General features: G+C 47.7%; 4 protein-coding genes across 4 annotated transcripts; 3 read left to right on the forward strand and 1 right to left on the reverse strand.

The window, feature by feature from the left end:
- Window positions 1-91,599: 91,599 nt before the first annotated feature.
- On the forward strand, window positions 91,600-212,707 carry LOC140398666 (NACHT, LRR and PYD domains-containing protein 1a-like). Its single transcript, XM_072487674.1, has 12 exons — window positions 91,600-92,067; window positions 99,584-99,640; window positions 114,044-114,109; window positions 116,883-116,954; window positions 117,452-117,538; window positions 126,976-127,043; window positions 127,149-127,210; window positions 138,483-138,703; window positions 142,068-142,324; window positions 149,596-149,721; window positions 203,350-203,491; window positions 212,076-212,707. Exons 6-12 carry the CDS (start codon window positions 127,026-127,028, stop codon window positions 212,546-212,548), a joined length of 1,299 nt encoding a protein of 432 aa, XP_072343775.1. The 5' UTR covers window positions 91,600-92,067; window positions 99,584-99,640; window positions 114,044-114,109; window positions 116,883-116,954; window positions 117,452-117,538; window positions 126,976-127,025; the 3' UTR covers window positions 212,549-212,707.
- On the reverse strand, window positions 159,073-229,621 carry LOC140398733 (syncytin-A-like). Its single transcript, XM_072487761.1, has 2 exons — window positions 229,502-229,621; window positions 159,073-161,374 (listed from the first exon to the last, which is right to left on the reverse strand). Exon 2 carries the CDS (start codon window positions 160,751-160,753, stop codon window positions 159,494-159,496), a length of 1,260 nt encoding a protein of 419 aa, XP_072343862.1. The 5' UTR covers window positions 160,754-161,374; window positions 229,502-229,621; the 3' UTR covers window positions 159,073-159,493.
- A 62-nt stretch (window positions 229,622-229,683) lies between these two features.
- LOC140398851 (acylphosphatase-1-like) lies at window positions 229,684-231,232 on the forward strand. Its single transcript, XM_072487828.1, has one exon. It carries the CDS (start codon window positions 229,695-229,697, stop codon window positions 230,034-230,036), a length of 342 nt encoding a protein of 113 aa, XP_072343929.1. The 5' UTR covers window positions 229,684-229,694; the 3' UTR covers window positions 230,037-231,232.
- Window positions 231,233-236,690: 5,458 nt separating this feature from the next.
- Window positions 236,691-242,917, forward strand: LOC140429397 (transmembrane protein 17-like). The gene is made up of 4 exons (XM_072516326.1): window positions 236,691-236,799; window positions 238,015-238,118; window positions 239,072-239,185; window positions 242,329-242,917. Exons 1-4 carry the CDS (start codon window positions 236,691-236,693, stop codon window positions 242,626-242,628), a joined length of 627 nt encoding a protein of 208 aa, XP_072372427.1. The 3' UTR covers window positions 242,629-242,917.
- The last annotated feature ends 876 nt before the right edge of the window (window positions 242,918-243,793 follow it).

Below are 243,793 nucleotides of genomic sequence, written 5' to 3' on the forward strand. Positions count from 1 at the left end.
ATCCTTCATGATCCACGCCGGCCAACCATTGTGACCCACGCCGGCCAACCATTGCGACCACGCCGGCCTACCTTCGCGCTTCACGATGGCCTACCTTCACAGCCCATGATTTTCGCTTACCTTTAATGTGACAGGTAAGCCTGCTTGGTCCTCACAATCTCACTTGCTTTGTCATTCAATATTAGATTTCTGCTAAGGACTTCAGATGATTTAAGTTCTCACTGCATCTGTTGAAAAAAATCAAGCGGTTTGTCCTCGTACTTGCCATGCGAGTCTTCCAATACCTTTGAACATTTCAGGGTTTTAATCTTTCATTTGCCAGTACTTTACTGCATATAACACACATGAGCTTGCATCCTGATTTGCATTGGGACCAATTAATAAACCAATACTTCAAGAAATCATCTTTAAACTGCTTTGGCCTGATTTGAACTTCTTACTGAGTTGTTCACCTGAGGCCCTGGAGCTCACACCAGCACTGCTGGCAGCTGCCAAATGGAGGAATCGCTCACGCCTAGATCACGTGATGTCAGTGTACGGGGAGCGTGACCTGCTCTCTACCGCCGCTTCTGGAGAGAAGACTCAATCAATTGTTTTTAAAGAATCTGCTCCTGCTTCAGTGCACTGACATCAGGAAGCAGCATTCTGCCTCGCTATGCTCCGGGCCTGCGCACTGCTGAGTTTGAAAGCCAGTCGCAGCCGTTGGCCACTTCCTCCTGCGATAGAGAATGCCGCAACCAATGGCCCCGCGACCCTTAACACCCGCCTGCAACCCACCCGCAGATTGCAACCCTGAGTTTGAAAATGACTGTTTCAATTGACTGGCTGAGAAGGCAGTGCAGACTTTCAACACTGACTTGAAGAACCAACCACCCACATCTTTAAGTTGACTTGTTCCTGCTGACATAAAATCATGGAATCCTTACAGTGCAGAAGGGGTCCATTCGGCCCATTGAGTCTGCAGGAACCCACCAAAAGAGGTGCAAAGAAAGGTGAAGCGTCACTACAAGGAGTGAGTCCTTGTGAAATAAGGCCAACAGTAACAACGTCAATGGAAGAACCTCAGTCATTGGGGCTACGTCACTCTACAAGAAAGCATCATCACCGGACAGACTAAGTTATTGATGGACTGGTGTAAAAATGTTCATAATGGTGATTGTTTTGCCAATTGTGTAATTGAATTATTCCCATGTGTAAAAAGGGACTTTAAAGGCCTAGTAGTTAGCCCCTTTGGGCTAGCCCCTTTAAGGCATGTTCTCTGAGGGAGGGATTATGTGACCCGCTTCTCAAATCAGGGACGGAAGTTGGGAATTCATTAGAACGTGTTGGGACTTGTCCCAGTAGTTGGACCCAAGAGCTGAGTATGGAAAGACCATTTTAAAGCACTCTGTAAATAATTGTTTATTGTTGGAATAAAGTGTTGTGTCATGTGAGAGTACCTTTAAGAAATGGGTGTTTATCAAATAGCTGTAGTGGATGTACCTTTAAGAAATGGGTGTTTATCAAATAGCTGTAGTGGATGTACCTTTAAGAAATGGGTGTTTATCAAATAGTTGCAGTGATGTCAGAGTGTGGGTGGAGCTGGGCTGTCTGTCTGTTTTACTTTCGGTTTGAGCTAGCAGCTACAGGGTGTGTATAGTTTCGTATTGCAGTTTGGGAACTGCATCCAGCAAAACCAGGTGTAATTCTGATTTACTTCTGCATGAAAGGTATGTCTTCAAATCACTTGCGAATTTAAAAGTGATAACAGCTCTCAGTAGAGAATTTAAATCTGATCACTGTGTTAAAGAGGGTATTTGTCTTATGGATGTTGCAAGGAAAGATTAAGGATTACTTATAGTATACTATATTCTTTGGGGGGAGTAGTTGAGTTGATAGTTGCTAAGATGTTTACTGTGTGTGTTTAAAAATGTTAACTTGATTCATAGAAGAAACATTGTTTTTGTTTAAACATACTTTAGAACATTACAGCGCAGTACAGGCCCTTCGGCCCTCGATGTTGCGCCGACCTGTGATACCACTCTAAAGCCCATCTACACTATTCCCTTATCGTCCATATGTCTATCCAATGACCATTTGAATGCCCTTAGTGTTGGCGAGTCCACTACTGTTGCAGGCAGGGAATTCCACACCCTTACTACTCTCTGAGTAAAGAACCTACCTCTGACATCTGTCTTATATCTATCTCCCCTCAATTTAAAGCTATGTCCCCTCGTGCTAGACATCACCATCCGAGGAAAAAGGCTCTCACTGTCCACCCTATCCAATCCTCTGATCATCTTGTATGCCTCAATTAAGTCACCTCTTAATCTTCTTCTCTCTAACAAAAACAGCCTCAGGTCCCTCAGCCTTTCCTCATAAGATCTTCCCTCCGTACCAGGCAACATTCTGGTAAATCTCCTCTGCACCCTTTCCAATGCTTCCACATCCTTCCTATAATGCGGCGACCAGAATTGCACGCAACACTCCGCACTGTCCACAGCTCCACCGACTTTAGTGTCATCTGCAAATTTATTCACCCATCCTTCTACGCCCTCCTCCAGGTCATTTATAAAAATGACAAACAGCAGTGGCGCCAAAACAGATCCTTGTGGTACACCATTAGTAACTGGACTCCAGTCTGAACACTTCCCATCAACCACCACCCTTTGTCTTTTCCAGCTAGCCAATTTCTGATCCAAACTGCTAAATCTCCCTGAATCCCATGCTTCTGTATTTTCTGCAGTAGCCTACCGTGGGGAACCTTATCAAACGCTTTACTGAAATCCATATTGGGGCAGCACGGTAGCATTGTGGATAGCACAATTGCTTCACAGCTCCAGGGTCCCAGGTTCGATTCCGGCTTGGGTCACTGACTGTGCGGAGTCTGCACATCCTCCCCGTGTGTGCGTGGGTTTTCTCCGGGTGCTCCGATTTCCTCCCACAGTCCAAAGATGTGCAGGTTAGGTGGATTGGCCATGGTAAATTGCCCTTCGTGTCCAAAATTGCCCTTCACGTTGGGTGGGGTTACTGGGTTATGGGGATCGGGTGGAGGTGTTGACCTTGGGTAGGGGGCTCTTTCCAAGAGCTGGTGCAGACTTGATGGGCTGAATGGCCTCCTTCTGCACTGTAACTTCTATGATATACACCACATCAACTGCTTTACCCTCATCCACCTGTTTGGTCACCTTCTCAAAGAACTCAATAAGGTTTGTGAGGCACGACCTACCCGTCACAAAACCGTGTTGACAATCTCTAATCAAATTATTCCTTTCCAGATGATTATACATCCTATCTCTTATAAACCTTTCCAAGATTTTGCCCACAACAGATGTAAGGCTCACTAGTCTATAGTTACCGGGGTTGTCTCTACTCCCCTTCTTGAACAAGGGGACAACATTTGCTATCCTGCAGTCTTCTGGCACTATTCCTGTAGACAAAGATGACTTAAAGATCAAAGCCAAAGGCTCAGCAATCTCCTCCCTAACTTCCCAGAGAATCCTAGGATAAATCCCATCCGGCCCAGGGGACTTACCTATTTTCACACTTTCCAGAATTGTTAACACCTTCTCCTTATGAACCTCAAGCCTTTCTAGTCTAGTAGCCTGAATCTCAGTATTCTCCTCAACAACATTGTCTTTTTCCTGTGTGAATACTGACGAAAAATATTCATTTAGCACCTCTCCTCGGACTCCAAGCACAACTTCCCACTACTGTCCTTGACTGGCCCTACTCTTACCCTAGTCATTCTTTTATTCCTGACATATCTATAGAAAGCTTTAGGGTTATCCTTGATCCTTCCTGCCAAAGACATCTCATGTCCCCTCCTGGCTCTTCTTAGCTCTCTCTTTAGGTCCTTCCTAGCTAACTTGTAACTCTCGAGCGTCGTAACTGGACCTTCATGTCTCATCTTTACATAAGCCTCCTTCTTCCTCTTGACAAGTGTTTTGACTGCCTTAGTAAACCACGGTTCCCTTGCTCGACCACTTCCTCCCTGCCTGACAGGTACATACTTATCAAGGACACGCAGTAGCTGTTCCTTGAACAAGCTCCACATTTCCATTGTGCCCATGCCCTGCAGTTTTCCTCTCCATCCGATGCATCCTAAGTCTTGCCTCATCGCATCATAATTGCCTTTCCCCCAGCTATAGCTCTTGCCCTGCGGTATATACCTATCCCTTTCCATCACTAAAGTAAACGTAATCAAATTGTGGTCACTATCACCAAAGTGCTCACCTACCTCCAAATCTAACACCTGTCCTGGTTCATTACCCAGTACCAAATCCAATACGGCCTCGCCTCTCGTTGGCATATCTACATACTGTGTCAGGAAACCCTCCTGCACACACTGGACAAAAACGGACCCATCTAAAGTACTCGAACTATAGCGTTTCCAGTCAATATTTGGAAAGTTAAAGTCCCCCATAACAACTACCCTGTTGCTTTCGCTCCTATCCAGAATCATCTTTGCAATCCTTTCCTCTACATTTCTGGAACTTTTCAGAGGCCTATAGAAAACCCCTAACAGGGTGACCTCTCCTTTACTGTTTCTAACCTCAGCCCATACTACCTCAGTAGACGAGTCCTCATCAAACGTCCTTTCTGCCACCGTAATACTGTCCTTGACTAACAATGCCACCCCTCCCCCTCTTTAGCCTGCTGTTACACCACACCTGTAAAGTGGGCCCTTGTGCTACCCATAACCAAAATCTCTTCAAAGTTATGGGTCAGATGAACTCCATGATACATTTGGGGTTCTCTGAACCCTGGCCCGTAATAGTTGTTTCTTAAAGTAATGGTGGATCTAATTCTTGAAATTATACTTCCGTTCCCATCAGCAGAGAGAAGTGTAGCGATTGGGGGAACTTGATGCCAAAAATCAGTCTCCCAATGATTGGAATGAACTGTAGAAATTCTGTTCGAGGGACTTTAAAGGTGGGTTAAAGAATAATGTCCGGAATCCCTTTTGCATGTTGTGCATGCTCATTAAAAGGCTACTTCACTAGAATTAAGTTTCCCCACCAAATGAAGCTCATTGCCAACAAAAAATGAGAATGTTCACTTTTTCGACTGTTTATAAGTGACATGCACCTAACAAGCTTTACCTCTTCTGTTTTAACTTCTGGGGACCATTCCCAACCTCACACATATCGGGTACTGGTAGAACAAGCTGTGCGAAGGCTGTCCACGGGAGGTAGGCTGAGGGTGGAAGGACAGAGGGTATGATGGAGGAGAAGCTGGACATGGGAGGATGGAAATGGGGGACATTGTCCAGTGAAGGAAGAGAGTGTCTGGGGAAGGGGCGGGAGAATTGACCGAGGGTGTAGAAACTTGGGAAGGAGAAAAGTCCTTTCACATTGGACCTGGGGTACTGTGGCTGGGTGGGGGATGGGGGTTCATAGGCAAGGGTGGTTGAAGAGAGTTGGTCCTGGAGCGCAAGGCCGGTGCTGTGAACAGTGGGGTCCTCGGGGTTTGAACTTAAAAAAAATTAATTCACAGGATGTAGCCGCCGTTGGCGGAGCCAGCATTTATTGCCGTTTCAGAGGGTATTCAAGAGTCAACTACATTGCTATGGATCGGGAGTCATTAAAGATGGTAGATTTCCTTCCCTTTAGGGCTTTTGTGAACCAGATGGGTTTTTATGACAAACGACAGTAGTCATTATTAGACTTTTAATTCCAAATTTATTGAATCAAATTTCACCATCTGCCATGGTGGCTTTCAAACCCTGGGTCTCTGAATTACTCGTCCAGTAACAATACCACTGTGCCACTGCCTCCCAATAATGGTACTGGGAAGGGGAAGAAATGTCACACAGAGAGATGGGGGAGTGGGATGCAATAGGGTGGAAGGTCCAGAATGACAGTTAGGTCGGTGAATGTTTCAAGCGAAGTGGACTGCATAGGTGGCTCAGATAATGGCAGGGGCTAAGGTCAGGGTAGGCATGGGGATGGTAACAAATTTAGGCTCTGAAGGGAGGGAAGGTATGTGGAGGTAATAGGGTCCAGGATAACGAGGGAAGAGGAATAGTAATATTTGGTGGATCAAGGGTGATGGGGGAAGTTTGTGGCTGACTAGGGAGCATAGAAGTAGGGGAGCGAGTCTGAAAACTAACACATACCATTTTACCAATATCAACAATGAAACACAATTGCTTTAAAACTGCAATACCTAGATGTAGGAGGAGGATCCATTTGAGTGGGTGGGATTCAAGCTCAGTACAATTGGCCGACTAAAGGGACACCCTAAAAATCATGAGGCAGCTGGATTACAACCATGTTCAGTTGTTTTCTCCTCTCCCGAGTGATGCCTCACACAGCAACAGGTTTGTTCCTGACTCATGGGTTGCATAACACTGAGATCGCAGCAAGGTCTGACGCTGCTATTCATTCTGTGCAATTTGCCATCTGCTGTTGTCAGACACAGGAGGAAGGAAAATGGATGCCTCCAAGGGGCACAGCCAGGTGGACTGCAGCCAACTCCCAACCCTGCCCCCAAATCTTCCCAGTTGAATGATCATGCCTGACTAGGGCTCATTTGGTTAGTCGTTTTATGCTGCCAAAACAATGGTCGCTCTCAGGATAGGCTCATTAGATTAATTACTTCAATTCATTCACAGATCCACTGAGGCATCGATGATGCAGGCTCCAGGCAACCCTGCATTTTTCATAGAATCATAGAATCCCTACAGTGCAAAAGGAGGCCATTCAGCCCATCAAGGCCCCACCGGCCCTTGCTCTGATAGAGCACCCTACCTAGGCCCAATCTCCCATTCCGAGACCTGTAACCCCATCTAATGTTTGGGCAATTTAGCATGGCCAATTCACCTAACCTGCACATCTTTGGACTGTGGGAGGAAACCGGAGCACCCAGAGGAAACACACGTAGACACGTGGAGAACGTGCAAACCCCACACAGACAGTGGCCCGAGGTCAGAATGGAACCCGGGATCCTGGTGCTGTGAGGCAACAGTGCTAGCCACTGTGCCACTTGGCTATCATTCAGATGAGGAGAAGGAGGATCAGTCACAGGTTGGCACAGGACCAGGAAGCGCAATGGCCTGAATGGCAAGTGGCGGCAACGCCTCAAGAATGTCCAGATGTTGGCGAAGTAGGACCGCTGCAGCTGCAAGCAATGGCCCAACCATGGGTGTATTGCGAACAGTGCAGCTATCACAGCTGAGTGAAAGACAATACCAAAGGTGCCTTTGGATGTCCCAGAATGTGGTTGCAAACATTTGCCAGCTTCTCTACAATAACCTGCAGCTGCAAGGACTTGGCAGGAATCCCATGGCCGTATATTGAAGGTCATCGTCATTTTAAGCCAGTGCCTCCTCTTTCGCCAGTGCCTCTTCCTTCTCGGGTTCCACGGGGACCTGTGCAGCATCTCTCAGTCAACAGTACAGAAGTGCATATAGGAAGTGACAGATGCCCTCATCAAAAGAGTGCATAAATCTGTCCAATTTTGTATGGATTCTGAAGGCCAGGCTATTCAACCATTGGAATGTGCAGCAATCTCAGGTTTCTTGCAAGTGCAGGACACTGTATACTGCACAGGTATGGCCTCGAGAGCTCTCTGGCAACAGCCAGGCACATTCATTAATAAAAATGAACTCCACTCTTTAAAAGTGTAATTCATATGTATTCACAGAAGACAAATGCTGCATGTTTGTGCTCAGTTCCTAGAGAGATCTCACAATGCCTACATTCTGACCCACACCCAGGTGCCATAGGTTTTTGAAGGACATCAGTGATTGCGGGGCTGGCTGCTTGGTGACAAAACCAGAAGAACTGGCTGATGAAGCCAGTTTGCCATCTGAAGAATGCTACTGAGGAGAGCTACATCCCTCCATTAGGTTCCCTCATTGAGCAGGTGATAGGTCTCCTCATGTTGAGGATCCAATGTTTGGACCACTAATGTGGAGCTGTCTAATACTCACCACAGAGACTGTCCAAGGTCACCATTGTCTGCTGTGCCCGGAACAACCTTGCACTACAAATTGATATCTTGTCTCAAGAAGACATGGAGTGCCGGGATGTCACCTCCAATGATGAGTATGGTGAAGGGCATGGAGCTGATGACGGCAAGGATGTCGCCAAGGTACATGCAGAAGCTATACCACGCAACATCAAGCCCATGCCAATCTGATAGCTATCAGATTCCAGGCAGAGTAAGCTGCCAAGACATATCTTTAATTTTTTGCTTTTCTATCCTCTGCTGGCTGGAAGGCCACAGCTCCTTTTTGGATTCAGACAATGTACTTTTCTCCAGTGCACCTTGATTCATGATATCTCAATTAAATTGTACTAGTCTGTCCAGTCTGCACTGAACGGTGCTAATGTGCAAAACCTTGGCACTAAATGCACATCACTCCATTCTCCTACAACTTCAGGCACCTGTGTTGTGTTATGTTGCTTCGGATAACACAGGCTGCTACTTGATGCAGTCTTAACTAAAGGATGCTCCAGACTCTGAAATGAGTTCAATGTGTTTATTGAACTATTAACACAGTTCTCAAATGAGTTCGACTCTGCTAATCTAACTGTAGTAACTCAGTCTAACTGTACCAGCTTGCTCTAAGCCACGTACTGGGGTGTGATGCTGCTGATCAACCCTGTCTAACTCTTTAGATGTCTGTCTGTGGAAAGAGGCAGGGTGTGAGTGCCTCATCCCTTTTATAGTGTTTATGTCATACCCCCTTGTGGTGTTGCCACCTCTGAGTGTCCTGACTGCCCATTGGTTGTGTCCGATTCTGAGTGTTCATTGGTTGCATGTTTGCATAATCATGACATCTCCCCTTTTTTTTGTAGATGTATATCCATGTGAATGTGTCTGTCTAATGTGACTGACTGAAGAATACAGAACAGAACAAACAAAACAAATGCTCATAAGTCCAGTTTCTGAGGCTTGCGTCTGATCCTCGTCGACCGCCGGAGAGGTGGTGGAGGGGATGACGGTGTCTTGACAGGATAGTGGGAGGTACGACTGGTGGCCTCGTGGTTCGAGGTGTCTGGAGGTGGAAATTCAACATGTGGAAATGGAGGGGAAAGTGGTTGTGGGCAAGCAACTTTTTGCAGTGCCCTTCGATTCCTTCGCACTATGGAGCGAGCCATCAGCCATATATATGACATAGGATCTGAGCGCGGCCTGTCGAACAATGACAGCCAGAGCAGACCACCCGCCATCCGGTATCTTGATCCTGACCGTGTCTGCCGGGGATAGCATGTCCAGATCGGTGGCATGTGCATCATAGCCCTGCTTCTGGCTGTCACGAAGCTGCAGCATCTTCTGCAGCACCGGGAGGTGATCAAGGTTGGGCAGGTGTATGGCTGGAAGCATCATCCGCAGGCCCCTGTTCATCAGCAGTTGAGCTGGCGACATGCTAGTGGACAAGGGAGTCGCCCAGTACGCAAGTAGTGCAAGGTGTATATCGGAAGCTGAGTCCGAGGCCTTGCGGATGAGCTGCTTAACGATGTGCACCCCTTTTTTGACTGTGCCATTGGACTGCGGATAGTGCGGACTGGAGGTGACATGCCTGAAGTTGTAGCTCTTGGCAATCATGGACCATTCTCGACTGTGGAAGCACGGGCCATTGTCGCTTATGACGGTGTTCGGGATGTCATGCCGTGAGAATATCTCTTCACATGCTTTGATGACAGTCCATGAGGTGAGGTCTGGCAGCTTCAGCACCTCAGGATAGTTCGAAAAGTAATCGATGATTAAGATATAGTTGCGACCATTCGAGTGGAATAGGTCAATGCCAATCTTGGACCACAGAACAAAACAAAAAAGAGTGGCTAAGGTAAATATTGGTCCATTAGAGGATGAGAAGAGCGATTTAATAATGGGAGATGAGGAAATGGCTGAGGAACTGAACAGGTTTTTTGGGTCGGTCTTCACAGTGGAAGACACAAATAACATGCCAGTGACTGATGGAAATGAGGCTATGACAGGTGAGGACCTTGAGAGGATTGTTATCACTAAGGAGGTAGTGATGGGCAAGCTAATGGGGCTAAAGGTAGACAAGTCTCCTGGCCCTGATGGAATGCATCCCAGAGTACTAAAAGAGATGGCTAGGGAAATTGCAAATGCACTAGTGATAATTTACCAAAATTCACTAGACTCTGGGGTGGTCCCGGTGGATTGGAAATTAGCAAACGTGACACCACTGTTTAAAAAAGGAGGTAGGCAGAAAGCGGGTAATTATAGGCCAGTGAGCTTAACTTCGGTAGTAGGGAAGATGCTGGAATCTATCATCAAGGAAGAAATAGCGAGGCATCTGGATGGAAATTGTCCCATTGGGCAGACACAGCATGGGTTCATAAAGGGCAGGTCATGCCTAACTAATTTAGTGGACTTTTTTGAGGACATTACCAGTGCGGTAGATAACGGGGAGCCAATGGATGTGGTATATCTGGATTTCCAGAAAGCCTTTGACAAGGTGCCACACAAAAGGTTGCTGCATAAGATAAAGATGTATGGCATTAAGGGTAAAGTAGTAGCATGGATAGAGGATTGGTTAATTAATAGAAAGCAAAGAGTGGGGATTAATGGGTGTTTCTCTGGTTGGCAATCAGTAGCTAGTGGTGTCCCTCAGGGATCAGTGTTGGGCCCACAATTGTTCACAATTTACATAGATGATTTGGAGTTGGGGACCAAGGGCAACGTGTCCAAGTTTGCAGATGACACTAAGATGAGTGGTAAAGCAAAAAGTGCAGAGGACACTGAAAGTCTGCAGAGGGATTTGGATCGGCTAAGTGAATGGGCTAGGGTCTGGCAGATGGAATACAATGTTGACAAATATGAGGTTATCCATTTTGGTAGGAATAACAGCAAAAGGGATTATTATTTAAATGCTAAAATATTAAAACATGCTGCTGTGCAGAGAGACCTGGGTGTGCCAGTGCATGAGTCGCAAAATGTTGGTTTACAGGTGCAACAGGTGATTAAGAAGGCAAATGGAGTTTTGTCCTTCATTGCTAGAGGATGGAGTTTAAGACTAGGGAGGTTATGCTGCAATTGTATAAGGCGTTAGTGAGGCCACACCTGGAGTATTGTGTTCAGTTTTGGTCTCCTTACTTGAGAAAGGAAGTACTGGCACTGGAGCGTGTGCAGAGGAGATTTACTAGGTTAATCCCAGAGCTGAAGGGGTTGGATTACGAGGAGAGGTTGAGTGGACTGGGACTGTACTCGTTGGAATTTAGAAGGATGAGGGGGGATCTTATAGAAACATATAAGATTATGAAGGGACTAGATAGGATAGATGCAGGCAGGTTGTTTCCACTGGCGGGTGAAAGCAGAACTAGGGGGCATAGCCTCAAAATAAGGGTAAGTAGATTTAGGACTGAGTTTAGGAAGAACCTCTTCACCCAAAGGGTTGTGAATCTATGGAATTCCTTGCCCAGTGAAGCAGTAGAGGCTCCTTCATTAAATGTTTTTACGATAAAGATAGATAGTTCTTTGTAGAATAAAGGGATTAAGAGTGATGGTGTTCGGGCCGGAAAGTGGAGCTGAGTCCACAAAAGATCAGCCATAATCTCATTGAATGGTGGAGCAGGCTCGAGGGGCCAGATGGCCTACTCCTGCTCCTAGTTCTTATGTTCTAGGTCATGTGGTTGGAGCGTCTCCTTGCCCTGTGCTGGTTGGAACCTCTGACAGGTTTCGCAGTTCAGGACCATGTCCGTGATGTCCTGTTTGATGCCGGGCCAGTAGACAGCTTGCCGGGCCCTGCGTCTGCACATTTCGACGCCCAGGTGTCCCTCATGAATCTGCCGCAGCACCATGCTCTGGAGACGTAGCGGGATGACTATCATGGAACATACAGTGCAGAAGGAGGGCATTCGGCCCATCAAGTCTGCACCGACCCATTTAAGCTCTCACTTCCACCCTATCCCCGTAACCCAATAATCTCTCCTAACCTTTTTGGTCACAAAGGACAATTTATCATGGCCAATGCACCTAACCTGCACGTCTTTGGACTGTGGGAGGAAACCGGAGCACCCGGAGGAAACCCACGCAGACAAGGGGAGAACGTGCAGACTCCGCACAGACAGTGACCCAGCAGGGAATCAAACCTGGGACCCTGGCGCTGTGAAGCCACAGTGCTATCCACTTGTGCTACCGTGCTGCCCAATCCTGTCCAACTTGAGCAGAATGCCGTCGATCAGCGTCAGGTCGTCCTTGATGTTGTAGAATTGAGGGCGTTGCCCTTTCTTCCATCCATTGCTGAGGTTATGGATGACTCACTGCAACAGGGGGTCTTTGGCCGTCTCTTCTCGGATGAGAACGATCTTCTCGTCTGTTGCCAGGAGAGTGCTTGCACACAGTTGTACCTGCAATTCAATGTGCTGGATGATCTTCAGTTGTTCACTGGGTGAGTTGATGGAGCGGGACAATGCATCGGCGATGATGAGCTCCTTGCCAGGCACGTGCACCAAATTGAAATCATACCTCCGGAGTTTGAGCAGAATTCTCTGCAAACGAGGCGTCATGTCGTTCAAGTCTTTTTGGATAATGTGAACCAGAGGCTTATGACCGTCTCAACAATAAATGTTGGCAAGCCATAGACATAATCATGAAATTTGAGGATGCCGGTGAGAAGACCTAAACACTCCTTCTCAATCTGCGCATATCTGGTCTCAGTGGTGTCATTGCCCGTGATGCTACTCGTACCCAGGATGACATGTCGTCTCTTTGAAGCAACACCACCCCAATGCCATCCTGACTCGCATCTGTGGATATCTTGGTTTCTTGGTCTGGGTCAAAGAATGCAAGGACAGGTGCAGTGGTGAGCTTGGCTTTCAGCTCCAGCCACTCTGTTCAGTGCTCCGCCTTCCACTCAAAGGTTGCGTAGGGCTGTGGTGTGTGTGGCCAAATTCGGGATGAACTTGCCATGGAAATTGACCATTCCCAGGAAGCGCAGTACTGCCTTCTTGTCCTTGGGGACTTTCATTGCCTCAATGGCTTTAATTTTGTCTGTGTCCAGGCGCACACCGTGTCACGAAGTCTGATCCCCCAGGAACTTCAGCGTGGATGTCCCAAAACAGCACTTGGACCTGTTTAGCTTGAGGCCATGTTCATGTATGCGTCGGAATACTTTCTTGAGTCATGACACATGTTCCTCTGGGGTTGTGGACCAGATTATGATATCGTCAAAATAGACACGTATCCCTTCTATTCCCTCCATCATCTGTTCCATGATGTGATGGAAAATCTCTGATGCCGAGATGATGCCAAATGGCATTCGGTTATAGCAGAACCTGCCAAAAGGCGTGTTTTGAAGGTGCAGAGCCTTCTGCTGGATCCTTCAAGTTGGATTTGCCAAAATCCTTGGGATGCGTCCAATTTTGTGAAGAAGCTTGCGTGTGCCATCTCACTCGTGATTTCTTCCCTCTTCGGGATGGGGTAATGTTCTTGCATAATGTTTTTGTTTAGATCCTTGGAGTCAATGCAGATGCGTAGGTTCCCCTGAAGGCTTCTTTACGCACACCATCGAGCTGACCAAGTCGGTTGGTTCAGTGACCTTGGAGATGGATGCCTTTTTGTTGTAGACTCGTGAGCTCTGCCTTCAGGTGCTCTCTCAGTGGAGTAGGGAATCGTCCTGATGCTTGGACCACTGGCTTGGCATCAGGCCGCAGTAGAATCTTGTACTCGTAGAGCAGCGTGCCCATCCCGCTAAATACGTCTGGGTACTGGGTTAGGATGTCGTCGATACTGGCCTGAAGATCCGAATGGGATGGCGTCGTGGTGTCGACTCTTTGAATGAGGTTCAGTTGCTTTCAGCCGTGCGCACCTAGCAGGGACGCCCTGTCTGGTTTAACGATCTCGAAGCTTAAGCTTGCTTGTGTGTGTCGGCTGGACACCTGCAGATGGCAGGACCCCAGTGCCTTGATTGCGTTTCCATTGTAGTCCAGGAGTTTGCAGGCAGCTGGGTGGATTGTGGGGGGCTTCTTGATTCTCTTGAAGTCCACCTGCAAAATCAGGTTGGCGGAGGCATCTGTGTCCAGTTTGAACTGGATGGGGAAGTGGTTGACCTTCATCACTGCATGCCATTCATCCTCAGAATCCACGGCCAGGATTGATTGGACTTGCGATGTGTCCGGTGTGGCATATTCACACTTTGTAATAATGCCCACTCGGTAAGTGTTGTCCAGGTATTCATCATCTGGATCCGTCGCACTGCCTGGATCAGAGTCATGCATTCGGTGTTGCACACTTCTGATGTGCCGCTGTCGGAATTGGGAGCGCTGGCTCCTGACTGGTGGTGCAGATCTGCACAGGGCTGCATAGTGGTTTGGTTTCCCACAGTTTAAACAGCGTTTGCCTCTTGCAGGGCAGTTTTTTTAAAAATGGGCGGTGCTACAGTTCGCACACGTCATGGCGTCGGCGTCATGACGCTCAGTGTGTCGTTGCGCATGCGCGGTGCGGTACTCGGATGTCTGCACCTGCGCAGTGCGGTTTTCGGCCACTTCGTGTTCCCGATCACATTGCGCATGGGTCGGGCCCCGGGAAGAGAAATGGCCGCTTTCGTCAATGTGGAGATGCTGCATCCGGGAGATGGCCTGAACACTCTCCACCTCGTAGGAGGCTTGTTTTGCACTTTCTGCCGTTTTGCACTGTGAATAGCGATTGTTAGAATGTTCATGCACAGTACACGTTTCAATCGTGACTGGCAGGGTCATGTGCTTGATTTTCAACAATTGCTCTCGCAGAGGATCAAAGTGGACTCCAAAAACGATTTAGTCTCTGATTATGGAGTCAGTGATATCACCGAAGTTGCAGGATTGCACTAGCAGTCTAAGGTTAGTTAGATAGGAGTTGAAGGATTCGTCTTTACCTTGCATCCTCTGCTTGAAGATGTAGCGCTCGAAGATTTTGTTGGTGTCCACCTCGCAGTGGCTGTTGAATTTGTCCAGGATGGTTTGGTACGTCGTTTTGTCCTGCCCTTCGGAAAAGTGAAAGGAGTTGAAGATCTCTATCGCATGGTCACCCGCAGTGGTGAGTAGAAGAGCTATCTTCCGTGCATCGGTCGTGACATTGAGGTCGGATGCTTCCACGTATAGTTGAAATTTCTGCTTGAATGATCGGCAGTTGGCACTAAGATTGCCGGTGGTCCTGAGCTGATGAAGAGCCTAAATCCTGTCCATTGTGCCTGCATTCAGTAGCTGGTTGTCACGGATCTTGCCGAGTTGAACTAAATAGATTGAACAGTCACTCCTAGTATCATGTTGTGTTATGCTGCTTCGGATAACACAGGCTGCTATTTGGTGCAGTCTTAACTAAAGGATGCTCCAGACTCTGAAATGAGTTCAACGTGTTTATTGAACTATTATCACAGTTCTCAAATGAGTTTGTCCCTCTGCTAATCTAACTGTAGTAACTCAGTCTAACTGTACCAGCTTGCTCTAAGCCACGTACTGGGGTGTGATGCTGCTGATCAACCCTGTCTAACTCTTTAGATGTCTGTCTGTGGAAAGAGGCAGGGTGTGAGTGCCTCATCCCTTTTATAGTGTTTATGTCATACCCCCTTGTGGTGTTGCCACCTCTGAGTGTCCTGACTGCCCATTGGTTGTGTCCTATTCTGAGTGTTCATTGGTTTCACGTTTGCATATCATGACAACCTGTAAGTAGAATTGTGATTTCACCCATGGCCTTGTGCATGACAGCTTGGAAGCAATATTAAATCTAACCTTTGCAGGAATGCACACATGTCACTCTCACATCTACTTCCAAAAGATGGTCAGTCTGACAGAGTTATTTCCAGTAGAACCGGATGGCTTCTCAGAGAGGAGCAGGATGAGAACACCATTTGGCCCCTCAAGATAGCTCCTCCATGTAGATTGACAAAGGAAGATCATATTCCTGCCCCCACCCCGGTCACCACTCACTTAATGTAAACTCATATCCCTTGACATCTTTATCCTGCTGAGACGTATTGTGTTAAGTCTGGATTCCACTCACAGAGAGAGGTTCATCTGCACGAAGGTGCAACCTTGTGTGCAACCACTCTGGATTCTCAATCCATCATTGTGGACATCGCAGCCAAGGTAAATTCCTTTCCTGCGTAGACCCTTCACCTGTTAGAGCTGTTGCTGCTTCACTAATAATAATCTTTATTGTCACAAGTAGGCTTACATTAACGCTGCAATGAAGTTACAGTGAAAAACCCCTAGTCGCCACATTCCGGCACCTGTTCGGGTATACAGAGGCAGTATTCAGAATTCTCTCAACCCGTACAGGAATTGAACCTGCGCTGCTGGCCTTGTTCTGCATTACAAGCCATCTATCTAGCCCACTGAGCTAAACCAGCTTTTTTTCAAATGGATAGCCTCACAGTCCTCAGCATCATCCAACACCCAGACCCAGCTCATACACTAAAACCCCGGTCCTTCAGAAATGGCCAACGCACTTTGGTTGCTAACCCTTTCAGCGTGACCTACTGCCACCCTTGATAAGCTGTCAAGTAGGCCAAACAGATTTCCACGTGAGGTCTGACATCGGCTACACACCCAACTTTTAAATACTACACTCAAATCCCTCTTGCATTGATGCTAATTTGTCCATTGCCTTCTTGCCTGTGCCTGCATTTTACCTCAAAGTGACAAATCACCAAGGAAGGCCATTAACAATTGGACACGCCCATCACAGCTTCTTCCAGACATGTAGGGGCGCTTCTGGTTTTCTACTATCAATTCACACATGTAAAGCTTCATTCTCTCAGCCCTGAAACTGCATCTACACTTGCCACTCACAAAGCAGATTTAACTCCCCCCGAGTATTTGTGGCATCCACCCACATCTAAAACAGAGCAAAGGTAGCAAGAGATGTAGTGACCTCGTTGAACATGTTTTCAGAGGCCAGAATATTGTGACCTGCAAGTAAAGACTTGCATGATGTGTGGCCAAGCAGCACACTCACAATTGATGCCCTGTGCCACCCATGTGCCTTCAATACTTCGGAATCTTTATTTTTCCATTGCCTACTGCTATGTCTGGATGCAGCTATACCATCTGCAGCTGAAGTGGAAGCAACTTGCTGACTGCCATGCGCTGTTTATTGTGATGACTTTGGCGAGCATCCTTTGGCAGCCTGAGATCTGGACAACCCCATCCTGATAAGAGTCTCTTGCTCAGATGCAGGTACACCCTGTTTGGCCTGACTTGCTGGATGTGGTGAGGTCACTGACAGAGGAAAGGTGGAACAGGAGGGCACCCATGGCGTGTCTTGGGATGAAGCCCTGGGATGCCTGACTATCGCGCCTCCTCCCTGTGGGTGGGTGATGGCACCTCTCTGATTATTTCAGGAGAAGGAACATCTGGAGAGAGGTTGAGGTGCTGCATCCCTCCCTCACCTTGCCACTGCTGCACTGCACCCATGGCAAGAACAACAGAGTGCAGGCCCAACCGTATATCTGGCCGCTGCTGGGCATTCTGCGAGACCTTTGTCTCCAAGGCAATCGCGACCCTTTCCATGGAGGCAGCCAAGCGCTCACATGCCAGAGTCATGACATCAGACAGAATGTGGATGGACTCTTCCAGGTTTTGGTGCAGTCTGCGTAGCCTAGGAAAATTCTGCCTGATGTTTTTCCACCTTACTCTGCATCACAAAGAGCAGGAGGCTGGCCTCCAGTAGTCCACTGAGTGCCAGAGACCTTGATTGTTACTTCCTCTGCCGTGTGGACCCGTGTTAGTGATGTGCTCACCAGAGTGTATTCGCAAGTCTACATTAGAACGTGAACTCACTGAGGTGAGTGTACCTGCATTGGTGGAGGGTGGAGGTGAACACTGTGACAACGCATCCTCTGGGGCATCTTTTTCAGAGGTACGATTGAACATGGAATTGTGGTTTCTCCGGGTTGATGGCCTACCATTTATTGCTATTACCTGCAACAAAGAAAATAAAGATTTAGTGATTGACTGAGCTGGCTTCTTAATTATATAAATGTCAAACTCCATTGGCACAGACTGGATGTATCCTGACTGCCTTCCTGGGGAGACCTAGCACTCTTTCAGCACAAACATGGCCCTGCTCCTCCTCAGCTATCGCTGCTCCTCATAGGGGTTGAGGATTCAAATGTCCAGAATTCCACCTCCAGTCTGGGAGTGCTCCTACTTGTGGTTGTTCTTGATCTGCAGAAAGCCAGAAAGATTGATTGTCATCGCAATGGTCCCATGAACAGCTGAGGAGCATGAATGCCTGTGGCGACTGCAGAGCCTTCCTCAGTAAATTATTAATAAGCAGGGTGTCCTGCAACTGATGTTAGATTGAGAGCATGAAGTGGCTGACACACATTCTATGCAGTTGTCCCATTTGCTGGTGAGTGCTGCAATCCAATCTCCTATGTGACATCACTGAGCTCTCGCACACTAGACTCACTGATGCTCTTATGTGTGTCATGCGGTAGGTAGACAGTGCACATACCCTGGTGGAGGATCCTCTTGTGACACTGATGGGCATTTTTGTGCAGTGCCCCATTAACCTCCACTATGACTTCCACCCAGGCCACCATGTCAGATGGGAGTGCCTCTTGCTGCCATCTCAGAGTAACAGGACCTCCCGTCTTTCCTGGATGGCCTCGTGGAGAGTCTCCAATGAGACTTAGTTGAATTATGGGGCCACACATTGCTTTATTTTCTGACATCCCGATAGCAGCAGGATCCAGAGCTCCTGGCCTACAATGAGTCAATGGCTGTCTGGATTCCCCTTAAATATGGCACCCTGATATTAGAACCCATAATATTAATGACAGGGACAACAACTTCCACCAAACCCCCAGCATGGGATTCCCTGTGCTTTGCACAAATGTATAGGTGAACATCACAAGGTGATGCATGGTCAGCCTTCTCCCCTTCCCTCCACCACACAATGGAAATCACTCTGACTTCCACGCTCAACTCCCAACACCCCAACCCTGAACTTGGACTTCAGAACAGAAAATTCCATCCAAAGAGTCTAACTTTAGGTAAGACTGACTTAAATAAACTAAACAGAGACTGTTAACAGTCAACTGGGTAAATCTGTTCATAGATTAAATGGCAGAAGATCAGTGGGAGATGTTGGAAAAAGATGTGATATAGAAGAAATATATATCCCTGAGGACAAGAGATTTACTTGCTAAAAGAGACAGCCATGAAAAACTAAAGAGGTAAATGGCAATATAAAACGAAAAGAAAAAAAAATTAAATAATAGTACAGATTAATGAGAAAGATACAAAGAACAGCAAAAGGTAACAAAACAGATGGTAAGAGGTTAAAAAAATGAGTATGAAAGGAAGCTTGCAATCTGGACTCCTTAAAAACTGAGAACAATGATATTATCAATAAAGAAATGGCTACACACTGAATAATTATTTTGTGTCAGTATTTACAGTAAAGAAATAAATCAGCTTGCCAGACTTCCCAAGGAAACTAATGTTGAATCAGGGTCATGGGCTCACCTAAATTAATGTAAGCAGAAGAACAGCAATGAAGAAAATAATAGTACTAAAGAGTGACAATTCCCAAGAATCAGATATTTCCACCCCAAAATTTTAAAGGAAATAAGTGAGAACATTGCAGATGCCCTAATTGTAATTGCAAATTCACTCAATCCAGGAGCTGCTCCTTTAGGTTGGGAAATTGTGCATGTCAATCTGCTGTTTAATAAAGATGAGAGCGAGCGAATCTGAGAAATTATAGACCAGTTAGTCTGGTACCTGTTATCCAGAAATTACTAGAGTCTATAATTAAGAATAGGGTCATTGAACAACTTGAAAATGTTTAACTGAGCAGAGAGAACCAGTACTGATTTGTTCAAGATAAGTGATGCCTGGCCAATCTGAAAGAATGTTTTGAAAAAGTTGTCAATGTCTTCGCAACTGTATCCTTTGACAATTACCTTATTAAGCTAATTGAATTGCTCAGGATATGTAGTGAGCATTGGATCAACAGAATAGAGACAACTGCAACAGTTGGGGAACCATAAGGAGCTTGTAACTCTACCGAGCTGTTTGAAGAATAAATATAAGCTTCAGTATTATTCTTCCACCATATACTATTATTGAATTTAACATAGTAGCAGAGGATGGACGTTAAGCCTTGATGATTGTTTTCTGCAAAAGAATGTGTTTGTCTCTACCCTCTGAAAAAAAGTATACTGCTGCTGGCAAATTTAAGTTACAGGATGACAGAATGAAGATACAAAATGTCAGGCTTCTATTATCTCCCAATTTTCTCAGAAGTGGAGCCATATGAGCAATGGAACACTGAAGTTGACACGTGGACAAGGGTTACTTCATTACCCCGAAAGAGGCAAGGTATGGCTTTGGCTTTATCATTACCAGCAAGGAGTAAAATTAGGAGTAAAGTGTTTTCAGACTACAACATGAATGATTTGGATAATGAAGAGGGGCTGGACCTTCTGTTACAGTTTTTGGATAAATTCTACAAAAAGGATGACTTAATGGAAACATATGTAGCTTGGTCAGCCTGTGATAGATTTAAGGAAACAGATGATAATTCCATGGAAGAATATATCATGGATTTTGACAGAAGGTAAGAGACAGAAGAAATTTGAACTTGACATCCTGGAGTCCATATTGGCATTTAAGTTACTTGATTGTGCACACGTTTCTCTTGTCGATAGACTTTTAGTATCGATGGGGTTTCAATTCAGAAGTAAAGACTCTCTTTTATGGCTGCTGTCATAAAACAATCTTTAGGAAGACTGCCATTTCCACCTGCTTTACTATTGAATAAAGGCAATTCTGTGATAAAGCAACAGATGAAAGATTCAGTGGTGGCTGAGTTTCAAGATCCACAAAACGTTAGACGCAGATTCCTGCACAAAGATGGGGTTATTGATTAGCGATGTGAAGATGGTGTTACTTTTAAGCAATTTGAGAGCCGAGACAGAAAGTGCATGTGAGATGGTGACCTCAGATGCTTAAACCAAGGAATGACTCATCGGTGTGCTTCCAAGTATCATTATGCAATGCATTGCCCAAAGCGAAAGAATCAAGTTCTTGAAATAGCGTATCAAGCAGATAATTCCAAGGCTGAAAATGATGATGGGGTCTGCCATGAAGGAATTGTGTTGGCCACTGAAAGTTTGAAGGATAGTCGTTGCACTGCCACCGTGACTGGGGTGGACTGACTGAACTGCTCACTAGAGTCTCTTGATGAGGCAGATTGGCAGAAGATCAAGAAGTATGAAAGCTCCACATATTTCAGGTTTGGAAATGACAACACGCTAATGTCTTTCAAAAGCGTAGTCCTCCCTTGTAGGATAACTGGGATCAACCTTCTTATCATTACAGATATGATTTCGAGCAACACACCTCCCCTGTTAATCAGGTCTTCACTGAAAAAAGTGCAGGTGACGAAAGAGAAAATGCTGGAAAATCTCAGAAAGTCTGGCAGCATCTGTAGAGAGAGAAAAGAGCTAATGTTTTGATTCCGATGACTCTTTGTCAAAGCACAGGTGACACTAGACATGAGAATGACAGAGCGATCATGTTCATGGATCTACATTTTACTTGGTCAAGCCATTATTCCCTGCCATTTAGCAAGCCAGAAAGTTCTCATCAAAGAATTCAAGAAGCCTTCTTAACTTCTGGGAATAACAATTTGGCAGACAAATTCATTTGAAAATCATTTGAACGTTGCATAGTCAATTTGCACATCTGGGGCCTAAAAAGCTGAAGGCTTTACTGATAGACGTTGGAGTTCTTAAGCAAATCATGTCTCAGTGTAAAATTTGTCTTAAATATTAAAATACACCACCACATCCTGTTGTGTTTGCCACTTGCCAGGGAATTTAACAATGCAGTGGCAATGGACTTAAAATTATGAAACAAAGATAAGGGTATTTTTCGACTGCACGTCAGAGATATGGTAACCAGATTTAACCTATCCACTGTAATACATGGTGAGAACAAACAAGCAATTATCAATAAGGTCATAGGGACAGGGTTAGGGACACCAGCGGAATTCCTGACAGATAAAGCCAATAAGGAATTTCAAAACATGTGCACACTACAGCTGAGAGCCCTTTCAATAATGGTCTGTGCAAGAGAAACAATGCAATGACAGATGACATGTTACAGAAAATATTGGCTGATCAACCAGATTGTAAATTACAATTGATGCTGGCATGGGCAGTGTATGCAAATAACTATTTGCAAATGATTGGAGGGTTCAGTCCATACCAACTGGTGTACGCCTGGAATCAAAAGTTGCCTTCAGTCCTATCAGATGCTCCTCCTGCTCTAGAACGGATTAGCAAGAGTATGGTATTTTTCCGTGAGGTTGGTGCCGTTGAAAGCGGGTTGCTTCCATTTAAAAAGCATCCTGTGATATTCTCTTGGTATCACCAGGAAAGTCCAGCAGGAACTTTTACCATGCATGTAGATGATTTTCTGTGGGAAGTTCTGTGGAATTTGAACAATGTGTGATCGATAAAATCAAGGAGTTCAAAGTTGGAAGCCAGGCTTCAAGGGCCTTTAAATACAAGATTTAAACATTAAGCAAAACAAGTCAGGAGTTACATTGATCCAACAATCTTATCTAGAAAATGCTAGTCACATCCCAATAAACTAGGTCAGATCATAACAAATAAAACCAATGTCCAAGGAAGAAACCAATCAATTGAGAAGTTTGATTGGACAGTTGAACCGGTTATGTACTCAGATTAGACCTGATGCCAATTATGATGTGCTGGGCTGAGTACCACAATGAAACATGCTATGGTAGAGGAAGTTCTGAGAGCAAGCAAAACATTAAAAGGGGCAAAATGAGAAATCATGGCTCCTGCAGTGCTATGTTGATAATGATCCCTGTGAACAATGTTCATTCGACAAAAAGCGTCACTGAAAAAATGCTAAGAATAGACTTAGTTAGCATAAAATAAATGTTAGAAATAAGGGAGAGCTCTAAAATATGATGAGTTCACACAATTCACCAATTATCAGACTTTTACAAAAAGAAATGCCTTCTCCAAGAAATTGCTAAATGTATTGACAGAGGGATGTCTTATGTTATAATATCATTTTTTTAAATGTTTTTGCCTTGTAACTAGGTAGGTATATGTATTTATGTGGTTCAAGTAATGTGGGATCTATATGTTAAAACATTGGACTTTGTTTTCATTTGTTCGGGTTGAAAAAAATGTTCTTGATTTTTTTTTTCTCAAGCTTTAATTTAAAAGAAAGAGAAGGAAGTCTGTCATGTCTTTGCAATTGTATCCTTGGACAATTACCTTGTTAAGCCAATTGTATTGCAAAGTCAGAAATGAGCATTGGATCAACAGCATAAATAGAGTCAACTGCAACAGTTGTGGAACCTGAAGGAGATTGTAACTCTACTAAGCTGGTTGAAGAATAAACTTGTGAAATATAAAAGACAAGCTTCTGTATTATTCCTCCACCATGTACTATTATTAAATTTAGCAAAGGTAACTAAAATTGTGGGCCAGGAAATGTTAATTTCTATCTAATAAGGAGTCCAGAAGGCATTGATAAAGTCCCTCTTAACTTACTGCTAGCTAATGTTGCAGCTTATGGAAATGAAGGCATACCTGTTTAGGCAATGGCTGTACAGTAGGAGAAAGAATGTAGGGATAATGGACAGGTTCTCTGAATTGGGATTCAGAATTGAAGTGGTGCCTCACCCAATCATGCATTTATTAAAGACTTAGATAGTGGCGTAGAACATTACATAAAGAAAATAATGACACTGAAGAGTGAAGAATCTCTCAGGACAGGTGGCTTTCATCCCAGGTTTTAAAGGAAATTGCTGAGAACATTTTAAATGACCTAACTATATTCTTCCAAATTCTGCGTATAATGCTTGCAAAAAACTGCAAATATGATATGTATTTAATGTGTTGCTTGCAGCAAAGTGATCAGGCAAAGTTTAGGACCGTTTTCAGAAGTTATCCAAATTAACTCCCTCTTGTTCTATTGCCCAGCTGGAGCAGATAAATTTGGTGGTCATATTAGAAGATCAGATTTAGTCAGAAAAAAAACGTTCTCGTACAGCACTTTTCTTGGAGCAGTTGTGTGCAATGGATGCAGTCTAATGGAGCGCTTCTAATGAATTATGAGGCACTGAGTATATGAAACTGAATAGTGCCTAAAGCATGCAGCATTGCAAAATACTATGCCTTTGGTGACCACATCATATTAATGATCATTGTAATTTCAAAATTTTGATGACTTGTATTTCAGATGAACAAGTTTACAGGAAGTCCACTGTTCAGTCATTTAATGTAGCTGTACAAACAAACGGATTTAAACTTCCAGGTAAAAAATCATTTTCTTGATTTTCATTTTATATGGTGTGTTAAGCAATAAATCAATCACTTGATAATCCATTACATTCTTTTCCATTATTTTCAGCCCACAAATAGAGTGGCAACTTGTCACTCACATGCCCGTTGTCATCATGTATGGCAGTGGGTAACATAATTTGTCTGTACCACTCTCGAGAGGAGACACCTCATTATGATATTTAAATAATCCAATGATTTTAATCAAACTCCCACAGAGCAATTGGAAGCCTGATTTTAATTAACACCAGGCAACTGAGTTTCCCAGAACTCAAAAACCTGGCAGCAGAATGGAGATTGAACTGTTAGATTCAGTGGCATGTACCTTTTCCAGTCTTGATTGTTATCCAGGAGAAACAGGAATGCTTTCCCCTAATCCACCAAGTAAACCCTTTGTCAAGTGTGGCCTTTTCTTGCTGCCACAATTATTCAACGCCCTCTGTGTTGCAAATCCACAATCCCAAGCCTTCTGCACTGCAATCTTTCAACTCCTACCCCATGACAAAGAACAATAAGCACAGGAACTGGCCCTTCGGCCTTCCAAATTTGTATCGGTCATGATACCATCCTTGACCAAAACCCTCAGAACTTCCTAGTGCCGTAACCCTCTATACCCATCCTTTCCATGTATTTGTTGAGATGCCTTTTGAACGCCATTAATGTATCTGCTTCCACAATCTCTCCTGGCAATGTGTTCCAGACACTCACCACCCTCTATGTAAAAGAACAGCTGCGCACATCTCCTCTAAACTTTGCCCCACGGACCTTAAACCTATGCCCCCTGGTGACTGACCCCACCACCCTGGGAAAGAGTGCCTGCCCATCCACTCTATCCATGTCCCTCATAATCTTGTAGACCTCGATCAGGTCACCCTTCAACCTCCATCGTTTTAATGAGAACAGTCCGAGGCTATTCAGCGTATCAGCATAGCTAACACCCTCCAGACCTGGCAACATACTGGTAAGCCTCCTCTGCACCCTCTCTAAAGCCTCCACATCCTTGGTAGCGTGCCGTCCAGAATTGTGCACAATATTCCAAGTGCGGCCTTACCAAGGTTCTGCACAACTGTAGCAGGACTTGCCCCGTCCGATGAAGGCAAGCATTCCGTATACTTTCTTGTCCACTTATGTTGCCACTTTCAAAGATCTGTGGACCTGCATGCCCAGCTCTCTTTGACTTTCTATATTCCCAAGGGTTTTGCCATTTACCGTATATTTCCCCTCTATGTTAGACTAACCAAAATGCATTACCTCACTTTTGTCTGGATTAAACTCCATTTGTCATTTCTCTGCCCAAGTCTCCAACCTATCTATGTCCTGTTGTATCCTCTGACAATCCTCAACACTATCTGCCACTCCACCAACCTTGGTGTCATCCACAAACTTACTGAGCAGACCAGCTACATTTTCCTCCAAATCATTTCTGTATACTACAAACAACAGAGGCCCTAGCACAGATCCCTCTGGAACACCACTAGTCACAACATCCATTCAGAAAAACACCCTTCTACTGCTATCCTTTGCCTTCTGTGACCGAGCCAGTTCTGTATCCATCTTGCCACCTCAGTTCTGATCCCGTGTGACTTTGCCTTTTGTACCAGTGTGCCATAAAGCACCTTGTCAAAGGCTTTACTGAAGTCCATGTAAACAACATACACCACCCTCCCCTCATCAATCATCTTTGTCACCTCCTCAAAAAACTTGATCAACACATCCCTACCCTAGTCCCATCTTCCTGTAAATAGCCAGCAAATCAATCATTTGATATTCCTGTCCATCTTCTCAACTTTATTTTAGTATCCCAAAAAGCAACAGATGTTTTCTTTTCCTTATTTTGTGGGATTTGGGTATCACTGGCTAAACAACATTTGTTGCCCATTCTTAATTGACTTTGAGATGTTTGAGTTCTCAGCTTCATGCTGCCTATTTCATGTAATGACAGGAAGGCCTTCATATAATGGATAATGAAAGAAGCAGTCAAAAGCTACCGAATACCTACTGTAAAGGTGCTTCCTGTTGACTCCCTTTTTTCCCCTTCCTTTATCATTATTTTGTTATCATTTTTGTTATCATCTAAAACAAAAATAGTAACAGGCTGTTACTATTACTTATTATCTTCATTCCTCTCGGTTTGTTTGTCTTACATGAGTGTGTAGAGTGGGGGGGGGGCAAGTTAAAGTGCATATTAGGAATTAGATAATAGTTAACCAGTTGTATTTGCTGCATATTTCATTATAGTTCTTAATTGTGTTTAAATTTACAAACCTGGTGACTGTAATTATTGGACAGCCAAGGGCCAAAGACTTGGGGTATTTTGCTAAGAATTATTGGTTAATTTAATTAAGTTGTGACTCCAGGGCGGGGGGCCTGGAATTGACGGCGCCCTAGTCCAGGGTGTCGCAACACTTCATTATTTTGGATAGTTTGTGTGTTATGTAATTATAGGGGCTGGCTTCTTGCTTTATCATTCAGTTTCTGCATAATTAACATGTGGTTTTCAAAAGACAGAAGAAAATGGTGAATGTCCCCCTGCTATATAGTGCAGTGAAAAAGGTACTGTTATCCCATTCTCAGCAATCCATAAGTGCAATATTTGTTGCTGTGCCTGCATGGTAAACATGTTAAACTCTATATTGAGGAATATTTTCACAGTAACTTCATTGTAGCAGTAATGTAAGCCCACTTGTGACATAAATAAATATTATTATTATTCTATTATCAGCCAACATCAAGAATTTGCTGAATAATGTCATTGGAAAGAGAAATTGTGTGGATTTGATTCACAGTAGCCTATTCCTATGTGATGCTAACCATGCCTTTGAAAGAGGACACACTTAATATTTTCCTAATAGTGTGAAACGTACCCAGTTTTATTCACAATAACATCAACTAGGATACCGTAAGGGCATAAGAAAGATGAGGCATTTTTATGAGGATTAAGCAAATTAATTTTTGTTGTTGTTGGCCAAAGTACAAATTAAAGCCAGTTTATTTTTCAAACACAAGTATTGCAGTCTGGACACAAAAGCTATTTCAACGGTAATATGCATAGGTTGATTGATGCATTGACTGAAATGGGTTTACCCTCGAATGGGATTCTATTTCAAATTAGCACCGGACTCTCTTTCAAAAGTAGATTTTATTGATTTCTGTAAGCGTTGTGGAGGAACAGATTTTAACTCCCTTTGAAACCAAAAGAGAAAATGCTGGAAAATCTCAGCAGGTCTGGCAGCATTTGTAAGGAGAGAAAAGAGCTAACGCTTTGAGTCCAGATGACCAGCTTTGACAAAGGGTCATCTGGACTCAAAACATTAGCTCTTTTCTCTCCTTACAGATTGTTATGGGCGAGGCGTTTTCAGAACCCCAAAATGTATCATGGAGTTCAACCAACCTCACCCTTTAATGTATTTGTTGCTTTTCCTAGCACATGGCTTGTTCCCTAGGTGTGCGATTACAATTGTGGACTTGTGGGTTTTTAAACACAAAACAATGTTTATTCCATGAACTCAACTTAACATCTTAAATAAACATTGGATCTCTTAACAACCCTTACTTTAAAGATAACTCAGAAAATATTGCAACAGTAAATAATTCCTTAAAATGTTCCTTCAAACTTCCAAGAGACTTAACACCTTTAATCAAAATCACATCAGGTTAAAGGCTTTACTATTCTGAGTTTAAATCACCCAAATGATCCAGAGATAGTCTTTCATGGCAGAGATCCAGCTCACTGCAAACACAGACACTCCCCAAGCTCTTTTTCTCCAAACTGCAGCTCTCTGGAAACACACAGACACACACAAGCTGCTTTTTAAAACTGCAGCTCTCTGGAAACACCCAGACGCACACAAGCTCTTTTTCAAACTGCAAAATGGCTGACCTGACATCAGCTCCACCCACTGTCTGACATCACTGTTTTCTTAAAGGTACATTGCTTAAACATCCATGTCTTAAAGGTACTCTCACATGACACCTCCCCCCCAAGAAAAAAAAAACATCAACTTCAAGATGGTTTCATTTTTAACTTTTGCACTATCCACTAAGAAATGTACACAGTAAATATACCTTTTTGTTTTTTAAAAAAAACAACACACGCAAACAGGTATAATAGTATAGTCCATTTTTCTTTGTTCTTCGTCCTCCAACCGAACGATCCATCCATTCCTCTACTCCTCGGCATTTCTCTTTAGAATCAGATACTTTAGTTCAATCTGACCACAGAGTCCCTTGCAATTCTCCAATACAGGAGCATTGGTGAATTAAGCTTTCAGGCAGTCAAATGCCTGTTGAAAGTCCGCTGTCCATTGAAATTTTTTAGGTTTCTTTAGCAAGTCCATCAGTGGAGTAATCACGCCACAAATCTTTTGCACAAAGGGTCAATCAAATTCATTCATGCTAAGAGATTGCATTATTTCCCTTCGTCTTGAAGGTAACGGAAACTCCGCAAGGAAAGTGATTTGGGCTTCTCCAAATTCACTTTTGGCTAGGTTCATCACCAAACCCGCCTCCTGAAGTCGATCAAAGAACTCCATACGATGTTTTAAATGTTCTTTCCATGTCTGGAAGTTGGAAATAAAAGTAGATTTTCCCATTTTCTCAATGCAATCCCTCAAACGTGGGATAGGATAAAAGTCCGTTCTTGTAACTGCATTCCCCTTTCTGTAGTCCACACACAACCGTTGGGTAACGTCTGGTTTAGGTACCATCACTATTGGTGAGCTCCATTGGCTGCAACCCACTTCAATTATGCCATTTTTAAGCATACTCTCAATCTCTCTATTAAACTGTGCCAATATTGAAGGAAATGAAATGAAATGAAAATCGCTTATTGTCTCAAGTAGGCTTCAAATGAAGTTACTGTGAAAAGCCCCTAATCGCCACATTCCGGCCCGTTTGGGGAATTGAACCGTGCTGCTGGCCTGCCTTGGACTGCTTTCAAAGCCAGCGATTTAGCCCTGTGTTAAACAGCCCCTTAACAGGATTAAGTCTATATGGATGTTGTTTGATAGGAACAGCATTTCCCACATCTACATCATGTATAGCCATTTTAGTACTTCCCAATTTATCTCTACAAACTTGCCCATGTGATATCAATAACTCTTTCAGGTCAGTTTGTTTTTCCTCTGGAAGGTAACTGAACAATTCATCCCAATTTTTAAGAACATCCTCATTTTCCAATTTAATTTGAGGTATGTCAAATTCACAGTCATCTGGATTTGGTTCGTCACTGAGTTAGAATCATTAAAACTTCCTTTTTCTCTCCTTCCCTTTCAAAGTACCATTTAAGCATATTCACATGACACACTCGGTGAGTCTTCCTTCTATCTGGTGTTTTTACCACATAATTCACCTCACTTAATTTCCTTTCAATCCACAAAACCTAGCTTTTAAAGGCTCCCCTACCACTGGTAACAACACTAAAACTTTATCCCCACTGGCAAAACTACGAACTTTGGATTTCTTGTCCGCTACCCATTTCATCACATTTTGTGCACTTTCAAATGTTGTCTAGCCAATTCACCTGCTCGATTTAATCGTTCCCTAAAATTTGACACGTAATCCAATAGTGTAATTTCCGATTTCTCACCCACCAATTTTTCCTTAATCAATTTAAGTGGTCCTCTTACCTCATGACCAAAAATTAGTTCAAAAGGACTAAATTTGGTAGACTCATTAGGTGCATCCCTAATTGCACACAATACGAATAGGATTCCTTTATCCCAATCCTCTGGATAATCTTGACAATGTGCCCTCAACATTGTCTTTAATGTCTGATGTCACCTTTCTAACGCTCCCTTCGATTCTGGATGGTAAGCAGTTTATTTAAATTGTTTTATTCCTAAGCTATCCATAACTTCTTTGAATAACTTTGAAGTAAAATTTGTTCCTTGATCCGATTGAATTTCTGTGGGTAGTCAATATCTAGTAAAGAATTTAAGTAACTCCTCCACAATCCTTTTAGCTGTAATATTACGTACTGGAATGGCCTCTGGAAACCATTACAGTGAAAAGATATTGATTCCCACTTTTTGTTTTAGGAAGCGGTCCTACACAATCGATTAGGACCCTTGTAAAAGGTCCCTCAAATGCTGGAATGGGTATTAAGGGCGCTGGTTTTATCACTGCTTGAGGTTTCCCTGTCACTTGACATGTGTGACATGATTGACAAAATTTAACGACATCTTTATGTAGTCCAGGCCAATAAAAATGTTTCTGGATTTTAGCTTGAGTTTTCCTTGTTCCCAAATGACCTCCCACTGGTACCTCATGTGCAACTTGCAACACCTCCTTTGTATACCCTACTGGCAATACTACTTGATAAACGTCTGCCCACTTTTCATCCGCCTGCATATGTACAGGTCTCCATTTTCTCATCAAGACATCATTTTTACGGTAATAACACTCTGGTATACTCTCAGATTCCTCTTCCGTATATGCTTTCTGATATATCCGTTTTATTTCCACATCTTTCTGTTGTAACTCCACCAATTTTCCTGAACTAAAAATATCCGCCTCATCCTCCACCTGTTCTTGGTCTTTTTCAACCATCTGATCAAAAATAGTTTCTGATAATTGCACTTCAACTTCATCTTCACTCTTTGATTTCTCCTCGTGTCTTAACCTGTGACTTTGCGACCTTGTTACTACACAATCCGGAAAAATCCCAGGATATTCATCCTTCAATATTTCAGTTGACTGATTTTCCAATGGCTTATCCACCACAGTAGGCATCACTCCCACCTGCGATCCAGCTATATCATTACCCAAGATAAACTGTATTCCTGGACAAGATAGTTTATCTATTACTCCTACTACCACTTCGTCACTCTTCACTGGACTTTCCAACCTTACCTTATATAATGGAACGCTACTCCTCTCACCCTGAATTCCACATATCACCACCTTTTCTGGCAACATTCTTCCCAAACTACATAATTCCTCATCTCTTACCATTAAAAATTGACTAGCCCCAGTATCTCTTAAAATTGTGACTTCTTTACCTGCTCCTCCTGATACAGATGAGTAAACTTTACCCACACAAGTAAATTCTTTCAAGACATCTGGCACCTTCTTAACAATTACTTCTTGAACAGGCTGTACAATCGTTTGCACCTCCTTCGCTTCCCTTGGGCTTTCCTTTACCACTCTAACAAACCCTACTGTCTTATCCTGTTTTACCACATCAGCCTTCCCAGTGCTTTTCTTCAACCACCAACACTGTGTCTTTACATGGCCTAGTTTATTACAGTGAAAACATCTGAAACTTTTCATTTCTTTTCCACCCTCCTGGATTTCTTTTTTAATCTGAGGTACACTCTCTTTATTGTCTCCCATCAGATCACCTTGACCACTTCAGTATTTCTCATGTCCCCAGTTTCTATCCCTCACCGGCTGAAACTGATGTCGGAAACCAATCTTTGATTCATGACCTAATTCATAATCATCTGCCATTTCCGCTGCTAATCTCGCAGTTTTAACCCTCTGTTCTTCCACATGAGTTCTCACTACATCAGGAATTGAATTTTTAAACTCCTCCAAAAGTATAATTTCTCTGAGAGCTTCATATGTTTGGTCTATTTTCAAAGCCCTTATCCACCTATCAAAATTACTCTGTTTGAGCCTTTCAAACTCCATGTATGTTTGACCAAATTCTTTCCTTAAATTTCTAAACCTTTGTCTGTAAGCTTCAGGCACTAGCTCATATGTACTTAAGATGGATTTCTTCACCTCCTCATACATTCCAGATACCTCCTCCGGTAATGATGCAAACACTTCTCTAGCTCTACCTACCAGTTTTGTTTGAATCAGTGACACCCACATGTCCTGTGGCCATTTCATTTGTTTAGCTACCTTATCAAATGAAATGAAAAAGGCTTCCACTTCCTTCTCGTCAAACCTTGGCAATGCTTGGACATATTTAAATAGATTCCCGCCAAGCCTTAGACTATGACGCTCTTTCTCACTATCCTCATCACGATCATCCAACTGTACGTTTCCCTTTACGTCTGCCAATTTTAACATGTTTCATGGCCATTTTCTGAAGTTCAAACTCCCTCTCTTTATCTTTTTCCCTGGTCTGTATCTCCCTTTCTTTGTCTTTTTGTTCTGCTCGGGCTATTCTTTCTTTTCTCCTTTCTTCTCTCTCCTTTTCTTTTCCCTCTCTCTCTCTCTTTCTTTTTCCTCTATCTCTCTTTCTCTTTCCTCACTCTCTCTTTCTCTTTCTTTTTCCTCTCTCCCACTCTCGTATTCAAGCCGCTTTAATTCTTTCTCATGTTCAATTTGTTTAATTTGCAACTGAATTTTGGCCATTTCCAATGAGTCAAAGTCTATCTCAGGCAACTTTAAATGCTTAACCACCGCCATAATTACCTCATCTTTTCGCATTTTGTCAGGTAATGTTAACTGCAATGTTCTTGCCAAATCTAACAGTCTGCTTTTCGTTTATGTCTGTAAAGTGCTACGTGTGACATTCTCCACCCCCAAAAACTTCTGAGCCTCTGAAAGAGCCATTGTTCACAACACCCTCCCCACTTAAACTAAAATACCACACCAGAAAAGCAACAATCCTTCACTGTCTTTAAGTTCACAAAAGCCAATCCAATAGATAGACTTTTATCCCCCTCGATCCCCCAATTGTTATGGGCGAGACGTTTTCAGAACCTCAAAATGTATCATGGAGTTCAACCAACATCACCCTTTAATGTATTTGTTCCTTTTCCTAGCACACGGCTTGTTCCCTGGGAGTGGGATTACAATTATGGACACGTGGGTTTTTAAACACAAACCAATGTTTATTCCATGAACTCAACTTAACATTTTAAATAAACATTGGACCTCTTAACACCCCTTACTTCAAAGATAACTCAAAAAATATTGCAACAGTAAATAATTCCTTAAAATGTTCTTTCAAACTTCCAAGAGACTTAACACCTTTCAACAAAATCACATCATGTTAAAGACTTCACTATTATGAGTTTAAATCACCCAAATGATCCAGAGATAGTCTTTCATGGCAGAGATCCAGCTCACTGCAAACACAGACACTCCCCAAGCTCTTTTTCTCCAAACTGCAGCTCTCTGGAAACACCCAGACACACACAAGCTCTTTTTCAAACTGCAAAACTAAACTGCAAAATGGCTGACCTGACATCAGCTCCACCCACTCTCTGACATCACTGTTTTCTTAAAGGTACATTGCTTAAACATCCATGTCTTAAAGGTACTCTTACATGACACAGATGCTGCCAGACCTGCTGAGATTTTCCAACATTTTCTCTTTTGGTTTCAGATTCCAGCATCCGTAGTAATTTGCTTTAACTCCCTTTGTTCTAGAATTTCTAGAGTAATTTGTATGATATCTTAGCTGAATTGGAAGAGCAGTCCATCTGAGACCGTTAGGGATATTAAATTAATCAGAGGGCTAAATTGCACATAAGAAGCAGCAACCATTTTTCAGTTTTTATGTTGAAGATTAAGACAGAAGAACGTTTTCGAAATTCGATGAGAACAATTAACATTTCTAGTTATCCTAAAAAAACTACATACTTTTACCATAGAAGGCAATGTTATGGTATCCCAGTGTATATTCAAACCCATTTTTTTTAAACCAAAAATCATTTTAGGTCTACGCTCAGTGTATAAATTTACTCCCCTTTCTGCTAAGGTAGGAGTCAGCCTCTATTTTCCACCTCCAGAAATGTATATTTTATTTACCTTTTTACAAGGATTAAGCAGGTTGGTCCATATCAAGGACCAGATTGTGCATGGTGAATGACAAATAAAAATGGGTGCTCTGGCAAAAAGAAAGAGAAACAAAGCTGGCTTCAAGTTAAAAATCAAACATTTGATAACTTATCAAATATTGTAATTGTGGTGCAGTGAGGGAATTAAACAGGCACGAGAAGGTAAGGAGAAGGAATCTGCCCTCAAGGTGCCGATGACCAACAGGGAACAGCCATTGGCTTGATCTTGGGAAACATGTATAAGAATGTGTGCTTGGAAATTGTCAGAATGGTTACACTGTCACCAGAAATGCAATGCATTGTCACAATATCTTGGGCTCGTGCGTGATCAATTCCGCTCCACCTTACCTGGAGTCGCAACACAGGTACAATTAGATTTTATTTAAAATACCGAAGGTCCTTGGCTGAGCCCAATAAACTGCAAATCACCAGGTTTGTAACTTCTGCACAAGTTACCTTTTTATGTACTGTACAGTATTATAATTAAACTGTGTAAGGACCCTCCTGTTTTCCCTGTAAATTCCGTTTATTTTCTGTTATTTTGGCTTTTATAATTTTTGTACCTGGACAATTAATATAACGTACACCTTTTAAGATGAACTTCACCTTTAATTGTTTTTAAAAAGGAGTGCAGCAGTGATGACTGATCTTGATGAACTTCGCTGTCGGCCAATGAGCTCTTTACTTTGCTGGGCTCTTGGCTGATAGTCGGTGCTGATTGCTGCTGACTATTCCGGAATCTTCTGAAGGGACAGGAAGGCTTCTGGTTTTTAGTTTGGTTTGACCAAGAAGCTGGAGGGCCACAGACCTGATCTCCCTCGCTCATCTGATGGACTCGGTTTAAAGGTTCAAAGTAAAGACCTTTCTCTCTCTAAGCCAGATTGAACTGCAAGGAAGTTCAGTCCAGCAACAACTGCAGGCAGGTCCAGTTGTTTAAAGAACCCTCTTTAAAATCTGATGAGGGGAACTCTGTTTTACCTCAGTAAAGCTAGGGGATATTCTGGTGGAGTTGGAAACAAATAAGAATTACATCGGCCTGACACGGCTTTTCTGAGTGAAGGCCAAGGTTAATAAAAGTAAAAGTCACTCCCCAGAGGAAATCCCACAGTCTGGGGATTTGGACTGAATGTTGCAGCCAGATCGTTACCCATCCAACTGGTGGTTCTCAATCACTGTGTCCTGGAAGGATAGTCAGCTGAAAAAACAATTTCAACATCTGAAGCAAGGGCATTCACCTTCCAACTCACATTAATCCTCTTTATTTTTCCCCTCCCTCTGTGTTTTTAGGTAGAGGGTGGGATGGTAAAAGGGGGAGGGAATAGTATATTAGCTGGCTGTTATTCTAGTATAATTATTGCATGCCTTATCTGTATTGTTGTTATAAATTAATGGTTGTTGTGTTTCACTTACAAATCTTATGCGCTGCTATGTCATTGGAGAAGTCAAGAGCCAAAGATCTTGGAAACGTTGTACAAATTATTGGTCAATTCACTTGTGTTGGGACTCTGGGGCGGTCCTTTCACTTCCAAGAGCTAAATGATTCTGCCCAGTTCTCTCAGAAAACAACACACAGGAGCCAATCACTGATTGTTGTAGGGCAGAACACTGGGCCTGGCCAACCCACCAGTTGCCAAGCAACCAATTTATCTGACTCCCTCCAAACCTGGCTCCCACAAACCACTCGGTGCCAAGGAGTCTGACTTCTTCTTTCCAAAATCAAAACATGGGAACACAGGCAGCACGGTAGCATAGTGGTTCGCACAGTTGCTTCACAGCTCCAGGGTCCCAGGTTCGATTCCCGGCTTGGGTCACTGTGTGTGTGGAGTCTGCACGTTCTCCCCGTGTGTGCGTGGGTTTCCTCCGGGTACTTCGGTTTCTTCCCACAGTCCAAAGATGTGCCGGTTAGGTGAATTGGCCATTCTAAATTGCCCCCCAAAACAAACCTGGGAACACAAGGTCCTGACAAGCAGGCTGCTTCAACTTTGAGCGTTCTGCTCAAAAGCACATTCCAATTTTTCCATGGATCAAAATAATAAAATAACATAAAAGAAATGTGAACAAAGGAAATAAACAGGAAGGACGTTTACAGCATAAAGATGGACTTAAGTGAGTCAAATCAAACATAAGTGCAACAAAAATTTCAAAACTGCTAGTTGGTGTAGCTGCTTTATAGAAGAAAAAATGTCCAGTGTTGCAGCAGAAGACCACGGTCACTCAACTACCAAAAGACCTTGATGCTAAAATGACCAGTTTCCAGTAATTCTTCATCAGACGGCGACACAAACACAAATACCCATTATGGCAAATTGACGAGATGGATGAAATTCCCATTAATATTGATGTGCCCAGCAACCAAAGTGTGGAGTGGAAACGCTCAGTTGGTTCTAATGAAAACCAAAGGACCATGAGAAAACAAGATTCATTGGGCACAATTCACTGAAACAATTTTGGGCATGTTTGGCGGGATGCTTTACAATGTTCTGCAATGCTGAGATTGAGACCGCTGTTCACTGGCATTTCGGCATTTTTTGGGTCCTCGGGGAGTTTCTCCCTGGTCGAGGCCACACTCAAAGTTTTTCTAACACTTAACTCACCAGGATGACCAGTTCCTCATGAATTGGGGTGTCATTTTGAAAGGCTGCCCTGGTCTCTATACCCCCCTCCTTTCAGGAACCTCCTCTTCACCCCTCTAAGATTTGTTAGTGCTCTTTGGGGGGGTTTAAACTAATGCAGCAGGGGCATGGGAACCTGGATTGTAGTTTTAGGGTAAGGGAGAATGAGAGTATAGAGGTCAGGAGCTCAGATTTGATGTCGCAGGAGGGGGCCAGTGTTCAGGTAGGTGGTTTGAAGTGTGTCTACTTCAATGCCAGAAGTATACAAAATAAGGTAGGGGAACTGGCAGCATGGGTTGGTACCTGGGACTTCGATGTTGTGGCCATTTCGGAGACATGGATAGAGCAGGGACAGGAATGGATGTTGCCGGTTCCGGGGTTTAGGTGTTTTAGTAAGCTCAGAGAAGGAGGCAAAAGAGGGGGAGGTGTGGCGCTGCTAGTCAAGAGCAGTATTACGGTGGCTGAGAGGATGCTAGATGGGGACTCATCTTCCGAGGTAGTATGGGCTGAGGTTAGAAACATGAAAGGAGAGGTCACACTGTTGAGAGTCTTCTATAGGCCTCCAAATAGTTCTAGGGATGTAGAGGAAAGGATGGCGAGGATGATCCTGGATAAGAGCGAAAGTAACAGGGTAGTTATTATGGGAGACTTTAACTTTCCAAATATTGACTGGAAAAGATATAGTTCGAGTACATTAGATGGGTCGTTTTTTGTACAGTGTGTGCAGGAGGATTTCCTGACACAGTTTGTTGACAGGCCAACAAGAGGCGAGGCCACGTTGGATTTGGTTTTGGGTAATGAACCAGGCCAGGTGTTGGATTTGGAGGTAGGAGAGCACTTTGGGGACAGAGACCACAATTCGGTGATGTTTACGTTAATGATGGAAAGGGATAAGTATACACCGCAGGGCAAGAGTTATAGCTGGGGGAAGGGCAATTATGATGCCATTAGACGTGACTTGGGGGGGGATAAGGTGGAGAAGTAGGCTGCAAGAGTTGGGCACACTGGATAAGTGGAGCTTGTTCAAGGATCAGCTACTGCGTGTTCTTGATAAGTATGTACCGGTCAGGCAGGGAGGAAGGCGCCGAGCGAGGGAACCGTGGTTTACCAAAGAAGTGGAATCTCTTGTTAAGAGGAAGAAGGAGGCCTATGTGAAGATGAGGTGTGACGTTTCAGTTGGGGCGATGGATAGTTACAAGTAGCGAGGAAGGATCTAAAGAGAGAGCTAAGACGAGCAAGGAGGGGACATGAGAAGTATTTGGCAGGAAGGATCAAGGGAAACCCAAAAGCTTTCTATAGGTATGTCAGGAATAAGCGAATGACTAGGGAAAGAGTAGGACCAGTCAAGGACAGGGATGGGAAGTTGTGTGTGGAGTCTGAAGAGATAGGCGAGATACTAAATGAATATTTTTCGTTAGTATTCACTCAGGAAAAAGATAATGTTGTGGAGGAGAATGCTGAGCCCCAGGCTAATAGATTAGATGGCATTGAGGTACGTAGGGAAGAGGTGTTGGCAATTCTGGACAGGCTGAAAATAGATAAGTCCCCGGGACCTGATGGGATTTATCCTAGGATTCTCTGGGAGGCCAGGGAAGAGATTGCTGGACCTTTGGCTTTGATTTTTATGTCATCATTGGCTACAGGAATAGTGCCAGAGGACTGGAGGATAGCAAATGTGGTCCCTTTGTTCAAAAAGGGGAGCAGAGACAACCCCGGCAACTATAGACCGGTGAGCCTCACGTCTGTAGTGGGTAAAGTCTTGGAGGGGATTATAAGAGACAAGATTTATAATCATCTAGATAGGAATAATATGATCAGGGATAGTCAGCATTGCTTTGTGAAGGGTAGGTCATGCCTCACAAACCTTATCGAGTTCTTTGAGAAGGTGACTGAACAGGTAGACGAGGGTAGAGCAGTTGATGTGGTGTATATGGATTTCAGCAAAGCGTTTTATAAGGTTCCCCACGGTAGGCTATTGCAGAAAATACGGAGGCTGGGGATTGAGGGTGATTTAGAGATGTGGATCAGAAATTGGCTAGCTGAAAGAAGGCAGAGGGTGGTGGTTGATGGGAAATGTTCAGAATGGAGTTCAGTCACAAGTGGAGTACCACAAGGATCTGTTCTGGGGCTGTTGCTGTTTGTCATTTTTATCAATGACCTAGAGGAAGGCGCAGAAGGGTGGGTGAGTAAATTTGCAGACGATACTAAAGTCGGTGGTGTTGTCGACAGTGTGGATAATGTAGCAGGTTACAGAGGGATATAGATAAGCTGCAGAGCTGGGCTGAGAGGTGGCAAATGGAGTTTAATGTAGAGAAGTGTGAGGTGATTCACTTTGGAAGGAATAACAGGAATGCGGAATATTTGGCTAATGGTAAAGTTCTTGAAAGTGTGGATGAGCAGAGGGATCTAGGTGTCCATGTACATAGATCCCTGAAAGTTGCCACCCAGGTTGATAGGGTTGTGAAGAAGGCCTATGGAGTGTTGGCCTTTATTGGTAGAGGGATTGAGTTCCGGAGTCGGGAGGTCATGTTGCAGCTGTACAGAACTCTGGTACGGCCGCATTTGGAGTATTGCGTACAGTTCTGGTCACCGCATTATAGGAAGGACGTGGAGGCTTTGGAGCGGGTGCAGAGGAGATTTACCAGGATGTTGCCTGGTATGGAGGGAAAATCTTATGAGGAAAGGCTGATGGACTTGAGGTTGTTTTCGTTGGAGAGAAGAAGGTTAAGAGGAGACTTAATAGAGGCATACAAAATGATCAGGGGGTTGGATAGGGTGGACAGTGAGAGCCTTCTCCCGCGGATGGAAATGGCTGGCACGAGGGGACATAGCTTTAAACTGAGGGGTAATAGATATAGGACAGAGGTCAGAGGTAGGTTCTTTATGCAAAGAGTAGTGAGGCCGTGGAATGCCCTACCTGCTACAGTAGTGAACTCGCCAACATTGAGGGCATTTAAAAGTTTATTGGATAAACATATGGATGATAATGGCATAGTGTAGGTTAGATGGCTTTTGTTTCGGTGCAACATCGTGGGCCGAAGGGCCTGTACTGCGCTGTATTGTTCTATGTTCTATGTTCTATGTAACCTTTCTGCGGCCCTCTAAAATACATCCTCACCCCACTTTCATGGGCATGACCCCCCAGGTGCCAAACCTTGTTAGTGTCAACCTGGCACCCATGCACCTTGGCACATCCGGCCTGGCACACTGGCCAGGTTGGCACTGACAGGATGGCAGGTGCCAGGGATAATGCAAGGTGCTATCATTATTATTATTGTTACCTTGCCTTGTTACCGGGCACCTGAGGATTCTAATGGTCTCCAGGACCACCCCCCAAGGTGCCAACACGCCTAGTCCACACTTGTGGAAACCAGTGCTAATCGGTACCTGGTTGAGACCTCACAGGCACGGCTATTGATTCCCAGGCACTGGGTGAAGGCGGCATTGGCGTATTTAAATAAGCCTAATAGCTCATTTAAATATCATTATCACACCCAGCGAGTGTGATCCAGGTCGTGCCAGGTGTAGCGAGTTGGGTGACTCACAATTGGTCCATGCCTGGCATGCAGCCCAATTTGGTGCTCTCCCAGGATTCACCTGTTATACCCGGCTCCACGCCAGGCACAACACAATGGCTGAATTGCGCTCGTGGCGTAGTAGCTTGCATGGCTGACAAAACCAAATTAAAGTTTATGGTAATTTTCAAACAATACTGTCAAAAATCAAGTTCCCTGCAAGAGGTTTTGTGCATGTCCATGACAACAATTGGATGGATGAGGATGGATTAAAACTGTGGATCAATAATGTGTGGAATAAGCGTCTTAGTGGCCCATTCTAAATTCAAGATCACATAGCAGCATATAATAGCCTGTTAAATCCAACTGCACTTGGAATTAAGATTGTAATGAGTGAGGCAGGTCTCGTACAGATCTGTTGTAATCTGACAATGTTGTGAATATTGTCATGAATGAGGTTGCAAGTGGTGAAGACATGCAAAAAGTGTACTACTACCTGAAGAAATCATTGTGAGATCATTGAATATTGTTGCAGCACCCTGGGCCAGTGCGCAGTCAATTTCAGCCCCATGTACCACGGAGTCAGAACACAAGTGAATTAACCAAAATTAGCCAAAGTCTTTGGCCCTTGGCCCAATAATCACAATCACCAGGTTTGGAAGTTTAAACGCAATTACTGTTTATTTATAGTGAGAACTATAATTAAATATGCAGTAAATACAACGGGATAACGACAATCTGATACCTGCTACCCACTTTAAATATCCCATCCTCTACCTACACACGCAATCCAACACAAAGGGAAGGAAAGGGGTGAAAAATAATCAGGAGGAAGGTCAAAAGATGAGTCTTTGCTTCAGACAGTGGTTCCTTAGCACACTTTCCTCACAGCCAGCTTGCAGAATAGAGTCTTTGGTTTTAAGCCGGTAATGGTCTTCTTTGTAGTCATTAGCAAATGCAGTACTTGCAGACAGAGTTACTTAATTTCTCATCAAACTGGGCCTCCAGATCAAGGTTCGCTTTCAGGCCTCTATCTTCCTGTAGAGGCAATTGGTTGGTTCTGCCTTTAAGAAGAAAGAGTTAGTCGGTTCTGGACTTTGCCTGTGCACAGATTCATCCAGGCTCTCCAACACTTCTTTCTGGGGAAAAATGGAATGGAGAAGGTAGCAGGTCCTTTCCTGGACTGCCAACTTCAAAACTGGAACCAAACTAAACCCTTGGAGTTCTCAAAAACATTCCAGTGGGATCAGATCCAATCACCACCTGTTACCGGGCAGAGTACAGCCTATTGGGCTAATTCATTAGCCACCAGCCAAATCAATCAAAACGAGTCCCAGCCAATCTCTGTCATTGGTGCCGGGACACGGAGAGGTGCAACTGTGGACCAATGGGCCAGACACTGGCCAGGTTAGCTGGGGTGGGGGCTGACTCTGACAGGGCCTGGGGGTGGTTTGTGATGATGAGGGAGTGTGGCCTGAGTAACCCCCCGTGGAACTGAGGCAGCGCACAGGCACGGACCGCCATTCCCGCGGCGAGCAAGGCAACCATACCCCACTGATCACCCACCTTTGCCACTAGTTCTGCAGAGTGACACTGGCCGTATGGGCGCCCCATCCCCGCACCCCACCCTCCGCCAGGCCCCCCGCCCCCACAACTGGCCATCAGCAAGGCATCACATGGCCCGCCCAAGGGAAACTCACAGTAGCCCCTACAGGGGGGCACCGGACAGGGGCCGCAGAACGTATCATTAGCAAGGGCAGCACCAGCCTGTTTGGGATCTCACAGACCTCGGTGCACAGGTGCATCCGCCCTGTCACGGAGACCCAAAATGCCCAGACGGCTCAATACATTGTTATGGGCCAGGGTTTAGAGAACCCCATAGTGTATCATGGAGTTCACCTGACCCACAACTTTTAATAGATTGTGGTATGGGGAGCACACAGCCCACTCTACAGGTGTGGTACACCAGAAATGGAAAAGTATTTTTTGAAAAATGAAAATCGCTTATTGTCACGAGTAGACTTCAATGAAGTTACTGTGAAAAGCCCCTAGTCGCCACATTCCGGCGCCTGTTCGGGAGGCTGGTACGGGAACAAACATTTTTTAAAGCAAAACAATGTTTGTTCTATGAACTCAAGTTCACCTTTTCAAAACATACAGTCAACATCTTAGCAACCATTAATTCAAATACAACCCCCAAAGAATACAACACTAAGTAATCCTTTAAACTTTCCTTTTAACATCCATAAGACTTAAAACACCAATTACCAGAAGCATATTAGATTTACATTCACTACTGAGAACACTTAGTAATTCTGAATTCCCCAAATGATCAAGAGATAGTCTTTTCATGGCAGAGAGATCAACAGTGCACCTACTCTGTCTGGCTTCAGCTCCAACACTGAAAACGAAACTAAAACACACCCTGCAGCAAACAGCCTAAAACAAAAGTAAAAAGCTGACAGACAACCCAGCTCCACCCACTCTCTGACATCACTGCAGTAGTAAACACCCATTTCCTAAAGGTACTCTCACTACAGATATTTATATACACACCCATTATAAACAACCATTTCTTAAAGGTACTCTCACATGACAGCCCTCCCCAAGAATAAAAAATAAACCATTAACTTCAGGATGGTTTCATTTTTCACCTTTTCACTATCCTTTAACAAATGCACACAGTAAATATACTTTTTTGTTTCAAAAAACAACACACGCAAGCAGGTACAATAATATGGTCCATTTTTGTTCTTCTTCCTCCAACTGAAATCCTTCTCGATTGACAGTCTCTTTGAACAAGTCGGTCCTTGCACGATCTGTCCATTTCTCTACACCTCGGCATGTCTTTTTAAAGTCAGATACTTTAGTTCCATCTGATCACAGAGTCCCTTGTAATTCTCCAACACAGGAGCATTGGTTATCACAGCTTTCAGGCAGTCAAATGCCTGCTGAAAGTCCGCTGTCCATTGATATTTTCGACGTTTCTACAGCAAGTCCAGCGGTGGAGCAATCATGCTACAAAACCTTTGCACAAATGTTCGATCAAATCCACTCTTGCCAAGAAATCGCATTATTCCCCTTCGTCTTGAGGGTATCGGAAACTCCTCAAGGAAAGTGACTTGGGCTTTTCCAAATTCACTTTTGGCTAGGTTTATCACCAAACCCGCCTCCTGAACTCAATCAAATAACTCCATCAGACATTTCAAATGTTCGGTCCATGTCTGGCTGAAAATTACCAGATCGTCGATTTATACCGCACAATTGGGTAATCATGAAACAACTTTGTTAGTTAACCGCTGAAATGTGGCTGGGGCGTTTTTCAAGCCAAATGGCATAACTTTGAATTGGTATATACCATCTGGAGTCACAAAAGCTGAAATCTCCTTCACCCTTTCGGATATAAGTACCAGCCAGCAACCTTTAAGTAAATCCAATTTGGAAATAAAAGCGGATTGTCCCACTTTCTCAATGCAATCCTCCGAACGTGGGATAGGATAAGAGTCTGTGCTTGTAACTGCATTAACCTTTCTATAGTCCACACACAACCATTGGGTACCGTCTGGTTTAGGTACCATCACTATGGGTGAGCTCCATTGGCTGCAACCCACTTCAATTATGCCATTTGTAAGCATACTCTCAGTCTCTTTGTTAACCTGTGCCAATTTTAAAGGGTTAAGTCTTAATGGATGTTATTTGATTGGAACAGCATTTCCCACATCTACATCATGTATTGCCATTTTAGTACTTCCCAATTTATCTCCACAAACTTGCCCACGTGATATCAATAACTCTTTCAGGTCAGATTGTTTTTCCTCTGGAAGGTAACTCAATAATTTATCCCAGTTTTTAAGAACATCCTCGTTTTCCAATTTAATTTGAGGTATGTCAAATTCACATCATCTGGATCTGGTTTGTCACTGTGTTAGAATCATTAAAACCGCCTCCTTTTTCTCTCCTTCCCTTTCAAAGTACCTTTTAAGCATATTCACATGATACACTTGGTGAGTTTTCCATCCATCTGGTGTTTTTACCACATAATTAATCTCACTTAATTTCCTTTCAATCTGATATGGTCCACAAAACCTTGCTTTTAAAGGTTCACCTACCACTCGTAACAACACTAAAACTTTATCTCAACTGGCAAAACTACGAACTTTGGATTTCTTATCCGCTACCCGTTTCATCACATTTTGTTCAACTTTTAACTGTTGTATCGCCATATCACCTGCTCTATTTGATCGTTCCCTAAAATTTGACACGTAATCCAATAATGTAAGTTCCGATTTCTCACTCACCGATTTTTCCTTAATCAAATTAAGTGGTCCTCTTACCTCATGACCAAAAGTTAGTTCAAAAGGACTAGATGTGGTTGACACATTAGGTGCATCCCTAATGGCAAACAGTACAAATGGACTTCCTTTATCCCAATCCTCTGGATAATCTTGACAATAAGCCCTCAACATTGTCTTTAATGTCTGATGCCACCTTTCTAAAGCTCCCTGCGATTCTGGATGGTACGCAGTTGATTTAAATTATTTTATTCCGAAGCTATCCATAACTTCTTTGAATAACCTGGAGGTAAAATTCGATCCTTGATCCGATTGTATTTCTGTGGATAGTCCATATCTAGTAAATAATTGAAGTAACTCCTCCACATTCTTTTTAGTGTAATATTACGTACTGGAATGGCCTCTGGAAACCTAGTAGACACATCCATTATAGTCAAAAGATATTGATTCCCACTTTTCATTTTCGGAAGCGGTCCTACGCAATCAATTAGGACCGTTGTAAAAGGTGTGGTGTAGGGTACTCTGAGGTACAGACGAACCAACACGGTTGCGATTGGTACAACGCAGTTTTATTCCAACTAGTTATTTACACATCTGTCTTGGTACTCAGCACGTGGTGACTGTGTGAGTGTCTTGTTAATGAGGTCCTGGCCTTGTCCTGTCTCCAGATGGACTGGCCACCAGGTGTCGTGTTTCTTGTCTTATACTGTGCCTGCTCTTGTCTGTGATTGGCTGTCGTGTTATGTGTGCTAATTGGTCTGTTGGTCTGTCTATCATGATGTGTGTGTTGTGATGTGTGTTTGAATATCATGACATCCCCCTTTTTTTACAAGATTATGTGCCTACGTGGTCATAAATATGAATGTGTCCTGAGTGCAGCTAAAGGTGTGTGTGCGTGATATTTACAGCATGTACATGTGGTGTAACTATATACAAGGGGCGATGTCAGGTGTGGCATGCTAACGAGGTTGTACCATAACAAAAGAAGAAGAACGTTGAAATGTGGTCCGATCAAACGAGACCTGGAACGATAAAACAGTGACATGTTACAATACAGTAGTTGCTAAAACTTGACGTGTGAACAGTCTCATAAGTCCAGTCTAGTAGGTGGGCGACGGATTCGGATTGACCGCCTCAAGGGTGGGTCGAGAACCACCGGCTGAAGTGCGAGCCTGGCCATGGGCGGCGACAGAAGGGGCACGGTATATGACAGCTCCACGAAGTCGCTATCAGGAACCAGTGGAGGTCACAGCGTCTGTGTATGGTTCCGTTGTGAGCGTGGAAGTAGGTGAAGGGCTCGCCGATTGCGCCTACGCACAGATCCATCCGGCATGCGTACCAGGAACTAGCGGGGAGCCACGCGTCGGAGAACTTCGGCAGGTGCTGACCAGCCACCGTCTGGTAGATGAATGCGGACGTTGTCTCCATGGGCCAGGGAGGGAAGATCAATTGCCCTTGTGTCGTACGATCTCTTCTGGCGATCGCGCTGCAGTTGCATCCTGTGCAGTACCGGAGCATGGTCTATTGTTGGTGCCAGGGTGGAATGCACAGTGGTTCTGAGGGCGCGACCCATCAGCAGCTGTGCTGGCGAGAGACCCGTGGCTAGTGGGGCCGAGTGATAGGCCAGCAGGGCGAGGTGAAAGTCCGATCCGGCAGCAGCAGCCTTGCAGAGGAGCCGCTTGGCAATGTGAACGCCCTTCTCTACCTTTCCATTGGACTGGGGATGCAGAGGGCTGGACGTCACGTGTGTGAAGCCATACGAGGCTGCAAAGGACGACCATTCATGGCTGGCAAAACAGGGCCCATTGTCCGACATGACAGTCATCGGAATGCCGTGGCGAGCAAAGGTGTCTTTGCAGGCCCTGATGACAGCAGACGACGTCAGATCGTGCAGGCGTATGACTTCTGGGTAATTGGAGACGTAGTCCATGATGATAACATAGTCCATGCCAAGCGCGTGAAATAGGTCAACACCCACCTTCGCCCAGGGGGATGTCACCAGCTCATGGGGCAGAAGCGTCTCAGGAGGTTGCGCCGGCTGAAACCTTTGGCAGGTTGTACAGTTGATCACCATGTTGGCAATATCGTCACTGATGCCCGGCCAGTATACTGCCTCTCGGGCCCTCCATCTGCACTTCTCGACCCCCAAGTGGCCTTTGTGTATTTGATTGAGAACCAGCTGGCACATACTGTGCGGAATGACAATCCTGTCCAGCTTCAGAAGGATCCCATCAATGATCGCTAGGTCGTCTCGTACATTATAGAACTGCGGGCACTGCCCTTTGAGCCATCCTCCCGTCATGTGGCGCATCACTCGCTGTAAAAAGGGGGTCGGCCGCTGTCTCTCGGCGTATGCGGGCCAGACTGGAGTCGTCAGCCGGCAGATTTGCCGCTGTCAAGGCCACCTGTGCCTCGACCTGACATACGAACCCCTCTGCATCTGGCGGCGTGCTCACTGCTCTGGATAGGGCATCCGCCACAATGAGGTCCTTCCCTGGAGTGTAGACCAGTTGGAAGTCATACCTCCTGAGTTTAAGTAGGATGCGCTGGAGGCGAGGGGTCATCTCGTTCAGGTCCTTGTTTATTATGCTGACCAGGGCCGGTGGTCAGTTTCGACCGTGAATCGTGGAAGACCATAGACATAATCGTGGAACTTGTCTAAACCGGTTAGCAAGCCCAGGCATTATTTTTCGATTTGCGCGTAGCACTGCTCTGTGGTGGTCATAGCCCGCGATGCATAGGCAACCGGGACCCATGACGACGTGTCATCCCTCTGCAGGAGCACTGCTCCAATGCCGGATTGGCTGGCATCAGTTGAGATTTTGGTGGGACGAGACGTGTCGAAGAACGCCAACACTGGTGCCGTGGTGAGTTTGCGTTTGAGCTCCTCCCATTCCAGCTGGTGTGTGTGTGTTGCCACTGGAACTCTGTAGATTTTTTGACGAGGTGGCGCAGAGTCGTTGTGTGGGAGGCAAGGTTGGGAATGAATTTCCCTAGGAAGTTGACCATGCCAAGGAATCTTAGGACAGCCTTCTTGTCGGCCGGCTGCGGCATGGCTGTGATGGCGCTCACCTTGTCTGCATCCGGACGGACCCCTGACCGGGAGATGTGGTCCCCCAGGAACTTCAATTCGGTCTGGCCAAAGGCGCACTTGGCTCGGTTGAGGCGCAGGCCGTTTTCCCGTCTGCGGGCAAAAACGCGTTGGAGGAGATGTATGTGCTCCTGCGGTGTGGTGGACCAGATGATGACATCGTCCACATATACGCGCACCCCTTCGATGCCTTCCATCATCTGCTCCATGATTCTGTGGAAGACCTCGGATGCCGAGATGATGCCAAATGACATCAGGTTGTAGCAGAATCTTCCGAAAGGGGTGTTGAAGGTACAAAGCTTTCGGCTGGACGGGTCCAGTTGGATCTGCCAAAATCCTTTAGAAGCATCCAGTTTCGTGAATATCTTCGCTTGGGCCATTTCACTGGTGATCTCCTCCCGTTTGGGTATGGGATAATGTTCCCGCATAATGTTATTATTGAGGTCTTTGGGGTCTATACAGATGCGGAGCTCGCCAGAGGGCTTCTTGACACACACCATGGAGCTGACCCATGGCGTGGGCTCCGTGACCCTGGATAGGACCCCTTGGTCCTGGAGATCCTGCAGCTGCAGCTTGAGGCGGTCTTTAAGTGACGCAGGAACCCTGCGAGGTGCGTGAACGACCGGGATGGCGTCCGGTTTGAGGCGAATTCGGTATGTGTATGGCAGTGTTCCCATGCCTTCGAATGCCTCCTGGTTGTGGGCGAGGAGCGATTGGAGCTATGCGTTGAACTCAGCATCCGGGAAGTCAGACATGCCGTCTGGAGAGAGAGAAATAATTTGTTGCACAAGGTGGAGAGCCTTACATGCCTGTGCGCCCAGCAGGGAGTCCTTCGATGAGCCAACTATCTCGAACGAGAGTGTGGCCGTGTGTGTTTTGTGTGTCACCTGGAGCTGGCAGGATCCCATGGCCGGGATAACGTTCCCGTTGTAGTCGACCATCTTGCACCGGGATGGCTGGGTTGGTGGTCTGACCTTCATGGCATAGAATGCTGACCATGCTATGAGGTTGGCGGATGCGCCAGTGTCCAGGCGGAAAGTGATCGGCGATCGGTTGACCGTCAGGGTGGCACTCCATTCATCGGCCGGATTGATGGTGTTGACCCGGTTCACATCAATGACCGCAACCCGGAAGGCGTCTTGGTCATCTGTGTCGTCGGTTTGGATGTCCTGATGTGGAGGCTGGATGGTCCGCACGTGTCTGCGAGGTTGTCGGAGATGTGGAAGATCCACAGGTTGAGCCGCTCGACAGTAGGCAGCACAGTGGCCCATTTTGCCACAGCGTAGGCATTGTCGGGTTTTTGCAGGACATTGCCCTTTTAAATGTGCAGCTCCACAGTTGCCGCACGTCATGACGTCATGGCGTTCGTTACGCCACTGCGCATGCGCAATTCGGTCTTGCATTGGGCGCGCCTGCGCAGTGCGTCCCTCAATGTTGCCGTTGGTTTTGGCGCGCACAAACGCGGGAGGCCTCAAAAAGCGCGCGGAACGGCCGCCCTCGTCCGGGCCGCGGGCCGGGAGAAACTCGATTGCCTGGATGCGTTCGGCCTCGTGGGTGGCCTGGCTTGCCGATTCGATCGCTTGGGACCCCCTCCGTGCCGATTCGGTCGCCTGAAATTGGGCATAGCGGCTCGTCGCATTTTCATGCAGGACACAGGCTTCCACTGCAGATGCTAAGGTCAGGCCTTTCATTTTTAGAAGCTGCTGGCGTAGGCCACTGGAGGCAACGCCAAAAACGATCTGGTCCCGGATCATGGACTCTGAGGTGGTGCCGTAACCGCAGGACTGCGCGAGTATGCGGAGGTGCGTCAGGAAGGGCTGAAAGAGCTCATCCTTACCTTGTAGGCGCTGCTGAAAGATATACCTCTCAAAGCTTTCATTGACCTCAACGTTGAAGTGCTGGTCGAGCTTGAGGAGGACCGTGTCATATTTGGATTTGTTCTTGCCTTCCGCGAACACCAAGGAGTTGTATACATCGATGGCGTGCTGACCTGCGGTAGTGAGGAGCATGGCAATCTTTGTTTCGTCCGAGGCGCCCTGTTTTTCGTTGGCTCGCATGAACAGTTCGAATCGCTGCTTGAAGAGCTTCCAGTTGGTGCCCAGGTTCCCAGCGACTTGCAACGGCTGCGGTTTGTTGTGGGTGTCCATGGATCAGGATGGCAGATTTGCCGGTAAGTATCGATTTACTTACTGGTACCATGTGGTGTTGGGTGCTCTGAGGTACAGATGAACCAACACGGTTGCAATTGGTACAACGCAGTTTTATTCACACATCTGTCTTGGTACTCAGCACGTGGTGACTGTGTGAGTGTCTTGTTAATGAGGTCCTGGCCTTGTCCTGTCTCCAGATGGACTGGCCACCAGGTGTCGTGTTTCTTGTCTTATACTGTGTCTGCTCTTGTCTGTGATTGGCTGTCGTGTTATGTGTGCTAATTGGTCTGTTGGTCTGTCTATCATGATGTGTGTGTTGTGATGTGTGTTTGAATATCATGACAAAAGGTTCCTCAAATGCTGGAATGGGTATTAAGGGCACTGGTTTTATCACTGTTTGAGGTTTCCCGATCACTTGACATGCGTGACATGATTGACAAAATTTAACTACATCTTTATGTAGTCCAGGCCAATAAAAATGGTTCTGGATTTTAGCTTGAGTTTTCCTTATTCCCAAATGACCTCCCACTGGTACCTCATGTGCAACTCGCAAACCTTTCTGTACCCTACCGGCAATACTATTTGATGAACTTCTGCCTACTTTTCATCCACCTGCATATGTAAAGGTCTCCATTTTCTCATCAAGACATCACTTTTACGGTAATAACGCTCTGGTATGCACTCAGATTCCTCTTCAGTGTATGCTTTCTGATATATCCGTTTTATTTCCACATCTTTCTGTTGTAACTCCGCCAATTTTCCTGAACTAAAAATATCCGCCTCATCCTCCACCTGTTCTTGTTCTTTTCCAACCATCTGATCAAAAATCGTTTCTGATGATTGCACTTCAACTTCATCTTCATTCTTTGATTTCTCCTCGTGTCTTAACCTGTGACTTTGCGACCTTGTTACTACACAATCTGGAAAAATCCCAGGATATTCGTCCTTCAACACTTCAGTTGTCTGATTTTCCACTGGCTTATCAACCACAATAGGCATCACTCCCACCTGCGATCCAGCTATATCATTACCCAAGATAAACTGCATTCGTGGACAAGATAGTTTCTCTATTACTCCTACTACCACTTCACCACTCTTCACTGGACTTTCCAACTTACCTTATATAATTGAACACTACTCCTCTCACCCTGAATTCCACATATTACCATCTTTTCTGGCAACATTCTTCCCAAACGACATAACTCCTCATCTCTTACCATTAAAGTTGACTAGCTCCCGTATCTCTTAAAATTGTGACTTCTTTACCTGCTATTCTGATACACATGAGTAAACTTTACCCACACAAGTAAATTCTTTGAAGAGATCTGGCACTTTCTTATCAATTACCTCTTGATCAGGCTGTACAATCTTTTGCATCTCCTTCGCTTCACTTGGCCTTTCCTTTACCACTTTCACAAACCCCACTGTCTTATCCTGTTTTATCACATCAGCCTTCCCAGTGCTTTTCTTCAACCACCAACACTGTGACTTTACATGGCGTAGTTTATTACAGTGAAAACATTTGAAACTTTTCATGTCTCTTCCACCCTCCTGGATTTCTTTTTTAATCTGTGATACACCCATCAGATTTACCACTTTTACTTTTACCACTTGAGTATTTCTCATGTCCCCAGTTTCTATCCCTCACAGGCTGAAACTGATGTCGGAAACCAAGCTTTGATTTATGAACTAATTCGTAATCATTTCTGCCATTTCTGCTGCTAATCTCGCAGTTTTAACCCTCTGCTCTTCCACATGAATTCTCACTACATCAGGAATTGAATTTTTAAACTCCTCCAAAAGTATAATTTCTCTGAGAGCTTCATATGTTTGGTCTATTTTCAAAGCCCTTATCCACCTATCAAAATTACTTTGAGCCTTTCAAACTCCATGTATGTTTGACCAAATTCTTTCTTTAAATTTCTAAACCTTGGTCTGTAAGCTTCAGGCACTAGTTCATATGCACCTAAGATGGATTTTTTCACCTCCTCATATGTCCTAGATACCTCCTCCGGTAGTGATGCAAACACTTCACTAGCTCTACCTACCAGCTTTGTTTGAATCACCAATACCCACTCTCCTGTGGCCATTTCATTTGTTTAGCTACCTTTTCAAATGAAATGAAAAAGGCTTCTACCTCCTTCTCGTCAATCCTTGGCAATGCTTGGACATATTTAAATAACTCCCCAGCAAGCCTTCGACTTTGACGCTCTTCATCACTATCCTCATCACTATCATCCAACTGTACGTTTCCCTTTACGTCTGCCAATTTTAACTGACTATCATGTTTCATGGCCATTTTCTGAAGTTCAAACTCTCTCTCTTTATCTTTTTCCCTGATCCGTATCTCCCTTTCTCTTTCTTTTTGTTCTGCAAGGGCTATTCTTTCTGTTTTCCTTTCTTCTCTCTCTTTTTCCCCTCTATTTCTCTTTCTCTCTTTTTCCTCTCTCTCTTTCTCTTTCTTTTTCCTCTCTCTCTCTTTTGTATTCAAGCTGCTTTAATTCTTTCTCATGTTCCATTTGTTTAATTTGCAACTGAATTTTTGCTATTTCCAATGAGTCAAACTGTATCTCAGGCAACTTTAAATGTTTCGCCACTGCCATAATTACCTCATCTTTTCGCATTTTGTCAGGTAATGTTAACTGCAATATTTTTGCCCAATCTAACAGTCTGCTTTTAGTCTCTGTCCGTAAGGTACTGCATGTGACTGTCTCCACCCCCAAAAACTTCAGAGCCTCTGAAAGAGCCATTATCCACAACACACTTAAACTAAAATACCACACCTGAAAAGCAACCACAATATGCAAACCCCTCACTGTCTTTAAGTTCACAAAGCCAATCCAATAGATAGACTTTTATCCCCCTCGAGCCCCCAATTTGTTATGGGCCAGGATTTAGAGAACCCCAAAGTGTCTCATGGAGTTTACCTGACCCACAACTTTTAATAGATTGTGGTATGGGGAGCCCACTCTATAGCTGTGGTACAGTAGAAATGGAAATGTATTTTTTAAAGCAAAACAATGTTTATTCTATGAACTCTCGTTAACCTTTTCAAAACATAACAGTCAACATCTTAGCAATCATTAATACAAATACAAGCCCCAAAGAATACAACACTAAGTAATCCTTTAAACTTTCCTTTTAACATCCATAAGACTTAAAACACCAATTACCAGAAGCACATTAGGTTTACATTTACTACTGAGAATATTTATAATTCTGATTTCACCAAATGATCAAGAGATAGTCTTTTCATGGCAGAGAGATCAACAGTGCACCTGCTCTGTCTGGCTTCAGCTCCAACACTGAAAACGAAACTAAAACACACCCTGCAGCAAACAGCCTAAAACAAAAGTAAAAAGCTGACAGACAACCCAGCTCCACCCACTCTCTGACATCACTGCAGTAGTATACACCCATTTATTAAAGGTACTCTCACTACAGATATTTATATACACACCCATTTATGAACACCCATTTCTTAACATGACAACATCCATTTCAATCTAGACCAAGCCCACCAAGATGCCCGGGCAGCGGGGTCCGTTACCATCATCGGGATGCCCCGGGTCCAGGGGGTGATCGATGGGATGCATGTCCGCTTACAAGCACCTGCAGATGACAGGCCGCTCTACACAAACCGAAAGGGATTCCACTCGATGAACATGCAGCTGATACGTGACCATCAGCTGCGCATCATGCATGCCTGCGCCCGATACCCGGGACATGAGCACAACGCCTTCATCCTGGCACACTCGACTATTCCTGACATGTTCGAGACTCCCCTCCACCAGCTGGGGGGTTGGCTCCTGGGTGACAGAGGTTATCCACTGTGGTCATGGCTCATGATACCTATCCGGACGCCACAATCAAAACCGAGACGCGCTACAATGAAGCACATGCAGCGACCAGGAGCATGATCAAGCGGTGCTTCAGCCTTCTGAAAATGCGGTTCAGGTGCCTGGACTACTCTGGAGGGACCCTCCAGTATGACGTTGAGAGGATTGCTCGTATCGTGGGCAACCTGCTGCATCCTCCACAACATCGCTCAGCAGAGGGGCAATGTGGAGGGGGAGGATGAACACCAGGTCTCGTCCGATGAGGGGGAGGAGTGGATGGGCAGGACATGGGGGCGAGGCAGGCAAGGAGGCCGCACAACGAGTGCGTCAGGAACAACGTGCACAGTACGCTTTGATCGCCTCCAGGTTCACCGTCTAGGTGGGGGGCGGGGACACTGGCCAGGGGCATGGACACCGCGTGTGTCACCCTGTTGTGCCCGGTACCCATCAGGTGCGCCAGGGACAGGGGGTGGGGGAGGGCGGAGTCCGAGGTGCTGCATGTTCCTGCACCTCACCTGTGGTAGTCACTGGCACGGGCCCCCATCACCTCCTCCTCCTTCAGGGTGCTTGAGGGCTTCTCCATAGGACAGGCGTGCGAGCGGAGCTCTCCCCTGAGTCTCCCCCTCCACCTAGCGGTGCCACTCCTGGTAGTCCATTCTGGTTTCAACCAGGGTCTACATGCTGGCAACCATGGAGCACAGGGAGTGGACAGTCTCCGTCTGGAACTGCGCCACATCACCCATTGACTGTGCCACCACCTTCTGGGTCTGTGTCACATCAGCCAGGGACTGTGCCTACTCCCTTTGGAACTGGGCCACCTCCCTCTGTATCTGCATCACGTCAGCCAGGGCATGGGCAATGCCGCCGCCGATCCCAACCATGTCCTGCTGCGTCTGGGTCACGCTCAGATACCCAGGTGGCTCTGGTACATGCCTGCCTATGAGGCAGCAACGCTGTCCTGGGCCTCAGCCAATGCCTGCACAGAATGCCCCAGGCCTTGAACATGCTGATCCATAGCTGAAACCGTTGCTCCCAATGCCTCCACAGCGGAAAATGTGTGCCACCCGGGAGGTGTTTGCCTGGATGTCACACATTGTCAGCACCACCTCCTGCTCCTGCACGCGGTTGGACTCCTCCAACTGCACCTGCAGGTACTGGATGCTCGTCAACAACCACTCATGCAGTCGTTGGCTCTGCGACTGAATCTCCACAATCGAAGGGACTCTTCATTTCAGAAGCCTGAAACCTGTCTGGATGGCAGTTAGTTCCTGGGGTTGGCCTGCCCTCCGACCATCTGCCCCGTCGGGTGTTCCTACCTCCACCGGCTGCAACGGATCAGCCGTGTGTTGAGCACCAGAATGTGTCCCCGGAGCCTCTTCACTAATGTGCCAAACCGAGGTGGGTGTCTCTGGGATGATTGAAGGTGTTGGAGACAGCTGTGATGGCAAATCTGTGTCACCCTCAGACTCGCGCTCCAGGTTGTTCTGTGACTTGGGTCGAGGGCTGCCAGCTGACCTGCTCTAGTCGTCAGTGCTCGGTTCATGGGCGGGCTCTGGCTGTGGCACTAGCTGAGGGTGGGGGACACCTGATGGACCTGCCCTATCACCAGCAGGTCTTGCAAGACACCAGACAAGACACATGATTAGACCGCAGGCTTGGGGGGGTCGCATGGGGGTGGGGAGGTGCGAATGGTGTTGGGGATGTGAAGGTGGTGTAGGGGTGAGGGTGGTGTGACGGTGGTGACGGGGTGGTGTGGTGGGAATTGACACACGTGTCATGGGGAACTGCAACTCAGCAGGGTATCACTTCCTCGCCCATGGTCGACCTCCACCCTGGTGACCTCCCTTTCCTCCGGGCCTCCAACCACATCCAGGGTCCCCTGTTCTGCCTTGGTGAGGGGTCACAGGTCCAACGGTACCCCTCCAGTTTTCTCCCACTGAGAGGCCTCCTCCTGGTAGGGGGGAAACTGAAAATTACACTTAGACAGTCCCATGCATGGAGCACAGGGGGTAGGTAGCTGGTGGCCTCAGTGGCCAGGGCACCTGGCCATAATGGCCGGTATGATGCCGGCATGTTGTGCCGAGTGGGGGTTCAGCCATCCTCAGGGTTGTAGCGGGGGAGTGGGGGGGGGGGGGGGGTGCACAGGGATGATAGGGTTACTGCTGTGTGGGACAGGTGTTAGTTCCAGGGGCACAGTGTTGTCTATACTCACCCTGGTCACCTTGAGGTTGTGCAGTTTTTTCCAGCACTGCTGGCCGGTCTGACAGTGTTGCTGACGACGCTCACCCCCTGTGCCAACTGTGCCCAGGCACAGCAAATAGCGACAGCTGGCAGCCTCCTTCCTGGGCTGGGGTACAGGGTCAACTGCCTCTCCTCCACCGCGTCCAGGAGGGCCTCCAGCTCGGCGTCTGTGAAACTGGGTGCCGCTCTCCTCGCTGGCAACTTGTTGGCTGGGATGGTGTGTGTGGGGAGTGAAGTGAGTATATGCGGTTGCAGGTTGTCAGCCTCCTGAGTGTCAATCGCGAAACCAGCGAATCCCACACCATTTCTCATTGGAATGGATATCGCTGATACCCAAAAAAGACAAAGACCTGACGGAATGCGGATCGTACAGACCCATTTCGCTGCTTAAGGTAGACGCAAAGATACTCTCAAGTCCTGGCCAAGAGACTGGAGAACTGCATACAGGAGGGAGTTGCAGAGGACCAGACTGGCATTGCCAAGGGTATGCAGCTAACAGCAAGCATCCAGTGGCCGATGATTGTAATGATGACCCCCCCTGGGGAGAGAACACCAGAACTGATCATCTCCCTGGATGCAAAAAATGTCTTCGACAGAGTCGAGTGGAAGTACCTCTTTGAAGTACTGGAGCGGTTTGGGCTAGGAGCTGGGTTCACCTCCTGGGTGAGACTCCTGTACAACGCCCCAAGGCAAGCGTTCAGACCAACACCACCAGCTCTGAATACTTCCAACTGCACAGGGGCACATGGCAGGGATGCCCACTGTCCCCTCTCCTGTTCGCCCTAGCAATTGAACCCCGAGCGATCGTGAGAGGCAAAAAGCTGGAAGGGCATCCAAAGAGGAGGCAGTGAGCACGGAGTGTCGCATTAAGTGGATGACCTGCTTGATATACCTTCAATTCACCGAGAGAGCGAGAGAACATAAGGCTTTATTAGTTGTGAACTTGCCTAGTCAGAGCCAGAGTCAGTTGTGCAGATACCAGGTTATATATGGCCCCAGAGGCGGAGCCCACCGGGGTTACAGTACAGTACCTGGAAGCAGCTCGTATCACCACTTCCAGGTCAAAGGTTACATTAGGTGGAATATATTCACCATATTCACCCCTGTTAAATAATCAAGTCCAGCAGGGATGACGTGGGGTCATCACATCTGTGGAGCCCGGATCATGCTCTTTGACCTCCTCAGCTCTGGCAGTGCGGCGGGCACGGTTGTTGCAGGTGGTGACTCCAGGGGCATTGTGCCTGGATCTGGAGCCTCACTCTGGCGAGTCGGAGACGGTTGGGGTGTGGGTGTAGGCAGGGGGGTGGTGGGGGGGGGGGGGGGCGCATTGGCAGGGGAACCAGCTGGTGCCAGGTCTCGTAGGGAGACCGTATCTTGCTGTCCGTCCTGGTGCGCAATGTAGGTGTACTGGGGGTTGGCATGGAGCAGCTGGACCCTCTCGACCAGCGGATCGGTCTTATGGCTCCTCATGAGCCTCCGGAGGGTGACAGGTCCCGGAGTTGACAGCCAAGGTGGAAGCGAGACCCCGGAGATGGACTTCCTGGGGAAGATAAACAAACGATTGTGAGGGGTCTCGTTCGTGGCTGTGCAGAGGAATGATCTGATGGAGTGGAGGGCATTGGGGAGGATCTCCTGCCAGCAGGGGATTGGGAGACTTCTAGACCCGAGGGTCAGAAGGACGGCCTTCCATACCATCGCGTCCTCCCTCTCCACCTGCCCGTTTCCCTGCGGGTTATAGCTCGTAGTCCTGCTCGAGGCGATGGCTTTGCTGAGCAGGTACTGGCATAGCTCATCGCTCATGAACGGTGTACCCCGTTCGCTGTGGATGTAGGCAGGGAAACCGAACAGTGTGAATATGCTGTACAGTGCCTTTATTACAGTGGCCGAGGTCATGTCGGGGCAGGGGACAGCAAAGGGGAAGCGGGACTAATCGTCGATGACGGTGAGAAAATATATATTATGGTTGGTGGAGGGGAGGGGCCCTTTGAAAACGATACTTAGGCGTTCAAAGGGCCGGGGGGCCTTTACCAGGCAGGCCTTGTCTGGCCGGTAGAAGTGCAGTTTGCACTCCGCGCAGACTTGGCAGTCCCTGGTCATTGCCTTGACCTCGTCGGTGGAGAAGGGCAGATTGCTAGCCTTAATGAAGTGGGTAAGCCGGGTGACCCCCAGGTGACAGAGGTCATTGTGGATAGCCCGAAGTCGGTAACCTTGCGCGCTGGCGCATGTGCCGCGGGACAGGGCATCTGGGGGCTCGTTGAGATTCCCAGGACGATACTTTATATCGTAATTGTAGGGGGAGAGTTCGATCCTCCACCTCAGGATTTTGTCAGTTTTTATTTTGCCCCGTTGTGTGTTGTCGGACATGAAGGCGACCGACTGCTGGTCGGCGACGAGGGTGAACCTCCTCCTGGCTAGGTGGTGCCTCCAGTGCCGCACGGCTTCCACTATGGCTTGTGCTTCCTTCTCGACCGATGAGTGTTGGATTTCGGAAGCGTGGAGGGTCCTAAAGAAGAATGCTACTGGCCTGCCCGCCTGGTTGAGGGTGGCGGCAAGGGCGGCGTCTGACGCATCACTCTCTACCTGGAAGGGGACGGACTCGTCCACCGCGTGCATTGCGGCCTTGGTGATGTCGGCCTTGATGCGGCTGAAGGCAGAGCGGGCCTCATCCGTCAGGGGGAAATTGGTGGTTGAATAAGTGGGCGAGCTTTGTCCGCATAGTTGGGGACCCACTGGGCATAGTAGGAGAACAACCTCAGGCATCGTTTTAGGGCCTTGAGGCTGTGGGGAGGGGGGGGAGGAGTTCTGTTAGGGGGCGCATACGGTCGGGGTCGGGCCCTAGGACTCCGTTCTCCACGACGTAGCCGAGGATGGCCAGTCGGGTAGTCCGGAAGACACACTTTTCTTTGTTGTATGTAAGATTGAGGGATTGGGCGGCCTGGAGGAACCACTGAAGGTTGACGTCATGGTCCTGCTGATCACGGCCGCAAATGGTCACATTGTCCAGGTATGGGTATGTCGCCCGCAAACCCGTACTGGTCCACCATTCGGCCCATCGTTCTCTGAAAGACCGAGACCCCGTTAGTGACGCCGAAGGGAACTCTGAGGAAGTGGACGAGCCGGACTGCTGCTTCAAAGGCAGTGTAGTGGCGCTCTTCCGGGCGAATTGGGAGCTGGTGGTAGGCCGACCTCAGATCGACCGTGGAGAACACATGGTACTGCGCGATCTGGTTGACCATCTCCGCTTTGCGGGGGAGGGGTTACGCATCCAGTTGCGTGAACCGGTTAATTGTCTGGCTGTAGTCCACAACCATTCGGTTCTTTTCCACGGTCCGGACAACCACCACTTGCGCTCTCCAGGGGCTATTGCTGACCTCTATGATCCCTTCACTCAAGTCGTTGGACTTCCGACTTGATAAATACCATGTCTAGCGAGCTGTACCGCCTGCTGCTGGTGGCAATGGGCTTACAGTCAGGAGTGAGATTCACAAAGAGTGATGGGAAGGAGACCTTGAGGGTTGCAAGGCTGCATACTGTGAGGAGGGGCAAGGGTCTACCGAATTGTAGGGTCAGGCTTCGGTGATTACATTGAAAATCCAATCTGAGCAGTAGGGGGCGCAGAGGGGAGGGAGGACGTAGAGCTTAAAGCGGGTATACTCCGCGCCCTGCATCACGAGATTGGTGATACAGTACCCCCGGATCTGGACCGAATGAGACCCAGAGGCAAGGGAGATTGTTTGTGAGGCGGGGTAGGTATGGAAGGAGCAGCGCCTTACTGTGTCGGGGTGGACAAAGCTCTCCGTGCTCCCGGAGTCAAAGAGGCAGGGGGTCTCGTGCCCGTTGACCCGGACGACCATCATGGAGTTCTTTAGCGGTTTCGGCTGCGACTGGTCGAGAGTCACTGCGCCCAGCTGCGGGTAGCCTGTGTGGTCGGTGGAGTCACAAGATGGCAGCCTCCATGTGTCGCACGTGTCGGACGGGGTCAAAGATGGCGACCAAGATGGCCGTCCCCATCGGCCGCACGTGTCGGTCGGTGCCGGGGCCGGCGGCCACGATGGCGGCCCCCATGATTCGCACGTGTCGGTTGGTGTTGGGGTCGGCGGGCAAGATGGCGGCCCCCATGATTCGCACGATGCTGATGATGCATCTGGAGGGGGGGTTCCAGGCAGGCATGCAGCCACATTGCGGGATCTGTGAGGCTGCGCGTACATAGGTCGGGCCTGGTGCGTTTTCGATTTCTGGCCCTTAGGTTGGCCCAGAGCAGACTCTCATGTAGTGCCCCTTTTTCCCGCAGTCGCTGCACGTCGCTGAGCGGGCTGGGCAACGCTGCCGGGGGTGTTGGCCCTGGCCGCAGAAGTAGCATTGCGGTTCTCCGGGCTGGGCTGGCAGACGCGTGGCGCAGGCCTGCGACGTAGGCGGGTCCGACGGGGGCCGTGACGATAGTGTCCACGAGGGGTTCATCGGGCCCGTGGGGAACGCGCTAAGGTTCTAGTAGGCCACCTCTAGCAAGGTAGCTAGCTTTACCGTGTCCCACAGGTCAGAAGTCCCGTTTTCCAGCAGACGCTGCCTGATATCGTTCGAGTGGACCCCCGCCACATAGGTGTCCCGGATCTGTGAATTCATATGCTCCTCCACCGTCACATCGCGATAGCTGCAGTTCCTCGCGAGTAGAGTCAGAGTTTCCAGATACTCGTCCAGCGATTCTCCGGCGCGATGACGATGAGTAGTGAGGAGGTGTCTAGCGAACATCTCGTTTACGGGCTTCACAAAGTGCGCCTTGAGGGTTGCGACCGCCTCCTCGTACGTGGCCGCTTTCTCAATCATTACCGAGATTCGATGGCTCACCCGAGCATGGAGGAGTCGCGGTTTGAGGGTCTCCGAGGGAGCTGTTGTGGAGGCGTCGATGTAGGCCTTGAAGCCAATGTTCAAATATTTCCTTGGCTTCGGACGCGCGGGCGTCGAGATCGAGCCTGTCTGGCTGTAAGCGGCTTCCATGGTGCTGTCGACAACTAATAAATTGATTATACCTTCAATTCAGCAAGAGGCCGAGAAAGCGAGTGAACATAAGGCTTTATTAGTCGTGAACTTGCCTAGCCAGAGTCGGTTGTGCAGATGATTGCCACCCGCAGGTGGCCAGGTTATATATGGCCCCGGGGAGGGCAGAGCCAGAGGCGGAGCCCATCAGGGTTTCAATACAGTACCTGGAAGCAGCTCGTATCACCACTTCCAGGTCAAAGGTTACATTAGGTGGATACAATGGTTACAGTGTCATGCATTATGGTGAATTCATTCACCGCACTGCTCCTATACATCTCAAACCCACAGAAAGGCCTGAAAGCGATCATGCAGCTCCTGGAAGAGGCAGGATTATTCTCAGGCTACAAACTTAACCTGGGCAAGAGCGACGCTTTCCCGGTAAACCAGAACGGGGGAGGGATAGAGCTGGAGGGAATTCCATTCGAACTAGCCCAAAACAAATTCCGCTATCTGGAGATCCAGATAGCATATGACTGGACATGGATCCACAAGTGGAATCTGACCAGTCTGGCGGAGGAAGTCAAAAAGAACCTACAGAGATGGGATGCACTCCCGCTTTCCATGACGGGGAGAGTGCAGACAATCAAAATGAACGTACTGGCAAGGTTCTTCCTCTTGTTCAGACCCATACCGATCTTCATCCCCAAGGCCTTCTTCCATGACAAAATGATCATGGCGTTTGTGTAGGGGGTAAGATCCCAAGAATCCCCAAATCGACACTGCAAAGGAGGAAAAATATGGGCGGTCTGGCCCTGCACAATCTACATTACTACCACTGGAGAGAATGAGGGGTTGGATACGTGAACCAAATATGGAATGGGTGAGGATGAAGGCATCTTCCTGCAAGGGAACGACCCTCTGGGCCCTCGCCACGGCAGCGCTCCCATCCCACCCCCTGACAAAATACACATCCTGCCCAGTGGTGGTAGCTCACCCGCCATGTGCAACCCACGGGGGCCGCCGTTTTGGACGCCATCTTGCACCTCGCCTGCCACGTGCGACTCATGGGGGCCGCCATCTTGGGACCGCTCCGCTGTCTCCCGGGAGCCCTGCTCACCCAACCGTACAACCGGCCCACCGGCCGCCTTCCGACACTCGCCTCCGTCACACCCGACCAGTCCCGGTCGCACCACCTCGCGAAGTCCACGATGACCGTCCAGATCAACGGGCACGAGACAGCCTGCCTTTTCGACTCCGGGAGCACAGACAGCTTCATACACTGAGATACGGTAAGGCGCTGCTCCCTCCCCATCCTACCCGCAGCCCAGAAAATCTCCCTGACTTCCGCATCCCACGCAATAGAAATCCAGGGGTACTGTGTCGCGACCCTCACTGTGCAAGACGTAGAGTACACCAAGTTTAGGCTCTACGTCCTCCCCCATCTCTGCGCTGCCCTATTACTGGGGCTCGACTTCCAGTGCCATCTCCAGAGCCTTACCTTAAAGTTCAACGGACCCCTGTCCCCCCCTCACCATCTGTAGCATCGCAACCCTTAAGGTCGCCCCACCCTCCCTCTTCGCAAACCTCACCCCGGATGCTACCAGAAGCAGAAGCTTCAGTGCCCAGGACAGGGCTTTCATCAAGTCGGAGGTCCAGCAACTCCTGCGAGTGGGGATCATTGAGGCTAGTAATAGCCCCTGGAGAGCCCAAGTGGTGGTCGTCAAGACTGGGGAGAAGCACCGGATGGTCATCGATTATAGCCAGACCATCAACCGGTACACGCAGCTTGATGCGTACCCCCTCCCCGCATATCTGACATGGTCAATCAGATTGCGCAGTATCGAGTCTTCTCTACAGTCTACTTGAAGTCTGCGTACCACCAGCTCCCTATCCGCCCGGAGGACCGCCAATACACTGCCTTCGAGGCAGATGGATGCCTCTATCACTTCCTCAGGGTTCCCTTCAGTGTCACCAACGGGGTCTCGGTCTTCCAAAGGGAAATGGACCGAATGGTTGACCAGTACGGGCTGCGGTCATCACCATCTGCGGCCGTGACCAGCAGGACCATGATCAGAACCTCTGGCGCTTCCTCCACACCGCGAAACTCCTGAACCTAACTTATAATGGAGAGAAATGCGTCTTTCGCACAACCTGCCTGGCCATCCTTGGCTACGTCGTGGAACACGGAGTCCTAGGGCCCGACCCCGACTGCATGCTGGAACTCCTGGAACTCCCCCTGCCCCAAGGCCCTGAAGAGATGCCTGGGGTTCTTCTTTTACTATGCCCAGTGGGTCCCCAACTATGCGGACAAGGCCCGTCCACTGATCAAATCCACCACTTTTCCCCTGACGGCTGACGCCCGACTGGCCTTCAATCACCCCCGACAATGCTGCCCAGCACAGAACGCAACTTGTAACGGCTGTGGGAAGAACGGCCACTTCGCAAAAGCCTCAGTTACGTTTATCACTCGTCGTGTATTATTGATGATGTATCAGAGGGGGGGATACGTGAGCCAAATACTGAATGGGTGAGGATGAAGGCATCCTCCTGCAAGGGAACAACCCTCTGGGCCCTCGCCACGGCAGCGCTCCCATCTTCACTCCCCGACAAAATACTGATTAAGGAGCAGATCACACATTGGAGGGATCTTGCATGATGGGAGCTCAGAAATGAGAAGGGTGAAATCACAATGTTGGGAGTGTACTAGAGACCTCCCAACAGCCCGCAGGAGACAGAGGAGCAGTTGTGTCGTCAGACACTAAAAGGGGTGAAAAAAACAGGTTAGTTATGATGGGTGACTTTAATTTCCCCCATAGCGATTGAGAATGCCTTACAACCAGGGGCTCAGATAGAGAGCAATTTGTTAGATGTGTCCAGGAGGGTTTTTGATACAGTATGTTGACAATCCTACCAGGGAGGGGGCCATACTAGACTTGGTATTGGGGAATGAACCAGGCCAGGTGTTTGATGTTTCAGTTGGGGAGCATTTTGGGCTTAGCAACCATAATTCCATAAGATTTAGGATAGTCATGGATAGGACAAGAGTGGCCCGCTGGTGAGGCTGCTTAATTGGGCGAGGGCCAATTACACCCAAATTAGACAGGAACTGGGGAATGTGGATTGGGAGAGGCCATTTGAGGGCAAATCCATGTCAGACATGTGGGAGGCTTTTAAATTGATTGAAGTGCAGGACAGGCTTGTCACAGCAAAAATGAAGGACAGAAATGGCAGGATTCGGGAGCCATAGATGACAAGGGAAATGGTAAGCTTAGTCAAAAGGGAAAAGGAAGCATACGCTAGGTCTAGGCTTCTAAAAACTGCGCAAACTTCAAACAACTGCGCAACGTCAAACAAACCATTGTTTGCAGCAAACTACCCAGCCTTCAGAACAGTGACCGCAACACCACACAACCCTGCCATGGCAATCTCTGCAAGACATGCCAGATCATCGACATGGGTACCACCATTACACGTGAGAACACCACCCACCAGGTACGCGGTATATACCCATGCGACTCGGCCAACGTTGTCTACCTCATACGCTGCAGGAAAGGATGTCCCGAAGCGTGGTACATTGGCGAGACCATGCAGACGCTGCGACAACGAATGAACGGACATTACGCGACAATCACCAGGCAGGAATGTTCCCTTCCAGTCGGGGAACACTTCAGCAGTCAAGGGCATTCAGCCTCTGATCTCCGGGTAAGCGTTCTCCAAGGCGGCCTTCAGGACGCGCAACAACACAGAATCGTTGAGCAGAACCCTATAGCCAAGTTCCGCACACATGAGTGCGGCCTCAACGGGACCTGGGATTCATGTCGCATTACATTCACCCTCCACCATATGGCCTGGGCTTGCAAAATCCTACCAACTGTCCTGGCATGAGACAATTCACACCTCTTTAACCTGGGGTTACCCCATCTCTGGATCTGTAAACACTTAATTAACTGCAAATGCTCGCATTCTAAGCATTGTCTTGCATCTTTGAATTTGTCTATATATATGTTTCTGGAACATATCTCTTCATTCACCTGAGGAAGGAGCAGTGCTCTGAAAGCTAGTGTTTGAAACAAGCCTGTTGGAGTTTAACCTGGTATTGTAAGACTTCTTACTGTGCTCACCCCAGTCCAATGCTGGCATCTCCACATCATCTTCTATAAACTGACAAAGCCCTCGAGTACAGTGAAAGTAGAAAGGAACTTAAACGTGGAACAAATGGTCAAGGAGAATGCCAAGGCTTTTTATGCGTGTATTAGGAGCAAGAGGGTAGCAAAAGAACGAGTAGGCCCACTTAAGGACAATGGAGGGAAGTTCTGCATGGAACCACAGGAAGTGGGTGAAATCCTTAATGAGTACTTTGTATTGGCATTCACCAGGGAGAAGGACATGTCAGATGTTGAGGTCAGGGATAGGTGTGTTAACGCACTTGAGAATGTCAATATATCAAAGGAGGAAGTGTGAGTATCCTAAGGTTACTGCGAGAGACCAGGGTAGAAATAGCTGGGGCCTTAACAGATATCTTCATATCCTCTTGACCACAGGCAAGGTTTCAGAAGACTGGAGAATAGCTAATGTTGTTCCCTTGTTTAAGAAAGTAAGCAGCGATAATCCAGCAAATTATAGGCCGGTGATGGGAAGCTTTTGGAAAAGACATTGAGGGACAGACTATATGCACATTGAGAAAAATGGACTAGTTAGTGACAGGGACAGGTCATGTCTCACCAACTTGATAAAGTTTTTTGAAGAAGTGACAAAGAAAATTGATGAGGGAAGGGTTGTATATGTAGTTTATATGCAGTTTAGTAAAGTGACAAGATCGCACATAGCAAACTGGTGCAAAAACTAAAATCACATGGGATTCAGGGTGGGCTGGCTACATTGATACAGAACTGGCTTGGTTATAGAAGACAGACAATAGCGGTGGAAGGATGTTTTTCAGAATGGAGATCTGTAGCTAGTGACGTTCTGCAGGCATCAGTGCTGGGACCTCTGTGGTTTGTAGTATATAAATGATCTGGAGGAAAATGCGATTGGTCTGATTAGTAAGTTTGTAGATGACACGAAGATTGGCGGAGTTGCTGATAGTGCCGAGGATTGTCAGAGAATACAACAGGATCTGGATAGATTGGAGACTTGGGCACAGAAATGGCAGTTGGAGTTTAATCCAGACAAATGTGAGGTGATGCATTTTTGGAGGAACAAATCTGTAGAAAACCTTGGTTAGGGCGCATTTGGAGTATTGCGTGCAGTTCTGGTCACCACATTATCAGAAGGACGTGGAAGCTTTGCTGAGAGTGCAAAGAAGGTTCACCAGGATGTTGCCTGGTTTCAAGGGTGTTGGTTATGAGGAGAGGTGAAATAAATTAGTATTGTTTTCACTAGAAACACGGAGGCTGAGGGGAGACCTGATAGAGGTCTACAAAATTATGAGAGGCATAGACAGGGTGGATATTCAGAGGCTTTTTCCAAGGGTGGAAGTGGCAATTATAAGGGGGCTCAGGTTCAAGGTGAGAAGGTTAAAATTTAAGGGAGATGTGCGGGGTCAATCTTTTACGCAGAGAATGGTGGGTGCCTGGAATATGTTGACAGAGGTTATGGTGGAAGCAGGCATATTAGTAACATTTAAGAAGCATCTGGATGGGTACATGAAGAGGGAGGAAATGGAGGGATACAGACCGAGTAAGGGCAGAAGGATTTTTTTTTAGTTAGGGCATCTGTTCCTGAAGGGCCTGTTCCTGTGCTGTACTTTTCTTTGTTTTTTGTTCTTTATTTGCTTCAGCAATAAATTCAAATAACGTACCAACTTCTACAGCCTTATTTTTCAAAGGATAATTCGGTGCTACAACAGTTTAGATCTCATAATCTTCTTCAACAAACAGCCAGCTCAGGTGCAGGAGGTTGTCTTGCACATGACCACTGACTGCCTTTTGAGGCTGCATCCTTGAGCCTAGCTTCAAAAAGAACTGAAATCCAAAATCTCACTGTCTGCATAGGGAGCTGTCGACAGTCTCTGTCTGTGATGGAGAATGAACAACCACTCAATGAATAAAACTCACCAGCTGCTGTAGTATAAAAATCTGCTGGTTCTATTCATGACTTTGGAAATTCTTCCATCAAATGGCATCCCATTGTCCCGCTGTCGGTTGCCATCTGCTTTTTCGAGAAAGTGCAATTGTATCCAGACATCCCAACTCATTAATGATATGTTTTGATTTAGACAATATCGAGGGTGTCAACTAACTGTCGCCCATTGTAATGAAAGGTGGTAATAATCCAACCTTGGAATTTGGAAGAATAGACCCACTTGGACCTTGCAATTTAATACCTGATGGATAGAGACGTACTGTTTGGAGCCCGTCTCGATGTTCATCCAGTATTGTAATGCCAGGTCCCGTCTTGATTGTAAAGTCAGTGTTGAAGACATTAACTTCCACTGTAACTGATCAAAAGTCTTGATCATGACCAGTTATTTCTCCTAGTAACTCTACTTTTGTGTCTGTCATTATCTCCAATATCTTGAATATGAAATGAAATGAAAAATGAAATAAAAATCGCTTATTGTCACAAGTAGGCTTCAAATGAAGTTACTGTGAAAAGCCCCTAGTCGCCACATACCGGCGCCTGTTCAGGGAGGCTGGAACGGGAATAGTTTGCATTCCATAAATATTTGAAATTCTTAAACTTACAGAACTCCTTGAAGCATCCCATCTTCCTGCATTGGAAACAGTCTGAAACCCTGCTGGGCAAACTTACCTTCTGTGCTGTTTCTTTGTGCTGCAGAGTGGTAGGCCTGCCAACCTTGAGCCTACCCAACTAATGGAGTCGTCTAAGGCCTCAAGTGTTATGACAGATTGAAGCTTGATTTAGCTCCCTGAGTTCAAGCTGCCTAGCGTACTGAACCACTTGATCAAGTGCAAGATTATCTTTAACCTATTAAAAAATCTGCGGTGGAATTCTCCATTCCTGAGACTAAGTATTGACGCCGGAGCAGGATTTGTGGACTTCTGCGTCAGCAAAACTGACACCGCACCTGTTGAGGGACTAGCACCAGTGCCACATGGAACACAATTGATTCCAATGAGAAACGGTGCAGGATTTGCTGCGTCCATGATTGGCAGTCAGTAGGTTGACAAGCGGAATCCATATATACACACTTCACTCCCCACACACACACATCCCAGCAAACAAGATGGCACTGGTTGCGCTGGAGCACGCCCATCCTGCTAATCCCCCCACCCCCCCACCAAAGAAATCTTGGCGAACATCTGAGAAAAGTACTCAGTTGGCTTTGGGCCCTCCACCCCCTCCAGCAACCCCACATTTCTGAGGTTCTGTCACCTCAACCTGGTTCTCAAAGTCATCCACCTTTGCCCTCAGAGTCTTGTTTCTCTCCACCAGCTTTATAATAAGAATCTTTATTAGTGTCACAAGTAGGCTTACGTTAACACTGTAATGAAGTTACTGTGAAAATCTCCTAATCGCCCCACTCCAGCACCTGTTTGGGTAAACAGAGGGCGAATTCCGAATGTCCAATTTACCGAACAGCAAGTCTTCCAGGACTTGTGGGAGGAAACCTGAGCATCCGGGAGGAAACCCACGGAGCCATGGGGAGAACGTGGAGACTCCGCACAGACAGTGACGCAAGCCGGTAATCGAACATGGGTCCCTGCCGCTGTGAATCAACAGTGCTAACCACTGTGTATGATGTCGCCCAACTTCCAACGAGGTGACTCGATCATCATGCCGCAACAGGCCGCCTCCATACTCTTCCGCATCTCTCCATCCTCCTTCACCGCCACCGTGGTTTTTCCAGTTTCTCCCGAATCGGACCAGGTTCCTCCTCAATATGGACCACTTTAAGGGTTTCCATCATGTTATGGGCCAGGGTTTAGAGAATCCCAAAGTGTATCATGGAGTTCACCTGACCCACAAGTTTTAATAGTTTGTGGTATGGGGAGCACACGGCTTACTCTACAGGTGTGGTACAGCAGGAAATGGACCAGTGTTTTTTAAAACAAAACAATGTTTATTCTTCGAACTCAAGTTAACCTTTTTAAAACAAACAGTGAACATCTTAGCAACCAGTAAATCAAATACACCCCCCAAAGAATACAACACTAAGTAACCTGTATGCTGTCCTTTTACACCCAAAAGACTTAACAAACCTTCAAACAGGAGCACATTAATACTGAGACCTTTTACAATTCTGAATTTGCCAAATGATCCATAGGTAGTCTTTGGATTGGCAGAGATCAACAACAGTGCAGCTCACTGAAACAACACAGACACATCCAAGCATTTCTCAAACTGAAACCAAAAAGCAGAAGAAGAGCTCAGCTCCACCCACGCTCTGACATCACTCCAGTAACATGAGCAGCTCCATTTCTTAAAGGTACATTTCTTAAACACCCATTTCTTAAAGGGTACTCTCACATGACAATCATCACCCTGCCCTGCTCCTCAAAATGCTTCGCAAACTGTTTTTCAAACTCCTGTGCCATCACCCCATCAGTGTTTCTGCCGTGGTAAACCACTGTTTGTGAATTATATGTATTGTGGTAAACTGTTACTGTACTACATGTATTGTTGTAAACCACTGCCTGATGGCTCCGCCTGTGGCTCCACCCCTCGGGCTCGGTATAAAGGTGGCTGACTCCGGCCCTGCCCCAGAACGGGATCAGTGGCCAGGAGGCTTCCTGTTTAGCTTATTAAAGCCACAGTTTCATTCACTACTCGTCTTGTGTTAATTGATGGCTCATCAATTTAAGAAGCTAAACTTTTAAGATGAATTCATCACTCAAGCCTCATCGCCTGGAGCTGGACCCACAAGCAGGCGACATCACTGTGACATTCGAGCACTGGTTAAGCTGCTTCAAAGCTTATCTCGGATCCTCCACCGATGACGTCACCGCCTCCAAAAGCTTAAAATACTCAACGCACGTTGAGTCAGCAAGTTTTCCTTCTTAGCAGAGACACCCCCTCACATACGGAGGCGATAATGCTGCTGAAGGGACAGTACATAAAGGCAGTAAACGAGGTGTACGCCAGGCACCTCCTTGCCACGAGGCGACAACACTCCGGAGAATCACATGCCGAATTCCTGCGTGCCTTGCGGGTACTCGGCCGGAACTGTGCTTGCCAGGCGGTATCGGCTGTCCAACACACGGAGCTGCTGATCAGCGAAGCCTATGTCACGGGCATTAAATCCAATTACATCCGCCAGCGCTTGCTCGAAGGGGGTGCACTCGGCCTCGAACTCTCAAACAGAGAGTGCAGCTCCCGAACTCGCTGGAAGTGGCTTTCCAGAACATGGAGGCTTACACCTCCGACCACGCGGCACCCTCGTGGACGTTGTGGGCGCCACCATCACCCGACTCGAGTGCGGCGCAAGCCTGTGCCACGCAGCAGCCCGGCAACTCCGGAAGCCCGAAATGCTACTTTTGCGGCCAGGGTAAGCACCCCAGACAACGCTGCCCTGCACGGAACACGATTTGCAACGGGTGTGGGAGGAAGGGCCACTTCGTCAAAGTCTCCCAGGCCCGACCTGTCCCTAAAGTCCCTAGGCCCAGCAGCGCTGCCTGTTGGGACCGCCCCCATCTGCCACGGGCCTCCATCTTCGCTGCCATCTTTTATTCCACCCACCACGCGCGACCCATGGGGGTCACCATTTTTGACACCACTTTCGATGGCCCCCGGGACCCCTGCTCACCAGGTCGTACGCTGGCCACCGCTACCTCCGACTGGCCCACCCACTACCTTCCGAAGCACACCTCCATCACACTCGACCAGTCTCAACCTCATCATCTCACGAAATCCACGATGACCATACGGATCAACAGGCACGAGACGGCGCTCCAGAAGCACAGACAGGTTTATCCACCCAGATACGGTAAGGCGCTGCTCCCTCCCAATTTTACCCGCGACTCAGAAAATCTCCCTAGCTTCCGGATCACATTCCGTAGAAATCCAGGGGTACTGTGCCGCGACCCTTTCGGTACAGGGCGTAGAGTATGCTAACTTTAAGCTCTACATCCTCCCCCATCTCTGCGCTGCCCTATTACTGGGGCTCGACTTTCAGTGCCACCTCCAAAGCCTTACCTTAAAGTTCGGTGGACACCTGCCCCCCCCTCATCGTCTGTAGCCTCGCCACCCTTAAGGTTGCCCCACCCTCGCTCTTCGCTAACTTCACCCCGGACTGTAAGCCCGTCGCCACTAGGAGCAGACGATACAGTGCCCGGGACAAGGCCTTTATCAGGTCGGAGGTCCAGCGACTCCTACGAGAGGGGATCATTGAGACTAGTACCAGCCCCTGGAGAGCCCAAGTGGTGGGCGTCAAGTCTGGGGAGAAGCACCGGATGGTCATCGACTCCAGTCACACGATCAACCGGTATACGCAGCTCGATGCGTACCCCCTCCCCCGCATATCTGACATGGTCAATCAGATTACGCAGTATCTTTTTTAAAAATATGTTCATTGAGAATTTAACAAAATTTTCAACCTTACAAACAAACCCCCCCCCCCCCATAACAAAAAAGAAAGAAAGCTCGCATAGCAAGACATGAACATGGCAAATCAATATGATACAGAACTTTGTACATTGGATTCCTTCTGTACATGTCAGTGTTCCGGATCATTTATGTGTTTTCTTGCTCAAATGCCCCCCAGAAAAAAAAAGCCTTCCCCCTCCCTCCCTCCCTCCTCTCCACCCCCACCCCCACCCCCCCCCCCCCCCCCACCCCCCCATGAAAGATATCCCCCCCCAGGTTGCTGTTGCTGCTGTCCGACCTTCATCTAACGCTCCACGAGGTAGTCTAGGAATGGTTGCCACCGCCTGTAGAACCCCTGAATGGTTGCCACCGCCTGTAGAACCCCTGCGCAGACCCTCTCAAGGCAAACTTTATCCTCTCCAACTTGATAAACCCTGCCATATCATTTATCCAGGCCTCCACGCTGGGGGGCTTCGCCTCTTTCCACATTAGCAGGATCCTTCGCCGGGCTACTAGGGACGCAAAGGCCAGAATGCCGGCCTCTTTTGCCTCCTGCACTCCCGGCTCGTCCACTACTCCAAATAGTGCTAGCCCCCAGCTTGGCTTGACCCGGACTTTCACCACCTTAGATACTGTTTCCGCAACTCCCCTCCAGAACTCCTCCAGTGCCGGGCATGACCAAAACATATGGACATGGTTCGCCGGACCTCCTGAGCACCTCCCACATCTGTCCTCCACCCCAAAGAACCTACTCAGCCTCGCCCCCGTCATATGCGCTCTGTGAACTACCTTAAACTGTATCAGGCTAAGCCTGGCACATGAGGAAGAGGAATTAACCCTACTTAGGGCATCAGCCCACAGCCCCTCCTCAATTTCCTCCCCCAGCTCCTCTTCCCATTTACCTTTCAGCTCCTCTACCAAAGCCTCCCCCTCTTCTTTCATCTCCTGGTATATCGCCGACACCTTGCCCTCCCCGACCCATACGCCCGAAATCACCCTGTCTTGAATCCCCTGTGCTGGGAGCAGCAGGAATTCCCTCACCTGCCGCCTCACAAACGCCCTCACTTGCATGTACCTGAAGGCATTTCCCGGGGGTAGTCCAAATTTCTCCTCCAGCGCCCCTCAGCTCGCAAACGTCCCATCGCTGAACAGGTCCCCCATTCTTCTAATCCCTGCCCGATGCCAGCTCTGAAACCCCCCGTCCATCCTTCCTGGGACAAAACGATGGTTATCCCTAATTGGGGACCACACCGAGGCTCCCATCACTCCCCTGTGTCGTCTCCACTGCCCCCAGATCTTTAGCGTTGCCGCCACCACCGGGCTCGTGGTGTACCTTGTCGGCGAGAGCGGCCGCGGTGTCGTCACCAGCGCCCCCAGGCTCGTTCCTTTGCAGGACGCCATCTCCATCCTCTTCCACGCCGCCCCCTCTCCCTCCATCACCCACTTACGGATCATCGCCACGTTGGCTGCCCAGTAGTAACCACCCAAATTCGGCAACGCCAACCCTCCTCTATCTCTGCTACGCTCCAGGAACCCCCTCCTTACCCTCGGGGTCTTGCTCGCCCACACAAATCCCATAATGCCTCTGCTTACCCTCTTAAAGAAGGCCTTGGTAATCACAATTGGGAGGCATTGGAATACAAAAAGAAACCTCGGGAGGACCACCATTTTAATTGACTGTACCCTGCCCGCCAGCGAGAGTGGCAACATGTCCCACCTTTTAAAATCCTCCTCCATCTGTTCCACCAGCCGCGTCAAATTATGTTTGTGCAGTGCCCCCCAGCTCCTAGCTACCTGAATCCCCAAGTATCGAAAGCTCCTTTCCGCCCTCCTCAACGGTAGGTCGTCTATCCCTCTTCCCTGATCCCCCGGATGCACCACAAAGAGCTCACTCTTTCCCACATTGAGCTTATAGCCCGAGAAGTCTCCAAACTCCCTTAGGATCTGCATGACCTCAACCATCCCCTCCACTGGATCCGCCACATACAGCAAAAGGTCGTCTGCGTACAGCGACACTCGATGTTCCTCTCCCCCTCGGACCACTCCCTTCCATTTCCCCGACTCTCTTAACGCCATGACCAAAGGTTCAATTGCTAATGCAAACAGCAGAGGGGACAGGGGGCACCCCTGCCTCGTCCCTCGATACAGCCGGAAATACTCCGACCTCCGCCAGTTCGTGACCACACTCGCCACCGGGGTTCTATATAGGAGCTTAACCCCAACTAATAAACCCTCCCACGAACCCAAACCTCCTCAACACTTCCCAGAGATATTCCCACTCTACTCGGTCAAAGGTCTTCTCCGCGTCCATGGCTGCCACTATCTCCGCCTCTCCCTCCACCGATGGCATCATTATCACATTTAGGAGCCTTCGCACATTGGTGTTTAGCTGCCTACCCTTTACGAATCCCGTCTGGTCCTCGTGACTCACCTCCGGGACACAGTCCTCAATCCTCGTAGCCAACATTTTTGCCAGCAACTTAGCATCTACGTTGAGGAGCGAGATCGGTCGATACGACCCGCATTGCAGTGGGTCCTTATCCCGCTTCAGGATCAAAGAGATCGCCGCCTCCGACATTGTCGGGGGCAGGGTCCCCCCCCCCCTCCCTTGCTTCATTGAAGGTCCTTACCAGGAACGGGGCTAACAGGTCTACATACTTCCTATAAAACTCCACCGGGAACCCATCCGGCCCCGGGGCCTTCCCTGCCTGCATGCTCCCCAGTCCTTTAACCAGCTCCTCCACCCCAATTGGCACCCCCAAACCAGCCACCTCCTGCTCCTCCACCCTCTGGAACCTCAGTTGGTCCAAGAATCATCGCATCCCCTCTTTTCCCCCTGGGGGCTGGGACCTATACAGCTCCTCGTAAAAGGCCTTGAATGCCTCATTCACTTTCACCGCACTCCGCACCTGCCATCCATGACTCCACCTATTTCCCTCGCTGCCATTCTCTTACGGAGCTGATGCGCCAGCATCTGACTCGCATCCTCCCCATATTCATACATCGCCCCCTGTGCCTTCCTCCACTGTGCCTCTGCCTTCCCTGTGGTCAACAGGGCGAACTCCGTCTGGAGACTTCGTCTCTCCCTGAGTAGTCCCTCATCAGGAGCCTCTGCATATCTCCTGTCCATCCTTAAAATCTCCCCCACTAACCTCTCCCTTTCCCTGCCCTCTCTCTTCACCCTATGAGCCCTGATGGAGATTAACTCTCCCCTGACCTCCGCCTTCAGCGCCTCCCATACTACCCCCACCTGCACCTCCCCGTTGTCGTAAGCCTCCAGGTACCTTTCGATGCACACCCGCACCCTCCCACACACTTCCTCGTCTGCCAGCAGTCCCACATCCACCCGCCACAATGGGCGTTGGTCCCTCTCCTCCCCCAGCTCTAGCTCCACCCAATGCGGGGCGTGGTCTGAAATGGCTATGGCCGAATATTCCATTCCCTCCACTTTCGGGATCAATGCCCTGCCCAGAACAAAAAAATCTATCCGTGAGTAGGCCTTATGTACATGAGAGAAAAAAGAAAATTCTCAGGCCAAAGGCCTGGCAAATCTCCACGGATCTACTCCCCCCATCTGATCCATAAACCCCGAGCACCTTGGCCGCAGCCGGCCTCTTCCCAGTCCTAGATCTGGAATGATCTAATGATGGGTCCAACACAGTGTTGAAATCCCCACCCATTATCAAGCTCCCTACCTCCAAGTCTGGAATACGCCCCAACATCCATTTTATGAATCCAGCATCGTCCCAGTTCGGGGCGTATACATTTACCAATACCACCTACGTCCCCTGCAACCTACCGCTCACCATCACGTATCGGCCTCCATTGTCCGCTACTATGTTCTTGGCCTCAAACGACACCCGCTTCCCCACCAGTATTGCCACCCCTCTATTCTTCGCATCCAGCCCCAAATGGAACACCTGTCCTACCCATCCCTTCCTTACACTGACCTGATGTGCCACCTTCAGATGTGTCTCCTGAAGCATGACCACGTCTGCCTTCAGTCCCTTTAAGTGCGCGAACACTCGGGCCATCTTAACCGGCCCATTTAGGCCTCTCGCATTCCTAGCCGGATCAGCCGGATTGGGGGGCTACCCACCGCCGACTAGCCATCTCCTATCTTAGACCAGTCCCGTGCCCGCGCCTCCCGCATCCTCCAATCCCCCAGACGGGGAACCCCCGCCCCGACCACCTCTTCCATTTTCAGTTCCCCCTCGGCCAGTGCAGCAGCAACCCTATTGTCCCCCCCTCTCCCCCCCCCCTCCCGCTAGATCCACATCTAGCTCTTTTGAGATTGCGCAGTATCGAGTCTTCTCCACAGTTGACTTGAAGTCTGCGTACCACCAGCTCCCTATCCGCCTGGAGGACCGCCAACACACTGCCTTCGAGGCAGATGGCCGCCTCTACCACTTCCTCAGGGTTCCCTTTGGCGTCTCGGTCTTGCAGCGAGCAATAGACCGAACGGTTGACCAGTACGAGCTGCGGGCTATGTTCCCTTACCTAGATAATGTCACCATCTGTGGCCACGACCAGCAGGACCATGACGCAAACCTCCGGCATTTCCTCCACACCGCTAAACTCCTTAACCTCACATACAATAAGGAGAAATGCGTTTTCCGCACAACCCGCCTAGCCATCCTTGGCTACGTTGTGGAAAACGGAGTCCTAGGGCCCGACCCCGACCGCATGCTTGGAACTTCCCCTCCCCCACTGGCCCAAGGCCCTGAAGACATGCCAGGGGTTCTTCTCTTATTATGCCCAGTGGGTCCCCAATTATGCGGACAAGGCCCGTCCACTCATTAAATCCACCATTTTTCCCCTGACGGCTGAAGCCCGCCTGGCCTTCAACCGCATCAAGGCAGATATTGCCAAAGCCGCGATGCACGCTGTGGACGAGTCCATTCCGTTCCAGGTGGAGGGCAATGCGTCGGACTTTGCCCTGGCTGCTACCCTCAACCAGGCAGACAGGCCCGTGGCTTTCTTCTCCCGTACCCTCCATGCCTCCGAAATTCGGCACTCCTCCGTCGAAAAGGAAGCCCAAGCCATTGTGGAAGCTGTACGACATTGGCGGCATTACCTGGCCAGCAGGCGATTCACTCTCCTCACTGACCAACGGTCGGTTGCCTTCATGTTTAATAATACACAGTGGGGCAAGATCAAGAATCCACAAGATTCTGAGGTGGAGGATCGAACTCTCCACCTACAACAACGACATCTTCTCCAACCTGGGAAGCTCAATGAGCCTCCAGATGCCCTATCCCGCGGTACATGTGCCAGCGCACAAGTAGACCGACTTCGGGCCCTCCACAATGACCTCTGTCACCCGGGGGTCACCTGTTTTTTTTCATTTTATCAAGGCTCGCAACCTGCCTTATTCCATCGAGGAGGTCAGGACCATGACCAGGGACTGCCAGGTCTGCGCGGAGTGCAAATCGCACTTCTATCGGCCCGACAGAGCACACTTCCCGCCCTTTGAGCGCCTCAGCATCAACCTCAAAGGGCCCCTCCACTGACCGTAACGTGTACTTCCTCAACGTTGTTGACGAGTACTCACGATTCCCCTTTGCCATCCCATGCCCTGACATGACCTCTGCCACCGCCATCAAGGCCCTGCAGTCTCTTCACCTTGTTCGGTTTCCCCACCTACATCCATAGCGATCGGGGTTCCTCCTTCATGAGCGACAAGTTGCGTCAGCTCATGCTTAGCAAGGGCATAGCCTCAAGCAGGACGACCAGCTACAACCCCCGGGTTAACGGACAGGTGGAGAGGGAGAACGCGACGGTCTGGAAGGCCGTCCTTCTGGCCCTACGGTCTAGACGTCTCCCAGTCTCCCTCTGGCAGGAGGTCCTTCCCGATGCACTCCACTCCATCCAGTCGCTCCTGTGCACTGCCACCAATGAGACCCCTCACGAACGACCCTCAGGGGTCTCGCTCCCGTCCTGGCTGACAGTCCCAGGGCCCGTCCTCCTCCGGAAGCATGCGAGGGGTCATAAATCGGATCCCCTCGTCAAGAAGGTCCTGCTCCTCCATGCCAACCCACAATATGCCTACGTGGCACATCATGACGGGCGGCAGGACACAGTCTCCCTCGGGATTTGGCATCTGAAGGTTCCCCAGCGACCATCACCATCACCCTCGACCCTGCACCGTCTCCCTCCACCACTACCCGGCTACTTCGAGATTTGGCACCCGCAGGCCCACCGGCGACCATCACCACCACCCCCGCCCCTACACCGACCCCCCCTCCACCGACTCAACTACTGGGTGAAGAAGAAGACAACGCGCTCCCGGACGTGCAGGTCTCAACACCAGTGCCCACACCACAGCCGGGACTGAGGCGATCAAGGCGGAAGGTCAAAGCCCCCGACAGACTCGACCTTTAAGTTCACTTCACCCCCGCTGGATTCTTTTTTAACAGGGGGTGAATGTGGTAAACCACTGTTAGTGTATTATGTGTATTGTGGTAAACTGTTACTGTACTACATGTATTGTGGTAAACCACTGCCTGATGGCTCCGCCTGTGGCTCCTCCCCTCGGGCTCGGTATACAGGTGGCTGACCTCCGGTGCTGCCCCAGTTGGGGATCAGTGACCAGGAGACTTCCTCTTTAGCTTATTAAAGCCACAGTTTCGTTCACTACTCATCTTGTGTTAATTGATGGCACATCAATGAGCAGCCCCATCCAAGGCCGGTTCAGCCATTTTCCCTCCTGCTGAGCTTTGTGGGCTTTCTGACTCTGTCAAAGTATTACCCCCTGTAACCTTCTTGCCACCAACCTTCTTCATAGATTTCAACATATTTTCACTGACAAATTCCTTATCCCATATTAGGGTCAGTTTTGATAACCAAATTCCCTGGGAATCAGGTTAAAAAGTCCAAAAAAAACAAAGTCCATGACGGGAGCTACCTTATATGCTACCTTCTCCTCCCTGTCACCACCGAAAGTCCAGGTAAATCTCTCTTGACTACAGACTGTTTCCATTTGCTCTGCTGAGTCTCTAGCATATGACTACTGATGTCACTGCTACATCATCATGTCACTGTTACACATTACGAACTCATCATCAGAACCATCAACCCATTGTACTACAGTTCCATATTGTCAGTTCATGTTAAAATGAGTTCTGATAAAAGATTATCGACCTGAAAGATTGGGCGCGATCTAACGGAAATATTTCTAAGGGTCATTTGCGGCAGGTTTTGCTGGGAGCTTCCTGCTGGCTCTGCCAGTGAGTTGCCCAACACTATCGAACAACACTTAGGACGCTATTTAACGGCCCCGTCACACTTGAGTGAGAGTGTGACACCGGCGTTGGATCACTGGAGAGGCCAAAATTAGGAAACATGCCGGACACCAATGAGTCCGCTATCTAACCGGTCTGTCCCTGTAGGCGAGAACCAAATCCCACCACGGTGTGGCGAGAAACCAATAATTACCAATTAAAGCCAATCTCCACACAATTAATAATAATATAACAATAATCGCTTATTGTCACAAGTAGGCTTCAATGAAGTTACTGTGAAATGCCCCTAGTCGCCACATTCCGGCACCTGTTCGGGGAAGCTGGTACGGGAATTGAACCTGCGCTGCTGGCATTGTTCTGCATTGCATGCCAGGGATCGTGTGTACCCGTAATGGGGGCAACCCCAGCTCCTACCTGTCTAACCCACTGATCACGCATAACTCCCACTGACCATGGCAGCCTCTGACGCAGCGCAGCTAACGGCTATTTGTAATGGGGAATTGGCAATCATAATTAAGTGAGCACTTCACAGCTCCCAAGTGGATTCCCGTGGGTAGGCATACCATGTGCCATGTGGGAATTATTGCCAAGAATCGCAGTCAGACCGTGAGGCCTGGACAGTGTGCCTGAACACTGCAGGAAGCAACATCACAGACACAGCCGGCAACATCTGACCACTCAGGGGCTGGTCCCCAGCATCAGGAACATTTCTGTGACCCGAGGGTGGGTGGGTTTGTGAACCAAGGAGGGGAGCAGCACCCAGATAAAGTAACATTGCGAGCGGGTGTCTGGGATACTGGGTCTGGGGTCCAGTGACCAGGGGCTCTCCGCTGCGACTGGGGTGGGTGGTCAGAGCATGTTAGATGGCACCTGCAGGATGGCAGGGGATGTGGAAGGGTAGGGGAGGGGGAACATGGGGGATGGATGGTCCTGGAGTGGAAGACACCATTGGTTCTCTGTCTCTCACCCTCTCCAAATCTCTACAGATAAATCACAGGATGAATAATATCTTGGACCCTGCGGAAGATGCCTTCTTGGTAGGCCAGCCATGAGACCAGATGCCGGAGAAGACAGCGGCAGCAAGACCGACATAGGCTCAAGGTCGTCGCCCATATGCATGGTCCTTCCCACACCCTGAGGACCCTGCCACCCATTAGGCCATGGAGGGACCCAGAGGGGGACGCTGGCAACAGCCCAGGTGTTGCTGGTCGTTTGAACAGATGACAGAAAGCGTGCATCACAGGAGACTCCGCCTCAACAAGGGAACGGTGCGGCACCCGTGCCATGTCCTCACGAACTTTGCACCATGTGGAGGAGGACATCCTTTCCTGGTGGATATCAAGGTGGCCGTAGCCCTGAATTTCTACACCTCAAGATTATTCCAGGGCTCGAGCAGGGACTTAAACATAGAACATAGAACATAGAAAAATACAGCACAGAACAGGCCCTTTGGCCCACGATGTTGTGCCGAACCTTTGTCCGAGATTAATCATAGATTATCATAGAATTTACAGTGCAGAAGGAGGCCATTCGGCCCATCGAGTCTGCACCGACTCCTGGGAAGAGCATCCTACCCAAGGTCAACACCTCCACCCAACGCTAAGGGCAATTTTGGACACTAAGGGCAAAAAGGGCAATTTATCATGGCCAATCCACCTAACCTGCACATCTTTGGACTGTGGGAGGAAACCGGAGCACCCGGAGAAAACCCGCGCACATACGGGGAGAACGTGCAGACTCCGCACAGACAGTGACCCAAGCCGGAATCGAACCTGGGACCCTGGAGCTGTGAAGCAATTGTGCTATCCACAATGCTACCGGGCTGCCCTTAAGAACAAATTAATCTACACTATATCATTCTACCGTAATCCATGTACCTATCCAATAGCTGCTTGAAGGTCCCTAATGTTTCCGACTTAACTACTTCCACAGGCAGTGCATTCCATGCCCCCACTACTCTCTGGGTAAAGAACCTACCTCTGACATCCCCCCTATATCTTCCACCACTCACCTTAAATTTATGTCCCCTTGTAATGGTTTGTTCCACCCGGGCAAAAAGTCTCTGACTGTCTACTCTATCTATTCCCTGATCATCTTATAAACCTCTATCAAGTCGCCCCTCATCCTTCTCCGTTCTAATGAGAAAAGGCCTAGCACCCTCAACCTTTCCTCGTAAGACCAACTCTCCATTCCAGGCAACATCCTGGTAAATCTCCTTTGCACCTTTTCCAAAGCTTCCACATCCTTCCTAAAATGAGGCGACCAGAACTGTACACAGTACTCCAAATGTGGCCTTACCAAAGTTTTGTACAGCTGCATCATCACCTCACGGCTCTTAAATTCAATCCCTCTGTTAATGAACGCTAGCACACCATAGGCCTTCTTCACAGCTCTATCTACTTGAGTGGCAACTTTCAAAGATGTATGAACATGGACCCCAAGATCTCTCTGCTCCTCCACATTGCCAAGATCTTTACCGTGAACCCTGTATTCCGCAGTCATATTTGTCATTCCAAAATGGACAACCTCACATTTTCAGGGTTAAACTCCATCTGCCACTTCTCAGCCCAGCTCTGCATCCTATCTATGTCTCTTTGCAGCCGACAACAGCCCTCCTCACTATCCACAACTCCACCAATCTTCGTATCATCTGCAAATTTACTGACCCACCCTTCAACTCCCTCATCCAAGTCGTTAATGAAAATCTTAAACAGCAAAGTACCAAGAACTGATCCCTGCGGTACGCCACTGGTAACTGGGATCCAGGCTGAATATTTGCCATCCACCACCACTCTCTGACTTCTATCAGTTACCCAGGTCGTTATCCAACTGGCCAAATTTCCCACTATCCCATGCCTCCTTACTTTCTGCATAAGCCTACCATGGGGAACCTTATCAAATGATTTACTAAAATCCATGTACACTACATCCACTGCTTTCCCTTCATCCACATGCTTGGTCACCTCCTCAAAGAATTCAATAAGACTTGTAAGGCAAGACCTACCCCTCACAAATCCGTGCTGACTATCCCTAATCAAGCAGTGTCTTTCCAGATGTTCAGAAATCCTATCCCTCAGTACCCTTTCCATTACTTTGCCTACCACCGAAGTAAGACTAACTGGCCAGTAATTCCCAGGGTTATCCCAAGTCCCTTTTTTGAACAGGGGCACGACATTCGCCACTCTCCAATCCCCTGGTACCACCCCTGTTGACAGTGAGGACGTAAAGATCATTGCCAACGGCTCTGCAATTTCATCTCTTGCTTCCCATAGGCCCGGGGGACTTGTCTATCCTCAAGTTTTTCAAAATGCCCAATACATCTTCCTTCCTAACAAGTATTTCCTCGAGCTTACCAGTCTGTTTCACACTGTCCTCTCCAACAATATGGCCTCTCTCATTTGTAAACACAGAAGAAAAGTACTCGTTCAAGACCTCTCCTATCTCTTCAGACTCAATACACAATCTCCCGCTACGGTCCTTGATCGGACCTACCCTCGCTCTAGTCATTCTCATATTTCTCACATACGTGTAAAAGGCCTTGGGGTTTTCCTTGATCCTACCCGCCAAAGATTGTTCATGCCCTCTCTTAGCTCTCCTAATCCCTTTCTTCAGTTCCCTCCTGGCTATCTTGTATCCCTCCAGCGCCCTGTCTGAACCTTGTTTCCTCAGCCAAACATAACTCTCCTTTTTCCTCTTCACAAGACATTCAACCTCTCTTGTCAACCATGGTACCCTCACTCGACCATCTCTCCCCTACCTGACAGGTACATACAGATCAAGGACACAAAGTACCTGTTCCTTCAACAAGTTCCACATTTCACTTGTGCCCTTCCGTGACAACCGTTGTCCCCAACTTATGCACTTCAATTCTTGTCTGACAACATTGTATTTACCTTTTTCCCAATTGTAAACCTTGCCCTGTTGCACGCACCTATCCCTCTCCATTACTAAAGTGAAAGTCACAGAATTGTGGTCACTATCACCAAAATGCTCCCCCACTAACAAATCTATCACTTGCCCTGGTTTATTACCAAGTACCAAATCCAATATTGCCTCCCCTCTGGTCGGACAATCTACATACTGTGTTAGAAAAGCTTCCTGGACACACTGCACAAACACCACCCCATCCAAACTATTTGATCTAAAGAGTTTCCACTCAATGTTTGGGAAGTTAAAGTCACCCATGACTACTACCCTGTGACTTCTGCACCTTTCCAAAATCTGTTTCCCAATCTGTTCCTCCACATGTCTGCTACTATTGGGGGACCTATAGAAAACTCCTAACAAGATGACTGCTCCTTTCCTATTTCTGACTTCAACCCATACAACCTCAGTAGGCAGATACACCTCGAACTGCCTTTCTACAGCTGTTATACTATCTCTAATTAACAATGCCACCCCCCACCTCTTTTACCACCCTCCCTAATCTTATTGAAACATCTATAACCAGGGACCTCCAACAACCATTTCTGCCCCTCTTCTATCCAAGTTTCCGTGATGGCCACCACATCGTAGTCCCAAGTACCGATCCATGCCTTAAGTTCACCCACCTTATTTCTGATGCTTCTTGCGTGGAAGTATACACACTTCAACCCATCTCCGTGCCTGCAAGTACTCTCCTTTGTCAGTGTTCCCTTCCCCACTGCCTCATTACACGCTTTGGCGTCCTGGATATCGGCTACCTTAGTTGCTGGACTACAAATCCAGTTCTCATTCGCCAGCCAAATTAGTTTAAACCCTCCCGAAGAGTACTAGAAAACCTCCCTCCCAGGATATTGGTGCCCCTCTGGTTCAGATGCAACCCGTCCTGCTTGTACAGGTCCCACCTTCCCCAGAATGCGCTCCAATTATCCAAATACCTGAAGCCCTCCCTCCTACACCATTCCTGCAGCCACGTGTTCAGCTGCACTCTCTCCCTATTCCTAGCCTCGCTATCACGTGGCACCGGCAACAAACCAGAGATGACAACTCTGTCTGTCCTGGCTTTTAACTTCCAGCCTAACTCCCTAAACTCGTTTATTACCTCCACACCCCTTTTCCTACCTACATCGTTGGTACCGATGTGCACCACGACTTCTGGCTGCTCCCCCTCCCCCTTAAGGATCCTGAAGACACGATCCGAGACATCCCTGGCCCTGGCACCCGGGAGGCAACATACCTTCCGGGAGTCTCGCTCGTGACCACAGAATCTCCTATCTATTCTCCTAACCATTGAATCTCCTACTACTATTGCTTTTCTATTCTCCCCCCCCCCCCCTTCCCTTCTGAGCCCCAGAGCCAGACTCAGTGCCAGAGACCTGGCCGCTAGGGCCTTCACCCGGCAGGTCATCCCCCCCAACAGCATCCAAAACGGTTTACTTGTTTTGCAGGGGGACGGCCACAAGGGATCCCTGCACTGTCTGCCTGTTTGTTTTCTTTCCCCTGACTGTAACCCAGCTACTCTTGTCCTGTACCTTGGGTGTGGTTACCTCCCTGTACCTCTTCTCTATCACCCCCTCTGCATGCCGGATTATCCGAAGTTCATCCAGCTTCAGCTCCAGTTCCCTAACACGGTCTTTGAGGAGCTGGAGTTGGGTGCACTTCCCGCAGGTATAGTCAGCGGGGACACCGGTGGTATCCCTCACCACCCACATCCTACAGGAGGAGCAGGCAACTGGCCTAGCCTCCATCCCCACTTACCTTACAGAATATAGCTGCCCTGTGGACCATAAGAACTAGGAACAGGAGTAGGCCATCTGGCCCCTCGAGCCTGCTCCGCCATTTAATGAGATCATGGCTGATCTTTGTGGACTCAGCTCCACTCTCCGGCCCGTACACCATATCCCCGATTCCATTTATTCTTTAGAAAGGCATCTATCTTTTTCTTAAAAACGTTTAAAGAAGGAGCCTCAATTGCTTCACTGGGCAAGGAATTCCAGAGATTCACAACCCTTTGGGTGAAGAAGTTCCTCCTACACTCCGTCCTAAATCTACCTCCCCTTATTTTGAGGCTATGCCCCCTAGTTCTGCTTTCCCCGACCAGTGGAAACAACCTGCCCGCATCTATCCTATCTATTCCCTTCATAATTTTATATGTCTCAATAAGATCCCCCCGCATCCTTCTAAACTCCAATGAGTACAGTCCCAGTCTACTCAACCTCTCGTCATAATCTAATCCCCTCAACTCTGGGATCAACCTAGTGAATCTCCTCTTCACTCCCTCCAGTGCCAACATGTCCTTTCTCAGATAAGGAGACCAAAACTGAACACAATACTCCAGATGCGGCCTCACCAACACCCTATACAATTGCAGCATAACCTCACTAGTCTTGAACTCCATCCCTCTCGCAATGAAAGACAAAACTCGATTAGCCTTCTTAATCACCTGTTGCACCTGCTTTTGCAACTCGTGCACGAGCACACCCAGGTCCCTCTGCACAGCAGCATGTTTTAACATCTTACCGTTTAAATAATAATCCATTCTGCTGTTATTCCTCCCAAAATGGACAGCCTCACACTTGGCAACATTGAATTCCATCTGCCAGACCCTAGCCCATTCACCTAACCGATCCAAATCCTTCTGCAGACTTCCGGTATCCTCTGCACTTTTTGCTTTACCACTCATCTTAATGGCGTCTGCAAACTTTGACACATTGCGCTTGGTCCCCAACTCCAAATCGTCTATGTAAATTGTGAACAACTGCGGGCCCAACACTGATCCTTGAGGGACCCCACTAGTTACAGGTTGCCAACCAGAGAAACACCCATTTATCCCCACTCTCTGCTTTCTGTTAGTTAACCAATCCTCTACCCATGCTACCACTTTACCCTCAACGCCATTCATCTTTAGTTTATGCAGCAACCTTTTGTGTGGCACCTTGTCAAAAGCTTTCTGGAAATCCAGATATACCACATCCATTGGCTCCCCGTTATCTACTGCACTGGTAACGTCCTCAAAAAATTCTACCAAATTAGTCAGACACGACCTACCCTTTGTGAACCCATGCTGCGTCTGCCCAATGGGACAATTTCCCTCCAGGTGCCCCGCTATTTCCTCCTTAATGATAGATTCCAGCATTTTCCCTACAACCGAAGTTAAGCTTACCGGCCTATAATTACCCGCTTTCTGCTGACATTTTTTAAACAGTGGTGTCACGTTTGCTACTTTCCAATCCTCTGGGACCACCCCAGAGTCTAGTGAATTTTGATAAATTATCACTAGTGCGTTTACAATTTCCCTAGCCATCTCTTTTAACACTCTGGGATGCATCCCATCAGGGCCAGGAGACTTGTCTACCTTTAGCCTCATTAGCTTGCCCGATACTGCCTCCTTAGTGATTACAATCATCACAAGGTCCTCACCTACCATATCCTTATTTCCATCAGTCACTGGCATGTTATTTGTGTCCTCCACTGTGAAGACTGACCCAAAAAACCTGTTCAGCTCCTCAGCCATTTCCCCGTCTCCTATTATTAAATCTCCCTTCTCATCTTCCAAAGGACCAATATTTACCTTAGCCACTCTTTTTTGTCTTATATATTTGTAGAAGCTTTTACTATCTGCTTTTATGTTCTGAGCCAGTTTACTTTCATAGTCTACCTTACTCTTCTTTATGGCTTTTTTAGTAGCTTGCTGTTGTCCCCTAAAGACTTCCCAGTCCTCTATTCTCCCACAAATGTTTGCCACTTTGTATGTTTTTTCCTTCAATTTGATACTCTCCCTCACCTCCTTAGATATCCACGGTCCATTTTTCCCCTTTCTACCGTCTTGCTTTTTTGTCGGTATGAACCTTTTCTGAACACTGTGAAAGATCGCTCGGAAGGTTCTCCACTGTTCCTCAACTGCTTCACCATGAAGTCTTTGCTCCCAGTCTACCTTAGCTAGTTCTTCTCTCATCCCATTGTAATCGCCTTTGTTTAAGCACAAAACACTAGTGTTTGATTTTACCTTGTCATCCTCCAACTGTATTTTAAATTCCACCATATTGTGGTCGCTCCTTCCAAGAGGATCCCGAACTATGAGATCATTAATCAATCCTGCCTCATTACACAGGACCAGATCTAGGACCGCTTGTTCCCTTGTAGGTTCCATTACATACTGTTCCAGGAAATTATCCCGGGCACATTCTATAAACTCCTCCTCAAGGCTGCCTTTACCAACCTGGTTAAACCAATCGATATGCAGATTAAAATCTCCCATGATAACCGCTGAACCATTTCTACATGCATCCGTTATTTCTTTGCTTATTGCCTGCCCTACCATCCTGTTACTATTTGGTGGCCTATAGACTACTCCTATCAGTGACCTTTTCGCCTTACTATTCCTGATTTCCACCCAAATTGATTCAACCTTGTCCTCCATAGCACCAATATCATCACTTACTATTGCCCGGATGCCATCCTTAAACAACAAAGCTACACCACCGCCCTTACCGTCCATTCTATCCTTTCGTATAGTCTGATATCCTTGGATATTTAACTCCCAGTCGTGACCATCTTTTAACCATGTTTCAGTAAATCATAGTCATTCACGATGATTTGCGCCATCAACTCATTTACCTTATTTCGTATACTACGAGCAGTCAGGTAAAGTACACTTATGCTGTTTTTTATGGAACACCTTGATCATTAACTTTTCGCAATTTATTTTTCCTCTTACCCTTTCTCCTAATTTTCCTGGTCTTTGAACCCATATCTCTACATAATAACCTGTCACGTAACCTGCTGCCTTGATCTCCATTAACCATTATACTGTCCATAGCTTTACACTTCCCTTCCCCCCAACTTGCTAGTTTAAAGTCCTTGTGACCAACCTATTTATCCCATTCGCTAGAACACTGGTCCCAGAATGGTTCAGGTGAAGACCGTCCCAATGGTACAGGTCCCTCCTGCCCCAGTACTGATGCCAATGCCCCATGAAATGAAATCCCTCTTTCCCGCACCACTCCTTTAGCCACGTGTTAACTTCTCTAATTTTCTCAACCCTATGCCAATTGGTACGTTGCTCGGGTAGTAATCCAGAGATTATAACCCTGGAGGACCTGCTCTTTAATTTAGTCCCTAGTGTTTGATAATCCCCAAACAGGTCCTCTTTCCTAGTCTTAGCTATGTTGTTAGTCCCAACGTGGACCACAACAACTGGATCCTCCCCCTCCCTCTCCAAAATCCTTTCAAGCCGATCAGAGATGTCCCTCACCCTGGCACCGGGCAGGCAACATACCATGCGGGAGTCTCGATCTGGCTTACAAAGGATGCCATCAATCCCCCTAATTATAGAATCCCCTACAACTACCACTTGTCTTTTTGCTCCCCCCTCTTGAATGGCTTCCTGTACCACGGTGCAGTGGCCAGTCAACGCATCCTCCCTACAGCCCTCTTCCTCATCCACACAGGGAGCAAGTACCTCATACCTGTTGGACAAGGGCAAGGGCTGAGGCTCCTCAACTCCTAAACTCAGGGTCCCCCTACCTGCCTCCCTTGCAGTCACACCACTCTGTCCCTGACCACTGTCCGAATTAACAGAACTTATTCTACCGGGTGTGACTGCCTCCTGAAACAAAGCGTCCAGGTAATGTTCCCCTTCCCTGATGTGCCGCAGTGTGTGCAGCTCGGTCTCCAGCTCATCAATTCTGAGCCGAAATTCCTCGAGCAGCCAACACCTGCAGATGTGGTCACTGGCGGTCTCAATGGGATCCACCAGTTCCATCATCATACAGCAACAGCACATTACCTGTCCAGCCATATTCAACTCGTTAATTAATTTAAATAATTTTTAAAACATTTTCTTTATAGAACCTCAAGGATAAACCCGAACACCAACAAAAACACAGCCCTCTCTCGCCACTCACCCGAACTCAGTCACTCACCTAAACTCAGATGCACTCTGTTCCAATCAGCACTCAGTCACTCACCTAAACTCAGATGCACTCTGTTCCAATCAGCACTCCGTGTCTAAAGGCACTCCTGCCACTCCTTTTGTGCACTCACCTCTCCCAGCACTGTCCCGGCTCTCTCCTCCCGCGCTTTTTAAATCTCCCGGCTCTCTCCTCCGGCGCTGTTTTCGCTGTCCCGGCTCTCTCTACTCCTGCCCTGTTTTCGCTGTCCCGGCTCTCTCCTCCCGCGCTTTTTAAATCTCCCGGCTCTCTCCTCCGGCGCTGTTTTCGCTGTCCCGGCTCTCTCTGCTCCCGCGCTGTTTTTGCGGAGGTCCAACTGGACCTCCGCCCTCCGACTCTGCCCCCAGTCAGCTGCACTCTCTGTAAACTCCTGGCTCTCTTCTCGCTCTTTGCGGAAATGTAGGAAATAAAATGAAAGGAGCACCTTACTCCCTCCTCACCTAACTCCCTCAGTCACCAAACTCTCACTATAGCACTCAAATGCACCAAATTCAGCACTCAGTGCAAACCTTGTGCAGCATTTCACAAGCTACAGCCCACAAGTGCATCTGTGAAGTCATGGATGCCCTGCTTGCCCAGGCAGCTGACTGTACTAACTTCGACCTGCACCAGGCTCAACAAGGTGCCTGGGCAGCAGGATTCTCCATCCTCAAAGGGATTCCACAGGTCCAGGGGTAATAGATGGCACTCAGGTCATCTTGTGTGCTCCAAGGTGCCAGGGAGTGCCGTACATCAATGGAAATGGGTTCCACACCCTGAACGTCCAGCTCGTGTGCGGCCACCACATGAAGAGCATGAACATGCATTCAGGCTTCCCAAGAAATGACAGCTACATCCTGGGGCAGCCGGACATCCCCAGCCTCTTCGAGGACCACCCCAGCATAACTGGTTTGCTCTTGGGGGATAAGGGGTACCCGCTGAAGACCTGGCCTGGCTAATGATTCCAGCACGGAGGCCAGTGGTCGATGCGGAGACCCGATACAACGAGGCCCATGCATCCACCTGGGCTGTCCTTGAGCAGTGCATCGGACTGGAGAACGAGCCCGAGAAGGAGCTGCAGGAAAAGCCTGATGATGGAGGACAGTTGGCAGCAGCGAGGGCCTGGTATATGCCACCCTGTTTCGAGGGCTGAGTCCGAGACATGCCGTTGTCGGGGGCGGGGGGATTCAGGTTGGCACCCAGCATCCCCTCGCCCCGGTCGGTATCTCTAGGGTTCTGGGAGTCACCTTGGGAAGGAGGGGCAGCTGCCCCTGCATCATCTGGCTCTGCCAGCCCTGACGGCTCCCCAATGTCTGCGCCATGGTGATCAGTGACCGGGACCTGTCCCCCAGCGAACAGGGCATGCTCCACAGCACCTCGACAATGCCAACCTGAAACTGGGATATGCTCCACAGCTCCTCAAAAAGGTCCAAGTGGGACTTGGACAGTGAGCTGGAAGTGCTGCCGAGGCCCTCAGCCATGGCCATCACTGACTGAGCCAAGCCTTGAACACCTCCACTCATGCTGCTGATTCCGTGCACCAGCCTCTCCACTGCAGTCGCCGCCATAGCAGTGTTGGCCTTGGTGCCACTCATTGCCGACACCATCTCCTGCACCCGAAGCCTCTGAGACTCCTCCAATCGGCTATGGATCTGCTGGAGGAATGCTGACATTTCCCTCTGAACGTCCTGCCTCTCCCTATCGTCCCCATCAGCTCCGGGTAACTCTGTGCCAGAGTCACAACATCAGGCTGGGTCCCAGCTGGGTCCAGGGATCCAGCAGACCTCCAACTGCTGTCTCGCCTGGGGGCTCCTGCCTCCACCAGATGTACATCAGCAGCAGTTTGGTGCTCATCAGATTGTGCCCAGAAGCCTGACCACTAACATGTCCCACTGATGTGTGTGTCTGCGCTGGTGGAGGGTGGGGATGACAGCTGTGTCGCGACTATAACAGTTGTATCCTCAAAGCTCTCCTCCGAGGTGTTCTCCGTGAAGTCAGGAGAGGGGGCCACCCGGGATGGGCCGGCGCTGTCAGCTGCTGGACCTGCGGGAGAATGGACATGTGGTCAGTGGGAGGAACGGGTCACTCAGTAAGTCTATCACAACTCACGTTTGACAGATCCTCTGGGTAGAGCCTGGTGATCCCTCACCTCTGTGGCATCCGCCTGCCTCCACACAGGTGACCGCCCTGTTCTCGACGACACCAGCCACCTCCAGCACCCGCTCATCGAAGGAGGTGAGGATTATCAAGTTCGAACCCCACCACCAGTCTGGGCCTTCTCCCGCGGATTACGGGAGAACTTTTCCTGAGGGCATCGTTAGCCACACACATGGTTCACAGTTGGGGGGGGGCGGGGGGGGGCGGAGGGAGGGTTGAAGGGGTCGGTGGAGGGAGTGCTGAAGGAACAGAGGGATGGCTGGAGGGTTGGGGGTTGCCTGGAGGGTGCTCCCTTGGGGGTGGGGGTGGGGGGGGAAGATGTTGGTTTCTACTCACTCGTGCGGCCTGGTGTAGGTCGTTGACCTTCCGACACTGGAGGCCAGTCCTCCTGTCACATTGCCCGAGTTACTGCTGCCGCCACCACCTCATCGTAGGCAGCACTGGCTGCCTTGTGGCTCACCCTCCGAGATCCTTGGGGAAACAGGACATCCCTCCTGGCCTCCACTGCATCCAGGAGCCGACCCAGGTCAGCATCCCAGAATCTTGGGGCCGATCTCTTCGACACCATTGTTGCGAGCTGGCTGGGGTTGGCTGAGTAAGTGCAGCCTAAGTGCTGCTCGGTATTGCTAGTGAGGGGCTGGCAAGCGCTGTCCTGGCGAATTAGTTGGCGAGCCATCATTCGGGATGGGAAGCCCGTGAGGCCTCGTTAAGTGGACCAATTAGCGTTGAATAATGTTGCAGGCCTCGCCGGGCCGAGCACCAGGAAACACGCGTCAATTCCTGCTCGCTACAGCACTTGGAAATCTTTCCGGAGAATGGTGCCCACTGTAATTCTGGGACAGCTAAACTCATTACTGAGTCTTCATGATACAGTACACATTGGCCTTCATTACCAAAAATAAACAGCAGAGTATCTGCAGAAGTGGCATAGGAGACTCGCATCCATAATAGTTAATGACCTTCAAGGATGCAGCCAAGAATAATTAACTTCTCTAGGAAGGTGGTTAATGACTGATGACAGTTCCAGAATTATGGTAAGATGTTCACTGAACTGTAACATTTGATATGGCAAACAAGGAAATGGCTGCATCAACTTTTTATGCACTTGATCAAACACAAATGAAAGTATCACAGGAGTGTGCCACTATTCAGTATCAAAGTTACACAGATTAAGTGGCTTTTAGCCACTTGAGAATTGTGAAACTGGCAATGTTGTAGTCATTTCTGGATTATCCAGATTTTAGTGCCAAACTAGTGAAAAATTTCTTCTCGGAAAACAAGTGATTTGCTTTGGAAGGTTCATTGCGATCTAAAATTCTTGTGTTAGATTTATTAATCCTTCCAACCAAAAGAAAGCAGCAATTTCTTTGTTAAATATTTATGAGAGCAGGAAAGGATGCTTTTTACTGATTATTTGTTCTTCCGAATTGGTATCAGAAAGAAAATTAATAGGTTTGTGTGCACTGCCATTCCTAAATGCTAACATTATTATTTCAGATGATGAAACATTTAAGAAAGATAAAGTTGAATTGCGTGATTCAGCTGTACAAACAGTAACAAAAAGACGACGTTACGCTGACGAAGGTAAATGTTTCATTATTTTTCTTTGTGTTATTTTAGCAATACATATTATATGGGGAGAAATATGGCTGAGGAAATTACATCTAGAATTGGCTATCCATTTTTGAGTTGAAAAATTGTATGATCCAGGTCATAATTTATAGCCTTTTCCTTATCCAACAGAAAGTGCACCTTTATTTTTATCTCTATGCTACCTCTTCCATGGATTTATTTCCTCTCCGGTCTACTATCGCCCTCTCGTGAGGGATTTTCCCTATTTGTTTTTGAATTTTCACAATGCAGATGTACACAATGGCAAAGAGGTATTTAGGGTGCAGAAAATTGCTGTTTGATGATTCAGTAGCATGAGATATAACATGGCAGGCACCCCAATTCAAGCATCGGTAAGATAGTGGCTGACTGTGATATGGAGTGCTCCATGCAGTGGAGCTGACATTCCGGTGACAGTCTTATTTTTGGAGTCTTGAACTATTAAATAGATGTGAATAAAAGTGGAACGGTTAGGAAGGATTAACTGTTTAATCTAACAGAGGCAAAACAATAGCGATAAAGTTTATTTGATCTTAAACAAAGCGATGAACACTAATATATAACAATGGACGGCACAGTAATAATAATAATCACTTATTGGCACAAGTAGGCTTCAATGAAGTTCCTGTGAAAAGCCCCTAATCACCACATTCCGGCGCCTGTTCGGGGAGGCCGGTACAGGAATTGAACCCGCGCTGCTGGCATTGTTCTGCTTTGTTTTGCATCACAAGTCAACTGTTTAGCCCACTGTGCTAAACCAGCCCCTAAACCAGTGGCACAGTGTTTAGAACTGCTGCCTCACAGCTCCAGGGACCCAGGTTCAATTCCAGCCCCGGGTGACTGTGTTGAATTTGCACTTTCTCCCCGTGTGTGCATGGGTTTCCTCCAGATGCTCCGGTTTCCTCCATAAGATGTGCAGGTTAGGTGGATGGCCATGCTAAAATTATCTCTTAGTTTCCAAAAGGTTAGCTGGGTTACGGAGCTAGGGAGGAGGCGTGGGCTTAATTAGGGTGCTCTTTCCAAGGGCCGGCGCAGCCTCAATAGCCCAAATGGCCTCCTTCTGCACTGTAGGAATTCTATGAATAAAGATAATGCATATCCAGAGTTAGCCAAGTCAGATGAGAAGGCAATGCCTGCAAAGGAAGATAATGACCATAGCCATTGATTCATTGCAGGCATTCCAGTAATTGGAACTGAGCATCCCTTAGGAAGGCAATCTCAGAGATGGACAATTTTCTAGCGTGACTGTTTCATGTTGAAAGTTAGTGATACATTTCTCTGTAAAGTGAGCTCCGCTGTATGGTTGTGCATGTTGGCCATTTACAAGCAAAATCCCTTAGTGGCATGAGCACCACATCTTAGAGTTAGTCACTATCTTGCCTATGCCTGAATTGGAGTGCCTCCCGTGTTCTAACTCATGCAGCATGGTAGCATAGTGGTTAGCACTACGGCTTCACAGCGCCAGGGTTCCAGGTTCAATTCCCAGCTTGGGTCACTGTCTGTGCGCAATCTGCACGTTCTCCCTGTGTCTGCGTGGGTTTCCTCCGGGTGCTCTGGTTTCCTCCCACATGTCCCGACAGACATGCCATTAGGTAATTTGGACATTTGAATTCTCCCTCTGTGTACCCGAACAGGTGCCGGAATGTGACGACTAGGGGCTTTTCACAGTAACCTCATTGCAGTGTTAATGTAATGAGGTTAGCACTGTTGATTCTCAGCACCAGGGTTCCAGGTTCGATTCCCAGCTTGTGTCACTGTCTCTGCAGAGTCTCACGTTCTCCCTGTATCTGCGTGTGTTTCCTCCGGGTGCTCCGGTTTCCTCCCACAAGTCCCGAAAGACGTGCTTGTTAGGTGAATTGAACATTCTGAAATCTCCCTCAGTGTACCCGAACAGGCACTGTTCAGGTACACTGTGGCGACTAGAGGATTTCCACAATTACTTTATTGCAATGTTAACATACGGGTACTTGTGACAATAATAAAGATTATTATTATTATTGCCTACAAAAGTCTTGCCTCCAAAAGTTGCTGGTCACCAGATGACTATATGCTCTCCAGTCCTGGCAGCACTCTGGGAATGATAACCACCGTTGAAGACTGTAGTCAGTTCCCAGCGAGGAATGCTGGAGGAAGCCTGATAACAAAGTGTGGTAAACCACTGTGTTCTGATATTAGGGGTTGTACGGTAGAACCTGCACTACAGGTTCACCTGGGCCCCTGCATACTAGCTCCGCCCAGGAGCCAGGTTATAAATATGCGTGGCCTCCAGCTCACAGCCATTTCGTCAGCTGCTGTGGGAGGCCACACATCGGACACTAATAAAGCCTCAGTCTGGATTCAACTTAGTCTCCAGTCAAATTGATCGTGCCTCAATTTATTAGTATCAGATTCAGAAGATGGACCTCCGGATTAAACCATAGATCATAGAATTAACAGTGCAGAAGGAGGCTATTCGGCCCATCGAGTCTGCACCGGCTCTTGGAAAGAGCACCCTACCCAAGGTCAACACCTCCACCCTATCCCCATAACCCAGTAACCCCACCCAACACTAAGGGCAATTATGGACACTAAGGGCAATTATCATGGCCAATCACCTAACCTGCACATCTTTGGACTGTGGGAGGAAACCGGAGCACCCGGAGGAAACCCACGCACACACGGGGAGGATGTGCAGACTCCGCACAGACAGTGACCCAAGCCAGAATCGAACCTGGGACCCTGGAGCTGTGAAGCAATTGTGCTATCCACAATGCTACCTGCAGCTGGATCCACACGCAAGCGACGCCAGAAAGGACTTCCAGCACTGGCGAGCTTGTTTTGAAGCGCATGTCAATTCCAGAGGCTCAGAAGATTCAAATATTGTACTCCAGACTCAGCTCCAAAGTCTTCCCGCTGATCCAGGATGCGCCCAATTACGCTGATGCCATGACTCGACTCAAAGAAAATTACGAGCAGAAGACGAACACGCTCTTCGCCAGACACGCACTCACAACGCGTACTCAACTACCTGGTGAGTCAATCGAGGACTTCTGGAGGGCCCTGATCCCACTAGTGCGGGTCTGTGGCTGGCAGGACATTACAGTTAAGGAGCACTCCGATCTCCTTATGCGGGACGCTTTTGTAACTGGGATTGGGTCTGATGTTATCAGGCAGCGGCTCCTAGAAGGAGCCATGCGCGACCTCGCAGAGACTAAAACACTAGCGCTTTCCATGACGGTCGCCCTGCGCAATGTCCAGTCCTATGCCCCCAACCGCACGGCCCACTCCTCCTACGCTTCATGGGCCCCACAGGCAGCCAACCCAGCGGAGGCGCTACCCACCCAATAAGCCTGCGCTACATGCCAGGCAGTGATCTCCGGGGGGCCCAGATGCTATTTTTGAGGCCAGCAAAGACACCCCCCACCAACACTGCCGGCCCGCGCTGCCCTTTGTAAGGCCTGCGGGAAGAAGGGCCACTATGCAGCGGTGTGCCAAGCCCGCTCAGCGGCCGCGGTCGCCCCCACGCCCACCCCCAGTCACGGACAATGGGCGCCGCTATCCTCCCCAGGCCATGTGTGAGCAATCTTCTCCCCCGCACAACACGTGCGTTTCATGGATGCTGCCATCTTGCTCCACCCCCGCAACGTGCGTTCCATGGGTGCCGCCATTTTGTAATCCCCAGGACCTCCGGGCACCGCCATCTTGTCCACCCCGCAGCACATGAATACCAACGGCGTTTCAGGACCCCAACTCAACGGCCGCCTCACTGCCTGACGATCAACCACGGCTCGCATCCATGGCAATCGACCAGTCCCGACCACATACGCTGACCAACGCATCCACCAGCGTGAAAGTCAACGGCCATGTGACCTCCTGCCTACTGGACTCCGGGAGCACCAAGAGCTTTGTACACCCGAATACGGTAAGGCGCTGCTCCCTTAAGGAACATCCTACCAATCAAAGTATCTCCCTGGCCTCCGGATCCCATCGCGTAGCGATCCGGGGGTACTGCACGGTCACACTCACAGTCCAAGGCGTAGAGTTTCATGGTTTTCGTCAGCTGCTGTGGCAGGCCACACATCTGATACTAATAAATTGAGGCACGATCAATTTGACTGGAGACGAAGTTGAATCCAAACTGAGGCTTTATTGGTATCAGATGTGTGGCCTCCCACAGCAGCTGATGAAATGGCTGCAAGCTGGAGGACACGCACATTTATAACCCGGATCCTGGGCGGAGCTAGCATGCAGGGGCCCAGCTGAACCTGCAGTGCAGGTTCTACTGTACAACCCCTAATATCATAACACTTCCTTTCCAAGTAGAAAGCGACGCATCGGACGTCGCCCTTGCCGCCACCCTCAACCAGGCAGGCAGGCCCGTGGCATTCTTTTCCCGCACCCTCCATGCCTCAGAAATTCGGCATTCATCCATCGAAAAGGAAGTCCAGGCTATCGTTGAGGCTTTGCAACATTGGAGGCATTACCTGGCCGGCAGGAGATTCACTCTCCTGACTGACCAACGGTCGGTAGCCTTCATGTTCAACAACACACAGCGGGGCAAGATCAAAAATGATAAAATCTTGCGGTAGAGAATCGAGCTCTCCATCTATAATTACCAGAGTAAGTATCGCCCTGGCAAACTCAACGAGCCCCCAGACGCTCTATCCCGAGGTACATGTGCCAGCGCACAGGTAGACCGACTCCGGGCCCTGCACGACAGCCTTTGTCACCCAGGGGTCACTCGGTTGTACCACTTCATAAAGGCACAAAATTTTCCCTACTCCATCGAGGAAGTAGGGACGATCACCAAGGACTGCCAGGTCTGTGCGGAGTGCAAGACGCACTTCTACCGGCCGGACCGCGCGCACCTGGTGAAGGCCTCCCGCCCCTTTGAACGCTTCAGCGTGGATTTCAAAGGCACCCTCCCCTCCTGCGATCGACACACATATTTCCTCAGTGTGATCGATGAATACTCCCGGTTTCTCTTCGCCATCCCATGCCCCGACATGCGTCTGCCACCGTCATTAAAGCCCTTAATTCTATCTTCACTCTGTTCGGCTTCTCTGCCTACATCCACAGTGACAGGGGATTCTCATTCAGGAGTGATGAGCTACATCAGTTCCTGCTCAACAGGGGTATCGCCTCCAGCAGAACGACGAGCTACAACCCCCGGGGAAACGGATAGGTAGAAAAGGGAGAATGGGACGGTATGGAGGGCCGTCCAGCTGGCCCTACGGTCCAAAAATCCCCGGCCTCCCGCTGGCAAGAGGTCCTCCCTGATGCACTACATTCTATTCGCTCATTACTCTGCACTGCTACTAACAGTACACTGCATGAACGTCTTTTTGCCTTCCCCAGGAAGTCCACATCCGGGGTATCGCTCCCAACTTGGCTCACAGCTCCAGGAACCGTGCTTCTCCATAAACATGTGCGGCTCCACAAGGCGGATCCGTTGGTGGAAAGGGTGCACCTGCTCCACGCAAACCCACAGTACACCTACGTGGCATTCCCCGACGGCCGCCAGGATACCATCTCCCTCAGGGAGCTGGCACCAGCAGGTTCCACCCCCACACCACCCCCGGCACCACCCTCCCCTCCCCCGGCGCCCCCATCACCCCCCCTAGGACCGTCCGTCCTCCCCCTGCCCACCCCCCGTTGATGAAGAGGATTTTGGCACGCTCCCAGAGTCAACTTCGACCACGACAGCACCAGCATCGCCGGCTCCACTTTGTCGATCCCAAAGGACCATCAAGGCGCCGGACCGGCTGAACCTCTGACCGGCCCGCCGGATGACCAGAGACTTTTTTTTTTACTGCTCTGTAAATATTAAAATTACTAATTGTACATAGTTATCCACCACCCCCGCCGGACTCAATTTTAACAGGGGGTGGATGTGGTAAACCACTGTGTTCTGATATATGGGGTTGTACGGTAGAACCTGCACTACAGGTTCACCTGGGCCCCTGCATGCTAGCTCCGCCCAGGAGCCGGGTTATAAAAATGCGTGGCCTCCAGCTCGCAGCCATTTCATCAGCTGCTGTGGGTGGCCACAGATCTGATACTAATAAAGCCTCAGTTTGGATTCAACTTCGTCTCCAGTCAAATTGATCGTGCCTCACAAAGTAATTCAGGGTGGCTTTGCTGGGACTAATCAGGGAGGCTCTGGCAGTGAGGTGGTGTGGTGATCTGGAGGCCAGGGTGAAAAGAAACAAGGAGGGATGGCTATTTCTGTTGGGCGATGGGGGAGGCGGTATCCCCATTGGACACGGAGTGTCTGAAGAGCAGACCACTCCTGAGTCTGCAGCCAGGACACACTGGTTTGCCTGGCGGCCTGGCCACGTCTGGTGATGAATGAAATCCCTGCTCAGGAAGTACCTTTTTCACAGAAAGGGCAGCAGAAATGTGGAACTAACTCCCCGAAGTGCTGAGTGACTGATATTTTTAATAGGTTTCATTGGTAAGGGTATCAAACAATATGAAATAAAGATGAGTAAATGGAGTTGGTGAACTTATAATAACTCTTGGACGCAATTCTCCCATCGGGAGACTAAGTCCCGACGCCGGAGTGAAAATCGGAGTGTTTCACTCCGGTGTCGGAGGCCGTTCCCAGCCCCCTATTCTTCCGCCCCTGGGGGGCTAGGAGCGCACCGGGCCTTGGCGCCGCGTAAAAGCGGTGCCACGTAAAAGCAGCGCCACGTAAATGACGCAACCGGCGCTGCGTAAATGACGTCACCCGCGCATGCGCGGTTGTAGTCCTCCCCGCGGCCGCCCCGCAAGAAGATGTCGGATGGATCTTGCGGGGCAGCGGAGGAAAGGAGGTCCTCCTTCAGAGAGGCCGGCCCGCTGATCGGTGGGCATCGATCGCGGGCCAGACCCCTTTTGAGCCCCCCCCCCCCCCCCAGTGCAGGAACCCCCCTCGCCCCCCCACAGGCCGCCCCCCCCAGCGTTCCCACGCTGTTCCCGCCAGCAGCGACCAGGTGTGAATGGCGCCGGCGGTAACCTGTCGTGTTGCTCAGGCCGCTCGGCCCATCCGGGCCGGAGAATCGCCGCTCGCCCATTACCGACGGCAAGCGGCGATTCTCCCAGCGGCCAGCCGTGATTCGCGCCGCGCCGGTTTGGGAGGGGTGGGAGGATCGCAGGCGGGCGTCGCGGCAGCGTGGCGGGACTCGCGCGGCGCCCGGGTGATTCTCCCACCCGGCGTGGGGGAGGGGGAGAATTCCGCCCCTTATTCCTACATTCTCATGTAACTTTGACCGCTATAATGTGAAACTGGCCATAAACGTTGGAATGAGGTCTGCAGAGAAACTGTAAAACCATTATATTGTTCCACTGGGATTTCAAGGTAAAATGCAAAAATCAATTAGGAATTTTCTCATCATACAGGTTATCAGATTATTATTGAATTAGATAATGCTGTGAACAGCTGTGCTTGAAGGCTGTCTTATATTTAAAAAACCTGACTTGTTCAGTGCATTGCTATTGCTAAGTTCTGATAACTTTATTATTTCAGATGATGAAGCATTTCTGAAGTTTCGCAGTATAGCAGAAGATTCAAGTTTGGAGTCAGGTAAAACTTTAATTTTTGCTTTTGAACTGTAACTGTGATTTATCCTTTGAGTGAGTTGCTATTAGTCTGCAAGATTGCCTATCTCTATCTCCAGAAAATTGCCCATTTCTTCCCTACCTCTGCTGGTCTGCTGCTGAAACTCTCACCCATGTCTTTTTTACCTCCAGGCTTGACTGTGCAATGCTTTCCTGGCTGACCTTACTTCTTTCACCCTCCGTTAACTCTAATACATTCGAAATTCTATTGTCCACATCCGAACTCAAACCAATTACTATTCATCCATTGTGTCTGGGCTTGCTGACTTGCATGTGCTTCTGGTCCATTTCAAATTTATCAGCCTTGATTTCAAATCCTTCCATGGATTCTGCTCCTTATCTCTGTAATCTGCTCTAAAACTTGGGGATCGGTGTTCTCCTCCAATTCTGCCTATTCCACATTGACTTTAATCGCTTCACTATTGATAGCCATTCCTTCAGTCCCATGGACCCTAGGTTCTGAAATTCCCTTCCAAGGTTTGCATCTCTCTACCTCTGTCTCCTCTTTAAGCTGCTCTTTAAAACCTATCTCTTTCACTTGTCCTAATAACCTTGATGTCAAATTGTGTCCGCTATCACCCCTGTGAAGCACATTGGGATGATTTACTATATTAATGCCACTCCGTAAAGTTGTTTTGATTGCAAATGTTAAAAGCATGTTCAAAAAGTGAGAGTTAAACCAGGTAACCACAGACAAGTCAGTTTGTGTCAGTGGTCAAGAATTTCTAGTGTGGTAGTGGGTTGAAACTCATTGGTAATGGGTTTCCCAGCCAATCGCAGAGTGAGAGTGTGATGATAATAATAATCTTTTATTGTCATAAGTATTAAATTACTGTGAAAAGCCCCTAGTCGCCACATTCCGGCGCCTGTTCGGGTAAGCTGGTACAGGAATTGAACCCGTGCTGCTGGTCTTGTTCTGCATCACAAACCAGCTGTCTAGCCCACTGAGCTAAACCAGCCATCCAACCGTAATGAGTTAATGGACCCTAACATGGGTCAGAAAAACTGCAGAAAAACCTGTTGCTGAAGCAATCTGAGAACAAGAAGATGGTAGGAAAACATAGAGAGGCTACTCCCCAACTCTCTGAATTTTCTCTAATGATCTCATTAGATCTATAAAAATGAGTGTTGTGCTACTTTCAAATGGCATTAAGCGATCTCTGACCTCCCTTGCATTCTCCTGCATAGCACCCCTCTGACCAAAACACATTCCTTTCTCTCCAGCATTTCCTCAAATCTTCAACTGAACAGTAATCTGATTGTCCTCTCAAAACCATCACTGCTACCTCGGGGTGCCTTCACTATGATACCATTACTTGATGCCATCTCGTTGCACAATACCAGGTCTGCTACAGTCTGCTGTCTGGCTGGCTCCAAAACGTGCTGTTCTGAGAAACCATCCCAGAAACATTCAATCAACTCCTCATCTGGCTACCTTTGCCCGTCTAACTTTTCCAGCCAGAAGCATGGAGGCTGTGGCATAGTGGTATTGTCACTGGACTAGTAATCCAGAGACCCAGGATGCGATTCTCCAGAAAGATTTCTAAGTGTGGTAGCGATCAGGAACTTCCGCGAGCTTCCCGGCGCTCGGCCAGCGAGGCGGCAACACTATTGAATGTTAACTGGTCCACTTAACAAGGTTCCACTGGCTTCAAGCCGCAAATAAAAGCTCAACAGTTGATTCGCCAGGACTGTGCTCGCCAGACCCCTGGTAACAAGGTCGAGCAGCACTTAGACAGCACTTGCACAGCCAACCCCATTCAGCTCGCAGCCATGGCACTGAGATGACCGGCCCCAAGGTTTGGAGGCTCCGGGATGCAGTGTAGGCCAGGAAGGATGTCCTGTTCCTATGGAGGGTGAGCCACAGGGCAGCCGGAGCTGCCTGGGACTAAGTGCAGCGGCTGTCAGCTCAGGCAGTGTGACCAGGAGGACTGGCCTCCAGTGCCGCAAGATGGTCAACAAACTACACAAGGCAGCACAGGTGAGTTAACCCCCTCATGAACCACACCAGCCCCCCCACCCCCACCAATGCGATCAGCCCACCCCAACCCTCCATTTGGCCCCCCCAACCCGCCCTTCACCCCCCTTCACCCAAACCCTCTCATCACCCCCCTCCACCTCCTTCTTTCACCCCAACCCTTCCAGCACCCCAAACCTCCCTTCACACCACACCAAACCTCCTCATGTGGCTAACGATGCTCTCGCTGTGTCTCCACAGGAGAAGCTCTCCCACTATCGTCGTGAAGGGGTACTAGACCGGCAGAGGGGTGGCAGACACAAGAACTCTCACTACCTTTGAGAAATGGTCCTGGAGGTTACGGAGGTGGACGAGGACAGAACGGTCACCAATGTGGAGGTTGGCACACATCGCAGAGGTGAGGATCCACTGGTCCTACCCGAATGGACTGTCACAGGCCAGTTGTTATGGTCATACAAACTGGCTCATTCCTCCCACTGACCACGTGTTCAGTCTGCCACAGATCCTCCAGCCGGACAATTAGAAATATAGTCTTGGAGGGGGTTTCCTGACCTTTGCCGCGGGGCTCAGTTCTGTTGTCTGGGTTGCTTTCCCAGGATCGACATTGACTGCCATGACAGGTACCTCTTCATCATTTTTTGCTGCCACAGATGTATCAGTTGTGTCTCTAACGTGTTGATCGGGCACTTCGATGTTTACAGGTTCGGAAACATTTCTTGATGGCAACACTGACTGCTGGAGCATCTCTCTACTCATCAAGTAGTGCATATGTTCACAAACGGTTTATCTCTGCACGTCCACTTGGTATGAAAGGATCTGGTCTAAGAGACAATAATTCCAGGGACCCAACTTGATCCACAACCAAAGTTTCTCACATATATGGCTTCATTTACCATAAACATCTGTGCTATTCTATATGGATTGTGGCTTGCTTTCTCATTACTTTGGCTGGCCTCTATCCTCCCTGGCAAATTTGGAAACATGAGGCTCTGGCATGAAGCGATTCTCTGGCTTCATTACGGTCTCGCTCAAGCGAATCAAGGCCAGTAAATAATGGGAGAGGCCAAAAACGAGAACCTCGCCAGGCATCAAACAGTTTGCGAAGCAACCGGCCCATTCCCGTAGGTGAAATAGGGATCTCTCAGTAACGTGGTGAGAAACCATTTAGCACCAGTTCAGCCCCATTTCCATATAATTAAATAGAGCCACCCATAACCAACAGCCTTCCTTCATTCAGCGGTCCCCCCAGCAAGTAGACATACTAGCGCCGATTAGTATTCCTTTTGAAAAAGGTGAACCTGGCGGAAGGGCTTCTGTGGGGAGCCGAAGAGGAGAATAACCATCTTTTCTCACAGGCAAAGAGCCCGGGAGTGCTGGGCTTGCCATCCCAGTGCTCAGTGGGGATGGGGGACCCTCTGCACGGGGGGGGGGGGGGGGGGGGGGGGGCAACCGCTCGCGGCCCCAGCATACCAACTCCTGCATCATGTGTACCCGTTCCTGGGGCAACCCTTGTCCCTGCTTATCTGCACCACCCATAACCCCCACTGACTGCCAAAGCCTCTGGCTGCATGGCTGAAGGCTATCGCTAATAGGGAATTGGCAATCGTGGTTAAGTGAGCACTCCAGACGTGTTTCCGCTGGCGTCCATGGTGTGAGTGGTCGCACACAGGGCAGCTCCTGCTTGAAGACATAGAAAAGAGCTCTTTTTACCCGAAAGCAGGTGTAACCTCAACGGAAAAGTTCAACTGAAGGTCGGAGGAGAAGTCCCCCCCTCCCACCCCTGGGAGTGATATGTCTGCTGGTTATCAAACTCAGCAGAAGAAGGTGAAGGACTTGGCCAAGGAGTTGGAGGGGACCTGTGGCACAGCAGCTAGTGGAAAGATGGCAGATGGAGAAGGGTCAGTGCAAATAGAAAAGCCCCAGATGGAACAGTTGATTGCCTTCATCAAGGAAGAGTTCCACCAGCAGAGTAAGGAGATGCTGGAGGATCATTCAAAGGCCATCGAAGGGGCTGTGGCACGGCTCCCCTGAAGGGATTGATGGAGGGAGTGGGTGGAGAAATGTTTGGAGGCTCAGGGGTCGCAGATCCAAGAGACTGAGAGGATGATATCGGACCACAGCGAATGGGTGGTGGCACTGGAGCCGGAGGTGTGCCTCTTAGGTGACCTTTGCAAGGCGTTGAGAGCAAAGGTGGAGGAGCAGGAAAATAAATTAACAAGGCAAAATCTGCAAATAGTTGGCCTGCCTGAAGGAGTGGAAGGTACGAGCGCCACAAGGTATGTTTCGAGGATGCTGGCGGGGCTGGTGGCGGAAGGGGTACTGGACAAGCCCCCAAGGTGGACAGAGTGCACAGAGAGGCAGACGTCTACAGCAGGGAAGCCGCTGCAGGCGGTGATCGTGAGTCTCCACAGGTTTGTGGAGAAAGAGAAATTCTGCAGTGGGCCAGGGAGAAGCGCAACTGTGAATGGGAGAGGAACAAGGTCCGAATATACCAGGACTGAGTTGAGTTGGCAAAGCGGCATGCAGGGTTCAACAGGACCATGGAGGTTCTGTATCAGCAGCGAGTTAGGTTTGGGTGCTCTACCCGGCGAAACTATGGGTGACTTATGAAGGACGGGAATATTATTTTGAGACCCCAGAGGAGGGAAATTTCTTTATTAAGGAGCAAAAACTGGAGGAGAATTGAACAATTTTGGGAGACGAAGGTGATGGCACTTTGAAGTAATTGAGAAGACGGGTAGAGTGGGGTTTGGAGGGTGGGGGTTTTCCTGTCCTCTGATATGGAGGCGTTTTCTTCTTTTTTCAGTTGGGTCGACAAAGGGTAGCAGGGTGGTGAGTGGGGTATTAGAAGGGACACCGGTGGTACTGGTGAATGTGTATGCACTGAATTGGGATAATGTAGGTTTTATGAGGGGGCTTGCTGGCAACAATCCCAGACTTGGCCACGCACCAGTTGATTATGGGAGGAAATTTCAACTGTGTCCTAGAGCCGAGGGTAGATAAGTCGAGCCCCAGATCAATGGGTAGGATACGAATGGCAAAGGAGCTGGGTGGGTTTATGGAAAAGATGGTTATGACTGGGGTGGAGGCTCAATTCGGGGTTGTTGGCAGCTAGAGGGTTTTGCAATAAAGTGCGGGCTGTGATTAAAGATTATGTAGAATTGAACCAAAGTGGGGAGGTTTCGGCGGCCACATTTTGGGAAGCACTAAAAGCAGTGGTCCGGGGGAGATTATCTCGTTCAAGATACATGCGGATCGGGAAAGGAGGGAGGAATATGAACAGCTAATGAATGAGATAGTGGAAGTAGATAGGGAGTATTCAAGGGTGCCCACCAAGGAGGGATTGGCAAGGAGGAAGAAATTACAGGGGCATCTGACAGGTTGACAATAGGGAGGGCGGTAGGACAGCTACGTAGGGCAAGAGGGGTGCAGTATGAATACGGGAAGAAGGTGAGTCGAATGTTAGCGCATCAACTATGGAGGCAGGCCGCGTCCAGAGAAATATTGAAGATAGGGGGCTGGATTCTCCGCTCCCCTTGCCGAAATCGCGTTCGGCGACAGTTTTTGTATTCTACACCCCCTGACAAGAGGCGTACTCTAGGAGTACACCGCGCCGATTATCCACGGCCTCAGGCAGTTGCCTGAGGCCCGCCCTGCGATGCTCCATCCCCGAGTTCCTGACGGCGTGGGTTACGTCACACTGTCCGGGAACCACACGTGGCGGCTGCGGACTCAATCCGGCACCGCCACAGTCGGGGAGGGCCATCCGCAGGCAGGGGGGGCTTCGTTCGGGGCTGGGGCACTGTGGGCGGGCAGTCTGGGCACACAAGCGGTTGAATGGCGACACCAATTGTGCGGTCCACAGGCTGAGTCCGACATGAAGCACGGCACAGCCACTGCAGGCTTCCGCCGTGCGCATGCACGGCCACGGAACCGGAAATGCTCAGGGCCGTGTCGGCAGCTAGAGGTGCGTGCTGTACGCTGCCTCCCTGCTAGCCCCCAGCAAAACAGGGAATCGGTGGCCATTTTGCACCAGTTTTCTGCCATAAAAGACAACTATTTTCATGCCGACGTGGGGACTCAGTCTCCAAAACGGAGAATCCAGCCCATGAACTGGGACAGAGGATGTGGTGTCAGAGCCAGGGAAGATAAACAAGGTGTTTAGGGATTACTATAAGGAGCTGTGTAGGGCAGACCCAGGGGGAAGAGAGGGACATGGGATAGTTCTTAGACAAACTGGAGTTTCCACAGTTGGAGGAAGAGAAGAGACAGGTACTAGAGGAGCCCCTGGGGCTGAGGGAGGGATTGGACAGTATAAGGGGAATGAAGTCGGGGAAGGCCCCGGGGCCCAATGATTACCCGGCGGAATTCTATAAGAAGTTCGCAAGGACCTGGCACCGCATCTCTTGGGGGCATTGAATGAGGCATTGGAGAAGGGGGAGCTGCCAAAAATGATCACATTGATACCAAAAAAGGGGAAGGATCTGTTGGAATGTGGGTCGTAAGGGCCCATATCCCTGTTGAATACAGATGTGAAAGTGCTGGCTAAGGTGATGGCGTGAAGGATGAAAGGTTGTGTCCCGCGGTGGTAGCGGAGGATCAAACAGGTAAATGGCAGGCAGCTTTATAATAATATAAGGAGGCTGTTGGACTTCCGAATGTAACCATGGAGTGAATGGTCACATACAGGGCAGCTGCTGCTTAAAGTCACAGAAAAGAGCTCTTTTTACTAATACTAGGTGGAATTTTGATGAAAAGGTGGAGGTGACTGTTAGAGGAGTAGTTTCCCCTGGGAGTGAAATGTCTGCTGGCCACCAGACTCGGCAGAAAAAGAGAAATTTTGTAGAAACGTTGGAACAGTCTTGTGCTGCCATAAAAGCCTCTTTAAACATGCAGGCGGGGAGGGCTGATGCAAGCTGGAAGGCCCCAGATACAGGAGCTGATAGCTTTTATCAAGGAGGAATTCCATCAACAGAGGAAAGAAATGGGTGAGGATTGCGCAAAGGCCATTGAAGAAGCTGCGGCACCACGAAAGAGTTCTCTGGAACAGGTGGAGAGGGGTTTGGAGGTGCAGAGATCACAGATTCGGGAGATCGAAGGAATAAACTCGGACCACAGCAATCGTGTGGTGGCTATGGAGGCGGAGGTGGGGCTCCTCGGGGACCTGTGTAAAACATTGAGGGCAAAGGTTGAGGAGCGGAGAATATCTCGAGAAGGCAGAACCTGTGAATAGTGGGCCTGCCTGAAGGAATGGAAGGTGTGAGTGCCACGAGGTATGTCTCAAAGATGCTGGTGGGGCTGGTGGCAGAAGGCCCCTGAAGTGGACCGAGCGCATAGGTTCCTGAGGCAGAAGCCCAGAGCTGCCCCGGGCGGTGATCGTGAGACTCCACAAATTTGTGGAGAAAGATGATTCTGCGATGGTCCAGGGAGAAGCACATCTGCGAGTGGGAGGGGAATAACATCCAATTTTATCAGGACATTGGAGCTGAGTTGGCGAAGCGACAGGCAAGGTTCAACAAGGCCAAGGTGCTGCTGTACCGGCAGCAGATCAGGTTTGGGGTGCTCTCCCCGGCAGATTTATGGGTGATGTTCGGAGGCCGGGAGTATTATTTTGAGACCCCAGAAATGGCCGAAGACTTCATTAAGCATAAACTGGGGGAGAACTGAGCAGACAATGCTTGGGAACCGGGGTGCTGGCACTTTGTAATGGTCGGGAGCATGTTTGAAGAGGGTTTCAGGATTGGGGGATTTTCGCCTTTTTTGGGGGAGTTTTGCAGGGGTGAAAAGTTTATGTGGGGATGGATGTTCCCATCCCCCCTCCTGTTTTATGGGGCTGTTTGTTTTTAACATTTGTTTATTTGCTTTTGGCGAAGGCTGCCTGAAGTTCAGGAGAAGTCCTTGTTTGGGTGTGGGAGGGTAAGGTCACCAGGGAGCCTTCTTCCTTGAGCTGAGGAGTGGGGAAGTCATTGAGAGGTGCCTTTGGGCAGGGGCAGCCACGCTAGCAGGTTATGCTGGTGAACGGAAGTGAGGTGGTGGGGGAGAAAGCCGAGAGGGGTGGCCGGGGGGAGGGGGAGAGGGGAAGTGGGGGGGGGGTGGGGGGGGGGGGGGGGGGGAAGAGGTCGCTGCGATGTAGCAGGGTTGAGAGATGACATAGTCAGGGGTGGAGAAAGGGACCATCTTGGATGGGCTAGGTATAGGGTGGAATTAAGGGGGCGGAAGTTAAGTAGGGAAGATGACGGATGGTAGAGAGGACTGGAGGCGTAAGCCTCCGGTAAGGTTGGTAACATCCGGGGACTGAATGGGCCGGTTAAAAGGTCATGGGTGTTCACGCACCTCAGCAGCTTGAAAGCGGGTGTGGTCTTTCTGCAGGAGACGCACCTCCGTGTGAAGGACCAGGTTAGGTTAAGGAAGAGGTGGATCGGGCACGTTTTTTTTACTCGGTTTGATTTGATATCAAGGGGAGTGGCGATTTTAATGAGCAAAGAAATGGGATTTGTGATTGTGAAGGAGGTGAGGGATCCGGGTGGGAGATATGAGATTGTGAGTGGGGTATTGGAAGGGGCACCGGTGGTGTTGGTAAATGTGTCAGCCCCAAATTGGGATGATGGTGGTTTTATTAGGGGATTTCTGGCAGCGATCCCGGATTTGGCCACGCACCAGTTGATCATGGGAGGAGATTTTAACTGTGTCCTGGAGCCGAGAGTGGATAGGTCGAGCCCTAAGTTGAACTGAGCTGAGCTCCACCCACTCTCTGACATCACTGTTTTCTTAAAGGTACATTGCTTAAACATCCAGTTCTTAAAGGTACCCTCACATGACAGCGGATGAAGGCTTTTGCGATAAGGTGTGGGTGGCGATTAAGGAGTATGTGGAGTTGAATCAGTATGAGGTGGTGTCAGCGGGCATTTCTGGGAAGCACTGAAGGCAGTGGTCCGGGAAGAAAGTATTTTGTTTACGGATCGAGCGGATAAGGAAAGGAGGGAGGAACATGACTGTCTAATGAGCAAGATAGTGGAGGTAGACATGGAATATTCGAGGGTGCCCACCATGGATGGATTGGCGAGGAGAAAAAGGTTGCGGGGCAGTTTGACAGGCTGACAATGGGGTGAGCGGCAGGGTAATTGCGTAGGGCAAGAGGGGTGCAATATGAGTATGGGGAGAAGGCGAGCCGCATGCTGGCACACCAGCTGCGTAGGCAGGCCGCGTCCAGAGAAATACTGAGGATACGGACTGGGGCTGGGGAGGTGGTGTCGAAGCCAGCGAAGATAAATGAGGCATTTAGAGAGTACTACCAGGGACTTTACGAAGACCCGGCTGGAAAGGAGAGGGACATGGGATGGTTTCTGGATGAGCTGGAATTTCCCCAGGTGGAGAAAGCAAAGAGGCAGGCATTGGAGGAACCCCTGGGTCTGAGGGAGGTGCTGGATTGCATCAGGGGTATGAAGTCGGGGAAGGCCCCTGGGCCGGATGGGTACCCGGTGGAATTTTATAAGGAATTCACGGCGAGCCTGGCACCATATCTGGTTGGGGGCGTTAAATTAAGCCTGGAGAAGGGGGGGTTGCCGGAGACGATGACGCAGGCAGTAATCACACTCATCCCCAAAACAGGGAAGGGTCCGGTGGAATGTGGGTCGTATAGACCCATATCACTATTGAACATGGATGTGAAAGTATTGGCTAAGTTGTTGGCGGGGAGGATGGAGAACTGTGCCCCGGGGGTGGTTGCAGAAGATCAATCAGGCTTCGTGAAGGGCAGGCAGTTCACGAGTAATATAAGAAGGCTGTTGAATGTGGTGATGAATCCTTCAGGGGCTCTAGTACCGGAGGTGGTGGTGTCCATGGACGCGGCGAAGGCATTTGATCGAGTGGAGTGGCAGTACTTGTTTGAAGTTTTGGGAAGGTATGGGCGGAGATTTGTGGCATGGGTGCGGTTGCTGTATGTGGCACCAAGGGCGAGGGTGAGGACGAATGATATGAGCTCACAAATCTTTGACTTACACAGGAGTACAAGGCAGGGGTGCCCACTCTCGCTGATGCTGTTTGTGCTGGCCATACAGCTATTGGCGATGGCTCTCAGGGGGACAGTGGAGTGGCGGGGGATTATGAGGGGACAGAGGGAGCAACGGGTGTTGTTCTATGCCGATAACCTCTTGCTGTATGTTTTGGATCCCTTGGAGAGTATGGGAAGGATTATGGGCCTGTTGAGGAGGTTTGGAGGGTTCTCTGGGTACAAACTGAATGCAGGGAATAGCGAGGTATTCTCGGTGAATGAGCTGGGACAGTGGGCAAATCTAGGGGGGCTGTCATTTACAGTAGCGAGGGATAGGTTTAGGTATTTGGGGATTCAAGTAGCGAGGGTATGGATGGGGCTCCATAAGTGAAACTTAACGAAGCTGGTGGAGGAGGCCAGGGAGGTTCTTAGGAGGTGGGATACACTGCACTTAACGTTGAATTTTCTACCAAGGTTCTTGTTTATCTTTCAAGCACTCCCGATCTTCATACCAAAGGCCTTTTTTCGGAAAATGGACACGATCATTTCAGACTTTGTATGGGCAGGGAGGGTGCCGAGGGTGGGGAGGACCCTGCTACAGAGGCAGCAGGGGGGTTGGCGTTGCCGAATTTGCATCATGACTATTGGGCAGCGAATGTGGACACGGTGCGGCGGTGGTGGGAAGGAGAAGGGTAGAGTGGGTTAGGATGGAGGAGGAATCGTGTATGGGGTCTAGTTTGAAGGCTATGGTGACGGCAGTGTTGCCAATGGCTCCGAGTAGGTATTCAGGGAGCCCGGATGTGCAATCCACGGCGAAGATATGGAATCAGCTAAGGAGGCATTTTTGGAAGGAAGGGATGTCAGTGCTAACTCCGCTGTGCGAGAATCATGGGGATGGGTAGTGCATTCAGGGGGTGAGGGGCTGGTCAAGGTGAGGGATCAAGTGGGGCTGGTCAAGGTGAGGGATCCGTATTTGGGGGAAGGGTCCGCGAGTCTGGAAGAGCTAAGGGAGAGGGTAGACATCGGCCTTCCTCCTCTCCATGAGCCCAGTCTTCTCTGAAACCCCAAATATCACCACAAAAGGGTCAGGGACCACCTCCTCCTCCACTATTCTGGCTAAGACTGCGAACATTCCCGCCCAGAATTTTATCAATATTTTGCAACCCCAAAACATGTGCGCATGATTCGCTGGTCCCCATCCACACTTCTCACACTCATCTACTACCCCCTGAAAGAACCCACGCATTCTCGCCCGAGTCATATGCACCCTGTGCATCACCTTAAACTGTATCAGGCTCATCCTTGCACAAGAGGAGGTCCCGTTTACCCTACGCAGTGCCTCACTCCATACTCCCCAATTGATCTCCTCTCCCAACTTCGCTTCCAATTTCTCCTTGATCTTCACCACCCGCTCGCCTCCCTGCTCCCCCAGCCACTTGTATATATCCCCAATTCTTCCCTCCCCTTCCACATCCGGAAGCAGCAGTCTCTCCAGCAGAATGTATCCCGGCAACCTAGGGAACCCCCTCCAGATCTTTCGTGCAAAGTCCCTAAACTGCAGATACCTGAACTCGCTCCCCCTCAGCAGCTCTCCCCTCTCCCTTCACTCCTCCAGACTGGCGAACCCTTCCTCCAAATACAGATCCCTCACCTTGACCAGTCCCACTTCCCTCCACCTCTGAATACACTATCCATCCCCCCTTGGCTCAAACCCATGATTCTCGCACAGCGGCGTTAGCACCAACATCCCTTCCACCCTAAAATGCCTCATCACTGATTCCATATCTTCACTGTGGACTGCACCACCGGGCTCCATGAATACCTACTTGGAGCCATTGGCAACGCTGCCGTCACCATAGCCCTCAAACTAGATTCCTTCTCCATCCTAACCCACTCTACCCCTTCTCCTTCCCACCATCGCCACACTATGTCCACATTCGCCGCCCAATAATACTGAAGCAAGTTCGGCAACGCCAACCCCGCCTGCTGTCTCTGCCTCTGTACCAGGGTCCTCCCCACCCTCGGCATCTTCCCCACCCATACAAAGTCAGAAATGATCGTGTCCACTTTCTGAAAAAAGGCCTTTGGTATAAAGATCGGGAGAGCTTGAAAGATAAACAAGAACCTCGGTAGAATATTCATTTTCACCACTTGGACCCACCCCGCCAGCGATAAGTGCAGTGTATCCCATCTCTTAAGATCCTCCCTGGACTCCTCCACTTATCAATAATTCCACTTATGGAGCCCCATTCATTTCCTCGTTACCTGAATCCACAAATACCTAACCCTATCCCTCGCTGCTGTAAATGGCATTCCCTCTAAATTAGCCCGCTATGCCAGCTTAACGGCGGCAAATTTTATTGGAGTGGCGGTTGGCATCACCACCGGGGGTAGCGGCATTGTTGGGTGACCAGTACAACTTCCTGCTGTTAGAGAAGATAAAGTATGAGTTAAGGGGCTCATCAGGGTAGTTTGAGATAAGGTGAGGGATGTTTGTGACCATGGTCGGGATTCTCAGACCCCCCGCCGGGTCGGAGAATCGGCAGGGGGCGGCAAAAGTGGAGAAGGTGAGGCGGTGGTGGGAAGAAAAGGCAGAATGGGTTAGGATGGAGGAGGAATTCTGTAGAGAGTCCAACCTGAGGGAAAAGGTGTCGGCGGCATTGCCAACGATACCAAGAAAACACCCGGAAAGCCCTGTGGTGCAGTCCACGGTGAAGGTCTGGAATCAGCTGAGGAGACACTTTAGGATAATGGGGATGTCAGTGTTAACGCCGTGGTGCGAAAACCACGGTTTTTGAGCCGGAGCGGGGTTAGATGGCATGTATAGGAAGTGGAGAGATGTGGGCCTGGTTAAGGTGAGGAATTTGTACCTGGAAGAAGGGTTTGCAGTATAGTGAAAATATGGAACTTCCCCAAAATGCTTCAGATGCTGGTGCTGTAAAAATTTGAAGAATAAAACTAGTAGGTTTTTTTGCACTCCTTACTCCTAAAAATACTGGAGGCTAATTTGGACAACCCCATAAACAGTCACTGGCACCATGATGCAATATCCTGGCCCCATTAATTGCAATGCAGGCAACAAGCCAACACTGTACTGCTTTGCTCATTTGTATGCTCTGTCTTCAGCCTGTCTTCAGCCAATGCCAAGCATGATTGGATGCTTCAGAAGGGGACTAATATTGTGAGTTGCTAGTGTGACTTAAAGCTAGCCCACATTTCTTAAAGCCAACCTGCAGTTTTAAACAGAAACTGTATTGTATCTGGTGCAGTTGCAGGCAGTTGTACTGGAAATGTATCTGATATGGATAACAGTGAGGAATAGCACAACAGGGGAGAGAGAGTGCTACGCTGGAGATCTTGATGGAGGAATTGGAAAGCAAAAGAACTGCATCCTCAAGAGACCAGGAGGTCTTCTAGTTATAAAGCTCAGGCTTTAGGAACAAATAAGGGATTATTGCCAAGGGTCTCGAGTATCTGAATGGGGTGAATCAAAAAACTCACTGGTCTCACAAGAATGGTCAAGTCAGTGGATATATCCTCAAATGCCATAATCTATCAACTGCACACCTAGCCTTTATCCCAACTCCACCGCCATCTTTCAGCAGCTTGTCCTATTCTATGTTCCCACTCTCAGTTACGCAGTATTTGAAGGGGAATACCTACTGTGGCATTCAATTGTTTGGTATTTGATTATGTGTGTCTGTTAACTGTTTTCTGTGCTGTTAGTCAAGCATGGGTGTGTTACATGAGAAAGAGGAACTAAACTGTAAATTAAAGCTGAAAATTTGTGGTGCAGACATTTAAAACCATTGGAAATAAACTCCAGTTCATATGTAGAAACTAGTGTAATCTCTGCATGCCTCTAAGGCACAAAATATGTCTAATGCTCAAATATCTGGGAGAAACTAGTTTGTGCAAAAGTCTTGAAAACAGCAAAAGATCCTTATAAGTCCCTATAGATTTTTGAAACTGATGTAGCCCTGATTCTGGCTGATATTTTGCGAACCAAGGTCTCTGGTCTCCACTGGGAATTTCCTTGAAAGGGACACAGAGAATGACCTGCTACATCTGGTGAAGGCCTCTCAGGTAACCTAATAAAGTCAAATTACTTTGGCTAAATTTTTTAAAATTTAAGGGCCATGGAGTTAATTTTTGGTAACAGATTAATATTGCTGGTAGTCAGGGATTCAATTACCTCCACTGCCAAGTAACCTTGGCACCAAATACAAGTTGGTTCGCCTCACTCCATCAGAAAATATGAACCCTTAACTCTAATAATATCAAAATGTACAAGCTGGAAACATTAGACCTACAGTACAATTAATGTAAATTAGAGCCATTGTATAAGTGATTGCAATTTCACAAGAAGTCGATTCATATATTTTCTTTTCCTAACACAGGACCTGAAGATTTTCGAGTGCGCAAGGTTTCGCTGCATGGTGCAAGTACGCAAACCATAGAATTAGGTAAAAGTTTTATATTTTTCCATTGGGATCTCACTGTATCTCCCGACTCTTTCTTTGTGAATAGTAGGTTTGGAAAAACTAAAAATTTCAATTGACAATATTCACCGAAACCTGCTTAAAATGTTCAGATCATATTTCTCAGTATCTTTTCAAGACGCATTTTAAAATAATACCACCAACATTTATTTTCAGTATATTTCAGATAAGAAATGTTCATATGAATAGAATGTGTTAACAGTTGCTGTAGTGCTCCCACATGTTGAAATTTTCTTCAGTGCTCTGTCCCTGAGACCTCTGTCTTCCATCATCACAATGTTACTCCTGGTGTATCCAGATCCATAATGCATATTTTGAGGCCCCACCTCCTCTCCCAAGTCAAACAGTGAATGGTCCCAAACTGGAAAATGTCTTCAATTTTGTTTCCAGTTTTCACAGTCCCTCACCATTACATTGCCCATCTCCCACTCTTCCTTTTCTTCTTCAACTTCACTGGATTCTACAGCCACCCTGACTACACTTTCTCCCAGCTGGTGTCCTGTAAACACTATTCTATTTCTGAAATTTCTATCTCCCCCTCCTAATGATGCCGCCGTATCTACTGATGCTTCACATATGTCTTTCATTATCTTGAATCGGGAATTGTTCTCCACTATGGTTGACAGGGCCCTGAATTCTGTCCATTGTTTTTATCATAGTTCAACTCTCTCCCCTTTCCCTCTTTCTCAGAACCACATTAAGGCTCCTCTTACCCTCACATTACTGCCAGGAAATTTTGTATCATCTTCTGATATTTTCACCACTTCTGGCATGATGTCACCACCAAACACCCTCTACTTTCAACACTGCAAAGTGATCAATCCCTGTGTGACACCATGGTGATTGTTCTATCATCCCAAACATATCCTCCCCTTCCAATGGCCTTCTCATACAAGCACAGGGGATACAACACCTGCCCTTTTGCCTCCTCCCTTCTCATCGTCCAGTTACATGGGCAGGGTGGGTATGGAAGGATATGGGCCAAATGTGGGCAGGGTGGGACTAGATTAGTGATAGAAACTGTGCGGCATAGACAAGTTGTGCCGAAGGGCCTGTTTCCATGCTGTAAACATCTAACATTACCATCTCTTGCCTTGCGCCACCTGTTTTTCAATTAATCTCTCCTGCCTTCCACCCAATACTACCTTCACTTTGGTTCTTTCTTCTTCACCTCCCACCACAGCCGTTCTCAGTCTCTGTACTTTCTTGAAACCTGTTCCATCATCAGTTCTGAAGTATGGTCAACATCTTGAAACTCTCTCTGCCCAAAATGGTACTCGTCCCACAGAGACGGCTTTGAAAGGTGAGGTGGAGAGGTTGACCATAGAGCATACGACCATCAGACATAGGAGCAGAAGTAGGCCATTCGACCCATCGAGTCTGCTCCACCATTCATGAGATTGTGACATTACCACCTTATCACAATGACCCTTGAATCTTTTGCTGATTAAAAACCTGTCTGTCTCAGCCTTGAACATACTTGACCACCAGCCTCTACAGCTCTCTGCAGTAAAGAATTCCACGGATTCACTACCCTCTGAGAGAGGAAATTCCTCCCCGTCTCTGTCTTAAGTAAACGATGGGTAACTCTGAGATCATGCCCCCTGGCCCTAGACTTTCCCACAAGGGGAAACCACCTCACAGCATCTACCCTGTTGAGCCCCGTGAGAATCCTATATGTCTCAAGTCGCCTCTCATTCTTTTAAACTCCAATGAGTACAGGCCCAACCTCTCCTCAAGAAAATCCCTCCATTCCCGGGATCAACCAAGTGAACTGCCTCCAATGCCAGTATATCTTTCCTTAGATAAGGGGACCAAAACTGTTCACAGTATTTCCGGTGTAGTTTAACTGGTGCCTTGTATAGTTCCAGCAAGACATTGGTATTTTTGTACTCCATTTCATTTGAAATAAAGGCTAGTGTTCCAATGCACTTCCCTGTTACTAGCTGAATTTGCATGCCAGCTTTTTGTGATTTATACATCCCTCTGTAATGCAGCTTTCTGCAGTATTTCCATTTCGAAAATATTCAGCTCCTTCTTTGCTCCCAAAGTGCATAACTTCATATTTTCCTACATTATATTCTATCTGCCAAGTTTTTGCCCACTTACTTAACCTGTCTATATTTCTCTGTGGGCTCTTTGTGTCATCCTCACAAAGGATAGGCCTTTCCATCTATTTCTGTACCATCTCCAATTTTGGCAATTGTGCATTCACTTCCCACATCCAAGTATTGGAAATAATTGTGGTCCCAGTCACTACATTAGTTAAATTTTGCCATCCTGAAAATGCCCCTCTTACCCCAACTCTCTGTCTTCCATTAGTTGGACAATCCTCAATCCATGCTGATACACTACCCCCACCACCCATGGGCTCTTGCATTATTAAGTATCCATTCGTGTGGTACCTTATAAATACTAATTGGAAATCCCAAGTATATTACATCTACTGGTTCCGCTTTATCTATCCTGCTCGAAGAATTCAATAAATTTGTCGGGCGTGATTTTCCCTTCATGAAGCTATGCTGGCTCTGCTTGATTATAAAATATATTTTTTAATGTTCTGCTATTACAGCAGAGTTGGGTGGTTGGGGAAAATTCTGAAAACAACACAAAGATCCAACTCAAACATTGACAGAATACTATTCAAAGGTATTTCATCGCAAAGAATTCAGACAAAATGGATAATAAGCCAAAGAAGGAGCTGTTAAGAAGGTAGAGTTCTGACTTTCTTTTTCAGAGGAGAAGCAGATTTTACAGAGTGATGCTCACATACAGACAGAAGAGATACAAGAACTGTGGCAGGGTCCAGGTAAGTGTTATTTTAGTGTTCTGTAAAAATTTGTTCTGCTTTTTTATGAAAGAAATAGAGCTATAGGGAAAATGCAAGGAAGTGGGACTCACTGAGTTGCTCCTGGAAAAAGTTGGCACGGACATGCCAGTAAATAGACTCTTTCTGCGCAGTAATCATTGTGAGTCTATGATTTCTAATCTAGTTGTGGCCCATTTAAGATAGCCTAATATTGTAGCTTGCTATTATTGGTATTTTTGGAACAGCTCATATGCTCTTCCCTTAATATTGTTCATTAAAATTACTCCTTAAAATTGAACATGACTGCCACTGTTGATTTCAAATAGATGGGTACATTTTTCAATAGAAGGGTAAGGACAGCTCTCTACCATTGTGCTGGTGCAGTTTGCTCTTCCTACTCCGCTAGAATTATTCCTGCCTCAACTAGAACTGATAACACTTAGTGATGGAATCGCAATTTTTTTAAAACATGTTTAATGTGTCTCAATTAATTTCAGAGGAGAAATTTATTCTGCAACAGAGTGAAACAGCCCCTGAAAACAACCAACAAACAGATGTTCTAAAATTGTCTTGCAATGAAACCGGTATTACCATCTATGTTACTAAAAATACATATCATCTTTAATGGTCAGTGTGATTGCAAGATGTTTGTGTGTTTTTAATATTCTTGATTGATCGGATGATTATTCCTCCCTGACAGGAACAGCATCTCACCCATAACTCTCTGGTTAATTAATAGTCTCTTCCCACTCCCTGAAATGGTGATCCCATCCCATACCCTGCATTGTACATGAGAACATTTACGGATGGCTCAATCGCATTTATAATTCTTTTCTTTAAAGGGGACTTCTAACAGAAACGCTAATCCCATATACAGGGGTGGGGAGCGGCTGACTCATAATTTAGAAATGCAGGCTAATACTCTGTGGACCCACGTTCAAATTTCACCATTGCAACTGGTGGAATTTAAATGCAATCAATGAAAAATCTAGAATAATAAACGAAACCTCAGAAATGGTGACCATGAAATTATCATCGATTTTTGTAAAAACTCATCTGGTTCACTATTATCCATCAGGGAAATAAATCTGCCAGCCTTATCTGATCTGCCCTACATGTGACTCCAGATCCACAGAAATGAAGTTGACTCTTAACTACCCTCTGAAATGACATAGCAAGTCACTCAGTTAAAGGGAAATTAAGGAACACTGGCCTTAACAACGTAACTTCTAAATACTGGGTGCCTGTACAAAAACTGTGCCAAGCGAGGCACAGGAAGCAGGACTGGTGGGGGGAGGAGGGGGGAGGGGGGGGGGTTGAAGAGACAAGATGCGAGGACGAGACCGAGGAGGAAGACAAGAGAGGAAGGTAAGGCAAAGGCAGTACAGGATGGGGAAGACAAGAGGAGAAGATGAGATGGAGGCAGGACTAGCCTCCAGATTTTTATTGAACCCAAGACTCCAGAGCATTACCCTGGGTCTCTGAATTATTAGTCTGGTGATAATACCACTGTGCCATCGTCTCCCTATGAATGAAAAAGCAATTCAAAAGTAATATCTGATATGCTTACCTCTCCCCAGTAAGGAATAAAGGTGCTGGTTGGTCACTGACCGATGCCGGTACCGATACGGCAGAGAATGAAGCATCAAGGGAGAAACAGTTTGGCGGCCAGCATATGAAGGCTAACCTCGCCACAAAAGTTCTGACAGCAGAAAAACAGTCAAGAGGGAGATTCACGTCACGATAACTAACCGGCCTTCGCCGAAAGGGGAGTTTGACAAACCCCTGTCTTCAACAGAGTAAAACAGAATTTGCTTGGCCCCAAAGAAGAATAAATGCAGACAAAAGAAAAGAATTAGACCTGACTAAGGGGGACCTTCCTCAAACATAGCAAAGTCAAAACTAACTTTATTACCCACAACCTCAACACCTCACCCCACTCTGACTCCGCTCATCCTTTCCCAAGGTTACAAAAGGATAAAGAAAGTCCCACATACAAAATCCAGTTTAACATGATCCAACCTTATTAATTTAGAATAATTGACAGTGCAAGACATTACACCCCAAGAATTAATTTCCCTGCAAGCAGATAAAATAACAACATTAATAGACAACATGATTAGCAGAGAGTAAAGTCCGGGACCACAACTGAGAAGTGAGATAGTCATCCGGATAAAAGATCACTCCACTGGTGCACAAAAGAAATAGGCATCAAGGATAAAGCAGGATCTATAATAGAGTGCATTCTTCAGAATCTCCAAAGGATTTCAACAATCGGAACACAAGTTTCATTACTTCCAGCCTGCCAACCCAACCGGGCCCAAGCGGTCAATAATCGAGGCTCCCACAGAAGGGGGACGGCCCAGCCAGCTCAGGCAGTCCCCACCCCTCTCAGCTGACACCAGGAATAAGGCCAGATAGAACCAGCGGTAGGGAGGCCACCCCAACCCCAAGCTTCAAAGACAGAATTAAATGTGCTCTATCGAATTTGAACTGCCTCGCCTCCAGATCAAGATTCCCAAAACATGGTCTCTAGTTTTCAAACTCAGCTAGGAACCTCTCCACCATCTCATTTGAGACACCAGGCCCAGCAGGGCTCCTCGTCGGCCCCCCTCATTCTTGTCTGCACCCCTCAGGACAAATGATTGGCCATGCAGCAGGACCTCATCCTTGTGGAGGTGAACCTCCACCAAGAACCATGCCCTCTTTGTTGCAAGAACTTCTTAATGCTCTGCCACTGCCTTCGTAAATATACCTCGCAACTCCTGAAACTGGGTTTTGACATCCCACATTGCGGAACCAACCCATTTAGATGGATTAACTTCAGCGCTATCAGCCATCATCTGCAGGTGAATGCCGTACCATCAGGATGGGAATCCTCCCAAAGGTTGCTGCACCAAAGACAGGACTCCACCCCAACTTCTTCCAGCTGCCAAAAATCAGTGTGCATTAAAGCCTTTCAACTCGACTCAGTAAAACTGACCAACATGAACGGCACGGTGGCACAGTGATTAGCACTTCTGCCCCAGCACCAGGGACCCGGGTTCAATTCTGGTCTTGGGTGACTGTGAGGAGTTTGCACATTCCCCCCATGTCTGCGTGGGTTTTGTCCAGGTGCTCCGATTTCCTCCCACAATCCAGAGATGTGCAGGTTAGGTGGATTTGCCATGCTAAGTTGCCCATAGTGTCCAATAGGTGAGGTGGGGTTGCTGGGTTATGGGGACAGCGGGAGCCTGACCCTAGGTATGGTGCTCTTTGAGGGTCGGTGCAGACTTGATGGGCCAAATGGCCTTTTTCTGCATTGTAGGGATTCTAAGATTGTATGAACAACTTTTGGTCAGTGTTCTCTTTAGACTGGTCAAAGTTTCTTGATGACTTTGTTCCCAGTGCCATTCCACACCCGGGAGTGAACCTCATTTGCATCATCAGAAGCGGGGTGTGGGGGGGGGGGGGGGGGGGCAAGATCCCAAACTGAAATTCCGCCGGCGCACATCCCATTTTTGGCTAAATCACGGCTGTAGATTCCTCCCTGATTTTTGTACAATTTCAATTGGATTGCCCCACTTTGTCAGGCCTTCAATTTTCTTAATGTTATGAAGCAGCTCCATTCTGTCCAATTCTGCTTTCAATTGGTCTCTGACGTTAAATGCGAGGGTAGTCCCAAAATCCAGAAAGGGGGTCATTTGGAACACCGGTTCTTAGTAGTGTATATTTTCGATTTGGGATAATGTGAGAAAAGATATGCAAACTAGGGAGGTACAGTCCAGACATTTTGTGATCAATCAATAAAGAATATTTATTAACTTGAAAGAAAACAAAGAGGACAAGAAGAACTATGATACACTATAGCAGTACACTTAAGTACACTGATGGCCAAACACACAATATCTCAGATGTTGCCGCTTGTTCCCAACTAACTACATTTCCTGAACTCCGAGAAGTGCCCCTTTTTCCCAAACAATAGCCAATATCATATAACTCTATTAGCTAAATCTAGCAGATTGTTACCACCCAGAGGTTGTTTGTACATATTTGGAAAAGTGTCTTTAGTTTCAACGAAGGAATAATCTCCTTTGTTCGAGCTTTTGATTTTAAACAGTAGTCTTTTGGCAAAAACATGTTTTTGGGAGAGATTGCTTTCTTCAGCTGGGCATGGCTATAATGGTAGCTGCTTCTACTGTATCCCTTTCTCCAGTTATCTCCATGGATATATTTCTTACCCCCTTTGTTATGACACCCTGGGCGAGTGCACGGTCAATTGCAGTCCCACAGACCCCGGAGTCCCAACATAAGTGAATTAACATAAGTGAAGTCACACGGGATCAGAAGTGAGCTGGCAAGATGGATACAAACTGGCTAGGTCATAGAAGGAAGAGAGTAGCAATTGAAGGGTGCTTTTCTGATTGGAGGGCTGTGACTAGTGGTGTTCCGCAGGGTCCAGTGCTGGGACCTTTGCTGTTCATAGTATATATAAATGATTTGGAGGAAAATGTAACTGGTCTGGTTAGTAAGTTTGCGGACGACACAAAAGGTTGGTGGAATTGCAGATAGCAATGAGAACTGTCAGAGGATACAGCAGGATTGAGATCATTTGGAGACTTGGGCGGAGAGGTGGCAGATGGAGTTTAATCCGGACAAATGTGAGATAATGCATTTTGGAAGGTCAAATACAGGGAGAGAATATACAGTGAATGGTAGAACCCTCAAGAGTATTGAAAGTCAAAGAGATCTAGGTGTAAAGGTCCACAGGTCACTGAAAGGGGCAACACAGGTGGAGAAGGTAGTCAAGAAGGCATAAGGCATGCTTGCCTTCATTGGCCGGGCCATTGAGTATAAACATTGGCAAGTTATGTTGCAGCTGTATAGAACCTTAGTGAGGCCACACTTGTAGTATAGTGTTTATTTCTGGTCGCCGTACTATCAGAAGGATGTGAAGGCTTTAGAGAGGGTGCAGAAGAGATTTACCAGAATGTTGCCTGGTATGGAGGGCATTAGCTATGAGGAGAGGTTGAATAAACTTGGTTTATTCTCACTGGAACGGAGGAGGTTGAGGGGCGACCTGATAGAGGTCTACAAAATTATGAGGGTCATAGACAGAGTGGACAGTCAGAGACTTTTTCCCAGGGTAGAGGGGTCGATTACTAGGGGGCATAGGTTTAAGGTGCGAGGAGCAAGGTTTAGAGGCGATGGACAAAGCAAGTTTTTTTACACAGAGGGTAGTGGATGCCTGGAACTCGCTCCCGGAGGAGGTGTTGGAAGTAGGGACGGTAGTGACGTTTATGGGACATCTTGACAAATACATGAATAGGATGGGAATAGAGGGATACGGACCACGGAAGTGGAGAAGATTTTAGTTTAGACGGGCAGCATGGTCTGCGCAGGCTTGGAGGGCCGAAGGGCCTGTTCCTGTTCTGTACTTTCCTTTGTTCTTTGTTCTTTGTAACCTAGAAATCGTGTTTTCCTAAGATCTTTAACCCCTGACTGCTCCATTGAGTTACAGGCAACAAAATTATAAGTAAAATATTAACAAACTGATTAGTTATAACAAGAGAAAGATGAACATACAAAGGAAATGATACACTATGGTTTACCAGTCTACCTATTCTCCAAAACCCCATCCCACCCTCCCATCAGACACAGACAAAAGACAGACACATGGTAAGGGGAGGGGAAGAATTAAAACAACGGGTATTGAAGGAAAAGGTTTGAGATGAATCTTCACTGCCGCGATTGTGACTTCTATGGACGCCGATCTTCTCCAAATGCGACCCTCTGGAGAATTGATTTATGTAAGAGATTCAGGTCGCTGAAGTTGTGACCTCCGATCACTGGATGGAGCTCACACAGGAGAGTCAGGTCAGTGCAATTCTGACCTCTGATCACTGGGTGGAACTCACACTGGAGATTCAGGTCAGTGTAATTCTGACCTCTGACCACCGGATAAAGTCCCATCTCCCTGTGATATTACTGGAAATTTAAACCAGAGAATTTTACAATGTCTTCCATTGGCCTGATCTCTGTAAAGAAACTCCAGCTGTATCATGTGATGAACGGTTACTGTATTACTGAACCCTTACCATCATGTAAGGTGGTGTCCCCTTTAAGACTGGGCTTGGAACCCTGGGAGACTCCGCCTCCGGCTCCGCCCACCTGGGAGTCGTATATAATGGGCCGGCTTGTGGGCAGCACCCAGTTAGCACCCATCTCGGCACCAGGCTAGTTCTTAGCTTATTAAAGCCTTCTTTACCGTTTTACTCTCTAAGCGTCGTTATTGAGGGTACAACAATAAAGAGTGTTCGCAGATTTACCAGCCATTCAGACAAATGATTGACGACTCATTTGGTTGAGGAACTGCTTGCAATTTTTCGACTCCAGAAGTTTCCCTTCACAGTTCGGCTGCTGTCTATCTTTTAAACAGGAATGCCTTTGCAGGTCTGACTAGGAGGTTTTAAAATCGCCTGGCAGAGAGAGAGCATCAGAGAGAGCGCCTTCCAGCTGCCTCTGGGCTGAATTTTTTCATAGAACTGAGAATGAAATTGAACTTTCCAGGTGACCCGCCTTTCTGCCTGAAGATTCTGAATGGCTCCACAACAGGAGATAATTCAGAATTCCAGCCATACTGATTGGCTGGTTGCAAAGTCTAACAGACTAACAGCACAGGCTCTACCACAGAACCTAAAAGGAAGTCCTGGGCAAGTCCTGTTCAGAAGGAAACACAGACAAAGGGTTTATTTTGATTTGATTTATTCTTGTCACATGTATTAGTATACAGTGAAAAGTATTGTTTCTTGCATGCTGTACAAACAATGCATACCGTACATAGGGAAGGAAGGAGAGACTGCAGAATATAATGTTACAGTTATAGTAAGGTGTAGAGAAAAGATCAACTTAATACGAGGTAGGTCCATTCAAAAGTCTGATGGTCGTAGGGAAGAAACTGTTCTTGAGTCGGTTGGTACATGACCTCAAATTGTGATATATTTTTCCTGACGGAAGAAGGTGGAAGAGAGTATGTCCGGGGTGCGAGGGGTCCTTAATTATGCTTGCTGCCTTTCTGAGGCAGTGGGAATTATAGACAGAGTCAATGAATGGGAGGCTGGTTTGCATGATGGACTGGGCTACATTCACGACCTTTTGTAGTTTCCTGCGGTCTTGGGCAGAGCAGGCTCATTATCAAGCTGTGATATAACCAGAAAGAATGCTTTCTATGGTGCATCTGTAGAAGTTGGTGAGGGTCGTAGCTGACATGCCAAATTTCCTTAGTCTTCTGAGAAATTAGAGTCGTTGGTGGGCTTTCTTAACTATAGTGTCGGCATGGGGGGACCAGGACAGGCTGTTGATGATCTGTACACCTAAAAACTTGAAGCTCTCGACCCTTTCTATTTCGTTCCCATTGATGTAGACAACAATAGGTTTACAACAATAACCTAACACCTTTGATGTTACCCACCCATGTATATGTCTTTTAACACGCAAGTACCAATTCCCTTATCTCTCCACTTTGAAGTCACCTCCACTATACACCATTGTTTTTCCACTAGTCACATAGATAAACATTTCTTTTTCCCACTGGTACACTAATTCGCACAACTAAACATCCCTTCAGAAGCTGCACTTATCAGTTCCCTTTTATCCACTTTACTTTTTTTTAATTTTTAACATTTGATATAAAAGATGACAAAAGACATAAACTTTTTAAAATAAATTTAGAGTACCCAATTATTTTTTTCCAATTAAGGGGCAATTTAGCATGGGCAATCCACCTAACCTGCAGGTTTTTGGGTTGTGGGGGTGAAACCCACGCAGACACGGGGAGAATGTGCAAACTCCACACAGACAGTGACCCGGGGCCGGGATTTAAACCCGGGTCCTCAGCACTGTAAGCAGCAGTGCTAACCACTGTGCCACCATGCCGCCCAACAAAAGATAAAAACAAATACTTTATATAAAATACTCAGCCCACCTGTCCCCTTCCTCCCCGCACCCTTCCACCAAACTACCCGAGTAAATACCAAGTAAACGTCACTTTCCCTGATGACCAATTCTTTAAAATACACTATATACTTGCCATCTAGAATAGAACCCCTCAATTGATCTCTCAGTGTATTTGACCTTCTTAAGGTGCAAAAAACTCCATCAAGTCACCTGTCCAGGACGAAGCCTTCAGCGGTGCTGCCAGCCTCCAGCCCAACATAATCCTCCGCCGCCACCAACGAAGCAAAGGCCCGGACATCCATCCCTACCTCCATTTGCAATTCCGACACATCTGACACCCCAAAAATCTCTGCCAGTGTGCAGGATCCACCCTCACACTCAGGATCGACGGCATGGTGTCAAAGAAGGACCCCGAAAACTCCTCCAGCCTGGAGCATGATCAGAACATGTGCGTGTGATGTGCAGGCCCCCTCCTTTGCTTCAAAAAAGTGGCTCATCGTTGCTTTCTTAAGGCGCGCGAGAAAAACCACCTTTAACTGAGTGAGGCTCAACCTCCCCAAGACAATGTCGCGTTCACCTTCCTCAACGCCACACTCCACATCCCTTCCTCCAGTATCGGCCCCAACTCCTCCCATCTATTTCGCCCACTCCCCCCAAGCAAACTCCACTCCTCTTCCACTATTCGCTGGTACATTCCGGACATACTACCCTCCACCGATCCTGCGCAGGATAAGACCCGGTCCAATAGATGGCTGTACAACCAGGAAGGCCGGCAACAACCGCTTAACCCAGCTCTGCACCTGGAGTTACCTGAACCCATCCGCGAGCTCATATTTCTCCTTTAACTCCACCAAGCTGCCGAACCACCTCTCCAATAATAGATACCCCACCTTCTGCAACCCTCTTTCTTTCCATGCAATAAATGCCGGCTCAAATGGGAGCCAGCCATGAGGCTGCTACCAATTCAAAATGTTGGCGGAACTGCCACGTACCAACGCTCCGAAACACATCTCCCAAACTGACTCAGATTCCATCCGGACCCAGTGGGCCCCCGGGTCCCCGCATCACTCCATCACATTCTCCGCGTTAGTTGTCCAATAATAATATAACAAATTTGGCAGCAAAAGGCCCCCCCTGTCTGTCTCTCCCTCTGAAGCACCCCCTGTTCGAATCCTCGGGACCTTGACCACCAAGATACACCCAGTCATAATCCGGTCCACGTCTTGAAAAAACGACTTGGGCAGAAACACCCGAGGCACTGGAATAGGAATAGGAATCCAGGCAAGATATTCATTCTAACCGACTGGAGTCGGCCCGTCAGCAATAGCAGGAGACTACCCCATCTTTAAAGGTCTGCCTTGACCCTCCCCACCAAGCTCGTAAAGTTCAGCTTCCGTAGCCGTCCGCATTCCCCCGCCACCTGTATGCATAAGTACTGGAAGCTGATCCCTGCCCAATGAAACGGCAACCCCCTCAATCCAGTTGCGCGCACCACCCCCCCCCCTCCCCAAGCACAAAATATTCACTTTTCCATATATTTTTCTTGTCGTCGAAGAAAGCCCCTCAAATTGCCGCAAAATGTCTACAGATTCCTTACGAATAACAGCAAATCGTCAGCATACAATGATACCCTGTGCTCAACTGCGCTCCCCCCCCCCCCCCACCCGCCTTTATCTATCCGCTTCCATTCCTTCGAATGTTAGTCCTTCAAGGTTATTACTTAGCTGCTGGGCTATGCGAATTTAACAAGTGGTGAGTGAAGTGTCAGACCAGTCAAATCAAAAAAAAAAAGAGTCTCCCAAGACTTGTAGGATCCTAATTTAAATAAATTATGTTGCATTTAAATGTTCCTAATATGTACTTCTACCAGCACATCCACATTATCCAATATGACTGTGTCTTTCTAGTCATGTGCTTCCTGTCTAATTTGTGAGAGCATATTTGGCTGTTTTAATGGACCCCTTGAAATGGGATTTACTGTTTTCAAGAAATAATTGTTACTATCTAAATTTGATCATAACAAGATTTCTTTTTGGAGTGGATAATTGTTCAGATATCAAATTTATCTTAGTGTAATTACTTCCAGCAGGTGTTGCAGATGTACTCTTCTTTGAAAAGGAACAATGCCCTTGTGGTATGCCCAAGGTGAAAAAGGTAACCTAGTTTAATTGTATTTGAACATTATTTTAAGAATATGTAACTTTTAACCTATGATATTAATTTTGGAATTCATTCCAAACTTGTTTATTTTTACTTCAGGACAAATTAAAATGGATTATAATTACTCCAAGTATTTCAGAAAATGGAAACAGGAAATTTAGGTAAATCATGAAAACAAAATTTCATCTTGCTTTTTCCATGTAAGATTTTTTGGCAAATGGTACCATTCTAATATACAATATCATCAGCAACAAGAACCTGTCGTTATCTAGCACCCCTAATGCAGTGAAACATCCCAAGGCTCCACAGGCATGCAATCAGACAAAATGTTTGAAACCACGTCAAGGAAATTAGGACACGTGGCCAAAAACTAGTGAATGGGATAGATTTTAACTGTCTTAAAGGAGGAGGGAAGCAGTGAAGTTAAGGATGGAAATTCCAGAGCTTCAACTCAGACTGCTGAAGGCTCAGCTGCCATTGCTCAAGCAAAGTAAATTGAGGAACACCAATGAGGATTGTCCAGCTGGAGGAGGTTACAGAGAGATGAGAGGCCTTGGAGGAATGTAATGACAAGGATGAACATTTTTAAGTCGAGGCATTGCTGATCCAGGAACCTATATCGCTCAATGAACACTGGAGTTATGTATAAATGGCACTTGGGCCGGAATCTCTTGGCAACAGGATTCTTGGCAGCTGGCTGGAGAGCCTTTGAGAGCCCCACATCACCTCTTTTCCAGAAGAATGCTGCATCCTGCCTCACTCAGATAATTGACAGACCAGCACCAGGCTTTTGCCTGTGATTTAGCACCCAGACGACAGAAGACAAGCTGAGAACTGATAGTCAGTCAGAGGTCAGCAGCTCTTTTGTATTCAGTTGTACTATCAGCGAGGCAGTGGCTGCTACTAGAAAAATGCCCACCCAAGGCTATAGATTGAGGAGCTGCCCAGGCACATGTGACTGATATGAATGGGTCAAATGGTAGGAGTCGTGATATGGGGAAAGGTGGCAGCAAAGGCAGGAGTGACTCTCAGCTCATTACTGGATACTAAGAATGTGAGATCCTTTATGATTTCTGGCTAATCTGAGGTAGCTTTTACTATTACAGGCAAGGCAATCAATCACTCATTGTACTGTGGGAATCCAATCACCGCAGCGAAGCTGACAGCTTCATCTGTGGCAAAGTTGATATAAATGCCACCTCAGAATACAGGGCATCAGTGACCAGGGAGATACACTTATGGGCAGCAAACTGATATCCTGGAGATTACTCCCGCAGAAAACCTGGATGAAGCAGGAGGTAAAGAATTTCAAGGCTTTGATGGCTACTGGCAATGCATGGCCACCTTGTCCTCTTGGCACAATATCTTGTCCAGAGATTGTATTTGCCTACCATGAGCAGACCCATGAGCTTGAGCCTTTCTCAGGTACTATTGCTCTATAACATGGAGGCAGCTGTTACTAGTGGTGTGGTGGTGCTAGTTGCTGCACCCTTTGTTGCTACTATGGTTGATCCTGTTGTTCCTCCTCAGAGGTCCAAGTTACTGTTGCACAAGTTGCTCCTATGCTGCAGGTGAGTATACTGGAAAGCTCCAAATAATTCCAAACTGTTGCTCCAAAGTAGTGATTTCTGTCTGGCAGAAGTAATCCTGCAAGCACAATCCTTTTGTTGTGGCTAATTTAGTATTTGATGTCTTCTTACTGTTAAGAACCCCACTGATGTTAAATGCAAGAGTATTCCAAAACCAGTTCTTAGCAGTGCATATTTTCAATTGGGACACTGTGAGGAAAAATATGTGAACCAGAGAGAAGTAGTCCAGTAGTGTGAACAATCAATGAAGAATATATGGAACTTAAAAGGAAAAAAACATGACAAGAAGGACGAGAATACACTACAATGCTTAATTACACTGATGGTTATACACACACAGTATTGCACAAAGTTACTCCTTGGTTCCCAACTACCTACATTCCGTGAACTCTGAGTCGCCTCTTTGTTCCTAAGCAACATCCAATATTATATATCTCTGAGATAAATCCAGCAGATTATTACCACAAGCAGGGCATTTGGCCCCATTTGGGAAAACCATCTTCCGTTTCAGCGAAGGCAAAATCTGCTGGGTTCAAGTTTTAGACCTTAACCGGCTGCCTATTCAGCAATATATTCTTTTCAGGAGACTGTTTCTGCAGCTGGGTGTGGTTGTGATCATAGAATCATAGAATTTACAGGGCAGAAGGAGGCCATTCAGCCCATCGAGTCTGCACCGGCCCTTGAAAGAGCACCCTACTTAAGCCCACACCTCCACCCTATCCCCATAACCCAGTAACCCCACCTGACCTTTGTATCCTCATTGTCTACAGGTGGGATCCCAGAGATCCCAAAGAATGGAGACTAGCTAATGTGGTACCACTGTTTAAGAAAGGTAGGAGGGATAATCCAGGAAACTATAGGCCGGTGAGCCTCACGTCGGTAGCAGGTAAATTATTGGAGAGAATTCTCAGGGACAGGATTTATTTATTTATAATATTTTTATTCTCCTCCTTTTTCACATTTTCTCCCCAATTTACACCCAACAATAAACAATAATCAGTAACGAATGCAATGTCAACCCCCATATCAATAACAACGATCCCATCCTCCCAACAAACCCCAAACATTGGCCGCATGTTAACATAAACAAATGACAAAAAGGAATCAGGAATGACCCATAGTCACCATGAACACATACAGTCCCTCTCCCTCCAACCCCCCCAGCGCTCCCCCCTAATGTTCGATGTAATCCAATTCTCGAAAGTGCATAATGAATAACGCCTATGAATTGTAGAATCCCTCCATCCTTCCCCTCAGTTCAAATTTGACCTTTTCAAGCATCACGAATTCCAGCAGGTCCCCCCGCCACGCCAGGGCACAGGGTGGAGAGGTTGATCTCCATCCCAACAGGATCCGCCTTCGGGCGATCAATGAGGTGAAGACTACAATATTGTATCCGCACACGTTTCCAACCCCGGCTGGTCCGACACCCTGAATATGGCCTCCCGAGGGCCTGGGTCCAGTTTCAGGTGCACCACTTTAGAGATTACCCTAAACACCTCCTTCCAGTAATCCTCCAGCGTTGGACAGGGCCAAAACATATGAATGTGGTTTGCACCCCCCCCCAACTTACACACACATCTTCTACCCCCTCAAAGAGCCAGCTCATCCTTGCCCTTGTAAGGTGTTCTCTAGACACTACCTTCAGCTGTATCAGCCCCAACCTCGCACATGAGGTGGGGGGCGTTCACCCTCCGGAACACCTCACACCAGAACCCCTCCTCCATACCCTCTCCCAACTCTTCCTCCCACTTTGCCTTGATCCCTTCCAGCGATGCCTTCTCCTCCAAAATATCCCCATAAACCGCCGCAATTACCCCCTTCTCCAGTTCCCCGTCGTCAGCACCTCTTCCAGCAATGTGGAAGCCGGCCCCACCGGGAAACTCTGTATCTCCTTTCTGGCAAAGTCTCGAACCTGCATGTATCTAAATATTTCCCCCTACTCCCGCCCATACTTCGCTCCCAGCTCCTTCAATCCCGCAAACTGACCCCCAAGAAACAAATCTTTTAGTGTCCTAATTCCTTTCTCCTCCCATCTCTGAAAATTTCCATCCCACTTCCCTGGCTCAAATCTATGGTTCCCCCGAATCGGCATTTCCCTTGATGTTGCCCCCAACCTGAAGTGCTGGAGAAACTGCCTCCAAATTCTCAACGAAGCCATTACTACCGGACTCCCTGAGTATCTCCCCGGGGCCGTCGGGAGCGGCGCTGTCGCGAGCGCCTTCAATCCCGACCCCCGACACAAACTCTCCTCCATTCTGACCCATTGGGAGTCAACCCCTCTGACCCAGCTCCGTACCTTCTCCACATTCACCGCCCAGTGATAATACATCAGGTTCGGAAGACACCAAACCCCCTGCCTGCCTTCCTCTCTGTAGCAGCACCTTTCTAATTCTGGCCACGTTCCTTCCCCATATGAACGAGGTAATCATTCCTTCAATCTCTCTAAAAAATGCCTTTGGCAGAAAAATCGGCAGGCATTGGAAAATAAACAAGAATCGCAAGAGCACATTCATTTTAACCGCCTGTACCCGATCCGTCAGTGACAGAGGGAGACCATCTCACCTTGCCAGATCAGCTTTCACCCTCCCCATCAAACTAGAAATGTTGTACCTACAGAGCCCCCCCAAATCCCAAGCAACCTGCACCCCCAGGTATCTAAAGAGAGTCCTTGCCCTACGGAATGGCAGCACCCTCATCCCCGGCCGAGACACCACAAAATATTCACTCTTGTCTAGATTTATTTGTACCCCGAGAAAGACCCAAACCCGAAGCAGCTCTAGTATTCGTCCTATTGACACACTCTGTTCCGACACGTATAATAACAAGTCATCGGCATCTAAGGACACGCTATGCTCTATCCTTTTCCATACCCCCAAACTTCTTAACGCGATGGCCAATGGCTCAATCGCGAGTGCAAACAGCAGCGGGGACATAGGACATCCCTGCCTCGTCCCATGGTGGAGAGCCTCCCCGTAACAGCCTCCCCATAACAGCCTCCCCGAACAGGTGCCGGAATGTGGCGACTAGGGGCTTTTCACAATAACTTCATTTGAAGCCTACTTGTGACAATAAGCGATTTTCATTTCATTTCATTTTCATTTCAAGTATTCTGAGCTGATGTTATTTGTGCAGACACTCGCCCTCAGCTCCTTATATAGTAGCTTTACCCAGTCCACAAATCAGGGTCCAATTACAAACCGCTCGAGAACTGACATCAAGTACCCCCATTCTACCTGGTCAAACATTTTCTCAGCGTCCAATGCCACAACTACCTCTGTTTCCTTCTCGTCTGCCGATGTCATAACCACGTTCAATACCATTCTAAAGTTTAAAAAGAGCTGCTTCCCTCTCACAAACCCTGTCTGATCTTCACCTATCACCTTCAGGAGGCTCTGGAATATTAGTCGACCACATTGAGAAAATAAGTGTTGCGGTCAGTGGAGGGGAGGGGCCCTTTGAAGTCCATGCTGAGGCGTTCAAAGGGGCGGGAGGCCTTCACCAAGCGCGCACGGCCTGGCCGGTAGAAGTGCGGTTTACACTCCGCGCAGACCTGGCAGTCTCTGGTGACAGCCTTGACTTCCTCGATGGAGTCGGGCAGATTGCGGGCCTTAATGAAGTGATAAAAGCGGGTGACCCCTGGGTGACAGAGATCGTCGTGCAGGGTCTGGAGTCGGTCCACTTGTGCACTGGCACAAGTACCTCGGGACAGGGCATCGGGGGGCTCGTTGAGCTTACTGGGGCAATACAAAATCTCGTAATTAAAGGTGGAGAGCTCGATCCTCCACCGCAATATCTTAACATTTTTGATCTTACCCCGCTGTGTGTTGTTAAACATGAAGGCAACCGACCATTGGTCTGTGAGGAGAGTGAATCTCCTGCCGGCCAGGTAATGCCTCCAGTGCGCACAGCTTGAACGAGAGCTTGGGCCTCCTTTTCGACGGAGGAGTGCTGAATTTGGGAGGCTTGGAGGGTGCGGGAAAAGGCCTGCCTGGTTGAGGGTGGCAGCCAGAGCGACGTCTGATGCATCGCTCTCGACTTGGAAGGGGAGCGTCTCGTCGACCGCGTGCATCGCGGCTTGGCGATGTCGGCCTTGATATGGTTGAAAGCCTGGTGAGCCTCGGCCGGCAGTGGGAAACTGGTGGAGTGGATGAGTGGGCGGGCCTTGTCCGCATAGTTAGGGACCCACTGGGCATAGTACGAAAACAACCCCAGGCATCGTTTGAGGGCCTTGGGCAGTGGGGAAGGGGGAGATCCATGAGGGAACGCATGCGATCGAGGTCGGGCCCTAGAACTCCGTTCTGAACCACATAGCCGAGGATGGCTAATCGGTTCGTGCTGAACACACATTTCTTGTTGCAGGTTAGGTTGAGGAGTTTGGCGGTGTGGAGAAATTTGGAAAGGTTAGCGTCTTGGTCCTGCTGGTCATGGCCGCAGATGGTGACGTTATCCAGGTACGGGAAAGTGGCCCGCAGTCCGTACCGGTTAACCATTCGGTCCATCTCCCGTTGGAAGACTGAGACCCTGTTAATGACGCCGAAGGGAACCCTAAGGAAATGGTAAAGACGGCCGTCTGCTTCAAACGCTGTGTACGGGCGGTCCGCCTTGCGAATGGGGAGGTGGTGGTAGGCAGATTTCAGGTCCACTGTCGAGAAGACCCGGTACTGTGCAATCTTATTGACCATATCAGATATGCGTGGGAGGGCGTACGTGTCGAGCTGCGTGTACTGATTGATGGTCTAACTAGTCAACGACCATCCTGTTTTTCTCCCCCGTTTTCACCACTACCACTTGGGCTCTCCAGGGGCTGTTGCTGGCCTTGATGATACCTTCCCACAGCAGCCACTGGACCTCAGACCTGATGAAGGTCCTGTCCTGGGCGCTGTACCGTCTGCTCCTGGTGGCGAGGGGTTTGCAATCCGGGGTGAGATTTGCAAACAGAGAAGGCAGGTCGACCTTAAGGGTTATGAGGCCGCATACAGTAAGGGGTGGTAGGGGTCCGCCAAATTTCAGGGTTAGTCTCTCGGTCTTCCAGAGAACGATGGACCGAATGGTGGACCAGTACGGGCTGCGGACTACATAACCGTACTTGGACAATGTTACCATCTGCGGCCATGATCAGCAGGACCACGACGCCAACCTTCAGAGGTTCCTCCAGACAGCCCAATCCCTCAACCTCTCATATAACAAGAAGAAGTGCATTTTCCGCACAACCCTGCTAACCATGCTCGGCCATGTCATGGAAAATGGGGTCCTGGGGCCCAACCCCGACCGCATGCGCCCCCTCATGGAACTTCCCCTTCCCCACAGCCTCAAGGCCCTCAAACGCTGCCTGGGGCTATTCTCCTATTACGCTCAGTGGGTCCCCAACTATGCGGACAAAGCCCGCCCACTTATCAAAGCCACTATATCCCCCCTGATGGCTGAGACCCGCTCGGCCTTCAGCCACATCTAGGCTTATATCACTAAGGCCGCAATGCACGCGGTGGGTGAGTCCATCCCCTTCCAGGTAGAGAGTGATGCGTCAGACGTCGCCCTGGCCTCCACTCTCAACCAGGCGGGCAGGCCAATAACCTTCTTTTCTAGAACCCTCCACGCCTCCGAGATTCGACACTCCTCTGTCGAGAAGGAAGCGCAAGCCATTGTGGAAGTTGTGCGGCATTGGAGGCACTACCTAGCTGGTAGGAGGTTCACCCTCGTCACCGACCAACGGTCGGTAGCCTTTATGTTCGACAATGCATAACAGGGCAAAATTTAAAATGACGAAATCTTGAGGTGGACGATCGAACTCTCCACCTATACTTACGATATCAAGTATCATCCTAGGGAGCTCAATGGGTCCTCAGATTCCCTGTCCCGCGGCACATGCGCCAGCGCGCAAGATGACCGACTTCGGGCTATCCACAATGACCTCTGTCACCCAGGGGTCACTCGGCTTATCCACTTTATTAAGGCCTGCAATCTGCCCTACTCCACTGAGGAGGTCAGGGCCATGACCAGGGATTGCCAAGTCTGCACAGGGTGCAAACCGCACAGACAAGGCCCACCTGGCAAAGGCCTCCCGGCCCTTTGAGCGCCTCAGTATCGACTTCAAAGGACCCCTCCCTTCCACCAACCGCAATATATACTTCCTGACCGTCATTGACGAGTACTCCTGCTTCCCCTTCACTATCCCATGTCCCGACATGACCTCGGCCACTGTTATAAAGGCACTGCACAGCATTTTCACCCTGTTCGGTTTCCCTGCATACGTCCACTGTAACCGGGGCACCTCTTTCATGAGAGATGAGCTGCGTCAGTACCTGCTCAGTAAGGGCATTGCCTCGAGCAGGACCACGAGCTACAACCTGCAGGGAAACGGGCAGGTGGAGAGCGAGAACGCGACGGTATAGAAGGCTGTTCTTCTTGCCCTTCAGTCTAGAAGTCTCCAGATTCCCCGCTGGCAGGAGGTCCTCCCCGACGCACTCCACTCCATTAGACCGCTTCTCTGCACAGCCACGACCGAGACCCCTCACGACCGTTTGTTTGTCTTCCCTAGGAAGTCCATCTCCGGGGTCTCGCTTCCATCCTAGCTGACAACTCCAGGACCTGTCCTTCTCCAGAAGCATACGAGGAGCCATGCGACCGACCCCCTGGTCGAGCGGGTCCAGCTGCTGCACGCCAACCCCCAGTATGCCTACTCCGCGCACCAAGACGGACGGCAAGATACGGTCTCCCTCCAGGACCTGCCACCCGTTGATTCCCATGTCAACGCGCCCCCCTCCCCACTGCCTACCCCACCCCCCAAATCCCTAACGCCCCCCCCGTGTCTCCTGTACTGTCCCACGCCTACACTGCCGCCATCCACCACCCCCCTGCCTACCCCCACCCCTCAACCTTTGCCGACACGCCGGACTGAAGCTCCAGTCAACACGCTCTCGGAGTCAACAACTACAACGCCCGTACCCGCCGCACTGCCAGAGCTGAGGAGGTCCAAAAGAATAATCCGGCCTCCAGACAGACTGAATGTATGATGACCCCACTTCACCCCTGCTGGACTTCATTTTTAACAGAGGGTGAATGTATTCACCATAATATTAGTTGTCTGTATAGTACTGTGGCCTATGGCCAGGGAATGGTAATATGATCTCCTTCCATGTATTGTACTGGAACCCTGATGGGCTCCGCCTCTGGGTCGCCCCCCCACCCCCCTCCCCCCGGGGCGGTATATAGACCTGCCGCCTGTGTGCGGCGTTCATTGTTACAGCAGTCACAGGCAGCAAGTTCTTGGATATAAAGCCTATGTTCACTCGTTCTCATCGTCTTGTAGTGAATTGATGGTACATCAATAACTAAACTTAGTCTTGATTTTCTTTTTTCATTCAAATGATGCAGACAAAGTTAGAAAGGCCAGAATTCATCATCCATCTTTAAATTCAGTGGCTTGCTGGGCTATTCCACAAGACAGTTAAGAGTCAATCACATTGCTGGTGGGTCTGGGCCACTGTCTGTGCGGAGTCTGCACATTCTCTCCGTGTCTGTGTGGATTTCTTCTGGGTGCTCCGGTTTCCTCCCACAAGTCCCGAAAGAAGTGCTGTTAAGTGAATTGGACATTCTGAATTTGCCCCCTGTGCACCCGAACAGGCGCCAGAGTGTGGCGACTACAGGCTTTTCACAGTAACTTCATTGAAGTGTTAATGCAAGCCTACTTGTGACAATAAAGATTCTTATTATTATTATGATGGTGATGACCGGTTGAGGAGAGTGGGTTTCTAAAGAACATAATCAACTAGATTGTTTTTTACAACAGTCCAGTAGTTACAGTGACGTTGTTTATGAGATGTAAGCATGGCTGGAAACTCTCAATATTTATTGCCCATCTCCAATTTATCTTTGAAAGTGCTAAGCCACTGGAGTGAGTGCTGCTGTCTATATGGTGTTAATGCACAGCGAGTACTGTTTAGGAAGGAATTCTTTCTCATCTATTTAAATAACTGAGTCTAACTTCCCTAATAGCCATTGTGAGGTTTGAATTTATAATTTGAAATTATTAGTCCAGACTTCTGGATTTCTAGACAGTAAGTGCTAGCTTATTCACTATTTAAATGGAGAATTTGATAGCATTGGAAGTATAAGTCGAAATACAGAATGTATATATTTAAATTAGTCATGCATAGTGCACCCATTTCCTGGTCAAAAAGTCTTCTGCCCCAAACTCTGTTTCATGCTTTGCTTGATATTGACTCCTGATTTGAAATGCCACAGGACATTTCTACTTGTGTTGTAAACATTAGTAATGCATTTAAACCAATTGCATCAAACCTGTTGTTGCTAACTTTGCCTTAGTTTAATTGCTCTGTTTTATCACCTTTGCTCTTGAGTCGCCAGGTATCTTTATGATACCGCCACGTGGTTCAAGTCCGAGTAATGATCAATAATACAATACACCGCTTAGTAAGATTCAAATAAAAGCACATTTATTATACACAGTAATCGCTACTCATGTACAAATTCTACGTCTAAGCTACTTCTACAGCTAACAGGCCAATACTTAATTTGGAACTGGCCCACCAGGTCAGGGAAACGAATGGCCTTTTGTTCGGGTTCTGAGCCTGCGGCATTCGAAGTTGGTACAGATTGGTAGCTAGGAGCGCCTATCTCGTAGCGAGCGTTGAAGTATTGTGAGAAACACCGCTCACTTGATAATAATTTACACTTAGTCAAATTCTGAAGTAGTATTTTATTCAATCGATCTTGCAAGAGCGGGTGCAGCCCATCAACATTGGCAGACACACAGAATTCATACAGCATCACTAGTTATATACAATCTGTGAGAAACATATCCCACAAACTGCCGAAAGGGTAGTTTCCTTATCAGTGATTCCTTATTTGGACTTGTTATGTTCATTTTGTCTTCCCCCTTGCTTAGTAGTTTCTGTTAGCTCCTGGTATATCCTTGGACCGTCAATTAAAAGATAAGAATGAGGCCCCCTGCTTGCACCTGCGTCCTGTTATTGTACATCCCGTTCCTCCCCGAAGGTCAGTCCTGTACATAGTTACAACAACTTGCTCACTGTAGCTTGACATCTTATTTTCCCATCAGGCCCTATTGTTGACATCTTAATTGTGAACCAGAGTTATACATGCAAAAACAACATAAAATGCTAATTTCTCATAGTAAGACTTACAGGTTGAGTGGTTGTTGAAGAGTTAAGCGAGCTGGAAGAGCGCGCCTTGAACTTGGGGCTCAATTCTTATAGTCCCCAGGGGCTTCCCGCCTTTCAGGGCGGACCCTGTACCTGGTCCAAGTGATTGGACTTTGTCCCAATCACTTGGTTCGATTTTTTCCAATGCTGGAGCGGTTCCCTGATCGATGGGCGGTCTTGAGGTGGTCGTTCACCTCATTTTGTGTAGGCTTCTGCTGGCGCCAAAGAGTCTGGTTTTTCTTTGTGTGTCTAAATGTTGCTTATTGTTCCCGGGGATTGCTCGTTAGTATGCAGATGGCTGGTGTTTTGTTATGCTGATGGTTGCTGGTATCGATCTTGTCTGGCCTTTCCAGAGGTAAATACACAGACAACCTGCAGCTGCTCATTTTGGTCCTGTTGGCTGACTTTCCCATCAGCCTTTGCCGTTCGCCATTTTGAATCGGGAGTTAGCCATTTTACATGGCTACACTGTGAATTACCGTCCTGAAGATTAGTTCGATGTATATTAGTCAGATCCATATTTCTCAGCATTTAGAAATAATTTATTGACATAGTTGGTTGACTGCAGCAAAAGCAAATATCATGAATATATAATAATAATAATATATTTTGTCCTTAAATCTCCAAGCAGAAGTAACATTTTCATTGTTTCTTTAAAGAATCAACCTACCAGGAAAAGGACAATTTGAATGTGCTGCAACTGGACTGAGATGGGTAACAAATTCAGGTGCTACTATAACTTATGAATATAGCTTCTGGAATGAAAACGTTTCTGATGTGCAAAGAGAATGTTGGGTAATCGGAAGTCCGTTGTTCAATATCAGAGTTCAGGAAGGAAAAGTTCTGGCTGTTCACCTTCCTCATTTCATTTGTGAGACAGGTATCTATAAGACAACTATCGGCCTAGAGTTTTTATTATTATGGGCGGAATCTTACCGTCTTTGAAACTTTAAGAGTGGCAAGATCAAAAGTGGGTCCTGGCTCCATTGCTGATGATTAAGGTCCATAGTCTTACTGGACACAGCCAATTAAGAGGCTGCTTTTTGCTGCCATACAAACAACTGACACCCAGCTGGACAAAAGGAAGGGCTTGCAGGTTTGTCATGCAGCAGACCCACCAGGAGAGATGGCACAGCTGTGGCAGACAAGATATAGGCACCCTCTGAAGAATTACATATTATTTAAACTAAATTGGGGTTACAGCTGCCAGGCCAACATTGTGGAGGTTGACTCCCTCCATAGGACGATCTGTGACCCTGCGGTAGAAACTGCTGGGGGCCTGATAGATGTAGTGCTTTGTGGCTTCAGTGCCACCCTCCCAACCTGCCACCAGAAGGCTGCCTGAGTGGACTTTCCAAGCTTCACTCACAATGTGGGTCCACCGATCATTAGGTTCTGACAAAATCCCCAATGAGATCCACGCGGACTGGTAATTTGTACTGATGGCTTCACGCTGCAATCAGATGCGGAGCCACTTCTACTGCTCACCTGCCTTCAGCAAGAGCAGCTGGAACAGGGATATACCAGGCGATCGACCTGATGAACCATCCTCCAAAACACCACCTGCCACCAAAGCCAGCTGGTAAGATTCCGCCATTTATCTTCTCATTCTATGCATTATTTCTCAATGTAATTATCTGTTAGCATGGACTTTGCAGTCAAGAAACTATATATTCTTGACATTTTCTGATCAATAGATATGAGTTAGTAGGTGTACTTTAGCTGATGTCATGAGATAATTAAATCTTTTCCTGCATTGACCCCATGACGTAGGTCCAATAGTTTTGACATTTTTAAAATTAATTTATGTGATGTGTGTGCCGCTGGCTAACCCAGCATTTATTGTCCATCCTTAACTGTCCTTGAGACGGTGATGATGAGCTGCCTTCTTGAACTGCTGCAGCCCATGTTGTGCAGGTGTACCCACAGTGCTGTGAGGGAGGGAGTTCCAGGACCTTGACCCAGTGACCCTGAAGGAACGGCAATATATTTCCCAATCAGGATGTTGAGTGGCTTAGAGGGGAACTTCCAGGGGGTGGTTTCCCATTTTTCTGTCCTAATAGGTAATGCATGTGGGTCTGGAAGGTACTATCTAAGGAGCCTTGGCGAGTTCCTGCAGTGCATCTTGTAGACGGTACACATTGCTGTCACTGTTCGTCAGTAGTGGAGGGAGTGAATGTTTATAGATAGAGTGCCAATCAAGCAGTCTGGTTTCAAGCTTTTTGACTGTTGTTGGAGTTACACTCACCCAAGCAAGTGGAGAGCATTCCATCACACTCCCCACTTGTGTTTTGTATATGGCAGACGGGCTTTGAGGAGTCAGTAGGTCAGTTACTCCCCGCAGGATTCCTTGTCTCAAACCTGCTTGCGAAGCCAGTGTTAATATGGCTAGTCAAGTTCAATTCCTGGTCAGTGGTAATCCCCAGGATGTTGAGAGTGTTCTACCTCCTCTGCCATTTGCAGCTCCCCTGGAAATTTTCCTGCTATTTGTTGGATAGTTGCTCCTGCTTTCTCCACCAATATCGCCAAAGCATTGTCCAAAGACTGAGTTGCCTGTGCAGCTTCTGCTGCCTCTCCCAGTTTCTACAGACCTTAGTGAAAACGGTTTGCAGCTAAAATGCTCCTTGGGTTTAAAAGTTGACACTCCCAAACAGGCAAGCTGCCAATGAACATCACAAATAACACTTGCAGTCCACCTATTTGATTTTCATGAATCAGTTCCACAAATTTGACCTTTCTATCCATGTGATTTGTGACATTCATTATGTGCCTGTACATTCTACTTAGAAATATCATAAGATTTGTAAGAATTGGCTATATTTCTAATATTTTTAGTTTCTTTTATCTATATCTACCTTATTTAAAACATTGTAAGTCTGTTTGACAACCATTTTCATGCTTATAAACATTCCAAAGTTCAACATAATGAGAACAACGCTCTTGACACCATAAAACATCACACAATCGATTGCTTAACGAGAACTGGATTTGGTCCATACAAAACTGCTAACTTCAAAAGCACGAAATGACAGTAACACTGCAAACTTCTTTGCAAATCCCCCAAAAAATCAAAGTCCAGTGATGGCAAAGCTTTGTACCATATTAGCAAAAACAGATTTTTTTCAGTCAAACATACGTTGCTGCATCACAAAAAATGAAGTCATCAGCAATGTTTATTTGCACCACAACAGTGAAAACACTACTATGTGTTGGCCATGCACGTCCTTGAGAAATAAAAATGAGAATTGGAAATTACATGACCCAAAAGCAAGCAAGCTGGAATAAACTGAAATAACTTTTAAAATATGCAGTCATTTAAATGCTTATGTTGACCATCATATACTGAGTGAACAATAACAGACTGATTAATCTGTGACTTTTCTATTGAGATCTGGAACTGCCATCAATCACCATGATCAGTTCTTAGAGCTGCTACAAAATCATAGAATTTACAGTGCAGAAGGAGGCCATACGGCCCATTGGGTCTGCACCAACCCTCTGAAAGAGCACCCTATCTAGGCCCACTCACGACCCTATCCCTTTAACACCATCTAACCTGCACATCTTTTGACACTAAGGTGCAATTTGGGATGGCCAATCCACCTAACCTGCACGTCTTTGGGCTGTAAGAGAAAATCAGAGTACCTGGAGGAAGCCTACTGAGCCCTCTGATTTCTGACATCTAGAGGTAGATAATCCATTCCTAGTTTCCTGTAAATTATGAGAGCAACCACCTGCTGTTTTTTAAGAAGCCATTTCAATATGTAGAAGGAAATGAATTGTATATTTCAGACCATCATGGACAAATAATGTAATGCTAATGCAAATTCCCCCCAAAAAATCAAAATCCAGTGATGGCAACGCTTTGTGCCACATTAGCAAAAAACGATTTTTGCAATGAAACAGAAGTTGCTGTATCACAAAAAATAAAGTCATCAGCAATGTCTCTTTGCATTACAACAGTCAAAGCATTACGATGTATTGGCCATGCACTTCCTTAAGAAATGATTGCATTCGGCCCATCTAGTCTGCCCTTGCTTAAGTAGGGTGTTCTTTCCAAGGGCTGGTGCAGAGTTGATTGACTGAATGACCTCGTTCTGCACTGTAAATTCTATGATTCTGTAGCAGCTCAAAGCAATGTAAAGGGCATACATGGCAGCTATTGTTAAAAATGTTTGTGATGATTCATTGTAAATCAAGGACTTTACACATTATCGATATATAAAACTTTACAATATTTTTAGGTGGAGGAGAACCAATGCAATCCGTTACATTCAATATTGCATGTCTCAGAAATAATATATTTGTCCTGGAAATACCTTCGGAAGTCTCTTTATCTCATGCCACACTGAGAGATAAGCCGCTTTCCATTATGGGTGTCATCCTCTGTCATGTCTGCCATGTGGCCATTCACGCTATCATAATAATATATCAAACACTCCGAGCTGATTCTTCAAATTTCCATATCTACGTCCTACCAAATGATGCAGCATTGATACAGGTATTTAAAACATTTTAATATGGGTTTCTTTAATTGTATGAGTAAGAATAAGAATACATAAAAATGTTTGTTTGTAGCAATAAGGTACAACTCCTGAAGCAATGAGTGAATTTTCCATAGAGTATAATGGGCGGGATTCTCTCACTCCGAATTGGCGCCATTGGCGCCGGTGCGGTCGGCGCGGCGCCGGTCGGGGGCCACTCTACGCCCCCCCCCGGCGATTCTCGGCGGCCCGGGATGGGCCGAGCAGCCACGCCGAAAAAGCCAAGTCCCACCGGCGCTGTTCACACCTGCTCTTACCCGGCGGGACCTCAGCGTGGATGCTTCCGGGGGCGGTCTGGTGGTGGTGGGGGGTGGGGGGGGGGGGGGGGGAGCGGTCTGACCCGGGGGGGGGGGGGGGGAACCTCCGCTGTGGCCTGGCCTGTGATCGGGGCCTACCAATCGGCAGGCTGGCCTCTCGAGCTGGGGGCCTCTTTTGTTCCGCGCCGGCCCCTATAGCCCTACGCCATGTTGCGCCGGGGCCGGCGCGGAGAAAGGAACCACTGCGCATGCACGCATTGCCGCCGGTCCCACGGCGCATACGCGCATTTCCGCTGGTTCCTCTGTGCATGTGCAAACCGGTGGCACCCATCTGATGCCGGGGATCGGCAGCTGGAGCGGCGTGGGTCGCTCCAGTGCCGTGCTGGCCCCCTATGGCGGTCAGAATTTCTGCTCCTGAGGCCATGTTAACGCCATCGAGAAACAGAATCCCGCCCATTATAACTACTTAATTACTTTAAAATTGAAACATAGTGCGGGATCCCCATTCCCGTAACCCAGTAACCCCACTAAACGTTTGGAAACCAAGGGAGAATTTAGCATGGCTAATCCACCTAACCTGCACATCTTTGGACTGTGGGAGGAAACCAGAGCACCCGGAGGAAACCCACACAGTCACGGGGAGAAAGTGCAGCTCCACACAGACAGTCACCCGAGGCCGGAATTGGACCTGGGACGCTGGAGCTGTGAGGCAGCAGTGCTAACCATTGTGCCACCATGCCGCATTGTTGATTAAAGAAGATATTGATACAATATTGAGAAAAGATATCAGCACAGATAATACGGAATCTATGTGGGTCGAGTTAAGAAACACCAAGGGGCAAAAACAAACTACCAAACTGCAGTGGTAATATTGGGAATAGCGTTAGACAGGAAATCAGAGATGCATGTGATAACGGAACATCTGTGATTACAGGTGAGTCAAATTAGTCATGGTACAATAGAGGAAAACTTCTGGATGGTTTTCTGGACCAATACGTTCCGGTACCAACCAGAGAATAGACCTTCTTGGACTTGGCATTGTGCAATGAGAAAGGATTAGTTGGCAATCTAGTTGTGAAAGAACCTTTGAGAATGAGTGACCATAATATAATAATCAAGGTTGATAGTGAGATAGTTGTTTCTGAGACCAGGGTCCTGAATTTCAATAAAGGTAACTATGATGGTCTGAGGCATGAATTGGCTATGATGGACTGGGAAACGTTATTGAAAGGAAGAACGGTGGTCAGGCAATGGCAGGCATTCAAGGAACGAACAGAACTCCAAAAGTTGTTTATTCCTATTTGGAGCAAGATAGAAATGGAACTGTGGCCAAACCATGGTTTACAAGGGAAATTAGAGACAATATAGATTCAAAGAAGAGGCATACAAATTAGCAAGGAAAAGCAATAGACCTGAGGATTGGGAACAGTTTAAAATTCAGCAAAGGTGGACCAAGGGATTGATTAAGATGAGGAAAATACAATATGAAAGTAAGCTAGCGGGGAACATAAAAAGCTGACTGTAAACGTTTCTGTAGGTATGTAATGAGAAAAAGATTGACAAAAATGAGGCGTCTTGAGTCAGAAAGGGAGAAATTCATAATAGGTAACAAAGACATGGCTGTGGAACTAAATTCATTCTTTGCTTCTGTCATCACAAAGGAAGATATGAATAATGAACCGAAGGTTCTGAGAAACACAAGTTTTAATGAGGAACTGAACGAAATCAGTATTAATAGAGAAACGGTTTGGGGGAAATTAATGGGATTGAAGGCGGATAAATCTCCGGGGTCTGATAATCTTCATCATTGGGTATTTAAGGAAGTGGCCCTAAAAATAATAGATCGATTATTTGGACTCTGAAATGGTTCCCACAGATTGGCAGGTAGCTAATATAAGCCCGCTATTTAAAAAGGGAGGTAGACAGTAAACATAGATACATAGATACATGGAAGATAGCAGCAGGAGGGGGCCTTTTGGCCCTTTAAGCTTGCTCTGGCATTCATCACGATCATGGCTGATCATTCAACTCAATAGCTGAATCCTGCTTTCTCCCCATAGCCCTTGATCCCATTCTCCCCAAGTGCTATGTCTAGCCGCCGCTTGAATATATTCAATGTTTTAGCATCAACTACTTCCTGTGGTAATGAATTCCACAGGCTCACCACTCTTTGGAAGAAATGTCTCCTCATCTCTGTCCAAAATGGTTTACCCTGAATCCTCAGACTGTGACCCTTGCTTCTGGACACACCCATCATTGGTAACATCTTCCCGGCATCTACCCTGTCCAGTCCTGTTAGAATTTTATAAGTCTCTATGAGAACCCCCCTTATTCTTCTGAACTCCAGTGAGAACAATCCCAACCTAGTCAATCTCTCCTAATATGACAGTCTCGCCATCCCTGGAATCAGTCTGATAAACCTTCGCTGCACTCCCTCGAGAGCAAGAACATCCTTCCTCAGAGAAGGAGACCAAAACTGCACACAATACTCCAGGTGTGGCCTCACCAAGGCCCTGTATAATTGCAGCAACACATCCCTGCTTCTATACTCGAAACTTCTCGCAATGAAGGCCAACATACCATTAGCCTTCTTTACCTCCTGCTGCACCTGCATGCTTACCTTCAGCAAATGGTGCACAAGGACACCCAGGTCCCACTGCACACTTCCCTCTCCCAATTTACAACCATTCAGGTAGTAATCTGCCTTCCTGTTTTTGCTTCCAAAGTAAATAACCTCACACTTATCCAAATTATACTGCATCTGCCATTGGTTTGCCCACTCGCCCAACCTGTCCAGATCATGCTGTAGGAACCCTACATCCTCGTCACAGTTCACCCTCCCACCCAACTTGGTATCATCTGCAAACTTTGAGATGTTACATTTTGTTCCCTCATCCAAATCATTAATGTATATTGTGAATAGCTGGGGTCCCAGCACTGATCCCTGTGGCACTCCACTAGTTACTGCCTGCCTTTGAAAAGGACCCATTAATTCCTATTCTTTGTTTCCTCGCTGTCAACCAGTTTTCTATCTACCTTAATACACTTCCCCCAATCCCATGTGCTTTAATTTTGCACAATAATCTCTTATGTGGGACTTTGTCAAACGCCTTCTGAAAGTCCAAGTATACCACATCGACTGGCTCCCCCTTGTCAACTGTATTGGTTGCACCTTCAAAGAATTACAACAGATTTGTCAAGCATGATTTCCCCTTCATAAATCCATGCTGACTCTGACTGATCCTGACACTGCTTTCCAAATGTTCCGTTCTAAAGTCGTTTATAATGGATTCAAGAATTTTCCCCACTACCGATGTTAGGCTGACTAGTCTGTAAGTCCCTGTTTTCTCTCTAACTCCCTTTTTGAATATTGGAGTGACACAGTGAACTATAGACCAATGAGCCTAATGTCAGTAGTAGGGAAGTTGCTTAGAGTCCATTGTCATAAATTTCATAGCACAGAATTTGAAAGCAGTTGTATAATCAACATGGATTTCCGAAAGGGAAATCATGCTTGACAAATCTACTAGAATTCTTTGACGATGTAACTAGTAGAGTTGACCATGGAGAACTGTTGGATGTGGTTTATTTAGACTTTTAGAAGGCTTTTGACAAGGTCGCATATAGCAGATTACTATGTCAATTACAGCGCATTGGATTGTGGGTAGTGTCTTGGGATGAATAGAAAATTGGTTAGCAGACAAGAAGTAAAGTGTTGGATTAAATGGTTTTTTTTTATGATTGGCAGGTAGTGGGGTACCACAAGGATCTGTGCTAGGATTCCAACTGTTCACATTATATATAAATGATTTTGACGAGGGAACTAAATGTATTATTTTCACATTTGCAGATGATACAAGGTTAGGTGGGAGGGTGAGCTGTGAGGAGGATGCAGAGATGCTTCAGCAGGATTTGGACAGGCTGAGTGAGTGGGATTATGCATGGCAGATGCAGTATAATGTGGATAGCAAAAATAGGAAGGCAGATTATTAATTAAATGAGTGTAAATTGAGAGAGGTGGATACATAGTTGCCCTTGATGTCCTTGTGAATCAGTCGCTGAAAATAAGCGTGCAGGAACAGCAAACAATAAAAAGGCAACCGATATGTTGGCCTTCATAGCAAGAAGATTTGAGTATAGTAATGGGTGTTTTACTGCAATTGTGGAGGGCATTGGTGAGGCCACAGCTGGAGTATTGTGTACAGTTTTGGTGTACTTATCTTGCTGTGGAGGGAGTGCATCGAAGGTTTACCAGGCTGAATTCTGGGGTGGCGGGACTGCCATATGAAGAGAGATTAAGTTGGTTCGTAATATATTCATTGGAGTTTAAAAGGATGAGCGAGGATCTCATTGAAACGTATAATATTCTAACAGGATTAGACAGTGTAGATTCAGAAGGAATATTCCCGAAGGTGGGAGAGTCCAGAACTAGGGGTCATAGTTTGAGGATAAGGGGTAAATCTTTTAGGACTGAGGTGAGGAGAAATTTCTTCACCCAGAGTGGTGAATCTGTGGGATTCACTACCATAAAAAGCAGTTGACGCCAAAACGATTTCAAGAAGGAATTAGATATAGCTCTTGGGGCTAAAGGGATCAAGGGTTATTGGGTAAGGTGTGATCAGGGTATTGAATTTGATGGTCAGCCATGATCATAATGAATGGCAAAGCAGGCCCAAAGGGCCGAATGACCTACTCCTTCTATTTTCTATATATTATTTTTAGAAAGCTTAAAGGAACAGAGCCACAGGAATGACAATTGGCTTTTAACAACAAAAGCACATTTATTAAACATGAAAAGTTGCACCATAATACAATATTCCTGCACTACCACGTATCTTCCACCAAATGTACACAGAGTTCAAGAATAACACTCCACTCTGAAACCAAATGGCAGATGACACTGAATTGATCTTCCATGCATTTCTCCTCAAATTTCCCCCAAATGGTTGTCACATGAGTGTTTTCAAACTCCACTCTCAAAATGACACTTTAAAATCTTTTTTTCAGGAATGCTTCCCACCAGCTGTTTTCATCAAGATTCCACATCTAGGTTTTCCAACTCTTCTTTTAGGATTCCTTTTCCTGGAGTGCTTTTATACAAACTCCAAAATGCAGCCATTAATTGCTCCACAATTATTTCAACTAACAATTATTTCAACTAATTTCCTACAAATTGTAGTAAGATATCACAAACCTTAGGATCACTCTGGATATTTTACTGGCTCCTCAGTAGCCAACTCATTTTCAGCTCTTTCTGTGGTTTCTAGTTTCCTGTTCTTTTAACCTCAAACTTCCTGGAAACCTCTTTTAATTTCTCTAGTTTCTTTACCTAGCTGTTCTTTATTTCTAGAACTTGCCTCCTTTGCCCCTTACTCCATGGTATGGCTTCTCTTCTAGCAGAGCTGGGAGAGATGTTCCCTTTCTAGCTGCGAAGCTTCTACTCCTCTAGCTTCCAGTTAAAAACTCAATCCAGAAAGCTCTTTTCCCTCAAGGTCCCTCTGGTTGCTAAGCAACATCGCTTACATTCTCCAAGTGTGTTTACTTTACACGTCATAAAGCCTCTCACCAGAATAGAAACAGTTTGAATTGAAACCAAAATTCCTCCACATGCAAACACCTTTGTCGAACACAAAGCTAGCTAGTTTTATTGTTCTTACACAGGAACACTAAATGAAATCCATACCTTATTTCTAATATTTACCAGTACAAATATAACATCGAAACCTACCTCTGCTTTCCTGACAATCAGAAGCACAGCAACTGGGTCATATACAGCAATGACCCAAAAACATCTATGAGACAATATGGAATAAATTTAAATTGGCTGTAAAGGCAAGAGGGAAGGTGGTGTGATATAATGGCCTTAATGCTGAGAATAAAAAGCAGCATAATTATGAAAGAGTTAGACCAACCCAGGAGAAATCATCCTGCAATTGACCTGAGCAATTAAAATGTCCGGTCTCCCACAGATGATAATAATAATATTTATTATTGTCACAAGCCGGCTTACATTAACACTGCAATGAAGTTACTGTGATAATCCCCGAGTCGCCACACTCCGGCACCTGTTTGAGTACACTGAGGGAGAATTCCGAATGTCCAATTCACCTGACAGCGTGACTTTCAGGACTTGGGGGAAGAAACTGGAGCGCCCGGAGAAAACCCAAGCAGATATGGGGAGAACATGCAGACTCTGCACAGACAGTGACCCAAGCCAGGAATCGAACCTGGGACCTTGGCGCTGTGGAGCAACAGTGCTAACCACTGTGCTACCGTGCCGCCCACTGTGCTGCTGTGCAAAACCATAGGCTACAATACAAAAAAAGATTATTCAGCCCATTGTCTGTGCCAGCTCTATGCAAGAACAACTCAGCAGTTCCACTCCAGGAGGGAGGGAGGGGGAAGGGGGGTCTGGCTGGGGGGTATTTGAGCAAGAAAATACGTGAAGGATCTGGAAAACTGACATGTACGGGAGGAATCCAATGTACAAAGCTCTGTAACATATCGTTTTACCATGTTCATGTCTTACTATGTGCGCTTTCTTTCTTTTGTTACGGGGGGGGGGGGGGGGGGTTGTTTGTAAGGGTGAAAAATTGTGTTAAAATTCCTAATAAATATATATATTTTTTAAAAACCTATCTCTGTTATAGCATAGTACACAGGCAGTATGGGTTTGAAAATAAGGAACTTCTTTAGTTTAATCTGCCTCCTAATAATTGTTAATTGGTGTCATATTATTATGTTCATAATGTATGACACCCTGATTAAATTATATGTGGATTATCTGGACTGGGCATTATTATTATAAGCAGTGTTTTAATATCAATGATAACATAGTGCAATGTACAATTTGCATGTGGTGACATTCATGCAAACAGTTTTGGTCCAAATTGTTTATTGTAAAAACTGTTGTATTGACTTTCTTTTTACATGTTTTAAACTATTAACTTATACTATTCTAACATTTTTAGGAAGTCGATTTGCAAGAAAGGGAAATACGGTCACTGAAAATTCAAAGACCTGCACAAATAATATCACTTAACTATGGCAAAAAGTATAAGATGACATCCTTTGCAAATGTAGCTATAACACCAGCAGTAAGTAGAATTTCATTGTACAGAATTAATATTGATTTGCAACTTCATATAGTACACATTTGCTGTTAATTTATTAACAGTACATTATAAGGAACACTAATTCAGTGCCCATGGCGCTTCTCATGCAAAACAAATTGCACCACATGGAATGCAGCTCATCACCACCTTCTCGAGGAGAATTAGGGGCCGGCAATACATGCTGGTCTAGCCAGCAACACTGCATTTCATGAATGAATAACAAAATGTATATATACAGGGAGCAGAATGTTAAAAACCACCCTTGTTGTCTTAGTCATTTGTATTTCTTTGTTTTTCATTTCTACTTTGTTTTTTATTTCCTTTCTAATATTTGGCATGCAGGCCTATTTCCTTCTGTACTCAGCACAATTATGCTTCTTTCTTAGTTGCAGTTACAGGGGAGTACTTTTAATATGTTACTTTTCCAGAATTTTAAAACTTTGTATTCAATAATGTGTATTTAACTATATAATTATTGTATATACTGTGTTTCATACTGCCACACCTTTCAAAGATGTCACTTTTGAATATGAATAACTGGGAAAGTGGCAGCATATTGGTAAACACGGTAGCACAGTGGTTAGCATTGTTGCTTCATAGTGCCAGATTCCCAGGTTCGATTCCCGGCTTGGGTCACTATCTGTGTGGAATCTGCATGTTCTCCCTGTGTCTGCGTGGGTTTCCTCCGGGTGCTCCGGTTTTGACCCAGAAGTCCTGAAAGACGTGCTGTTAGGTCATTTGGACATTCTGAATTCTCCCTCCGTGTACTCGAACAGGTAACGGAATGTGGCGACTAGGGGCTTTTCACAGTAACTTCATTACAGTGTTAATGTAAGCCTACTTGTGACAATAAAGCTTATTAATTAAAGATACTGGAACTATAATCGATTATCATAAAAATGATTGTCCGCTTCATTAATATCCCTTATAGAAGGAAATCTGCCATCCTTAGCTGGTCTAACCTTAGTATAACTCCAAACCCACAATGTGGTTGACTTTTGACTGCCTTCTAAATTGGGCAAGCAAGACACTCAGTTCAAGCTCAATTAGGCATAGGCAACAAATGCTGGCACATATTCCACGAAGTAAAGACAAAAGAAAATGCTTTATTGGCATCAAATTTACAAAATACCACACATCAGTATGGGAAAAAAATAACCACTTTGTCTATTTCGGTAACCTGTACACGGAGTTGTAAAACATAAGACCATAAGACATAGGAGCGGAAGTAAGGCCATTCGGCCCATCGAGTCCACTCCACCATTCAATCATGGCTGATTTCAACTCCATTTACCCGCTCTCTCTCCATAGCCCTTAATTCCTCGAGAAATCAAGAATTTATCAACTTCTGTCTTAAAGACACTCAGCGTCCCGGCCTCCACCGCCCTCTGTGGCAATTAATTCCACAGACCCACCACTCTCTGGCTGAAGAAATTTCTCCTCATCTCTGTTCTAAAGTGACTCCCTTTTATTCTAAGGCTGTGCCCCCGGGTCCTAGTCTCCCCTGCTAATGGAAATAACTTCCGTACATCCACCCTATCTAAGCCATTCATTATCTTAACTATTTTGTTATGAAAATTTTGTATGTCTTCAAAAAAGAGGGGGAAATACAAACAATATAGTCAGTGAGAAAGAACTTTTAAACATTTGATAGGATAAATATATATTTTTTAAAAATTCTCCTTTTTCATATTTTCTCCCAAATTTACACCCAACAATAAACAATAATCAGTAACGAATGTAATATCAATCCCCATATCAATAACAACGATCCCATCCTCCCACCAAACCCCCAAACATTAGCCCGCATGTTAACATAAACAAATGACAAAGAGGAATCAGGAATCACCCATAGTCACCATTAACACATACAGTCCCCCCTCGCCCCAACCCCCCAGCCCCCAACACCCCTAATGTTCGATGTGATCCAATTCTCGAAAGTGAATAATGAATGGTAGAATCCCTCCATCCTTCCCCTCAATTCAAATTTGACCTTTTCAAGCGTCAAGAATTCCAGCAGGTCCCCCCGTCACGCCAGGGCACAGGGTGGAGAGATTAATCTCCACCCTAACAGGATCTGCCTTCGGGCGATCAATGAGGCAAAGGCTACAACATCTGCCTCCACGCCAGTTTCCAACCCTGGCTGGTCCGACACCCCGAATATGGCCTCCCAAGGGCCCGGGTCCAGTTTCACGTGCACCACTTTAGAGATTACCCTAAACACCTCCTTCCAGTAATCCTCCAACTTTGGACAGGACCAAAACATATGAACGTGGTTTGCAGGGGCCCCCTGCAACGTTCACATACATTTTCTACCCCCTCAAAGAGCCGGCTCATCCTCGCCCTTGTAAGGTGCGCTCTATACACCACCTTCAGCAGTATCAGCTCCAACCTCACACACGAGGTGGAGGTGTTCACCCTCCGAAGCACCTCACACCAGAACCCCTCCTCCATACCCTCTCCCAACTCTTCCTCCCACTTTGCCTTGATCCCTTCTGGCGGCGCCATCTCCTCCTCCAAAATAGCCCCGTAAACCACCGATACTACCTCCTTCTCCAGTCCCCCTGTCGTCAGCACCCCCTCCAGCAATGTGGAAGCCGGCTCTACTGGGAAGCTCTGTATCTCCTTTCTGGCAAAATCTCGAACCTGCATGTATCTAAATATTCCCCCTGCTCCAGGCCATACTTCGATCCCAGCTTCTGCAAAACAACCCACAAGAAACAAATCTTTTAGTGTCCTAATTCCTTTCTCCTCCCATCTCTGAAAATTTCCATCCCACTTCCTTGGCTCAAATCTATGGTTCCCCCGAATCGGCATTTCCCTTGACTGATCGGATAAACATTATGAGAGATTAAATATACTGTTTGAAAGTAGGCAATCTACCAGGCCTGGATGGTATGTATTCCAGGCTGTTAAGAGAAGCAAGGGAATAAACTGTGAAGGCTGTTCTGCAGTCCTCTCTGGCTATAGACATGGTACCAAAGGACTGGTGGACAGTGTAGCGCACAATGACTTACGAGAGATGAGAAGTGACAAAGTCGATCCAGGCGTTATTAAGCGATGCTTGTCCTCAGCAGCTCAGCAACAGAATGAAGCTGCGGGGAGAAGCTCGGGTTCTTATACTCCGCCTTCAGGGCGGAGCCAGGAGTCGGCAGCCAACCAGGACCCGGGATCTGTCAGCCAATAGCACCTCGGCTTCACAGTCCCACATGACCCCTAATACATACCACCACAGACAGTTAACCTATTATTGTTTAGAAGGGCGAAAGGGGACAGACAGAATAACTATAGATCAGTCAACCTGACCTTGATGGTGAAAATATTGAAAAAACATCTGACTAGTTTGATGAAATATTTTGAAGTAACAGGGAGTCAACTAGGTTGTCATTATGTGTACTCTGCATGGACTTTAGCAAGGCTTTTAACAAGGTCTCGCTTGGAAGGCTGATTAGAAAATTAAAAATTCAAAGACCCCAAAAGAAAATGGCAAGTTGAATCCAAAATTGACTCAGCAGTAGGAAGCAATAATTATTAGTCAATAGATGTTTTTGTGACTCGAAGGCTGTTCCCAATGGCATTCTCCAGGAGACCTTTACAATTTAAATATAGTGGGAATGATTAAGAAGTTTGCAGATGATACAAAGAGTAGTCAGGTAGCTGATAATGAGGAAGAAAGCTGAAAACAGCAGGACGATATTGATCAACTGATCAGGTGGGCAGAAAGTGGGCAAATGGAATTCAATCCGGAGAAGTGTGAGTTAATGCATTTAGGGAAGATAAGCAAGACAAGGGAATACATAATAAATGTTAGCATATGGATTGCAGTTTACCATACTTCCAAATTTTATGTCATCTTGTTGGGGCTGACAAATCCCTGGGTCTGGATGGACTTCAGTTGAAGGCCATGAAAGATATGAAAGGTCATGAGATAGTTGATGCATTGGTTTTAATTTTCCAAAATTCTCTAGATTTGGGGAAGGTGCCATTAGATTGGAAGATAGCAAATGGAACTCCTTTATTCAAAAAGGGAGGGAGACAGAAAGCAGGAACCTACAGAACACTTATTCTAACCAATTTATTGGAGTTTTTCGAAGGAGTCGCATGTGCTGCAGATAAGGGGCGGGATTCTCCCAGCCCCGCGCTGGGCCGGAGAATCCCCGCAACCGCACCACGCCGCCCCGACGCCGGCACGCAATTCTCCTCGGAGAATTGTATGGATGGGCCGAGCAGCCGCTCTAAAAAGGCGGAGTCCCGCTGGCGCCGTCCACACCTGGTCGCGGCCGGCGGGAACTCTGCGCACAGGGTGGGGGAGGGAGGTTCCGACCCCGGGGGTGCCTCCAATGGGTCCTGGCAGGCGATCGGGGCCCACCGATCGGCGGGCCGGCCTCTCGCTCCACGGGCCTATTTTCTTACGCATCGGCCCCTGAACTCCCATGCCATGTTGTGTCGGGGCCGGCACGTTGAGGGAGGCCACCGCGCATGCGCGGGTTGGCGCGGTGCACAGTTCGCACCAGAATGGGAGGCTGGAGCGGTGTGAACCAGAATCGGTAGTCCCAGCGGCCCGTTCACGCCGTCATGAATCGCGACGACGTTTCTGACAGCGTGGACACTCTGCCGCCGAATGGGAGAATCCCGCCCAGGGCATTTAATAAGGTGCCAAATCAAATGTTATTTTGGAAAATAAAAGCTCATGCTTCATGTCATGGATTGAAGATTGGCGAGCTAACAGGAAACAGATTTGGCACAAAAAGCTCTTTTTCTGGTTGGCATAATGGAATGAATGGTGTGCCACAGGGATCAGTGCTGGGGCCTCAATTTTTTACAATTTAGTTAAATGACTTCGAGGAAGGGACTGAAGGTATGGCTGTTAAATTTGCTGATGACAGAAAGATAAGTAGGAAAGAAAATTGTGAAGGGGATGTAAGGCGGCCACAAAAGGTCATAGATAGGTAAAATGTATGGCAAAAATCTGTCAAACGACACATATTGTGGATAAAAGTGAAATTGTCCACTTTGGCAGAAAGAATACAAAGGAAATTTATTGTCTAAATGGTGAGAAAATGCAGGAGCAGAGAGATCTCTTTATCCTAGTCCATGAATCATAAAAGGCCAGCATATAGGTACAACAAGTAATTTGGAACACAAATGGAATGTTAGAATCACTGCAGTGCAGAAGGAGGCCATTCAGCCCATCATATCTGCACCGATCCTCTGAAAGAGCACCCTCCCGAGGCCCACCCCTCACCCTACGCCATAGCCCCACCTAACCGTTGGACACTAAGGGGCAATTTAGCGTGGCCAAACTACCTAACCTGCACATCTTTCGACTGTAGAAGGAAACCCACACAGACACTGGGAGAACGTACAAACTCCACACAGTCACCCAAGGTCAGAATCGAATCTGGGTCCCTGGTGCTGCGAGACAGTGCAGCATATGGGGCAGCCAAATGTTCTGCCCCATATATTAATACGTTATTGTTTATTGTGCGGGTAATTGATTACAAAAGTAGGGAGGTTATGCTCCAATTATCTAGGGCACTAGTGAGACCACATCTGGAGTACTGTGTACAGTATTTAAGGAGTGATGTCAATGTGTTAGAAGCAGAGAAGATTTGCTCGACTTAATACCAGGAATGGGTGGGTTGTCTTATAAAGAGAGAAAAGTTTGGTTTGTATCCACTCAAGTTTAAAAAAAGAAAGAGGAGACTTGATTGATGTCTTTAAGATCCTGGGAGGTATTAACAGGGTGGTTGTGGAGTGGTTGTTTCCTCAGTCAGAGACTCTTAGAACTAAGGGGGGATCAATATTTACAAATAAGGTACCATTCATTTAAGACAGAGATGAGATTTATTTTCTCTCAGAGGGTCGGATCTCTCTGGAACTCTCTTCCTTAAAAGGGAATAGAAGCAGAATCTTTGAGTATTTTTAAGGCTGAGCTAGATAGACTCTTGATTAACAAGGTGGTGAAAGGTTAATGGGATCGGCAGGAATATGGGGTTGAGATTACAATCAGATCAGCCATGATTTTATTGAATGGCAGAGCATGCTTGAGCGGCCAAGTGGCCTACTCCTGCTCCAAATTCATATGTTCATATGAATCACAAGGTTTTAAAACTGTGCCCTGCACGTTCAAGTCCAGGTCATTAATATAGATTTTTAAAAGACATGGGGCGAAATTCTCCTACCCGCCCCGCCACATTTCTGCGCCGACCGGCCGGCGGGAGTCTCCGTAACACCGGCCGGTCAATGGGGTTTCCCATTGTGGGGCACCCCCACGCCGTCGGGAAACCCCCGAGCGCCGGCAGAACGGAGACTCCCGCCGGCGGAGAATGACGCCCATGGTCCTGGTAGCAACCTCTGAAGAAAACTACAATATGCCTTGTTCCTGTCTGAAAAACAACCATTCACCACGAATCCATTTTCTGTCACTTAGCCAGTTTCACATCCATGATGCCTTGGTCAGTTTTGTTCCAAGGATTTTGACTTTGCTGACAAGCCTGTTACATGGCACTTTCTCATACGTTTTTTGGGAGTCCATGTATACAACACCAACTACAATACCCTCATCAACTCTTTTAAACAAGTTAGCTAACCATGATTTTCACTTAACAAATTCTTGCTGGCTTTCCTGAATTAATCCACCCAACCCAGAAGGATGATGAACTGTGCCCACCACCGCCCTCCCCTAAAAATGTAACGATGACCATGAAACCATTGTCGATTGTCGTAAAAACCCATCTGTCCTTTAAGATTTACAATCATCTAGATAGGAATAATATGATCAGGGATAGTCAGCCTGGCTTTGTGAAGGGTAGGTCATGCCTCACAAACCTTATCGAGTTCTTTGAGAAGGTGACTGAACAGGTAGACGAGGGTAGAGCAGTTGATGTGGTGTATATGGATTTCAGTAAAGCGTTTGATAAGGTTCCCCACGGTAGGCTATTGCAGAAAATACGGAGGCTGGGGATTGAGGGAGATTTAGAGATGTGGATCAGAAATTGGCTAGCTGAAAGAAGACAGAGGGTGGTGGTTGATGGGAAATGTTCAGAATGGAGTTCAGTTACAAGTGGCGTACCACAAGGATCTGTTCTGGGGCCGTTGCTGTTTGTCATTTTTATCAATGACCTAGAGGAGGGCGCAGAAGGGTGGGTGAGTAAATTTGCAGACGATACTAAAGTCGGTGGTGTTGTCGACAGTGTGGAAGGATGTAGCAGGTTACAGAGGGATATAGATAAGCTGCAGAGCTGGGCTGAGAGGTGGCAAATGGAGTTTAATGTAGAGAAGTGTGAGGTGATTCACTTTGGAAGGAATAACAGGAATGCGGAATATTTGGCTAATGGTAAAGTTCTTGGAAGTGTGGATGAGCAGAGGGATCTAGGTGTCCATGTACATAGATCCCTGAAAGTTGCCACCCAGGTTGATAGGGTTGTGAAGAAGGCCTATGGAGTGTTGGCCTTTATTGGTAGAGGGATTGAGTTCCGGAGTCAGGAGGTCATGTTGCAGCTGTACAAAACTCTGGTACGGCCGCATTTGGAGTATTGCGTACAGTTCTGGTCACCGCATTATAGGAAGGACGTGGGGGCTTTGGAGCGGGTGCAGAGGAGATTTACCAGGATGTTGCCTGGTATGGAGGGAAAATCTTATGAGGAAAGGCTGATGGACTTGAGGTTGTTTTCGTTGGAGAGAAGAAGGTTAAGAGGAGACTTAATAGAGGCATACAAAATGATCAGGGGGTTAGATAGGGTGGACAGTGAGAGCCTTCTCCCGCGGATGGAAATGGCTGGCACGAGGGGACATAGCTTTAAACTGAGGGGTAATAGATATAGGACAGAGGTCAGAGGTAGGTTCTTTACGCAAAGAGTAGTGAGGCCGTGGAATGCCCTACCTGCAACAGTAGTGAACTCGCCAACATTGGGGGCATTTAAAAGTTTATTGGATAAACATATGGATGATAATGGCATAGTGTAGGTTAGATGGCTTTTGTTTCGGTGCAACATCGTGGGCCGAAGGGCCTGTACTGCGCTGTATCGTTCTGTGTTCTATTAAGGAAGGAAATCTGCCATTCTTACCTGGTCTGGCATACATGTGACTCCAGAGCCACAGCAATGTGATTGACTCTTAACTGTCCCCTCAAGGGCAATTAGGGATGGATAATAAATGCTGGCACAGCCTGCGACACCTACGTCTCATGAATGAATGAAAAGAAATGTAGCTTATGAGCCCTATTATAGACTTTCAAGTTTTCCAGCAGCAATGACATTGGATGTCAGCCAGTAGGGATGGTAGTGTTTATTGCCTTTAACAGTTTCCTTCTCTTTCCATTTATTTTACCATTCTCTTTTTGAATGGAAGGTCTTGACACCAGTTTCAATGTTTGATCATCATTTTGGTTGCAATTCATCATATCCTCCCATGTGTGGACATGAGTATAGCAGAACTTGGGGATTTGAGATTGTCTTTGAAATGTTTATTTTGGCTCCAGTTTGAACAGGCTCCCAGCCATTTCTCTGACTAAATAACAAGCTGGGCAGTCTTGAGTCAGGCATTCGGGCAATATGTCCCATCCATCTCAGGTGATGATGTATAGGGCATATCTATGTCTTGGAGGATAGTCATGTTGTTATTTTGACCTTTGATGTAATTTACAAGATTGTTCTCAGACAGCATTGATGTTGTTCTCGGGCGTTGATATGACATCAATAAGCTATCCATGCCTCAGCAGGATGGAAAAGCATGTGGAGACCCACTGCCTGATAGACTTTTGAGTTTAATGTCAGATATAATATCATGATTCTCAAAAATCCGAGTGCATAATTTACAATAAACAGAGCAATCATATTGGAGTCAGCCTGTTAGGAGTGATTAGCAGCATTGTTGCAATAAAGATTGAGAGTGGATTTGCTTCCCCTGTTTGATACCTGTTTTGACAGGGAAAGGATGCGTAGTAAAGCCACTGCAGAGTAATTTTGTTTGCTTATTGCCATGCAGGAGATGGATAATGTTTGCAAACTTGCTGGGCATGAATATAACTGTACCACCTTCCAAAGGGTAGCTCAATTTACCAAGCTGAGGTTTTGATGAGATTGAAGAAAGCCATGAAAAGAGGGGGTGTTCTGCTTTCTGCACTTCTACTGAAGTTGGCATGCTGTGAAGATTATGCAACAAGTATGATGCCCTAAAGGGACACTGGAATGACCTCCTTTGCAATTGGCGAGAGGTGATGAAGAAGTGTTCTAGCCAGGACTTTGAAGTAGATGAGCACAATGCTGCACCCCTGTGGTTGTGAGGATTCTTTGCTGCCAGTCCGAATGAAATGATCAGTCGAACACCTCGTTACTTAAACATATGTTTATTTCTCGGCTGGTGCTCAGACCACTGTATCTCTTGAGAGTTACAACAGTAAGCAAAAGTCAATACATCTAACAGCAGTTCTTATACATTTTTGGTTCATTGCTGAGGGCAGCCCCCTCGCATTCTATCTGTGCTTTTAGCTCAATTATAATTCAGTCCCCTCAATTATAATTATCTTTAAGGCTAGCGCAACCATTCCCAAGGCCGTTACTGCAATTTGTCTGGTACAAAAACAAGTGATTACAGCTTGCTACCAAAAAATCCTGTCTTGACATTCCTTCACACAAAGCTTTATCTAACATTTTGTTTTCCCATAAAGTTCCAATCCATCTTGAGCCAAACTCTCATTTATCCATCATCAGCCAAACTCTCATTCCCCCCTTTCATCATTTCATGATAACTTCTAATCCATAGCCAATCGTCTCAGTCTCTCCCATTCTATTTGCACTTCTATCATTTCCTCATATTCCTCAGCACTTACTTTTACATCCATTAACTCGTTAAGGCTCACTTCATGTTGCTGCATTAACTGTTGAGAAATTACTGCTGCACTGACACTTTTACACAAGCATTTCATTAGGAAGCTAAATATAATGATTACAAGTATTACAACTACCAGGATTATCAATCTATGCACTAGGTAAGACCCCCATGATCCGGCAAACCACCAATCTAACCACCCATCCCTTGGTGTTTCATGCAGTTTCTTAACCTCTTTGCGGATATGATCCACGAGGTGGGTGGTGTTCTCCGAACTATCGGGGATGTAGGTGCAACATTCCGAACCGATCACGGCACAAGTCCCACCTTTGTTTGCAAGGAGGTAATCGAGGGCCATTCGGTTTTGTAGGGCTACGGTTCTTATTGCCACCATTTCATTATTTATCTCAGTCAATGCTTCAGTGGTGTCGTTTGCTACCTCCTCCAGGATTTTTGCTATCTTCCTTATTTCCTTCATTGCAAGAGCTACCCCGATAGGGGGAAGCAGGATCCCAAAGTATCGTTGCGTTTCGGTTATTGCTCTCTTTTGTCGCTTCATCATTTGGTAATGGTCGCCTAAATTGGCGAGGTGGTGTATAAAGGGGACTACATACCCCAGATAACAGGATCCCGTCCAATTCTCTGGCAGCCAGGGATATGCCTTGTGGCCACAAATAAAGTACGTCCCATTGTATGAAGTGAGTTTGTCCACATCAAACCCTTGGGCCATCAGGGAGTACTTGAAGGTGCCTGTCCCGTTAGCGTATGGGATGTCCAGTGTACACCCATAAAACTGAGGAGACGTATATACGGGATAGACCTCAGATATGTTGGCCACCCCAAATCTGTGCTCGCATTGACTCGCACCTACAAATATCCCTTTAACCACATTCCTTACTAAACATATTATTCCCAGTGGTCTTCCATTGTTGGTGGTATTAGTGAGGGTAAGAAACGGAGGCTGGTGGGATTTGTTATAACTTGGTTGGTACCACATCTCAAAGGTGTTCATTGGATAGCCCCCCTCTTTCCAAGATCTTGGGGATATGGGGAGAAACGATAAACTAGAAGCTGCCCCGCCGTCTGGGTGTCTTACCATCGATGCAATTCTTATAGTCCTGGGGGATTGACGAGTACCATCCTGGTAAATATACCATTCTACTGTTTCTGACAGGCCGAACATCTCCCCGTAACAGCCTCCCCGAACAGGCGCCGTAATATGGCGACTAGGGGCTTTTCACAGTAACTTCATTTCAAGCCTACTTGTGACAATAAGCGATTTTCATTTCATTTCATTTTCATTTCAAGCGGAACAGGTCTGAGGGGGATCCCTCCCTTAGCATGGGTCGGGATATGTGTACATACCCAGCAACCAGAAACATTAATGTCCTTTGCATACACATATGACATATACAGATACGTGTACGCAGCCTTACCCTCCCTTGTTCAACGCATCCCAAGGGTAAAGTCTTTTTTTTTGTTTCTGCAGCTATAGTCCCATTTACAGTTGACCCGATGACAGGGTAGGTTGCCCTTAGTCACTCCACTGATGAGTATGGTCCGATTGCATCGTTGTACGTAGGCCGAATATCCGTCCGCAGGGGTCGCGTTCCAAGGTCCTTTTCCTGGGCCTTGACTGGTATACACTGTAAGGTGTCTCCTCGACAGAGGTGATGAGTCCGTCTTCCCTTGGGGCCATAGGTTCTTCGCTTGGCCTCTCCTCCCGTTTCCAAAAGTCCCAGCAGGGTTACGATAATAAGGCTGTCCTTCATCCTTTAAATGATGCTGAAGTTATTACCTAGGGCTTGAAACAGAGGGTTATTCTCTATTGCATTTTCACAACCTTACAATGGTGGATGTGGATCCTAGCATTTCTGCCTTCTACTTTTACAGCAGTGGGAGTAGTGAGTAGGACCTGGTGTGGTCCTTCCCATCGGGGTTCTAATCCTTTCCTAACCCAATTACGAATCAGAACATACTCCCCCGGATTAATAGTGACAGAACTGGACAAGGGAGGTATCTTCTCATAAGCGGCTCGTACCCTTGAATGGAGGCCCTTTAGTACTTTAGTCAAGGCTATCACATTGTTGGCCATTTCAGTAGTCATATGGTGAAACTGTACTTCCTTATGTTTCCCTTGATCCCAAGGAGTATGCAAGGGTCTTCCGTATAAAATTTCGGCGGGACTCAGTCGTGTCTTTCCAGCTGGGGTTGCACGTATTTGGAAGTAGGCAATAATTTGAGCCAAGTGGCTCCAGTCTCTGCCTGTAGTTTTGCCAGTTTTGTTTTTAATGTCTGATTAGCCCTTTCTACCATTCCTGCTGCTTGGGGTCGGTATGCGCAATGTAATTGTTGTTTTATTCCCAGCTGAGTACAAAATTCCTCATTGATCTGTCCCACAAAATGAGGTACATTATCAGAGCTTAATCGATATGGAATCCCAAATCTAGGAACAATTTCTCGCATCAAAACTTTTACTACCGTGGAAGCTTTGTTATCTACAGTGGGGTAAGCTTCTATCCATTTGCTAAATACATCAACAATAACCAATACATGTTTATAACATTGGCATCTTTCCAACTCAATGTAATCCATCTGGAGTGTCTCAAAGGGACCTTCCGGTAGCGGGGTTTTACCCATTTCACAGGGTATTGCTTTTCCAGGATTACACTGCTGACATACTAGGCAACGGCTGCTCATATTTTGCGCTATATCTTGCAGTCTCGGACGCCACCATGTTTTGAGCAGCACGTCACCTGTTGCACGTGCACCACAATGAGTTGCAAAGTGAACACATTCGGTGACCCAGGCTGCTAATGCATCGGGCATACAAGTTTGCCCTGCCGGGGTGACCCACAATTTGTTTACAGGATCATAACATCCCAATTCTTCCCATAGTCTTTTTACACAAGCAGGAGCGTCCTCCTGTAACTGAATGACGTCAGTGATGGTCGGCATTGGCTTTTCTAAGGGAGACTGACCCTTAGAGCTTTTAGTCTGGCTGATCATTTTTGGTACCACCATGTCTTTTAAGCGAGAAGCCTCTTTGGCTTGGTGGTCCGCTTGCCGATTACCCGCGTCCACCAGTGGTTTGATTGTCGTATGGGCAGCGCACTTTATTACGGCTATTTGTTTAGGGAGCATTAAAGCCTGTAGTAATTGTGTAACTAACTGTTTGTGGGATATCTGAGTGCCTGCAGATGTAAGAAATCCCCTGTTCTTCCATAATTGACCGAAGTCGTGTGTGACTCCAAATGCGTATCTGGAGTCTGTGTAAATGTTTATTTTCTTTTTTCTCTCCTAACACGCACGCTCGGATAAGTGCAAATAGCTCGGCTTGTTGGGCGGAGAACGGTGTTTCAAATGCTGCTGCTTCCAGGGTTTCTCCCTGCTGATTAACTATAGCGTACCCTGATAATCTATCCCCCCTTTCGCCGACGGAAGCACTGCCGTCGGTGAAAACAGTTAAGTCTACATCGGGCAGGGGAGTGTCGGAGGCTTCCTCTCTGAGGAGCGTCAGGCAATCGTGGCCTGGCTGTGAGCATTCCGAGGGTGGTTCGGAGAGAAAACTTGCTGGATTGATAGTGGTGCAGTGGCGAAATTGGAGCTTGGGATTATTCAGGAGATAAATCTCGTATTTGTTCTGCCGAGCCATGGTTAAATGTTGGGTTTGGAGCTGTCCGAGCAGTGCCGTGACAGAGTGGGAACTATAATCCACAATGTCCTGCTGGAGGGTATGGTTAGCCACCGACTGGAGGCTGTTGTAAATAGAAACAAGGATCTGAGTGCAGGTGGGATAGTCAAGAACTGTCAATTTAAGAGAACTGTCATTATTCTGAATATTGCTTTATTAATTTTAAGAAATTAACATATCTTGTTAGTAGTGCTTTCTTTAATGGAATCGACGAATTCATTTACAGAAAACCAAGAGACAGCATAAGATTGGTTCAGTTATATGTGTTTAATAAGTTATTGTGTTTGATATTTTAAAATAAATGTTTAGAATTAGCCTGGGAATTAAAATTTCAAACAATGTGGAAGCTGGTTTTAAAAAAACAAAACTCTGATTACAAAGAACAGATCGTTCAAAGACATTTGATAACGGGAATTTGGCAGCAATCCAACTTTTATTCCCAGCCCATTTGAGTGACAAATATTTTTTTTTTAAGTTTGGAGATGCGAATGGCATCATTCCAAGCTATACGCCTCTTTTTGTCTCTGCAAGAAAATTAACCCTTTCAACAAGCTTTTGTGTATAATCCAGAAGATGTCAAAGTGCAGAATGTTGTACTTTCATTCCCAATAACTCGAAAGAAGTGAAAGATTTGGCATTACATATCCAAAAAGAAATCCAAAACTTGATCCACCCCAATTTATCTCTCTGGGATAAAATTTGTGGGTGGCTTGAACACATTGGAATGTCCACAATAAGAATAATCCTATTCTCCTGTGTAGCTGTATTCATCATTTACATAACATACCAATGTGCTAAGTGCACAAAAAACTATTCGCTAAACGCAGGGGACCAACTATTAGAATGATTCAAACTAACCCAACTGTACCCCCAATCGATGAATTTGAGCTGAAATACTATTATTGAAATGTTACTGATCAATCAACTGTTTGACTGTATTATTAACATATTGTGTAATTTATTAATACTGAATCAGTAGTATCAAATTTGATTAATTTATTAATTACAATAATTATTTTGAAATGCCTGGTTGTTGGGCCCCGGGGGTTGGCAGGGTTGTATGCTATATTGGGAACTTGCCGGACGGGAAACTGACACTGCGGTTGATAATCGTCTGGGTAATCAGGGAAATCAGCCTCTAGTGCCCCCTCTTTTCCCAGGACTAACTCATGATTCATCTGTGGGAATTGATTAGCACGGATTTTAGAACGAGTGCGAGTCGCCGGACCTCCTTGCGATGGTGGAGGTGGTGATAGTGGCGGGGGGAGCAGTGGATAAAGGGCTTGAATGTAAGGTGGAGGCGGTCGTAGTGGCGGTGTAACAGTCGGTCGTCCCCTATATTGCCAATTTTCAGGGTCATCCTCATCGTCTCCCTCGGTCAAGGCAAGGCCGGCCATTTGACTGTACGGTCCTGATTTAGAAATGGGAGGTTTTACAGACTTAGGTATTTTTCTATGGTGGGCATATTCCTTTTTCAAAACCTCCACAGTCTTAACAATTCCCCCTTCTGTTAATTCAATACCCAAATTTAAAGCGTTAGCCTGCCAACTAGCCAATAAAGATGTATCTTTTAAGTTTTGGCAGTACACCCGCCATAACTCAATCAATTTCTTAGCCGTGGAGCTACAGTTATAGAACATAGAACATAGAAAAATACAGTACAGAACAGGCCCTTCGGCCCACGATGTTGTGCCGAACCTTTGTCCTAGATTAATCATAGATTATCATTGAATTTACAGTGCAGAAGGAGGCCATTCGGCCCTTTGAGTCTGCACCTGCTCTTGGAAAGAGCACCCTACCCAAACTCAACACTTCCACCCAACACCAAGGGCAATTTGGACATTAAGGGCAATTTATCATTGGCCAATTCACCTAACCCGCACATCTTTGGACTGTGGGAGGAAACCGGAGCACCCGGAGGAAACCCACGCAGACACGGGGAGGACGTGCAGACTCCGCACAGACAGTGACCTAAGCCGGAATCGAACCTGGGACCCTGGAACTGTAAAGCAATTGTGCTATCCACAATGCTACCGTGCTGCCCTTGAGAACAAATAAATCTACACTATCATTTTACTGTAATCCATGTACCTATCCAATAGCTGCTTGAAGGTCCCTAATGTTTCCGACTCAACTACTTCCACAGGCAGTGCATTCCATGCCCCCACTACTCTCTGAGTAAAGAACCTACCTCTGATATCCCTCCTATATCTTCCACCTTTCACCTTAAATTTATGTCCCCTTGTAATGGTTTGTTCCACCCGGGGAAAAAGTCTCTGACTGTCTACTCTATCTATTCCCCTGATCATCTTATAAACCTCTATCAAGTCGCCCCTCATCCTTCTCCGTTCTAATGAGAAAAGGCCTAGCACCCTCAACCTTTCCTCGTAAGACCTAATCTCCATTCCAGGCAACATCCTGGTAAATCTTCTTTGCACCTTTTCCAAAGCTTCCACATCCTTCCTAAAATGAGGCGACCAGAACTGTACACAGTACTCCAAATGTGGCCTTACCAAAGTTTTGTACAGCTGCATCATCACCTCACGGCTCTTAAATTCAATCCCTCTGTTAATGAACGCGAGCACACCATAGGCCTTATTCACAGCTCTATCCACTTGAGTGGCAACTTTCAAAGATGTATGAACATAGACCCCAAAATCTCTCTGCTCCTCCACATTGCCAAGAACTCTACCATTAACCCTGTATTCCGCATTCATATTTGTCCTTCCAAAATGGACAACCTCACACTTTTCAGGGTTAAACTCCATCTGCCACTTCTCAGCCCAGCTCTGCATCCTATCTATGTCTCTTTGCAGCCGACAACAGCCCTCCTTACTATCCACAACTCCACCAATCTTCGTATCGTCTGCAAATTTACTGACCCACCCTTCAACTCCCTCATCCAAGTCATTAATGAAAATCACAAACAGCAGAGGACCCAGAACTGATCCCTGCGGTACGCCACTGGTAACTGGGATCCAGGCTGAATATTTGCCATCCACCACCACTCTCTGACTTCTATCGGTTAGCCAGTTCGTTATCCAACTGGCCAAATTTCCCTCTATCCCATGCCTCCTTACTTTCTGCATAAGCCTACCATGGGGAACTTTATCAAATGCCTTACTAAAATCCATGTACACTACATCCACTGCTTTACCTTCACCCACATGCTTGGTCACCTCCTCAAAGAATTCAATAAGACTTGTAAGGCAAGACCTACCCCTCACAAATCCGTGCTGACTATCCCTAATCAAGCAGTGTCTTTCCAGATGCTCAGAAATCCTATCCTTCAGTACCCTTTCCATTACTTTGCCTACCACCAAAGTAAAACTAACTGGCCTGTAATTCCCAGGGTTATCCCTAGTCCCTTTTTTGAACAGGGGCACGACATTCGCCACTCTCCAATCCCCTGGTACCACCCCTGTTGACAGTGAGGACGAAAAGATCATTGCCAACGGCTCTGCAATTTCATCTCTTGCTTCCCATAGAATCCTTGGATATATCCCGTCAGGCCCGGGGGACTTGTCTATCCTCAAGTTTTTCAAAATGCCCAACACATCTTCCTTCCTAACAAGTATTTCCTCGAGCTTACCAATCTGTTTCACACTGTCCTCTCCAACAATATCGCCCCTCTCATTTGTAAATACAGAAGAAAAGTACTCGTTCAAGACCTCTCCTATCTCTTCAGACTCAATACACAATCTCCCGCTACTGTCCTTGATCGGACCTACCCTCGCTCTAGTCATTCTCATATTTCTCACATATGTGTAAAAGGCCTTGGGGTTTTCCTTGATCCTACCCGCCAAAGATTGTTCATGCCCTCTCTTAGCTCTCCTATGTTGCCAAATAATCTGCTGTGCCTCTATAACCGTAGGCAAATCTTTTGATCCTCCCAGGGGCCATTTCCCCTTTCCCAATTTCTTATGCAATTCTCCCGATAACCGCCGCAGCTGCTGAGAATGTTCCGAATACTGTTCACAAAGAGTTTGAAGTGCGCTTCCACTATCAGAGGTGCTATCTAAAGTATTACCCATTGTCCCCTATCCTCAGATGATCCTTGTGGTTACCTGCTTATTTTTGATAGCGATCCTAAATCGCTTATTCAATCAAGAATTTAAACGGGGTTATCCTGCCCCGTTACCCAATCAAGAGGCTAAATCAAATTGTTTAAATGTTCCGACAGGGCACGCAACGGTCAAGCCCTGTTTATTATGTTTCCTTTAGGTGTTATCCTCACCACCATTTAAATTTTATAATATATAATTTGGACAGAGTTATCCGTTCTCCGTAATATTCAATCTGATCAACCCGAAGTGTCGAACAAGTCTAGACACCGGTTGATATACTTATTTATCGAAAACCACCTTTTATCGCGAAGGTATTAGGTAACCCTAAGGATCATCGTCATTCAATCTTACTAATTTGGAGAGGATTCTAACCTCTCACGGGCTATTTACCCAGAGATTTAAGGAGGACTCTAACCTCCCAAGGTTTCCAACCCGGGACTTTAGGAAGGACTCTAACCTCCCAGGGACTCCAACCCTGGACCTTTTAGGGAGGACTCTAACCTCCCAGGGTTTCCAATCCGGGACTTTAGGAAGGATTCTAACCTCCCAGGGACTTCAACCCTTTCAACACTTATTCGTAACGGGTTCGCCGGACTGTTCTGATTTCGTCAGAGTCTCCTCCGAAACCGAACAGCAGGGCGTGGCCACACTCGGGACAGCAGAGGGGGGAACCAAAGTGGTAACAATGGTACTTACGTTTGGTGGCCCATTCCCTCCTCAGCGTCTGAATGCAATCAGTCTGTTACGCCGTCAGGTTCCAGGGAGGCTCCTTGAACTCCCACTTCTGACACCAAATGAGGATTCTTTGCTGCCAGTCCGGATTAAATGATCAGTTGAACACCTCGTTACTTTAACATATGTTTATTTCTCGGCCGGTGCTAAGACCACTGTATCTCTTGAGAGTTACAACAGTAAGCAAAAGTCAATACATCTAACAGCAGTTCTTATACATTTTTGGTTCATTGCTGAGGGCAGCCTCCTCGCACTCTATCTGTGCTTTTAGCTCAATTATAATTCAGCCCCCTCAATTATAATTATCTTTAAAGCCAGCGCAACCATTCCCAAGGCCGTTACTGCAATTTGTCTGGTACAAAAACAAGTGATTACAGCTTGCTACCAAAAAAACCTGTCTTGACATTCCTTCACACAAAGCTTCATCTAACATTTTGTTTTCCCATAAAGTTCCAATCCATCTTGAGCCAAACTCTCATTTATCCATCATCAGCCAAACTCTCAGTTGCTCTTGTTTAACTTCAAGAATGTGGTCATCAAGGGCAGCATGGTGGCGCAGTGGGTTAGCCCTGCTGCCTCACGGCGCCGAGGTCACAACCCAAAGATGTGCAGGCTAGGTGCATTGGCCATGCTAAATTGCCCCTTAATTGGAAAAAATGAATTGGGTACTCCAAATAAATTTAAAAGAAAAGAATGTGATCATCATGGGTTCTTTAAGGCCACTTGAAATTTCTTCATTATGACTGATCTTCACAAAAATGGCATGTATCCTAAACATCAGCATTTGTCACCTGTGTATTATCACCCTGACTCCTGATAGCCAGACCCTGTTTTTGCTTCCCCTTACGCTCTCTATTGCCATCAATGGTGCTCTTGCATTGTTTTTACCACCTTTCCCCCATTATAAGAATGTAGTTCAACTGTACCCAAAGCATCTCCTCTTTAAAGGCAGCCTATTTTTCCATTACAGTTTTGCCTGTCAATCTTTCAGTCCGATTTACATGGACAGATCCATCCCCCGCTCCCCCCCCCCCCCCCCCTCCCCCCAACAAGTCAATTATCGTTCCTCGGGATTTCTCCTTGTCCTTTTTTGAAGCTGACCTAAGTATTATGATACCAAAGGTCTTATATTCCTGAGAGTTGTTTAGTGATGGAACTGTGCAAAGCCATTCTTTACTTTGGATAGATTTATTGACAGAGTAAAACATTACAAGCATATGCATTTCCTGACCCCGTTTTTCTGTCAGGAAGTGTCTCTTTATAAGTACTCGGGTAGCCATCCAATCAATGCCCTCCACCTGTTTGTACTGAACTTCAATTGATACAGTTAACAGTGACCACTGTCCCAAAGTTAACGTTCATGGCAGGTTCTCTGGCAGTGGGGCCAACGAGCAATACAAATTGCCATTGATTTTGATGGGATCTGAAGATCTAGTCTGTAGCAAATAGCTCGCCACCTTCACTGCAGAAAAACGTTCTGCAGAGGGGGCTAGAAAACCCCCAGTCACTGTGTGAGAAACTTTTACTGAACACACTTCAGAGATTCTTGGTCCTCTCTGCCCTTTACACTATTGCTATCTCATTCTAGAATAGGATAATAAAAACTCCCCTATTGTAAGTATTCTATAGAAAAGAACATTACAGCACAAGAACAGGCCCTTCGGCCCACCAAGCCTGCACCAATCCAGATTCCTTATTAAGATCTACTATGCATGGGCATTGATGCACTATCAATTACGATGGGTTAGATGAGTAGAGAGTAATCAAGGCTGTATTAAGCAGAGATGTGTTGCCTCCTGCAGCTGCTGCCGAAATGGCTGCAGCTCGGTGAGCACACACATTTATACTCCGCCTACTGGGCGGAGCCAGCAGGCAGGGATCTACCCCCGTACCTGTAGAACAGGAGCCTTACCGTATTACCTCTCATATATCTATTATACAAACAGTGGTGACTACCACAGGCGTCATAGTAGCACAATGGTCAGCATTGTTGCTTCACAGCTCTAGGTCACAGTTCACTTCCCGGCTTGGGTCACTGTCTGTGTGGAGTCTGCACGTTCTCCCCGTGTCTGCGTGGGTTTCCCCCGGGTGCTCCGGTTTCCTCCCACAAGTCCCGAAAGACGTGCTGTTAGGTGAATTGGACATTCTGAATTCTCCCTCCGTGTACCCGAACAGGCGCCAGAATGTGGCGACTAGGGGCTTTTCACAGTAACTTCATTGCAGTGTTAAAGTTATCCTACTTGTGACAATAATAAAGATTATATTATTATTGCCTAAACGATCTGTATCTCTCCATTCCCCACCAGTTCATGTGTCTATCAAGATACATCTTAAACATTGCTATTGTGCCAACCTCCACTGGCAAAGCGTTCCAGGCACCCACCACCCTCTGCGTGAAAAACTTTCCCCACACATTTCCCCGAAACATTCCCCCTTTCAACTTGAACCTGTGCCCTCATGTCACTGAGTCTTCCACTCTGGGGAAAAGCTTCTGACTATTCACCCTGTCTATACCTCTTGTAATTTTGTCGACCTCAATCAGGTCTCCTCTCAGACTCCATCTTTCCAAGAAAACAACCCGAGTTTATTCAACCTCATAGCTAACAGCGTCCTGAACAGGCAACATCCTGGTAAAACTTCTTTGCAGTCTCTCCAAAGCATCCAGGTCCTTCTGGTAGTGTGGCGACCACAACTGCACGCAATATTAGCATTGTTGCTTCACAGCGCCAAGGACCCGGGTTCGATTCCCGACTTGGGTCACTGTCTTTGTGGAGTCTGCGTGTTCACCCTGTGTCTGCGTGGGTTTCCTCCGGGTGCTCCGGTTTCCTCCCACAAGTCCCGAAAGACGTGCTTGTTCGGTGAATTGGACATTCTAAATTCTCCCTCACTGTACTCGAACAGGCGTTGGAGTGTGCCGACTAGGGGAATCTCACAGTAACTTCATTGCAGTGTTAATGTAAGCCGACTTGTGACAAATTACCTGAGAAAGGACATATTGGCACTGGAGGGAGTGCAGAGGAGATTCACTAGGTTGATCCCAGAGTTGAGGGGATTAGATTATGACGAGAGGTTGAGTAGACTGGGACTGTACTCACTAGAGTTTAGAAGGATGCGGGGGGATCTTATTGAAACATATAAAATTATGAAGGGAATAGATAGGATAGATGCGGGCAGGTTGTTTCCACTGGTCGGGGAAAGCAGAACTAGGGGGCATAGCCTCAAAATAAGGGGAAGTAGATTTAGGACCGAGTTTAGGAGGAACCTCTTCACCCAAAGGGTTGTGAATGTCTGGAATTCCTTGCCCAGTGAAGCAGTTGAGGCTCCTTCTTTAAACGTTTTTAAGAAAAAGATAGATACCTTTCTAAAGAATAAAGGGATTCGGGGATATGGTGTACGGGCCGGAGAGTGGAGCTGAGTCCACAAAGATCAGCCATGATCTCATTGAATGGGGGAGCAGGCTTGAGGGGCCAGATGGCCTACTCCTGTTCCTAGTTCTTATGTTCTTATGTAAATTGTCATTGCCATATTAAAGATTACTATTATATAATTATGATTCCAAATGTGGCCGAACTAAAGTTTGATATAACTGTAACATGACCTGCCAACTCTTGTACTCAATGCCCCGGCCGATGAAGGCAAGCATACCGTATGCCTTCTTGATCACTTTATCCACCTGCATTGCCACTTTCATGGAACTATGGACCTGAACGCCCAGATCCCTCCGTATGTCAATGTTCCTAAGGGTTCTGCCATTGACTGCATAATTCACACCTGAATTTAAACTTCCAAAATCACCTAGCATTTGTCCAGATTGAACGCCATCTGCCATTTCTCTGCCCAACTCTCCAATCTATCTATATTCTGCTGTATTCTCTGACAGTCCCCTTCACTATCTGCAAGTCCACCTATCTTAATGTCATCTGCAGACTTGCGGATCAGACCATCTACATTTCCCTCCAAGTCATTAAGAGATATTACAAACAAGTAGTCCCAGCATGGTTAGCACTGTTGCTTCACAGCACCAGGGTCCAAGGTTCGATTCCCGGCTTGGATCACGGTCTGTGCGGAGTCTGCATGTTTTCCCCGTATCTGCGTGGGTTTCCTCCGGGTGCTCCAGTTTCCTCCCACAAGTCCCAAAAGACGTGCTGTTAGGTGAATTTGACATTCTGAATTCTTCTTCAGTGTACCCAATCAGGCACCGGGATGTGGCGACTAGGCGTTTTTCACAGTAACTTTATTTGCAGTGTTAATGTAAGCCTACTTGTGACAATAATAAAGATTACATTATAACTGATCCTGTGGAACACCACTAGTTACAGATCTCCATTCTAAAAAACTCCCTTCCACTGTTACTCTCTGTATCCTGTTGCTAAGCCATTCTTTACCTATCGAGCTAGCTCACCCCAAATACTATGCAACTTTACCTTTTGTACCAATCTGCCATGAGGGACCTTGTCAAATGCCTTACTAAAGTCCATGTAGACGACAGCCACAGCATTTCCCTCATCAACTAATTTTGTCGCCGCCTCAAAAAATCCTATCAGTCGGTAAAACGTGGGACTGGATTCTCCGCTGGCGGGATTCTCTGTTGCGTCGGCAGCGCACCTACGCCGGGGCATTTTCTAACAGCGTGGGGCTGCCCAAAATGGCAGGACAGAGAACCCGCTGCCAATGGGGGCTGGCCGCACCAGGAAACTGATGTAGCGGAACGGAGACTCCTGCAGATGACCTGCTCTGCACAAAACCATGTTGCCTATCACTAACAAGTCCATTCGCTTCTAAACGTGACTAAATCCTGTCCCTCAGTCTCTTCTTCAACACTTTTCCCACCACTGACGTCAGGCTCACCAGCCTATAATTACTTGGATTATTCCGGCTTCCCTTCTGAAAGAAAAGGACAACATTGGCTATTCTCCAGTCCTCTGGAACCTCGCCTGTGTTCAAAGATGATCAAAGATATCTGTTAAGGCACCAGCTCTTTCCTCTCTTGCCTCCCACAGTAACCTGGGAAATATCCTATCCGGCCCAGAAAACCATCTACCTTGATGTATTTTAAGATATCCAAGACTTCCTCCTTCATTATGCTAGCATGTCCTAGAGTATTCACACACCCATATCACTAACTTGATCATCCGTCATGTCCCTCTGCTTGGTGAATACCGATGCAAAGTACTCCTCATTAAGGATCTCACCCACTTCCCCTGACTCCACGCATAACTTCCCTCCTCGGTCCTGGAGTGGACCTACTCTTCCCCTAGCTACCCTCTTGCTCGTTATATATGTATAAAAGGCCTTGGGATTTTCCTTGACCCTTCTTGCCAATGATATTTCATGGCCTCTTTTAGCCCTTATAGTTTGCGTGCATCTCTGTAATTTACTCAAGGTCATCCAAAATACTGCTATGTGTGTATTAATTTGCACCAAGTTATGTTCTCCTATCAGTCCTGCAACCTACATTGTCTCCCGTTCAAGCAATGACTTGATTTTAAAATCCTCACCTTTGCTTTCAAATCACTGCATGGCCGGCTCCCTCACTATCTCTGTAATCACCTCCAGCCTACACACGTCTGAGATATCTGGGCTCCGTTAATTCTGATCACTTCAGGGTCTCTAATTTTAATTGCGCAATCATTTATGGTCACAACTGCAGTTGCCTATTCCCTAAGGAGTGGAATCTCCACCCCTACACCTCTCTGCATCCATGGCTTCCCACTTTTCATAGAATCATAGAATTCCTAGCAGAAGGAAGCTATTTGGCCCATCGGGTCTGCAATGATCCTCTGAAAGAGCACCCTTACCTACGCAGACCCTCCCGCCCTATCCCTGTACCCTTACCTAACCTGCACATCTTTGGATGTGGGGGGAAACCGGAAACCTGAGAGCACAATAGGGGAAGGGCGGGATGACCAGAGAGCACAGTGTAGTACACTGTTAGCTGTGGTGAGCTGAGAGCACAGTGTTAGCTGTGGTGAGCTGAGAGCACAGTGTTTGCTGTGGTGTTATGAGTGCACAGTGTTAGCAGTGGTGTTGTAAGAGCACAGTGTTAGCTGTTGTGAGCTGAGAGCACATTGTTCGCTGTGATGTCCTGAGAGCACAGTGTTAGCTCTGGTGTCCTGAGAGCAGTGTTTGCTGTCGTGAGCTGAGAGCACAGTGTTAGCAGTGGTGTCCCGAGAGCACAGTGTTAGCTGTGGTGAGCTGAGAGCACAGCGTTAGCTGTGGTGAGCTGAGAGCACAGTGTTAGCAGTGGTGTCCCGAGAGCACAGTGTTAGCCGTGGTGAGCTGAGAGCACAGTGTTAGCTGTGGTGAGCTGAGAGCACAGTGTTAGCTGTGGTGTTGTGAGAGCAGAGTTAGCTGTGGTGTGGGAGCACAGCGTTAGTTGTGGTGAGCTGAGAGCACAGTGTCAGCAGTGGTGTTGTAAGAGCACAGTGTTAGCTGTGGTGAGCTGAGAGCACATTGTTCGCTGTGATGTCCTGAGAGCACAGTGTTAGCTCTGGTGTCCTGAGAGCAGTGTTTGCTGTCGTGAGCTGAGAGCACAGTGTTAGCAGTGGTGAGCTGGGAGCACAGTGTTAGTTGCGATGTCCTGAGGGCACAGTGTTAGCAGTGGTGAGCTGGGAGCACAGTGTTAGTTGCGATGTCCTGAGAGCACAGTGTTAGCAGTGGTGAGCTGGGAGCACAGTGTTAGTTGCAATGTCCTGAGAGCACAGTGTTAGCTGTGGTGTCCTGAGAGCAGTGTTAGCTGTGGTGAGCTGAGAGCACAGTGTTAGCTGTGGTGTTTGAGTGCAGTGTAAGCTGTGGTGTGTGAGCACAGCATTAGCTGTGGTGAGCTGAGAGCACAGTGTTTGCTGTGGTGTTCTAAGAGCACAGTGTTTGCTGTGGTGAGTTGAAAGCACAGTGTTAGCTGAGGTGAACTGAGAGCACCGTGTTAGCTGTGGTGTCCCTGAGAGCACAGTGTTAGTTGTGGTGTTGTGAGAGCACAGTGTTAGCTGTGGTGTTGTGAGAGCACAGTGTTAGCTGTGGTGAGCTGAGAGCACAATGTTCGCTGTGATGTCCTGAGAGCACAGTGTTAGCTCTGGTGTCCTGAGAGCAGTGTTTGCTGTGGTGAGCTGAGAGCACAGTGTTAGCAGTGGTGTCCCGAGAGCACAGTGTTAGCTGTGGTAAGCTGAGAGCACAGCGTTAGCTGTGGTGAGCTGAGAGCACAGTGTTAGCAGTGGTGTCCCGAGAGCACAGTGTTAACTGTGGTGAGCTGAGAGCACAGTGTTAGCTGTGGTGTTGTGAGAGCAGAGTTAGCTGTGGTGTGGGAGCACAGCGTTAGTTGTGGTGAGCTGAGAGCACAGTGTCAGCACTGGTGTTGTAAGAGCACAGTGTTAGCTGTGGTGAGCTGAGAGCACATTGTTCGCTGTGATGTCCTGAGAGCACAGTGTTAGCTCTAGTGTCCTGAGAGCAGTGTTTGCTGTCGTGAGCTGAGAGCACAGTGTTAGCAGTGGTGTCCTGAGAGCACAGTGTTAGCTGTGGTGAGCTGAGAGCACAGCGTTAGCTGTGGTGAGCTGAGAGCACAGTGTTAGCAGTGGTGTCCCGAGAGCACAGTGTTAGCTGTGGTAAGCTGAGAGCACAGTGTTAGCTGTGGTGAGCTGAGAGCACAGTGTTAGCTGTGGTGTTGTGAGAGCAGAGTTAGCTGTGGTGTGAGAGCACAGCGTTAGTTGTGGTGAGCTGAGAGCACAATGTTAGCAGTGGTGTTGTAAGAGCACAGTGTTAGCTGTGGTGAGCTGAGAGCACATTGTTCGCTGTGATGTCCTGAGAGCACAGTGTTAGCTCTGGTGTCCTGAGAGCAGTGTTTGCTGTCGTGAGCTGAGAGCACAGTGTTAGTTGCAATGTCCTGAGAGCACAGTGTTAGCTCTGGTGTCCTGAGAGCAGTGTTAGCTGTGGTGAGCTGAGAGCACAGTGTTTGCTGTGGTGTTCTAAGAGCACAGTGTTTGCTGTGATGTTCTAAGAGCACAGTGTTTGCTGTGGTGAGTTGAAAGCACAGTGTTAGCTGAGGTGAACTGAGAGCACCGTGTTAGCTGTGGTGTCCCTGAGAGCACAGTGTTAGTTGTGGTGTTGTGAGAGCACAGTGTTAGCTGTGGTGTTGTGAGAGCACAGTGTTAGCTGTGGTGAGCTGAGAGCACAATGTTCGCTGTGATGTCCTGAGAGCACAGTGTTAGCTCTGGTGTCCTGAGAGCAGTGTTTGCTGTGGTGAGCTGAGAGCACAGTGTTAGCAGTGGTGTCCCAAGAGCACAGTGTTAGCTGTGGTGAGCTGAGAGCACAGCGTTAGCTGTGGTGAGCTGAGAACACAGTGTTAGCAGTGGTGTCCCGAGAGCACAGTGTTAACTGTGGTGAGCTGAGAGCACAGTGTTAGCTGTGGTGTTGTGAGAGCAGAGTTAGCTGTGGTGTGGGAGCACAGCGTTAGTTGTGGTGAGCTGAGAGCACAGTGTCAGCAGTGGTGTTGTAAGAGCACAGTGTTAGCTGTGGTGAGCTGAGAGCACATTGTTCGCTGTGATGTCCTGAGAGCACAGTGTTAGCTCTAGTGTCCTGAGAGCAGTGTTTGCTGTCGTGAGCTGAGAGCACAGTGTTAGCAGTGGTGTCCTGAGAGCACAGTGTTAGCTGTGGTGAGCTGAGAGCACAGCGTTAGCTGTGGTGAGCTGAGAGCACAGTGTTAGCAGTGGTGTCCCGAGAGCTCAGTGTTAGCTGTGGTAAGCTGAGAGCACAGTGTTAGCTGTGGTGAGCTGAGAGCACAGTGTTAGCTCTGGTGTCCTAAGAGCAGTGTTTGCTGTCGTGAGCTGAGAGCACAGTGTTAGCAGTGGTGAGCTGGGAGCACAGTGTTAGTTGCGATGTCCTGAGAGCACAGTGTTAGCAGTGGTGAGCTGGGAGCACAGTGTTAGTTGCAATGTCCTGAGAGCACAGTGTTAGCTCTGGTGTCCTGAGAGCAGTGTTAGCTGTGGTGAGCTGAGAGCACAGTGTTAGCTGTGGTGTTTGAGTGCAGTGTAAGCTGTGGTGTGTGAGCACAGCATTAGCTGTGGTGAGCTGAGAGCACAGTGTTTGCTGTGATGTTCTAAGAGCACAGTGTTTGCTGTGGTGAGTTGAAAGCACAGTGTTAGCTGAGGTGAACTGAGAGCACCGTGTTAGCTGTGGTGTCCTGAGAGCACAGTGTTAGTTGTGGTGTTGTGAGAGCACTGTGTTAGCTGTGGTGTTGTGAGAGCACAGTGTTAGCTGTGGTGAGCTGAGAGCACAATGTTAGTTGTGGTGTTGTGAAAGCACAGTGTTAGCTGTGGTGAGCTGAGAGCACAATGTTAGTTGTGGTGTTGTGAGAGCAGAGTGTTAGCTGTGGTGAGCTGAGAGCACAGTGTTAGCTGTGGTGAGCTGAGGGCACAGTGTTAGCTGTGGTGAGCTGAGGGCACAGTGTTAGCTGTGGTGAGCTGTGGGCAGTGTTAGCTGTGGTGAGCTGAGAGCACAGTGTTAGCTGTGGTGTCCTGAGAGCACAGTGTTAGCTGTGGTGAGCTGAGAGCACAGTGTTAGCTGTGGTGTTATGAGAGCAGTGTTAGCTGTGGTGTGAGAGCACAGCGTTAGTTGTGGTGAGCTGAGAGCACAGTGTTAGCTGTGGTGTTATGAGTGCACAGTGTTAGCAGTGGTGTTGTAAGAGCAGTGTTATCTGTGGTGAGCTAAGAGCACAGTATTGGCTGTAGTGTTGTGAGATAACAGTGTTAGCTGTGGTGAGCTGAGAGCACATTGTTCGCTGCGATGTCCTGAGAGCACAGTGTTAGCTCTGGTGTCCTGAGAGCAGTGTTTGCTGTCGTGAGCTGTGAGCGCAGTGTTAGCAGTGGTGAGCTGGGAGCACAGTGTTAGTTGCGATGTCCTGAGAGCACAGTGTTAGCAGTGGTGAGCTGGGAGCACAGTGTTAGTTGCGATGTCCTGAGAGCACAGTGTTAGCAGTGGTGAGCTGGGAGCACAGTGTTAGTTGCGATGTCCTGAGAGCACAGTGTTAGCTCTGGTGTCCTGAGAGCAGTGTTTGCTGTCGTGAGCTGAGAGCACAGTGTTAGCAGTGGTGTCTCGAGAGCACAGTGTTAGCTGTGGTGAGCTGAGAGCACAGTGTTAGCTGTGGTGAGCTGAGAGCACAGTGTTAGCTGTGGTGTTTGAGTGCAGTGTTAGCTGTGGTGTGTGAGCACAGCATTAGCTGTGGTGAGCTGAGAGCACAGTGTTTGCTGTGGTGTTCTAAGAGCACAGTGTTTGCTGTGATGTTCTGAGAGCACAGTGTTTGCTGTGGTGAGTTGAGAGCACAGTGTTAGCTGAGGTGAACTGAGAGCACCGTGTTAGCTGTGGTGTCCCTGAGAGCACAGTGTTAGTTGTGGTGTTGTGAGAGCACAGTGTTAGCTGTGGTGAGTTGAGAGCACAATGTTAGTTGTGGTGTTGTGAGAGCACAGTGTTAGCTGTGGTGAGCTGAGAGCAGTGTTAGTTGTGGTGAGCTGATGGCACAGTATTAGCTGTGGTGAGCTGAGGGCACAGTGCCAGCTGTGGTGAGCTGAAGGCACAGTGTTAGCTGTGGTGAGCCGAGGGTTGTGTTAGCTGTGGTGAGCTGCGGGCAGTGTTAATTGTGGTGAGCTGAGGGCACAGTGTTAGCTGTGGTCAGCTGAGGGCATAGTGTTAGCTGTGGTGAGCTGAGGGCACAGTGTTAGCCGTGGTGAGCTGAGAGCACAGTGTTAGCTGTGGTGAGCTGAGGGCAGTATTAATTGTGGTGAGCTGAGAGCACAGTGTTAGCTGTGGTGAGCTGAGAGCACAGTGTTAGCTGTGGTGAGCTGAGGGCACAGTGTTAGCTGTGGTGAGCTGAGGGCACAGTGTTAGCTGTGGTGAGCTGTGGGCAGTGTTAGCTGTGGTGAGCTGAGAGCACAGTGTTAGCTGTGGTGAGTGGAGGGCAGTGTTAGCTGTGGTGAGTGGAGGGCAGTGTTAGCTGTGGTGAGCTGAGAGCAGTGTTAGCTGTGGTGAGCTGATAGCACAGTCTTAGCTGTGGTGAGCTGAGAGCACAGTGTTAGCTGTGGTGAGCTAAGGGCACAGTGTGAGCTGTGGTGAGCTGGGGCACAATGTTAGCTCTGGTGAGCCGAGGGCGGTGTTAGCTCTGTTGAGCCGAGGACAGTGTTAGCTGTGGTGAGCTGAGTGCAGTGTTAGCTCTGGTGAGCTGAGGGCAGTGTTAGCTGTGGTGAGCTGAGGGCACAGTGTTAGCTGTGGTGAGCTGAGGGCACAGTGTTAGCTGTGGTGAGCTGAGGGCATAGTGTTAGCTGTGGTGAGCTGAGTGCAGTGTTAGATGTGGTGAGCTGAGAGCAGTGTTAGCTGTGGTGAGCTGAGAGCAGTGTTAGCTGTGGTGAGCTGAGAGCAGTGTTAGCTGTAGTGAGCTGAGGGCAGTCTTAGCTCTGGTGGGCTGAGAGCACAGTGTTAGCTGTTGTGAGCAGAGGGCACAGTGCTAGCTGTGGTGAGCTGAGGGCACTGTGTTAGCTGTGGTGAGCTGAGGGGACAGTGTTAGCTGTGGCGAGCTGAGAGCACAGTGTTAGCTGTGGTGAGCTGAGAGCACTGTGTTAGTTGTGGTGAGCTGAGGGCACAGTGTTAGCTGTGGTGAGCTGAGTGCAGTGTTAGATGTGGTGAGCTGAGAACAGTGTTAGCTGTGGTGAGCTGAGAGCAGTGTTAGCTGTGGTGAGCTGAGAGCAGTGTTAGCTGTAGTGAGCTGAGAGCAGTGTTAGCTGTAGTGAGCTGAGGGCAGTGTTAGCTCTGGCGGGCTGAGAGCACAGTGTTAGCTGTTGTGAGCTGAGGGCACAGTGTTAGCTGTGGTGAGCTGAGGGCACCGTGTTAGCTGTGGTGAGCTGAGGGCACAGGTCAACTGTGGCGAGCTGAGGGCACAGTGTTAGCTGTAGTGAGCTGAGAGCACAGTGTTAGTTGTGGTGAGCTGAGGGCACAGTGTTAGCTGTGGTGAGCCGAGTGCAGCGATAGCTGTGGTGAGCTGAGAGCAGTGTTAGCTGTGGTGAGCTGAGAGCAGAGTTAGCTGTAGTGAGCTGAGGGCAGTGTTATCTCTGGTGAGCCGAGGGCTGTGTTAGCTCTGGTGAGCCGAGGACAGTGTTAGCTGTGGTGAGCTGAGTGCAGTGTTAGCTCTGGTGAGCTGAGGGCAGTGTTAGCTGTGGTGAGCTGAGGGCACAGTGTTAGCTGTGGTGAGCTGAGGGCAGCGATAGCTGTGGTGAGCTGAGAGCAGTGTTAGCTGTGGTGAGCTGAGAGCAGAGTTAGCTGTAGTGAGCTGAGGGCAGTGTTAGCTGTGGTGAGCTGAGGGCACAGTGTTATCTGTGGTGAGCTGAGGGCACTGTGTTATCTCTGGTGAGCCGAGGGCTGTGTTAGCTGTGGTGAGCCGAGGGCAGTGTTAGGTGTGGTGAGCTTAGAGCAGTGTTAGCTGTGGTGAGCTGAGGGCACAGTGTTAGCTGTGGTGAGCTGAGAACACAGTGAGAGACGCATTGATCTAAGAGCACAGTGTGAGACGTGGTGACCCGAGAGCACAGCGAGAGACGCGGTGATCTGAGAGCACAGCGAGAGACGCGGTGATCTGAGAGCACAGCGAGAGACGCGGTGATCTGAGAGCACAGCGAGAGCCGCGGTGACCCGAGAGCACAGTGAGACACGCGGTGATCTGAGAGCATAGTGAGAGACGTGGTGATCTGAGAGCACAGCGAGAGACACGGTGATCTCTGAGCACAGTGAGCGATGCGGTGACCCAGAGCACAGTGACAGACGTGGTGATCTGAGAGCACAGTGAGAGACGCATTGATCTGAGAGCGCACTGAAAGACGCGGAGATCTGAGAGCGCAGTGACAGACGCGGTGACCCGAGAGCACAGTGAGAGACGCATAAATCTGAGAATACAGTGAGAGACACATTGATCTAAGAACACAGTGAGAAACGTAGTGACCTGAGAGCACAGTGAGAGACACAGTGACCTGAGAGCACAGTGACCTGAGAACACAGTGAGAGACGCAGTGACCTGAGAGCACAGTGAGAGACACAGTGACCTGAGAGCACAGTGAGAGACGTATTGATCTGAGAGCACAGTGAGAGACGTGGTGATCTCAGAGCACAGTGAGAGGTGCGGTGATCTGAGAGCACAGTGAGGGATGCAGGGAACTGAGATCACAGTGAGAGATGTGGTGCTCCTGCCCCTCACCACCCCCCACCCCCTGCCCCTCACCCCGGGCTCTCACCACCCCCCATCCCCCCTCCCCCACCTCCCCTCCCCTCCCATCCTCCTCCCCCTCGTCTCCCCCCCCCCCTCCCCTTTCCCCCTCCCCTCATTGTGTTCTCAGATCAATGCGTCTCTCACTGCGCTCTCAGATCAATGCGTCTCTCACTGGGCTCTCGGGCCACCGCATCTCTCGCTGTGTTGTCAGATCACTGTGTCTCTCACTGTTCTCAGATCAATGCGTCTCTCGCTGTGTTCTCAGATCACCGCGTCTCTCACTGCGCTCTCAGATCAATGCGTCTCTCACTGTGCTCTCAGATCAATGCGTCTCTCACTGGGTTCTCGGGCCACAGCGTCTCTCGCTGTGTTCTCAGATCACTGTGTCTCTCACTGTGTTCTCAGATCAATGTGTCTCTCGCTGTGTTCTCAGATCACCACGTCTCTCACTGCGCTCTCAGATCAATGCGTCTCTCACTGGGCTCTCGGGCCACCGCATCTCTCACTGTGTTCTCAGATCACTGTGTCTCTCACTGTGTTCTCAGATCAATGCGTCTCTCGCTGTGTTCTCAGATCACCGCGTCTCTCACTGCGCTCTCAGATCAATGCGTCTCTCACTGTGCTCTCAGATCAATGCGTCTCTCACTGGGTTCTCGGGCCACAGCGTCTCTCGCTGTGTTCTCAGATCACTGTGTCTCTCACTGCGCTCTCAGATCAATGCGTCTCTCACTGGGTTCTCGGGCCACAGCGTCTCTCGCTGTGTTCTCAGATCACTGTGTCTCTCACTGTGTTCTCAGATCAATGTGTCTCTCGCTGTGTTCTCAGATCACCACGTCTCTCACTGCGCTCTCAGATCAATGCGTCTCTCACTGTGCTCTCAGATCACAGTGTCTCTCATTGTGTTCTCAGATCAATGCGTCTCTCACTGTACTCTCAGATCAATGCGTCTCTCACTGTGCTCTCAGATCAATGCGTCTCTCACTGTGCTCACAGATCAATGCGTCTCTCACTGTGCTCTCAGATCAATGCGTCTCTCACTGTGCTCTCAGATCAATGCGTCTCTCACTGTGCTCTCAGATCAATGCGTCTCTCATTGTGCTCTCAGATCAATGCGTCTCTCACTCTGCTCTCAGATCACTGTGTCTCTCACTGTGTTCTCAGATCAATGCGTCTCTCACTGTACTCTCAGATCAATGCGTCTCTCACTGTGCTCTCAGATCAATGCGTCTCTTACTGTGCTCTCAGACCAATGCATCACTCACTGGGCTCTCAGATCAATGCGTCTCTCACTGTGTTCTCAGATCAATGCGTCTCTCACTGTGTTCTCAGATCAATGCGTCTCTCACTGTGCTCTCAGATCAATGCGTCTCTCACTGTGCTCTCAGATCAATGCGTCTCTCACTGTGTTCTCAGATCACTGCGCCTCGCACTGTGCTCTCAGATCAATGCGTCTCTCACTGTGCTCTCAGATCAATGCGTCTCTCACTGTGCTCTCAGATCATTGCGTCTCTCACTGTGCTCTCAGATCACCGCATCTGTCACTGTGCTCAGGGTCACCGCATCGCTCACTGTGCTCAGAGATCACCGTGTCTCTCGCTGTGCTCTCAGATCACCGCGTCTCTCACTGTGCTCTCAGATCACCACGTCTCTCACTATGCTCTCAGATCACCGCGTGTCTCACTGTGCTCTCGGGTCACCGCGTCTCTCGCTGTCAGATCACCGCGTCTCTCGCTGTGCTCTGAGATCACCGTATCTCTCGCTATGCTCTCGGGTCACCACGTCTCTCACTGCTCTCGGGCCACCGCGTCTCTCGCTGTGCTCTCAGTTCACCGCGTCTCTCGCTGTGCTCTCGGGTCACCACGTCACACACTGTACTCTCAGATCACCGCGTCTCTCGCTGTGCTCTCAGATCACCACGTCTCTCGCTGTGCTCTCAGATCACCACGTCTCTCGCTGTGCTCTCGGATCAATGCGTCACTCACTGGGCTCTCAGATCAATGCGTCTCTCACTGTGCTCTCAGATCAATGCGTCTCTCACTGTGTTCTCAGATCAATGCGTCTCTCACTGTGCTCTCAGATCAATGCGTCTCTCACTGTGCTCTCAGATCAATGCGTCTCTCACTGTGTCCTCAGATCACTGCGCCTCGCACTGTGCTCTCAATCAATGCGTCTCTCACTGTGCTCTCAGATCAATGCGTCTCTCACTGGGCTCTCAGATCAATGCGTCTCTCACTATGTTCTCAGATCAATGCGTCTCTCACTGCGCTCTCAGATCAATACGTCTCTCACTGTGTTCTCAGATCAATGCGTCTCTCACTGTGCTCTCAGATCAATGCGTCTCTCACTGTGCTCTCAGATCAATGCGTCTCTCACTGTCCTCTCAGATCAATGCGTCTCTCACTGTGTTCTCAGATCACTGCGCCTCGCACTGTGCTCTCAGATCAATGCGTCTCTCACTGTGCTCTCAGATCAATGCGTCTCTCACTGTGCTCTCAGATCATTGCGTCTCTCACTGTGCTCTCAGATCACCGCATCTGTCACTGTGCTCAGGGTCACCGCATCGCTCACTGTGCTCAGAGATCACCGTGTCTCTCGCTGTGCTCTCAGATCACCGCGTCTCTCACTGTGCTCTCAGATCACCACGTCTCTCACTATGCTCTCAGATCACCGCGTGTCTCACTGTGCTCTCGGGTCACCGCGTCTCTCGCTGTCAGATCACCGCGTCTCTCGCTGTGCTCTGAGATCACCGTATCTCTCGCTATGCTCTCGGGTCACCACGTCTCTCACTGCTCTCGGGCCACCGCGTCTCTCGCTGTGCTCTCAGTTCACCGCGTCTCTCGCTGTGCTCTCGGGTCACCACGTCACACACAGTACTCTCAGATCACCGCGTCTCTCGCTGTGCTCTCAGATCACCACGTCTCTCGCTGTGCTCTCAGATCACCACGTCTCTCGCTGTGCTCTCGGATCAATGCGTCTCTCACTGTGTTCTCAGATCAATGCGTCTCTCACTGTGCTCTCAGATCAATGCGTCTCTCACTGTGCTCTCAGATCAATGCGTCTCTCACTGTGCTCTCAGATCAATGCGTCTCACTGTGTCCTCAGATCACTGCGCCTCGCACTGTGCTCTCAATCAATGCGTCTCTCACTGTGCTCTCAGATCAATGCGTCTCTCACTGGGCTCTCAGATCAATGCGTCTCTCACTATGTTCTCAGATCAATGCGTCTCTCACTGCGCTCTCAGATCAGTGCGTCTCACACTGTGCTCTCAGATCAATTCGTCTCTCACTGTGCTCTCAGATCAATGTGTCTCTCACTGTGCTCTCAGATCACTGTGTCTCTCATTGTGTTCTCAGATCAATGCGTCTCTCACTGGGCTCTCGGGCCACTGTGTCTCTCGCTGTGTTCTCAGATCACTGTGTCTCTCACTGTGTTCTCAGATCAATGCGTCTCTCGCTGTGTTCTCAGATCACCGCGTCTCTCACTGCGCTCTCAGATCAATGCGTCTCTCACTGTGCTCTCAGATCAATGCGTCTCTCACTGGGTTCTCAGGCCACAGCGTCTCTCGCTGTGTTCTCAGATCACTGTGTCTCTCACTGTGTTCTCAGATCAATGTGTCTCTCGCTGTGTTCTCAGATCACCGCGTCTCTCACTGCGCTCTCAGATCAATGCGTCTCTCACTGTGCTCTCAGATCACTGTGTCTCTCACTGTGTTCTCAGATCAATGCATCTCTCACTGTACTCTCAGATCAATGCGTCTCTCACTGTGCTCTCAGATCAATGCGTCACTCACTGGGCTCTCAGATCAATGCGTCTCTCACTGTGTTCTCAGATCACTGTGCCTCGCACTGTGCTCTCAGATCAAAGCGTCTCTCACTGTGCTCTCAGATCAATGCGTCTCTCACTGTGCTCTCAGATCAATGCGTCTCTCACTGTGTTCTCAGATCACTGCGTCTCTCACTGTGCTCTCAGATCACTGCGTCTCTCACTGTGCTCTCAGATCAATGCGTCTCTCACTGTGCTCTCAGATCATTGCGTCTCTCACTGTGCTCTCAGATCAATGCGTCTCTCAATGTGCTCTCAGATCAATGCGTCTCTCACTGTGCTCTCAGATCAATGCGTCTCTCACTGTGCTCTCAGATCAATGCGTCTCTCACTGGAGTTCTCAGATCACTGCGTCTCTCACTGTGTTCTCAGATCACTGCGTCTCGCACTCTACTCTCAGATCAATGCGTCTCAGAGCACCGCGTCTCTCACTGTGCTCTCAGATCAATGCGTCTCTCACTGTGTCCTCAGATCCATGCGTCACTCACTGTATTCTCAGATCTATGCGTCTCTTATTGTGTTCTCAGATAAATGCGTCTCTCACTGGGCTCTCGGGCCACCGCGTCTCTCGCTGTGTTCTCAGATCACCGCGTCTCTCACTGCGCTCTCAGATCAATGCGTCTCTCACTGTGCTCTCAGATCACTGTGTCTGTCACTGTGTTCTCAGATCAATGCGTCTCTCACTGTGCTCTCAGATCAATGCGTCTCTCATTGTGCTCTCAGATCAATGTGTCTCTCACTGTGTTCTCAGATCAATGCGTCTCTCACTGTGTTCTCAGATCAATGCGTCTCCCACTGCGCTCTCAGATCAATGCGTCTCTCACTGTGCTCTCAGATCACTGCGTCTCTCACTGTGCTCTCAGATCACCGCGTCTCTCACTGCGTTCTCAGATCAATGTGTCCCTCACTGTGCTCTTGGATCACTGCGACTCTCGCTGTGCTCTGATATCACCACGTCTCTCACTGTGCTCTCAGACCAATTCGTCTCGCTCTGTGTTCTCAGATCACCACGTCTCTCATTGCGCTGTCAGATCACCGCATCTCTCGCTGTGCTCTCAGATCACCGCACCTCTCACTGTGCTCTCGGGTCGCCGCGTCTCTCACTGTGCTCTCAGATCACTGCGTCTCTCACTGTCCTCTCAGATCACTGTGTCTCTCACTGTGCTCTCGGGTCACTGCGTCTCTCACTGTGCTCTCAGATCACTGCGTCTCTCACTGTGCTGTCAGATCACAGAGTCTGTCACTGTGCTCTCGGGTCACCACATCTCTCACTGTGCTCTCAGATCACTGCGTCTCTCACTGTGCTCTCAGATCACTGCATCTCTCACTGTATTCTCAGATCACTGCGTCTCTCACTGTGCTCTCAGATCACTGCGCCTCTCACTGTGCTCTCGGATCACTGCGTCTCTCGCTGTGCTCTGAGATCACTGCATCTCTCACTGTGCTCTCAGATCACCGCGTCTCTCACTGCGTTCTCAGATCAATGTGTCCCTCACTGTGCTCTTGGATCACTGCGTCTCTCGCTGTGCTCTCGGGTCAGCACGTCTCTCTCTGTGCTCTCAGATCACCGCGTTTCTCGCTCTGCTCTCAGATCACCGCGTCACTCGCTGTGCTCTCAGATCACCGTGTCTCTCGCTGTGCTCTCAGATCACCGTGTCTCTCGCTGTGCTCTCAGTTCACCACGTCTCTCGCTGTGCTCTCGGGTCACCGCGTCTCACACTGTGCTCTTAGATCACTGCGTCTCTCACTGTGCTCTCATATCACTGCGTCTCTCACTGTGCTCTCGGGTCACTGCGTCTCTCACTGTGCTCTCAGATCACTGCGTCTCTCACTGTGCTCTCAGATCACTGCGTCTCCCACTGTGCTCTCAGATCACTGCGTCTCTCACTGTGCTCTCAGATCACTGCGTCTCTCACTGTGCTCTCGGGTCACTGCGTCTCTCACTGTGCTCTCAGATCACTGCGTCTCTCACTGTGCTCTCGGGTCACTGCGTCTCTCACTGTGCTCTCAGATCACTGCGTCTCTCACTGTGCTCTCAGATCACTGCGTCTCCCACTGTGCTCTCAGATCACTGCGTCTCTCACTGTGCTCTCAGATCACTGCGTCTCTCACTGTGCTCTCGGGTCACTGCGTCTCTCACTGTGCTGTCAGATCACTGCGTCTCTCACTGTGCTCTCAGATCACTGCGTCTCTCACTGTGCTCTCAGATTACCGCGTCTCTCACTGTGCTCTCAGATCACTGCGTCTCTCACTGTGCTCTCAGATCACTGCATCTCTCACTGTGCTCTCAGATCACCGCGTCTCTCACTGCGTTCTCAGATCAATGTGTCCCTCACTGTGCTCTTGGATCACTGCGTCTCTCACTGCACTCAGATCAAAGTGTCTCTCACTGTGCTCTCAGATCACTGCGTCTCTCACTGTGCTCTCATATCAATGTGTCTCTCACTGTGCTCTCAGATCACCGCGTCTGTCACTGTGCTCTGGGTCACCGCATCGCTCACTGTGCTCAGAGATCACCGTGTCTCTCGCTGTGCTCTCAGATCACCACGTCTCCCACTATGCTCTCAGATCACCGCGTGTCTCACTGTGCTCTCGGGTCACCGCGGCTCTCGCTGTGCTCTCAGATCACCGCGTCTCTCGCTGTGCTCTCAGACACCGCGTCTCTCGCTGTGCTCTCGGGTCACCACGTCTCACACTGTGCTCTTAGATCAATGCGTCTCTCACTGTGCTCTCAGTTTGCCACGTCTCTCACTGTGTTCTCAGATCACCACGTCTCTCACTGCGCTCTCAGATCACCACATCGTTCACTGTGTTCTCGGATCACCACATCTCTCACTGTGCTCTCAGATCACTGCGTCTCTCACTGTGATCTCAATTCACTGCATCACTCACTGTGCTCTCAGATCACTGCGTCTCTCACTGTGCTCTCAGATCACTGCGTCTCTCACATCACAGCGTCTGTCACTGTGCTCTCTGGTCACCACATCTCTCACTGTGCTCTCAGATCATTGCATCTCTCACTGCGCTCTCAGATCACCGCGTCTCTCACTGCGTTCTCAGATCAATATGTCCCTCACTGTGCTCTTGGTTCACTGCGTCTCTCACTGTGTTCTCAGACCAATGCGTCTCTCACTGTGTTCTCAGATCTATGCTTCTCTCACTGTGCTCTCAGATCAATGCGTCTCTCACTGTGTTCTCAGGTCACTGCGTCTCTCACTGTGTTCTTAAATCATTGCATCTCTCGCTGTGCTCTCAGGTCACTGTGTCTCTCACTGTGCTCTCAGGTCACTGCGTCTCTCAATGTGTTCTTAGATCAATGCATCTCTCACTGTGCTCCCAGATCACCGCGTCTCTCACTGTACTCTTGGGTCACCGCATCTCTCACTGTTCTCTCAGATCACTGCGTCTCCCGCTGTGCTCCAGGGTCACCGCATCTCTCACTGTGCTCTCAAATCACTGCGCCTCTCACTGTGCTCTCAGATCAATGTGTCTCTCACTGTGCTCTCAGGTCACCGCGTCTCTCACTGTGCTCTCAGATCAATGCGTCTCTCACTGTGCTCTCAAATCACTGCGCCTCTCACTGTGCTCTCAGATCAATGTGTCTCTCACTGTGCTCTCAGGTCACCGCGTCTCTCACTGTGCTCTCAGATCAATGCGTCTCTCACTGTGCTCTCAAATCACCGCGTCTCTCACTGTGCTCTCGGGTCACCGCGTCTCTTGCTGTGCTCTCAGATCACCGCATCTCTCGCTGTGCTCTCAGATCAATGAATCTCTCACTGTGTTCTCAGATCACCACGTCTCTCACTGTGCTCTCAGATCACTGCGTCTCGCTCTGTGTTCTCAGATAACCACATCTCTCACTGTGTTCTCAGATCAATACGTCTCTCACTGTGCTCTCAGGTCACTACGTTTCTCACTGTGTTCTTCGATCAATGTGTCTCTCACTGTATTCTCAGATTAATGCGTCTCTCACTGTGCTCTCGGGTCACCGCGTCTGTCACTGCGCTCTCAGATCTCCGCGTCTTTCAGTGCGCTCTCAGATCAATGCGTCTCTCACTGTGCTCTCAGATCACCGCGTCTGTCACTGTGCTCTGGGTCACCGCATCGCTCACTGTGCTCAGAGATCACCGCGTCTCTCACTGCGTTCTCAGATCAATATGTCCCTCACTGTGCTCTTGGTTCACTGCGTCTCTCACTGTGTTCTCAGACCAATGCGTCTCTCACTGTGTTCTCAGATCAATGCGTCTCTCACTGTGCTCTCAGATCAATGCGTCTCTCACTGTGTTCTCAGGTCACTGCGTCTCTCACTGTGTTCTTAAATCATTGCATCTCTCGCTGTGCTCTCAGGTCACTGTGTCTCTCACTGTGCTCTCAGGTCACTGCGTCTCTCAATGTGTTCTTAGATCAATGCATCTCTCACTGTGCTCCCAGATCACCGCGTCTCTCACTGTACTCTTGGGTCACCGCATCTCTCACTGTTCTCTCAGATCACCGCGTCTCCCGCTGTGCTCCAGGGTCACCGCGTCTCTCACTGTGCTCTCAAATCACTGCGCCTCTCACTGTGCTCTCAGATCAATGTGTCTCTCACTGTGCTCTCAGGTCACCGCGTCTCTCACTGTGCTCTCAGATCAATGCGTCTCTCACTGTGCTCTCAAATCACTGCGCCTCTCACTGTGCTCTCAGATAAATGTGTCTCTCACTGTGCTCTCAGGTCACCGCGTCTCTCACTGTGCTCTCAGATCAATGCGTCTCTCACTGTGCTCTCAAATCACCGCGTCTCTCACTGTGCTCTCAGATCACCGCGTCTCTCGCTGTGCTCTCAGATCAATGAATCTCTTACTGTGTTCTCAGATCACCACGTCTCTCACTGTGCTCTCAGATCACTGCGTCTCGCTCTGTGTTCTCAGATAACCACATCTCTCACTGTGTTCTCAGATCAATACGTCTCTCACTGTGCTCTCAGGTCACTACGTTTCTCACTGTGTTCTTAGATCAATGTGTCTCTCACTGTATTCTCAGATTAATGCGTCTCTCACTGTGCTCTCGGGTCACCGCGTCTGTCACTGCGCTCTCAGATCTCCGCGTCTTTCAGTGCGCTCTCAGATCAATGCGTCTCTCACTGTGCTCTCAGATCACCGCGTCTGTCACTGTGCTCTAGGTCACCGCATCGCTCACTGTGCTCAGAGATCACCGTGTCTCTCGCTGTGCTCTCAGATCACCACGTCTCTCACTATGCTCTCAGATCACCGCGTGTCTCACTGTGCTCTCGGGTCACCGCGGCTCTCGCTGTACTCTCAGATCACCGCGTCTCTCGCTGTGCTCTCAGATCACCGCGTCTCTCGCTGTGCTCTCGGGTCACCACGTCTCACACTGTGCTCTTAGATCAATGCGTCTCTCACTGTGTTCTCAGATCACCAAGTCTCTCACTGTGCTCTCAGTTTGCCGCGTCTCTCACTGTGTTCTCAGATCACCACGTCTCTCACTGTGCTCTCAGATCACTTCGTCTCGCTCTGTGTTCTCAGATCACCACGTCTCTCACTGCGCTCTCAGATCACCACATCGTTCACTGTGTTCTCGGATCACCACATCTCTCACTGTGCTCTCAGATCATTGCTTCTCTCACTGTGATCTCAATTCACTGCATCACTCACTGTGCTCTCAGATCACTGCGTCTCTCACTGTGCTCTCAGATCACTGCGTCTCTCACTGTGCTCTTAGATCACAGCGTCTGTCACTGTGCTCTCTGGTCACCACATCTCTCACTGTGCTCTCAGATCATTGCATCTCTCATTGCGCTCTCAGATCACCGCGTCTCTCACTGCGTTCTCAGATCAATATGTCCCTCACTGTGCTCTTGGATCACTGCGTCTCTCACTGTGTTCTCAGACCAATGCGTCTCTCACTGTGTTCTCAGATCAATGCGTCTCTCACTGTGTTCTCAGATCAATGCGTCTCTCACTGTGCTCTCAGATCAATGCGTCTCTCACTGTGTTCTCAGGTCACTGCGTCTCTCACTGTGTTCTTAAATCATTGCATCTCTCGCTGTGCTCTCAGGTCACTGTGTCTCTCACTGTGCTCTCAGGTCACTGCGTCTCTCAATGTGTTCTTAGATCAATGCATCTCTCACTGTGCTCCCAGATCACCGCGTCTCTCACTGTACTCTTGGGTCACCGCATCTCTCACTGTTCTCTCAGATCACCGCGTCTCCCGCTGTGCTCCAGGGTCACCGCGTCTCTCACTGTGCTCTCAAATCACTGCGCCTCTCACTGTGCTCTCAGATCAATGTGTCTCTCACTGTGCTCTCAGGTCACCGCGTCTCTCACTGTGCTCTCAGATCAATGCGTCTCTCACTGTGCTCTCAAATCACTGCGCCTCTCACTGTGTTCTCAGCTCATTGCATCTCTCACTGTGCTCTCAGATCACCGCATCTCTCATTGTGCTCTCAGATCAATGTGTCTCTCACTGTGCTCTCAGGTCACCGCGTCTCTCACTGTGCTCTCGGGTCACCGCGTCTCTTGCTGTGCTCTCAGATCACCGCGTCTCTCGCTGTGCTCTCAGATCAATGAATCTCTCACTGTGTTCTCAGATCACCACGTCTCTCACTGTGCTCTCAGATCACTGCGTCTCGCTCTGTGTTCTCAGGTCACTACGTTTCTCACTGTGTTCTTAGATCAATGTGTCTCTCACTGTATTCTCAGATTAATGCGTCTCTCACTGTGCTCTCGGATCACCGCGTCTGTCACTGTGCTCTAGGTCACCGCATCGCTCACTGTGCTCAGAGATCACCGTGTCTCTCGCTGTGCTCTCAGATCACCACGTCTATCACTATGCTCTCAGATCACCGCGTGTCTCACTGTGCTCTCGGGTCACCGCGGCTCTCGCTGTGCTCTCAGATCACCGCGTCTCTCGCTGTGCTCTCAGATCACCGCGTCTCTCGCTGTGCTCTCGGGTCACCACGTCTCACACTGTGCTCTTAGATCAATGTGTCTCTCACTGTGTTCTCAGATCACCAAGTCTCTCACTGTGCTCTCAGTTTGCCGCGTCTCTCACTGTGTTCTCAGATCACCACGTCTCTCACTGTGCTCTCAGATCACTTCGTCTCGCTCTGTGTTCTCAGATCACCACGTCTCTCACTGCGCTCTCAGATCACCACATCGTTCACTGTGTTCTCGGATCACCACATCTCTCACTGTGCTCTCAGATCATTGCTTCTCTCACTGTGATCTCAATTCACTGCATTTCTCACTGTGCTCTCAGATCACTGCGTCTCTCACTGTGCTCTCAGATCACTGCGTCTCTCACTGTGCTCTCAGATCACAGCGTCTGTCACTGTGCTCTCTGGTCACCACATCTCTCACTGTGCTCTCAGATCATTGCATCTCTCACTGCGCTCTCAGATCACCGCGTCTCTCACTGCGTTCTCAGATCAATATGTCCCTCACTGTGCTCTTGGATCACTGCGTCTCTCACTGTGTTCTCAGATCAATGCGTCTCTCACTGTGTTCTCAGATCAATGCGTCTCTCACTGTGTTCTCAGATCAATGCGTCTCTCACTGTGCCCTCAGATCAATGCGTCTCTCACTGTGTTCTCAGGTCACTGCGTCTCTCACTGTGTTCTTAAATCATTGCATCTCTCGCTGTGCTCTCAGGTCACTGTGTCTCTCACTGTGCTCTCAGGTCACTGCATCTCTCAATGTGTTCTTAGATCAATGCATCTCTCACTGTGCTCCCAGATCACCGCGTCTCTCACTGTACTCTTGGGTCACCGCATCTCTCACTGTTCTCTCAGATCACCGCGTCTCCCGCTGTGCTCCAGGGTCACCGCGTCTCTCACTGTGCTCACAAATTACTGCGCCTCTCACTGTGATCTCAGATCAATGTGTCTCTCACTGTGCTCTCAGGTCACCGCGTCTCTCACTGTGCTCTCAGATCAATGCGTCTCTCACTGTGCTCTCAAATCACTGCGCATCTCACTGTGTTCTCAGCTCATTGCATCTCTCACCCTGCTCTCAGATCACCGCATCTCTCATTGTGCTCTCAGATCAATGTGTCTCTCACTGTGCTCTCAGGTCACCGCGTCTCTCACTGTGCTCTCGGGTCACCGCGTCTCTTGCTGTGCTCTCAGATCACCGCGTCTCTCGCTGTGCTCTCAGATCACTGCGTCTCGCTCTGTGTTCTCAGATAACCACATCTCTCACTGTGTTCTCAGATCAATACGTCTCTCACTGTGCTCTCAGGTCACTACGTTTCTCACTGTGTTCTTAGATCAATGTGTCTCTCACTGTCGTCTCAGATTAATGCGTCTCTCACTCTGCTCTCGGGTCACCGCGTCTGTCACTGCGCTCTCAGATCACCGCGTCTTTCAGTGCGCTCTCAGATCACCGCGTCTTTCAGTGCGCTCTCAGATCACCGCGTCTCTCACTGCGCTCTCAGATCATTGCGTCTCTCACTGTGCTCTCATGTCACTGCGTCTCTCACTGTGCTTTCAGGTCACTGTGTCTCTCACGTCACTGCGTCTCTCACTGTGCTTTCAGGTCACTGTGTCTCTCACTGTGCTCTCAGGTCACTGCGTCTCTCACTGTGTTCTCAGGTCACTGTGCTCTCAGGTCACTGTGTCTCTCACTGTGCTCTCAGGTCACTACGTTTCTCACTGTGTTCTTAGATCAATGTGTCTCTCACTGTATTCTCAGATTAATGCGTCTCTCACGGTGCTCTCGGGTCACCGCGTCTCTCACTGCACTCTCAGATCACCGCGTCTCACACTTCGCTCTCAGATCACCGCGTCTCTCACTTCGCTCTCAGATCAATGAGTCTCTCACTGTGTTCTCAGATCACCACATCTCTCACTGTGCTCTCAGATCACTGCGTCTCGCTCTGTGTTCTCAGATAACCACATCTCTCACTGTGTTCTCAGATCAATACGTCTCTCACTGTGCTCTCAGGTCACTACGTTTCTCACTGTGTTCTTAGATCAATGTGTCTCTCACTGTGCTTTCAGATCACTGCGTCTCTCACTGTGCTCTCAAGTCACTGCGTCTCTCACTGTGCTTTCAGATCACTGCGTCTCTCACTGTGCTCTCAAGTCACTGCGTCTCTCACTGTGTTCTCAGGTCACTGTGCTCTCAGGTCACTGTGTCTCTCACTGTGCTCTCAGGTCACTACATTTCTCACTGTGTTCTTAGATCAATGCGTCTGTCACTGTGTTCTCAGATTAATGCGTCTCTCACGGTGCTCTCGGGTCACCGCGTCTCTCACTGCACTCTCAGATCACCACGTCTCTCACTGCACTCTCAGATCACCGCGTCTCTCATTTCGCTCTCAGATCACCGCGTCTCTCACTACGCTCTCAGATCACCGCGTCTCTCACTGCGCTCTCAAATCACCACGTCTCTCACTGTGCTCTTGGGTCACCGCGTCTCTCACTGTGCTCTCAGATCACCGCGTCTCTCACTGTGCTCTCAAATCACCGCGTCTCTCACTGTCCTCTTGGGTCACCGCGTCTGTCACTGTGCTCTGGGTCACCGCATCTCTCACTGCGCGCTCAGATAACTGCATCTCTCACTGCGCTCTCAGATCACCGCGTCTCGCTCTGTACTCTCAGATCACCGTGTCTCTCCCTATGCTCTCAGATCACTGCGTCTCTCCCTCTGCTCACAAGTCACTGCGTCTCTCACTGTGTTCTCAGGTCACTGTGTTCTCAGGTCACTGCATCTCTCACTGCGCTCTCAGATCACCGCATCTCGCTCTGTACTCTCAGATCACCGTGTCTCTCCCTATGCTCTCAGATCACCGCGTCTCCCGCTGTGCTCCAGGGTCACCGCGTCTCTCACTGTGCTCACAAATCACTGCGCCTCTCACTGTGCTCTCAGATCAATGTGTCTCTCACTGTGCTCTCAGGTCACCGCGTCTCTCACTGTGCTCTCAGATCAATGCGTCTCTCACTGTGCTCTCAAATCACTGCGCATCTCACTGTGTTCTCAGCTCATTGCATCTCTCACTGTGCTCTCAGATCACCGCATCTCTCATTGTGCTCTCAGACCAATGTGTCTCTCACTGTGCTCTCAGGTCACCGCGTCTCTCACTGTGCTCTCGGGTCACCGCGTCTCTTGCTGTGCTCTCAGATCACCGCGTCTCTCGCTGTGCTCTCAGATCACTGCGTCTCGCTCTGTGTTCTCAGATAACCACATCTCTCACTGTGTTCTCAGATCAATACGTCTCTCACTGTGCTCTCAGGTCACTACGTTTCTCACTGTGTTCTTAGATCAATGTGTCTCTCACTGTCTTCTCAGATTAATGCGTCTCTCACTGTGCTCTCGGGTCACCGCGTCTGTCACTGCGCTCTCAGATCACCGCGTCTTTCAGTGCGCTCTCAGATCACCGCGTCTTTCAGTGCGCTCTCAGATCACCGCGTCTCTCACTGCGCTCTCAGATCGCCGCGTCTCTCACTGCGCTCTCAGATCATTGCGTCTCTCACTGTGCTCTCATGTCACTGTGCTCTCAGGTCACTGTGTCTCTCACTGTGCTCTCAGGTCACTACGTTTCTCACTGTGTTCTTAGATCAATGTGTCACTCACTGTATTCTCAGATTAATGCGTCTCTCACGGTGCTCTCGGGTCACCGCGTCTCTCACTGCACTCTCAGATCACCGCGTCTCACACTTCGCTCTCAGATCACCGCGTCTCTCACTTCGCTCTCAGATCAATGAGTCTCTCACTGTGTTCTCAGATCAATACGTCTCTCACTGTGCTCTCAGGTCACTACGTTTCTCACTGTGTTCTTAGATCAATGTGTCTCTCACTGTATTCTCAGATTAATGCGTCTTTCACTGTGCTCTCGGGTCACCGCGTCTGTCACTGCGCTCTCAGATCACCGCGTCTTTCAGTGCGCTCTCAGATCACCGCGTCTGTCACTGCGCTCTTAGATCACCGCGTCTCTCACTGCACTCTCAGATCACCGCATCTCTCACTGCACTCTCAGATCACCGCGTCTCTCGCTGTGCTCTTGGGTCACCGCGTCTCTCACTGTGCTCTCAGATCACCGCGTCTCTCACTGTGTTCTCAGATCACCGCGTCTGTCACTGTGCTCTGGGTCACCGCATCTCTCACTGCGCCCTCAGATAACTGCATCTCTCACTGCGCTCTCAGATCACCGCGTCTCGTTCTGTACTCTCAGATCACCGTGTCTCTCCCTATGCTCTCAGATCACCGCGTCTCTCGCTGTGCTCTCAGATCACCGTGTCACTCGCTGTGTTCTCAGGTCACTGCGTCTCTCACTGTATGATTAGATCAATGCGTCTCTCACTGTGTTCTCAGATCAATGCGTCTCTCACTGTGTCTTAGATCACTGCGTCTCTCACTGTGCTCTCAAGTCACTGCGTCTCTCACTGTGCTTTCAGATCACTGCGTCTCTCACTGTGCTCTCAAGTCACTGCGTCTCTCACTGTGTTCTCAGGTCACTGTGCTCTCAGGTCACTGTGTCTCTCACTGTGCTCTCAGGTCACTACATTTCTCACTGTGTTCTCAGGTCACTACGTTTCTCACTGTGTTCTTAGATCAATGCGTCTGTCACTGTGCTCTCAGATCAATGCGTCTCTCACGGTGCTCTCGGGTCACCGCGTCTCTCACTGCACTCTCAGATCACCGCATCTCTCACTGCACTCTCAGATCACCACGTCTCTCGCTGTGCTCTTGGGTCACCGCGTCTTTCAGTGCGCTCTCAGATCACCGCGTCTCTCACTGCGCTCTCAGATTGCCGCGTCTCTCACTGCGCTCTCAGATCATTGCGTCTCTCACTGTGCTCTCAGGTCACTGCGTCTCTCACTGTGCTTTCAGGTCACTGTGTCTCTCACTGTGCTCTCAGGTCACTGCGTCTCTCACTGTGTTCTCAGGTCACTGTGCTCTCAGGTCACTGTGTCTCTCACTGTGCTCTCAGGTCACTACGTTTCTCACTGTGTTCTTAGATCAATGTGTCTCTCACTGTATTCTCAGATTAATGCGTCTCTCACGGTGCTCTCGGATCACCGCGTCTCTCACTGCACTCTCAGATCACCGCGTCTCTCACTTCGCTCTCAGATCACCGCGTCTCTCACTTCGCTCTCAGATCACCGCGTCTCGCTCTGTACGATCAGATCACCGTGTCTCTCCCTATGCTCTCAGATCACCGCGTCTCTTGCTGTGCTCTCAGATCACCGTGTCTCTCGCTGTGCTCTCAGATCACATCTTTCACTGTGTTCTCAGATCACTGCATCTCTCACTGTGCTCTCAGGTCATTGCGTCTCTCACTGTGTTCTCAGGTCACTGCGTCTCTCACTGTATTCTTAGATCAATGCGTCTCTCACTGTGTTCTCAGATCAAAGCGTCTCTCACTGTGTCTTAGGTCACTGCGTCTCTCACTGTGCTTTCAGATCACTGCGTCTCTCACTGTGCTCTCAGGTCACTGCGTCTCTCACTGTGTTCTCAGGTCACTACGTTTCTCACTGTGTTCTTCGATCAATGCGTCTGTCACTGTGCTCTCAGATCAATGCGTCTCTCACGGTGCTCTCGGGTCACCGCGTCTCTCACTGCACTCTCAGATCACCGCATCTCTCACTGCACTCTCAGATCACCGCGTCTCTCGCTGTGCTCTTGGGTCACCGCGTCTCTCACTGTGCTCTCAGATCACCGCGTCTCTCACTGTGTTCTCAGATCACCGCGTCTGTCACTGTGCTCTGGGTCACCGCATCTCTCACTGCGCCCTCAGATAACTGCATCTCTCACTGCGCTCTCAGATCACCGCGTCTCGTTCTGTACTCTCAGATCACCGTGTCTCTCCCTATGCTCTCAGATCACCGCGTCTCTCGCTGTGCTCTCAGATCACCGTGTCACTCGCTGTGCTCTCAGATCACATCTTTCACTGTGTTCTCAGATCACTGCATCTCTCACTGTGCTCTCAGGTCACTGCGTCTCTCACTGTGTTCTCAGGTCACTGCGTCTCTCACTGTATGATTAGATCAATGCGTCTCTCACTGTGTTCTCAGATCAATGCGTCTCTCACTGTGTCTTAGATCACTGCGTCTCTCACTGTGCTTTCAGATCACTGCGTCTCTCACTGTGCTCTCAAGTCACTGCGTCTCTCACTGTGCTCTCAAGTCACTGCGTCTCTCACTGTGCTTTCAGATCACTGCGTCTCTCACTATGCTCTCAAGTCACTGCGTCTCTCACTGTGTTCTCAGGTCACTGTGCTCTCAGGTCACTGTGTCTCTCACTGTGCTCTCAGGTCACTACATTTCTCACTGTGTTCTCAGGTCACTACGTTTCTCACTGTGTTCTTAGATCAATGCGTCTGTCACTGTGCTCTCAGATCAATGAGTCTCTCACGGTGCTCTCGGGTCACCGCGTCTCTCACTGCACTCTCAGATCACCGCATCTCTCACTGCACTCTCAGATCACCGCGTCTCTCGCTGTGCTCTTGGGTCACCGCGTCTCTCACTGTGCTCTCAGATCACCGCGTCTCTCACTGTGTTCTCAGATCACCGCGTCTGTCACTGTGCTCTGGGTCACCGCATCTCTCACTGCGCCCTCAGATAACTGCATCTCTCACTGCGCTCTCAGATCACCGCGTCTCGTTCTGTACTCTCAGATCACCGTGTCTCTCCCTATGCTCTCAGATCATCGCGTCTCTCGCTGTGCTCTCAGATCACCGTGTCACTCGCTGTGCTCTCAGATCACATCTTTCACTGTGTTCTCAGATCACTGCATCTCTCACTGTGCTCTCAGGTCACTGCGTCTCTCACTGTGTTCTCAGGTCACTGCGTCTCTCACTGTATTCTTAGATCACTGCGTCTCTCACTGTGCTTTCAGATCACTGCGTCTCTCACTGTGCTCTCAAGTCACTGCGTCTCTCACTGTGCTTTCAGATCACTGCGTCTCTCAAGTCACTGCGTCTCTCACTGTGTTCTCAGGTCACTGTGCTCTCAGGTCACTGTGTCTCTCACTGTGCTCTCAGGTCACTACATTTCTCACTGTGTTCTTAGATCAATGCGTCTCTCACGGTGCTCTCGGGTCACCGCGTCTCTCACTGCACTCTCAGATCACCACGTCTCTCACTGCACTCTCAGATCACCGCGTCTCTCATTTCGCTCTCAGATCACCGCGTCTCTCACTACGCTCTCAGATCACCGCGTCTCTCACTGCGCTCTCAAATCACCACGTCTCTCACTGTGCTCTTGGGTCACCGCGTCTCTCACTGTGCTCTCAGATCACCGCGTCTCTCACTGTGCTCTCAAATCACCGCGTCTCTCACTGTCCTCTTGGGTCACCGCGTCTGTCACTGTGCTCTGGGTCACCGCATCTCTCACTGCGCGCTCAGATAACTGCATCTCTCACTGCGCTCTCAGATCACCGCGTCTCGCTCTGTACTCTCAGATCACTGCGTCTCTCCCTCTGCTCACAAGTCACTGCGTCTCTCACTGTGTTCTCAGGTCACTGTGTTCTCAGGTCACTGCATCTCTCACTGCGCTCTCAGATCACCGCATCTCGCTCTGTACTCTCAGATCACCGTGTCTCTCCCTATGCTCTCAGATCACCGCGTCTCTCGCTGTGCTCTCAGATCACCGTGTCTCTCGCTGTGCTCTCAGATCACATCTTTCACTGTGTTCTCAGATCCCTGCATTTCTCACTGTGCTCTCAGGTCACTGCGTCTCTCACTGTGTTCTCAGGTCACTGCGTCTCTCACTGTATTCTTAGATCAATGCGTCTCTCACTGTGTTCTCAGATCAATGTGTCTCTCACTGTGTCTTAGGTCACTGCGTCTCTCACTGTGCTTTCAGATTACTGCGTCTCTCACTGTGCTCTCAAGTCACTGCGTCTCTCTCCGTATTCTCAGGTCACTGTGCTCTCAAGTCACTGTGTCTCTCACTGTGCTGTCAGGTCACTACGTTTCTCACTGTGTTCTTAGATCAATACGTCTGTCACTGTGTTCTCAGATTAATGCGTCTCTCACGGTGCTCTCGGGTCACCGCGTCTCTCACTTCACTCACAGATCACCGCATCTCTCACTGCACTCTCAGATCACCGCGTCTCTCACTGTGCTCTTGGGTCACCGCGTCTCTCACTGTACTCTTAGATCAATGCGTCTCTCACTGTGTTCTCAGATCAATGCGTCTCTCACTGTGTCTTAGATCACTGCGTCTCTCACTGTGCTTTCAGATCCCTGCGTCTCTCACTGTGCTCTCAAGTCACTGCGTCTCTCACTGTGTTCTCAGGTCACTGTGTTCTCAGGTCACCGCATCTCTCACTGCGCCCTCAGATAACTGCATCTCTCACTGCGCTCTCAGATCACCGCGTCTTGCTCTGTACTCACAGATCACCGCATCTCGCTCTGTACTCTCAGATCAACGTGTCTCTCCCTATGCTCTCAGATCACCGCGTCTCTCGCTGTGCTCTCTGATCACATCTTTCACAGTGTTCTCAGATCACTGCATCTCTCACTGTGCTCTCAGGTCACTGCGTCTCTCACTGTGTTCTCAGGTCACTGCGTCTCTCACTGTATTCTTAGATCAATGCGTCTCTCACTGTGTTCTCAGATCAATGCGTCTCTCACTGTGTCTTAGGTCACTGCGTCTCTCACTGTGCTTTCAGATCACTGCGTCTCTCACTGTGCTCTCAAGTCACTGCGTCTCTCACTGTGTTCTCAGGTCACTGTGCTCTCAGGTCACTGTGTCTCTCACTGTGCTCTCAGGTCACTACGTTTCTCACTGTGTTCTTAGATCAATACGTCTGTCACTGTGTTCTCAGATTAATACGTCTCTCACGGTGCTCTGGGGACACCGCGTCTCTCACTGCACTCTCAGACCACCGCATCTCTCACTGCACTCTCAGATCACCGCGTCTCTCGCTGTGCTCTCAGTTCACCACGTCTCTCGCTGTGCTCTCGGGTCACCATGCCTCACACTGTGCTCTTAGATCAATGCTTCTCTCACTGTGTTCTCAGATGACATCTTTCACTGTGTTCTCAGATCACTGCATCTCTCACTGTGTTCTCAGATCAATGCGTCTCTCACTGTGCTCTCAGGTCACTGCGTCTCTCACTGTGTTCTCAGGTCACTGCGCTCTCAGGTCACTGTGTCTCTCACTGTGCTCTCAGGTCACTGCGTCTCTCACTGTGTTCTCAGGTCACTGCGTCTGTCACTGTGTTCTCAGATTAATGCGTCTCTCACTGCACTCTCAGATCACTGCGTCTGTCACTGTGCTCTGGGTCACTGCATCTCTCACTGCGCCCTCCGATAACTGCATCTCTCACTGCGCTCTCACATCACCGCGTCTCGCTCTGTACTCTCAGATCACGGTGTCTCTCCCTATGCTCTCAGATCACCGCGTCTCTCGCTGTGCTCTCAGATCACCGTGTCTCTCGCTGTGCTCTCAGATCACATCTTTCACTGTGTTCTCAGATCACTGCATCTCTCACTGCTCTCAGATCATCGCGTCTCTCACTGCCCTCTCAGATCACCGCGTCTCTCACTGTGATCTCAGATCACCCTTTCTCTCACTGCGCTCTCGGATAACCGTGTCTCTCACTGTACTCTTGGGTCACCTCTGCCCTCACTGGCCCCTCGGCTTGCTGCTGTTTTCACCAAGCTCTGTTCTTGTGTCACTGCCGCCTGTAACCTAACTTACATTCAACCTTCTATTCTCATTTGGTGACCTGTATTTGTTCCTGGTCTGATAACTTCTCAATATACATCCTTGATTTGAAGTCCCATCATGGTCTTGCCTCTCCCTGTCTATGTAAATTCCTAGTGTGATAAAAGCCATTTTTATAAACCCTTGAAGCAACAAGCAACAAGGGTTGTTCTTCCATCTATTTTGGTACTGTGCCATGGAATGCCCACTTAAAAGGTCATTTTTCTCCAACCCCTACCCAGCATTTGATGTTTGATGCTTGTGTTTGCTCTGGTCAATCAGGTTGCACGTTACAGTTAAGCCCCCCCCCGATAACTCAGCAGCACGGTAGCACAGTGGTTAGCACTGTTTATTTACAGCTTCATGATCCCAGGTTTGATTTCCGACTTGGGTCACTGTCTGTGAGGAGTCTGCACGTTCTCCCCGTGTCTGCGTGGGTTTCCTCCGGGGTGCTCAGGTTTCCTCTCAGTCCACAAATGTGCAGGTTAGGTGGACTGGACATGCTAAATTAGTGTCCAAAAGGTTAGGTGGGGTTACTGGGTTACGGGGATAGGGTGGAGGCTTGGGCTTAAGTAGGGTGCTCATTCCAAGGGCCGGTGTTGATTCATTGGGCCGAATTGCCTCCTTCTGCACTATAAATTCTATGATTCTGAGGTCAATTGTAGCTTCTGCTATCAAGTTCTGATCAGCTAACTCAACATAAATTGGAGATCAAACCGTGAATTTTCAATTACTCTACAACTTAGCTCTGCAGTTTTAGCAATGATTCCAGCCAACTTTATAACTTCCCAGTGTTTATTCAGGAGCAAAGCTAAAAAGTGATTAATGATATTAATTAAATTGTGATTTGCTCAGCTCTGATTTCCCAATGACCATGGGAAAAGGAACAAGGCACAAGTCAGGAGTGTGATGGGGTGCTGTCTACTTGCCTGGATGAGTGCAGCTCCAACAACACTCAAGAAGCTCGACACCATCCAGGAAAATGAGCTCAATTGATTGCTACCCTTTCCACAAACATTCACTCCTTTCATCACCAACAAACAGTGACAGCAGTGTGTACCAACTCACCAAGCCCCCTTAGGGAGCACCTTCCAAACCCACGACTGTTATCATCGAGAAAGACAAGGGCAGCAAACACATGGAACATCAACATCTGGAAGTTCCCCTCCAAATCACTCACCATCTTGACTGGAAAATATATTGCTGTTCTTTCACTGTCGCTGAGTCAAAATCCTGGAACCCCGATCTAAAAGCACTGTGGAGTATCTACACCATTGGGACCGCAGCATTTCAAGAAGGCAGCTCACCACCACCTCAAGGGCAATTAGGGATGGGCAATAAATGCTGACCTAGCCAGTGACACCCACATTCCATGAATTAATTTTTTAAAGCATGCGCTTCCTGCAAGATTGGTAGCTTACAGGGAGCAAAAAATGAACTTTGTAATATGTAGTGCAGGAACCAGCTTCCACTGTGCACTGTCCTTCTATTTACCACTGTTGCTACTTAGACCTATTGTAGTATGATTCAAAATAATTTCCTGTCAACCCAATTTACCAAACTTCTTGTTAATGACAGGATATAAAATTCTGCTACTTCAGGTATAATCTAAAGCAACCATTCTATGAAGTGAACTGCAAGGATACGAAGTACAATATTAAGCTGAGTTTGTCAGAAAAAAACAAAATCAGTGTTTTATGGGAAATACTGATAAGACCAGGTAAGCCCTTTTGATATTAGTTGAACATAAACCAAGTGATATTTATGTTGCATAAAGGGAAGTCAAACTGCTCTGCCAAATTGGTGTTTGGATTAATAAAAGGTATCCTGAAGTAGGATACTTATCTGTAACAATCAGACATATGATTGTTTTTTAATGTTATTAGCATATAATGGATCTATTATTAAGCAGACAGGAAAACATTGTTAAATATAAACACCAAGGCTTGTTATAGGCCAACAAAATCAAAATTAAATACTTATTGTTAAGATAATTCAACGTTCCATGGTTGAAGGTTGGCAGAATTAGTTTCTACATCACACGCAAATGAAAGGAATGATTCTGAAACTGGCCAAAATCAACATTTTTTAGAATGAAAGATTTTGATCACAAAGACTTGGAAAAGGCGTTTCCACCTGCAGAGGTAACAATAACTAAAGGTCATAAATATAATCTAGTTACTAATAAATGCAGTGGGGAATTCAGAAGAAATGTCTTTACCTAGAGGTGGTTAGAATGTGAAATTCACTACCACAAGTAGTAATTGAAGGGTCCATTAAAGATGCATTCAAGGGGAAGCCAGATAAACATAGAATGATTCTGACATTATACAAATGTGCAGCATGTGAGGGCAGCACGGTAGCATGGTGGTTGGCACAATTGCTTCACAGCTCCAGGGTCCCAGGTTCAATTCCCGGCTTGGATCACTGTCTGTGCGGAGTCTGCACGTTCTCCCCGTGGGCGCGTGGGTTTCCTCCGTGTGCTCCGGTTTCCTCCCACAGTCCAAAGATGTGCAGGTTAGGTGGATTGGCCATGCTAAATTGCCCTTCGTGTCTAAAATTGCCCTTAGTGTTGGGTGGGGTGACTGGGTCATGGGGATAGGGTGGAGGTGTGGGCTTGGGTAGGGTGCTCTTTCAAAGAGCCGGTGCAGACTCGATGGGCCGAATGGCCTCCTTCTGCACTGTAAATTCTATGATCTATGATGTGAAGAGTTAATGTTATGTTAAGCCTAGCCACCAGAGAGAGCTAAGGAACAGTACTATAAATTGCACTGGCTCTGAAGCTAAGCGGAGGAGTTTAGACTGGAGTTGAAGAAGGTAAGATTCATTGTGTATTGCGGAGTTAGTTAAGATAATAGTTATAATTAGTAGATAGAGATAGTGTTAGTGAGTGTAGTTTAATTCTCACATGTATGTTTGCTATTTGGAATAAGTGTTGAACTCATGGTTAGTAGTGTTAATAAAATTAGTTTAGTTCTTCAAAAGAGCTTTGTGTATTTTTGTGATCACTATGCCTCCCATCCTGAAACCCCTCACAACGATCATCACAATGGTGAAGAGATTAGGATATGTTAACAGAGCTAATTGAGAAGGTTGAAAGACTCTGTATAAACAAATTAATGGGAATAAATAATACCTACCCTGCATTATTACGGATAACAGTTTTAACATACTGATGATCATCACAAGGGGTCCCTGAAAAGGCCCACTAGTTTGGAAACAGTTGAACATAACATCTATTTTTAGAAGGAAGAGAAATGTGTTCTGGTCAACTAAAGTCCTGCATCACATATCTGATTACGAGAAACAAACCCGAGAACTACATAAACAATAATTATCTAGCCAACATGGTTTCAGAAGGAGAAATTACCTCCAGACTTTCTGAGGAAGTGATGCACTCAATTGAATAATGGAAAACAGTATGGTATTGTGCACTTCTTACATATTTTCATAGAATTCTACGCAAAAGACTGCTATTGAAATTTTAAGCAATCGGAGTTCAAATTACAGAGGAGGAATTGGTATTAGGCAGTTTTGGTGATGGAGTGGATATGTGGTGAGAAGCTTATCTCAGGGTCACATAGGACACTATGGTCGCAAATAAGACCATAAGACATAGGAGCAGAATTAGGCCACTCGGCCCATTGAGTCTGCTCCGCCATTCAATCATGACTGATATTTTTCTCATCCCCATACACCTGCCTTCTCCCCATAACCCCTGATCCCCTTATTAATCAAGAACCTAGCTATCGCTGTCTTAAAGACACTCAGTGATTTGGCCTCCACCGCCTTCTGCGGAAAAGAGTACCACAGATTCACCACCCTCTGGTTGAAGAAATTCCTCCTCATCGCTGTTTTACAGGATCGTCTCTTTAATCTGAGATTGTGTCCTCTGGTTCTAGGTTTTCCTACAAGGGGAAACATCCTCTCCATGTCCACTCTATCCAGGCCTCGCAGTATCCTGTAAGTTTCAATAAGATCCCCCCCCCCTTATCCTTCTAAACTCCAAAGAGTACAGACCTAGATTCCTCAACCGTTCCTCACACGACAAGTTGTTCATTCCAGGGCTCATTCTTGAGAACCTCCTCTGGACCCTTTCCAAGGCCAGCACATCCTTCCTTAGATATGGGGCCCAAAACTGCTTACAATACTCGAAATGGGGTCTGACCAGAGCCTTATACAGCTTCAGAAGTACATCTCTGGTCTTGTATTCTAGCCCTCTTGACATGAATGCTAACATTGCATTTGCCTTCCCAACTGCCGACTGACCCTACACTTTAACCTTAAGAGAATCCTGAACAAGGATTCCCAAGTCCCTTTGTGCTTCTGATTTCCTAAGCATTTCTCCATTTAGAAAATAGTCTATGCCTAAATTCTTCCTTCCAAAGTGCATAACCTTATACTTTTCCACATTGTATTTCATCGGCCACCTCATTGCCCACTCTCCTAGCCTGTCCAAATCCTACTGCTGCCCCCTTGCTTCCTCAATACTACCTGTCCCTCTACAAATCTTTGTATCATCTGCAAAATTAGCAACAATGCCTTCAGTTCCTTCTTCCAGATCAATAATGTATATTATGATAAGTTGTGGTCCCAGCACAGACCCCTGAGGCACACCACTAGTCACCGGCTGCCATCCTGAGAAAGACCCCTTTATTCCCACTCTCTGCCTTCTGCCAGTCAGCCAATCCTCTATCCATGCCAGGATCTTATCCTTAACACCATGGGCTCTTAACTTATTTAACAATCAACTATGCGGAACCTTGTCAAAGGCCTTCTGGAAATCTAAATAAATCATGTCCACTGGTTCTCCTTTGTCTAACTTCTTTGTTCCCTCTTCAAAGAACTTGACAGATTTGTCAGACATGACCTCCCTTTGACAAAGCTGTGCTGACTCAGTCCTATTTTATTTTGCACTTCCAAGTACTCCGTGATCTCATCTTTAATAATTGGACTCTAAAATCTTACCAGTGACCAAAGTCAGGCTAACCGGCCGATAATTTCCCGTCTTCTACCTCCCTCCCTTCTTAAACAGTGGTGTTACATTAGCCACTTTCCAGTCCTCTGGGACCCTTCCTGCCTCCAGTGATTCCTGAAAGATCACCACCAATACCTCCATAATCTCCTCAGCTATCTCTTTTAGAACCATTGGTCCAGGTGACTTATCCACCTTCAGAACTTTCAGTTTCCCCAGAACCTTCTCCTTAGTGATGGCCTAGTTTAAGCTCAGGCAGTGACCAGTGAGACGGATGGAGTTGAATGAAGTTGAAACGAGATTTGGAATGATAGAGTCAGCACTTAACATCACAGATCATCATGAACCAATGAGAAATAAGCAAATATAATTTCAAATTTGTTTTTAAGACCATGGCATACATTGGAGTAGATCATTCTAAAATCCTACAATGTACAAGATTACCATGAGAATTCTGTCCCACACTAAAATAGTATGCTTGTTGGATGGGGGCAATGCTGAGAGAAAAATTAGGCTGAACTCTGGAGCTTGTAAGGGTTCTCCCATTTTATTCCCTCATTTACCCTTTTATTTTTGCCATTAGATTTTGATCCATGGATGATTTATGGACATGTGTCTTTGAGGCCCTGTGCCTTTAATTCACACAGACTACATCAGTGGTCTGTGTCTTTAATTCAAGCAGATTTCAGTGGTTAAGCAATTCCCAGCGGAAGGAATAGACCTACTTTTGGTAGGAGTGAAGGTTGTGGCTTCACCCATAATTACAGAGAGTCTGAGAGTCATAAATACCCCCAGTAAGGCATGTGGGAAAATCAATGGGCATTAAATGACTCGAATAAAGAAATGTTAAAAGACATTGATCACACATCACATGACAGTAAACCAGATTCTGAGAACACTATGATCGAAGGCGACCAAGAGAAAGAGGAATCCGAATTTAATAGTAATGACAGGGATGAAGAGTCCGACGAGAATTCTGAATTTGATTTTGGTTCTGATTATGAAGTAATGATGAACAGCTGTTACCAAATTGACCTGTCACTAACTCATCTTGAACAAATGGCAAGTAATTTTTCCAAAGCTAGGAATGAAGACAGCAAACTGGAAGAAGAAAGTGAATTGGATTGTCTAAAAGTAACTTTTTACAGCCTCTTGCAGTAAACCCACTGCCATTCACATTAGGTGCAAATATCGCCCAGAGCATGCCTGCTTTGAAGGAAAAAATATATGATAGCATGGCATCAGTTAGTCAGGACGAGGACAGTAAAGACTGTGAAGTGACACTTAGCAAACGGCGGGTTAACCCACATCCTTTTAATGGTCCAAAATGCCTTTTTGAGGTAAAGAAAACAAATATCAAAGGAGGTGAACTAATTAAACAATTACTTTTTAAAATTAAGAAGAAGGTGGATGGAGAACCATGTGGTAGTTCTGCCACCACATCTGTTAACAGCAACCAGAAAGTTCATGGTGCCAATGACATGCTATCCTCTGATTCTGAAGGTAAAGAACAACTGAAATCTGGAAAATACAAATTGTTTCAGTCCGTATTACCAAATGGATATAAGGGTTGTGATTACGAAAACTGTGAAGAGGAGTTAAAAACTGTAACACAAAGAATGGTGCATATAAAGTCAACCCCAACTCTGAGAGGATTGAACACACAGCAGCACTTGTTGCTGAAAGTAGCCATGTGAAGGACAAGAAAGAATGTAAAGCTGGAGAGGTTGAAGAGTGTCTATTGGTTAAAAATGAATCAAATATTTCTCGCAGCATTGACAATACTGGTTGTAGTTTGACTGTGGAAAATCCTCAAAATTTGTTTAAACATTTATTGGACGATCAGACAATATTGACTGTATTGCATGAGCAACAGAAAGAGTATAGACAGAGTTGTAGGGAAACACCAGGGGGCATTCCATTAGCTACTCATGGTGCAGCCATAAGAAACTCTGAACCAATCAAGTCACATCCGTCTCAACTAAAGCTGCAGAACTGACTCAGTTAGAGATTGAAATAAATGCATGTTGGACATGTTTCAGAGACCAGCGAGAATACTGTGGTCCACAGAACAGCTAGTGGAGTTTTGGAGATTGCCAGTCATGTTAGTGAATTAAATGGTGCTGGCCGCCGCACACTTTTTCAGATCATTTAAAATGGCCACAGAACCAATTGACCTGGGCGTAGGGGCAAAGCTTAGACAAGACGATGGTGCAAGAATGGAGGCCAGTGGGGTAATTTCTGGAAAAAAACTACACTTGTGCCAGAGAAAATATTCCACCATTGAAAAGGAAGCCTTGCTGCTAGTCCTGCAGCACTTTGAAGTATATGCCCGACTGACAACAAACAAAGCGTGGTTTACACAGACCATAAGCCACCTGTGTTTATAGAGAAGCTTAAAACCCGGAACACAAGGTTATCCCTTTGGAGTTTATGATTTCAACAATGTTAAAATTGTACATATTCCCAGAAAGGATAATGTGATTGTGGATGCTTTGTCACGTATTTAAGGGCTGTCTAGTTACCAATGTAGAGACTGGAAAGGGAACGTGTATACTGAGGATGGATATATGTTTGTGATTTGTCTTGAAAACCTCATAATGAAACGTTGGTGCCCTGCAGTTTCATTATTTTAGGAGAGGGAGGTGTGTTAGGGTCCTTCCTGTTTATTCCCTGTCTATTCCCCTATTTTCCCTTTCTTTTATTTGTACCATTGCATTTCTGATCCATGGATGATTTATGGACATATGTCTTTAAGTCAGCCTGTATCTTTATCCAAGCAGAATAAAGCAGTGGCTTTAATTTAAGCAGAGGATTTCAACAATAGGAGAGACCACTGTGTTAGCCTGTGCTAGTTCAAACTATAGCTGTGGGCTGTCCGGCACCAATGACAGAGATTGGCTGGGACTCGGTTTGATTGATTTGGCTGATGGCCAATGAATTGGCCCAAAAGGCTGTGTTCTGCCCGGTAATCTGATCCCACTGGAATGTTTTCAGAGACACAAGATTCCAGTTTGATTTCAGTTTTGATTCTCAAGAGCCTGGATGAAGAGATTTAATCAACTCTCTCCAAACAGATCTAACTAATCCTCTCCAGAAGGCCATTGTGGGGGCTTACTCTCCAGAAAATCTGGGTATCATTCTCTTGAGACTGCAGAGGCCTGAAGTCAAACCACAAGCTGGAAGCAAGGTTTGCTTTGAAATAAATTGTCTCTCCAGAATGGTGTAGGCTTGAATGTGAACCTCAAGCTCTGTTTGATCATATCTAAAGTTCTCTCCAGAAAGCCTGCTGCCTGTGAGTACTGAATTTTCCAACCTGTGGGGGCCCTGAATGAATGACACTGCAAAGAAGAACCATTATCAGCTGTAAACCAGAAACTTTAATCAGAAAGCGTGCTGTGAGGAAAGTGTACTAAGAAGCCACCATTTGAAGCAAAGACTCATCTTTTGACCTTCATTCTTATTATCTTCACCCCTTCCCCACCCCACCCATGTGTGCCTGTCTTGTGCATGTGGGGAGAAGGTGGGACAGTTAAAGGGGTAGTAGGTATTCAGTTGTTGTTATCCAGTTGTATTTACTGCATATTTCATGATTGTTCTTGGTAGAAATAAACACTAATCGTGTTTAAACCTACAAACCTGGTGACTGTAATTATTGGGCAGCAATGGACAAAATCTTCAGGGACTTTTATAAGAATTATTGGTTCATTCACTTGTGTTGTGACTCCAGGATGAATGGGGCTGGGATTGATCGCACACTTGCCCAGGGTGTCGTAACAAGCTAAAGAATTAAAATACAAGAAAATATGGCCAAACTGGAACCTTTACAATAATACAATAATCTTTATTGTCAAAAGTAGGCTTACATTAACACTGCAATGAAGTTACTGTGAAAAGCCCCTAGTTGCCACATCCGGCTCCTGTTCGGGTACACAGAAGGAGAACTCAGAATGTCCAAATTATCTAACAGCACGTCTTTTGGGACTTGTGGAAGTAAATTGGAGCACCCAGAGGAAACCCACGCAGACACTGGGAGAACATGCAGACTCCACACAGACAGTGGCCCAAGCCAGGAATCAAACCTGGGACCCTGGAGCTGTGAAGCAACAGTGCTACCCACTGTGCTGCCCAAGTAAGCCTTGAAAGGAGCAACTAAGAGGAGAGAGAATACAGGAATTATGAGCAGAAGGAGGCAATTCAGCACTTTGAGCCTGCCGTTCAATCAGATCATGGCTGATCTCATCCTGGTCTCAAATCCACCTCCCTACCTGTTCCCTATATTCCTTTAACCCGTTTTTTTATCAGAACTTATAGAAGTTAAGGAAAGGTACTTCTAGAGTACAGTTAGAAGTTAGACCATGACCTAAAGGGTTAGACTAAAACTGGTGAAAGCACACATTAGAAAAACCTCTTCAGTGAGTTCTCTAAGTACAATGCTGGAGATAAAAACCTCAGATTTACCCTGGATACAATTTTAAGCTCTTGAAAATAACCCAAAAGAAAGAACTAAGGGTGAATGGAGTGATGCTTCATATGTATAAGAGGAGGAAAAGAGATGGGCAGAATTGTAGATCTCGGAGGAGGTGGGACGAGAGGTCGACAAGCCTGCAATTTCCAGTCCATAGGCACACCCCCTTAATGTCCGAAACATGGCTGATGAAAGCAGTGGTCTTTCTGCGGCAGATCAAAACTTCATATGGTTTGGTAAAAACTCTCCCCCACAACCGATAAATAGCCACAGCTGTGGCTACAGGTAACACTATGGAGAGGGAGCCCCTCCATAATGGTGTTCTCACAGTTGTGGCTAGTTTTTTAATTGAATAAATGTTATTAGCTTTAAGAAGGTGATTGCAAGTTGCACCACTTTCTCAGTCTTTTATCTGCTTCAGCAGTTGATCCTTAAGGGCTGGAGGGCTTTCTCTAGCGATGGGAATCCAACCATCATCCTTCATTGAATGGTGTACACTCCATCCCCATTAACTGGCCATCCCTTAAAAATACACGAAGGGGGTGCTACGCTATCGTTGTTTGGGGGAGGGTCCTGGAATTGGTCCCTACATCGGAATTGTGTTTCCAGAACAAAAATCCACTCACTGACCAGCCAGGGCAGAATCCAGGTGATTTTCAGCCCGCTTCCCTTGTCTTAGGCGACACAAGCTATTTTCAAACTACCCATGAATGAGTGAAAAAAATTACCACTAAAACAAAATCACAAAAATTTAAGTTTTAATATTGTTCACATAATATATGATTCTTCAAACACAATTTATATTTGTTGTAAATTATTTATATTTTCTCAAAATTTCTGAAATTGTACTTCTATTTGCAGACATGTTTAAAAAGTTGAAGAAAGGTGAGGTCTTTGTTCAAAGACACAAAAAGGAAATTATTTGTTGTCTTAAAATGACTCAACCAATCTGGTCACATTTACGAGCCAAAAAGGTGATCAGCATAGAGGAAGAACATGAAGTTGCCTCTCACATTACAGATACACAACAAAATAGAGCACTTATTCAACTAATAATGAATCGAGGAGAAGAAGCAGAAGAAGAACTATATAATGCACTGCTAGAAAATGATCCTTACTTTGTGAATGACATGGAATTTAATTATTCAGACAAATTATGCAGCAATTGTATAAAACGCTGGAGTTTAGCTTCTTTACAGGGAGATGGCATGTCTCAAAATGAAGAAAATGACAGGGGTGAAAGAAAGTGGGTTACTAATTTGTTTTTTATGGTTAGTGGCATGATTGTAGGTTATCTGCTTGGCCACAATTTTTCAAATACATTTTCTTTGTAACATTATACTACAGTATATGCTGGAGCTATCTGCAGATCAGATTTTGTCGACTAAAGAAAAACATTGTTCTTCAGTGTAATTTTATCTCAACAGATTCCCCAGTTTCCTCTCCTCAGTAATAAACTCTGCACTTAATGCTATTAATGCTATTTCAAAGCAGCACTGTCAACAGTGGTCATTATTTATGTTTAATTCATACCTAAATATTGAAAAATCATTTGCCTTTAAAAGTTTTGTAATTTTCATTTCCCTCAGTTATAAATATCCAATTTAAGATTTATTGTTTGCACTCTCAACCAGAGTGATGTCTGTTCAATGACACCAAGTATTTATAATACTTAACTAAGTACAGTAAACGTGCAACAGAAAAAACGAATTCAATTTTGAGTTACTTGCAATGTAAATAAAATTATCGACCATATTTTAACAAGTATCAAGCTGCATTGTTAATTAATTCTTTAGAAATAGATGATGGGAACTTCCGGTAACAGGGATGTCCTGAGTGGACGCACAAAAGGTGGCTCTCCTCCTGAAAACTTGGAATTAGAACCTTTAAACCCAAAATAGCCGGCTAAAATCAGAAGATAACACTCCTCACCCTCCTCCAACATCATCAGGACAAGACATGCCAAATGACAGCATCCCCAGGGGCAGAAAAGGCAGCAAAAGCCTGGAGAGAAGGAATGAGATGACAGAAAGCATGCAGAGTGTCGAGGCCTGGACCACAACTGAACGAGATGGACCACCAGGTCGCACACAGAACTCCGCTCCCCCCAATGGAAAGATGGAGGGAGTTCCTCACACAGGTATTCCAAGAGCTCAAGGAGGCATTAAGATGGAGATGAGGGCAACGGTCAAGGTGCGGGTGGCAGAGGCGCTGAACGCCCTGTAAATGGCTCTGAAAAGGCGGAAAGGCGGCTGGAGACGAAGGACGCAATGATAAGGGAGCTAGAGAAGGCCTTGACAGACCAGTGCAACTGGATCACCGCATTAGAGACAGAGGTGGCAAGGTTGTTGGTGACACAAGGGACGCTAAGGGGAAAGGTCAAGGGTAAGGAAAATGAATCGCCAGAACCTCTGCATATTGGATCTACCAGAGGGAACCGAGGGCAGGAACCGCACAGAATATGTGGCCCAAATGCTGGGTTACCTGGTGGGAAAAAATAATAATAATATAATAATCACTTATTGTCACAAGTAGACTTCAATGAAGTTACTGTGACAAGCCCCTAGTCGCTACATTCCGGCGCCTGTTCGGGGAGGCCGGTACGGGAATTGAACCCGCGCTGCTGGCCTCGGTCTGCATCACAAGCCAGTTGTTTGGCCCACTGTGCTAAACCAGCCCCTTAATGAAATGAAAATCGCTTATTGTCACAAGTAGACTTCAATGAAGTTACTGTGAAAAGCACCTAGTCGCCACATTCCAGCGCCTGTTCGGGGAGGCTGGTACGGGAATTGAACCATGCTGCTGGCCTGCCTAGGTCTGCTTTAAGAGCCAGCTATTTAGCCCAGTGTGCTAAACCATTGGGAGCATCCCCAAGCTGCCAGAAGTAGACAGAACCCACAGGTCACTTTGGCCAAAGTCCAAGGCTGGGGAACAACCGAGGGCCATCATCGCGAAGCTGCACCGGTGCCAAAACCGGGAAAGAATCCTGAACTGGGCCAGACAGACATGGTCCTGCAACTGGGAGGGACATTTGATCAGGGTACACCAAGACATTGGGGCATACCTGGCCAAGCATCGGGCAGAATTCAACAAACCAAGGCAAGATTTTATAAGAACAAGGTGAAGTTCGGAATGCAGTACTCAGCCAAGCTCTGGGTTACCTTCCAGGGTAGGGAATATTACTTTACCGCACTGGTGGACATGGACAAATTTGTCCAAAAACATGTGCTGGGAAGACAGTGACAGAACCAGCAAAGATCCAAAAACCCTAACATATTGGGACATTGAGAAACTGTTTGCACGGTGGAGCTAAGTATCAGAAGGAAGGGGGCATGAGCAGCACGGTGCAAGAGGGGTGAGGAGGAGGAAGGGGGAACAGACACTCAGCGGTCGGGGGGAGGTACAGATCGACCTGAGGAGTGGGGCCGCCATCCTAGCGGGTAAGCTAGCACCAGGAAGTATAAGCGAGGTGGGGGGGGGGACCGCGGCACATCTCCCGTTGAGGTGAGAGTGCCCGGGGGGGTTAGAACACGACAAAAGGGGGGTATCGAGGGGGGTATCAAGGAGGGTAAACGGAGGGGGGGGGTGTAAAATGGGGTCACTCAAGGGGGAAGGGAGAGAGAACCAGTCCCAGCAGGATAACAAAGGGATGGGGAGAAGGGCGCTAGGCTGCCTATGACAGATCGCACATGGTTTGCACTGAGTGCTGAATTTGGTGCATTTGAGTGCTATAGTGAGAGTTTGGTGACTGAGGGAATATAAAGCTTCATTTTTATCTAAAGTCTAGTCTTTCTTTTATTTAGTTAATTAACTTAAAAATTGTTGTTTGGTTTAGAAGAAGGTGAATTTTCAATCAGCTTTAAACAAAGCTTCTACTTGTAGGCACTTGCAGCTGGAGCTTGTTAATTAGTTAATTGGATTAGGCCAGTTTTCAGAGGCTAGATTCACAGTATAAAAGTGATCCCCGACAATGCAGACTTTGTTTGCACTGAGTGCTGAATTTGGTGCAATTGAGTGCTATAGTGAGAGTTTGGTGACTGTGGGAGTTAGGTGAGGCGGGAGTAAGGTGCTCCTTTCATTTTGTTTCCTACATTTCCGCAAAGAGTGAGAAGAGAGCCAGCAGTTTACAGAGAGTGCAGCTGACTGGGAGCAGAGCCGGAGGGCGGAGATCCAGTTGGTCCACAGGGCAGCTATATTCTGTAAGGTAAGAGGGGATGGAGGCTAGGCCAGTTGCATGCTCCTCCTGTAGGATGTGGCTGGTGAGGGATACCACCAGTGTCTCCGCTGACTATACCTGCGGGAAGTGCACCCAACTCCAGCTCCTCAAAGACCGTGTTAGGGAACTGGAGCTGAAGCTGGATGAACTTCGGATCATCCGCGAGGCAGAGGGGGTGATAGAGAAGAGTTACAGGGAGGTAACCACACCCAAGGTACAGGACAAGAATAGCTGGGTTACAGTCAGGGGAAAAAAACCAAACTGGCAGACAGTGCATGGATCCCTCGTGGCCGTTCCCCTTCAAAACAAGTGTACCATTTCGGATGCTGTTGGGGGGGGGAATGGGACCTACTGGGGGAAGGCCTTAGCGGCCAGGTCTCTGGCACTAAGTCTGGCTCTGGGGCTCAGAAGGGAAGGGGGAGAATAGAAAAGCAATAGTAGTAGGAGATTCAATGGTTAGGGGAATGGATAGGAGATTCTGTGGTCACGAGCGAGACTCCCGGAAGGTATGTTGCCTCCCGGGTGCCAGGGCCAGGGATGTCTCGGACTGTGTCTTCAGGATCCTTAAGGGGGAGGGGGAGCAGCCAGAAGTCGTGGTAGGAAAAGGGGTGTGGAGGTAATAAATTAGTTCAGGGAGTTAGGCTGGAAGTTAAAAGCCAGGACAGACAGAGTTGTCATCTCTGGTTTGTTGCCGGTGCCACGTGATAGCGAGGCTAGGAATAGGGAGAGAGTGCAGCTGAACACGTGGCTGCAGGAATGGTGTAGGAGGGAGGGCTTCAGGTATTTGGATAATTGGAGCGCATTCTGGGGAAGGTGGGACCTGTACAAGCAGGACGGGTTGCATCTGAACCAGAGGGGCACCAATATCCTGGGAGGGAGGTTTTCTAGTACTCTTCAGGAGGGTTTAAACTAATTTGGCAGGGGAATGGGAACCGGATTTGTAGTCCAGCAACTAAGGTAGCCGATATGTAGGACGCCAAAGCGTGTAATGAAGCAGTGGGGAAGGGAACACTGACAAAGGAGAGTACTTGCAGGCACGGAGATGGGTTGAAGTGTGTGTACTTCAACGCAAGAAGCATCAGGAATAAGGTGGGTGAACTTAAGGCATGGATCGGTACTTGGGACTACGATGTGGTGGCTATCACGGAAACTTGGATAGAAGAGGGGCAGAAATGGTTGTTGGAGGTCCCTGGTTATAGATGTTCCAATAAGATTAGGGAGGGTGGTAAAAGAGGTGGGGGGGGGGGGGTGGCATTGTTAATTAGAGATAGTATAACAGCTGCAGAAAGGCAGTTCGAGGAGTATCAGCCTACTGAGGCAGTATGGGTTGAAGTCAGAAATAGGAAAGGAGCAGTCACCTTGTTAGGAGTTTTCTATAGGCCCTCCATTAGTAGCAGAGATGTGGAGGAACAGATTGGGAAACAGATTTTGGAAAGGTGCAGAAGTCACAGGGTAGCAGTCATGGGTGACTTTAACTTCCCAAACATTGAGTGGAAACTCTTTAGATCAAATAGTTTGGATGGGGTGGTGTTTGTGCAGTGTGTCCAGCAAGCTTTTCTAACACAGTATGTAGATTTTCCAACCAGAGGAGGGGCAATATTGGATTTAGTACTTGGTAATGAACCAGGGCAAGTGATAGATTTGTTGGTGGGGGTGCATTTTGGAGATAGTGACCACAATTCTGTGACTTTCACTTTAGTAATGGAGAGGGATAGGTGCGTGCAACAGGGCAAGGTTTACAATTGGGGGAAGGGTAAATACGATGTTGTCAGAATAGAATTGAAGTGCATAAGTTGGGAACATAGGCTGTCAGGGAAGGATACAAGTGAAATGTGGAACTTGTTCAAGGAACAGGTACTACGTGTCCTTGATATGTATGTCCCTGTCAGGCAGGGAAGAGATGGTCGAGTGAGGGAACCATGGTTGACAAGAGAGGTTGAATGTCTTGTTAAGAGGAAAAAGGAGACTTATGTAAGGCTGAGGAAACAAGGTTCAGACAGGGCGTTGGAGGGATACAAGATAGCCAGGAGGGAACTGAAGAAAGGGATTGGGAGAGCTAAGAGAGGGCATGGACAATCTTTGGCGGGTAGGATCAAGGAAAACCCCAAGGCCTTTTACACATGTGAGAAATATGAGAATGACTAGAGCCGATCAAGGACAGTAGCGGGAGATTGTGTATGGAGTCTGAAGAGATAGGAGAGGTCTTGAACGAGTACTTTTCTTCTGTATTTACAAATGAGAGGGGCCATATTGTTGGAGAGGACAGTGTGAAACAGACTGGTAAGCTCGAGGAAATACTTGTTAGGAAGGAAGATGTGTAGGGCATTTTGAAAAACTCGAGGATAGACAAGTCCCCCGGGCCTGACGGGATATATCCAAGGATAAAACAGCGCGACAGGTGAGTGAGCCGGGACAGTGAAAACAGCGCGGGAGCTGAGTGAGCCGGGACATTGAAAACAGTGCGGGAGCTGAGTGAGCCGGGACATTGAAAACAGCGCGGGAGCTGAGTGAGCCGGGACATTGAAAACAGCGCGAGAGGTGAGTGAGCCGGTACATTGAAAACAGCGCGGTAGGTGAGTGAGCCGGGACAGTGAAAACAGCGCGAGAGGTGAGTGAGCCGGGACATTGAAAACAGCGTGGGAGGTGAGTGAGGCGGGACATTGAAAACAGCGCGGGAGGTGAGTGAGCCGGGACATTGAAAACAGCGCGAGAGGTGAGTGAGCCGGGACATTGAAAACAGTGCGGGAGATTTAAAAAGCGCAGGAGCTGCGAGTCAGAGCGGAGATTTTAAAAGATCGCGGCCTAGTTTCGGGAGCCGTTCGGAGGAGGAGGAGCAGTCTCTGTCAGGGAGAGAACCTGAGAACATCTAAGACACTCAGAAGGTAAGAAGGTAAGTAAGTGATTTTTACTCATTTTTACTTTTATACCTTTTTCAAATTGTGTGTGTCGGGGGGAAACTGAAGTGACATCACAGAAAAGCTGTGACCTGAGTGGCTGGTTGGGAATCTACACTAAATTAAAAAAATTAAGCATTGGTAACTAATTAAACATAATTACTTAATTATAATTTAAAGGGGTATCTAAGCCAGAGATCGGAGAGTACTATATTTAGCTTTCGCATTTATATTAGAAATCTAGTGCTAGGAAACAGATAGTTAACAGTAACTTTGAAAAACATTTTTTTAAAATATATATTTTTTAATTTTTAACTTTTAATTTTCATTAATTGACGCAATGTCAGTTAGAGGGGTGCAGTGCTCGGACTGTGAGATGTGGCAGGTCCGGGTGGCTTCCAGCGTCCCGGATGGCTTCATCTGCAGAAAGTGCACCCAACTGGAGCTCCTCACAGACCGCATGGTTCAGTTGGAGCAGCAATTGGATGCACTTAGGAGCATGCAGGTGGCGGAAAGCGTCATAGATCGCAGTTATATAAATGTGGTCACACCCAAGGTGCAGGCAGAGAAATGGGTGACCACCAGAAAGGGCAGGCAGTCAGCGCAGGAATCCCCTGTGGTTGTCCCCCTCTCAAACAGGTATATCCCTTTGGATACTGTCGGGGGGATAGCCTATCAGGGGAAAACAGCAGCAGCCAGAGCAGTGGCACCATGGCTGGCTCTGATGTTCAGAAGGGAGGGTCAAAGCGCAGAAGAGCAATAGTAATAGGGGACTCGATAGTCAGGGGCACAGATAGGCGCTTCTGTGGACGTGAAAGAGACTCCAGGATGGTATGTTGCCTCCCTGGTGCCAGGGTCCAGGATGTCTCCGAACGGATAGAGGGCATCCTGAAGGGGGAGGGCAAACAGGCAGAGGTCGTTGTACATATTGGTACTAACGACATAGGCAGGAAGGGGCATGAGGTCCTTCAGCAGGAGTTCAGGGAGCGAGGCAGAAAGTTAAAAGACAGGACCTCTAGGGTTGTAATCTCGGGATTACTCCCTGTGCCACGTGCCAGTGAGGCTAGAAATAGGAAGATAGAGCAGCTAAACACGTGGCTAAACAGCTGGTGTAGGAGGGAGGGTTTCCGTTATCTGGACCACTGGGAGCTCTTCCGGGGCAGGTGTGACCTATATAAGAAGGACGGGTTGCATCTAAACCGGAGAGGCATAAATATCCTGGCCGCGAGGTTTGCTAGTGTCATACGGGAGGGTTTAAACTAGTATGGCAGGGGGGTACGGGAGCAATAGGTCAGAAGGTGAGAGCATTGGGGAGAACTAGGGAATAGGGACAGTGGCGCTCTGAGGCAGAGCAGACAGGGAGAAGTTGCTGAACACAGCGGGTCTGGTGGCCTGAAGTGCATATGTTTTAATGCAAGAAGTATTACGGGTAAGGCAGATGAACTTAGAGCTTGGATTAGTACTTGGAACTATGATGTTGTTGCCATTACAGAGACCTGGTTGAGGGAAGGGTAGGATTGGCAGATAAACGTTCCAGGATTTAGATGTTTCAGGCGGGATAGAGGGGGATGTAAAAGGGGAGGCGGAGTTGCGCTACTGGTTAGGGAGAATATCACAGCTGTACTGCGGGAGGACACCTCAGAGGGCAGTGAGGCTATATGGGTAGAGATCAGGAATAAGAAGGGTGCAGTCACAATGTTGGGGGTTTACTACAGGCCTCCCAACAGCCAGCGGGAGATAGAGGAGCAGATAGGTAGACAGATTTTGGAAAAGAGTAAGAACAACAGAGCTGTGGTGATGGGAGATTTCAACTTCCCCAATATTGACTGGGACTCACTTAGTGCCAGGGGCTTAGACGGGGTGGAGTTTGTAAGGAGCATCCAGGAGGGCTTCTTAAAACAATATGTAGACAGTCCAACTAGGGAAGGGGCGGTACTGGACCTGGTATTGGGGAATGAGCCCGGCCAGGTGGTAAATGTTTCAGTAGGGGAGCATTTCGGTAACAGTGACCACAATTCAGTAAGTTTTAAAGTACTGGTGGACAAGGATAAGAGTGGTCCTAGGATGAATGTGCTAAATTGGGGGAAGACTAATTATAACAATATTAGGCGGGAACTGAAGAACATAGATTGGGGGCGGATGTTTGAGGGCAAATCAACATCTGACATGTGGGAGGCTTTCAAGTGTCAGTTGAAAGGAATTCAGGACCGGCATGTTCCTGTGAGGAAGAAGGATAAATACGGCAATTTTCGGGAACCTTGGATAACGAGAGATATTGTAGGCCTCGTCAAAAAGAAAAAGGAGGCATTTGTGAGGGTTTTGAAGGCTGGGAACAGACGAAGCCTGCGTGGAATATAAGGAAAGTAGGAAAGAACTTAAGCAAGGAGTCAGGAGGGCTAGAAGGGGTCACGAAAAGTCATTGGCAAATAGGGTTAAGGAAAATCCCAAGGCTTTTTACACGTACATAAAAATCAAGAGGGTAGCCAGGGAAAGGGTTGGCCCACTGAAGGATCGGCAAGGGAATCTATGTGTGGAGCCAGAGGAAGTGGGTGAGGTACTAAATGAATACTTTGCATCAGTATTCACCAAAGAGAAGAAATTGGTCGATGTTGAGTCTGGAGAAGGGTGTGTAGATAGCCTGGGTCACATTGAGATCCAAAAAGACGAGGTGTTGGCTGTCTTAAAAAATATTAAGGTAGATAAGTCCCCAGGGCCTGATGCGATCTACCCCAGAATACTGAAGGAGGCTGGAGAGGAAATTGCTGAGGCCTTGACAGTAATCTTTGGATCCTCGCTGTCTTCAGGGGATGTCCCGGAGGACTGGAGAATAGCCAATGTTGTTCCTCTGTTTAAGAAGGGTAGCAAGGATAATCCAGGGAACTACAGGCCGGTGAGCCTTACTTCAGTGGTAGGGAAATTACTGGAGAGAATTCTTCGAGACAGGATCTACTCCCATTTGGAAGCAAATGGACGTATTAGTGAGAGGCAGCATGGTTTTGTGAAGGGGAGGTCGTGTCTCACGAACTTGATAGAGTTTTTCGAGGAGGTCACTAAGATGATTGATGCAGGTAGGGCAGTGGATCTTGTCTATATGGACTTCAGTAAGGCCTTTGACAAGGTCCCTCATGGTAGACTAGTACAAAAGGTGAAGTCACATGGGATCAGGGGTGAGCTGGCAAGGTAGATACAGAACTGGCTAGGTCATAGAAGGCAGAGAGTAGCAATGGAAGGATGCTTTTCTAATTGGAGGGCTGTGACCAGTGGTGTTCCACAGGGATCAGTGCTGGGAATTTTGCTCTTTGTAGTATATATAAATGATTTGGAGGAAAATGTAACTGGTCTGATTAGTAAGTTTGCAGCCGACACAAAGGTTGGTGGAATTGCGGATAGCGATGAGGACTGTCAGAGGATACAGCAGGATTTAGATTGTTTGGAGACTTGGCGGAGAGATGGCAGATGGAGTTTAATCCGGACAAATGTGAGGTAATGCATTTTGGAAGGTCTAATGCAGGTAGGGAATATACAATGAATGGTAGAACCCTCAAGAGTATTGAAAGTCAAAGAGATCTAGGAGCACAGGTCCACAGGTCACTGAAAGGGGCAACACAGGTGGAGAAGGTAGTCAAGAAGGCATACGGCATGCTTGCCTTCATTGGCCGGGGCATTGAGTATAAGAATTGGCAAGTCATGTTGCAGCTGTATAGAACCTTAGTTAGGCCACACTTGGAGTATAGTGTTCAATTCTGGTCGCCACACTACCAGAAGGATGTGGAGGCTTTAGAGAGGGTGCAGAAGAGATTTACCAGAATGTTGCCTGGTATGGAGGGCATTAGCTATGAGGAGCGGTTGAATAAACTCAGTTTGTTCTCACTGGAACAACGGAGGTTGAGGGGTGACCTGATAGAGGTCTACAAAATTATGAGGGGCATAGACAGAGTGGATAGTCAGAGGCTTTTCCCCGGGGTAGAGGGGTCAATTACTAGGGGACATAGGTTTAAGGTGAGAGGGGCAAGGTTTAGAGTAGATGTACGAGGCAAGTTTTTTTACGCAGAGGGTAGTGGGTGCCTGGAACTCGCTACCGGAGGAGGGACGATAGTGACTTTTTAGGGGCATCTTGACAAATACATGAATAGGATGGGAATAGAGGGATACGGACCCAGGAAGTGTAGAAGATTGTAGTTTAGTCGGGCAGCATGGTCGGCACGGGCTTGGAGGGCCGAAGGGCCTGTTCCTGTGTTGTACATTTCTTTGTTCTTTGTTTGTTTGTTCTTTGATTCTATGGGAAGCAAGAGATGAAATTGCAGAGCCGTTGGCAATGATCTTTTCGTCCTCACTATCAACAGGGGTGGTACTAGGGGATTGGAGAGTGGCGAATGTCGTGCCCCTGTTCAAAAAAGGGAATAGGGATAACCCTGGGAATTACAGGCCAGTTAGTCTTACTTCGGTGGTAGGCAAAGTCATGGAAAGGGTACTGAAGGATAGGATTTCTGAGCTTCTGGAAAGACACTGCTTGATTAGGGATAGTCAGCACGGATTTGTGAGGGGTAGGTCTTGCCTTACAATTCTTTGAGGAGGTGACCAAGCATGTGGATGGAGGTAAAGCAGTGGATGTAGTGTACATGGATTTTAGTAAGGCATTTGATAAGGTTCCCCATGGTAGACTTCTGCAGAAAGTAAGGAGGCATGGAATAGTGGGAAATTTGGCCAGTTGGATAATGAACTGGCTAACCGATAGAAGTCAGAGAGTGGTGGTAGATGGCAAATATTCAGCCTGGATCCCAGTTACCAGTGGCGTACCGCAGGGATCAGTTCTGGGTCCTCTGCTGTTTGTGATTTTCATTAATGACTTGGATGAGGGAGTTGAAGGGTGGGTCAGTAAATTTGCAGATGATACGAAGATTGGTGGAGTTGTGGATAGTGAGAAGGGCTGTTGTTGGCTGCAAAGAGACATAGATATGATGCAGAGCTGGGCTGAAAAGTGGCAGATGGAGTTTAACCCTGAAAAGTGTGAGGTTGTCCATTTTGGAAGGACAAATATGAATGTGGAATACAGGTTAACGGTAGAGTTCTTGGCAATGTGGAGGAGCAGAGAGATCTTGGGGTCTATGTTCCATAGATCTTTGAAAGTTGCCACTCAAGTGGATAGAGCTGTAAAGAAGGCCTATGGTGTGCTAGCGTTCAATAACGGAGGGATTGAATTTAAGAGCCGTGAGGTGATGATGCAGCTGTACAAAACTTTGGTAAGGCCACATTTGGAGTACTGTGTACAGTTCTGGTCGCCTCATTTTAGGAAGGATGTGGAAGCTTTGGAAAAGGTGCAAAGGAGATTTACCAGGATGTTGCCTGGAATGGAGAGTAGGTCTTGCGAGGAAAGGTTGAGGGTGCTAAGCCTTTTCTCATTAGAATGGAGAAGATGAGGGGCGACTTGATAGAGGTTTATAAGATGATCAGGGGAATAGATAGAGTAGACAGTCCGAGACTTTTTCCCCGGGTGGAACAAACCATTACAAGGGGACATAAATTTAAGGTGAATGGTGGAAGATATAGGGGGGATGTCAGAGGTAGGTTCTTTACCCAGAGAGTAGTGGGGGCATGGAATGCACTTCCTGTGGAAGTAGTTGAGTCGGAAACATTAGGGACCTTCAAGCAGCTATTGGATAGGTACATGGATTACTGTAAAATGATATAGTGTAAATTTATTTGTTCTTAAGGGCAGCACGGTAGCATTGTGGATAGCACAATTGCTTCACAGCTCCAGGGTCCCAGGTTCGATTCCGGCTTGGGTCACTGTCTGTGTGGAGTCTGCACATCCTCCCCGTGTCTGTGTGGGTTTCCTCCGGGTGCTCCGGTTTCCTCCCACAGTCCAAAGATGTGCAGGTTAGGTGGATTGGCCATGATAAATTGCCCTTAGTGTCTAAAATTGCCCTTAGTGTTGGGTGGAGGTGTTGACTATGGGTGGGGTGCTCTTTCCGTGAGCCGGTGCAGACTCAATGGGCCGGATGGCCTCCTTCTGCACTGTAAATTCAATGATAATCTATGATTAATCTAGGACAAACGTTCGGCACAACATTGTGGGCCGAAGGGCCTGTTCTGTGCTGTATTTTTCTATGTTCTATGGCAGCAAGGATCACAAAGGCACCGCAAACAGCCACCTGGAAGGGAAACCCTGTAGTGCAGGGGATCACCCATATGGCGTACACATAGTTGATGGGCATCTTGGGTGGCCCATGGACAAAGGGAAACCCCGGAGCGCAGGGGCTCATCCACAAGGTAAATATGGTTGACCCTGCAGGAGTGGGGGACAGAAACCCCCCCCCCCATCAGAATTGTCACCTGGAATGGCCCAGTGAAAAGATCTAGAGTCTTTGTCCACCTGAACAGTATGAAGGCCGACATAGTCTTCCTCCAAGAGACACACCTGAGGGAGAAGGACCGACTGCAGGTAAGAATGGGGCTGGGTGGGACAGACCTACCATTCATGCTGCGGGATGAGAGCTAAGGGTGTAGCCATTCTACTCAATAAGAGGACGGTGCTTCTCTGCCAGAGGTCATCTGCTACTTAAATGCAGATCCATACCTTTAGAGTCAAACAGTTTTACAGCACAAAAAGAGACCCTTTGGCCCATCGTGACTGCGATCGTGACAAGCACCTATCTATTCCAATCCCTTTTTCCAGCACTTGGTCCACAGCCTTCTATGCTATGGTATTTCTTTTTTTTTTTAATTTTTTTATTCTCCTTTTTCACATTTTCTCCCACATTTACATCCATCAACAATAAACAATAATCAGCAAGATATGTCAGTCCCCATAATAACAACGATCCCATCCACCCACCAACCCCCAAACCTCAACCCGCATGTTTACATAAACAAATGACAAAAAGGAATCAGGGATTACCCGTAGTCACCCTTAATCTTACACAGCTTTCCCCCCCCCCCCCTCCCACCCCAAGTCTCCAGCTCCACCCGTCCACTGCTTCTTGTAAAACTCCTCCTCCCAACCTCGGTTCCTTCCCCCCAACTTTCCACCCCGGCTAGACCACTCGGACCCTGTTCTGCCAGGCTCCGATGGCCGCAGCCCCTCCCCTCACCTCACTCCCGTTCACTGGCCGGCTTAAACCGGCCAGTATGGAGGCCCCCGCCCGGGTGCCTTTCCCACTTGCCCGGCCCTAGGAAAGCCCAAAGATCCCCTTTTAGCACACAAACCCCACATATCCACCTACACCCCAAAGAACCCTCATTTTGAGTGAAAGTCCCGTCCCTTCCCTTGTCCAAATATATACCACATTGGCTCCTTTAGCCTCTACACCCGCGCGCAGTGATACAAAAAAGAAGAAAATACAGTCATGAGGTTACATCGGCACATGGCCATTCCTCAAGTTGTCAGTTCTGCCACAGTCCTTCTGCTTTCGCAAACTCCTCCGCTGCTTCCGCCGTTCCAAAATAAAAGTCCCTGAGCTTGTAAGTCACCCTCAGCTTCGCTGGATATACAATGCCGCACCGTACCTTGCTAATGTACAGTGCCCTCTTCACCCGGTTGAAGGCAGCCCGCCTCCTTGCCAGCTCCACCGTAAAGTCCTGGTATACACGTATACCAGCTCCAGCCCACTGCACCACCCGCTTCTGCTTGGCCCAGCTCAGGACCTTCTCCTTCACACTGTACCTACGGAAACACAGTCACTGCCCTTGGCGGCTCACTTGCCTTTGGTACAGGCCTCCACGACCGATGAGTCCAATCCAGTTCAGATCGGGAGAGATCCTCCCCCTCCCCCAATAGTTTTGCCAGCATCGCAGCAAAATACTCAGTCGGCTTCGGTCCTTCAACTCCTTCGGGCAGCCCCACAATCCTCAAATTCTGTCGCCTGGATCTGTTTTCCAGGTCTTCCATTTCTCCTCGCAGATCCTTGTTAGTGTCCATCATCTTCCGCATCTCTTTCCCCATCGAGGCAAGTTGATCACCGTGCTGCAATAACATCTCCTCCACTTCCTTCAGCGCCTCCCCTTGCTCTCGCACCTCGGCCACTGCGCTCGCCACCTTTGTCCTCACCGGGGAAACCGCCTCCTCCACCAGCACACTCAACCTCCCTCATCTCCTTCTTCACCGTCTCCATGCATTTCGCAATCTGCGCCAACTGCTTTTCGAATTCCGCAGCCATCACCTTAGTTATTTCTTCAGCCGTAAGCAGTGCGGCCTTCCCTGGTGCTCCAGCCTCCATTTTCCTTGGTGACCCCACGGTGACCTTTCCACTCCCCGACGGACCTTCAGCTGTTTTTTTTTCGGCCATTTTTTTGCTCACCCTCGATATTTTTCTTTGGGTTTTTTTCCTCCTGTGTCTTCACTGTGCCTCCTCCGTGCCTTCTCCCTGCTTCTGCCACCTCCGTGGACCCTGGGACCGGGCTTAAAGCCCCGAAAATTCCATTCCCGAACGAGAGCCCTCCATTGTGCGGCCGCCTCCCGCCCGCCGTCACCGGAAGTCGCTATGGTATTTCAAGTGCTCATCTGAATGCTTCTTAAGGGTTCCCACCTCTACCACCCTTCCAGGCAGAGAGTTCCAAATTCCCACCACCTTCTGTGGTGATTCCCTATAAATCTCCTGCTCCTTACCTTGTGCCCCCTGGTTATTGACTCCTCTACTATGGGGAAGGGTTCCTTCTCATCTACCCTATGTCCCTCATAAAATTATACACCCAGATCACATCCCCCCTCAGCCTTCTCTGTTCTAAGGAAAACAACCCACCTAACCAGCCTTGCTTCATAGCTGAAAAACTCCAGCCCATGCAACATCCTGGTGAATCTGTCCGCATGCTCTCTAGTGTAATCACATCCTTCCTGGTTATGGGTAGCATCGTTCTTTGATTTCAAGCCAGGCCTAGCACGACCCATTTTGCATAACTAGCAGGTGTTCCATTTGTGGCTTAACATGAAGACGAGGGTAGTAGCAGTACTGGTTAGTAAGAGGGTGGGAGACAGGGAGTATAGTGGTGGTACCTGGGGGCAGGTTTGTGATGGTTAGTGGGAGGCTGGAGGGGGAGCTGGTAGTGTTTGTGAATATATATACGCCCCAAATTGGGATGATGCAGAATTTATAAAGAGGCTTCTGGCAAAGTGCTGGACCTAGACACGCGCCAGCTGATTATGGGGTGGACTTGAATACAGTGTTGGACTGTATGTAAGATCAGCCGTGTCCTAGGTCCCAGAGTGTCGGCGAAGGAGCTGTTGGGGTTTGTGGAGCGGATGGGAGGGGTGGACACATGGTGGTTTGGGAGGGTAGGAGCGACGGAATTAGCACAATGGTTAACACTATTGCTTCACAGCGCCAGGATCCCAGGTTCAATTCCCGGCTGGGGTCACTGTCTGTGAGGAGTCTGCATGTTCTCCCCGTGTCTGCGTGGGTTTCCTTTGGGTGCTCCGGTTCCCTCCCACAAGTCCCGAAAGACGTGCTGTCAGGTGAATTGGACATTCTGAATTCTCCCTCAGTGTACCCGAACAGGCGTCGGAGTGTGGCGACTAGGGGATTTACACAGTAACTTCATTGCAGTGCTAATGTAAGCCTTCTTGTGACACTAATAAAGATTATTATTTATTTGCATGCCCACCGGTTGTACACTCGGATCGATCTGTTTGTCTTAGACAATACATTGTTAGCAGAGATTGCCAGGTTGGAATATTCAGCGAACGTGGCGTTTGACCACGCGTCGCGCTTGGTGGACTTGTGGTTGGAAAGGAAGGGCTCCCAGAAGCCATGGTGGAGGTTAGATGTGGGATTAATCGCCAACAAGAGGGTAAGGGTGTCTGCGAAAAGATAATGGTGTCTGCGAAAAGATACGGGTGTCTGTTTGTAATGATGTGGATCACAATAGGATGAACGATGTCTTCACCTCCGTGGTTTCGGAGGCATTGAAGGCGGTGATAAGAGGGGAATTTATCTCGATCTGGGCATACAGGAAGAGGGAGGGGAGGCAAAGATTGGTGGAGGTCATCTTAGCGGTGGATTGGATGTACTCTGCGGCCCCTGAGATGCTGTTAAAGAAAAGGAAGAAGCTCCAAATGGAGTTTGAGCTTATGTCGATGGCGAAGGCAGTGGGGCCGATGCATCGGGTGAGGGGGAAGCACTGTATGAGCATGGGGAAAGGTCAGCAGGGTGCTGGCACATAGGTTGAGGAGGCAGGTCACGGTGAGGGAGATTGGGCAGATGAGGGATCGGGGGAGAGGGTGGTTACTGAGTTGGGGAGGTAAATGGAATATTTGAGGCCTTTTACCGGAAATTGTATAGTTTGGAGCCTCCTGCGGGGGACGAGGGGATGAGGCGGTTTCTGGATGGATTGGAGTTCCCAATGGTTGAGGAGGGGGGGGGGGGGGGGTTGCAGAGGCTGGGTGCTCCGTTTGGGCTGGGGGAGATAATGTGGTGTGCAGGTCCAATGCAGTCGGGAAGGACCCAGGCCCAGATGGGTTCCCAGCAGAATTTTATAAAATGTTTGGTTCTGATTTCGGGTCCTTATTTGTCGAGATGTACAGTAAATCGGTTGGTAAGGGAGAGCTCCCGCCCACAGTCTCAGGCTTCTATCTCGCTGATTTTTTTAAAACAACAAGGACCCAGAACAATGTGGATTGGACGGCCCGATAGCGAAGGTGCTGGCAACGCATATAGAGGACTGTGTGCTGGGGGTGATAGGGAAGACCAAGCGGAGTTTGTTAAAGGGTGGCAGTTGTCTATTATTAGCAGATTATTAAATGTGATGATGAGGGTGGTTAGGATATGGTTAATGTTTAACAATGATTGATGTTGTTGGTTTCCCTTTCTTTTTCTGTACATACTTGAAAATGTCTCGAATAAAAATATATTTTTTAAAACTCATTAAGAACTTAAGAACTAGGAGCAGGAGTAGACCATCTGTCCCCTCGAGCCTGCTCCGCCATTCAATGAGATCATGGCTGATCTTTTGTGGACTCAGCTCCACTTTCCGGCCCGTTCACCATGATGACCATGAAGCCAACGTTGATTGTTGTAAAAACCCACCTGGTTCACTGATGTGCTTTAGGGAGGGAAATCTGCCCTCCTTACCTGGTGTGGCCTACACGTGACTCAATTACCCACAACATAGTAAAATTGACTCTCAAGGGTATTCGGGGTGGACAGTAAACGCTGTCCCAACCAAGAATACAATAAATACCGCACCTCCACCTTTGCGTCTGCGTAAGGTTGCTGGGATTTGTAGTTCTCATCCCTTCCGGGATGTCACTCCGTACTCTGTTTCCCGGAAGACGCTGGCCGGATGTGTCGGTTGCTGAGGGGCTGCACGGCCGGATGTGACGATTGCTGAGGGGCGGCACTGCCGGATGTGGCGGTTGCTGAGGGGCTGCCCGGCCGGATGTGGCGGTTGCTAAGACGCTGCGCGGTTGCTGCCATGTCGTCTGGCGGTGAGGCCCAGATGCTGTCGCTGGATTTTGAAGTGTTTGGGAAGGTGCAGGGTGTTTTCTTCCGGAAGCACACGCAGAAAGAGGCCAAGAGGCTGGGCCTGGCGGGCTGGGTGGAGAACACGACGCAGGGGACGGTGCGGGGCCAGCTGCAGGGAGCCGGGGCGCATGTCCGGGACATGCAGGCCTGGCTCCGCCACACCGGCAGCCCCAAGTCCAAGATCGACCGGGCCGAGTTCAACAACCAGAAGCAAATCCAGCGCCGGGAATTCTCGGACTTCCAGATCATCAAGTAACCGGCGACGGGCTTCTCTCCCCGGCCCAGGCTCGGGTTGAATGTAGACGCACGGAATCGGAGGGATGGTGAGCGTTTGCCCGGCTTTCCCAACCGCCGCTCCTTCGGCTCGGATTGATAATGGAAAGAGACCCAGTCCCCGCCGCCCTCCTCCGGCCTTCCCCGTGCGTTAACCTTCTCCAGAGTTTGTTACTCACATTTCATTCGGATCTGAACAATCTGGTGTTGTGATTGTTGGTGTTCTGAGTTACCTCGCTGTATTCCTAGCAGGTCCCAGTTTGTGTTCAATGCTTCTGTTTAACAGTGTTGGTAGTTGTTTGGTTAGCCGGGTGGGGACGCTGCCACCATGATCCCTCATGGAGACAGCAAGCTAAAGGCATCTTCATTCGTACCAATGAAGCGAGACTCATCCAAACGGACTCGAGTCGTCTTCCTAACCTCAGTTTCTTATTTATTGCAATATTTATGTTGTTTGTTTGAATTGTCACACTGAAAGAATACTACCGTAGATAAAATAGCGTGTTTTATTCCAAATGGAAACCACACTTTAGCATTTTCATTCTTTTCACGCCAAAAGATTCAATTCCGATATAAATGTCAGTATAAAGTAACATTTATATAAAATTGCCCAAGGTTAGGGTGCCGACTTCGCTTAGTTGTGAACGCTTTTATGTGTGTTGCAAAGCTGATACTTGGCATCACAGTTTATTTCGTGCAAGACGTGAGTGTTAATATCCAGTGTGTTAGTGCAATAAATCTGAATATTGCATTTTTGGAAGCGCCGCTCTCCGGATGAGACGTTAAACCGACGCTATGTCAAACTGATCTTGCACTTGAGAAGAATGTCAAAATATCCCATCAGCACTAAGTGAAAAAGGAGTTCTAGTGCCAGAGCCAAACAGTCATCCTCAATAAACGAATTATTCATCCACTTTCTGTTCGTGCCAAATTGCCCTGTGCAGAATAGTTGCCATATTTACTCACATGGCAGCAGACACTTCACAATAATGCATTTGTATGTGAGGTGGGTTCCTTTTGAGATATTTAAGTCATGCTCCAGATCAAATATTCGTGTGGGTCTGTCGCAATTAAAATGCTATTATTTTGAAAAGTTTTATGTGAGAAGTATAATAAAATTGATTGAGTAACTTTAACGTTTTGAAATTAAATGGTTCTGTATTAAATATTGAAACAATATTTCTGTGTTCGAGTCGTTTGTGTATCTGAGGCAAGTATGCTGCTTGGATCACTGTCTGTACGGAGTCTGCACGTTCTCCCTGTGTCTGCGTGGGTTTCCTCCCACAAGACCTGCTGTTAGGTAATTTGGACATTCTGAATTCTCCCTCCGTGTACCCGAACAGGCACCAGAGTGTACCGACCAGGGGATTTTCACAGTAACTTAATTGCAGTGTTAAATGTAAGCCTACTTGTGACACTAATAAAGATGGTTATTATTAATCCCATTGTGCAGCACTTGGCTCATAGCCATGTATTCTATGGCATTTCAAGGGCTCATCTAAATCCTTCTTAAATGTTGTGACGGTCCCTGCCTCCACCACCCTTTCAAGCAGTGAGTTCTAGATTCCAACCATCTTCTGGGTGAAAAAGGTTTCCCTCACATCTCTGCTAAACCTCCTCCTCCTACCTTAAAGTTATTGATGGTTCTGCTAAGGGGAAAAGTTCCTTGCTGCCCACCCTATCTATGCCCCTCTTAATTTCGTACTGTTGCTAAATTTGTTTGGCTATGAATATGGCGGTCAATATGGTTGCCTTCCTTAATTCTAATTACGTTTGCTCTAGAGTCGCCAGGTATCTTTCGATACCGCCACAAGGTTCAAACCGAATACTGATCAAAGACTCGATACACCAGTTAGTTAGTTCAAAGTCAAATGCTTATTTATTTACACACACAGTTAAATATACTCATGCACGAAACTCTACAGACGAAACTATCACTACTGCTAAAGCCTATACTTAGCTTTGGGCGCCCATTCAGTCAGAGGAACAATGGCCGTTGTTTGGTTCTGAGGCTGCTGGGGTGGAACTGGTACGGGATAACAGCTGAGGTCGTCTGTCTGGTAGCGTGCGTTGACCTTGGACTTACTTGCAGCTGGTGGACAGGTCTCTTGGTGAGAGCCAGGTCCAAGAGAATGATTCTCTCTTGGGGGCTCCTTCTTATACCCAAAGGGGCTTTGCGCTCTTTTCGGCGGGCCTTGAACTTGGCCCCAATCAATTGGGCTGTTTCTTGATCATTCATATTGATCTCGTCCAATAAAGGGGTGGGTGCCCTGATGGCTGGGCGTGTCCTAGGTGGTCATTGGCCTGCTTTGTTTCAGTCTCCTCTGGCACCGGGGTGTCTGCTTTAGTATCGGTTACTCAAATGTTACTATTTTGTTCCCGGAGATGGGCCATTAGTATGCTAATGGGCCTGCAGTTTTGGTCTTGTCTGGGAGCTGCGGCTCCAATATGCAGACAAACTCTGAACCTGCTTGTTTTCTCAGTATTGTCCATTTTCCCTGCAATCTTTGCAAAGTGTCCATTTTGTAATCGAGAAGTGGCCATCCGAGATGGCTACAGTACACCTCAATCAGATCCCCCTCATCTTCTCTGTTCCAAGGAAAACAACACCAGCCTATCCAGTCTCTTTTGATAGCTGAAACGCTCCAGCCAGGCATTATCCTGGTGAATCTTCTTTGCATCCTTTCTAGTGCAATCAGTTTGGGGATGGCGGCAGCGCCGGATGGTTTCCCGGTGGAATTCTATAAGACATTTAAGGATAAGCTGGTGCATTGTTGATGGAAATGTTCGATGACATGATGGCCAGGGGGGTTTTGCTGAAAACGATGGGACAGGCCTCCATCGCTTTGCTGCTAAAGAAAGATAAGGGCTCGGTGGAGTGGGTCGTACAGGCCCATATCTCTCCCGATTGTAGACGCTAACATATTGGCAAATGTGCTGGCATTAAGGTTGGATGTGTACCTACCGAGGGCGATTGGGGAGGATCAGACTGGGTTCGTTAAAGGCAGACAGCTGTTGTCGAATGTGCGGTGGCTGCTGAATGTAGTGCTTTATACGGCAGAAGAAAGGGAGGTGGTGGTGGCATTAGATGCAGAGAAGGTGTTTGATCGGGTGGAGTGGAGCGATCTGATTGCGATGTTCGAGAAGTTTGGGATTGCGCCTAAGTTTGTGGCATGGGTGAAGTTGCTGTATAAGAATCTGATGGCTTGTGTGCATACGAACGACCTGAACTCTGGGTATTTTCCATTGCATTGGGGAATGAGGCAGGGATGCCCCATGTCCTTTCTGTTTGTGTTAGTGATAGATAGAGCCTTTGGCTATTGCGCTGAGGAGTTCCGTGGTGGAAGGGGATAGTGAGAGGGGGTGGAGCATAGGGTGCCCTTGTACGCGGATGATTTGTTATACATTTTAGAGCTGGGCTCCTCAGTGGGGTACATAATTGGTTTGCTTAAAAGTTTTGGGGCGTTTTCAGGATATCAGCTGAACTTCGGGGAAAAGTGAGTATTTTGTGGTATCCGCCCCAGGGTCGGGTAGGGGGGTTGCCATTCCATGTGACAGCTTCTCATTTTAGGTATCTGGGTGCAGGTAGCTCGGAATTGCGCAGGTCTTCGGAAACTGACTTTTTTGAGCTTGATGGGGAGGGCGAAAGCGAATTTGTTGAGGTGGGATAGTCTTCCTCTGTCGTCGGTAGGCTGGGTGCAGACGGTGACCTTTTGCTGCGGGTTTTGTTTTTATTTCAGTACTTGCCCAAGGTGTTTTTCAAGGGAGTGGATAGGGTGATTTCCCTGTTCATTTGGGCGGGGAAGGTGGCCAGGATAAGGAAGGTGGTACTTCACAGGCGACAGCAGTCGTGGGGTTTGGCCTCCTGAATTTGATGTATTATTACTGGGTGGGAATGTGACGAAGGTATGGGGTTGGAATTGGGAGGCGGGGACTCTGTGGGTAAGGATGGAGGTGGATTTGTATGGGGGTTCGGGGTTGCTCCCATTGGCTCCAGGGAAGTATTCAGGAAGTCCGGTGGTGGTGGCCACTTTGAAGATTTGGAGGCAATTTTGGCAGCACTTTAGATTAGGGGCCGAGGATGTTGCCAATCAGGGGTATCACGTATTTGAGTCAGAGTGGATGGATGCAAGGTTCCGGGAATGGGAGGAGTTGGGGACTAGGGAGATGAAGGATCTGTTTCTAGGAGGGCGGTTTGCGAGCTTGGGGAAGTTGAATGAGAAGTTTGGGGTGGTTTTCAGTACATGCAGACGTGAGACTTTGCGAAGAAGGTTTTTCAGACCTTGCCGATAGCGCCCGCAGACACAATGTTGGAGGATGTGCTGACAACACAACCCACCCAGAAAGGGGGGGGGGATGGGGGGAGCTGGAAAGGGGAATCACCGTGGCGATTTATAGGCGCATTCTGGAGAAGGAGAAGGTATTCATGGAGGGGATTAAGGCCAAGTGAGAAAAGGAGTTTGGGTGGCATTAGAGGAGGGATTGTGGTGCGGGGTGCTGTGGAGGGTGAATGCCTCAACCTCGTGTGCAAGGCTGGGGCTGATACAGCTGAAGGTGGTGCACAGGGCTTATCTGACAAAGTGGAGGCAGAGCCGGCTGTTTGAGGGGGTGGAGGATGTCTGCGAGCGGTGTGGGACGGGCCCTGCTAACCATTTATATATGTTCTGGTCTTGCCCGAAGCTGGAAAGGTTTTGGAGGTCAGTTCTTAGCACCATTTCGGCAGGTTTATATGAAGATGTGGAGCCCGGTCCCCTGGAGGCCATATTCGGGGTGTCATACCTGCCGGAGTTGCAGACTGGTGCGGGGGCAGATGTTTTAGCTTTTGCCTTGCTGATTGTTCGCAGGTGTGTCCTGTTGGGGTGGAGTTCAGCTTCTCCACCCTGTGGCTGGGGAACCTGATGGAGCACTTCGCATTGGAGAAGATGAAATTTGCCCTCAGGGCTCCACAAGAGTTGGGATCTGTTCATTTTGCATTTTGGAGAGCTAGTTTCCAGCGACCGTTCAGAGGGGTATGGGGGGGGGGGGGGGGGTCGTCCTCCTGTGTAGGGGGGGGGGGGGGGTCGTCCTCCTGTGTAGGGGGGGGGGTCCTCCTGAGTAGGGGTTTACTATAAAAGCAAATTACAGCAGATGCTGGAATCTGAAATAAAAACAGAAAATACTGGACAATCTCAGCAGGTCTGACAGCACCTGTGGAGAAAAAAGGGAGCTAACGTTTCGAGTCTGGATGATACTTTGTCAAATGTCTGGATGACTTTTTTTTGTTATTGTAAAATGTTGAAAATTAGAATAAAATGGGCAGCGCAGTGGTTAGCACTGCTGCCTAATGGCCGTTCAGTACTGGTCCCCACAAATGAGGGCCAGACAGATTGACACTTGGGGAAGTGTCTTCGAGAGGATCGGAAGGCCCCAGGTGGTTACCCTCTGGGCAGGATGGCACCTTGGCATTGCTGGTAATATCTCGGCACCATGGCACTGCCAGTCTGGCAATGCCACCTGGGTGCCAGCCTGATACTGCCAAGGTGTCCAGAGCATTGGCAGGGGCACTGCCAAAGTGTCAGGCTTGCATTTTTCCCACGCAGGGGAGCGAGCCCCGGATGCCCTGTCCATGCAAGGTGAGGTGCGGGGGGCCCCAAGGACCTGCTTATCGGTGAGTTGGGGAGTCCGGGGGTCACTTTGAAAGGGGGGGGGGGGCGGTGCAGGCTCATTTAGCCACGTGTTTCCTGACGCTCGCAGCGCCAAAAAAGACCACGCAATTGAACAAGACTTTGTTGCAATCCGGGGCCTCAGCAGGAAACTCCCCACCGAGGTCGCACCTAGTCCCGTTCCCTGCACTGAGGAGCTTCGCTTGCCTGAACACCTTTTTTCAGGAGGAGATCGGAATGCCATTTTCAGCCATGCAGAGCTCCTCAGTGCAACAAACGGGACTAAGTATGATCTCGGTGGGGCGTTCCCCGCAACAAAGTCCTGCTCAATAATGTGGTCTTTCTCGAACTACACTTACACTAACAGTAGCACTGCCAGTGCTGGGAAACACCCGGCGAAACGCGCTCAACATGGGATTCCATTCTAATTCGATTAGGTCTCGCCCACTGTCTCTAAAATTAAAATGTCAGATTGTTTGCCTTGTTGGATGAGCAGAGACTTCCTCCAACTAAACATTGAGAAGCCGGGAGAATGCATTGCCTGACAGGCTGCTGGATGCAAATTAATTAGAAGCCTTCAAACATTAATTGGATAAACACTTCAAGGAGAAAACAATTGCAGCGTTATGGGGAACTAGGGCAAATGAGAATGTCCTTTGTAAAAGCCAGCCCAGGACCAAATGGCTTCTCATATTCTATGAATTTATAACCCATTTATTGTTTACTGCAACTACATTTCAGATATAATCTCTAATATGCTCATCATTGCTAAATGAAAAGTACAGAGCTTGCTTAATATTGAAAAAGTAATTGTTTTAGCAGTGAACATATTGATAAAATACTGTGATATGGGCACTGACAATTTGTTCACAGTAGAAGAGTGTTGGCGTATTTCTGGGTTTTGGCCCCTGTTCCGGAAGGCTGATGTATTACTACTGACCAGATGGTGCTGGGATTGTGAAGGATTTAATTTGGAGCACAGTCCGCTACCAGCGATGTCTTTGTATTCTTCTCTGCCTCATAATATTAGCCAGAGTCTAACAAAATTCGGTGGATCACTTTTCATCGGCAATAAAACTCGAGACTCTGGTGGTGGACATACCAGTATCCCAGGTAAGGCACGTTAGCAGAAAATGCAGGTTTAGACATGTAACAACCAGCAATAACTCGGAACATGACAGGCTAACAGCAAGTGTTCCCATGCATAGTCTTAGTAATAACCCAAAGACTGGCAAATACAAAGGAGTTCAACAGGGAACTCCCACATAATGTTGGCAATAATCCAAAGATCTACTGACAACATATTTACACAGGAATTCACAAAACCAACAGTAACTCAGAGTGCGTCAACAATAGGGAACTCCCTTACATAGTAATAGGAATAACAATCAAAAGAGCTATAAATAGGATATAGCACTGACAATAACTCAGATTGTCAAAACCTGAACGAGTTAATGCAAGGATACCAAAGGTATAATACTACCAGAAACCCCAAATTCTATAAGTTTTATGTTAACATTGCACTGTTTTCACATCATTGCACTCGTATTGTAGAGATAATGACTACTTGCAGTAACCGCCGGTGCAGATTATGTGCAATTTTACACAGATATGTTAAAAGGCAAGCAGACTTATAACTAAGAAAAGGAACAGCTTACATTTAGCTTAGTATAGTTCCTTTCATCTCCTCAGTATACCCAAAAGTATTTAACAGCCAGTTAATTATTTCTGAACCATAGTAGCTGTTGTCTTATGGACATATTCAGCAATCAATATTTGAACAGCAGGTCTCACAAATAGCAAATGTGGTTAGTTCATTTGCTTATGACTGAGGGATGAATATTCGTTAGTTACCACACTATCTTACAAAATACATGTATAATGTGTTGATAAACTGAGAGTTTTCAAAATGTGTTAACATTAACTAATGCCATGGGACACTCGGCAGCTGTTACTACACAGGCCTTTTTCTTCAGACTGTGGCGTTTAACCTCTTTGCTTGATTTCTTTTTTGTTTATCTGCCAAATAAAAGAAAAAGAAAACTTACATTTATTAAGTAAAATTAGTTGTAAAAGAATATTAAATGGTTTGAGACCTCAGGCACGAGTAAAAGACACTTGTTACATTAATGGCTGTTAGTCACTTTTCACTGACTTTCCTCTTCTGTTACCACTTGTAATTGAGACTTGTCAACTGTGCAGAATTGATATGTGTTCAGCTTTACAGCTCAATCAATCTTGGCTCTGTCAAGCTATTCTACTAAATACCATAGTAAAATGTTTGATGATTCACTGAGTTGAGCTGTTTTCTGTTGACAGCTAATGAGATGGTGTCCAGCCTGCCTTTACAGATGGCACTGTATTTCAATGTCTTCTTCTTTCCATTCTGGTGGGTGTCAGAAGTGACCATGCTCCAACTTAAGGTAAAAATTTGTTCCGAGTGTCTATTGATACCGTTGTGTGAGCTTAATGCGATGGAGGCAATTGGGAGTGTTCATAGCAAAATCTATTTTATAGCAAATGCAGCAATATCTCCTCATGAAAACTGGTGTTTCTCCAGAAAAATGCAGTGAGAGGGGTGTGCCTTTTATAGTTGATGTTTTGATTTGTTAAGGGTCTTTGCGGCTGACAGCTAGTTTTGGTGAGCCATTGAGACAGGTCTAATTTCCATTCTGAATTCCCAATCTTTACTGCTACAATGTGGAAGGTCCATCTGGAGATTAGATATTACTCTAGTAAGGGAAAACCATTATGAGAAAAACATTGGCTGAGAAATTTGTTCATGCTGCGAAAGAGTGTTGTGGGAGGCTATCGGGAATAAGGGAAGGCATCAGGATGCCCGATCAGGTGAGGGAGACATGCAATCAGGAAATAAGGAGGTGATTATGAGAGGGTCATGTTAGGACTGATAAAAGTATTCAGCACTGTACATTGTTTTTTTAATATAAATTTAGAGTACCCAATTTTTTAAAAATTCAATTCAGGGCAATTTAGCTTGGCCAATCCACCTAACCTGCACATCTTTGAGTTGTCGGGGTGAAACCCACGCAGACACGGGGAGAATGTGCAAACTCCACATGGACAGTTACCCAGGGCCGGGATTCGAACCCGGGTCCTCCGCACCGTAGTACCAGTGCTAACCACTGCGCCACCATGCTGCCCTAGCACTGTACACTGTTAACCTAACATTGGAGCTCCTCCATTTGCCCAACTGAAGACAATGATGAAGTGTGTAGCAGTAAAGATATTTCTTATTTTTGCAGTTCACCTGATTGAGATTCTTCTTAATTTTGATTAATAGATTCCCCACTAAATTACACTGAACAGTTATGTACTGACTTAACCTCTGTTTCTCCTCATTCCCTTTCTGGAGTAGTACAGCATGTTACCAGGATACTACCAGTGGCTGCTGTTGGCAGCTGTGATCATTCTCACACTAATTGAGTGTGTCCGACTTTTTCTAGGCTACTTGGGAAACTTGCAGGAAAAGGTGAGTGCATTAAAATGACAATAACCATGGATCATAGAATTTTATCATAGAATTTACAGTGCAGAAGGAGGCCATTCGGCCCATCAAGTCTGCACCAGCTCTTGGAAAGAGCACCCTACCCAAGGTCAACACCTCCACCCTATCCCCATAACCCAGTAACCCCACCCAACACTAAGGGCATATTCGGACACTAAGGGCAATTTATCATGGCCAATCCACCTAACCTGCACATCTTTGGACTGTGGGAGGAAACCGGAGCACCCGGAGGAAACCCACGCATTCACGGGGAGGATGTGCAGACCCTGCTCAGACAGTGACCCAGTGAGGAATCGAACCTGGGACCCTGGAGCTGTGAAGCAATTGTGCTATCCACAATGCTACCGTGCTGCCCCTAAGATGTCAGCATGTAAGTCAACCTCTGAAGTCTCCAAATATCATTCCGAAGGCACGGTTCACTGGGTATAAAATGTGAACCGCCAGTAAGCTGGTCATTTTGAAATATGAATAAAAATATAATACTGGTAATTCATCTTAAATTAATCTGGCACAATTTATTGAATAAACCACAATAAAAGCATTTTGAAACCAGAGAAATGAATTGTTTTTACACCCGATGCAAAGAGTTGATCAAATTCATTCTGAGTGACTTTGGCTATGGTTTCAATGTCATTGAGTCATATATTACAGAAGAGGCCCATTGATGCATCGAGTCTCACTGACAAAACTACACTAAATACACATGTTCCAGCACTTGGCCCATAGCCTTGAATGTCGTGATATTTCAAGTGCTCATCCATGTACTTTTTAACGGTTATGAGGTTTCCCGCCTCTACTACCCTCCCAGGCAGTGCATTCCAGACTCCCAGCATCCTCTGGGTGAAAAACGTTTCCTTCAAATCTCCTCTAAACCTCCTGCCCCTCATCTTAAAATGATGCCCCCTCATTATTGACCCTTCAACTAAGTTCCCACTCTAGGTCAGAGTAGGCACTTTTGTTTTCAGCATCATCCCTCAGCAACAAATCAACTTTCTCTCCAACCATGGAATCAAACATTTCGCAATTGGTGAGTGACCTGATGGCAGTTTCTGAACTATTAGTATCCCACGATTTGATGACTAAACCACACAAAACATCAAGCAGGGCAGTGTGCATATTTCCACTCTTTGTGACTTTTATTCTCTGTCAACCATCCATCTTTTCCATTTGGCTGAATATGATCCCTGAATGGTTTATTGAGGCGTACATCCAAAGATTGAATTACAGATGTTAGACCTGGTATAACTGCAGCTTGAGTGTTATTTCTTTTCAGAAACCTCTTTAACTTACTGGTTACATGGTATCTGAACATGTCCCACTGTTCCAGAAGGCAGGATTGCCATGCCAATGAGGTGCGGACGTCCCACTCAGCCTAGTTAATGAGTCCCGCAGCGCTTTATTGCTGTAAAATGGTACCATAGTAGGATTTTGCACCTTCAGGGGAAGAAGAGAGAAATAGGTGTTCTCTTCATTTCATGCATCCTTTAGTAATTTTATTTTGCTCCAAACACCAAGGCACCATTACCAAATTGGAGGACCAGAAAGCAACATCCTTTCCAATTCTGCTGAAACTGCTCAGAAGCTGAAGGTTAAGAGGAACAGCCCAAGATTAGTCAGAAACCAAGCTTATTCTTAGTGGAGCCAACCAAAATATGGAGAATTGTATTATCTGTTACCTCTCGTCATTAAGGAAACATCCATGGTTGTACAGAATACGATAAAGGAAAATCCCCTAGTACAAGTTAATAAACACGCACCAAACAACATAAAATGCAATCCTAATTATATAAATGTATCCTCTAAGATATAAAAGAGGTCTCAAAGTTTACCAACCTGAAGGAAGGCCTAAATTTATAGGTATGCTGTTTACTAAGTTTCACGATAAATTAGGGTAATTTTGATCAAATTAAATGCTTCAAATAACGCAATCAGCATCTGAAAGACAAAATGAGGTTGTTCTGAGCATTGTTTATCAACAGCAATCTGTTTTTTAATTCAAATATCTAGTTTTCAAGATTTCTGTCTCTTCAGTGTAATCAAGTTGTATTATGTCAGTTTATGATTGATTCCGTTGTTTTTTTTTGTGAAAGAAACATGCAATATAGATACTTTTCAATTTTGCTGTTAAACCCAAAAAATATTCTTCTCAATCCTTTTTTTTAAATTTTAGAGTACCCAATTATTTTTTTTCCAATTAAGGGCAATTTAGCATGGCCAATCCACCTAGCCTGCACATCTTTGGGTTGTGGGGGTGAAACCCACATAGACACGGGGAGAATGTGCAAACTCCACACGGTCAGTGACCCAGGGCTCGAATTGAACCCGGGTCCTCAGCACTGGTGCAGCAGCAGTGCTAACTACTGCACCGCCCCAAGATTCCTCTCAATCCTGATTGATGAATTAAATTGGATGGCCACTGCAACTCAGGGTGGATCGATTATTTGAAAAGGAAGAATTTGCAGGGCTGTGGGTAGCAGGTTGGGGATTGGCACTCGGTAAATTGCTCCTTCAGAGAGCCAGTACAGCCACAATGGGCTGAATGGCTTCCTCCTGTGCTGTAACAATTCTGTGATTCTGAATGGCTGAGGGTGGAATGCACCAGACTGTCACCAGAACTCCAAAGGTTACATTATTTGGAAAGATTGCGTAAACTAAGCTTGTATTCCTTGGAATGTTGAGGGTGATTTGAATGATTTTGTTTCGAATTTTGAAAGGAATTAATAGTGTCGATAGGTGATAAATGCTTCCGTCGTTAGAGTCTAGAATCAAGGGACGTAAGCTTGAAGTAAGAGCCAGACCATTCAAGAGTGAAGTTAGAAAGTGCTACTTCATGCAAAGATATGTAGAACTCTCCCACAAACAGCAGTAAATGTTGGCACAAATAGTAATTTTAAATCTAATGTGAATAGATTTTTGCTATCCAAGGGTATTAAGGGAGCCAAGATGAGCTGATGGAGTTAAGATATGGATCTGTCAAGATTTCAATGAATGACAGAATGGAGGACAAATTTGTTCATGCATTCCTATAATTAAACTTTGTTTAAGAGTTACTGTCGGTATTATTGTGTACTAACTATTGATTCTACCATTTGGATTTTTACCTGTAGTTGCCAGAGTTGGCTGGATTTTGGTTGTTGTCCTTTACAATCCAGTTGCCTATTATTCTCTTTCTCCTCGTCGATCAATCCATCATCATCTTACCCCTGGAGCAGGCTGTTCATATTGTCTACCTCACTTTCCTGCTTTTGGAATTGTTTACGGCATTCCTGGCCCTAAGAAAAATGACAAACCACTTGGCCACACGGTTCTATCTCCAGCAGTTTCAGAAGTCAGAATTTACACAACCGCGCAAAAGAGGCCAACAAAGCGGTGTTCCATATGGCAGGAACTCCATTTCCAATGTTTAGTGAGACAAGGACCTCCAAGTGGATTGTGCCTTCCATCCATGTTAACCAGCCAGAGCCAGCCCCACCAGTAATTCTGTGAGCCTGCACCATTTTTAAGGTCCAGACGTCTGTGCAATTGTCATCAGGTGAAGGCCTATGTAACAGGATTGAAGGTTCTTCCTGCATAATATAGAGGATTTCATTAGCTGAACAGGGCTGGCAAAGAGTCACGGGTCTGTGCCATTAACATACAGGAAGCTGCCATTATGATTTTGTAAGACAAAATACCACAATTTCCTTGTGAAAATTAAGTTGCTTGTGTTGTTTTATGTGTTTGAATTTTCTTTTTGTATGTTGAAATTTGTTTTTCAGTTTCCTCCCTTTGTCCTTCCTCTTTCTGTGATATTCAAGTGTGTGAACGATTATGGGCGGGATTCTCTAATAATGGGGCCATGTCCCCACTCCAGCGTGAAAACACGGGCGAATCACTCTGGACTTTCTTGAAGAAAGTCCAGAATGATTCTCCTACCTGGAGGGGGCTAGCAGGGCCCCGGAGTAGTCCTCGCAGCTCCGGCTGCCGATATGGGGCCTTGCATTTCCGTCGGGGGTCCACGCATATGCACGGCAGTGGCCTGCATCGGCCGGCCCGCGCGACATGGCGGCACCAAAAAGATAGCCCCTCCCCCCCATGATCATGCGCGCCCGCGGATCGGTTGCCCCCGATCGATAGCCTGGCCGTCCCTGAAGCCCCCCCCCCCCCCCCCCAGTGAAGGATACCCCACACCCCACCAGGTCGGTCACGGACTGAGTCTGCAGCCGCCATTGCGAGTTCCCGACGGATGGGACCATGAGCGAACCACACCTGGAGAATCGCCGCGAGGGCCTCTGTCAATGCCCCCCCCCCTCCTTCCCGCGCCGCGTAGACCATGTGCACGCGATTCACGGCGATTCTCTGAAGACTAAATAATCACGGGAGCGGCATCGCGCCGGATTTCCGCTCCCGTGCTGATCTTAGTTTCGACGCGGAGGCTCGGAGATTCCCGCCCTATCAACCTAGCTTGATCCTGACCTCTGCTTATTTTTTCTGAAAATTATTTTAATTGACATTTGAATTTTAAATTTTAACGCAATAAACAGCAACACAACCCCAAACCAGCCAACATGGCTATACATTACCAGCACAACA

This window comes from Scyliorhinus torazame, chromosome 1, assembly GCF_047496885.1.
Source record: "Scyliorhinus torazame isolate Kashiwa2021f chromosome 1, sScyTor2.1, whole genome shotgun sequence".
In the NCBI taxonomy this organism is placed as follows: domain Eukaryota; kingdom Metazoa; phylum Chordata; class Chondrichthyes; order Carcharhiniformes; family Scyliorhinidae; genus Scyliorhinus; species Scyliorhinus torazame.

Bases quoted from the DNA above. Each gene is read 5' to 3' on its own strand.
- LOC140398733 (XM_072487761.1), bottom strand. From the start codon at position 160,753: ATGTTCGGCCTGTCAGAAACAGTAGAATGGTATATTTACCAGGATGGT.
- LOC140429397 (XM_072516326.1), top strand. From the start codon at position 236,691: ATGTCTTTGTATTCTTCTCTGCCTCATAATATTAGCCAGAGTCTAACA. The intron at 238,119-239,071 runs GTAAAAATTTGT...TTTCTGGAGTAG, and splicing joins TGACCATGCTCCAACTTAAG to TACAGCATGTTACCAGGATA. The intron at 239,186-242,328 runs GTGAGTGCATTA...TTTTACCTGTAG, and splicing joins TGGGAAACTTGCAGGAAAAG to TTGCCAGAGTTGGCTGGATT.
- LOC140398666 (XM_072487674.1), top strand. The intron at 138,704-142,067 runs GTATCTATAAGA...CAATATTTTTAG, and splicing joins TCATTTCATTTGTGAGACAG to GTGGAGGAGAACCAATGCAA. The intron at 149,722-203,349 runs GTAAGTAGAATT...TGTTAATGACAG, and splicing joins ATGTAGCTATAACACCAGCA to GATATAAAATTCTGCTACTT.
- LOC140398851 (XM_072487828.1), top strand. From the start codon at position 229,695: ATGTGGCGGTTGCTAAGACGCTGCGCGGTTGCTGCCATGTCGTCTGGC.